This window comes from Mus musculus, chromosome 4, assembly GCF_000001635.26.
Source record: "Mus musculus strain C57BL/6J chromosome 4, GRCm38.p6 C57BL/6J".
Lineage (NCBI taxonomy): Eukaryota > Metazoa > Chordata > Mammalia > Rodentia > Muridae > Mus > Mus musculus.
The window spans coordinates 139,653,511-139,909,891 of NC_000070.6; the positions used below are offsets into that span (position 1 = coordinate 139,653,511).

General features: G+C 51.1%; 2 protein-coding genes and 2 long non-coding RNA genes across 8 annotated transcripts; 3 read left to right on the forward strand and 1 right to left on the reverse strand.

The window, feature by feature from the left end:
* Positions 1-27: 27 nt before the first annotated feature.
* Tas1r2 (taste receptor, type 1, member 2) lies at positions 28-16,770 on the forward strand. The gene is made up of 6 exons (NM_031873.1): positions 28-249; positions 1,734-2,034; positions 6,214-6,990; positions 8,467-8,676; positions 13,817-13,940; positions 15,358-16,770. Exons 1-6 carry the CDS (start codon positions 59-61, stop codon positions 16,284-16,286), a joined length of 2,532 nt encoding a protein of 843 aa, NP_114079.1. The 5' UTR covers positions 28-58; the 3' UTR covers positions 16,287-16,770.
* A 64,676-nt stretch (positions 16,771-81,446) lies between these two features.
* Gm42334 lies at positions 81,447-82,147 on the forward strand. The gene is made up of 2 exons (XR_881534.1): positions 81,447-81,481; positions 81,656-82,147. It is a non-coding gene; the product is annotated as a predicted gene, 42334 (long non-coding RNA).
* A 1,401-nt stretch (positions 82,148-83,548) lies between these two features.
* Positions 83,549-180,020, reverse strand: Pax7 (paired box 7). Of its 4 annotated transcripts, none has more exons than XM_006538630.2 (9): positions 179,317-180,020; positions 176,628-176,863; positions 175,987-176,113; positions 175,066-175,200; positions 130,973-131,172; positions 127,251-127,416; positions 126,066-126,268; positions 95,422-95,668; positions 83,549-87,392 (listed from the first exon to the last, which is right to left on the reverse strand). In XM_006538630.2, the coding sequence occupies exons 1-9, from the start codon at positions 179,399-179,401 to the stop codon at positions 87,277-87,279; spliced, it is 1,515 nt and encodes a 504-aa protein (XP_006538693.1). In that variant the 5' UTR covers positions 179,402-180,020; the 3' UTR covers positions 83,549-87,276. The 4 variants fall into 4 exon arrangements, with proteins under 4 accessions (XP_006538693.1, XP_006538692.1, XP_006538694.1 ...); XM_006538629.2 differs by having other exon boundaries at positions 175,987-176,116; positions 179,317-180,015; XM_006538631.2 differs by having other exon boundaries at positions 175,066-175,194; positions 179,317-179,596.
* On the forward strand, positions 179,668-199,410 carry Gm46873. 2 transcript variants are annotated; one of them, XR_001784471.2, is made up of 3 exons: positions 179,668-180,044; positions 197,108-197,259; positions 197,573-197,860. It is a non-coding gene; the product is annotated as a predicted gene, 46873 (long non-coding RNA). The 2 variants fall into 2 exon arrangements; XR_001784470.2 differs by lacking the exon at positions 197,573-197,860 and adding an exon at positions 197,864-199,410 and having other exon boundaries at positions 179,958-180,044.
* Positions 199,411-256,381: the final 56,971 nt, after the last annotated feature.

The window sequence follows — 256,381 nt, forward strand, 5'->3', positions numbered from 1 at the left end:
TGGGGTGACCGGCTCCACAATGAGGCTGGGCATCGTCTAAGGCTGTTACTTGGCTGGCATGGGACCCCAGGCGAGGACACTCCATTTGCTGTTTCTCCTGCTGCATGCTCTGCCTAAGCCAGTCATGCTGGTAGGGAACTCCGACTTTCACCTGGCTGGGGACTACCTCCTGGGTGGCCTCTTTACCCTCCATGCCAACGTGAAGAGCGTCTCTCACCTCAGCTACCTGCAGGTGCCCAAGTGCAATGAGTGAGTTCAAAGTCAAGTTGCAAGTGGTGGTGCAGGGGTGGGGCGGAGGTCAGGACCCTGGAAAGTGCCCAGAATGCATCTCTTCAGTCATTGCCAAACCTCCAGTCCTAGATCCAGCCTGCTAGCCCCAGTGCCCCCTGCACGATCTGTGCCAACCCCCAATCCTAGATCCAGCCTGCTAGCCCTCAGTGCCCCTCCCCTTGCACAATCTGTTGAAATTTTAAGTGGTTGTTTGCAACCCAGAGACCTGGTTTGTCCCTAAGTTACATCCCTGGAAAGACAGGGTGTTTAAACTTACAGAGTCACCATCAAAGCCATCCTCAGCCACTCGGGCAAATGGGGGAGCCCCACCCCCAATAAGACCATGTCAAAGCCTTGTCTAGACATCAGGCTCTGCCTTACCAGGCAGAAGGTGGTGTTTGGGTAGCAAGCTCTGACACTGGACACTGGAGGGCAGCTTTGCAGGTCCCAAGGATGTGGCTGGGGAGACAGGGAGTGCTTCTGGGCTTGGGGAGTCCTCCTTTCCCTTCTGTGTGCCATTTGGGGTGGCAGCTCCACTTAGAGACTGAGTCACCCTGGTCTTGCTCGGGAGGAGGGACATTCTGGGTGATAGGGAAGAGGGAGAAGGAGGGAGGGAAGGAGAGAGAGAGAGAGACAGAGTGACAGAGACAGACAGAAACAGAGACAGAGAGGGCTAAGGGTTGACTGGGAATTCACCACTTATACAATGAGGAGGATGCTGTGGAGACCTGAGGCTGGGGAGGCTGGCGCTAAGCGCTCTGATGCCTGTGATGATGATGTCTGTCATGACTGTCAGTGCCAGTGGCAAAGACTCAGTGATGTCACTAGCAATGCTGACTGCAGCGGTAACGGTGGTAGTTAACATGGGTGTAGGCATGATGCTGATGGTGGTAGTGGTGGTAGCAGTTACTGTGATGGTGGTGATGAGGATGGTTGGGAGTAGTGGTGGTAGTCATGGTGATGGTTATGGCTTTAGTTGTTCTAATGATTTTTAACGATGGTGGTGTTGATGTTGATGGCAGTGTTGATAGTGACGGTGTTAATAGTTATAATGGTGGTGTTTTGGTGGTGGTGGTAGTGGTAGCTGTATAGATGGTATAGTAGGGGTGCTGGTGATGGTATTAGTGATGATAGCAGTCTGGGCAGTAATGGTGGTGTTGATGTTGGTGATAATGTAGTGGTGGTGGTGGTGGTGGTGGTGGTGATGGTGCTGGGATAGTGGGAGATGACGGTGACAGTGGGGATGGCAGTGATGGAGGAGGTCACTGTGGACAATGGTAGGGGTCATGGGGATTGCAGTGTGGTCGTAGGGACGGAGGTGACCGGAATGCAGTAAGTGCCAGAACTTTCTAGGGTGTTCCTTGTCGGATTTTCTCTTGTGGAGAACAGAGCAGCGGTCCGTCCTATGCTCTGCCCTTGCCCCGCCCCTGTGGACACGCCCCTTGCCATGTGTGGCCCTGCAGGTACAACATGAAGGTCTTGGGCTACAACCTCATGCAGGCCATGCGATTCGCCGTGGAGGAAATCAACAACTGTAGCTCTCTGCTGCCCGGCGTGCTGCTCGGCTACGAGATGGTGGATGTCTGCTACCTCTCCAACAATATCCAGCCTGGGCTCTACTTCCTGTCACAGATAGATGACTTCCTGCCCATCCTCAAAGACTACAGCCAGTACAGGCCCCAAGTGGTGGCCGTCATTGGCCCAGACAACTCTGAGTCCGCCATCACCGTGTCCAACATTCTCTCCTACTTCCTCGTGCCACAGGTGATGCCTGGGAGATGCAACCAGGGAGGGTCAGAGGGGCAGCTGTCCCGAGGGCGGGAAGCTCTTCTTCCCTGTGAGGCATGGCAAGGAACATGAGCTGGGGCAAACAACAGTTCAGGCTTAGGGCTGGCCGACTTACTGGGAAGCCTGTGACAACTCTCTTCACCCTTCTGAACCTCTGTTTCCCCATCTATAAAGTGGGCTGATGAAACTCCATCCCAGGACTGACTGTGGGTTGAAGTAGTCAACCTGAAAAGAGTTTTCAGCACACAGTAGGTGGTCTGCAATGCTGTCATTACCACAAAATGCATCTTTCTCCAGAATGAGGACTAAGGAGCAGGCAGTATTAGCTTGCTCAGTTGCCTAGCACAGGGCCTGACTCATAGTAGGCCCTCAAGGAGTGAGGCCTCACTAGGGCCTGGGGAGATGACTCAGATGGTAAAGTGTACAGTCCTGAGTTTGGATCTCCAGCACCCACATAAAACACCTGGACCAGCAGTGGGGGAGGGGGTGTGGAGACAGGGGGATTCTCTGAGCTAGTCAGAGAAGTCTTGCCAAACTGGTCAGCTAGTCTTGCCAAACGGGTGACTTCCAGGTTCAGTGAGAGAACTTATCTCCAGAAATATGGTAGAGACTGAAGACGATGCTTAATGGTGACTTCTGCCCTCCACGTGTATACAGACATGTGAATCTATACACACATGTTCACAACATACACACGTGTATGCATACACACACACATATATACATATACACATACACACACACACACATACCCCAACAGTGCTGCTTGTCTGCTATTATCTTTTAATTTTGGGGGGTAGGGCAATGGGGCAAGAGACAGGGTTTCTCTATGTAGCCCTGGCTGTCCTGGAACTCACTCTGTAGACCAGGCTGGCCTCGAACTCAGAAATCCGCCTGCCTCTGCCTCCCGAGTGCTGGGATTAAAGGCATGCGCCACCACTGCCCAGCTCATCTTTAACAATTTTTTTTTTTGGATTACATTTCCGCTTATTGGGAGAGAGGACAAGCATGTGTCATTGCACATGTATGGAGGTCAGAGAATGGTCTGTGGGAGTTGGTCCTCTCCTTCCACCAAGGGGGTCTTGGTAGACTAAACCCACTCTCAGGCTTGGCAGCAAGTGCCTGTCCCTCCTCAGCCATCCCGTGAGGCTCTGATAGCCATCAACCTGTCACCAGCCCCATGGGTGAAGTGCCCAGTCCAGCACAGGTGTAGAATATTAACTATAAATCAGATTGCCACACAGTAGGCTAGCACAACTATTAGAATTGCTGCTGCAGCGCTTACCTTGTAAAGTACCCAGAGTGGGGGTGGGGTGGGGTCAGACACTTAGTAGGTGCTAACATTTTGATGTGCAATGTCTGGTCCAGGGTTGAGTGCATCCATTTATCTATGTAACAGATATTTCCTGAACACCTACTGTGTGCCAGGGATGGTTGTAGGTGCTAGGGAAACATCTGGGAACCAAGCACACAAATCCTTGCCTGCATGCAGCCTGTCTTATATGGGAAAACATGGACAACACATATAGATGAACGAGTGACCCAGAATTTAGAAATGTGGGAAAAATTGCCAGGGGAGGCCAGGTGTGCTAACACATGCTTTTAATCCCAGTACTCCAGAGGCAGAGGTGGGCGGAATTCTGTGAGTTCAAGGCCAGCCTGGTCTATAGAGTGAGTTTCAGGACAGCCAAGGCTACACAGAGAAACCTTGTTTCCAAAAACAAAACAATAATAAAAATTGCCATAGGTGGGTGGAGACTGAGGCAGGGTTAAGAGATTGGATGTTTTAGTGTGGTGATCAGATGGGTGTATGGACCACAGGGGCGGTGTGTGGACGAGCATCCGAGAGGAGAGCATTCCAGGAAGAAGAGTCAGCAGAGGCTCCTGATGGGTACAGTGAGCAGAGCCAGGGCCTGGAGAGTGGTGGCTAGGATGGAGTGTGGAGGTCGCTGGTGGGTCTGGATGGGCACCCTCAAGGTCATCTGAAAGAAGGATGGGTGTGTGGTGTGTGAGACAAGGTCAGGGATGGCACCAGCGTTTGGGGCCTGAAAACAGGAAGGGATGGACTCCCGCCATGAGGGGGACCCTGTACTGGCTAGTTTTGTGTCAACTTGACACAGCTGGAGTTATCACAGAGAAAGGAGCTTCAGTTGAGGAAATGCCTCCATGAGATACAACTGTAAGGCATTTTCTCAATTAGTGATCAAGGGGGAAAGGCCCCTTGTGAGTGGGACCATCTCTGGGCTGGTAGTCTTGGGTTCTATAAGAAAGCAGGCTGAGCAAGCCAGGGGAGGCAAGCCAGTAAAGAACATCCCTCCATGGCCTCTGCATCAGCTCCTGCTTCCTGACCTGCTTGAGTTCCAGTCCTGGCTTCCTTGGTGATGAGCAGCAGTATGGAAGTGTAAGCCGAATAAACCCTTTCCTCCCCAACTTGTTTCTTGGTCCTGAGGTTTGTGCAGGAATAGAAACCCTGACTAAGACAGACCCCGTAGGCAGTGATTCTTGAAGAGTGAGAATGGAAGCCTGGTGCGGATTGACTTCATCAGCCTGCATCAGACTTAGGGAGTCTAGCACCAGGTGGTTCATCATCAGTGTATTTAAAACACGGTGCCATTTGGGAAAGTTTCCAGGCAATGGTCAGTCCCATTCCAGGTCCACAATAAAGCTTAAGGTGTGATTTTTATAGAAACTCCTTTACAAAGTATATATGAGGGTGAGGGCGGGTTCTATAGCTAAGGGGCCTAGAATCTGGTCTGGTCTCTGACTGGGCTAGCATAGAGGTCAGCACTACATGTGACATCTCCCCACACTAGGGACAGTATCTTAGGATGTCTATTGCTGTGAACCACAGCAACTCTTAGAAAGGGAAACATTTAATTGGGGCTGGCTTACAGTTTCAGAGGTTTAGTTCCTTATCACTGTCATGGCCCGGAAGAATGGCAGCATCTAGGCAGACCTGGTGCTGGTGAAGGAGCTGAGAGCTCTACATCTTGATCTGCAGGCGGCAGCTGGGAGACTGTGTGCCACACTGGGCATAGCTTAAGCATAAGAGACTTCAAAGCCCGCCCCCACAGTGACACACTTCCTTTAACAAGGCCACACCTCCTAATAGTGCTATTCCCTGTGGGCCAAGCATTCTAATACATGAGTCTTTGAGGGCCATACCTATTCAAACCAGCACAGAAGGGTTCTGTGAACTGGGAGTTAGGAAGGGAGAGTTTGGGATAAACATTCTGGGGGGATTTGGGTGAAGTCTGCCTCTGTAGCAAAAGGTGGGTGAGGTTTGTCCCCGCAGATACCAAAAAGGTTACCGGGCATTAACAATATTCACTCAGCTTTCTGGAAGGAAGGCAGGTATTTTATCTCCCCCATTGAGGAGAGACCCTGGCATGATTAATATTCCTGGTTTCCCTATTGATCTTTGGTCAGAAGGACCTTTATGCCTTCAACACCTATCAGGTGGGAAGTTGGTGAGTGGACTTAGAGAAGAACTGGAGTCTGGGGTTGGAAAAGTCACATTTGAGATGGGAGGTGGACATTCCCGAATCCAAGCCTGAGAGGTTGAGGAGGGAGGGTAGACCTAGGGTTGGGCACTGGGATTGCGGGCCAAGACAAGATGTTTGTGTAAAAGGCTGCATGAGACTTGTAAGGAAGATGGTGTGGTGTGAGGGAATCGAGGCTGGGAGCCTCATTTTGGGGTACACTGAGGCTATGTATGAGGTCACATCTGGGAGCCACGACAAGAGATGGAGCAACCAGTGACCCCACACAAACCTAGGGTGGGGTCAAGGAGGACCTGTGGCTGTCGATGAGGCTGGGATGCTGGAGGGATGGTGAGAGCCATGCTCAGGATGTGCGGGAGGAGCTCAGTCAGGGTTCCTACGCAATGGGAAGAGACAGGGTTGCTAAGCAACACGAAGAGACAGATGTTACCACCTAGCTAGGGTGTAACTTGTAACAGGTGTAGGGGCACTAGGTGAATAAGGGACTCATGTGGGTCACCCAGCCAGGGTGTGGCACATAGTAGGGCCTCACATGTACTAGGGTGGCCATGATGATGATGGTGTATAGTCACAGCCCTGGGTGTGAAGGTGTCCCAGGGTAATGATGTCAGATAGAATCCCTCTTCTAACACCCCTCCTTCCCCCTGGGCAGGTCACATATAGCGCCATCACCGACAAGCTGCGAGACAAGCGGCGCTTCCCTGCCATGCTGCGCACTGTGCCCAGCGCCACCCACCACATCGAGGCCATGGTGCAACTGATGGTTCACTTCCAGTGGAACTGGATCGTGGTGCTGGTGAGCGATGACGATTATGGCCGAGAGAACAGCCACCTGCTGAGCCAGCGTCTGACCAACACTGGCGATATCTGCATTGCCTTCCAGGAGGTTCTGCCTGTACCAGAACCCAACCAGGCCGTGAGGCCTGAGGAGCAGGACCAACTGGACAACATCCTGGACAAGCTGCGGCGGACCTCGGCGCGTGTGGTGGTGATATTCTCGCCAGAGCTGAGCCTGCACAACTTCTTCCGCGAGGTGCTGCGCTGGAACTTCACAGGCTTTGTGTGGATTGCCTCTGAGTCCTGGGCCATCGACCCTGTTCTACACAACCTCACAGAGCTGCGCCACACGGGCACTTTCCTGGGCGTCACCATCCAGAGGGTGTCCATCCCTGGCTTCAGCCAGTTCCGAGTGCGCCACGACAAGCCAGAGTATCCCATGCCTAACGAGACCAGCCTGAGGACTACCTGTAACCAGGACTGTGACGCCTGCATGAACATCACCGAGTCCTTTAACAACGTTCTCATGCTTTCGGGGGAGCGTGTGGTCTACAGTGTGTACTCGGCCGTCTACGCGGTAGCCCACACCCTCCACAGACTCCTCCACTGCAACCAGGTCCGCTGCACCAAGCAAATCGTCTATCCATGGCAGGTGAGGGCCTAGACTCGCAGGGACTGGCTCCACCATCACCGTGCTCAGGGGCTGGGCAAAGGGGTACAGGAAGCCACAGGGCATCCTCTATCTCCAGATGCCCAGCAAGCACAGGGTCTGAGTTCGAATCCTCAGCAGCCATGTAAGAAGCTGGACTTGGCTGTGGGCGCCATAAACCCAGCGCTGGGGCAGATAGAGGTGGGAGGTTTGTGGCATTGATGGCCACCAATGGAGCTCCAGGTTTAGTGAGAGACTCTATCTTCGGGCGATAAGATGGGAAGTGAGAGAGAAGGACACTTGATGTCCTCCTCTGGGCTCTGTGCGGGTGCTCAGGCATGCATACTCCCTCCCTGCCTGCTCCCCGACCTCCATACATATGCTACACACACACACAGAGCAGCCCAACTCTGTTCTATTTCGGTCACCTATCACTACCCCATAGCCCCAGAACCTAGTCCCTTGTTCTAAGTACCTACGTTCTGAAAGGTGCAGTTCTTTGAAAGGCCTTTGGCTGCCAGCTGCGTGCCAGCTCCTGAGTGCTAAGAAGCCTGTAGCAGCCTGTGTCATTCCTCAGGGCCATGCTCTGGCGCTATCCACATGCTCACGAGGATGCGTCCTCACGGTTGATCTTGCACACTTAGGGAGGCTGACGTACAGGGAGCACAAAGTCACAAAGCCAACTAAGAACTGAGCTAGGACTGCGGTTCAGCCACAGGCTGCTCTGTTAGGAGCTTGTTCTAACTGGCACTGGTGTCGGGATCTCCCCTAAACCATTCATAGAATGGTTTAGGGGAGCAGGAATGATGGGTTGGGGGCAGTGCCAGCTGCTGTTTGCAGTTGAGAGAGCTCCCAAGAGATGCCCCAGGTGACTTCTAGGAGAAAGGAGAAGAAAGCATTATTCTCAGCTACTGTTCTAAGGTTTTTTTTCTCTCTTTTTTTTCTTAATGTTTTATTTATATGAGTTTTTGCCCGTGTGTTATGTCTGTGCATCACATGTGTGCAGTGCTCGTGGAGGTCAGAAGAGGGCATTGGATTCCCTGGAACTGGGATTACAGGTGGTTGTGAGGTGCTTTGTGGGTGCTGGGAATTGAACCTAAGTCCTTGGAAGAGCAGCCAGTGCTCTTAACTGCTGAGCCATCTCTCTGGCTCCCGTTCTAAGTGTCTAGTGCGGCTCCAGAGCCTTGAAGAATCCTACTGCTTCCATTTTGCAGAAGAGAAACTGGAAGTTTCTTCTGTAAATAAACTAGAAGTCCAGAGAGGCTGAGCAACAGGGCTAAAGCTACACAGGGCTAAAGTGGCAGGGCTGAGCCCTAGCTCCAGGCACATCAGGTTCCAGGGCCTGACAGTTCCATGGCCCCAATGTTCCTAATAGACAGGTGTTGAGGCTGTTTTTCGGGGTGGGGAGTGGGGTAGACTCTCAAATGTCTGGTCCCGTCAGATGCCAGCTCTACTATCCTTCTTTCTGACCCCCTGCAGCTACTCAGGGAGATCTGGCATGTCAACTTCACGCTCCTGGGCAACCAGCTCTTCTTCGACGAACAAGGGGACATGCCGATGCTCCTGGACATCATCCAGTGGCAATGGGGCCTGAGCCAGAACCCCTTCCAAAGCATCGCCTCCTACTCCCCCACCGAGACGAGGCTGACCTACATTAGCAATGTGTCCTGGTACACCCCCAACAACACGGTCAGCTTGGAGGGTAGCGCCTCGGGGCTTGTCAGGAAGGGGCTCCGGGGATGCATCAGCAGTGGCCGGCAGGGTCTCCGTTTGGGGTGTAGGGTCTAGCTAGGGTCATGTCCTTCTTTGTCAACTGTGGAGTTGAAGGTGCTCCAGCTCCAGGAGACTGGGAATCTGGGGCTTTGGCTCACAGCCCTGCGCGCAAGTGCATGTGGCTCCCACATCAGCCTGGCGTGATGGGTTAGGCTTGATTTCAACACCAGACAACTGATAAGAAGTGCTTGATGGGCGCAGAGTGTATTTCCGCCCAGGGTTTGAAGATGCAGTCTGTCTTGGTGGGAGGGTATGGTCACAGGAGCCTAAGGTGGCGGACCCCATCGCATTCACAGACAGGAAACAGAGAGAGATGGATGCTGGTGCTCACTGTCTCATTTTATTCAGGCCAGAACCACAGCCCATGGGATGAGGCCACCCACATCCAAGGTGGATCTTCCCTCTGCTAAAATTTCCCAGAGACATCCTCTCAGACATACCCAGAGATGCATCTTCACAGATCCTAAATTTCATCAAGTTGATAGGATTACCCATCACAGGGACCAAGGCTACTGCTCTCCCCATTGTATAGGCTAGAACACTGAAGGCACAGAAAGGTTGTGTAATCTCCTTAACACCACACAGCTTGTCTATGGTAGAGGCTTTCTCTACACAACCTTCCAGCCAATCACCATTGTTGAGTCTGTGGGGTGAATTGGGTGGACGTCTTTCTGTTTCCTTGAGCTGGAATCGCAGACGTTCTTTGTCCCAGCTGCTGCAGGCAGAAGCCGAGGGAGAGGTGAGGCTGGTCCCTGCAGAGGCCAGGAATCTGCTTGGCCTCTCTCCTGCTGTGTGGCACTCCCTGGCTCTCCTTGATTCGTGGAAGCTCCAGTCTGATCTTTGCCTCTGTCACCTGATAGCTCTCTGTGGTCTTGTCAGTATCCATGTGTCCCCTCTGTGTAAGAACACAAGTTCTCTCGGATGAGGGACCCTTCTTTTCTTTAAGTATATATATGTATACATTTAAGTATATATTGCATATATACATATATACATATATGTATATATGTATATATGTATATATATGTATATATACATATATGTATATATATTGCATATATACATATATGTGTGTGTGTGTGTGTATATATATATATATGTATATATATGCAATGGAGTCACGTAGAATACTTAGGACATAGGCATTAAGACCTACAAGGTCTTACTCAATCTACGTTCCCATTGAAATGCAAGGGTCACGTGGGATAGATTATTACAGACATGCCTCTAAGTACCAAGACTGGGAGCCGGGAAAGCTTGCAGTAGGAGAGTAGAAAAACCAGTACAAGGGAATGTCCTCAAGCCAGACACTGCTGCGACCCACAGTTGCACCACCTTCCTCTTACCGTCCAAGGATCGGCCACAGAGCTGTATTCCAGCGTGGGTTGTCTGGATTCCATCCCCCCGTGGCCACAGGTAGCTCTGGAGTGCTAAGCCCTTGGGTTTCCATGTTCCGTGTGACTGGGTGTCTCGAAGCTCCTGGCTGACATCTTACACCACAGCTCCATGGCAGAGAGTGTAAGGCGCGGCCTGCTAGCTGAGGCAAGGCCAGCCAGTGATGGCTGCATGAGAGAGATTGTCCTGCACGAGTCTGGAGGGCCACAGAGCCTTTAGGATATTAGGCAGCCCTGTCTGTGCCAAGGGGGCATTTGGTGGGCAGTGACAGGCAGTGACCACCACTCTGGAGTCACCCTCCTTGGCTAACATGCATGTGGCTGCTCTGGGTGACTCCCCTGGAATGATGGTAACCTCCATCCTAAGGTCCTCAGCCCCAGCTGTCTGATGGTAAATGTTCCCAAGACAGAGGCGTAGTAGGGCTGCTCTGAGGTGCCCAGCAGTATACCCTGCATGCCCCATCCAGGTTCTTGTGAGACCTGAAGCCACCTACTGTGACCCTTGCATTCACTGGTAGGAAAACCTCAGAGGAACCAGCTGGTTTGCTGTGGATATGTCTCCCCAGTGGGGACCAGAATCCCGTCACTATGACCCTAAGATCTTCGATCTTACAGTCTAGTGAACACCAGTGACTTTAGGTTCTTCATTATTTCTTTGTTTGTGTGCTCTATGGTGATGGGAATCAAGCCCAGGGTCTTATACATGCTAAACAAGCTCTCCACTAGCTGGCTGTATTCTTCTCTTCCCCCTTCTTCATTTCCTCTCCCTCCTTCCCTTCCTCCTTGCCTTCCCTCCTTCCTGTTGACAGAGTCTCTAACCCGAGCTGGTCTTGAATACACTATGTAACTAAGCATAAAACTGAATATTTGATCCTCCTGCCTCCACTTCCTAAGCCCTTGGGTTATGGAGTGATGGGTTCAACCCCAGGGCTTCTTGTGTGCTGGGCAATCACTCTGCCAACTGAGTTACATCTCCAGTTCTCTTCTTTGGGTTTCTTATATAGCCCAGGATGGACCTTCTGCAAGAGCAGCCAGTGCTCTTAACCCTTGAGCAGTCTCTCCAGCCACTTCTGTTATTTACCTAAGTTGGTTTTTCTGTGTTGGGAGAACATGACCACAATGATTTTGATCCTTTTAATTTGGTCAAAGTTTGCATCACAGCCTAGTGCGGATCTGTCCTGTGGATGCTCATCTGTACTTGGTCAGTAAGATGCTGTGCTCTGCTGTCCTGTTAGAGCATCCTGTTAGAGCATCCTATTATATGTCCTGTTAGAGCGTCCTATTAGATGTCCTGCTAGATGTCCTGTCAGAGTGTCCTTTTAGAGGGTCCTGTTAGAGCATCCTATTAAGAGTGTTCTGTTAGAGCATCCTGTTAGAGTGTCCTGTTAGAGCATGTTGTTTTATGGTATTGGTCAAGTTTTCCACTTCTTTGTGGGTCCTCTGTTTATTTCTATGTAGTCATTGAAAACATGGTGTTGACATTTCCAACCATTATTATTGAATACTACACATTCTCTGTTTTCCGTTCATTCTTTCTTGCTTTATGTATTTTAGGTCTCTCTTGTTAGGGGCGTATGTGTTCATGCAAGTACTTTTATACTAGAATGCTCTATGTATGCATATGCACCCGACTGCAGCTTTGGGAGCTGTGCTGAGCCCCATGGCCCAGTTCTCTAAGACAGTTTGCTCTTCTGTCTTCTCACTGTGGAGATTCCAGGCTCTCTCTGGCCAAGCTGAAAGCCAGCCATCCCCAATGAAGCTCCCCTCTGTAGCACTACCGTCCTTCTTGGTGTTTATAGCTGTCCATCACATTCACGAAGATACTGATTTCACTCTGGCAGGGCTCTGCATTGCTGACTTCGCTGCCATACCCCAGCATCTGGCATCTGTTTGTGCTCCAAGTTTCTGTGTGTGTGCAGGTGAATGTGTGTGTACATGTGTGTGTACATGTGGAGGCCAGCGATTAACCTCTGCAGCTGCCTGGCTTTTTTTTTTTTAAAGACAGGGTCTCAGACTGGGACCTAGGATTTGCCAAATAAGTGAGGCTGGCTGGGCAGCAGGCCTCATGAATCCTCTGGTTTCCAGCAACCCAGCACCGGCATTGACAAGCGTGAACTACCTACCACACCTGGCTCTTGACCTGGGTTCTGGAGATGGAATTTGGGGCCTCAAACTTTTGTGGGAAACACACTACCAATGGAGCTATTTCTCCAGAGCTACCTACCATCCATGTATGAGTGAATGAAAGCCACTGTGAGGTCTCAGGGGTGCAAGGCAGGCCTGTTCTGGCTACTCAGGAGCTGGTAAGAGATCTTGAGTTCAGAGGCGGGAGAGACCTGGCAATGTGTGGTGGGCCATGGACAGATGTGTGTCTGTGCTGAGGGCCGTGCACCTCTATAGTGCATGCTCACATTCTTGGCAGAGAAGTCCCCATAAGCCACAGGAAGCCCAGGAGTGGATTAGATGTTTAATTCCTTTAAATTGATGATGATGATGTGTGTGCACGTGTGTGTCCGTGCGCACGTGTGTGAGCATGCATGCCGAGGGGCACACATGGAGGTTAAAGAACAACTTTGTGCAGTCATTTCTCTCCTCCCACCTTTACACGGGCTCCGGGGATTGAACTCAGGCTATCAGGCTTGGCTGCAGACACCTTTACAAGCTGAGGTATCTTAGCCCATGGATGCTTACTTGTGACTGGTGTGAGTCACTCAAACTTCTCCGTGGAGTGCTAGGGAGGTGACAAGTTATCTAGATATATCATCTGATGGCCAGATACAAGGAAGCCCTGTGTGAGTGTGTGTGTGTGTAGAGGGAAACAAGAAAGCAGAGACCTCATACTTGAGAGAGGCAAAAAGAGATGGGCTCTGGTGTTGAGGGATCCTTTTGTGGCTCCCAGGTCTGAGCTTTAGGCCCTCCTTGTGTGTACCCATAAGAGGTCATCTCCTTGGTCACAAAAATGATGTCATAGGTTCTAATGGCTGTTCACCCACACCTGTGGCTGCCTACGGCCTTCCCTGTCTCCTGCCTCTACCATAGTCTTACCCACACTTGACTCCCTCACTGGGCTCAGACGCTACACCCTCCTGATGCTCAGTCCCAAAGTCTCCTCTGTGCATCACACCTCCTTTCATCCCACACTTGGCAACCTTTGTGTGCTGGGCTCCCCTGCAGTAGAGACAGTGGTGCAGGCATTTCCCTTGGGTTCAGGCTCACCTGAGACCCCTGCTCTTCAGAAGGACGTGCCAACCGGGAGTCTTAGCTGTAGTGATAGGGAAACATGGTAACAGAGTAAATGGTGACGGTTCAGGTATGGATGGATCCGGGATCTCTCGCTAGCTTTCAACCCTCTTCCACCAAGATCAGGTTTTTCTTTGACCACGATGTCCTCTTTGTGATAAGATGGCTGCCAGAACTCAGGGGGTTGCGTTCTATCTTGTCAGCATCTTCAGGAAGTCTCCTCTTCACCCTTGGGTGCCTTTACCAGAAGATGGTGGATTGGGTTAGGCCACAGGCAAAACCGAGAGAGTCCTGCAGAGATCTAGTTCTAACAGCAGTTCAGACAGGGCCAGGTTCCCCTCTCCTGATGGCCGTGGGAAAGATCAGGGTCCTCCCAGAGGGTAGGAAATGAGGCTCAGAGTCTCTCGCCTTCCTCCCTCCAGGTCCCCATATCCATGTGTTCTAAGAGTTGCCAGCCTGGGCAAATGAAAAAACCCATAGGCCTCCACCCGTGCTGCTTCGAGTGTGTGGACTGTCCGCCGGGCACCTACCTCAACCGATCAGTAGGTATGGTTCCAACCCCGCTCCGCCCTTCATTAGCAGACCCCAGGTCCTCTGTTCATGGCTCAGTGTTCCCACCCTGTCCTGGAGTTTCCAGAGGTCCCTTCACTTTGCCAGGGTCTCTGGGGTCTTCCCAGGGGATGCAAGTATCCAAAGGCTAGAGACCAGGCCTGGTGCCTCTTGTGGCTTCCCATGAAGCGAAATCCCCAGTAGAGGTTTCTGTGTGGTACTTCAGGATCAGCCCCCACACTGTGTGCCAAGCATGTCACTCACGGAGCCATCTCTCCAGTCCTCATTGACTGGATTCCTGGTTTAAAGCCACTTTCTTTCTAGACCACTGACTCCAGTGTTTAAGCTCACATTAGTGCTTAACATAGTTCAGGGTTGAGTGAAAAGCTTTCGCACGGCCTCATTGGTTAAAAATTAATTGGTGATTTCACCTCTGAACAAAAACACTTGCTGTATGCCCAGCAGCAAGTAGGGGCCCCAGCTAAGTGCTCATCAAGTGTGTGGAAGGCTTCAGCCGGCCTGTCTGTCCCAGCTGTCAGCGGCCTGTAAATAAGGGCCAGCCTTTCCTAGTCTCTGGAGCTCTCTATCTCCGTACCTACCACAGTATCTGACTCTTAGTGCTTTCTGTGGGTTTGAGGAGATGTGGTTGGTAAAGAGCTTACCTTGCAAACATGAGGACATGGGTTTGATCCCTAGAAGTCAGGTGAAATAGAACCAAGCAGGGTGGCATGCACTTGGGACCAGTGTCAGGGAGGTTGAGACACATGGCTTCCTAGGCCTCACTGGCCTGCCAGGTTAGCTCACTTGCCAGGTTCCAGGCAAACAAGAGAGCTTGTTTCAATAAGAAAGGAAAGAAGGAAGGAAGGAAGGAAGGAAGGAAGGAAGGAAGGAAGGAAGGAAGGAAGGAAGGAAGGAAGGAAGAAAGGCAGGCAGGCATTTGAGGAACAATACTGATATTGTCCTCTGGCCTGTACACCCATGCACACATGCATACACGCACACACACACCATGTAAACACACACACACCATGTAAACACATAATACAACCCCCCCCCCCCCCCCCCCCGCCGAAGATGTGGTTACAGGTCTCTTCCCCTAGAGAATGATATCTTGGCAGAGGCCTTGAAGTTGGTGAGTTCTGAGCAAGGAGACCTGGGGTTTGAATCCTGATTTGGTAACTTACCTGGTAACTTACCGGCTTTGTGATTTTGAAAAAACTGACATAACAGAGCTGGGCCCCGTTTGTCTGTGAGATGAGGTGACAAGGAAGCTTTACTCAATCACGGTGGGAGGAGTTCCTTTAGCCTCTCTCTGCCTCAGGGCCCAGGCACAGAGAACACGGCGGGGGGCGGGGGCAGGTATGGGGCTCAAATGTGGGGTCCTACTGACAGGAGTTGCTGTGGGCTCTTGTAGATGAGTTTAACTGTCTGTCCTGCCCGGGTTCCATGTGGTCTTACAAGAACAACATCGCTTGCTTCAAGCGGCGGCTGGCCTTCCTGGAGTGGCACGAAGTGCCCACTATCGTGGTGACCATCCTGGCCGCCCTGGGCTTCATCAGTACGCTGGCCATTCTGCTCATCTTCTGGAGACATTTCCAGACGCCCATGGTGCGCTCGGCGGGCGGCCCCATGTGCTTCCTGATGCTGGTGCCCCTGCTGCTGGCGTTCGGGATGGTCCCCGTGTATGTGGGCCCCCCCACGGTCTTCTCCTGTTTCTGCCGCCAGGCTTTCTTCACCGTTTGCTTCTCCGTCTGCCTCTCCTGCATCACGGTGCGCTCCTTCCAGATTGTGTGCGTCTTCAAGATGGCCAGACGCCTGCCAAGCGCCTACGGTTTCTGGATGCGTTACCACGGGCCCTACGTCTTTGTGGCCTTCATCACGGCCGTCAAGGTGGCCCTGGTGGCAGGCAACATGCTGGCCACCACCATCAACCCCATTGGCCGGACCGACCCCGATGACCCCAATATCATAATCCTCTCCTGCCACCCTAACTACCGCAACGGGCTACTCTTCAACACCAGCATGGACTTGCTGCTGTCCGTGCTGGGTTTCAGCTTCGCGTACGTGGGCAAGGAACTGCCCACCAACTACAACGAAGCCAAGTTCATCACCCTCAGCATGACCTTCTCCTTCACCTCCTCCATCTCCCTCTGCACGTTCATGTCTGTCCACGATGGCGTGCTGGTCACCATCATGGATCTCCTGGTCACTGTGCTCAACTTTCTGGCCATCGGCTTGGGGTACTTTGGCCCCAAGTGTTACATGATCCTTTTCTACCCGGAGCGCAACACTTCAGCTTATTTCAATAGCATGATTCAGGGCTACACGATGAGGAAGAGCTAGTCCCACCCACCGCCTCAGCAGCAGAGCCCCCAGCCACGCTCCCGGTGTTCCTTGTTCCTCAGCATTCTTTGCAGTGTAGCTATTTTTTTTACCCACATAGCTCTTGAAATTACCCATAATGCACTCCCACTGCCCCCTCCTCCAATCCCCGAACCCCGCCCGAGCGGGGGGTTCACTGGCTAGGACCTACCACCCACTTATGGAAGAAACCACCAAGGTGACCTATGTGGCTCCAAGGATGGCCCACCACTGCCATCTGGTGGCCATAGAGAGCACCTGCGGGGCTGTGGCCCATGCCTTCCTGCTCATGGCTAGTGTGGCTGTGAGACCAACCATGGTGGCTACTGTGCTCTCCAGATGTCTGTTAATCTGTGTTTCATTCCGGTTCCTGGGGAGCACAGACTGGGACTCCTGTGTTCTAATGGTCAGATGAGCATCATGGGTCCTCCATTGTTGCTTATGAATAAATTTCCCTTGGGTGAAATCAATGTCCCTTCCTGATTTCAGAGATTTCCTGAGGAAGGTCAGAGACTCAGTCTGGGCATTCATTGTGTCTGGGTGACCTTGGGCCAACTTGTCTTTGAGCCTCCACTTGCCCATCTCTGAAATGGGCATCATAGTTGCAGATGTTGATGTTTGGAGGCTGAAGAAATGGAAGCTGGGACGAGTCACCCTTCCGGAGGAGATATGGGGAGAGTCACAGCATGGTTGCAATTGACAGCCATGATGGAGCCCTGGATGGGGAGAGAGAGCCTTTGAGGCTTAAGAGGAGCTTCCTTAAGAGAGAAAAGCACCATAGATAGCAATGACAGGGGGCTGTAAGAGACTGAATCTTCACTTCTATGGAACAAAGGGGGTTCCATATCCCAGGGTGTGTGTATACACTATCCAGGGAAATACACTCTCCGATGTGTTATCTCGGCTACTTGCCAGGAATCCCAGGGCAGAAAGGCACTAGACAAAAGTGAAGTTATAATGCAAGGTTGTTTTAGGCCTGGGCATCAGGGGCCTGGGCTCCCGATTGCAGGGAGGAGGGAGTCTTTGAGATCATAGCAGGTTTGCTGAGTGAGCTGTGGGGAGATATGGTCTGATTACAGAGAAAGAGAGAGAGCGCGCATAACACAACAAGAATCCATGATAGAACACAAGAAGGTAAAAATGTACACAGTGGGTACGCAATAAATGCCAGTCACTATAAATTCACATGCTTCTGAAACCATCAGGGCAATGTAAAGTTGTGCTTTGTGTGTGTGTGTGTGTGTGCACATGTGTGTGCAGCTGAACCTATACTTGTGTGTACATGCATGTGGAGGCCAGAGGAAAACATTAGGCACTATTTATCAGAAACCATAGGGTGATAGAGAGATGAAGTCTCTTATGGGCCTGGCACTGGCTGATGGGCTAGGCTGGAGCCCAGTGAGCCCCAAGCATCTGTCTGTCCCATCTACAAGCACAGGCCGCCATGCCTGGTGTGAAGGTATGAATGGGAACAGCCCCCCATGCACATATATAATTGAATACCTGGCCGCCAGTTGGTGGAACTCTTTGGGAAGGTTTAGGGGGTGTGGCCTTGGAGGAGGTGTGTCACTGGGGGGCAGGCTTTGAGGTTTCAGAAGCCCAGGCCACCCTAACACTTAGCATTCTCTGTTTTGCTTGTGGTCTCAGCTTCTGCTCCAGCTTCAGGTCTGCCTGCCTCTGCTATAATCTTCACCATGGCGGTCATGAACTCTGCTGCCCATCAGAATCTTAAAAAAAAAAGATTTACTTATTTTTATTTACATTGGTGTTCTACCTGCATGTTGGTCTGTGTGAGGGTGTCAGATCCCCTGGGCCAGAATTACAGTTCCAAGTGGGTGCTAGGACAGTCATGAGCTTCCAAGTGGGTGCTGGGAATTGAACCCAGGTCCTTTGGAAGAGCAATCGGTGCTCTTAACTGCTGAGCCATCTCTCCAGCCCTCCACCCCACTGTATCAGGCTGGGGCACCCCTGGTGAGTGAGGGTCCACATCCAAGTTCAAAGCAAGAATCGGATGATGTCCGTTGTAACAGAAGCGCTCGCTCAAGGATGGCTAAATGCATGCTAGCTTCGCTCTTCCATGCTTCATCCTTGTCAGGCCCACTGGGAGGGTCTTCCCCGTTCTGTATGGCTGTCCACATGCCAGTCATCTCAGGAAACACCCAGAGCTGGGTTTTATTAACTTTTCTAGGAGGTTCTTTTTCTCTTCCTTCCTTCCTTCCTTCCTTCCTTCCTTCCTTCCTTCCTTCCTTCCTTCCTTCCTTCCTTCTTTCCTTCCTTTCTCTTTTCTCTTCTCTTCTTCCTCTTCCTCCTCCTCCTCCTTCTTCTGTCTCTCTCTCCCTCTCCCCCATCTCCCCCTCTCCCCCCTCCCTCTCCCTCTCCCCCACCCCTCTCTGGTTTTGTGAGACAGGGTTTCTCTGTGTAGCCCTGGCTGTCCTGGAACTTACATTGTAGACCAGGCCCATGGAGATTTACCTGCCTCTGCCTTCCTCCCTCCCCCCAAGTGCCGGAATGCAATCAGACCAACCAACAGAAGCTTTCAGCAGACACTAAGGATGTAGGGGTTTTCTAGAAGTAAGATCTTTGTCGATATCCCTTCTCTATCCCCTCCAGACTTCCCAGGGGAGCCCAGAGTCGACATACAGAGGCTTGGCTGAGCCCCTTAGCTTCTGTAGGGCCTGGCCCTGGCCATGGCTTTGTCCTGTCTGTCCCTCTTGCCTGAGGGACCAGATTTTAGGAGCACAGGGAGTTTTAATCTCTTAATTCTTTCTCTTTACATTTGTCTATGCCTTGGCTTAATTTTTTTAAAAGAGCTAATGGCCTCATTTCTGGGTTCTGTTGGAGGACCACCATTAGTGGGGAAAATCCCAGAATCTCACTGAGCTCAGAGGATACTCACTGCACACCTGCAGAGCTGTTTCAATGGAGGAAATCTTCTTAAGTCTTTCTTCCCCTCCAGAGGTTATGGAGGGCACCCTCCACTGTTAGACAACTATTGTGTGTTGTGTTGTGTCTCTAGATGTGTCTATGTGTTGTCAGTGTATGTTGTGTGCATATGTGGGGTGTGTGTGTGTGTGTGTGATGTATGTGGTAACTTGTATGTATGAGTGTTGTATGTAGGTGAGTGTGTGTGTGTGTGTGTGTGTGTGTGCATGTGTGTGGTATATGTGCTGAGTTATGTGCGGTATATGTGGTGTGTGTGGTGTATATGGTGTATATGGTGTGGAGTGTGGTGTATGGAGTGTGTGTATGTGTGATGTAGTATTGTGGTGTTTGGTGTGTGTGTATGTGTACTGTATGCAGGTAATACATATATACTTTTGCCCACAAGCATACCACCTCCCATGTTTTCCATCTTGAGCCATGACTTCTCACTGGTTGGAATTCACCCAGTAGACCAGGCTGGCCCACAAACTCTAGGGATCCTCCTGTCTCTGCTTTCCCAGTGTTGGGATAACATGTGAGTCTGGGTTTTAACACACACTCAGGTCCTCATGCTTGCAAGGTAAGCCTGTTACTGACTAATCACCCCAGGGTAGACCCTTCTTGGTAGGTCGAGTGAGACCCCGATTCTCTAGGATTTCTATCTAGGGACACTAGCTGTGTCCTTTGGGACCATGTGTAAACTTGCTCCTGGTGGCCGGTCTTCTGTGGTAGCAGATGGAGTCTTCTTTAAAGGTGTGCCTGCTCCAGCACCTTCCATGACCTCCACTGACCTCCCAGCACCCCCTTTACCTCCTCAAACACCCAGCAGCCCCTGATCTCAGAGCCTGAGCTCCAGGGGTGGCACCATATTCTGGGGTGTCGGTGGGAGGAAGGTGATATTTTCTCATCCAGTGATTGGTTCAGGGGTAGGCACATGACCTGGGTTGGTCTGATCAGAGGGACTCTCAGGATTTGTGCTGGGACAGAATCATAAAGTAGAGAGGCCACCGGAAGAGCTGAGCAGTTTTCTGGGTAGATTAGGCTTACAAACTCCTATTCTCTCTGTGTCCTCACAGTGGACGCACCTCCCACAGCTCTCTATGACCACACTGACTCCTCTCCAGCTCCCAGGCTGCCACTGTCTTGAGGCCTTGGCCCTGACTGCTTTCTTCTCTCAGAATGCTCCTCCTTGATAGCCCTGTGGCTTGGTCCCTTGTTTATTCTCTCCCTCCTTCATCCATCACAGGATGAATGAATATTTCACTACCTTGCTGTGTTCACCTGCCCCAGGATACAAAAAGCAGAAGCGCACGGGGGCTCTGACTGTCTCCTGATTGTCGGGCACCTAGGAGAGCACCCTGGCCAGAACAAATCCTTTCGAGTGTTGTTGGGTGACAACAGATGGGACTGGGCTGTGGAGGCAAGACCAGACAACCCAGTAGCTGCTCTGGAAGTCTGGAAGAAATGGCCAGAAAGAAGAGAAAGAAGAGTTCACTAGGGCTGGAGAGGTGGCTCAGTGTTTAAGAGCACTGACTGCTCTTCCAGAGGTCCTGAGTTCAATTCCCAGCAACCACATGGTGGCTCACAACTATCTGGAATGGATCTGATGCATTCTGGTGTGTCTGAAGATAGCGACAGTGTGCCCACATAACTTAAGTAGATAGATAGATAGATAAATAGATAAATAGATAGATGATAGAGTTCACCTATAGATAGGTAGGGAATTGTAGGCATTCTTTCATTCATTTATTGAACAAGTGACAAACAAGGACCACCAAAGATTCAGGCCCTGCACAGCATCAAGGACCACTGTCTCCTCAGAAGACAGTTCTTGCTCCCAGCATGTAGCACACAGCCCACACAGCCATTCATCCTGGCACCAGCTACTAGAGTGGGGGCATTCAGGGAATCATGGAAGCATCAGAGGGGACCCTTTGGCAGGCCAAGCAAGGCTCCTGATATGTTGACAGCTTGCATCAGGCCGAGGGTAGAAGAATGAGTGGTGGTTCTGAGCCTGATGGTGGCAGAAGAGCCCCACCTCTACACACATACATACACAGACACACACAGACACACAGACACAGACACAGACACAGACACACACACACACACACACATGATAGACAGGTGTTTTTAAAGAAAAATGAACAGGTGGGTGGCCAAAGGAGGGTGTGTTCTAGGAAGAGAGCCAGCCTGAGCAAAGGCCCTGTGGTAGGAAGACCCAGCAGCTCAGAGAGCAGAGAGTTAGGGAGCTGAGCCTGAGAGAGCCAGAGGTGAGGGAGGAGAGGCAAGGGGAGGAGACAGACAGAAACGTGAGACAGGTTAGGAAGGGGGAAAGCAAGAGAGAAAAAACAAGGAGGAAGAAATATGGAGAGGAGATGCAGAGATGGGCAGCCATGTGGCCAGTGGGGTGACACCATTGTGCGTGCCATAGGACAGCTGAGGTCTTCAGCAGCACATCTGCCCCAGGGAATCCCTGACAAGGGTGGTTCACACTTTGTCCTGAGATCGGGACCGGGGGGCTTTGGGAGAAAGGAGCAGAGGTGTGGGGGTGGAGATCAAGGGCTGAAGGAGGCTGGGAGACCCTTGAGGAGTGGGCTTCTAGGCCTGATGGAGCCAGTGATGCTCATGGGGCTGGGGCTGCATCAGTTCTGTGGAGCAACAGGCTGTAGGGGGTTTGCTAGGGAAGGGGTCCTGGCTTCCGGCTATTTAGGATGGTTTTTGTGTGGTTTGGGCTATCCCAAGCCTTGAGGCTTGCTTGACTCCCAGTCTAGGATGCTGGCGGATGCTCAAGAATTTCTGCTGGCCTTCCAGCCCAGTGTACCGACCCCACATAGAGAGGTCTAGCAGATGCCAGCATCCCACAGGGAACTTGGGAAGCCGCAGGTCAATAGCCATCCAGGATTAACCCATCTCTTGTGCTGCCCAGTTCTTGGGGTATAAGCAACAGGGTCAGAGCCTCTCTTGCCTCAGGTCTTCAATCCTAGGATGGGGACACCCAGTTGGAATGTCCAGGATGACGAAGCAAAGGCAGGTCCGCTTCTGCGACTGGGGAAGTGTCTGGCCATCATCCTTCCAGTAATGATGTATGGGCCATCTGCTTCCAGTTAGCAGCTCCAGGCGCCTAATTGGCAGATCAAACAATCTGATGTTCCACGCTAGATAAGTTGTTAACGCATACTATGGACACTGACAGTTTCTGGATGCATTCCAAGCCCCATCTGACCACCACAGGAGCCGGGTGCTAATATGAACCAGGCCCTGCATGCAAAAGTGCGAGGACTGTGAATAGCTTTGAAGGGCCTAGGCAGATGCAGTCATGGCTGCCCAGGAAGGGTGCGGGAGTCACTGAGACTTAACTGTGGACTTGAACACAGAGGCGACAGGAGCTCTCAGAGAGGACACAGTCTCCAGTAGCAACTGAGGACTTCAAGAAACCCTAGATCCTGCCTTGATGGAACCATGAAAGACGTTGCTACAGATTAGAAGCAGGGGACCTTGGCTGCTGGAGTGTTTGTGACTTGCAGGGCTCTGGCTATGGGGCCATAGCTTCATTGTCTGGGAAACCAGAAAACAATCCTGCTACACTGCAGGGGACAAATTGTCTCAGGTCCCTGTATGTCTGAGACACAGTGGGCCTGGGGCATGGTTCTTATCTGCCAGGAGTTACCTCTGAAGTCACTGTCACAGAAGCCTCAGGATAGAGTCACAGTGCTGCCCTCAGAGTCACAGTGTCCCCCTCACAGAGTCACAGTGTCCCCTCACAGGTTCACAGTGTCCTCTTATGGAGTCACAGTGTCCCATCACAGAGTCAGTGTGTCCTTGTCTTAGTTGAAGTTTCTATTGCTGTGGTAAAACACCATGGCCAAAGCAACTTGGAGAAGAAAGGGTTGTTCTGGCTTACACTTCCACATCACTGTTTATCATAAAAGGAAGTTAGGCCAGGAACTCAAACAGAGGTGGAACCTGGAAGCAGGAGCTGATGCAGAGACCATGGAGGGATGCTGCTTACTGGCTTGCTCCCCATGATCTGCTCAGCCTGCTTTCTTATAAAACCCAGGACCACCAGCCCAGGCATGGAAACACCCACAGAGGGCTGGGCCCTCACACATCAGTCGCATTAAGAAAATGTCCTAGAGGCTTGCCTACAGCCTGATCTTATGGAGACATTTTCTCAGTTGATGTTCTCTCTTCTCTGGTGACTCTGGTTTGTGTCAGATTGACATATAATCAGACAGTATAGTCCACCTCAGAGAGGGTAAAATCAGGGTCACAACGTCACCCTTAGAGTCACTGCATCCTCTTACAGAGCCACAGTGTCCCTTCACAGAGCCACAGTGTCTCCCCTCAGAGTCATATTGTTCCCACAGAGAGTCACAGTATCCCCCTCCCAGAGCCCCATTGTCTCCTGACAGTCAGTGTTCCCATCTCAGAGTTAGTCACACTATTCCCTCACAGAGTCATAGCCTCTTACACAAAGAGTTATGGTATTCCCCTTACAGAGTCACAGTATCCCTTCAGAGTTACATAGTCCCTGCAGTCATAGTATCCATCTCACAGAGTCCCAGAGTCTCTTCAGAGCAACAGTGGCCCCATACAGAGTCATAGAATCCTGTTACAGTATCCCCCAACACAGAGTTACAGGGTCCCTGTTACAGATTCACACTGTCCCCCTGGAGAGTCACAGTGGCCCCATACAGAGTTATAGTATCCTGTCACAGAATAACAATGTCTCTTATAGAGTCACAGTGTTTCCTCTCAGAGCCACAGTGTTCCCACAGAGAGTCACAATATCCTCATCAGAGAGTCAAAGTGTTCCCTCTCAGAATCACAATGCCCTCCTCCAGTCACAATGTCAAGAAACATTGTCACAATGTTTTTATTTTCACAGACTCACAGTTCCATTTCACAAAGTCTTAGGATCCCCCTCACAGAGTCATAGTGTCCCCATGTGGTGAACTAAATGATTTTGCATTATGTCATGGCTTATAAGCCTATTGGGGGCAGGGAGTGGAATGTGGTGGTTTGAATAGGAATGCTCCCATAGGCTCATATATTTGAATACTTAATCACCAGGGAGTGGAACTATTTGAAAGGATTAGAAGGATTAGGCAGTGTGGCCTTGTGGGAGGAAGTATGTCACTGGAGGTGGGCTTTGGGGTTTCAAAAGCTCATGCCAAACTCAGTCTCTCTGGTTCTGCCTTTGGATCAGGATGTAGCTTTCAGCAATTCCTCCAGCATCCTGTATGCTGCCATGCTTCCTCCCATGCCAGCAATTAACTAAGCCTCTGAGAATAAGCAAACCCCTGATTAAATGCTTTCCTTTATAAGAGTTGCCTTAGTCATGGTGTCTCTTTATAGCAATAGAACAGTGACTAAGACAGACAAAGGTACCAGGGACTGGAGTATTGCTGTGACATTGCCTAACCATGCTGTTTGCTAGACAAGCAAGAAAGACAGATCTGAGGGTGATTTGAACCCAGAGGTCCAGCACAAGAAGTTTCAGAGGGGAAGAATATTAATTAGTAAGTAGCTTAGAAACCTTTCTTATGATATATTGGCAAAGAACGGGGCTGCTTTTTGTCCTTGTCCTAAATGAAGATCTGTCTGAGGATAAATTAAAGAGTTTTGGCTTGATAGCATTGGCAGAGGAGATTTCAAGATAGCCTCATATTGACTCTGTCATGTGGTTATTAGTGGTCACTCTTAAGCAGATATATAATAAAAAAGGAGGAAGCTGAAGAGAGAAATACAAAATGAACAGCCTGAGGGGAAAAGGCATACCAGGAAGAACAATGAAGCTAAGTTGAGTCGTTAAGGAGATAAAAGTTTGATGAAAAGTTGAAGCTCAATGGAGTAAAGGGAGCTGTGACCTCAGGGCAGGACCCACCCAGCTAAGCTTCCAACTGTGAAACGAAATTAAGGAAACACTTATACTGTGAAGAGCCATGGACAACAGAAAATCTGTGCAAATGTAGTTGAACGAAGAGACCAAGTTCCAGCCTCAGCAAGCAGCGGAACTTGGCAGCATTGGTCACCTGGTTCTGGTTTTAGAGTCAAGGATACAAGAAAGGGGTTGTGGAATCTTCCTCTACAGCTAAGCTGCTAAAGTCAGACATAGGTCAGGGGTGGCCCTGCACGGAGGCCCAGAGGATGCCATTGTGTGAAGCTCTGAAGATGAAGCCTGGGTTGCCTTGGAGACCCCAAGATGCTAGAGATGCCAGAGCCATGAGATATCTGCCAAGAAAAGCCTAAGATGGGGTGTGGAACCAGCCCAAGAGAAAGAAGTATGTTGCCATCAACGAAGCCGACAGGAGTTGGAGATCTGAATAGTGGTTTGGCATCAGACATCATTATGTGAATGTGAAGTTTGTCCTGCTGGATTTTGGTCTTGCTTTGGCCCAGTATTTCCCCGCTATGCTCCATTTCCTCCCTTTCAGAATTGTAATGGGTATTCTGTGTCATCGTATGTTGGAAGTATGTGATCTGCTTTTTAATTTTGATTTTATACAGGGTTACCATTAGATTTCCATGAGTCTCAGAAAAAATTGGACTTTTAAATAGCATTGAGGCTGTGAAAGACTATGGGGGCTTTTGAAGTTGGACTGAATACATTCTGCATTATGATATGGCTCTGAGCTATCAGGGCCAGGAAGTGGAATGTGCTCTTTTGAATAGGAATAACCCTCGTAGGTTCATACATTTGAATGCTTAGGCACAGCATTATTTGAAAGGATTAAAAGGATTAAGAGGCGTGGCCTTGTTGGAAGAAGTGTGTGGGTGGGTTTTGAGGGTTCAAAAGCTCATGCTAAGACCAGTGTTTCTCTCTCTTTGCCTTTGTATCAGGATGTAGCTCACAGCTACTGCTCCAGTGCCACGCCTGCCTCCATGCCACCATATTTCCCACCATGATGATAATGGACTAAGCCTCTGAAACTGTAAGCCAGCCCCCAATGAAATGTTTTCCTTTATAAGAGTTACCTGGTCATGGTGTCTCTTTATGCAACAGAACAATGACTAAGATACCCCCTCACAGAGTCATAGTGTCCATTCACAGAGTCACAGTGTCCTCTCACAGAGTCATGGTGTTATTTTACAGTCCCAATCTCCTCTTTCAGAAGTTAAGTATCTCTCTTCAAATAGTCACATTGTCTCCTTCTATCCCCAAGCTTTGTTTTACAGTGAAGTTAACTTTGAAGTCGACTTTGATCTAGAACTATTATTTTTATTTTAAAACTTTTAATTTATTAATTTGTGTGTGTGCATGTATAAATCTGTGTACACGTGTGTATGTGTGATTTTATTTATACACAAGTATATGTATTTGTATGTGTTCTTATGCACATATGTGTGTGCATATGTATGCATATGTGTGTGTGTACATGTGGACACTTCTGCCAAGCTCCTGTCCATTGGTGTGTGTGTGTGTGTGTGTGTGTGTGTGTGTGTGCGTGTGTAATTCAGAGAATAACTTGTGGTGGTTTTAATAGGTTTGGTCCCCTTAGACTCATGTGTTTGAATACTTGGCCCATGGGGAGTGATGCTATTAGGAGGTGTGTCCTTGTTGGAATAGGTGTGGCCCTGTTGGAGGATGTGCATCCCTGTGTGGATGGGCTTTGAGGTTTTAAACTCAAGCTTCACCCAGGGCAAAGGAGAGCCTCCTCATGAGAACTCTTGGCTCCTCCTGCACCAAGTTTGCCTGTGTGCTGCCTTGTTCCTACCATGATGATAATGGATGAAACCTCTGAAACTGTAAGCCAGCCTAAATAAAATGCTTGCCTTTATAAGAGTTGCCTTGATCATGTTGTCTCTTCATAGCAATGAAACCCTAACTAAGACAGAACTCCTGGCTGTGGCTTCTCTCCTGAGGCCTCACTAGATCCCAGGATCAAATTCTGGTGTTCAGGGCTCCATGCAGACATCTCTCTATACTGAGCCATCTAGCTACCCCAAACACTATTTCTAAAGTTGCAGAACCGAACAGTTGATAAGCACGAAGACACATAGCTTGTGAGATCATACAAGCTTCCACTGACTCTGGCCCGTTTCTATGCCCAGTTGCTATGGCGACTCCTGTCACTCAGACATCTTCATTATCAGATCAGTTGTCATGGTGTCCCAATCTTGGTATCCAAGTCCGCCTGAATAAAGTAAACCAAACGTGATGCTTGGGGTGGCTAGGATGATGATGGCATTGCGATGGCCTTTGTCAGGATTCCTGTGGCCCAGGGGCTGTGGCCACCTCTGAGGGAGCCCTGAGCTCAGGTGACAGGGTCCCTGTGTTAGCCTGCGCTCACATGTTTGCCTCCAGTCATATGTGATCCTCAGTCTTATCCCTTTGACAACCATGCCAAATATACACAACAGTATGTTACTGGATATCATGAAATTACATTGTGTGTGTTTGTGAGTATGTATCTGTGTGTATGGCACCTGTGTAGAGGTTAGAGGATAATCATGGGCTTAGGTTCTCAGCTGCACTCCCCAACACACACACTCCCATGCCGCCATGTTTTCTTTGAGACACGTTCTCTAATTGTCCTGTGTAGTTACTTCCTGTTGCTGTGACAAACACCATGACCTAAGTGATTTGCAGAAGAGTTTATTTTGGCTTACATTTCCTAAGTGGGAGTCCATAATGGCGGTGAAGGCATGGCAGCAGGTTGGCCAGAACAGGCAGCTGAGAGCTCACATCCCTTACTACAAACACAAAGCCGAGAGATTGAAAGGGAAGGAGGGAAGGCTGTGGCTCTCAAAGCCTGCCTCCTGTGATGTGCATTCTCCAACAAAGCTGTACCACCTCCTTAATCAGCCCCGCTGACTGGCGACTCTCCAGGAGTGTCCAGGTTCAGTGTCACCCACATGGGGTTCTCTGTTCCCTGGTACAGTCCCTCCTAGATGCATCTCAGCCACCCTGGGCAGAGGATCATGGTGGAGATGCTAGTGATGTGTTTAAGTTAGCTAGGTGGCCATAGGGGCATGACAGAGATGGTCATGGATGCATTGAGTATGGTGTCGTTATTGATGAGGATGATAATGGTGCTGATGGTGATAATGGGGGTGATGCTGATGAGGGTGGTGATGATAGAATTATGGTGACAGCGGTGGTGATGGTGACAGCGCTGATGGTGACAGCGTTGGTGATGGTGGTTGTGATGGTTTGTATATGCTTGGCCCAGGGAGTGGCCCTATTTGGAGGAGTGGCCTTGTTGGAGTAGATGTGACCCTATTGAAGTAGGTGTGCCACTGTGGGTGTGGGGGCTTTAATAACCTCATCCTAGCTTCCTGGAAGTCAATATTCTGCTAGCAGCCTTCAGATAGAGATGTAGAACTCTCAGCTACTCTAGCGCCATGCCTGCTTGGACACTGCCATGTTCTCACCTTGAACATGGACGGAACCTCTGAACCTGTAAGTCAGCCCCAATCAAATGTTGTCCTTATAGGAGTTGCTTTGGTCACGGTGTCTGCTCACAGCAGTGAAACCCTAGCTGAGACAGTGGTCATGGTGACATCCAGGATGAATTTTTCCAATCCTTACTTTCCCTTCACTGAAGTGGAAACTTAAGGGTTCTTTGGAAAGTCAGTTGGATGGTGTTTGCCTGGAGCAAACACGGGAAGGAACGTTTAGCTGAAGTGGATGTAGGTGAAAGGCTAAGGCAGACTTGTGAAGGAATGTTTGGCTAAAGTAGACACAGGAGAGAGGATGTTCTGCTAAAACAAGCATGTGAAAGGACCCATGATGAAGGATTCTTTGCTAACAACACACATGTATCGGTCTGCCTTACATCGCATAGTTGAGCTGCATTTGTCAGGACTCCATAGAGGGAAACTCTTCTGGTGGTGTGCTGCAGTTTTTTGCTGCTTCTGCGGACTTGGGCTGATTGGCAGAGGGAATGTCAGCTGAGACAGACGCATGTGCTGAAGCAAGACCCATGCTGAGGCAAGACCTGTGGAGGACACAGTGATGTTTGGAGAGAGTATAAAAGGACTTGACGGATGGTGACGAAGGCTGAGCTTGGCTTGCTTCTAGAACCAGCTGTGCAATGCTTGGATCTCAAGTCTTTGCTGATCTTCACTTCCCAGAGAGAGGCACAGCCCAAAACTTTTCCTGGTGTCCCTCTTGCTGCTGACTTGTGCCAAGGCTGAGGCCTGGCTGTCTCTGCTAGGTAGTGTCACCACTGCTGATTCGTGTTTGCTATCCCGACTCTACCGAACTGGACTGTTCTGTATCCATGAAGTGTTTGCGAGTGGATCGAGCTGCTGCTGTCTGCTGATCTGAACTGCAGATCTCCAGACAGCACAGGAGGGAGTTGCTCAAAACAAAACAAAACAAAACAAAACAAAAACCACATTTCTAAACAGGTCCACTTGCCTCGCATCCTTTTTTTCCCACTACCTCTGGTGGGTGGTGGGCTACAAGGAAGGGTAAAGCATTTAAGAACCATCATTAAAAATAGGTTTGGAAAAATGAAAGTTACAGTTCACAATTTCATACATGCATACAATGTACTTTGACCCTATTCACCCCCCACTGTCATCCTATCCCTTCTCCTGATCACCCTCTTCTTCCCAGCCCGCCCCCCACTTACTCAACCAAAGGGAAGAAGGGAGCCAGGTTTGGGGGAAGGGAGAGCTTTGGGCTAGACAATTGGGTCCTGGGATAGGGCTCATCCCAGCTCCTCTCCAGACTCAGTGACCTGTCTGTCACAGGGGTGGTGTATTTGGTCACCTTCCTTGTTACTAGGGCATAATACCTGGTAAGACATGACTTAAATGGGAGAAGGCCTTATTTGGTTCATGGTTTAGTTCATGAGGTGCAGTCTATCATGGTGGGGAAGGCATGTGGGCAGAGTGAGTTGGCCGGTTGTCGGCTCTTTGCCAGCAGGTCCAGGAGAGAGGAGAGAACCCGGTCCAGCCTGGTCTGTCTGGGGCTGAGTGGGATGGCCCAGGCAGGGAGTCTTGTCAAAGAAGGACCTCACTTTACTAAACTGGGCACTTACTTATATAGAGAAGTCAATAAGGTAGGGATAGGGGTATGGGGTGAGATGACCTATGGGGTGGAGTGAGGTGATGAGGGGGTGCGAGGTGATCTCACGGGGCCTATAAGAAATTGACACATCAGTGGTAGCTAGGCAGAGGCAGTCTCATTCCGGCCGGTAGGTCATGCTGAGTCATTCTCAAAGAGGAGGAGAATGACAGGTCTCAAAAATTGAGCCAGGCTTTGGTTTGTCCTCAAGGCCCAAACCAAGGCCAAATAGGGCCCAACATGGGTCACGTGGCATCTGTAGTCAGAACCCAGTGAGAGACGGGTCCAAGGTCCCAGGCCACAGGATAATGCGGTCCACAGGATGGCGCCACCCACAGGGTAGTACCGCCCACAGGATGGCTCCGCCTACAGGGTAATACCACCCACAGGATGGCTCCGCCCATAGGGTAGTACCACCCACAGGATGGCTCCGCCCACAGGGTACTGCCACCCACAGGATGGTGCCGCCCACAGGGTGAGTCTTCCCAGGTCACTTAAATGTCTCTAGAGACCTGTCCAAAAGGATGTTTTCATTATTTCCAAACCGGTCGCGTTGATAACGAGGACAAACCATTCCAGGCTTGCTGGACCAGCCTGTCTGCAGTGTTCAGTGAGAGCCCTGAATATGGGTATCTACTTCTGTGGCCTCACATGTTCTTTGCCCCGGGGCCTCCATACTTCCAAGCCACTTCACCCAACTGCCAGCCTCGTTATCTGTGCCAGCCAGTCCTCGCCCACAGGGAGGGTGGTACTCAGCCTGAGAACGTGAAGCAGAATTAGAATTTGAGGGATGTGTTTTGAGTGAAATCCCATGATCTCTTTACCTAGTCAGCGCTGGACTTGAAACCTCAGTTTCCCCAGTTATGAACCCTGAAGGGAGGAGCTCTTCCCAGGTTGCTCTAAAGACGAAACCTATTAGAGGCCACAGGGCAGGGATGTTCCTGCAACTCCCACTGGTTCTCAGGGTCATGCCTTGGCCTCTGGGGTCCTTCAGAAATGGATCCCATTGGACCCCATGTGTTCTCTGAAGGGCAGTCCCAGAAGCTGACAGCAGATGGCGATGTTGGTCTCATTCTTGGGCCTCTCAGGTTCCCTTCTCCAGGGACTGGAGAGCTGGGACAGATGGACAGGCAGACAGACACTCGATATGCACACAAAACATGGAGACACATGGAAGAGCACAAAGCTGTTTTATATTAAAGTGTCATGCAAATGTGCAGCCTAGTTAGGTTCTAGTACCTCATGTGTTTTTACATGTCATGGGTGTCATGGCCTCTGTCAAACTTGACATGTGTGTGAGACAGAAAGCAAGAGCAGAGATGAGCACAGGGCAGCTGTGTTGGTTTGGGCACATGGGTGCCTGAGTCTGTGCCTGTGTGCATAGGAGGCTGCGGGATTGTGAGGGGATGGGTGTGTAAGGACTCTTGTGCCTCAGCCGTGTGTGGAGAGATATGTGGATGGATGCCTGTGTGTGCACATGCATGCAGCTTATGTGTGTGCATATATTTATGTTTATATTTGTGTTTCCTGTGTGTTTGTGTGCATGTACACGTGTGCGTTTATCACAACCCTTTCTTAGAGAATGACGGGAATCAAGACCAAGGGACTGAATAGGAGACTCAGCTGCTCTTGCAGAGGGCTGGGTCCAATTCTAGCGTCCACAACTGTCTGCATCTCCAGTCCAGGGGATCAAGTGACCTCTCCTGGCCTCCACAGGCTCTTACATATACATACATACATACATACATACATACAAGCAAAACAATACACACATACACAGAATGAAAATAACAGGATTTTTTAAAATCCCAAGAGGTGTAAACAACAAGGTGGCTTGAAGAACAGGGCAGTGTGAAAGTCAGGTTTGAGCTGCCATTGACCTCTGTGTAAGAGAATGGCCACTTCAGGCTGACCCAGGACCTAGATACCCCATCCAGGTTGGGCACTCACTAGAGTCTTCCAAAACCAGCAGGGGGCCGCTCTGTCACTATTGCTATGGGTGACACTAGTGCATCTGCGTGCTGTGTGTACCTAACACCCTTGGTACACAGATAGGGAAACTGAGGTTCTGTGTGGAGAGGAACTTGCTGGTGTCATAGGGACCAGAGCGTTAGTGTCCGGGGTGGAAGTCCCCACCATGAGACCCACCCTTGTCCAAGCCAGTGGAGGAACAGTGCTGAGTGAGGGTCAGCCTACCCAAGACCAGGTGAGCAGTGGCTGGCGTGTGTGAGACAGGGTGACGGAGGGAAAGTGACTCGGGTCTGAGGGCTGGTGTTAGTGCTGAGGCCTGTGGGGTGAGGTGGGACATAGTTATGGGGAGAGCACCTTCCTGCCAGAGAGAGCCATGAGTGGGAGGTAGGTGTTGGCCAAGCAAGGGCCAGGCCCTCCTCAAGGGATTTGACCTTAGGATAGCAGGTAGTGTGAGTTGTATGTGTGTGTGGTATATGTATGTGTTGTGTGTGGTGTGTGCATGGTATGTTGGGTGTATGTTTTACAAGTATGTGTTTTGTGTGTGTGTGTTGTATGTGTGTGTGTTGTGTGTATAGTATGTGTGTGTTGTGTGTGTGTGTGTTTTGTGTGTTGTATGTGTATTGTATGTGTGTGCTGTGCTGTATGTGTGTGTTGTGTTTGTGAAGTATATGTGTGTTGTATGTATGTGTTGTGTTGTATGTGTGTGTGTTGTGTTGTATGCATGGTATATGTGTGTGTGGTATGTTGCGTGTGTTCTGTATGTATACATGTGTGTTGTTGTGTATGTGTGTATATTGTATGTATGTGTGTTGTGTTGAGTGGTGTGTGTGTGTGAGTATGAGTGTGTGTGCTGCCTGGGGTGAGAAACATCAGCAGAAATGGTCCATATCTGATTTGAGCCTGAACGATCCTAAGATGCAAGCCCAGCTTGGTGGCACATGCCTCTCAGCCTGCCAGTCAGGAGGCTAAGGCGGGAGGGTCCTGAGTTCAAGCTCAGCACCCGCACAGAGGGAGATGCTATCTCAGAAAAGGAAGCAAACAAACAAAGGGCCTGGATGTAGTTACGAGAATATTCGGGGGTGGGGAGAGGGTCTGGTGGTTCTGCGGATGATGTCCAGCGTGTAGCAGGCATTATGAAAAGCAGCATAGTTTTTAGCCTAGACAGCTTGGCCACGTAGAGAAGAGAGTTTGTACTGAGTCCCTGTACAAGGCCCCTCGGGCCTGTCCCTTCTGTGTATTCCTGCCCCCAGTCTCCTTTGCCACTGCAGTGCTTGGCAGGGCTTGTCTCAAGTATAGAACCTCTGTCCAGGCTAAAGGCTGAAAGCCCAGGTCTCCTCTTATAAACTAGATGACATCAATCAAAATGTGTTTCTGAACACCTTCATTTCCCTCTCTGTGACACAGGAGAAGGCTGCTTCTCAGAGCCTGACAGGCGATGGGGCGGTAGTGGGGACTCGTGGGATGTGCACAGCCCAGGACAGGCCATCAGGGCTGTGTGCACTGACCATTGGGCTGCACTGACCCTGCGCAGACCCTTGCCTTTCTGAACTGTGGTGTCTCCTGGCCTAGAGTCCCCAGGGTGGTGCGAGCTCATGGGATATGAGAAGTGCCTGAAGAGGGCGGGTAGAATGTCTTCCCACCTGCTCCACAGAGAAGTGGCTTCAGTGGACAGCGACAAGGCAGGGAGGGTGCCAGGGTTAGCACAAGGCTACCTACTCCAACACCACATCTTTTCTTCTCCAGCTCCCTCTTTCCAAGCTGCTTTAGAAACTTCCCAGCATTCCTTGTTGTCTCCTCTGCACATTAGAATGTGAATTGAAGCAACCTTGCATTTCTGGTGTATCTTCCCTGCCCTCCCCCACCCCACCTCCTATGCCCTCCTGTCCTCTGAGGGACACATGGACAAGACCAGGAACACCCAGGGCTGTTGCAATGTTGTGATGAAGGGGGCCTGTCACTTACAGTGTGTGGTGATAGCCTTGCGGCGGCAGTGGCCACTGCTGTGGGTAATATAGGTTCAGGAGACAGCAGGGCCTTTGGTGCTTTCTTTGCTGCAGGAAGAGTTGACTGTGACAAGGACCATTGATGACATGCGTTGACAGAGTTTAGGGATTCCATCTGTCAGGCCACGCCCAGCTGCCCGCCACTGTGGGCTTTTTTTCTTCTTCCATTTCTTCCCTCTCCCCAACCCTCTGTCTTTCTTCCTTCCTTCCTTGGGGGGGGGGGTCTCATGCATCCCAGGCTAGCCCCAAACTTACCATGACCTTGAACTTGTGATCTCCTTGCCTCTGCCTCCCTCTGGAGTGTTGTGAGTATGCACGTCAGCCACCCCATGCAGTGCTGGGGGCAGGACCCAGGGCCCCGTGAATGCATGCCGGACAAGCGCTCTACCAACCACACTAGGGAAATAGATGCCCAACTCTCAGCCTCTGCTTTGAGTCACCAAATATTTGAGCAAATACGGGTCTAAAAGGAACTGTGAATAAAGAATTCACACACAGAGAGTTAAACAAAGAGGCCTGTGGTCAGGCGTGGTCTGTATTTAACCAAGAACAATGTCATGAGCCTGTGGAGGGAGGCACGAAGGGCCGAGTACTCAGAAAGGTGCCAAGGGTGGGTGGGGGCCTCTGGGTGATTCTGTTCCCAATCAGGATCAGTGGGCTCAGCGTGGACGTCCTAAGATATGACCTGGCTTCACAAGATAAATCTGTCTTAGGTCTCAGTTCCTGGTCTAACCTCAGCTCACCGGACTTTCTGTATGTCCCTGGACTGGCTCCACCCCAAGAAACACCCAAGGCCTCCCCCCCCCCGCCCCTCCCGGCCTCTAAGCCTTTTGATTCCTTCCTGCTGTTTAGGTGAGTCCAGAGAGTAATTCTGGACAGTCCATAGCAAGTAGGTGGAAGCCTCTCAGAGGGCACCTGGGAGGTAGGAGGCTGGCATGTGTCACCGAGGGATGAGGTATATTTCAGGACATTTCCTGATTACCTGCTCTCCTTTCCACCTTCCTGTTTGCACCTGCCTCCCACCTGGGCCTGTTACAGTGCACCTGCCTCCCACCTGGGCCTGTTACAGTGCACCTGCTTCCCACCTGGGCCTGTTACAGTACACCTGCCTCCCACCTGGGCCTGTTACAGTGCACCTGCCTCCCACCTGAGCCTTTTACACTGCACCTGCCTGCCACCTGGGCCTTTTACACTGCACCTGCCTCCCACCTGGGCCTGTTACACTGCACCTGCCTCCCATCTGGGCCTGTTACAGTGCACCTGCCTCCCACCTGAGCCTTTTACACTGCACCTGCCTGCCACCTGGGCCTGTTACAGTGCACCTGCCTCCCACCTGGGCCTGTTACACTGCACCTGCCTGCCACCTGGGCCTGTTACAGTGCACCTGCCTCCCACCTGGGCCTGTTACAGTGCTCCTGCCTCACACCTGGGCCCACATCATGGCTGGCTGAGGGCATGGAGCTCCAACAAGACATATCCACTTTGCAGCCTCTGCACCAGTGCTTCCCATTCTGATATCCATGTGCAGAAAGTGGGTGGCGAACAGAGAGGGAACTGCCTTCTCCAAAGTCACACAGCTACCGGAGGCAGAGAGACAGTTCTGGAAAGACAAGGAAGGAAGTTTGCTATGTGACCCCAACCATAACTGGGGTTGACCTTAATGGAGTAGCCACAAACTGAGCAGCTGGGGGCAGGGAAATGGGGAGAAAATGAGCCATTGTAAGCAGACACACCAGTGACTTTAAGCCTGTTCACTTCGCAGCCAGAAGTCCTGGGTTTGAATCCCAGCCATGCCGCATGGTAGTTGTGTGACCTTGGGCTACCTGTTCACCCTCACTGAGCCTCAGCTTCCTGTCTGCAGAATGGAGTTGATGACGGAGGATTTAGAGAGTGAGAGCGTGTGTAAGGGTGGCTCCTGTGAGGTGCCCTCTGTCCCTTGTATCAGACTGTTGTAGTGGGTGTGACCTTGCTTTGCAGGCAAAGGAAGGAAAGAGAGGAGGGAAGGCCATCCAGCGGGGTGGTTTGTGCCCAGCCTGGCTGGCTCCATGCCTGCCCAGCCGTCTTGGCAGGGGAGTGAGGAGGGGATTGGAGGTCTGTGTGTGTTGGGGGGAAGCAGCCAGCCTGACATAAGGCCCTCAAGAATGTAATGTGCTTCCTCCCCGGCCCCTGGGAGCCTGGTAATCCTGGATGTGGGGAGACAGCTGCTTGGCCAGCTTGGGGGTGGGGGTGGGGCTCAGGGGGTACCCTGCCTTCTTGCCTTTTTTATGTAGTGCTGGGGATGTGGTTATTAACCCTGGCTGTCCTGGAGCTGGAAGGTGAGGTAGAGAGCGGCAGTCATTGTGGTAGGAAGTTGGGCGTGTCTGAGGTGGATCCTGTGGTGGAACCCTGCCTGGATAGCCTGATGTGGCCAGTTGGGTCCCCTGGGGAGGTGCCCAGCGCCTACACTCCTGAGCATGGCAGGGGAAGGGGGCTTTACCTTTTAATTACACTTTATTTATTTGTGTGGGAGGGGCATGTATGTGTAACACACAGCATCTGAAGGTCAGAGGACAACTCCCAGGAGTCTTTAGTCCTTCGACAGCGTGAATCCTAAGGATGGAGCCCAGGTCCTCAGGCTTGGTGGCTGTCATCTTTATTTCATGGACCATCTTGCTGGCTCAGGGAGGGAGGACTTTTAGCAGAGTCACAATTGCAAGGGACCTCGAACCCTAATCCCTTTGCTACACAAAAGGGGAAACTGAGGCCCAAATGAAGACAACCACTGACTCAAGGCCACTCAAAGCTGTCCTGAGTTGGAATCTTGCTCAGGCTTCCTGTCTACAGAGCTAGAGGCTTCCAGATGATCAATGCACCTGCCCTTGCTGTCTCCAGATGGCGTGGCATTCCACGTGGCTTATCTTATACCATGGCACCATCTCTACTCAGGGCCATGTGTCACCTACACAGGGCCACTTGTGCCACCCTCCGACTCTGAATCGCGTGGCAGCCAGCATTGGGACTCTTGACTGCACAGTTCAGGTTTTTCCAGCTGCTGTTTCAGGGCTCTGCAGCTCCAGAGCTTTGCTCTGATGTGAGCTCTGAGAATCGGTGATGGTTTCTCTCAGATGCACAGCAGTGGCGTGTGCGTTTTTCATAAACAATGACTCTGGGACCCTCACACACACTTCTAAGGCCTAGGGTTTCCCATGGATTGGGTGAGAGTCATCCCAGTTCCATTCTGCATCCTCCTGTGCACCCAGAAGTGAGCTGATGATATCCCTAAGGCTTCCAGATCTCGGCTCTGTCTCTGCCCGGGAACCAGCTGCCATCTCATACCTTGATGCCAGTGGCCTTCTTGCTGGCCACTGTCTTCATTCATCTGCTTACTTCTCTATACTCTCCATGGTGCCTCAGGGGTACCTGTGAGAGTCTCTGTTGCTTAGCAACTTAAGACCCCTTTCTAATGGCTCCATCACTTGGAGCAGAACCAGGAGACTTCTGGGACAGCCTGTGAAGGCCCTGCTGACCTGTCCCTGTCTACCAGGGCTCTAGTCTCATCCTCTTATTTTAGGTATTCACTAATTCTCTGGTTGCTTCAGACACAGAATTCTTTCTCCCCACCCCATCCCCAGGACCTTTGCACATGCTGTTGCCATTTCTTCCTAGAGTGGTTTTCCTTTACCTCTGTATGGTTGTCTCCCAGTACCTGAGCCAGCCCTGCCTGGTGGTCTGCGTGTGTCTCATTGCTGCCCTTCACATGACAATGATCTCTGACCTCTATGCATGCACATATGACCTCCACAGTGAGCACTTTCTTCGCAGTGCTCAGTGGCATCTGCGATCCTTGAGTTCATTTCATTTTTTTTTTCAGGATTTATGGTCTGCCTCTGCAGCCTAAGACGAGAACATTCTGAGGCCGAGGACTCTATCACTGCCAAAGTGCTCAGTCCTAAAACAAGCCAGAGAGATGATGGACAGGTGCTCAGCAAGTAAGTAATGAGCTGTGCACCTGACCAAGAATGGTGGAGACTGAAGGCTCTGTTTCCCTCCTGGTAGTCAGCTGCCATCTGATGTGGCTGTCTGTGGGGTACCCGCACTCCGTAAGTCGCCCCAATAAACTCACAGATTCACTAAACTGGATTTGGGTGGCTTTGTTTCTTTCTCTGGGGGTGGGGGAGAGATGACAGATGGGATCATCTGATGAGGGTTAAGTTGACGTTTGTCCCCCAGGAAAAGTCATAGAATATCTGCAATGAAGGAGTTTAGCATCGGACACTATGGCAGCCCCACGTGGTGGGCACTGCGCACGGTGGGGGGATTGGCTGATGGTGTCTGCTCTAAGACACAATGGTTGTTTGTTGGGAGGTAGGGTGAATTTTCAGAAACACCCATTTTACAGATGAGGAAGGTAAGTAGAGTGGAGACTGGGGAGCCTGAAGGCACCAGATCTCAGGTGGCTGAACTGGATTCAGGTCTGGGTCTGGATGGTTCCAGAATCCATGTCTGAAAGATCAGTGATAGGGATGGCGGTTGGGACACTCATGGGAGGATAAAGAAAGGGACCAGACAAGGCAGACAGGGTTGGAGGGGACACCCCATAGGAGGCAGGTGATTGTGGGTTCAGAGAAGAGCTTTGCTTTTCTGGGGACACTGAATGACAGGGGGGAAATGGGAGAGGAAAGGGAGGCAATGGGAGAGGAGAGTGGACGGTTTAAGACTGACAGACCCTGTGTCTGTCCCCGCATCATGGTGACCGTGAGTGGGTAGAGGGAGGTGGTGGGGCTGAGGGTAAATCCCAGCAGGCTTCTGGGTGAGAGGGTGGACAGGGAGAGAAGTGAGAATTGCTGAATGGACTTACCTGCTCATGGCACAGAGGATCAGAGATGGCAAGGGGCTTGCCCGAGGTCACACAGCAGTCTTGCCCTGTGTGGAGACCAGATCCAGGTCTTTCGGGCTCCCTGAGGGGATGGTCTGTACTTTTCAGGCACGTCTGTCTCTCCCCAGGGAGGGTCTCTCCTTCCCTTGAAGGCCAGGGCCTTTTCCAAGTCTAGCTCCAAAGTCCCGGAGCAGAGAGAGAGAGAGAGAGAGAGAGAGAGAGGCAGCTGGGAAAAGCGGGGAGACGAGGATAGTGGGTGGACTGAGGGGGCTTCTGAGTGGGCAAATTCTGCCATTTCTGACCAGAGATAAGTATTTTAGTGTGAACCCCGATAGCTGTGGTGTGACACCTCCCCCCGCCCCGTCCCCTTCCCATCCCTCGATAAAGAGTACGAGAACCCCAAGCTGTAGAGTGCAGGGGTTTGGAAGTGTGTGACGCATCTGAGGGGATGGTCTGCCCATGCTGTTTAAGACACTGTGGTGTTAGCCACAAGTAATAAAGAAGAAAAGCCCTGTTGAGCCCGGTCAAGGTCACAGCCAGGGTAAATCCCTGTGGAGAGAGGCAAGGCTGTTCAGGAAGCCCAGAAGCCCTGGATCTGAACTTGACACTGGGTAAGACTTCTGTGTGACCTCTGGCAAGCCCGCCACCCTCTCTGAACCTCTCCCTGTACCACGAGCGGATGTCATGGTTAACAATTCTGGTTTTCCAGGCTTTGGGGGGGCGGGAGGAGGCAAATCTTTCACCCCAGCAGGTGAGTGAGGGAACCCCAGTTCACCCTTCTTGGATCCTGGGAACAATGAGGGTTCTAATCTGCTGTTGACATTCCATGGGGTCTTGGGAGCCCTGTGGGGGGCTTGGGTTTCCACTTGCTCTGTGTGATCCTCTGGCCCCTCACGGCACTTGCTTCAAGTCACTCTGGGGGGATTAAGGACGGGGGCTAGGGATTGGGGGTGCAGAGAAAAGAGAGCAGAGGGAGGGGAGGGGAGGGGCTGAGGGCCAGCTGTAGGGGTGAGGTTTCTCTGGCCTCAAAGTCCTTTTGTGAGAGACATGGCAGTACATACCGGATTGACAGTGGCAATCGTGCATGCAGTTAACAAGGACCACTGTGGTTTGTGGGGACGGAAAGAGAGGTGTATTCTCTTCCCAATGTCCGGTCCGGTCCGTTTGGCTTGCTCCATAGACCACAGCACAGCCTCTCTCTGAAATCAGAGCTGAAGGCCCAGCACATGGTGATGGCTCTCGCCCTCTCCTGCACGCTCAGCTCCGGAGTCCAATGAGAGAGTAATGGAGGCCATCGAAGGGTACAGCCGGCCCAGGCTGAGGGGCACACGATGGGATGGTCAGTATGGCATGGGAAGGGCTCCTGGGGGCTGGAACTCAAGCCCTGACTAGCTTGGGGCCAGTGTGAGGTCAGGACTTGCAGACTATATGGCTCTCCTCTGTGTGCCTTGATTTCCCAGACACTGACTGACGGGTGCGTGCAGGCATCCAGCAGCTGTTGATGACCAGGGTTGAAGGAAGAATCTGGATTGGCTCCTCTCATGTCTGTGTCCTCCTACCCCCACCTCAAGGTCAAACCCAAGGACTAGAGGCTCCTAGGAAACAAGAATTCCTGAGACTCAGTTTCCCCATAGCTCATCATCAAGATGGGAGTTAAATGAGATATTATATAGGGAGCCTCTAACACAGACTGGTATACTATCGTCACTCACTCATTCGCTCATTCATTCATTCATTCATTCATTCATCCATATGGAATGGAACCACAGTTCCAAGTGGTCTTCCAGAGTCTGACTGATTTCCCAAGACCGGGTCCAGTGTGAAGAGTTCTAGGCTCATGCCTCACTGGGCCCTGCTAGAACTCACCTTGTAGAGGGCAGTCCCAAAATGACCCTTTTGGAGATGAGACCTGGGCTGGTGAAAGGGTGGGGTTAGAACCCAACTCAGCCTGGGCAGGGCTCAGGTCCTGGCCAGGGCTTTGCTGGTGTCCTGGCCCTCAGCCCTGCATACCCAGCGTGGGCACAGGGATCTCGGAATTGTTCTTTATGGCAAGTCCCATGCAGACACTCATGTAAGTGAATCACATAGCTAGAGACTGCCCAGCCGGTCCCCTGATAGCTCCGAAGAGGACTTCGGATCTCTCAAGTCTGGAAGTGAACTCGACACTCTCAGCCTATCCTGAGGGCCAACCTATTGGCCTCCCCACCGCCCTGCCTCCTCCAAGGTTTGTGGCAAGATGGGTCCATAGAGAGTTCCAGAAGACCCCGGATAGAATATCAAGACTGAGGTTTGAAAACCTGATCTTGCCCCCAGCCCTTCTTCCCAAGGTTCCCCAAGTAGGTCTATCAATCAGCGGGGAGACACGATCATATTTTATAGCCCGGCCAGGCTGGGGTGGCAGGAAACCCAAGCCCATCCCTGCCTGGGGTCCTGCCTGCTTAGAGGGATCAAGGTGGCTGGCAGAGCCTTAACTCTTTGTGGTCCTGCACCACCAGACGTGGGGGACAGCCCTCCTCCATCAGCCCTGCCCTATGGGTGTCCTGGGGATGATAGAGAGATGTATGCAGATAGAGATAGGTCTCTGTGCCCAAGAGCCTGAGGAAGGGCCAGGAGCTCAAAGGCACATCTGAACCAAACCTAAGAAGTTGTGTTCTGGATCAAGCTCAGCCTGTTTGTGGCTGGTGGTCCTGGAAGATGGCTCTCCCTCTCTGTGCTCCTGACCTCTCGCTGAGAATTCCTGGCAGCCTTTTGCTAGAGTCCTCCTGGCTTAGTAAACACATAAGGAAAACCTCTTGTTTCTTTTAGGGCTTGTTCATTTTTTTTTCTGGAGCCCAGTGCCCAGATAGGACTTTCCATGGCTCAAGATGGCCCCAGCATTAGGCTGGAGTTCAAGTCTTGCCATCACCCCTCGAGATGAGAGCATTTCTTATGGCTTCTGGCTTTGGACATGGTTCCATGGGCCTCCCTGGGGCTCAGATTCTCTTCAAGGCTAATATGAGTGAGCAAGGCTCAGGGCTCAGACTGAAGAGTGGAGGAGCCCAGAGTTGGCTTGAAGCCATGACTCCAGCTCCACCAGCAGGGGTGTCTTCTGGAAGGTGCTGAGGCAAGAGGGAGCAGCTATAGGGTAAAGAGCTCATTTAGTACCAGGAAGGGGGTGGGACAGAGGGTGCTACCATGCTGGTTCCCTTGGCTGTGAGACGAGTCAGTTCTCTGTTGAGAAGGCAACATTCATCAAGTGGGTGACCTTGGGGCCTCAACTTGAACATCTCTCTTGGCTGAGAATATAAATACCAATGTAGTCAAACTAAAAATGTCTTGAGGCTTAAATTTAGTAATGAGCATAAGCAGTGGAGCCCATTTAGCACCAGTCCAGCCCAGACTCAATTTTGCATGATTGAGGGTCTCCTGTGAGTCCCCTTTTGGTGCCATTGTGGGCGGAGGCTTTATCAGGATCTGTGCTCTGGGGGTCTCTAGTTTCCATACCCTGGATGACAAGGGTCATGTAGGGGAGGGCTGAAAACTCTTGGGATAGCTTCTGGGGTGGAGGAGACTCTGGGCACACAGGTGCCACACCAACAGCTGGATGTGTTGGTTTGATGGACAACTGTTAGAAGATCAACTTCCTAAGACTGCGTCAGTGTGATGGGTGGGCAAGGTTGGGATGCCTCAGGTTGGGATAGGACTCTCTACCCAGTGGCTCCTCCTTTAGCCCCAAAGGTCTTGTCACCTCTTTCAGCACCTTCCCAAGGTATGCCTTAGGCTAAGACCCTTATCCACTCTCCTTCTGGGCTCCTGGGACAGGGAAAGGGAAAACCTAACTTCTGGGGGATAGGAGGTCAAGTCTCTAATGGGCCATGTAGTCTATCTGTGCCTCAGTGTCCCTACAGGTAAGTGGGTATTGTCCTAAATACCTCAGAGAACAGGTCATCGGGAAGCGCCTAGTCAGACTCAAGGACTCAGCTTTAACATTACTTTAGTGAAGTTGGCCACTCCTCCAGTCCTACTGTGTGCTAACCCTCCCTGCTTCTCCCCCTGCTGCTCACATCACACACTGCCCCATGATATCTCTGCTCTGTTATCCCTCCAGCTTGAAGACAAGCCCTCGAGGGAAGAGCCTGCCTGCTACTGGTGTGCAGCTGCTCTTCCCAGTGTCTGTACTTAGTAGGTCCTCCATCGGTGACTGTGGATGGGCAGGAGGCAGGCTCTGTGCACTGTGTCCCCAACTAAAGCAGCAGTTCTCAACCTGTGGGTCTCGACCCCTTGGAGGTCAAAGGACCCTTTCATAGGGTTCATCTAAGATCTCCGGAAAACAGAGATTGATGTCACGGTTTGTAACAGTAGAGCAAATTTACAGTTATGAAGTCATAATGAAAGAATTTTATGATTGGGGGTCACCACAATCATTGTATCAATCACTGTATTCAAGGGTCACAGTGTGGGGAAGGTTGGCGCTGTACCCATAACCCTGCAGGGAAAAGCAAGTCAGTCCTATTGATTGAATATTGAGCTAAGTGCTGGCTAATACCCCCCACACACAAACACACACACACACACACACAAACACACACAGACACACACAGACACACAGACACACACAGACACACACAGACACACACACAGACACACACACAGACACACACACACACACACACAGACACACACACACACACACAGACACACACACACACACACACACACACACACACAGACACACAGACACACACACACACACACACACACACACACACACACACACACATATATATATATATATATATATATATATATATATATATACTGAGGAGAAACCTGACACCTCTTGCTCCTCTCTGCCTCAGTGGTCTTGCCTGGGGTCTCGTTTCTAACAAAGGGAGCTGGGTACCCCATCGATCCACTTGGCAGACGCTCAGAGGAGGCCTGGGGAGCTGCTCTTGGATCTAGCGGAGCCCTGAGTGTCTGACGCTGGGCACAGAGGTGGGGAGGGTAAGGCCCACCTGGCCTGTGCACACAGCCTGGGGGGGGGGCGGGGAAGAGTCTCCCTTTCTCGTTCTTCCTTTCTTTTTTATTCCTTCCTTAAGAACCAAACCCCTAAATGACAATCTCCCACGATTTGGAAAAATGGCTCTCATCCCGTGTTCTCTGGAACATTTTTATGGCCCTTTCCAGGCAGGGATGTGACGCCCAGGAACAAGAGCCGAGTTCCCAGCCCCAGCCTGGAGGATGGGGGGAGGCCCATCCATCTTTCCAGCTGGCGGGCCCCTTGTGGGAAAGACCACTGGGCCGCTGGGCCGGGGAGGGGGTTGGGGACACCTGCTGTGGTCATTCTTCCTAAGCTCTCTGCAGAGGTGGTGACCGGCTGGGGGCAGACAGGGACCTTCTGCCACAGGCACACACTCTGATCCTGGCTGACATCACCCAAGGTTGGTGAAGCAGGGAGCGTCTCCTGAAGGCCTCGCTGGCTCCCCACCTTGATTCCCAGAAGAGACAGAGCCCCCCTCCCCCCAGTTCCAAAGAGGGAGGAGCCAGCGCTGGCCTCAGAGGGCTTTCATCCTAAAAGCATGTGGTTAAGGTCAGCGACAGTGTGGATTGTAGTAGCCCTAGTGGTGAGGGGAAGAGCATACTGGCCTGAGGAAAAATATGGGGGAAGGTTCTGAGGCCTGGCAGGAAAGTATCTTCCTGAGAAAATTTGTTGGGTGTAGGGAAGATTTGTCGGGAGAAAATCGGGGGAAGCTTGGGGGCTGCGTCATTGGATGGAGCCTTTCTCGGGGACAGCAAGGGACAGTTACTGCAGCAGAGGGACACGGTCAGATCGGCAGGCTGTGAGGGCCTCTGTGTCTCGTGTGGTTCATCTCATAACACCCCAGCCTACTGTGCAGCTTCGTTCTCTACACTGGTGGGAACATCTCTGAGACTCAGTTTCCCTATATGTAAAATGCCGGACTCCCCAGGCTGTCGGTGATCCCAGTTCACCTCACCAGTTTGTAACCAAGGGCACACAGTGGCTGGTGACTGGGGCCGTGTCTGTCTGGAGCCCTCCCTGGCTTTCTGCACCCTCTCCCTGTGATGGATCTATCTGGCAGGCTTGGTGTTGCAGGATGAGGGAGCTTTCGTTGGCTGGGCTGATGGAGGGAGCCACTCAGGTTTCAGGATCCAAGGACCTGTAGAGCTCGGAGGAATTTTCCCAGGCTTGGTGTGGGCAGCTGGAAGCCATCCGTCCCAGGAAAGGCAGAGCATCAGGGGTCCTGCCAAGGTCTTTTGCTGGGAACGAGAACTCAGGAGGGGGGGGGGCAGAATTCTCCCAGCCAGCCGGGAAAGATGAAACCCGGCTGCCAGGGCAGCTGTTGGTAATGGTGCCAAAACACCAACTAACCTGGGTCCTGGGGCTGTGAGGGTTGTGCGTGTGTGTGTGTGGGGGGGCCGGGGTGTTTGGGGGCTCTGAGAGGGTTGAAGGCCCTGCCTGACTTCAGCCACCCTCTAACCTGAGTAGGAACCTGAGGATACGGCCCCAGGGCCCTACTGTTGATGCTCCTGGGTACTTTGGTGTCTGGGAGAAGGCCATTTCAAGGCCCATGTTATCTGCTTTGCAAGGTTGCTCTGAAGATTAGCGATACCATCTGAGAATTGCCTGAATGCAGTAGGTGCTCAATAAACAATAGTTGTGTTTCTGGAGGAGCTGTGTAGTCTAATGATGGAGAAGAATGTAACCAGGAGACTGGGAATGGTGGTCCCAGCATCCGAAGGTGGAGACTAAGGAAAATAACCAGTTTGGAGGTGAGCCTGGGCTACGTAGTAAGTTCCTGGCCAGACTGGGCTATCTGAGATCTTCTCACAGACAAACAGCATAGGTAGAACTTTACTGTTGGAGCTCTCTAGAACATTCTAGAACCTGTTTCTACATGTGCCATGCTTTGGACCTGTAGGGCAGAGCATAAGGTCATGTGGTGTGCCTTAGCTGGTGGTGTTCTGCCCACGGATACCAAACAGCACGTGAGCCCATGCTCTAGGCCCTGGGCTTCCTGCCCAACCTGGTAATGATGACAGCTGCCTGTCCCTCTGTGTCTTGCTTGTCTGATGACAGGTATGCTAACTCTGCAGTCTGTATGCCACTTGGGAATAGAAGACTTTCCTGACCCTGTAGTAAGAATAGGAATCAGCTCCAGGTGGGTCAGCAATGGGAAGGAAAAGAAGTGGGGAGGGGGGCACTAGACTTGGAGCCCACCTGCAACCCTGACCTTCCAGGTTCTCTCGTGGTTAGTCCTTCTGGGTTTCTGCTTTCTTTTCCTTTGAGATGGGGCTACTCTGTGTAGCCCTAGCTGTCCTCGAACTCACTCTGTAGACTGGGGTGGCCTCAAACTCAAAGATCCACCTGCCTCTGCCTCCCAAGTGCTGGGGTTGTAGGTGTGTGTCATCACCGATGTCAGCTCCTTCGTTCTTAAATGTTGAGTGACTGTTGTAGCAACTTTGGGGCTTCACTAAGCAGAAGTGATAGGGTGTGTCAAGCCTAGTATGAAGGACATATGGGACATTAGGTGGCTGTTGGGACATTAGGTGGCTGTTGGGGACATTAGGTGGCTGTTGGGACAGTTGATCTTGATTGTGCTGTTGTTAGGCTAGCTAGAGGTCACAAGCACTGCCCCTTGGTAGGATAGAGGCTGGGCTGGTCCCCACTCTCCACTCTCTTCTGGGAGATTTGTAGCAGGCGATGACAAGGGGTCTGAGAGCAGAGGCCCTGCCCCACTGCCTCCTGGGTGTGTGTGTGTGTGAGGTGTGAAGAACCTAGCATCTGTCTGTCAGTCATGGTGCTGCCTGGAGGAGTTCTAGAATTCTCATGGAACCTAAAATCCCTTGAGGGTCACCCTCTGTGGCAGTTCTCCGACTCTTCAGGATTCTTCAGAGCCATGGGGTTCCACCGAGGCAGCTGGTAGGGGCAGGAAACCGGGAGCCTCCAGCCCAGCTACACAGTACTGGTTGTGTGTCTGCTCACTGAAGCTCCGTAAGATTCCTTGCCTAGAACTCAGCTGGCTCTACCCTCAGTGGCTTTATCTGCTGTTAAAGAGTCAAACACTGCTTTGTTACGGCCCAGACGGTGGTCTGGTTGGTCTTGCTACCTCTAGGTCTGTGCTCCTTGTTTAATGGACTCCCCTTCCCTACCCTGTGTGATTGTTTCCTGGGCCTAAGGTATCTCCTCTCATCCGCTTTCCAGGGAAGCCTCCTAGAAGAGCTGTGCCTCTCTTTGAGGCCTTGCTTTGCTCTTGAGCCCCCTGCCCTCCTTGTGCTCTGTCTCTGCTTTGGGCCGTTCCTAACTACAGCTTTGTATCTCTGCCACCCACTGATATTAGCCCAGGGTGGGGGGCAATAGGAAGATGAATCAGAAGGTGTGTAACTGTCCCCAGGTCACATGGCACCTCAGGGACAGGGACAACCAAGATGTCCCCTGTCTAAGGTGTTGTTCCTCATGACTTCACTTGTTTTCCTTGGGCACAATTCTGCCTCTTGCCCATCCTCCACTCCGTGTCTCAATTAGTGTGCTTCCTGGGTCCATGTTCATAGGATGGCCTGGGAAGTTGGCAGCAACCTTACACCCTGGGGAACAGGAAGTCATTCCTAGCTCTGACCACTTGGCTAGGATGCCTCTTCTCTAAGCCTCAGCCTGGGAAAGGCTCCCTTGGCAGCAGTGTGGCACTCCCCTGTTGTACCATTGCCAAGGGTTTCAACTGGTGCAGGGGTACAGCATCCACAGACTCAGTTGTTGGACATCTCCTGCCCCAGCTGCCTCCCAGTTGTGGTGAGGACCCAGCGGCAAGAGGTGGGAAGAAGGGAGGTTTGGGAGAGGAGGTGGCCTGTGGCCAGAGAAGGGGATGGGGAGCAGGCTGCTTCTGAGAAACAACCTTGAAAATTGATTCTCTGTGGAAAGCCAGTGGGCCGGGCGGGGTCTTTGGGGGTCTTTTGGGGTCTTCTGAACTGTAGTTCACTGTGTTCCCTTGGGTCCTCTGGGGCTGCCTTTCCCAGAAACACAGGGTTCTGATTCCACTGGGATCCACCAGGTTCATGAGATTTCACTGCCACATGAGTCAGGGCCAGAGACACTGTCTCACTGTGCTTCCTATTGCTGTGACAAACACCATGACCAGAAGTAACTTGGGGAGAAAGGCTTTGTGTGTCTCGGGTCACATGACCCATCATTGAGAAAAATCAAGGCAGGAATTCCAGGCAGGAACTTGGAGGCAGGAACGGGGCAGATACAGAAGCCATGCTTTTTGCTGGCTGTTCCCCATGGCTTGCTCAGCCTGCTCTTTATAGCACCCAGAACCACCTGCCAAGGGATGACCCCTCCCACAGTGGACTGGCTCCTCCGCAATCATTAACCAAGAAGATGCCAGATAGTCTTACCTGCAGGTCAATCTGATGGAGGCACTTTCTCAATTGAGGTTCTGTCTTCCCAGATGACTTTAGTTTGTGTCAAGTTGGCAGCCAAGCAAACCAACCAACCAACCAACCAACCAACCAACCAACCAACCAACCAACCAAAAAACCAACCAACCAACCAACCAACCAACCAACCAACCAACCAACCAACCAACCAAAAAACCAATCAGGTCAGATATCAGTCATTCATGCTCTGTGAATGACTGAGATGTGGTTCATAATGTCACAGATATGTTCCTGCCAAGACCAAGTCCCCATCGTGTGTGTTCTCACAAGAATGTGTGTGCCTCTGTGTGTGCATGCATGTGTATGCCTGTGTGCGTTCTTGTGTGTGCGTGTATGTGTGTGAGTGTGCATGTGTGTGTCTCTCTGTGTGTGCATGTGCCTGTGTATGTGTGCATGCATGTGTCTGTGTGTGCATGCATGTGTCTCTGTGTGTGTGCGCACAAGTATCTTCCCTTATTCTCCACTTTATTGTTTGAGACAGACTTTCTCACTGACACTGAAGCAGCTCACAGCTGGCCAGTGAGTTTCTGGAATCTGCCTGCCTCCACTTGTCCCGCCTCCCATATGCACTGGGGTTACAGGTGCATGTTGCATGCACACCCAGCTTTTATGTGAGGGTCTGGGGCTTCACGTTCAGGTCTGCTTGCTTGTGTAGCAGCACAGTACTGACTGAACCTTCTCTCCAGACCAAGCCAAGGCCCACTTTGCCCAAATCTGCCATTGCTCCTGTTCAGAGAGACCTGCTGACAGGCTAGAACACAGCCTTCATGGCTCCATGACCTTTTTAGCAGCCCTGAGAAGTGGGAATTCTCACTCACATTTTGAGGAGGGGAGAAACCAACATACCAAAGCTAGCCTCTTGTCCAAGGGTTCTTCAATGGCAGGGACAGCCCACCTATAGCTTTGCTTTGCTGTCTAGATGGGGGCCCCAGGACAAAAACCTCAGAGATACCTTCCCTGCATCTCCAGCCAGCACGGGATGTCAAGGAGATAGAAATGGTAGACTTGAGGTACTGTAAGCTCCAGAGTAAACAGCTACTGAAGAATGCCTGGGCTTTCCAGGCTCAGTTGGTAAAAGCTGCCACACAAGCCTGTGGAATGCATGATTTGATGGTAAAGTATGCATGCGAGAGCCACAGAGGTGCAAAGAAACCATGCTCCCGGGTAGCCAACAACTAAAATAAGCTGTGAGGGGCGGGGGCTGAAAGCCAGGTGTTTAGGTGCAAGTTCTGCCCAAAAGGGCAGAGACTCAGGCTCTTCCTGTGGATGAAGGGCTGGGGACCATGGAAGACTATGGGATGAAAGGAAGTTGATGCTGGAGATGATCCTTCCACGAGGTCTGTCATTAAGGTCTCATGGTAGCATAGACTTTTGAATTTTGTTCTGTTTAAAAATTTGTTCTCGCCGGGTGTGGTGGTGGCGCACACCTTTAGTCCTAGCACTTGGAAGGCAGAGGCAGGCGGATTTCTGAGTTCGAGGCCAGCCTGGTCTACAAAGTGAGTTCCAGGTTAGCCAGGGCTATACAGAGAAACCCTGTTTCGAAAAACAAAACAAAACAAAAAAAATTGTTCTCTTTATTCGGAAGGGTGTTTTGCCTGCAAGTACATGCAATTCCCTTGGAGGCCAGAAGGGGGCATCACGTAACCTGAAACTAAAGTAACAGATGGTTGCATGCTGGAAACTGAACTCAGGTTCTCTGGGCTGCAACGAAAGCCCCAGGATCTGGGCATGGGAAGGGAAGGTGCCACAGGGGGAGGGACCTCATACCATAGGTACATGGCTGAAGCCAGGAAGCGGTGGCGCACGCCTTTAATCCCAGCGCTCAGGAGGCAGAGGCAGGCGGATTTCTGAGTTCGAGGCCAGCCTGGTCTACAGAGTGAGTTCCAGGACAGCCAGGGCTACACAGAGAAACCCTGTCTCGAAAAAACGAAGCAAAAACAAAGAGAGAGAGAGAGAGAGAGAGAGAGAGAGAGAGAGAGAGAGAGAGAGAGAGAGAGAGAGAGAGAGAGAGAGAGAGAGAGAGAGAGAGAGAGAGAGAGAGAGATGTCTGGATGGCAAAGGTCTGCGGAACTGTGGGGATGGGCCCCTGTGCCGGTTAGTTTTTAAGTCAACTAGACACCGACTTTGATTAATGATCGGCATGCCCACTGTGGCAGGGTGACTGTTGGACCGATGGTGGTCCTGGATCCTGTAAGAAAGCAGCTGAGCAAGCCATAAGGGGCGAGCCAGGAAGCAGCATCCTCCATGGCCTCTGCATCAGCTCTGGACTCCAGGTTCCTGCCTTGAGTGCCTTCTCTCGGCGATGGACTATATATAGCCTGTATAGTGAAATACACCCTTTCCTCGACACGTTGTTTTCGGTCATGGTGTTTTATCACAGCCATAGAAACCCTAACTGAGCTTGGCAATGAAGTCACACAGCCTTGGTCCCAGCATTCAGGAGGCAGAGGCAGGGGGATCTCTCTGGTTTACAGAGTGATTTCCAGGACAGCCAGAGCTACACAGAGAAACCCTATCTTGAAAACAAAACAAAACAACAACAAAAACCAACCAACCAACCAACCAACCAACCAACCAAAACCCTAAGACAGGGCCTGAGTGACTCATGTTAGAATGATTTTCACTGTCACAATGGACCAGAGAGACAGAGACAGAGACAGTCGCAGGGATACTTAGTCAGGTGGCCCCTCAGTCTCTATGAGGCAATCATGGGGATGAATATCCAGTCCCTTCCCTTTGTGGACAAGGAAAGAGATCTGGAAAAGCCAGTGATTGGCTCAGCATCACCAAGGATGAAGGATGCAGAGGCAGAGCCAGGTGAAAAGCAGGGAGACCTAGTCCTCCAGGCAGATGGTGTAGGCTTCCTGGGGCCCCTACCCAGTGCCAGCATCTACCAGTCACTCTGACAGAAGTGGGACAGACACCTCCTGTACCTTCACTGGGCCTCTGAGGCCCTCCTCCCTGCTGACCTTTTGTGGGATCAGCTCCTCCCTGCCAGCTTCCTGTAGGAGCAGCTCCTCCCTGCCAGCCTCCTGTGGGAGCACCTCCTCCTTGCCAGCCTCCTGTGGGAGCACCTCCTCCCTACCAGCCTCCTGTGGGAGCACCTCCTCCCTGCCAGCCTCCTGTGGGAGCACCTCCTCCTTGCCAGCCTCCTGTGGGAGCACCTCCTCCCTGCCAGCCTTCTGTGGGAGCACTTCCTCCCTGCCAGCCTCCTGTGGGAACACCTCCTCCCTGCCAGCCTCCTGTGGGAGCACCTCCTTCTTACCAGCCTCCTGTGGGAGCATCTCTTCCCTGCCAGCCTCCTGTGGGAGCACCTCCTCCCTGCCAGCCTCCTGTGGGAGCACCTCCTCCCTGCCAGCCTCCTGTGGGAGCACCTCCTCCCTGCCAGCCTCCTGTGGGAGCATCTTGGCCTTTGACAGCTCCACACTAAAATGTGAATCTGCTAATGGGTCCCAGTAGCTTCAAGGCCTCCATGATTTGGACCAAACCAGAGGCAGATGCAGCCACTGTGGGCTGGAGAGTTCCACAGGTCAACCCAGACTCCTGCTCACTGCTCCATAAGAGTCCTCAGCTCCAGGCTGTGGGGTCCTTGAGGACCCTTGCTCATTCATTCCTGAAGACTTGCATTTATTACTTATTTTGAGACAAGGTTGAACTCACTCATGCAGTCGAGGCTAACTTTGAACTTCCGATCTCCCTGCCTCCATTCTTCAGTACTGGGATTACAGGCAGATGCCATCACGTCTGGTTTATACTTAGCTAGGGAGTCTGACCCAGGGCTTCCTGCATGCTAGGTAAGCACTGAGTATCAACTGAACCACAGCCCCCGCCCCCTACACTTATAACATGCAACCCCATCAGACTAAGATGCTGGTGCCTGCTGATGACAGGCTCAGGGCCCCACCGCCTGGCTTCCTGGGCTTGGTAGTAAGCTGGTGGAGGTCCCTCTGGGTGGTGGGTGTTTGGAAAAGAGTGGGAGCTTCTAGAGAGGGCACAGACTTGTACTGGAGACCACGTCATGAGAGAAGAATGAGGAAGAGAAAACCACGCAATGTCCTTGTTGGGGGAAGGCATTCCAGGTAGAACCGGAGCAGATATGAAATCAGGACCTGGAGCTTTGGAGTAAGGGAGCCACTCTGAGAAGGAGGGAAATCTGGCAGGAAGCCTGCTTGGGCAGGAGGTGGCACCTGCTTCCGGCTCTATAGCTGGCTAAGTCAACCCAGCCCTTCTGCATCTATCTATGCTAGCCAGTGCCCATGGCAACTTAGTAAGGAATATCTGCCACATCCCCTCTCCAGGAGATTGAAGCATCACCCTCCAGATGGTGTCCAGGAAAGGAGAGTTGTCCAAGACGGACAGCTGGAAACTGGTGAGGTTAAGGACAGGGGGCCAGGGTGACCCAAAGATGAACCCCAGTGCTCACTTCAGGGGCTCCCAGCTGCTGGGGTGCTCTCTGCTTTGCAGAACTGACAGGAAGACAAGAGTAATGATCTCTTACTTGAAAAAGTAAGTACAAGACACTGTGGCTCATGCCAATCATCCCAGCATTCAGGAGGCCGAGGATGGAGGTTCATAAGTTCAAGGCTGACCTAAGAGGTCTGTGGAAAGACTCATTAAAAAGCCACCACCATCACCAAACAAACAGACATACTGGGGCTAGAAATGTAGCTCAGCGGAAGGGCCCTTGCCTGGCATGCTCAAGGTACAGAGTCTCATGCAAAGCCAAGCAAACAAAATCCATCAGGAAGGTTTGATTGAACCCGAACGGGTGGGTAAGCATAGAGCCACCATAGTGGCCTTTGCTCAGTGTGAACTTCGAGACAAGTGAAGGAGCCACATCACCTGGCCTGAGTGACATCACCTGGCTGACTGACAGGCATGGTGACAGGTTTTGTGCCCAGCTGCAGTACCTGCTGTGGTGTGACTTTGGGTGTGTTCTTTGGCCTCCCCTGTCTGAGTTCTCATCTCGTCACCGGAAGTGTGACTGGCCGTGAGGGTTTGGTTAACTCACCTGTTCCTGTTGCACAGTAAATGTGGACCCCTGGGATCCCAGCACTCCAGAGGCAGAGGCGAGACCATTGGGAGTTCAAGGTCAACCTCAAACTCAAGCAAAGAACATCAGCTACGATTCACCCTTCCCCTATCTGTAGACCAGTAAGAGGCAGCTGTCTGCTGCAGCCCCTCAGCCTGGCCGGTGGTTGTATTGGGAATTGAACCCAGATCCCTGGCTCCCCATTGGGTCTTTTTTATTATTACCTTATTTTATTTTATGGGTATGAGTGCTCTATTTGCATGTACACCAACATACCAGAAGAGGGCCTCAGATCCCGTTATAGATGGTTGTGAGCCACCATGTGGTTGCTGGGAATTGAACTCATGATCTCTGGAAAGGCAGCCAGTGCTCTAAACCCCTGACTCATCTCTCAAGCCCCTACTGGGTTTTTAAATTCGTCTTACCTACTGTTTCCCTGCAATGACCTTATAAATGAACTTTCGGGATGCTGAAAAACACTGGCAAAGCCAACTGCTGGGAAGTGAGTACTATAAATGGGTAAGCTTTGCTAAAAGGCAATGGCTGCTTCAACTGTGTGCAGCATTCCTGGTCCTTGGCACATGGTACATGCTCACTTAACGTATCGGGTTGAAGATAGAAAGAGACAGGCGGGTGGAGAAATGGGGACAATTGGGGGTTTTGTGGAGATGCTCTCAGCCTTGCTGGCTGGCATCTGCCTCCCTTCATCACCCTGTCTACCCCAGGTGTTGAGGTCTAAATCAGGGCTCCTCATCTGACTGCTCCACCAACCTGGGGTACCTGGCCTGCTGCAGTCTGCTCCTGTATTAGGACAGGCTCTGTGACTATTGGAGGCTGGAGCCCCTGGGTGTCCAGAATTCCAGGGACATTCACACCGGGCTAGGAAGGTGAGAAGCTTGGCCAAACATTACCGGTGACAGTCTCTGAATTAATATGAGTGTCCTGGGCCTCTGACAGAGCATGTGATGACAGCAGGGGACCCTGATGAAATCACTCAGCTCACACACAGCCAAGGAAGATGGCTGACTGATGAAGAGAGATTGGGGATGGTGCCCAGACTGAAGTGTGCAGGGCCAAGATAGGACCGAGCAAGAGAGCAGGGTTTTGTCATAGTTGTTTTGCTTTTGTTTGTTTGTTTTTTGGTTTTTCGACATAGGTGTATCCCTGGCTGTCCTGGAATTCACTCTGTCGACCAGGCTGGCCTTGAACTCACAAAGATCTGCCTGCTTCTGCCTAGGGCTCTGGATCCACTCATTGGTGGAAAGTGAGGTATAGCCTGAGCCAGGTGACATCAGCTCTCACTTCCCTGCGTGTAAATGAGGATGATAGACTGAGAGAGCAACACATGCCAAAGGCCTGGGGCACAAACCAGCCCTAGGTGCGAGGTGGGTGGGTATAGGATAAGATAGAGCTGCGATCTGTGTGGACTGCAATGGCTACTGTGACTGAGTTACTGCTGCCCCCTCAATACTCTGCTCCCAGTCCAGCCTGGGCACTGCCTGTCACTCTAAACCCCAGCTTTCCTGAGGGCACCACCACTGTCCTCTCCCGCTCTGCTCTGATGCCTAGCCTGGCTTTATCAGCAGGAGCTGATGAACAAAAACATCAGGCTTCCCCAACACTGCCCCGGGACCTTGTCTCTCTCCCAGATGTGGCCTCCCATTTTTCCTCCCACAGCTCCCAGATCACTCATGACTTCCTCACACTGGAATAGAGGCACCACAGGCCCCAGATTTCTGCTTGTCTTGTTCCTAGATGAGTCCTCAGTTTCTAGAACACTCCTGATCTCTGTGAACGCTTTCATGAGTCCACATGTCAGAGAAGTGAGACAGTAGTCCAGGCTGCAAGCCAGACCCAGCTCCTCCTATCAGCTCTAAGCCCGCAGAAGTATCTCCATCCGAAAGCATTGGGTGGGGCCTGGGGCTGTGGCTCAGTTGATATTGTGCCTGTCCTAGGTATGGTCCTCAGCACTGCAAAGAGACCAGGTGTGGCAGTTCACACCTCTCACCCCAGCACTCTAGACTTAGAGGCAGGTGCATTTTGCGGTCAAGGCCACCCTCATCTGAATAGCAAATTTAAGGCCACCTTGAGCTACATAAGATCTAATTTAAAAACAAACAAACAAACAAACACACACACACAAACAGAAGAGAGGTTAATGGTGCAGATATTTAATCCTGATGCTTGGGAGACAGCAGCAGATGGACCTCTGTGAGTTCAAGGTCAGCCTGGTCTACATAGTGAGTTGGAGAACAGGAAGAGATACACAGTGAGATCCTGTCTCCGGGGGGCATGGCATGCCACCACAAAAAAAAATGGAGGTGTAAATACTTATAAAAACCAACAAGCCTTTAGCTAATGTTGGCAATGGCAGCAAGCCGATTCCCCCACTGTGAGCAGTTCATTCATTTAGCTATTCAACAAGTACTCATTTCAGGTCTACTTGACAACACACAGTATTCTGGATGTAGTAAAGTCAAGTCCTAGATTCCTAGGGGTCTGGTGATGGGCAAATGTATTAGTCAAAGTACAGTCCTGGCTGAGTTACCCCAACGATGCTTTGGCTAACCCAAACTAGAAGGTTTAATTGATTCCCTTCTGTTATTCCCCAAGTGACACTTGCAAGGTCAGGGCTTGCTAGCGACAGCTATATGTTTCTCAGTGTGGGTCTTCTCCCAAGATGGTTGCAGCAGCTCCTGGCTGTCTCACCTGGAGCCCAGGGAACAGGACCATATATATCTCTTTTTTACAGCACTACTCACAAGGGTCTCGTCCATTCTGCTCACAGTCCACCGATGAGAACACAGTCATGCGACCACATCTGACCACAAGAAGATCGGAAGCAGAGAAGAGCTACCTGAGTTACTAAAGGCTTAGGAACTCGTGGTGTGGGGAACCAGGGGAGCCAGGCCCACAGTGGGTGGTGACAAAGATCACACTGGCAAATTGAGCAACTATGAAGAATCACTGGATAATCTGGTTTTCTGTCAACAAATTTGCCGGGCAGTGGTGGTGCATCCTTTAATCCCAGCACTTGGGAGGCAGGGGCAGGCAGATTTCTGAGTTCGAGGCTAGCCTGGTCTACAGAACAGGACAGGCTGTGAGTTCCAGGACAGCCAGGGCTACACAGAGAAACCCTGTCTTGGGGAAAAAAACAAAAAACAAAAAAGCAAAACCCAGACAAACCTGACTTTGGTGGTGTATTTACACTGAAAATTTGTCATTATGTGATCGGGGCAGCTGAGGAGGGCCCTTTGGAGGGCTCTGGCCTGTACCTGGACTTGCCACACCTCATTCAGGAGAGGCAGGTCTCAGATTGATGCAGCCCTAGGCCACAGCCTAGCTTTGCAGTTGACCTTGGGTGGGTAGGTCTCCCTGAGCAAGGGGGTAGGGGTGGGGGGGGGGGGAAATCGGTCTACCCGCTAGAATGGAGGAGGCTGCTTTCCAATGCACCTGCATGCACTCAAACGAAGACATGTGTTGCTTGTTGCACAGCTGCCAACATTCCCACGGAGCTTTGAAGGCAACAAAGGACCCCAACTGTCCCTCAGGAGGGAGGACTCTCCTGGAGGGGGAAGGGGTGACTTGGTGAGGCAGGCGACCTAACTAGGGGTGGGTAATGGGTGACAGCAGCCCTTGTCTTCTGGTCCCCGTGCTCATCTCTCGCTTGGACCCTGAGTACCTCTTGGTTCCCACTCCCCGCTGTGTCCCCGGCCCTCCACGGCCACGGCCACGCTGTAGAATTTCCAATTTTCAGCTAATGTGCAGGTCATGACAGAGGCTCAGAGGCCCTGGTCGGACATAATGGTAGGAGAATTGTAAATGTCGTCCCAGTGAATGGCAATGAGCAGGGCAGGGAGGGGACTCTGCAGCGGCGGTGTGCCTGGGTGGGAATGCATTTTCTCTCGGACTGTGTCGTATTGGATTTCCAGAGGTGCGAGGGCTCCAGGTACATGTCATTAGTAACAGTTTGGGCGATAATGAATCCTTTTATTTCTTTTCCTCACAGCTCATGAATACATAATGAGGCCCCGCTCAGGCGCATCTGGCCTGGACCCTGCGCCTCTGCCACCTAATCTAGGTCCCGCTCCAATATCCAGGCAGCCCAGCTGGGGCCTGCCTTAAAGGAACCGCTGCCCTTTCCTGCCCTGAGGCTGCTGGGCTGGCCAAGGGCTGGGCACTCTTGATACCCAGGGTAGTGAGGAAATGGTAAAATTGGGGAAAGGTTAGGTCCCCAGTTGCTGCCCTGGTGTATGCAGTAAGCACCCAGCAGTGTATTCAGCAGGGACTTAAGGGTGCATCCAGTAAGCCCTTAGCAGTGAATCAGCAGGTACTGGATCAGCAGGAACTCAACAGTGTATCCAGCAGGTACTATACTATGTATTCAGTGGGTACTTGACAATGTATCCAGCAGGTGCCCAGCCATGAACACAGCAGGTGGTCAACCAGGTGGACCTGTGCAAGGCTATATATATATACACATATATATTAAACAGCTTGAACTTGGCCAGCCAGGCCATGAGGGACCTGGAATCCACTTTATAATAAGAAAGTGAGGCTCAGCAGGGTAGAGCTTGTCACACAGCCATGCACACACACAAGTGCACACACATGCGCACATGCACAAGTGCACACACATGCGCACATGCACACACACACACACACACACACACACACACACACACACACACCTGCTTCTCCCCAGCTGGCAGCCCTTTGTGGACAGGTCATGGAAATGGCATGTGCCCAGTTGCCAGCTCTGCACACTTCCCGTCCACAAATTCCTTTTCAGCTTCTGTGACTTTGCTTAGAGCTGTTTCACAATGAGCGCATGCTTACTTGGAGGTCACAGTGTTCAGTTTTTATTGTCCCCCAGGTGTTATAGGGCTGCCTGTAGCTGTCACCATGTCCCTTTGCTGTGCTGAGACATCTCTTGTCTCATCCCTCTATGTCATTTCTCACTGGTCTCCTGCCCCAGGCTGTGGGTACGTTGATCAGAGACTTTACAAGTAGATCACCAGGATCATGGACGATGCCTGGCACATAGTAGGTGTTCAGTAAACACCCAGAGGATACCAAACCCTGGTCACAGACACCTCAAGGGACTGAAGGGCCCTGGTAAGTCAAATTAGTGTCCAGAGTTTAAAGTGAACCAGAAGCCTGGCTTCTGGGATCACTGGGCTGTCTGGGGGCCTCCTGGCCTCCAGGAGGTGGAGCATCCGAGGCAATGAGCTACTACCTGGTGAGGCATAATGAAACTCCTAGAAAGGCTGCAAGGCCCTATCTGGGGGCCAGTGTTGTTGGACTCTGACATTGTTGCCCTTGTCGGGATCATCCACCTTTCAGGACTTTATGACCTTCAGCACGGAAGTCCAGTCTGATGCCAGGTGCCAACTAGAGACACTCTGATCAAATGTATACAGCAAACACTTGGCACTACTGAAATGTTTGACCCTGAGTTCTAGGGGGTAGCCCAGCCTCGAGCTTTATCTCCCAGGTAAAAAGAATCAGAAGCACAGAGAAACTGATCTACCTGCCCAGGGACACACAGCAGGGAGCCACAAAGGGAGGCTTTGAACCCAGTCTGCAGGGTTTTGGAGGCAGAACCCAGACCTTTTTCTTCCAGGACAATGCCCTGGGGCCCTTTGCCCAAGGCCCAATGTCTGCCAGCCTGTCCTTCTAGAAATCCACAGAACGCAGGAAATTTACCTCGGTGCTCCAGTGAACCAGGAGAGGGACATGGAACATGGCTTCAGGGGACAGACAGGTGGCCTGCAGCCAGGCAGGGTCTGGCTGAAATAGGGTGTGCTACCGATAGACATAGGTTCTTAGTGAAGCCACTGAGTGTCTCTGGGCCTCAACACCACCCTCATCTGTCACCCAGGAGCAAGCGGCAGTGAGCAGAGCAATTCGTCTGATAATTAGAACAGTGTACATCAGGCTGTGAGCAACGCTGGGCTTTTCAGACTGTCCAGGCTGTGAGTAAGGGGGACTCAAGTTGAGGACACCCCTACACTCAACTGTTTTCAGTCACAGTCCCGCAAAGCTCGGGCTGGCCTTGAACTCACTACTTAGCCGAGGGTGGCCTTGAACTCCTGCCTGCACCACTCACACATGCACAGTCATCTTCTATTCTGACTGGACACCTCCACAGCTTCCATCTCCACCAGCCCCCTGGCCACTGTCATTTTGGTCCTCCTCTCAGCCCGAAGAGCATGGAGAGCCTGGAGCATCTGCAGTCATCAGGGGAAAGCTCACACCCTGGGTGCCCAGACCTGCCTCAGGAGCTGTGCCAACACCTCCCCAGTCCACAGAAACACTGCTCCCACAGAACTCGGATCTGACTGGCTGGATCCTCTTGGTGACATCTGTCTGATCACCCAGTCAGTCTCAGACTCTGACTTAAGGATCATGTATTGAATACCTACTACGTGCTAGTCTTGGGGCTAAGAACTCACCTATGTTGCTTCATGCAGTCCTCACAAAATTCCAGAGAAGACACCATTTCCATTTTGTAGACAAAGAAAGTGGGGCTCCAGGAGGTTGAGTTATGTGTTTGAGGACACACAGTAGGTCTAAGAAAGAGCCTGAGTTTCTACAACCTCAAAGCCTCTGACCATTCTTTTTTTTTTTTTTTAATATTGTTAGTTTGTTTATGGACATGTCTGGTGTAATATGGGTTCAGATTTGAACCCCCCCTTTTTTTTTCTCAGAAAGATGGCATCTCTTTGTAACATTTTTTCCTAGCCAGGGGTGGTGGCTCCCAGCTGCCATCCCAGCATTCAGGTGGCTGAAGCAAGAGAATCACCACAAGTCTGAGGTTAGCCTGGGCTACATAATAAGTTCCAGTCTGACCTGGGCTACAGTGTGAAACCTTGTCTCAAATAAACACCAAGCTCTTGATTACTTGGGGATAATGATACCTCCTGTGCAGTGCTGCTATGCTCAGAACCAGGCTGAGGGACTGTGGAGTTTGTGCCTTGCAAGCATGAAGACCTGAGTTGGGTCCCAGCCGCTGTATTAAAAAAAAAATTAAAAAAAAAAAAGCCCTGGGGAGGTTAAGACTGGAAGACCCAGGGCTTGCTGTATGTCTGCCAGCCTCTACTCGGTGAACTCCAGGCTCAATAAGAGACCTTGCCTTACAACATAAGGCAGAGAGATGATTGGGGAAGAGACCAGACATCATTCCGTGTCCTCAGACCCAGGAGCATGCAGATGCAACCCACCTATCCACTTACATACATACACCCATGAATACACAATGTACACGTGGAAACATGCACATGCTCGTGTGCACACTCACATGCAGAGACATGGAAACAAGCACACACACACACAAACACACACACATGCAGACAGACAGACAGACAGACAGACAGACAGACAGACAGACAGAGACAGACACAGAGGGGAGCACACGTCTGGATCTTTGGAAGTTTCCAGTAAACGCAGTCTATAATTATGGAACTCGCTCTGCATTTTCCTTCTCATCACGTGGCCCTCTTTGCACAGGGCTCTGCTAAGCTGGTCTCACTGCAGTGTCTCCATCTCTTCTTCATCCCATTTTGTGAGTGCTGCCTCGGCCATCTTCTGACACCCGAAGGTACCCCAGTGATGCTTGTACATCCCAAGTGGCTCAGACTGCCTCTGAGATGAAGTGTGAGCCATTTACCCTGACATCCAAAGCTTGTTCCATCTGAATCTAGACACTACCCCTCATACCTTCCGATCCTTGCTGGTGCCCACCCAACGTATGGGCTGTCTACCTCATTGACATCACTGTTCCTCTGAGTCCCCAGCCCAGAATGCTTTCCCCCTCCTCTCTCCGGCTTGTGTGCCAATCTCCAACAAGCCATCCTCAGCCCCTCCCCCAGGCTTCCTGGGCCTACCACATAGACTGTATATGCCAGTAGACATTCTCAGAATACAGGAGGCTGGGCTACTCCTAAAACTCTGTTGCTGTCCCTTCCTCTTGCCCAGTGTCCCCACAGAGTAAAGACAGAGCCTGCTGGGTCATATAGATCAACCCTTCCTTGCAGAACATTCTGGGTAGCAGCCTGAAGTCCCCAAATGTCCCCTTGCTGAGGGTCCACATGCCCTGAGCAGACCCCACCCAGATCCCTAGAGACACTGGTCTTTGGCTCTCTCACCTTGCCTGCATGACTAGTCTGGAATGTCTGGCTGAATTTGATTTGTCCCGTTCTGTGGGGTCAGCCCCTAAACCAAACCATATTCTCGCTAACCTGAGGTGCCCAGTGTCCCCAGGGAGGTGGAGGTGGAGCCAGGCCGGGCCACAGCCTGGGGCCACCTTTACCAGTCCCTGCCCAGCCCAGCCACCTGAACTAATTTCCTAATCCTGCTTCAGCCGGCCTGGCCCAGCCACTCAGGAAGGCCCCATGCTTGCCCTATCCACCTTCCTGCCCGCCGGGATCTGAGGCCCTGGGCCCCTCACCCGCCAGCACCAGGCCACAGCAGCCAAAGCCCTGAAACTGATTTAGGTCCGCTGCCGGCTTAGCATCCCCACCCCCGACCCCCAGCTAGGCCCCATAACTGAATCCAGATGTCCTTTCCCTTGTCCCCAGGGTCCCCTGGATAATCCGTGACAGTTGAGGGTATAAGGGGAAGTACAGGGGTTGCTGGGGTAGGGGACAGACTCGGATGGGAGGCACAGGGTCAGGAGCTTTGCCCAAGAGGCCACTGCCTATCCCTTGGGGGGTGGCAGGGCCAGGTGCAGTGGGCTGGGAGCGGATCTACCTCACCTGCCAAACCAGCTAGGACTCCACACTGCTAATTCTGCTCAAATGTGGAGGTCTCCTTTGGCATAGGAAGTGTAACAGGTCTGTATTAGACAAGTGGGTGGGTCACTTCAGCCTGCTCATCTGTAAAGTTTGGGTACTGAGACCTGTTCTTGAGGGCTCCAGACAGAAGTGTCATGTATCTCACAAGGAGGATAAAAGGACTCCCCACCCAGAGCCTGCTCTGTCTGGGAGCCTCACTCCCATGGGGGCGTAGAGGGGCAGAAACTCAAGACTTTATTCCCCAACCTGCTCTTTCCTTATCTGGGCCTCAGTTTCCCCATCTGTAGGTCTTTTGAGTTCTGAGATTCTATAACACAAAACGTCTTACCTAAATGTTTATTGAATGGCATTTAGTCAATTCTCCCTTTTACCCACACCCACTGACCCACTTCCTTCCCCTGGAACCATCTCAATGGCCCTAATACTCCTTGGTCTGCTGAGTCTTCTCATGCGCCTGACACTCAGCCAGGGTCACGCTCAACAGACAGGGATGGAGGCCAGGGACTTGGGCTGCGGACCCTACCTACAGTGACGGTCTGGTGCTGATGGAGATGTTTACAGATGCCAGGACAGACAGGAGGTGGGGAAGGGAGCTGTGTGTTGTGCACAGACCCTGTACACAGCTCTCCTTGTCAATCAATCTATCCTTTCGGTTGTTCTAACACAACAAGCGATGAGACCCTCTCCTTCCTTGGCGGTGTGTTCCCCCATGCCCAAGGTCAGCCCTTGCATCCCTGAGTGAGTCATCCTTTAGCTTGATACTCCGCTGCCCCAGCCTCCAGAGTAGCTCTGGCTGGCACCATCGGGCCCGGCTTCTGATTCATTTAGAAAACATTATGTCTGACGTTTGTTCCATAAGCTGTGAGTCACTGAGAACCTGGCAGGGATGCAGAGACAAGTAAGTCCTGGGTGCTTTCAGGGTTGGCAAGGCTAATGGGGGTGGGGTGGGGAATGGGAGAAAGCTAAGCCTAGCCTGGCTGGGGCTGGAACTGGGAGGTAAGGGCAGGGTAGGGTGGGGGTGTGGGATTGGGAGGAGGTATGGGGGTAGGGGTTGAGGGACAAGAATGAACAGGCGGGGGTTTGCAGGTGAAGGGGACCTCTAAACATGGCTCCCAGGATTGACTGTGGCAGATGGAGCCTGGATATGTGGACTGGAGAAGCAGGGAGGTTTTCTCCGGGTGAAAGGGCCCAGAGAGGTCTGTCATTTCCAGCATATGCTGAGTGTCTGATGCCAGGCTGTTGTTTTCCTGAAAAACTATGCCAGAAATGGGCATTATAATCTTACTTTTATATGTGCATTTATTCGTGTGTGTGTGTGTGTGTGTGTGTGTATGTGTGTATGTGTGTATGTGTGTATGTGTGTATGTGTGTATGTGTGGAGGCCAGAGGGAAATCTCACCTTTTTTTGTTTGAGTTTTTATTGAGGTTGAGACAGGGTCTCACCTGATAGAGCTCTCTGCCTCTGCCTCTGCCTCTGCCTCTGCCTCTGCCTCTGCCTCTGCCTCTGCCTCTGCCTCTGCCTCTGCCTCTGCCTCTGCCTCTGCCTCTGCCTCTGCCTCTGCCTCTGCCTCTGCCTCTGCCTCTGCCTCTGCCTCTGCCTCTGCCTCTGCCTCTGCCTCTGCCTCTGCGAGCGTGGGATTAAAGCTGTGCTCCACCATGCCTGGTCTTGAATGCGTTTTGAGACAGGCTCTCTCATTGGCTTGGAGCTCACCAAGGAGACTAGGCTGGCTGATCAGTGAGCCCCAAGGGCCTGTCCCTCTCCACCTCCCTAGTGCTTGGATTATAAGTGCCCACTACCGTGCCTGGTTTTGGGTATGGATCCCAGGGAACACACACAGGGTCTCATGCTTGCAAATCAGGCACTTACTGACTGAGCACCAAGAAGTAGGTATTAATGATTAGAAACTGAGAGATAGGGAACATAAAACCTTACCCAAGGGCCAAGGAAATGGCACAATGGGTGCAGGTGCTTGCTGCCAAACCTGAGTTTGATTCCTGGAGACCACATGGTGGAAGGAGAGAACTGACTCTGGCCTCTACACAAGCACTGTGGTACCCATGCACCCCCCCAAAAATAAATGCAAACACACAGAGAGATTCACACATAGAGATGCACACACATAGACACTCACATAGATGCATACACAGATGCACATACAAAGACAACAACACACACAGATGCACACACACAGACACACACAAACACACATGTAGATGCACACACATAGACACTCACACAGATCCATACAGATGCACATACATAGACACTCACATAGACACATACACAGATGACACACACAGATGCACACACATAGACACATACACAGACAACAACACACACAGATGTACATACACAGACACATAGATGCACACACACAGACACATAGACAGATGCACACACACAGATGCATACATAGAAGACACACACACACACACACACACACACACACACACACACACACACACAGTTACTTGTCACACACCTAGTAAGTTCAAGAGCCAGGATGCAAACCTGGAGTATCTGCGTTTTCAGTCTCTGCATCTTTCTGGACCACGGGGATGCTTCTCCTCTGGTTGAGGATGCAGACGTAGCTGGAGTCACAAAGGTGGCCTTGAGGCCCTCAGTGCATGCATCTGGGGCACATAGGGGAACGGGCCAGGCATCTGACTGTTGGGACTTCCTAGATGTAACTGCTGAATTCGGATGCTTAACGTTGGAGACATTGGGGCATGTGGTGAAGCACCTTGTGGGCTGTGGAACCCATTAAAGGACAAGTTTAGAAAGTGGGGGACAAGAAAGACCTGAGTGAGTAGGAGGAGGTTGACAGGGTATAGATTAACTATTCGCTTCTTCTTCTTCTTCTTCTTCTTCTTCTTCTTCTTCTTCTTCTTCTTCTTCTTCTTCTTCTTCTTCTTCTTCTTCTTCTTCTTCTTCTTCCTCCTTTCTTCTTCTTCTTCTTCCTTCTTCCTTCTTTCTTCTTCTTCTTCTTCTTCTTCTTCTTCTTCTTCTTCTTCTTCTTCCTTCTTTCTTCTTCTTCTTCCTTCTTCTTCTTCCTTCTTCTTCTTCTTCTTCTTCTTCTTCTTCTTCTTCTTCTTCTTCTTCTTCTTCTTCTTCTTCTTCTTCTTCTTCTTCTTCTTCTTCTTCTTCTTCTTCTTCTTCTTCTTCTTCTTCTTCTTCTTTTTTTGACAAGGTCTCATTTAGCCAGGCTGGCCTCAACCCTCATATGTAGCCACATACGGATGACTGTGAACTTCTGATCCTCCTGCCTCCACACCCTGAGTGTGGGATCACTGTGTGCATCATCAGCACAGCTGTTTTATGTGGTGCTGGGAACGGAGCCCAGCGATGACTAGGCAGATGCTCTACTCCATCCCCAGCCCTGAGATGGAGCCCTTGCTTTTGAATTTGTGATGAGAGTCTCCAGAAAGCCTGAGGAGGCCGTGGGGGACCTCAAAGTCAAAACGACTCATTCAGGAAGTCTGGGGGAGGTGGGTGGCATGCAGTTGTAAGGTAATGCCATAGCCACTGGTGGTGGCCACTCCAGAATCACTGATGGACCACTGTGGTGAGCAGGCTCAGGAGGACTCAGCACAGTGCCTGAGTTCTTGGGAGCCTCAGGACTTGGAACCACGGTCATTCTACCCCCAGGAAAATATTTAAGGTCTGAGGAAATGAAGACCTTCCTGCTGAGAACCCTGTTTTTGTCAGTATTCCCGAAAACTCAGTCCGGGAGAGTCCACCCCAGGGCCTTTGCACATACTGCTGCTCTATCAGTGATGCTTTTCTTGAGCTTAGATAGTTGTTGCTTCCTCATCTGTTAGATGTGTTAGCACAGGCTTCTTGTGGGCACACAGGGTAGCTCTGCTGTTCCTTTCCATGCCTTCGGCTCCTTTACCTGGCAGCACACCAGGCACAATCACTATTTCCAATATTTCTTGTTTGCTCTCTGAGGTTGGGAACGTGGCTGTATTATTCAGGGTTGTGAGTCCAGAATACATGGGGCCTTGCACTGGCTTGTGGAGTGAATAGAATCCATGTTAACTCTCTCTCCACACCCTCCGCTCCTTCACCTCCTGCAAACGCTATTTTTGATATTTGTTTTTCATGGGTGAGTAAGATGGATCAGTGAGCAAAGGGGCTTGCAGCCAAGCCTGACGACTGGAGTTCAATCCCTGAGACCCACATGGTGGAAGCGGAAAACACCTTCTCTGTCTCTCTGTCTTTGCCTCTGTAATGTCCTCTCTCTCTTTATCTCCCCCATCTTGGTATTATGGGCTACATGCATGCTAAACACATCTTATTACTAAGCTAGCTTTCCTGACCCCATTATCTCTCTCCCTCTTTGGCATCCCAGATCAAATCTCAACCATTGAATACTCCCAGTATTTGGGCTCCTTATTAATACGTGCTTCCTGATGGTGGAAGTCAACCATTCTCAGATCCTGACAGCAGAAGCCCTGGGTCTAAGACTACTATACCCAAGGATCATGTAGGGAGATGGCTTGGAGCCTGATCCCATGCTTGTATGGCTGGTACCCTCCTAGTGGGTCATAATTCAAACACACTTTTAAATTTTACTTATTTTTATTTTCTGTGTCAGAATGTTTCGCCTGCATGGATGTATGCCTCGTCCCAGACACATCCCATGCTCAAATACCAGCCACCATAGCTGTTACCCAACTGTGTCCAGTCGAGTCAGAGGGCCTCAGACTTCTGTGGTTCTTATTCTGTTTCAGGATGACCAAACCACTTACTTGTGTCGGCTGGAGAGTAGGGAGAAAGTTTGGGATCTCCAGGCCCCTGGGTAAGGGGACAGCAAGGTCTAAGTGTCTTCCTGTCTGTGGCTTCAGCTGGGTGTTGGAAATAGGTGGCCTGAGGGTAGGGCAGTTGGGTGTGCCTAAAGGAGACTGTAACTAAGTGTGAGAGCCATGCTAGCATCCGAAGGGACTATGTTACGGTGTCAGGACACTAACACGACTCCATGTGAGAACTTATGGATGTCAAAGCGATGACCAGAACATTATACTACAGAAACCTTGAGCACAGGGGGTGGAGAGAGTGACCAGAGAGAATCTTGCCTGTTGCTGAAGCTGTGTGTGTGTGTATGGAGGGAAAAGAAGAAGAAACCTGCTGTAGACTCTGTTTGAGGGTTGGTGGTGGCTTTACGTGTGACTCAGTTGCAAGCTGGATGGCACTGGGTTTTGGCAAGGGCATTTGGAACAGAATGTAAAATCTACAAGTGTGTGCATATGTGTGTGAGCCTGTGTGTTTGCATGGTCCCATGTGTGTGAGTGTGCGAGTGTGTGTGTGTGTGTGTGTGTGTGAGTGTGAGTGAGTGTGTGTGTGTGTGTGAGTGTGTGTGTGTGTGTGTGTGTGTGTGTGTGTGTGTGTGTGTGTGTGTGTGTGTGAGTGTGATGGCCCACATGTCAGGCCAGCCTGTTCCAGAACCCAGAGCTCATGGATTCAGTTAATGTAGTTAGCCATCGACCCTGGGGGTCCTCTGTCTCTGTTTCCCGAGAGCTGGTTTATAGGTGGCTGCCATGCTTGCTGGCTTTTGTGTGGATTCTGGGGATCAGAACTTGAGTCCTTATACTTGGGTGGAAGGGACTTTACTGCTGAGCCATCTCCCAAGCCTCTCTCTCTATTTTTTAATTTCTAACGTTTTTCTATCTATCTATCTATCTATCTATCTATCTATCTATCTATCTATCTATCTATCTATCTATCTATCTATTGCTCAATCTATCTGTGGTTTTTCAAGACAGGGTTTCTCTGTGTAGCGTAGCCCTGGCTGTCTTAGAACTCACTCTGTAGACCAGGCTGGCCAACTCAGAGATCCACCTGCCTCTGCCTCCCAAGTCCTGGGATTAAAGGCGTGCGCCACCACTGCCCAGCAACCCCTATCTGCATTTTTAAGATGAAAATGTTTGGACCATTTTGGCTAGTGTGATGGATGGCTCAGTGGATAAGGCCCTTGCTTTGAAGCAGTTCAATATCTGGGACCTGTATAGTGAGAGGAAGAAGACAACACCCAAGGGTGATGTTTCTGTGCCTCCAAATGCACTGTGGCTCGTGCATGCCCTCCCCCTAAATAGATAAATAAATGTAAACAGTTGTTTTTAATTCTTCTCTCATACATTTACATCCCGACTGCAGATTTGCTTCCCTCTCTTGCCCTCCCCCATTTCTCCCTGCCATCTCCCCTCTTCCCCCAGGTCCTCCCCCTAAATGTTGCCTCCCCTCAGAAAAGAGCAGGTCTCTCAGGGACATCAAACAGACACAGCATAACAAGTTATGATAAGACCAGGCACATTCCATCACACGGTGGATAAGGAAGCCCAGTGGGAGGGAAGGGGTCCCACAAGCAGACAAAAGGGTCAGAGACAGCCCCTGGTCCCACTGTGAGGACTCCCACAAGAACACCAAGCTACTCAGCCATAACATATGCACAGAGGACCTAGGTCAGACCTACAGGCTCCTACCTCTGTGATGAGGAGATGCTGAGACCCCATCTGTCGATTCTGTGGGCTGTGTTCTTGTGGAAATGTAAAACTTTTTTTTTTTTTTGGACCATTTTGATAGCTGTAGAATAAGCGCCTGCCTGGCATTCACAAGGCTCTGGATTCCGTCCCCCATCAGCCCAAACAGACAACTGACCATTTAAGTAATGTTGGGGCTCACTCGTCCTTCTTTGGTCCCTTGGGTGTGTGTGGATATCCAGAGTGCTCTCTCTCCTATCCCAGTGACACTCGTGGGAACAGGTGTGATCTTTGATCGCATTGATACCATCCGAGAATCCTGCAGCTGCAGATGCAGGGGCCGGCAACCCTAAGTGAACAGGCCATGTCAGAGCTTTGTGGAATCAGAATGGAGCCTCCCCCCGCCCCCCGTGTGTTCTGTTCTCTCCCCACCTCCACTGCCCGGGATGTGTGTGGGTTCAAGTCTGGCCAGAGTGCCGTGGGCATAGTAGACCATTCCCCATGCTTCCCAGGAGAGAAACAGCATGTGCATTCTCATCTCGCTCAAGCTGCTGGCTGTCCACGGGCTGTTGGTTCCCCAGTCTGGATCTTTTTGTTGTTTTGTTTTCGAGACAGGGTCTCTCTGTGCAGCCCTGATTGTCCTGGAACTCACTCTATAGACCAGGCTGGCCAACTCAGAGATCCACCTGCCTCTGACTCATGAGTACTGAGGTTAAAGGCATATGTCACCACTTCCTGGTGGAGCTGATATTAGCCTCTTAATGGTGACACGTGGCTTAAGTGAGATGAATTCCTTAGCGCAGAGCCCGTGGCTGACAGTAGGGTGCAATACACGATTCATCTTCACTTCTCCCTGCTTTCTCTTCCTCCCTTCCCTTCTCTGGAGGCTCACACATTCATCTTGTAAAGGGTGGTGTCTATTACAGGCACAAATTCATCGCGCCGGTGAACTAGTTTCTAAATGATGGGTGTTTAAACCCTTCTCAGGAACTGGAAGGAGTGTGTGTGTGATATCTGTACAAATATGAGTATATCAGTGTGTGTATGTAAGCCTATGAGTGTGTGCCTTTGAGTGCGCCTGCAGTGTATGTGTGTGTGTGTGATATGTGAGTGTGTGTGTGACAGTGTGCATGAAGTGTGTATATGGATGCATATGAATATGTATCTGTATGCTTGTGTGGGCCAGAGGTCAACTCTGTCTTCCTCTTTCACTCTCCACCTTATTTTTTGAGACAGAGTCTCTCACTGAACTTGAAGTTCATCATGTTGAATAGACTGGTCAGCAAGCCAAAGACTCTTCCCCCCCCCCTTCTCTCTGCCCTTCCCCCTCTTTTTCTCCCCTCCTCCCCTTTTTTGAGACAGGGTCTCTCTCTTTAGCTCTGGCTGTCCTGGAACTCACAATGCAGACCAGGCAGGTCTCGAACCCACAAAGGTCAACTTGTCTCTGCCTCCTGAGTGCTGGGATTACAGGCCTGAGCCACCATGCCTGGCTCACAGAGAACTGGGGTGCATCAAAGTTCCACCTCACCCTGGGAAACTGAGGCACAGAGGTCAGATTTGGCCAAGATCAGAGACAGGGAAAGCAATGGAGGCTTGACTTCAAAACTCGGGGTCTTTGGTCTTAAATTCTGTTCTAGCTCCATGGAGATGCCCTGGTTTGCTTTCTGAAGGGGGGTGCGATCCTGGTGTTAGCAGGGAAAGGTCCAGTGCAGCAGAGAAGGATGGGTCAGAGGAAAGGGGAGGTTTAATCCCACAAGTGCCCACAAAGCACCTTCTTCATAAGCTGCTGGGAGACCTGATTGCTCTGGTAGTTCTCTTCCTTGGTCTAGAATACCGGTTCGCTTTCCCCATGAAAGGTTGGAGGGGTCGCCGTGAGAGAAGTCCTCCCTACAGGACACTCAGAAGGAAGGGCCAGCAGGCTTAGCGGAGTAGAGGATGCTGGTGAAGCTGTGTTTCCACCTCCCAGGGAATGTGGGGAGACTGACAAGTCTAGGAAGAGGAGCTGTTGGTCTGGCTGCACCAGCTGAATAGGAAGGAACCCAAGGAAGGCCAGAGTTAGCCTGTAGGGGGCCAGGTAGGATGCTGCTCGCTGTGGAAGCAGCAGCAGATGGAAGCCAAGGCCTGAGGACAGTTTCCGTGGAGCTGGGAGCCCTGAAAGTCTCACAAAGGTGATGCACTGTGGGGGATGGGAGGTGGCTCAGAACCAGAAGCAAGAAGCAGAGGAGAGGCCCGAGGTCTGTCCTTAGGTCTCTGGCCCAAGAAACCCAGCCCAAGTTCAGACCATGGGGAATGGAACATTCAAGATGGCGGCCTTACAGACTCAGGGATGAGGCAGAGTTGGCTAGGAGTGACCTTCATCAATGTCACAAGAAGAACTCCACTCAGGGACAGAGAGCCAAGACCACTGACCGACTGCCTCTCCTCATCTCTTGTCTTTTGAGCCCTAAAGTTCGATCAGACCGGATCAAGCCACAGGCTCTGTGTGCTCAATCTTTTCCTCTCTAGCCACAAAGAGACAAGTGAACGCTGAAATAATTAAAACCTAAGAGCGGAGGTGGGGGCGGGGCGGGGGCAGGGGGCGGGGGGGGGGGGGACGGGCCGGGGAGAGATTTCCAGAGGGGCGCGGGATGCCGCTTGGAGTGGTTGGCTAGAGATAACCAACAGATGCGATCCCGCAGATAAGCGTAGCAACTTAGATAAATCTCGGGCTTTGGAACTGGTCGTCTGCGTCCTCTCTCCTCCTGTCTGCCTTTTTTCAATTTTATCTCTGAGCCAAGGGAGGGGGAAGGGAGGGCAGGGGGCTCAGAGGGGTGAGGCAGCAGGAGGAGGGGAGGGCAGGGAGGGGGCCAACTTCATCTTCGGGGCGGGGGGGGGGACCTCGGCTTTTCTTTTTAATGTGTTTTTCCCAGAAGGTGGGAAAATGCCAGCACACACCCGGAGAGCCAGAAGACGGCCTATGTTTTTTAAAAAGCGGCGGACAAAAAAATCAAAATATTTGAAAATGTATTTCATGGTAATTATGTCATATTTCATGGGCTGGTGCCACTACTGAAAGAGAGGCTGAATGCCTTAATTTGTATAGAAATTGTAATCATTTGTTCATTTCAAGGTGAAAATTGCATTTTTTAATTTAAATTGTATCCTGCGCGATGGTCTATTATCTAGTAAAATTGTCCCCATGTATGAATGGTGCCTATGCAGCTGCAATGCTTGTCACAAATCCACTTATATTCATAAAAAGCAGGTGGACATCTTGGGGAAATGGAAGCCCTGGTTGCGCGTGTGCATGAGGAAGCGCGTGCCCGCTGTGGCGCGAGTACGCGCGTGCGTGCTCTCTCTCTCCCCTCCCCCTCCTGCCTCCTCCCCCCTGACATCTGGAGGTGTGCTGAGCGGATGACAGCTAGTTGTCCTACAAAGGATAAAGTCCCGCCTCAGACCTGGCCTCTGTTAATGGGCCTGACAAGTCTCTGACTCTAGATCCCACTGTGTGATCTCCTCTCTGGACCCCACTTCCTTTTCTAGGCCTGTATGGTAAAGATCCTGGCTCCAGGGTCCCAGTGTTTCAAAATGATCTCCCTTGCCACTGGCTAGCTGTGGGGTCTCATACGATGGTTTTACTCTGTGTGTGTCGGTGTGAACCCACGCTGTATGTGTGTGTTCACGGGAGCTGTGTGTGTGCGTGTGCACATGTTTGTGGAAGACAGAGGTGCATATAAGTTGTCTTAGTCACTCTCTACTGTAATTTAAAAAACACTTTTGATTGATTCTTGGTGAACCTCACGTCATGCACCCCAATCTCACGCAGCTCTCTTGTCCCCCAACATCTACCCTCTGCCCTTGCAGCCTTCCCCCCCAAAACAAACATCTCACCGTGATAGCTGCAGTGTGTTACCATGTGTCACACAGTATACTCTTTTGCCCAGACAGCATTCCTGTAAATGTTTATGGCAATACCTCATTGGTCTGGTCCAAGGCGTGGCAATGCGTGGGCCTCTTGGTTCTACTGCAATTTTTAATTAATTGTATGTGTGTGAGTGTATGTGTGTGTGTGTGCGTGTGTGTGTGTGTGTGCGTGCATGTGTGTGTTGAGCAGATATATGTGTGTGTACAGGTACACATGCACGTGCAGGAGGTATATGTGCAGAGGCACAGGTGTGCACAGGCACATGTGTGCACAGACATGAGTATGTATGTACAGGTGTGTAAGTGTGCACAGACATGTCTATGCATGTGTGTGTGTGAGTGTGCACAGCCACAGGTGTGCACAGGCACGTGTATGTGTGTGCAGGTATGTGTAAGTGTGCTTATGCTCACAGGTAAAGCTCTTAGATGTGTGTTCTCTCTTGCTGCCTTGTGGGATCTGGGAACACAGCCGTGTCCACAAGTCTCCACCTGTCCAGCCTTCTCACCAGCCCTGCACCTAACTTTTTGAGACACAGCCTCTCACTGAATCTCTGGCTCACCATTTTGGCTAGAGCAGTTGGCTGGTGAGCTAAGTAATCCTCTTGCCTCTGCCCCGCAGCTCCCCGTGCTGGGATCACAGATGCACAGCGCCATACCCAGCTTTTACATGTGAGCTCAGGTCCTCGCCCTGGAGCAGCAAGCCCTTTCCAGGCTGAGCCACCTCCCAGCCTCCTTAACTTCCTTATGGTACTCTCTTTTAAAGGTGAGGTAACAATAAAATGTATATGCACACATCCTTCTGCCATGGCCATACAACCAGATGGCGTTTCTTTTTCATCATCTTCTTTTCTCTTTCCTTTGTTTATTTGAGACAGGGTTTCTCTATGTAGCTCAGGCTGTCCTGAAACTCACTCTGTAGATCAGGCTGGCCTTGACCTCAGAGATCCACTTGCCTCTGCCTCCTGAGTGTTGGGATTAAAAGCGTGCACCACCACCTCCTGGGTTCCCAGGGAGTGTTTCTAACCATTGAAAAACAAGCCACACCCATACAGCAGCTCAAGGCTGTCTATAAATCCAGGTTGGGGGATCCAGCGCCCTCTTCTGGCCTCCACAGGCAGTGCACTCATATGCTGCACATACATTCAGAGAAAACACCCTTGTATGTAGAATAAAAGAAACAATGAAAAGAAAAGGAAGGTATTGCTGGCACACAGTGTGCTCTTGGGCCTCTGGTGGTTGCTCTTCTAGAATGGCAAAGCTGAACAAGACAGCCTAGTCACAAAGCCTACAATATTCACTACCTGGGTCCTTGGGAAGAAATTTTCTAGCCCTTGAAATAGTGCAAACAAAGGGTGTAGCCCAGTGTCAGCCCATCATGTGAAAGAGTTGGGGTGCCAGAAGAAAAATCAGCCCTGAGGGTGATGTGTCAGGTACCAAAAGTCACTGTCAGTTAATCATCAAAGGTACAGAGAATTTCCTTGAGATTAAAGGTAGAATTAGGATACCCCTACCCAGAAGAGCTCTACTCAGAATTTTCTGGAAAGTTCTCTGGCTTTGTTTATTTGAGGATGAGATACATTTGTTGTTTTAGTTTGGGTTTTTAATGTGAAGAGACAGCATGACCATGGACACTCTTATAAAGGACAACATTTCAGTGGGGCTGGCTTACAGGTTCAGAAGTTCAGTCCATTATCATCAAGGTGGGAAGCATGGCGGTACTCAGGCAGGCATGGTGCTAAAGAAGGAGCTGAGAGTTCTACATCTTTATCTGCAGTCAGCGAAAGGAGACTGTGTGCCATGCTGGATATAGCTTAAGCATATATGTGACCTCAAAGCCTGCTCCCATAGTGACACACTTCCTCCAACATAGGCCACACCTATTCCAACAAGGCCACACCCCTAATAGTGCCACTCCTTCTAAATCAAGCATTGAGCACAAGAGTCTATGGGGGCTAAACCTATTCACCATACTGATTTACTCTGGACTTCAGCTCCCACCTGCAAAATGGGTCTCTACCAGGCAAAGTAATCAAGATGTTCCAGTGTGACCAGCAGGCTCTTGATGGTGATGGTGGAGATGCTGACGGTGGTGGTGGTAGTGATGGTGTTTTAGTCACTGTTCTGTTGCTGCGAAGAGACACCATGGCCAAGGCTACTTATAAAAGAAAGCATTTAACTGGGGGACTTGGTTACAGCTAGAGAGGGTCAGTCCATCACCGTCATGGTAGGAAGCACGGCAGCAGGCAGGCAGACATGGTTCTGGAGCAGTGGCTGAGAGCTTACATCCTGATCTGCAGGCAGGAAACAGAGAGAGGAGGAGAGGTACTGGGACTGGTGTGGGCTTTTAACATCTCAAAGCCCCATGCCCAGTGACTCACACTCCTCCAAGGCCACACATCCTAATGCTTCCTGAACAGTTCCATCAGTTGGGGGCCAAACATTCAAATATATGAGCTTATCAGGGCCGTTCTCATTCAAACCACCACAGATGGTGATGGTGGTGGTGATAGTTATGGTGACTATGATGGTGGTGATGATGATGGTGGTGATGATGATATGGTGGTGGTGGTGATGATGATGATGATGGTGGTGGTGGTGATGATGATGGTGATGATGATGGTGGTGATGATGATGGTGGTGATGATGGTGGTGATGATGATATGGTGGTGGTGGTGGTGATGATGACGGTGGTGATGATGATGGTGGTGATGATATGGTGGTGGTGGTGGTGATGATGGTGATGATGTCAGTGATGGTGGTGGTGATGATGATGGTGATGATGATGATGGTGATGATGGTGGTGATGATGATATGGTGGTGGTGGTGGTGATGATGATGGTGGTGATGATGATGGTGGTGATATGGTGGTGGTGGTGGTGGTGATGATGATGATGGTGATGATGGTGGTGATGATGATGGTGATATGGTGGTGGTGGTGGTGATGGTGATGATGATGATGTCAGTGGTGGTGATGGTGATGATTCTCCCTGAGCTCCATCTCTGAGGTTCCGAACACTTGGGACAAGACAGCCCTTAGACAGGTCCATGTCCCAACTTCTTACTCTGCTCCGATCCTAACAGCAGGAGCCTGGTCTCACACCATCAGGTGCAATATGCTTAAGGCAGGGTCCTGTGTAGAAGACATTGTGAATAGGGCATCTTTGCACTGAGTTTCTGTTGAATGACCCTCATGGTGTTCTCTGATGTAGGTCATGGCACACATTTTACAGCTGAGCAGAGGTGTGGGTGGAGCGAGTCCTAGGCCAGGGCGACTGAGTGGCAAATGTGAGAGCCAGTGCAGAGCAGTGGCCATACCTGTCTCGAAAGTCACTCCTCTTGCTGCTCCTATCCAATCCCAGATTTCTTCCTTGTCCCCAGGTTGGGCTGATGTTGCACCCACTTGCTGGGACACACCACGCCTGATGCCAGCCAGGCACAACATCTCTGTGTGATGGCGCCATCTCCTTCCTGACCACCCTCAAAACACAATCTCAGCTCATATCTTGCGTTGTACAAGCCGTCCTGGGTTTGTAAGTCACCCACCAGCATCCCTGGCTTTTACTTACATTTTTCAATTTTTTTTTTGGTAAGCAAAATATCAATTCTAGGTAAAAAGTTCCATCCTTCCATTATGTTATGCAAATGTAACTTTCCTTACACTCATTCCAAAAGTAACTTTAAGAGGTAACAAATGAAGCTACGAAAAGCACAATGAGATCCATAGATGAAACGTTCATTAGAAACCTGTTAATAGAGCCAGGCGTGGTGGCACATGCCTTTAATCCCAGCACTCAGGAGGCAGAGGCAGGCGGATTTCTGAGTTCGAGGCCAGCCTGGTCTACAAAGTGAGTTTCAGGACAGCCAGGGCTATACAGAGAAACCCTGTCTCGAAAAAACATAAAACAAAACAAAAGAATAAAATAAAACAATAAATATATTGCTTTTTAGTATAGTTAATATTCTAAAATATATTGAAATAACTTGAGGGCTAGGTCTTTCCCTTAGTGGCTCTTGCCTAGCATGCAGGAGGCCCTGCATTAGATCACTAACAACTAAAGAAACAAACAAAACCTCCACAAAACTCACAAAACATAAAAACAACCCAGAACAAGGAAACAATGAAACAAACAAGATTAAGTTAGAAACAGAAACTGGCATAGTTCTAGACCTAAATCCAAACATGTTAGTTATTATATTAAATGTAAAAGGCCTAAACAGACCTTAAAGGGCAGAGATTGCCAGACCCTGACAAAACTGCTGTAAGGAACCTGTGGAGTAGCTATTAAATTAAATTCTAGAACATTTCCTAGCATGTATTGTCTCTTTGTCATATAACATTGATCCAGCTTTTTAAATTTTTATTTATTTTTATTTTATGTATGTGAATGTTTGCCTGCATGTATGCTTGTACCTCATGTGCTTGAAGTGCTCACAGAAGCCAGAAGGGGGCGTCAGATCCTCTGGACCTAGAGTATAGACAGCTGTGAGCAGCTCTGTGTGTGCTGGGACTGAACCTTGGTCCTCTGGAACAGCCGCCATTGCTCTCAAGCACTGAGCCACCTCTCCAGCCCCACTGGCCCAGTTTTTAACAAATGTGTGTTCTGCGTGACTTTCTTGATGGTATTTCTTTCCATCTCTAGTGATTCCTAAATGACCCTCAAAGCAAGGGAAGCCCTTAAGGAATAGGAACGTGTTTGGTTTCGTTCCCTCTCCTCCTCACCCTCTTCCTAGAGTCCTTTCAAACAAATAAACCTTCCTAACATATCTTTACAGTTTATTTTTGAGCTGTCATTGAGCATCACCCAGTAGCCTCTTTTGGATGACACTGGAGGAATTACTTATAAAATTCCCTTAGCCTGTCTCTTCTTGTGGTTATCAATATTTGGGCAATTCATCAGGTTTCTGGGTTTCTGATTTTTCCACTGGCTGCTAGGAAGCTCCTGGCTCATCTGTGTAAAGTCAGTGTGAATTCTACAATAAAAGGTCATGTGATCCGTATGTTTGATAGCCATAAGGAAATTCTGTGACCCTGTAGAAGCCTCCCAACCACCTTGGAGGTTGATGCTTCATTAAGCACGCCGTATAGAGAGAAATCAAGTCCTCAGAGAAAACTGGACACTTTGAACAAGATTAGGCAGTGATGGCTCCTAGGTTGGGATGTAGGCTGACTTCAGAGTAGCTTTCCGAAAACTATAGACAAACAGTGTTTAAGAGGTGTCTGGCACAAAAAGCACTGGCCTTCACAGTGCAGGTAGCTCTAATATGGGACCTCAACCTAAGTCCGTCCCAACCTCCCCCCCCCCCAAAAAAACCCCAGAGGGTCTAATGGATAAAGAGAGTATGGCCCAGGACAAGGTCTTGGGGAAGCCAGTCTTCATGTCCCATGCTGGTGATCCAATAACTCATCTTGATTCAGATGCTCTGACCTTTGGTCCTCATCCCTCCATGGTTCCATTGTCCTCTCTTGGAGGCCTAGACATCTGCCATGAGTCAATGTGATGGGAGAGAGTGGCACCAAGGGCTTTAACCACTGGAAGTAACTGCTGTTGGTTGGCGCTGCCCATGGGCATGGAGGAGGTCAGATCAGACATGGTGCAGTCTTGCTATGTTTCCTGAGCAATGCATATCCATTCTTTACTCCTCTGTGATGAAATGAGGACAAATACAGTGAGACCTGCAGGTTCCGACTGTACCCTGTCCCTCTGGGAGTTTCCACTGTGACACAGGTCGGATGCTCAGACAACACTCACTGAGCATCTCGTAGAGGGTGGTTAAGCACGGGCACAGGCTATGGTCTCATAGGAAGGTTGCATAGGAAGGAGCCAGCGTTGCAAACTCACTTGGGCTTCAGAAGCATTCTGGTTTTGTCACCCTAGGAGAGAGGTCCTGCATCCTTACCGTTGCACAAGGAGATTCGGTTTGTAGAGCTAGCCATTTCTATCCATGTGGTCTCTCACTAATATTTCTTTATAGCTGACTGGGGACTCTCTCCAACCCACCATGATGGAGACTTCCAGGATCTGAGGAGGGTGACCTTGTGTTTATGTGTTTATTGTGTGTGTTTATGTGTGTGCATGTACTTGTCTCGGAGTGCACACGCATGTGCAGGTGAGTATGCATGTGGAAGGCAGCGGACAACCTGTGGGTGTCATACTTCAGGCGCCCTCCTTTTCAGCGAGTGTCTTTCTAGGAGCTGGGTCTCACAAAATGTGTATTGATCAATGTTCTGTCGCTGTGCTAAAATACTCAGCAGGAAGCAAGTTAGGGAAGAAAGGCTTCATTTTGGAGGTCAGTCCCAGATCTCCTTTGAACTGTGAGCCAAAGCCAACCCTTTGTTTGTTTGTTTTTATTTATTATTATTATTATTATTATTATTATTATTATTATTGTGGGGAGGACATATATGTGCTACATGAAGTCTCTCCTTCCACCATGGATTTTGGGAATTGAACCCAGGTCACCAGGTATGAACAGCAAGCACCTCTACCTGCTGAGCCATCCCACTACCCACAGCCCTTCCTTAAGTTGCTTTTTTCTGAGTGACCAGAGAAGCAACTAGAAGGGTATCTGTATCTTTGGAGGGCTGGGGCCTGAACCCATGGCTTGGCACAGGCTAGGCAAACACTGTTATTGGTTACAGTCAACTCATGTATTCTGCTAAGCCCATCTTGCCACAGAGCTCATCTCAAAATGTTGTTGTGTAGCAGGAACCCATTAGCAGACGCTGAGCAGATATAGCCTGTACCCTTGGGCTCTCCAGCCTTCAGAACCACGAGCCAAATCAATGTCCAATTTTGATTGGTTTTAATATTTTTTTTATTATTATGTGGGTGAATGGCGGGTAAGAGGCCAACTTTGTGGAGCTGATTCATGCCTTCCTGGACTCAGGGATGAAACTCGGGCCTCCTTGTGTGACCATCGATCATCTTTACCTGCTAAGTCATCATGGTAACCATGCCCTGTCTTTATATAAATTCCTCATCTTGAATGTTTTGTTATAGCAACAGAATTAGGACTAAGAGGTCCTACTTGGTATAAATGGCGGTGAGGAACGTCCCCTCCCACTGTGAGCTTTGGGTGTTTGAAGCCAGCCAACCACGGGGTTTGCTATAGTTCTGTTGCCTACAGCTCTGATACAGAGGGATGGCTCTATTCCTGTTTGAAGGATGAGACAGGCCAGGGGATCACAGAGAAAGGGCCTGGGCCCAAGGGTGAGGCCTGATCAGAGGGAACATATTTAAATTCTTTGAGGGGAAGCAGCAGAGGTGGCTGGAGATTTGAACCCACTCCCTGAAGCCTCTAGGAAATTAGCCCCATTCCCACCAGCAGCTGTCCACACCGCCAGGATTATCAAAGTGAATCTCTGCTCGGAGTTGGCCATGCAGCTTGAGAAGGGGAGAGAAAGGCAAGGCAGCTCTTAGGAAGAGTTGGGACTGGGCTAGGGTCTGATATTTCTTCCACTTCAGAGGTTCCCTATGTCTGATGTCTAAGCAACCTGTTGTCTACTATCACTCAGTTTCATCCAAGGGAGTCTTGGGTATGGATCCACCACAAGGTGAGTGTGGCTCATGTATTATGCGGTGTTATCTCCGAAAAGCTGACAGATACAAATGTTGGTCCAACGGCTACCTTTTTCTTTGTCTGCAGAAATCTGACTTTACACCAGGTGGTGGTGTGTCCGCTTGAAAGAGCATTCAGTTTTCCGTGGGACATAGATAAAGATTGTCAGAAAAAGGATTATTACTAACAATTCTGCCTAGGAGTGGGTCAGGGGGCTCTCTGGGTCCCTGAGGGCAAAGTCTATGTCTTGCTATTTTATCCTTCGGTTCTTTTCTAAGACAGACAACTCTGAGTGGTACCAGGATGCTGTGGGCTGTGTTCAAGTCCCATCTTCAGTTCAGAGGATCTCCATGGTAACCTGGAAGGTCCTTAGGAGTTGTACAACTTGCTTTCTAAAACACAGCTATCGGTTCAAGGTGGGGGAGGGGAGAGAATGGCCTCAGGTCCTGCAGCTGGTCCGATGCTGAGCTGAGGGTAGAACTTAGGGAGGCCTTGACTATCACCCCGAAGTCTTTTTAACTGGCGGCTAAGGGTGCTGGTTGGCTGCAGTTGAGATCACCAGTTATAACATCAAGGGCTGGTATGGGGTTCAGCACACACAGGGACTAGAACAGCTGGCAACTGGTCTCAGGCCCAGGGCATGCTCAGCCTCCTTCCAGATCCTGCTCTGGAGAGCTTGGCCTTGGCTAGACAGTTCAGGTCAGCAGCAGTGACTGACCAGTGCCCCTCCCCCGTTTCTAACTTCCACCCAATCCCTTCCTATTCAGAACTTCATCCAAGGAACCCAGCACCTTGGGGTGGCATGGAGGCCACAGAGCACACATGGAACAGATGCTGCCTGTCCCTGTCCAGGTCCCCTATAACAGGCCAGTGGACCTGTCCCCAAACCAAAGTACTAGTAGCCGCTAAGGGCTTGCAGTGGTTTGAAAGAAAATGGCCCCTATAGGCTCATAGGGTGTGATGCCATTAGGAGGTGTGACCTTGTTGTTGGAGTGGGTGTGGCTTTGTTGGAGGAAGTGTGTCACTGCGGGTGGGCTTCGAGACCTCAGAAGCTCAAGCCAGGTCTAGTGTGACAGTTTCTTCTTGTCACTTGCAGATCCGGATATAGAACTCTCAGCTCTTTCTCCAGCACCATGTCTGCCTGCACAGCAACATGCTTCCTGCCATGACAATAAGGGACTGAGCTTCTGAAAGTGTAAGCCAGCCTCAGTGAAATATTTCCCTTCTAAGAGCTGCTGTGGTTATGGTGTCTCTTCACAGCAATGGAAACCCTAATTAAGACAGGGCTCAGAGCTGTATCCGCGGTGCACAAGGGCCACTTCAGTTAGAGATGCTGGACAGGTAAATCCTCTATTCTTCTTCTCCCTAGTCAATGACTGACAGAGCGCAAAAAGCCAGCCTGGGGTTCAAGAGGACTGACTTTGCGCTACGATGCACACCTGACACTCCTGATCAAAACTGTTTGAGGCTAGATCCCGGGGGCACATCCTCCTCTATGCTGAACCTTGCCTGGGCTCTATTGTGATCCTTTGATGCTGGACAAGAATCCCTGCACACCCCTGCACAGGCTGGGAAGGTCCATCCGTCTGTCCTCCTTCCCCCAACCCCACTCGCTCAGAGAAAACTCTGGCCTAACATGTCACTACTCCTTGTCTCCACATTCCTAGCAACCCACCCACGAGCTCAGTGTTTGACCATGGATGGGCACAATCCCAGCTCCTATCTGTGACCTCATCGCTCCTCACCGAGCTCTGTGAGGAGCTTGCTTTAACCTGGAAACACAACTCCACTGATCTCTTCCTATGAGATCAGTGAGCTAGGCTGAGAGCTACCTCCTAATAAACCTGCCTTCATCTTCTAATCTGGTCTAATCTGGCTTGATTTGTGCCACTGGGTGAGGGGAGAGAAAAAAGCCTCTAACTCACTTGCTACACCTGGCACTGCTCTTAGGGAATCAGGTGTTTCTGAGTTCTGTTGTAGGCAGAGTGAGAACCACCAAAGGTTCTCAGCTCAGTGCTTGCTCAGAGGCTCCCCCAATCTCTGCCTCTGAACCCACAGAGATGCCCAGCAGCTACGTCTGGATCTGTACCAATCAGCATTGATACTTATTCATACCAAAGAGGCACACACAGCATACCAACAGCTGCTTAGTAGGGGGTGTGGTGGAGTCATATGGGGGAGGGTGAGAGCATACCCTACTCCTGGTACCAAAGGAGATATTGTGTGTCAAGTTGACAAGGGGTCAACTTGTGATGGATATTCTTGGTTGTTGACTTGACTATATCTGGAATTAACTAAAACCCAACTGTCTTGGTATATCTTTGAGGGAGTCTTCTTGATTGGTTTATTTAAACTGGGAAGACCCATTCCAGATCTGGATCATTTTTGGTGGGGAGATCCATCTTTAATCTGGACCACAGCTCTGGTGACAGCCTATATAAAGGACATGGAAGCAGGAAGTTCATTCCTTCACTGGCATTAGATCTTACTTCTTCATAATCCTAGCATCTACTGAAGCCCAGTGGAGACACCCAGCCTCGTGGACAGAAAACCTACTTGATTCTTAGACTTTTCACTGGGAGACAGCCAGTGGAATTGTTGGAATGGGTGGACCACAACCTTAAGCCAGTCTAATACATCCTGTGTATATCTATCTATCTATCTATCTATCTATCTATCTATCTATCTATCTATCGTGATGGTTTGTATCTGCTCAGCCAATGGAGTGGCACTGTTAGGAGGTGTAGCCCTGTTAGAGTAGGTATGTTATTGTGGGTATGGGCTTAAGACCTTCATCCTAGCTGCCTGGAAGTCAGTCTTCTGCTAGCAGCCTTACAGATGAAGATGGAGAACTCTCAGCTCATCCTGCACCATGCCTGCCTGGATGCTGCCATGTCCCTGTCTTGATGATAATGGACTGAACCTCTGAACCTGTAAGCCAGCCCCAATTAAATGTTGTCCTTATAAGAGTTATCTTGATCATGATGTCTGTTCATGGCAGTAAACCACTAAGATATCTATCTATCTATCTATCTATCTATCTATCTATCTATCTATCCATCCATCCATCCATCCATCCATCCATCCATCCATCCATCCATCCATCCATAAATCTATCCATCCTATCGGTTTTGCTTTTCTAGAGAACCTTGACCAATACAGGGTACACTAGAAACACTCCCACACCAACCCATCGTGTGGTTCCCAGACACCCTGGTCCCCAGCCACAGGATGGCAGTCAACTGAGGATGCAGAATCTTCATGATGTTTTTAATTTCTTTTAATGTATAACAGTTACGCCTGAGTTACAGAGGCAGCGCTTACAAGCAGCAGGTAGTTAAAGCAAATACCAGTTTGTCTTTCTAGTCTACTACTCCATATAGCTGAATAAATTATGGTGCGGTTATATTTAGACGCCCGCCCACACGCACACATCCCACTCACACCCCTCATGCACACACACTCACTTTGCGTGGAGGAGAAATGGCTGAGCCAAACACTGAAGCAACAATGTTGCAGTCACTGGGAAGAAGGAATGTTCGTCAGCACAGGGTGGCCTTTTCCCAGCAGGGGGCTGCCCATGTCCGTACAGACAGAAGAGACATTAAATGCACAGGTATCTTGACACATTTCAACACGGCAGCCCACATACCCTCCATTTGGTCTTGGCTTGGTGCTTTTATAGAAGGCGAGGATGCTTGTGTACCCAAGAGAAGCATCCTGCAGGGAGAGACATTTCCAAGATCCTGGGGAGAATTGGAGCCTCTTAAAGGAGTCTTCTTAGTTGGCTACTGTGGAGTCCCTCAGCAAGGCTTAGCTCCATGTCTGAGAACATTCTACCATTTCCATGCAAAACAATACCAGCCTCTGGTGGAGCATGCTAATCCAGGCTCCGTCCTGGGCCACAGCCATCATCTGGCTGCGAAACCACCCTGCTCTCCTGTCTCCCTGGCTAGCTCCTCCCCTCACTCTTCTCTCCTACCCTCTTGCTTCCTAATTTCTGTTTCCTGTGCTTGTTCCTGGTCCCCTAAAAGAAGGGCAAAGTTAATTCGCCTATAAAGTAAAGGAGTAGGAGCTTGGCTCTTCAAGCCATCTCTTTCATTTTCAGAGCGAGAGAGAAAAACCAAATCGGGAGTAGGGAAATGACAAAGAAAAAAAAAAAGAAGGAGGAACCCGAGAAAGGCTGGCATACATAATCCAAACACACAATGAGATCCCTACAGATGGTCCCCGGCACTAGCACGACACAAACTGTGGGGGTTTCTTTCCATTTTTTTTGTTTTTGTTTTTGTTTTTAAGTATATAGATTTATATATAAAAAGCCAATGTTCTATAAACAAACAGCACAACATCACATTTTCAACTACCAGACAATGAGTTCAGAGGGGCCTCCACAGAAGAACCAGTAGCTACTTGAGGTGACATGGAGGGCGCCCCTCTTATTTTGCTATTGACTCTATTTACAGGGATTGGGGTGGGGGCTGTTTCTGGTCCAGTCTGGCCACTGGAAATCGGCCTTCTTCTAGGTTCTGCTCAACCCCAGAGGGACGGCCACAGAGGGACGGCGGCGGAGAGGCCTGGTGCCTCTCATCTAATCGATGTCGCCTCACTGTTGAAATTACAAGCTGCCCAAACAAGGCTGAGTTTTACAGATCAAAGCAGACAGATTCACAAAAGCATGAGACAGTTGGGAAAACCTGTTGGGGTCAAGGGGTTCCCCACAACACAAGTCCCATTTTATACCAAGATGGCAGCTTGGGGGAGCATTCAGAGGCATGGCATGGAATGAGAAGTCATTTTGTTTTCTCCCAAGCAGGTCTCTAGTTGCGGTTACCCTCACGGGCAGATCATTATGATTGGTCCAAGCGTTGGAATGTTGCTCCCTTGGCTGGGACTGGGCCCTGTGGATGTCACCTGCTTGAAGTTCCTGCTCCTAAAGTGTAGTAGGTGAACGAAGACTCAGGTGTATCCAGAGCCAGGCCTCCAGGGAGCAAGGAATGTGGAGGAGGATGCATTTGGTCTTTGAAAGGGGTGCTTGCAGCTGTGAGAAGTTCAAAAGGAGAACCTGGGTTCCCAAGGGGGCAATGTGGCTTTCCTCTTGTCCAGACCTTGAAGAGCCCAACAGTCTCCTCCTTTGAAACCTGGACAGAGCTGGTGAGCTCCATCCGCCTGGTGCTCCATGCTACCAGAGAGTCAGTTTGCCCTCAGTTATTATTAGACTTCTCTAAACCACAGATACAAGCCATTCTAGTCATGGCCCGGGACAGGCTTCAGATAATAGGTCTAGAGATGAGAAATCGGTGTACATTGGTCACATGTTCATGTAGACAAGTGTCCCTGGTGTCTTGTCGGTTCAGGTCCCCAGGCAAAAGGAAGTCAGTTGGGGCTTTTAAGCCCATAGTTCCTCTCTCTAGGAATGTCTTGCTGGCTGAGGGCAGGAGACATGGGCCGGGCCAGCAGGTGGTTTCATGTGTACAGGTGGCAACAGGTGATCAAGCCCAGGGTTCCTGGATTTAGTGCTGTGGGGTACCAGCACTGGATGAGGGTGATCCAGAAGTAGGCTATAGCGAAGGAGAGGGTAAAGATGGATGCGATTTTGATAAATAGAGGATGATAAACAGCTCCACAGAGGAGAGGATTGGGGGGGGGGGAGGGCTCAGCAATCCGTTTCCCTCAAAAGACCCAGCTCTAAGAGAGGGCGGGGTACAAGGAAGACTCTGGAGTGCTTAAGAAAGGTGCTTTGTCCTCTTTGCTGGGACTTTTAGCATCTTCCTCTGTCCCCGGGGTGGCGGGGGTGGGGGTGGGATGGGGTGGCTTAGAAACAGTGCCCAGAGCGCACTGTGCTTTGTAAGGCGACAGAAGCCTCCTGACTGAGCAGCCATCACTGAAAAATATGCTACTCTGAAAAGGACAGCGACATGGCCTTCCTCTAAGATGCCAAGAAGGCTGGAACATCTTCTCTGGGGTGGAGCAGCAATTTTGTCTGGCCCGAGAAGGCTCTCTGCATCCGGTGGCATCAAGAGCCTTACATTCTGGAGGATGGAGGCCCCCTTTCAGGGAACCAGGTTTCCAGCTGCCAGCAAGATGGTATGCCGAACCCCAGGGGTGCGGACTTGAAAGCTTGGTGCTCTCTGACTGTCTGAGCCTGCCTTCTGCCTCCTGTCACCTCAAGACCTCTTCTCCTACCAATTGAGGAGAGTGACAGGTTCTGTGGGCTGCCCAGGCCTGACACAGTGGGCAAGCCTCTGTCAGATTGCAGCCTAGGAATCCTGCACCTCCTGATGCTAGATTCAGGACCAGGCATTCTGGGATAGCCCATGGGCAATCAGCTCTGCCTCTGTGCCCCCTACCCTCTGCTAGAATCCCTTCCTGGTCTCCTGATGCCCTGCAGGGTGCATAGGGACAGTCCTAAAGTCCTCTGGATTCCTAGGTAAAGCTGGGATGTTACCTGCTTTCTCCCCTGGGAACACCCTGGGGACTCATCTCAGTGTCCAGTGAAAGAGGCTGCAGTCCTGATGCCAAGCGAGCGAGAGAGAGCTCCCAGCTCTGTGACTGAGGACACCCATGGGCTCCACCTACACCCATAGCCAGGGCACCCACGACTCAGAGGTCAAGGACTCCAGGGCCTTGTCTTTGGCACCATTTTCTTCTGATAACTAGGTGCTTGGTTCAAATTGAGCCTCAATCTCTGCACTGAGACAGGACCGAGGCCACGATACAGAGAAGGTGGATGTGAGCTGGAGGTCACTGCAGGATGCCTAGGAACCCCTCTGAAGAAAGAGGGGAAGGCAAGGGGCCACTCTGGGTCACTAAGCATGGGTAGATGGCACACTGGTTTTCCGTCTCCAGAGGGTTTCCTGTAGGAAGGGAAAGGGTTTTTTTCCCTTGGTCTCCTGCAACCCCAGGGGGATAAGGGGACTGAGGTGAGGAGACTCAGGGCTTGGGAAGGGTTGGCTGGGCCACTGGATGGGGCAAGTTGCCCCAGGGACCCTAGTAGGCTTGTCCCGTTTCCACAGGAAGAAGTCCCAGCACAGCGGAGTGTTCCCCAAGCTTCATACGGCGCTGTGTGGACAGGCTCACGTTTTTGGCCAGGTAATCAACAGCAGCTGGAAAGAGAGAGAAGCTTCTAGAAACTGAGGTTCTTTTCATACATCCTTCCACTTAACCTTCATCCATCTGTCCATCTGTCCATCCAACCACCGTTCCATCCATCCTAACCAGCTCTTGTCCATCCACCCATCCACCTATAACATCCATCTATTCATCTGTTTACCCATGCATCTTACTAATCTATCCATCCAGCCTCCTTTTCTTCCATTCTTCTGCACATTCACAAATCTATTTATCCATCTTCTACTCCATCCCTTCTTCCAGCCATGTATCCTTCTCTCCTTCTATCTACTCATCCATCCATCCATCCATCCATCTATCCATCCATCCATCCATCCATCCACCCACCCACCCACCCACCCACCCACCCATCCATCCATCCATCCATCCATCCATCCATCCATCCATTTCTGTCTAATTACCCATCAAACCTTATGATCTATCCATCCATTTCCACCATCCATTCTTCTTCACAATCATCCACATACAATGTCTTCCCTTTACACACCTGCCAATCTTCTCATCTGTTCTTCCACCCACACTATTCATCTACCCATTCTTCTGTTCATTAATCTTCTGTCTATATGTCCATCCTTCTGACCATCTATCCATCAGTCCCTCTTTCCTTTGTTGGCTAATTTTTATTGTCAACTTCACACAGCCTAAAATGACCTGGGAGGTGAGCATCAGTTGAAGAATTGTCTAGATCAGGTTGGCTTGTGGACATGTCTGTGGGGGAACTGTCTTGACTGCTAATTGGTTATTAAGAGACACAGCCCACTGTGGGTGACACCATTCCCTAGGCAGGGAACCCTAAGGTGTATTAAGAATGAAGCCAGCCAAAGGCAAGTAAGTAGACAGCATGGATACATTGTTTCTCTCTGCTTTTCAGTGTGGGTTTGATGTGACCAATTCAAGTTCCTGCCTTGACTTCCTGTTATCATGAACTGTAACACATGTCATTGTAAGTAAAATGAACCCATTCCTTCCCTAAGTTACTTTTGGTCAGGGTATTTGGCACAGTAACAGAAATAAAATGAGAACACCCTCCATCCTTCTTCCACCCATAGTTCCCTTATAAATCTCTTTCCCACCCTCTCAGCAAATATTTCCTCAGTGTTTATTATTTGTCTGCTCTTTTTCTGGCTCTAAAGGGAAGTACACGTACACATCCCAGATTTCAGTAGAGAATTAAGCTTCCCTCCCTCAGTCCATTTGCATATCCTGGCCAGTGAACCCGGCTGAGTGAGTCCAGGTTAACACTGAGGATGAAGGCTCTCTACCTTTTCTGGACCCTGAGTGCAGGTATGCATGAGGCACAACAGGGTCCTTGCACAAGAGCCAAAGTGGCTTTTGCAAGTGAGCCAAGAGGGCCTTTGAGAGAAAACATGAGAGCTGAAACCCACAGCCTGCCAGCTCCAGAGAAGTCCTGTGAGCATTGGTGGGGATGCGTGTGAAAATGAGTGGTGTGTATGTGTGTGTGTGTGTATGTGTGTGTGTGTGTGTGTGTGTGTCTGTGTGTAGGGGAAAGGAGTGTCTTCACAAGGCAATGCTGAGCATAGCATGAATATTCATACATAACAATACCTACCCATGCCCATTTGAGACACACACACATACAGACACACACACCTGTGTGAGCCCCTTGCTCCTTGTAAACAGATACCTATGCACACACAGGTCCTGCAAGCATAAGAGCTCACCTGAGGAAGACACAGATGTCTGTCATGTGCAACTACAATGGCTGGCCTGCGAAGCATGTGGATCTGTCCTAATTGAAGCTCTAGCAGACATCTTTCCTGACTAAGGCACTGGACAGGCAAAGGTCCAGGGCCTCCCAGGGCCTTTAGGTCTTGTGACTATAACCAGTGTGCCCCCACAGAACCCCCATGCATAGAGAGGTGAAAGCTGGGCACGGAGAGTCACAAGGCTCCCTCTGTTACCCGCCTTTCAGGGCTCCCTGTAGACTATCTCTGTGCTTCCCCAAGCGTGGCATCTTCTGCTTAAAGCAGGGCAGGGGGAGGTAGAGCCAGGAGGCAGGGGACACAGCTTGATGGTGAGACCAGGGAGTCCAAAGGGACAATCTCAATAGTTGCCTCCCAACCTTGAGTGTGACCTGGGCCATAGCATTTCAGCCTCAGTTTCCTTGTCTATATCATGGGATGGAGCATATGAACCAAAGAACTGCAGGCAAAGAATCCACACACATAGTGTGAAGGTAGAGTGTGGTGCTTGTGAGCGCAGGCCTAGAAGAAATGTGACCTTTAGCGGTGGCATGGAGAAAAGGGTGGCCATTCCTGGGTACATTCCCAGTCATATGGTTTTGAGCAAACTGGTCTTCCTTTATGTTAGTTTATCTACTTGAAAGCTGGGGTACAGACACTGTTTTAAAACACGCTGTCATAGAAGGCTCAGGACAAGCCTCCCCACTCCTAAAGGCTATGAAAATGTCCTGGGGTGTCTTTGAATCGTGTGTGTGCCTCTCCAGCCAGGCTCATAGTGGGTGAGTGGAGGGGAAGATCTATGCTGAGTTCCTGGGCTGGTGACGTCACTCACTCAGCCTCAGGCTCCAAGGTAGCAGAGCAGAGGCAGCTATGGCCACCCTTGCCTGGCTGTGAATGGGGAGTGGGGAGTTGCCAACTCTTGCTGAAGGAAAACTTTAAAGCTCTGGTCACACTGTCATTTCTCCTTGGGTGTCAGGGTCCATGGATCAGTAAGCCACCCTCTTAGAGGGCTGAAGGGATAGAAACAGAAACCCCAGAGATTTAGCCCTGTGCTATCCTGCTCCCAATGCTGTACTCAGGGTACTTTTAGGTATTTTTCCAGTCATATAAGCCAGATAGTGGGACTGTCCCCTGTCCCTGTTTGGTGAAATGTAGAACTAAGGTCTCTAGAGACTCTGACTATAATCAGCTGGTTCCTCTTACACTTTCAGACTCAGGCAGGCTGGTGACAGCTCCATAGCCTTGGGCCTCACCAGCAGCCCCTGGGAATTATCTTGTGGTATCAGCATCTTGGCAATGGCCCCTGGTGTGCATACAGCCCTCACGACTGAGGCCCTCCGCCCACCCCACATGCCCACGGTGACCTTTTCCACTCCAGGCAAGGTTTACCAAGAGCACACATCACCTCAGGTGAACTTTCTTTAGTCTCAGGGAGCTGTGGCTTACTTTGCCTCAGCCTGTCCCATGCTGGGCCCTGACACGACCACTACAGTTATTCCGTGGATGGGGTGTCTGAGAGGTCCATCACTGAGCCATGCTAACAGCAAAGGCAGAGCCCACACTTGGTTGGCACTTACTGTATACTAGGGGAAGGTGGGTTCTGTGCCTTGGGCAGGACAGTTCCCACTTGAGAAAAATAAAACCCGAGGCACAGCACAGTTGCCAGCCCAGAGTTACCCATGGGCACCCATGGTCACGGCTCCATCGACAAAGCTGTGCAAACAGGAAAAGCGGATCCCTAGAGCCCATGCAGGAAAGCCAGACATGGTGGTGTCTGGACCCCAGCCCAGGGGAGACAGAGGCATCTGGATCCCTGGGGCTCAATAGACAACATGCCTGCTGGTCTGTTTAGTAAGTTCCAGGCCAGTGAGAGATGCTGGGGATAGTGTCTACAGGTGAGACCTGAGCCTGACCTCTGACCTCCACATGCACAACTGCACACACATTAATGCATACATACATGCATGAACACATACACACATAAATAAAGGAAAACAAAATAAAGAATCGTTTCTCTGGCACCTCTATCCACTCTGCCCCAGTACACAGTAGGAACTTTCCCTCCTTGAGGTAGGCAAGGAAGCACTCAGAAGCCAAACTTTCCTGCTGACCCCCTGCAACTTCCAGAGCACCCAACGGGCCAACTGTAGGGCGTGCTTGCCTCTTCCTAGGGTAGAGCCAAAAGGCTGGACAAGAAGACAGGAAGGTGACATTCCTCATTAGGGACTCTGTCAACAACCCTGGATGTCCTTCTGTCCCTCCGTGTCTCCCTTCTCCTGCCTCACACCCCGCCTGGGCTCTGAACGTCTCCAATTACATTAATCAAGAGTTGGCAGGAGCTGGGCCAGCAATGCCAACCAGTAAACAGATCCCAGCCATCAGGAGCTCGTCAGAGCGCAGCCCCAGAGGAGGACCCTTCCAGACACAAATTCTTATTAGAGTTGTCAGATCTATTAAAATTCTTTTCACACTCCTGCGTTCTATCAGCCCCATCATTAGTATGGCCCTGGCCTCTGGGAACACCGGGGCCATATTAATCTACCATGTGCCCCATCCCTGCCCCCCTGCCCCCACCCACTCCAGGGACGGTTAGAGATGGGCAGATGGATGGACTTGGCCAGAGCCAGAAGATGTGGAGGTGTCTCTGGGAAGGAGAGAGGCCCTAGGAGCCAGGGGCAGGCGGGGTCTGCTGCACAGGAGTTAGGTCACGTGCATGTTTCAAACACACCTGAAATTGGCTCCTAATGACCAGGATGCAGGTGTGGCCACCAACAAAGCCAACCAACCCCTCTCTAGTAACTTCTCTAAGTCTCATTTCTATACTAAGACAGTGAGAATGACCATGCACACAGCCCTGTGTGGCAGCAGAGATGGGGCGCCAGCTAGCAATCATTTCTCTCCCCTCCCTGCATACGCATTTAGCAAGTTACACCTTGACTCTGCGCACATGGACAGCAGCACTCCCACACACGAGTGTGCACACGGGAGAGTGTGTACCCGATCAGTGCCAAGTGTCTTTCCCAGGCTGGCTCACCTGTGCTCCGAGGTAAGGAAGCTGAATCACAACTGCCTGGCTGTGGGACATTGGGAACACTGCTCTACCTCTTTGAGCCTAACAAACTGAGGACCAGGAGGTGGGGAAGCTCTGTGGCTGAGAAGCACGTATTTCACACAGAGCTGCATGGGCTAAACTCAAGCATGGGACAGGAGGCAGCAAGTGACAGGTGGATCAAGACCAACACAGGGGAGTCCAGAATGTGTGACTTTCAAAGCTTATTAGAGAACCTGGCCTCCTGTGTGCTTAGGGGTGTTGGCTGCTGGTTAACAGAAATGTGACATGTCCTTGGACTGCCCCAGAAGGTCAACAGAAAAAAAGGCAGTGTGGCTGGAAATGGCTGAGAGGATGTGCCTCGTCCCCAGACCCATTCTGCAGGTGGGAAAGCTGAGGCTGGGTGTGTGTGACAGCTGGGTGACACATGGTGGCCGAGGTGCCTCAGTAAGTGGCTGGAGACCATGGCCCTTGAGGAGCCCTGAGCTCTCCCTGCAGTAACGGAGGAGGAGGAGAAAGGAGGGGAGGAGGGAGGAAGGAGAGGGAGGGCAACTGCTTCTCCTTTCTGGCCTCCTGGGCCCCTTCTCTTTTGATCCCCCTCCTCCACCACCCCCATGCTGACTTTGGGGTTAATTTTATTTCCGAATTGGGCAGGCGCCCTGGAGCAGGGCAGGGGCTCCAGGCTCCGGGTGTGACTAACGCCTGCCCGGGGCCGGCCACATTGCCGCTGCTGCTCTCAAATGTTTTATCAAGAGCATGTGTGTCCTGTGTTGGACTGGGAACATGCGCTAGGTCAGGGGGTCAACCAGGGACGGCGTGGAAAGGCTTCCATGGACACTGGTGTGTCCTGCATGCAGATGATCGTGTAGTGCTGGGCTTCCCAAGCACACATTCACAGGCATGGTCCTGCACTCCCATAGGCACACACACAATTGCATACACAAGCATGCCCAGGCACTGCATATGAACACACCCAGGTATGCATATCATGTTCATGCGAGCATCTAAGTCATACCTAATCATAGATACCTTTAAGCACAAGTACATGCCAAAATATACATGTGCACACAACCACACTTATCTGCATATTGGTCGTACACTTTCAACACACACAAACACACACACACACACACATATGCCAGTGCACACACACACATATAGACACATCAGCCCATAAGAACCCACCTAAGAAAATTTAAACATGTGTGTATATTGCCACCATATACTCTCACATGTATGTGTGCCTGTGTGCTCCTACAAAGCCATATACACATATGCAATGTGTACACAGAACAGCCATTTGTATGTCCATGTGTACAGTTACATGTAAACGTATACACATTCAACACACGTTCACACACACACACACACACACACACAGACAACTCACTTATCTGGGAAGATGTGGGCACTTTGCAGCCACATCACTTGCACACAGTGTGCCTGCAGACGCTTTGGACTGTAACAATCCCGTGATGCATTCACACATACAAGCTTGCACATACGCACATGGGAGGTATAGGCCCACACAGCTGGCCCTCATTTAACCGTGGAGGCCAAGGCCATGAGGTTGGAGCGGGCTGGGGGCCTAAGGAAGCAAAGGTCAGTGTGGCAGGAGCAGGCAACAGCTGGAGAGGGTGCCCTTAGGCTGGAGGCCCCACTCTCTCCACACACCCTCCTGATTAGTTTGACACCAGCAGGTGAGGCCTTTGCTGAAAGGTGGCGCGAGGGCAGCCTTGTGACCTTTGGCTCCCCCATCCTGTCTGAGCCTGCCCTGCTGCTGGCCCCGTCAGGCGACGGCCAGAAGTTGCGGCCAAGCCAGGCTCGCCCAGCTGTTGATCTGAGAGTCTGCTGTTGCTCTATCAAGCCAAGACACCAAGGGGACAGTGGCTGGACTGGGTATGTGAGACCCTGGAGACTTGAGAGGCCTGTCACACAGAGAGCAGTCTGTACACAGCCATCCTCTTGCATTCGTGCCACATGCCGCTAGCTGTCCTACACTTGACCTGCGCCTAGCACCATGGGGAGCAGACTCAAGGATGTTTACTTAGTTTTATGTCATTCAAATGTAAAATCTGGTCTTTAATTTAGTTGGTTCTTGTTGAAACCCTATGAGCCTGTTTAGAAAGGCTTGGGTGTGCAGCATTGTGTCCCCACTAGCACCCTCCTGAAGCTTAAGTGTTGATGAAGGATAGCAAGTTCAAGCCCCATTTGGGCTACAGAATGAGTTCAGGCCAGTGTGGAGATCTTTGTGAACCTTGTCGCAAATATAAAGTAAGTAGAGGGTTGGGGATGTAGCTCAGTGGTGGCACTCATGCCTAGTTTGGGCAAGGTCCTGGGTTTAATTCCCAGTACCACCAAAGGACAGCAACAAAAGCCACTAAGTCGGAATGAAAGAATACGGACCATCTCCTGGGTATCGCCTGCGGATTGTGGGAACAGTGATCTGGGTATACTGGGTGAAATAGAACATGCTAATAAAAAAATCCTGCCCTTTCTCCTTATAAAGTGTGGCCTCTAAAGATTGTAGGAGCATTTGTGGGGAACTGGTGTGTGTGTGTGTGTGTGTGTGTGTGTGTGTGTGTGTGCACTCACACTCATATGTATGGTGTCCTTACTAAGAGGTGGGTCACTGCATCTGATGACCAGTTCAGAACATCTTAGGTCACCTCTGCTTCCATTATGGACCTCAGTTTTCCGGCCTGTGAAAGGGGCATCTGGGCCTATGAGATGGCTCAAAGGGGAAAAAACATAACCCTGAGTTTGATTCCCAGAACCCAAATAAAAGTAAAGAGAAAACTGCTCAAAAGTTGTCCTCTGACCTCCACTCAAGTGTCCCCACTCACATACACCACACACACACACATACAGAGACACACAGACACATACACACACACACACAAACACAGAGACACAGACACACATACATGCACGCTAATTTAATTTTAATAGAGGACTCGAGAGATGGCTCAGTGGTTAAGAGCACTGGCTGCTCTTGTCAAGGACCTGGGCTTAGTCCCCAGCACCCATAAAATGGCTCACAACCACCTGTAATTCTGTTCCAGGGGTTCTGATGCCCTCTTCTGACCCCTGCAGGTACTGCATACACATAGTACACAAACTCTCATACACATAAAATGATGAAATAAATTTTAAATTCTTCTAAAGAAAAAGACACCCTCCACCCTGACCAACGCCTTGCCCAGGAATGAGTCAGCCCCCTTAGAGATGGGTAGCAAGGAAAACACTCACTTTGGCCATACTGGCTGTACTGGTAGCCAGCCACAGGGTCCACACTGTAGCCAGTGGTGCTGTAGGTGGGTGGGCAGTAAGACTGGGACGTGGGCAAGCTGTCTCCTGGCTTGATGGAGTCGGCCCGTTGGCTGCAGCTGGCTGAGATGGAGGAAGCCGAGTCCAGGCCTCCATGCAGCGGGGAGATGGAGAAGTCGGCCTGGGGCTGTGGAGGCACGGCACTCGGGTTGCTAAGGATGCTCATGACCTGCAGGAGAGATAGGCAATGCATACCAAAGGCTGGACCCTGGGGCACGAGCATGCAGGGATCAGGCAGGTCAGGGCACACACTACCCACACATGCCCAGGGCAGACCTCAGCAGGATCACAGCCTAGTGTGGGAAATGGCAGCTCATCTCCAGTGTTTTTCCTGCCCACGTGGGAGCCCAAGGGGCTGTTTTCCAGTAAGAGCTCCGGGAGCAGGGCAGGCGCTTGCTTTGTTACTTCTATGTCCCTATGGCCTAGTTTGAGGGGTTACCCTCTACTTTCTGCTGAATGTATGCCTGAATAAACCAATAAGTGCAGAAATGAAAGAACTAATTACACAAGGGACATCCTGAACCTATCAGCTGGATGGATGAATGGCTTGATGAACGCCCACAGACATGAATGATAACTTAATGACTAGATAAGCGGAACCTGGACCTATCAGCTGAACGAATGAATGAGGACACCAGCTAGATAAGAGGAACTCGAAGTTATCAGCAGAATGAATGAATGAACGAATCAGTCAGTCAATGGATGCATGAATGAATGAACTAACTTCATAAAGGGCATCCTGAACCTACCAGCTGAGTGAGTGAAGAAATGGATGAATGCACAAATGAGTGGGTATTTACATATGTAAATTAACAAATGCACTAACTATACAAGGCTCTGGATAGATCAGTTATATTAATGAATGAGTGAGTGAATGGATGAATTAGTGAGTAAATGAGTGAATGAATGAGTGAATGAATGAATGAGTGGATGAATGAATGAATGAATGAGTGGATGAATGAACAAATGAGTTAAGAATGAAAGATTGAGTGAATGAATGAACTAATGGATGAATGAATGAGTGAATGAATAAGTAAATGAATGAATGAGTGAGTGAATGAGTAGTGAATGAATGAATGAATCAGTGGATGAATGAATGAGTGAGTAAATGAATGAGTAAGAAAATAAGTGAATGAGTGAGTGAATGAATGAACTAGTGGATGAATGAATGGATGAATGAATGAGTGAACGGGCTGTAGGTAGGTAGGTAGCACTTAGGGCCTATCAGGGATGCTTAACCTACAGTCCATCAGGCTGAATGAATGAATGCACACATGAATGAGAGATAGATTTGCACGGAGCTATCAGCTGAAGGGATGAATAAATGAATGAACGCATGCATGAATGAACAAATACACTCACTAGCTAATGGACACCCCGGGCCTATCAGCTAAAGGGGCAAATGAATAAATGAATGAACTAATGTGTGCATGAATTGAGGCATACATTCCTCAGTGTCCTATCTAGATGATGGTGTCTGGACAATCACGGAGCTTTCCTCCAGTAGCTAGAGGGCCGTGCCTCCCGCATCACACTGGGATGGCCCATCTTCACACGCACACATGTACACACTCACTCGTCTTCCTCGTTTAACGCCCCCATGCCTGTGCTGTGCTTAAGACCCGGTGCCATTCACGACTTTCTGGACTTTGAGCTCCCGCCTCTGCTCTGTCAAAGTCCAAAGCCTTTGCTTTTAATTTTTCATTTATGTATTTTTGTGGGTGTGGGTGCATATCATAGCCTGCGGGTGGTGATCAGAAGACAATCCACGGCAATCAGTTCTCTCCCTCCACCACGTGGGTTCTGGGGATAGAGTTCAAGTCGTCAGGCTTGTCGGCAAGTGCCTTAACCCACTGAGCAGTCTCGCCAGCCCAAGGCCCACGTTTTTTAACAGCTCCCCTGAGACCTTTCTGTGACTGTCAGACCCTGCAGTCTCTGGCCTTCACCCATGACCCTGCTTGACCTGTGGGACCCCCAGACTGAACTCTGAAAACTCACCCTGAAGGATGGATGTTGGGTCACTGGGGTGCTTGCTTAGTCATTCAGTAGGTACTGGTGATAAGTCTATCCCCGCACCCCAGGCTGAAGGCCACAGAACTTCAGATCAGGGTCTTGGCCCCTGTCCCGGTGGAAGAATGAACAGAAAGATCTCGGCAATGAGCGAAGGTCCCCAAAGCACAAGAAAGCATTGAGGCATTTGATAGAGATAGCTTTTGGCTGTGGAAGCCATGGAGTGCACCCAGACTGCCTGGGGTCCAAAGAGCTTTAGAGAAGGTAGGACCTGCCACCGAGCACTCCAAGGGACAGTAGGGATTGACAGTGTAAGTGATGACCCTACAGGGTGAGAGGGCACAGTCACCCAGAGGGGTCAAATAAGCATATCCTCAAAGACCTGCTCTGTGGGTCCCAGGCCTCCGGTGACCTCCTGGAGATGCCACCCTATAGGAAAGAGGCTCTGGGCTAAGTGGTTTTCCCAGTGGCTTGTCCTGCACAGACTCAGGGGCAGGAGAACGGGTCAAGGGCAGACACACAGGTTCTATAAGCCTTGGGCAGAACAAAGTTCTCATACTTAACGGCTGTGTGTCTGAGTGGGTGTGGACAGCCAGGAAATCCCATGACCTCTGAAATCCTGGGGAAAGGGTTTGCGAGGGTGGCTGAGTCAGAGGGTGCACTGGAGGCTGAGGGGATCTCTGCCAGGGACATGCCCTCCCTTGAGCCTGGCTAAGAGGTGGGAAAATAGGATCCTGTTCTCACGAGCCTCCTCAGTTGCCCCTCCCTTCAAACCTCTTCTTAGCCACTCACCTGCATGCTGTCTCCAATCCAGAGAACTATGGAGACGTGGGGCAGAGCTAAGAACCCATTTGTCAGATAAAATCAGTGAGGTCCACAGAGAGCGATGCCTCCACCATATCTCCTAGCTAGTGGTCAGGGATCCAGCAGGCTAGGGCCTGCCTGGTTCATGGCTAAGATCACCAGCCATGGATTCCCAAGGACCGAGTTGACTCATCCAAGCCCTTTGGAGGATCCTACTCCAGGGTCATGCAATCACCTGTTTCTTGGGGAGCCTGAGGAGGGGGGGGGCATAGAACACCACCTTTGATACCTAAACTTTATAAACTGAGTACTTGGTCCAAACCAGAGCCAAGGGTGGGGTGGGGCAGGGCAGGCTGTCCACAGGTTCTGCTGGTGGGATTTCTTTTTTTAGGTTGGATGGAACCCTGTGGTCCACCCCAAGATGGCAAAGATATTATATGTCTTTGGGGAGGTGTGAAGTGAGATCTGAGGTTGGGTGGATGCCCCTGGACCACTTTGTGCTGTCTGTCTGCCTAGCTCACAGACTCACCCTGCCTCTGGCATCTCTGTCAGGTTAGGATCAATAGCAGGGTGCTGGATTTTTAGGATGTGGAGACACCTAAACACTGAACTACATCTGTGCCTTTCAGATCTTCGAGATGGGTGTCCCAATGCAGGGGCTTCAGGGTGAACTCAGGATCTTGGTCTGGGAGACCCCACTGTTCCCAATGATGTTTGATTCCCAACCAAGATCCAACGCTCTCACCTAGACGATGACACTGTCGGTCATCCTGCCCACCACAGAGAGAGCCTGCTTCCCCTTGGAGGAAGCTGGGCCCTAGGAACCAGCTCACCAGCCCCTTCCCTTCTGGAAGAGGCTCCTGAAGGAGTTTGACTCTCTCCGTACTGCCCTTTACCAAGATGGGCCAGCTCAGAAAAGATGGTGGGAGGGGAAGAAGGAGAAAGGAAGGTACGGAGAGGAGGTGGTACCTCAGAGACCTCATATACACATACTCTCTACAACTGACACTCACACAGGACAGTGGCCAGACCTGATGTCACCCAAGAACTCCGAAGGGCTCCAGCAAGGGCTTCTTGTGGTCTGAACTTTCTCTGCCAGCTCAGTTCCTCCTGTCCTTTGGGAATTCAGCAATATTGTATATTGCCCGGGGCAGACAACATTTATATACTCATTTATCATCTAATGAATGGGCCATGGGACATTGCTGTGGGCCCAAAGTATGTGTTGTTATCCTCTGCAGCCTCAGTGTTTGCTTCTGGTCCACTGTCTACAATGAGCTCAGAAGTGCTCGCTGAATTCACAAATAGGGCTCTAATGATATTTATTGAGTGTTTATTATGTACCGGATACTAAGTCGATCACTAGGATGTTCTGAAGAATAACCTCAGATCCCTCTCAGAGCTGTCAATCAAATATGTAGACAGAGAAAGAGCATAACTTCTCACCCTGGAGACCACTGTGGAAGTTCCCAGAACCGACATCAGGCAGCACAGAGTCGCCTATAAACTATAGTTCCAGGGGATCCAGTGCCCTCTTCTGGTCTCTTTGGGCACCTGCGTACACAGCCTCATGTAGGCACATACACACGTAAAATGGAAAATAATGAATTCTTCTTTTGCTTTTTGTCTGTTTGTTTGTTTTTTCTTTTCTCAAGACAGGGTTTCTCTGTGTCACCCTGGCTGTTCTGGAACTCACTCTGTAGACCAGGCTGGCCTTGAACTCAGAAACCCACCTGCCTCTGCCTCCCAAGTGCTGGGATTAAAGGCATGAGCCACCACCCCCCAGCTATGAACTCTTCTTTAAAAATATTTTAGGCCGAACATGTTTCTGGGTGCTCTTAATCCCAGCACTTGGGAGGCAGAAGTATGTGGATCTATGTGAGTTCAAGGCTATCCTGGTCTACAGCCAGGGCTACACAAGAAGGAGACTCGGGAGGGGGCAGGGCCTCCTGCAGCCCTTTGTTGGAAGGGGTGTGTGTTGTGCCCGATGGCTCTGAAGGCCATGGACCCTGCCAGCTAACAGACAGCTCGGCCCAGGGAGCTTTTCCCATAATGGGATTTGCTCAATGGGATTTGGCCTGGAACATCAAGTCAAATCCACATCTGGGGTAGGTGTGAATAGTGACTCTGAGTCCCTGGAGGCTCCTGGATCAAGTGGTTTCCATTTCATCTGCAGGAGGGCAACTTCCCAGGAAACAGACAGGGCACAACCTAGGAGATCCCAGGAGGCCACCATAGAGGAAAAACCTCCGCCACCAAGGTTGTACCTGGTCACTGCAGCGGTTCCTCTAGCAAATGGGTATTCTACCCCTAATCTGTAGATGGGGAAACTGAGGCACCAGGGAGTGAGAGGCCCATGGAGCTTGACACAGTCAGCCAGCAGCCACTCTGACGTCTATGCCTGGGTCTCTGGCTTCTCTGTGGGTGCTCCCCGGGGGGTCTTCGAAGCCCTGATGGTACAGAGCCCTAGGGACCTCTGGCAAAAAGTCCCTCTGTGCCACAGAGGAAGGAAGCATCTTACCCACAGTGAGGGCCCAGCGGAGGAGGTCTGGGCCTGCACACTTTTGAACTTGAGGAAGTCCTGGTCTGATGCGGTAATGTACACGCCTTCAGGAATGCCGCGGCCTCACGGTGGGGCTTGCTTTTCCTGGTGACCTTGCTCTCACTAATGTATTACTTCTTGGTAAGGTACCGTTACTAACTCAAAATCAATACTGACCTCCACATCTGTAAGGTTTTATCTGAAGGCAAATCTCTAGGCTGTCCGTCAGCCTGACTGACAGCCCTACCTTCCTCTCTCTCTCTTCCTCCCTTCCCCCCTCCCCTCCCAACCCTCAGCATCTCCCCCACCCCCCACCCCTTACCCCAAATCAGTCCCAGCCTGAACCTGGCTAAATCAATAAGGGGCCCAGCTTCACCCACCCCCTTCCGCCCCTGGGGAGAGGCCTGCTGCTTTCAGGGGTGGCCCCCCTCCCTTCCACAGCCTCTGCGCTGCAACCTCTCCTCTGTGGACGCCCTGATGTACTCCCCTACTTTAAAAGGGGATGGTAGAATGTAATTAATTCCCTCCGTGCCTGAGCTGGCCTGAGGGCCTGGGATGGCGGAGCCTGAGCTTGGAGCTCTGCACCCTTTCTGATAACCCAGCGCAGCTTGGGGAGCAAAACTGAAATGAGAGGTGCCATAGCTAAACCGGAGCCGTGCAGTAGGCTCTGGGTGGTGGGGAGAGGGGCCTGGGACTGAGAAGGTAAATGGGAGGGGTGTTGCCATTAGGTCAAAGAACCCTGTGGCCAGCTGTAGGTTAGAGGCTGTTCCTTCTCTGAGGCCTTGAGAAGTAAGGCCCTTTCCCCAAGGGCCCTAGACCAGCTAAAGGCAAGAAAGCTGGAGTGCTCTTGGAGCCTGGGGAGGGGGGGGTGCTTGTTTTTTTGTCTTTTGAGATAATGTCTCACTCTAGTCCAGTCTGGCCTCGAACTCACAACTACCCTACCAGATCGGGTCTCGTGTTGTCTAAGGCTGCCCAGGAACTCCTCCACACACAGGTAAATATAGCCCTGTATCCACAGGCAACTGCTGGGATTACAAACTCCCATGCCTGGCTTCGGAAATAGTTACTTTAGTTTCGGGACTCAAGACCAAATCAGGGACCCCACTGTGCCCTGACCCCTACCCCTGCTGCAAGTTCTTAAACCTCCTAGGACTCAGTCTTCTTATCTCTATAATGGGAAAAGATCCCGTTCAGACCTCCCTCCAGCCAGCCAGTCCTCCCTCCCTGCAGGCTTCTGCTATAACCTGGGTTAAAACAGAGGAGCAAGGAGGGTCCCCAGAACCCCCTGAGATGGCAATGAACCTAAGATAGCAGACAAAGGGAACCCTTCTCCAGCCACCTGGGTGAATGTGTCCTTTTTAGCCCTGCCCACAAGCTGGAAGCTTGGCTCTGCTCTGGAATGAGTCCCACCTAGGAGTTGGCTGCACTCTCCAAAAGGGAGCAGGTACGGACCACTGCAGCAGACCACACCCCCTCAGGCATGGTGGTGGTTATCCTCAGAGAGGAGGGGGTGGAGGGAGGGACTTGGGACAAGCCTATGAGGTCTCTTAGTCTTCAGCTGCTCAGAAACTCATACCTTGGTACAGGCAAATTTAGCCACATAAATGGTACCACTCTCTTCTGACCCCCCAAACTTAAGACCTTCCTTAGCATCAGGAACGCCCTTTATCTCTGCACACACATTTTGGTAAGTGTCTTACTGACTCCCATGCACCTCCCCTACTCCCATCCTCAGACTATATTTGGCCATGAAGGAGTCTCCGAGTGGCAGAGAATCCTGCTCTTCTCTGCCAACCGGTCCAGTTCCATCCTTGGCTCACCACCTTGCTAACACATCACAGGTGACTTCTGAGAGTGACCGGGACAGAGTGGGGACATATGGGACACAGCCTGTTTTAATGCCAGGAATGGAAGGCAGCATTTGTTGGAGCTGTGCAATAAAAAAAAATGTCTTGAAGGACCAGAGACTACCCTGAGAATGGGCTTAACTGGGGTACCCCTGGGTCCAAGCACCCTCCATCAGGGTAGAGTGAGCACAGAAAAGGAACAGAACTACACTCCAAGCTCCATTCTTCTCCCTTGGCCATCCTCTGGTGTCACCTCTCTGGGTATCAGGAATATTTTAAATATCCCCAGATGACTTTAGTGGTCACCAAGTGGCTACATCACTACCCAAGGTAGCCCCAAAACATAGCCATAGTCCCTTGGGGTACATGCCACACCACACACACACACACACACACACACACACACACACACCACCACACCCATTCTACATACTACACACACACCACATACCACACACATACACATACACACACTACACACTACAAACACTTACATACACGACACACACACACACACACACACACACATATACACCACATACCACACCACACACATTCACACACACATACCACACTTACCTCCATACACCACAGCCTCTCACCTCCACATTCCCCAGCTTCCCTGTGCAGACCTTTGCATCTCTCACCCCTTCCAATCCTAACACATACACACACACACACACACACACACACACACACACACACACACACACACACCCCTGCCCCCCCCCCGCCCGCCCCATGCTGGCCCCCTGTCTGTCCCCAGCTGGGATTAGTGCAAGTGAGAAATCCCCCACCGGGGCAGGCAGGCAGCTACCGAAGCTACCCTCTCCTCTCAATTCTCTGCTAAGAGGATCTACGCCCCCTCCACCCCCTGTGGACAGCTGTAATGGGCTTCGGGTGCTGACTCGGAACTTCCAAACAAGATTTCTCCCAGGTCTCCCGGCCCCGCCCCTTTAGCAGCCATTGCTGTGTCTGGATGGGCCGCACCCCATCCCCCACTTCCCATGTTCCATGGCAGCCCCATGCCTGCATCCCTCTTGCCTCCTGTGAGGTTCTTCTTCACGTGCTGGAGCAGAGTGCCCTCCGGTTCCCAGAGCCTGTCCCAGTCAAGGCCGGTGCCTACTCTATCAAACAGTTAGCCTACTCTGCAGATGAGGAAGCTGAGGCTCAGGCCAACTGCTCTGGTCTGTCCCTGTGCTGAGGGATCCTTAACTAAACAGCTCAAGAACACAGTATGGGTGTGTCCTCCATGTGTCTGGGCTGTATATGGGTCACATACACATGTATGTGACATATGTAAGTATTACGCATACCTGTCTATGGCTATTAGCCATGTATAGGTGTGATAGCTGTGCATATGGTGTACACAGGGGATTACCATATAGAGACTGTTGTCTGTCCGCACATAGACAGGGATGTGAATGTTGTGTGAGTGTGTGGGGGCTCTATGTGCATGTACATGTGTATGTACTGGGTGCAAGTTTGCTTAGCTGCTAACCACGTGCATGCATGAGCATCGGGTGTGCATGTATGTGCACAAAGGACTATCGTATTCAGGATTGTGCGTGCAGGAATATTACACATTTGTGTTTGTGTACGTGGCACTGTTTATCTTCGTGTACATGGACACATTGCTTATGCACATGTGCGAGTTTGTCACACGTGTGCACAAGCACTTGTAAATTTGGTGCGTGTGTGTGTGTGTGTGTGTGTGTGTGTGTGTGCACAGGGGAAGGACTTCAGGCAAGGTCCCTTGGAGTAAGGAGGAAGTGGGAATTTTAGAAGGCCTTCCTGGCTAGCATCAGAAGAGACTGTGGAAGGCCCAGCAGGGGGATGCTCTGATCTTATTGGCTGTCGCCTCACCTCACAGAGGCAGCCCCCAGTTTTCCTACAGCCCCATACTCTCCCCTGCCTCAGGCTGATACTGATCCTGTGTGCTGCTGTGCCCCCTCAGCACTTATATGTTACATTCTATGGTGGCCAGACACAGCAGCCTGGATGGGCAGGAGCTGCTTGGGGACCAACTAGGTGCCTGGCACACAGCAGGTGTCCAACAAACATTTTGATGAATGAGCAAGTTTAGGAGGGTCCAAGGACTGGATCTGTTTCTCTCCTGCCCAGCCCTGGCACGTGCCAGGCTTGCCTAATGAAAATCAGAAGAAGCGGGTCTTGTGACATGCTTATGCCCCTCCCCCATTCTGAAGATTCTCAGAGGACCCCACCCTAGTCTGAGGAGCGAGGGAGACAGGACAGGAGGTGTGGACAGAATGACCTCTTGCTGGAAGTCAAGAACAGATACACATCCTGTACTTGGTTGACAAAGCACTACCCTCCAGATGTCTAGAAACATCTGGATGGATCTGGAATCATGGCGGCATTTTTTAAAGCCACCCCTCCCTGGATAGATCCTTAGGCTGGCCAAGGTTGGAGGTGTCCATGTAGGGTGGGGGTGGAGAGAGGGAAGGGGATGAAACTGAGCAGCGTCTCTGATAGCGGGGATAAACACAGCCAGGGGATTAGAGTGACGGCTTGGAGCAGTGGCAGAGGGGTTGGGGAAGGAAGGGACCAGCCGATCGCTGGGAAAGATATGACTATTTAAAGATAATGATTGCATAAATTTAATTAGCAGAGTTTCACGCGGCAAATGGCCGTTTTGTAATTAATGTAGCCGGCCTTACTAAGCATGAAAGATCCCATCTCTCTCCCCTCCCTCTCCTGCTCCCCCTCCTCCGCTGCCCTAATGAAAGACAGAGAGCAAGTGACAGAAACAGTTTGTCAGCGGCTCCAGGTGTCAGGGGCCTAATTGGCCAAGCTGAGGGGAAGGAGGGGGTGGGGAGGGGGAGGGAAGCGAGAGTGGGCCTCAGTTCCCCCTGGTGTGTATGTGTGTGTGTGTGTGTGTGTGTGTGTGTGTGTGTGTGGGTACCCTTCATAATTGTCAGAGAGAAGAATGAAGATTGGTGGTGGCGGGGACTGAGTGGTGGCAGTGAGGCCTCATTAGTATCTGGGCAGACAAGCTGGCATGCATCACAGAGCGTTAGGGACCTGCAGCCATGATGTCTTAGGCCTGCTGCTCGCCCAGAAGGCAATTCCCCACAGCAGGGTAAAAGGACCCATGGGTCCCGGTTTCTTCTTCCATTTGGCCCCAGAAACTTGACAGGCTCCCATTGCTATACACCTCCTGTGTGCAGGAAGCCACTCCTTCCCACCTACTATGTGCAGGAAGTCACTCTTGCCCATCAACTGGAAAGACGCCAGCTCAGAGATGCACCCTTCAATTTTTCTGAAATGGGCCTGTCCCTTCCACCCATCAGATGTCTCCAAATGGGCAGGCTGCTAGGATGCTGACTGCAGCCTTCTGTGGACAGCTCCTGGTCAGATTAAGGACACATCAGCACCCATCCCATAGCCTTGACCCAGCCAAGTGTGAGCCTAATGAGAAAACGGCTGTTGGTTGGAGCCATAGCTCAGCGATTAAAAGCACTTGCTGCTCTCAGAGTGGGGAATCTAATCCAGTCTCCAGTACCTCCATCAGGAGGCTCAGACACCCCATAACTCCAGGGGATCTGGTGCCCTCTTCTGGCTTCCAAGGGTTGCTGTACACACCTACACACCTGCATGTACACACACACACACACACACACACACACACACACACACGTCAATCCTTTTTTTTTTTTTAAAGAAACAATTACAAAGTTTTCATTCCAAAGACAAGGAAACAGAGGCCCCAGGAAGCCAAGTAGTAGATCAATGGACTCAGTCACTGGGGGAGCTGAGATTCGAACCCAGAAGGTGTAAACTAAAAGACAATTCCTTTCCTAAGTTCTATCAGAGGGACTCACTGTGGGTCAGCACAGCTCCTGTTCTGACTCCACAGTGACTCAGAGGCCTCACTGGCTACAAGGCAATCTGTCCTTATGACATGGGTAGAGCCACCTGTCCCCAGGGCCACCTGGCTTTCCCTTTCCTTCTCTCTGCGTGTGCCCATGCACACTGATATTGGAGATGTGCCTGGCCATCTACCATGTGTTTTGAGTCAGAGTCTCTCACTGGCCTGGAGCTAAGCTGGCCTCCTGCCTCGACCTCCTGACACTTGGCTTACAGGTGTTCACCACCCTATGGGTTTTTAGATGGGTCCTCAGGGAGAAACACAGGTCAGCCCCTTCCCTATACCTTACTGCTTTCCTGTCACCCCAGCCCCAACCATTGCTGGCTGACCAGATGGTGAGGAGAGAGTGAGCAGACCCATCCATCTTAGGCTGAATCCGTGGGGCCGAGCCTGAGGCATCTGTGAGGCCGAGGCCTCTCTGACAATGAGCCTTGAGGTCTTTACCATCCTCTCTGGTGCCTTCTGCTAGCCTCAAGCCCTTAGCCCTGCCCCCTGCACTCACAAGCTCAGGCCCTTTTGTGCCCCCCCCCCAGTTTTGTCTGTGTAAGGCAGGGCCAGCTTGGCTGGTGGAACCGGTGGCAGGGTGGGGAGCACCCACCCTCTCCCAGACCAAATTCAATTTCAAAGCTTAATGGGTTTGCAGAAGAGCCCAGTGAACTCTTTGACGCAGCTCCTTGCCGGCTGGGTGGTTCTGGGCCGGGCCACCGAGCGGGTGCTCGGTGGCTAAGCTGGGAGAGCCCTGGGCCCCATCAAGAGTGGCGGGGGCACTGAGGGAGTGAAAAATGTCAGAGCAAATTGCTCTTGACAGCGTTAATATCTGCACCTCATAGCAATAATTACATGTAAATAAATAGCAAAATCACACTCAGCTGGAGGCAGCTTGGGAGACTGAGCGGCTAAGGACCAGCTGAGGGCCTGAGGCAGTCTGCTCCACCCGTCCCTTCTCTCTCAAAGCACCTCTGCTGTTCTCGCCCCTCAGCCAACACAGAGTAGAGATCTAAACACCCCAACCACTTACACAAGGGCCAGGGCAAAGGAACCACTGGGGGGGGGGTCCCCACACCCTACTTTCTCAACAAGCCTTCACTGTTTATTTGGACCAAGTACTGGTCCAATATATATCCAATATATCTTATTTCATCTCTAGACTTCTGCAGGGACTCTTTCCGACCCCTACCCAGCAAACCTTTCTGGCTGCCTCCTGCCTTGACCTCTAAAGACTATGCCTGCTTCAGAGTCTTCCCTGACTCTACTGATATTTGTGACTTGCCTTAGTCACCCAGAAATTCACTTCCTCTCTCTGTTTCAACATCTGGTAGGCCATCGCAAGCCGGGAAGAGTCCCAGGCTAAGCTAACCATGGTGGAACTTCCTAGAGACCACGGGTCAACTTGCCCTGATGCTAGTGTCTCTGACAGCAAAGATGAGCTCGCATACATTTTTAAAGGTAATGCCCCTGGTCTCCAGCTATAACCTGGGGTGACTGGATGATACCCCGTGACCCCAAATAGCCATTCCTCAGAGATCACCAACCAAGGAAGCCCCCAAGGAACATTCTAGAATCTCTGAGCAGACACAAACCTCTTGCTTCCAGAGTGCCAGGGCCTGCAAATTTGTCACTGTTGCACTAGAGAAGTCTGCAAAGCTGAGTCTGCATCCCTAGCCAAGTCACAATGGAGCTCTTGGAAGGGCTTCGGTAAGTGGAGGCTGGAGGGTAAGGGAAGAGAGGGACGACCACAGGAGTCTTGCCGCCCAAGCAGGTGCTCCCATGTTCAGCATGCTGAGCCCAGGTGGATCATAAGCCTGGAAAGAATCCAAAGTCTCCCCCCACCTCTCACCCCCACACACACCCCCTGCAAGTCCCGGCCCCTCCTCTTGGCTCCCTGGTTACTCTGTAGCAAGTTCTAAGCTGCAGCTCCAAGCCCTGAGACAAGGCACGCAGATGGCCCTTCCAGCGTCTCCGATGCCCCTCACAGGGCAGAGAACGCAGGCTCCATTCTTCCGGAAACAAACATCTTTGTGGCACAGCTCCCCCCCACGCCCCACACCTCCTTGTTTAGCGCAGAGACTAATCCACTTATCAAGGCTAAGGCGCCCGTGAATCCCCGTTTGATAAAGGCAGCTACAAAATTAGCAAAAAAAAACGTGCCCACGGCATGGAGGGCTCCATAGCAAACAAACAAGAGGCTGGGTACTGAGCTGAGATTTTGTCTGTTGCCATCCTCGGGCTGGAGAGATGCAGCTAGAGATAGGGGCTCACTGGCTGGGGAGGGATGCTAATGCCTTAGTTAATATGGTTATGCAGGAAGGGGAGAGAAAGGGGGGATGTGGGGGAGAAACTAGAATACTAAACTAATACCCCCAACTCCAATCCACACACCCCTCTCTATGACCATGGAGTCAGCTGCACTTCCAAATTCATCTGTACATAATTGAAATTATTGTCTTCTGACTGCAGGTCCAGACCAGGCACACCCATAATCCTCAGAGTACCTAGGACTTTGGAGGCCCAGAGAGGTCTAGCCAGCTGCTTAAGATCACTCAGCTGGTAAGCATTGTTTCTCATTCAAAGGATGTTCTCTGATTGACATGATCAGGTTTTACTCTAGCTGTGGTCCCCAAATCTGACAGCCACCTCCTAAGATAACCAAGACCCCCTAATCTTGGCTCTACTGCCAGCTATCCAGAGTCCTCTCTACTGCCGTTCTGTGAAGAGATTCCGTGTGACTCGAGGTTCTCTGTGTGAACTGACAGAGTCCAAGCCAGTCTATACCCTATGTCCATTGGGGGTTCCAGGGAAGGGAGAGACCAGGAGAGGATTCTAAAAGGCAGGCAGGAGTCTGCCCACCCACAGCCAGCTGTGGCTTGGGGAAGAAGAGCTGGTCCTAGGGCTAGGGGGTGGTGACATTAATCACAGGAAGCACCTGCCAGGGTGGCATCTGGAACTAAAGGAAAACACTTGGCAAAAGGGCAGGACATCTCACCCCTGGATCTGGGGGGCTTGGGGACCGCCACAGCCATGCTGGAAGGCTAGGCCATCTGTGGTTTAGGCCTGGTAACCCTGAAAAAGTCCCTGCCATGGCCGGGGGATGGGTGGGTAGAAGGGGGGGTCGGTGCTTGCAGGGAGCCTGGGACACTGCTAGCTCTGGCGGGTTGGGGTACAGATGAGCCTGTGTTGCTGCTCTGGCGGACAGGGCAGCCTAAGGCCACACAGCGGGGTGCTGGTGGGCTGGAATTCCCATTTGTGTCTCCCCCCTCCCAGCCCCATTACTACGGAGCAATGCTGGGTCTCCTCCTCCTGGGGTTCTCCAGCCCCTCCTGCACCTGCCTGAGCTCTGGGCCCTCCCGCCCAGGCTCCTGAGGGAGAGCTCTGACCCTTCCTCCAGCAGCCTTTGCCACTATACGCAAAGATTCCTGTGTTCTCTGCTTCTCTCCCAGCCTCTGCCGCTGTCACTGAACCTCTTGCCTTGGCTCCTAGTCTCCATTGCCCCTTCAGTCCTCTCTCTTTCTCCCACACCCCTCCATCTCTCTCTGTCTCTGTTTCTCTCTCCATGACTGTGCATGTCACTTCAGACCCTTCTTCCTTCTCCCTTCAGTATCTCATTGTGCTGTTCTCTGGTCTGTCTGTCCATACACATGTACTTTTGGCTCTCTGGTCCGTCTGTCCATACATATGTACCTTCTCCTCTTTGTTCCCTCTGTCTACTCCTCACCCCCCCCATCCCCACTACACCTCCTGGTCCAGCCTCGTCCAAGTGATGGTCAAGAGAGCTCGTATGGACCTCATGGTTGAATAGCCCTTGGGCTGTCTCACTCCCTTGCCATTTCCTCTTGGTCCTTGGTCTGGGGACCCCCTCTCATGTGCCCTCCTTTCTTCACCCTCTGCTGCCCAGGGTGGATTGCATTAAGTTGGGATTTCTGGGATAGGAAAGCACAAGAGGGCACCTAGCTGGTACACCTTCAGGGCACAGTATCACTGGAGATCCTCTAAAGAGAGCCACAGTGATGGTGACTGACAACTGACAAGCCTGTCCCTCCTACTGAGATAGCCCATGGACGGGGGGTGGAGGGTGGGGTGGGTGGGAGGGAGGGGGATGACATCTGCCCCACAGTAGAGCTAGGTTTTGGATTCTGACATTTCCCAAACATGTTTGCCTTGGACTTCATGAGAGTCAGCAAAATGTGCAGACTGACATTCAGTGTTCAGCTACCATCATATAGACAGATATTGGGGACGGAAGTGCTTTGCCAAGCTGAGCATAGAGTCGCATTCCTGTAAACCTAGCTATATATATTTTGAGGCCATCCTGAACTACATAGCGAGATCCAGGCCAGCCTATACTATGGGGTAAAAGCCTGTCTCAAAAAAACAAAACAAAACAAGGTTCAGGATGTAGTCCAGTGGTTGCACACTTGTACAGAGTGTATAAGGCACAGAGTTCTATGCCCAACACAGTGAAAACCAAACAGAACCATTACTTCAGACACTATATACAGCAACGGTATCAGACCTGCTTCTCAGTGGCTCAAAGCATGGCAGAACCCCAAGGCAGCAGCTACCTCACCCCCAGAGACCTTTTAAAAGAATGAAGTTGTCTGGGAGTCGGGTGAGCCCCAGGGCGCTCAGGGAAGAGTTTCAGGCAGGGAGGGAATGTCTGAGGCTGAGAGAGTAAGGAGTCCCCTTGGGTGGGGATCAGGAACTTCTGCCCCTAGGCGCTGAGGCTCCATTTCAGCCTGGACATGTCGCCTTTATGATAAGACACTTGCCAGGGCCCTCATGGGACCTTAATCCTCTGACGCCTCTGGTCAGAAAGCCCTGGTCTGATGAGAGGGTCTTGCTCATTTGGCCTCGGGCCAACTTAGCTCAAGTAGTCCTCTGGACCTGGAGAGCTGGGGTCTGAGCCACAGCAGGGTGGAGGGACAGAGAGATGGCAGGATGGGTCTCCTGTCTCTTTGGTCATTGTTACCTCACCCATAAGACTACCTCTGTCTCTGCTTTGGATATGTGACTTACCAGGCACTGTCCAGACATGGCCTGATCTCAGAGTAGCCTAATAAGCCAAGTCTCTCTGGCAGCCAAGGTTTGTTGGCCTCTCCAGGTGCCAAGTAAGACAGGGTATTCCGGGGTGTCTTTTAGAAGCTATTCTGGGGTACCTCCCAGCTCTGAGATGTCTGGGGACAAATTATTTGTGCCATTCCAGGCAGATACTCTTGACAGTCATTTCTGTTTTTCCTTTTTAAAGGGAGTGGTGTGTGCATGTCTGGGTGTGCATGCATGCATGTATGGGTGTGTCTGTGTGCCACGGATGCATTCCGTGCCCACAGAAAAAAGAGAGCATCAGATCCTGGAGTTAGAGACTGTTATGATCTGCCACGAAGTTGCTGAGAATCGAACGTGACCTCTAGGAGAAAAAAACCGGTGCTCTTAACCACTGGGCCATCTTTCCAGCCCCCTCAAGCGAACCTGGGCTTGCTGTTCTGGGTAGACCAGATGTCCAGAGAGCCCAAGGGCTCTTTCTGAGCCTGTTTCTGCAGTACTGGATTACAAGTGTACACAACTTCATCCAGGTTTTTAGGTATTTTAGGTAGGTGCTGGGCGGGGGGGTCTCTGACCCTCATGCTTTGCTCCAGGCTTCCCTCAGACTCATGACAATGTCCGTGCCTCTGCCTCCCAAGTAATGGGACTATCGGCATGTACCAGCATACTTTGTTTCAGAGTCACGTTATAAAGAAAAGGGGGTCGAGATGCTGGTGTTATGGGGGTACACCGGGGACCCACGCATACTGAAAGAGGCCTTTGACAGGGTCTCTGGCTGATTGCACAGGAGAGTACTTTTTTTGTTTGTTTGTTTTGTTTGTTTTTTCGAGACAGGGTTTCTCTGAGTAACCCTGGCTGTCCTGGAACTCACTTTGTAGACCAGGCTGGCCTCGAACTCAGAAATCTGCCTGCCTCTGCCTCCCAAGTGCTGGGACTAAAGGCGTGTACCACCACGCCCAGCCAGGAGAGTACTTATTAATTCAGTGTTCAGGAGTGCCAGGCTGCCTAAGGGCTGCCCCGGATGACAAATGCCATCTTTCATAATCAGTTCCCCAGGCCCACTGAAGACCTGTCAGGGTTGGTGTGGATCGATCTGGAAGTTGAGTTTTAACAGAGCCTTTTGATGCCCAGCTCTGGAAAACCCTGGCACTGGTCTTATCTGCTCTGCCTGTGAAGGACCGGCTGTGGTTACTCCACCCCAGCACCCATGAGTGGGTGCTCACTGGCTCTCAGGACTTTCTCTTCCAGCCCTGGCTGTCAGGACTCCTGAGATGAGTCCAGTTCTTGTGACCTCTGCTTTTGCCACCACACGAATGCAAACATCTCTCTTTGCCAAACACCATGGTGGGAAGCGGTTCATCGTGGGGAGAGGGAGGGGGTTCTTGAAAGTTCCTATCAGTGGACCTCCTCTAAACCTTACCATACAGAAGTCCATCTCCTGGTCTCCATACTAGACCCCATTGATTGCCAAGGATAGAGAGCCCAGCCCAGCCTCCTAGAGATAGTACATGCTAAGAAGGTGTGCTCCTTGGTGGGGGTAACTGGAAACCACCCTCTCTGGAGGCTTCTGCTTCAGGGCTGCCTATTTGTAATTTCTTAAGACGGGCCAAGCAAGGCTGGTTCGCTCTGTCCCTAACAGTGAGCATGTATCAGGTCCCTGTAATGCGTTAAGCTTTGTAATGGGGATACTGGCCACCAGACAGCCTGGACCTTGCTCTATAGAGGGAACAAGAACTATCTAGAAAGTCAGAGCACAGAGCTAATACTGTAAGCCTGGAAACAAGAGAGGCTGGAGAGAGTGGAGGGTGGAGAGGCTGAGAGACCAAAGGGGAGCGGCCTTTGCTGGCAGAAGAGAATGTTCCTGGAAGGGAGGCAAGCATTTTGGTGAAAATGGAACAAGGTGGATTTCCCAAAATTGCAAAGAGAAGAGGGCCTATCCTGTCAGATCACTGGATGCACAAGCCCTTGTCCTGGTTTCCCACCCCCACACCAACCCCACACCCTAGCTTTGCCTCCCATCCTGGGTCCCAGGACCAGGTTAGTTTTCAGAGCTGCTTCTGCTGGAAGTCAGTCAGCTTGCTGCTGCTGCACGGGATCCCAGGCCGGGCAGTGGGAATTAAGCAGGCTGAGGAGCCCGGCGAGTCCTTATCTCGGGGAGACAGTTGTTGGGAATCACTTTGACTGAGTGGTTTTGTCTCCCCGCATTTTCCACTGTCAGGCGGCCTCAGGCCATGGATCAAAGGCGCAGCAGCGAAGCAGCAGCAGCAGCAGAGCGGGAGGGGCCTCAGCTGCCCGCCCCGCCCCCATCACTGTCCCCCTGGTCCCCACCCCCACATAAGGCCTGAGGACCCTGTACCCAGCCCAGCTCAACCCGATGTTGGATGCGGTGACTGGAGGGATGAAGAATGCTGACAGGGGTGGAGGAGGGAGTGAGGATGAGGAGAGGAGGCCTTCTGTGAACACAGAGATGGAAGAGTGTGGAGGAGCACGGAAGACATTCGGGAAGACAATGGCTGTGGGGGTCGGAAGGAGGAAGGGAGAGGGTCTGAACCGAGGGATGGGGACCATCCTGGAGGAGAGGGGCCTGTACCTGTGTGCAGGTATGCAGGAGAGTGAGGTGGGGTCTAAGACAAGGTCCAGGAGTGGGGCCAATGGACCGAGGAACAGTAGGGCTGGAGACAAGGGAACAATGGGGGGTGAAAGGGAGACGAACAGAAATAAAGATGAACTTCCTGTCCGCTGTGTGCCTGAGAAGATTCTGGGCTGGGACATGGGAGAGGGAGGTATGAGAAGAGAAAGGGGAAAGGCCAGCCATCCTCCCTGGAACGTGCAGAAGTAGAGGATCCCTGGGGTGAGTGACCCACAGGCAATTTACACAGGAATGAGGTCACAGTCAGGCCTGCCTTTCCAGGAGTCTCCAACCACACCCTAGGGAACCAGCCCACACCTGGCTATTTCCAGAAGCCTTGTACCAAGAGTCGCCCGCCCCATGCTTCTAGCCTTTTCTTTAACAGAACTCTGTGGGTGGTCAAACACCAGTCCCAACTGAAAAAAAAAACTTGCTAAGGGCAGTGTCCCAGCTGGGGGAGAGAACCTGAAGTGGGCAGAGGAGGGGTGGGGGGTGAGCTGACCCTTGGTTAGTGAGGAGCCTAAAGCAAAGAGAAAGTGTGAAGAGAAGATGAGAGGTGCAGAGGGGTGCTGCGCTAGGGATTCTGGGAAGCGTTAGGTTTAGCTCAGACCTACACTGTCTCCTTGTGACCTGGGGCCCATTGTGGTCTCTTAAGAAGACACAGTTCCTTTCTGCAGGCAGCCACACAAGCTGTGCACGTGTAACCTGGGCCCGTATCCACAAACCCATAATTCCTTACATGTGAGGAGAAACTGAGGCAGGAGAAAGGCTGCCTGGGATGGCGCAGGTGTGAGCACCACTCCCAGCCTTGGCTCTCACCTGCTCTCTGCTCTCTAGCCAGAGGCTGCGTTCTTTCTGCCTTTAACTTCTATTGTTCTGTCTCTGAAGGGGTTTGTGACCAACGGAGGTCAAAAAGTCCCACTGGGGGCTTTGCAAGATCCTTCCAGAGGGCCAGAGAGACAGCTGCTGGAAGGAGCCCGCACCAAGCCTGCGGAGTTTGATCCCTTGGACTCAGAAAACTGACTCCCTTCAAATTATCCTCTGACCTCCACACACGTACACTCGCTGTGGTGCACACAAACCCATGCATGCAACAAATATGCAAATAAACTAAAACAAAAACAAAAACAAAAACAAACCTCCCTGGAGAACAGGACACCAGCCATCTTTATGACATGCCCTGGGGAAGGGCAGCAGGCGTGTCTGGGGCCAGGCAGGCTGGATTCGGATCTAGGCTCTACCACATGTTAGGTTTTTAACCAGCTGTACCAATTGGTTGAACTGCTCCTCATCTCTACCTGCTTCCACTTACGATGCAGAAACAATTCCAGGGCCTCCTCTAAGGGGATGCTTTCAAGATGGAATAAAGTGTCCGTACTGGGCTCAGCACACATTTGGCCTGAGGTGAGCACTCCAAAAAAATGTAATCATAGTTATTACTATTTAAAAGCACTTGCCTAGTAAAGGCAGGCACTTTCCATATGCTGATAAGAACTGATAACAGCCTCGGGAAGCTGGAAGCTCACCAGCTAACCCGGTAGGAGGGGCCAAAGGTACACTTCCCAGGAGGAGATGTCTAAGAGAGTACACTGGGCTGGGTTTCGGGGATGCTGGGACGGTGGGGCAGGGGGTCTTAGACAAAGGGGCGCTAGGTACAGGGGGCAGGAAGCAGGAAGAGAGTAGCCCTTTGGAGACCTTCAATGTGATCCCCACCTTATCCCCCTGGCGTTCTTGTGGCCTTTCAGCATTCCCCGCTTCCTCAAGGAAGCCCACTAACAGGCCTCAAGGCTCCCAGCCTGACTGTGATATTAACTGCTAGCCTCCCTCATTTTCTCTCCCCCTATCTGCCTCGGACTGTCTCAGGGTGTGACTTGTCCTTCACCAATGCTACTCAGAACTACGGAACCCCACAGCCTGAGCCAGGGTCCTGGGAGTGTAGTCACACACTCTAAACAGGAAGGAGCCTTGGTAGCCATTGGCCCAACTCCTTCATGGCAGGAAGCAGGAAACTGGAGCCCATCTCATTAGACCATACAGTGAGGCTAAGAGCTGAGAGAGTGAGCCTTTAGTTTTTCCAACCCCGCTGCAGTGGTCGGGGCCCAGCAAGACCTCTTCATAGTAGGATCTGCTCAGGGTGAGAGAAGCAGAAAGAACCCCAGTTATGTTCCTGCCTTGTACAAGGTGCAGCAAGGGCTTGTTCCTGTCAAATGCCTAGTTTCTTTCTTTTTGTCTTTCTTTGGACAGGGTCTCATGTATCCTAGGCTGGCCTTGAATTTGATATGTAGCCTAGGCTGGTTTTGAACCTCCGATTCTCCTGCCTCTACCTCTTGAGTAATGGGATTGCGGGTGTGCACGACCAAGCCCTGTTTATGTGTTGCTGTGGATGGAACCCAGGTTCCTGTGTGCTACGCAGCACTCTACCTACTGAACTACACTCCCAGCCCCTCACTAAATTCTAAGGCTGCAGATGAATGGTGGGGATGAGGAGAGGGAGGCCCAGGAAGCTCATGGACATTGTTTGAGGTCATACGAGCAGAGACAGGGGCTGGAATTGAAAGCCCAGAGCACGCAATGAGCCCACACCACATCTCTGTTATGGGCTGTCATATAATCTTTGCTATGTTGCAACCTGTTTGCCTCCTGAATCTCTGCTGCTCTTCCTGCTGAGTCAGAAATCTTCCAGAATTGTCCATGATCAATTCTCCAATGGCAGGGAGAGGAAGAGGTAGTGTCCTCCCGAAAAATACAACTTGCTAGAGCACAGGTGATCTGCAGTGACCTCAAATCCCTCTTTCCCCAGTCTCCCCTTGTGCTGTGTCCCACGAACTTGACAGACATCATGATGGATTCAAGGACAGACCAGATGAGCAGCTGCTTCCATGCCCCCCACCCCCCAGGGAACCCTTGTTACTGTGCTCTGTCAAGCCTCAGACCTGGGGTTGACCAACAATTGCTAGAGACCTACTATGTTCCAGATGCTGAAAAGGACATGTCACCCAGTGAACACGATCCTGAGTTATAAGGAGTTCCCTCAGCCTCTGGGGATATGGCGCCTTATATAGGCTCCTCTTGCTGGCCTTGGCCCCATCAGGAACAGAGGGCAGCACTGACCACACTTTTCCAGGGTTAGGTGGAAACACTTAAATAGACGTAGTTATTTTCTATAGTGAACTCAACTGCAGCTCTCCAGATCCCATCCTGAGAAAGGGCCAGCAGATTGTACCATTGTGCCTTCAATCATTAAACTGTCCCCAGTGTCACCCTGCAAGCCAAGCCACAAGCCATTTGTCCTGACCCTAGCAGGTATAGTCCCTGCCACCTCCTCATCCTTAGCTAGCTGCCTGCGGGCTTCCTTTTCTGTGTTAGGAAGGCAGTTCCCACCCTTGACCCTCCCCCCTCCTTGTTCCCTTTCTTTACCCAGGATAAAGGGCGAAAGCAGAGACATAAACAGGGCTCTGTTTTCACCACTGCCGCTCTCCCCAGGGACCAGAGCCTTGGCCTCTGATGGACGAAAGCAGGTGGCAGTGTCGGGAGCAGCAGCCAGTGGGAAATAACTCAGCTTTTCCACGGAGGTGGGTGACCTCCGACAAAGGCAGAATGGCTGGAGAGCACACAAGGCACACTGGCAGGGTCCGCTCCTCTGGTGAGGGAGGGAGGAAGGGAGGGAGGCTCTGCCTACCCAGGCCAGGACTAAAGCTGGCCACCAAGACCGTGGATCAGACCTCCAGAGTGGCTAGTTTTTTGCCAGAGCTGGCCCTGCCAAGAATGTCAGGGGAGGGGGGCGGTTTCCTGCTGGAGTGGGAGGGACCCCTGGAGAACAGAGCAATGGTGACATGTCCCCCAGCTGCTGCCCCATCTGGCTTTAACTGGGGGCTGGCAGATGTGGCCTGCATCTCTACAAGATGGGCAATTACTGGGTATGGGGAAAACCAGTTGATGCTTTAAAAAAAAAAAAAAAAGGTACTGAGCTACGGGTCCAAGAAAAGCCAGCCACAGACTCCTGGTCCTGTTTGAAAACTGACCCTTGACCCCAGTCATGGTGAGAAACAAGGCAGGGAAGGAGGGTGGGGATGACTCCACTGGCTTTACCCTGCTCCTAGGAACAGAGGCAGAGTCCTGAGTCGTCCCCACCCTTTCCCTTGCAGCTCACCTTCTAGGAGGACAGTAGGCAGCTTCCAGGGCTTTCCACAGATAGGAGAGTTTCATGCACAGCAGCTCTCTCCAGGTTGAGTCAGCTGAACGCACTACATTGCTCTAAAGAAGAAACTGGCACAGCATTTTCCCAGCCAACCAAAATGGAAGGGAGAGCAGGGAAGGATGGCGGAAGGAGTGAAGGAGAGGTGAAGCCTAGGTAGGTGAAAGGGTGCAGAGAGTGACCATCTACCAAGCACCTACTGTGTGCCAGGTACTTTGCTCAAATCTCCCATTAGTCCTCACAGTGCCTCTGAGAAGCAGAGATGATAGCCCTCCTTTCAGGTAAGAGAAATGAAACCCAGAGAGGCTAAGTAAGCTGCCCTGGGAGTCACACGACCTCAGGATAAGCAGCAGAATCAGAACTTGATGTTCTGATCCACCTTGTTGTTTCTTCTGATGCAGCCCACCTCCCACTTATGGGGGCCTGAGAGAGAGGCTTCCCAAGGAAAGAAGAGCACGGAGACCCCTAGAAACCCCACGGAGGCAGAGGGAAGGAAGCCCATGGCAGGAGAGTCACCTGGGAAGGGAGGCAAAAGCAAGGCTAGGCGGGCGGGGGTGCAGAGGAGACTCTGGCTGGGGTTAAAGCCCCGTGTCCCTACAACCCGCTAAGCCCGAGAAATGAATTCCAATCCTTCCAAATCCCAACCTTGGAAGATGTTGGCAAGAAAGGGTCTCGTTTCAGGGGCGCAGAAGATCCTTCACACCTCCTCCCAGTGCCCCGGTAATGCCAGGATGTCCCCAATCTGCTTTGAGGAATGGAGGGATTAAGAATAATAAAAAAATTGCAATAAAATATGTGTGAAGGAGGGGGTAATTGTGGACAAACGCAGCATTCAAATTCATTTTTCAGCTCTTTTACACACCATTTCAATCTTATTTTCTGCTTGTTAATGAGATCTTGTTGCCTGGGCTAGGCAAAACCTTCCAGTATCAGGGCATAATTGCGCGTAATTTTCTCTCCTACCAATGATTTGCATCAGGTTTTTAAAAATTCTGGGCTATTTAACACCCCATGATCCCCCCCACACCGCCCCGTCTTCCTGCCTACATGTCTCTCCCTCCCTCCTCCTTCCTCGTCCCTGGTCCAGCAAGACTCATTTTAAATGCTTATTAGAAACGCAATGTCACCAATAAAGGGGCGGGGACAGGGAGGAAGTAAGAGGAGACAGAGGCGAGGAGTCTCCTGTGCAGGTGAAACGCAGTCCCAGGAGTCCCAGTGTGCCTTCCTCTTGTCCTGTTGAGGGTCAGCAGTGGTGAGTTCCAGAGGTCAAGTAGATGTTGCTTAGAACTCTAGTTCTGCCACTCAATGGCTCCGTGGCCTTCTGTGAGCATCTTAGCCTCTCTGAGAATGCCTTCCCAAGAGGAGAGGTTTTGTGGGGCTTGAATGACCTCAAACAGGTCAGGTGTTCACATGGACTCAGGTGCCAAGTCTCTGACCTTGCTGGTTTGTCCCCTCTGGAGGCCTTGGGCTAGGAGGGCAGAACTGAGAACCTGCCATTGAGAAACGCTTGGGAGGTGGCATTCGCCAATTATCATGCAGATCTGAAGCCCCATCTCAGAAGGAAGCAGATACTGCTGTTTGTGGATACAGACTCCGAACCTGGATCCTGCCCTTAGCTGCCCCTGTGGCCTTGGACTTCAATTTCCTTGACCAACGCACCAACCTGTCCTATATGGGCATTCATACCAACCTTGTGGGCAGACACAACAGCAAGATGGACTCTGCAGGCAGACCGTTCCAATCCCGGCTCTGATACTTTCCAGAACCTGTCATAGACTGGCACAGCACATTGGATGGGTGGATGGATGGGTGGACAGATGGATGGGTAGAGGAGTGAATATATGGCTGTATGAATGGATGGAAGGACATGCATGAGTGGATAGGTGATTGGGTGAATAGATGAGAGGATTATAGGTGTGTGGATGGGCTAGGATGGCAAGTGGAGAATGAGAGGGTAGATGAGTGGATAGGTGGACAGATAGCTATATGGACGGACTTTAGGATGGGTGGATGTGTAGATTGGTTGGGTGGATGGATGGGGGATGAGTGGGCAGGTGGGTGGGTAGGAGGGTGAATGAGAGGATAAATATGTGGGTGGATAGGCAGGTAGACGTATGTGTGAATGGACTGATGGAAGAGTGGATTCATTGATAGACAGATGAACAAGCGGATGAATGGACTTGGTGGGTAGGTGAGCAGATGGATGGATAGGATGGTGAATGGAGAAATGGAACTGGGGGATGATGGATAGGTGGATAGGTAGATAGATAGATAGATAGATAGATAGATAGATAGATAGATAGATAGATAGATAGATGAGTTAGTTGGTAGATGGATGGATGGATGGATGGATGGATGGATGGGTTGGTGGATGGATGATGGATGGGTGGACAGATAGATGGATGGATGAATGGGTGGATGGATGGGAAGATGGAGAAATGAATGAATGGATGGTTGGTTGAATGGATGGATGGCCCTGGATAAAGTAGTCATCCCATCTGTGGGATGGAGGCCATAAGACAACTGCCATGATTCTAAGGATGGAAGCAGGTACCACAGTTTGCCACTTCTAAGCCTGGTCTGCATTCAGCATTAACTTTGTGTTGATGACCACTGTAATTAATATATATATATATATATATATATATATATATATATATATATATATATATATATACACACACACACACATATATATATACACACATATATACACACACATACACACACATGTATATATAATTATATTATAAATTACACACACATGTATGTATATGTGTATGTATATGTATATGTATATGTATATGTATATGTATATGTATATGTATATGTATATGTATATGTATATGTATATGTATATGTATATGTATATGTATATGTATATGTGTGTGTATGTGTGTGTGTATATATATATATATATATATATATATATATATATATATATATATATATAAAAATATAATTTACATCTATACTGCTAGGGGTCAAATCCAGGCCTAGTGGAGGGCCAGCAACACTTTGCCTCTGAGTCACACTCCCTACCCCAGCTTCAGCCCATCAGGCTGCCGAATAATTATTGTAGGCACAGGAAGGAAAGAAAGAGAGAGCCAAGAGAGAGCCAAGGCACCGGAAGGAAAGAAAGAGAGAGCCAAGAGAGAGCCAAGGAAGGGAAAACCACAAAGGATCACAGGAACATACGTAATGGCTCACTTAGAGGCTGTAAATATGGAGGGAGACAAAGACGATGGTGACTGAGGGGGTGAAGAGAGAGGCTGAGCTCTGACCACATCCCCTTCCATAACACAGCAGCAAGCACCCTTGATTCAAGATCTAACATGGGATCTTGGCTACATCTAACCCTCTCCAGACCTGTTTCCACTCCCAAGTCTAACAGTGCTGGGTGGGAAGGGAACACCAGGGATTACTTCTCCCCACAGGTCTCACAAGTTTGTCCCAAAGAGGCCCCAGTACAGGCCCCCTGCCAGCAGCCTGAGGTCACTTCAATGGCAGAATACTGCTCCTGACTCTATGCTTGGTTTCTGGCTTGAGTTTGGCAGCTTAGCACAGTCTCTTGATGTCTGTCACTACGTGCCACTGGGACCTCAACAAGGGAGGGCAATGCTCTGGCCATTACATCAGGGCACCTGAGACAAGAAATGTGTCTCTGCCATGCTTCTCCTGAGGCCAGGAGTCCTGCTTTGTCTTCAGACTGGGACACTTCCATCAGACTTGTATCTTCCTTGCCCTGTGGGTCTTTCATGCTGTTCCTGGAAAGGACTGGAAGTCACTACTCACCTTACCCATATGCACTGCCAAGGACTCAGGGGACTCACCCTTGCAAAGGCTACTTGCCTACTTGCCTTCCTCCCCCACCCTGACCCAGTGTCTCTTGTAAACCAAGCTGGCCTTCACCTCATTATGTAGCTAAGGATGCCCTTGAATTTCTGATCCTCTTGCTCTTACCTCCCGAGTTCTGGGTGAGATCGCAGGTGTCCACTGCCACACCCAGTTTCTCAGGAACTATTTTCAGTCATTTTCCAAGTAGCTGGCCCTCAGCCTGAAGCAAAGCCTTAACTAGACAGCCATCAGAAATGAGGTCCCTGGACCGGCTTCCCTTTCCCAGAACCCCATCAGAAGGTCTCGGCGCAAGAGTAGGAGGACTTACTGTCAGGTGCTCTAAGGTGGGGGTCCATGGGTGGGGATCTTGAAGGTTCCAAGCCTCAAGGAAGGTTTGCTGACTGATTCTGCTCTGCTTAGAGCCTCCCACCTAAGGTGCTTGGAGCTCTGTCTTGTTATGTTTTTGTTGTTGTTGTTGTTGTTGTTTTGTTCTTAACTCACAACCTGGCTCAGAGGAACCTTTCCTTCCATACAGCTGAGAGGTCAGGATCTGGGGTTCCTGAGGTATAGGGTTTGAATCCTGACTCATACATGGGTTAAAATACAAATAGCAACCGAAACAGTGTCCGTCTCAGGACTGCAGAGAGCTTAGTCCTCTTGTGATCAATTCACTATGGACCTGGTGGCTTCAGGTGTCTCCCCAGGGCAGGGTTTCCCCATTTGTTTTTTACTGATTTGTCCCAAGTGCAGGGACAGTACCTGGTGTACAGCCTGTGCTAGGTACATTGGTTCTCTGAGGTGCCACCTCCCGAATGGGAACCTCATAGAACTTTAAGGAACAAAAGGTTTTCTTATGAAGCCCTGTCAGGTCTCTCCAGGGAGTCCCTGATGCACAGAGGCAACCATTTCCAAGATTGGGTAGAGACAAGGGATGGTAGTCAAAGTGTGGGAAGAAATCTTCTTTCTCACAGGCAACCACGGACTACCAGCAAGGTACACAGGCCGGCCCCATCCCTAAATCTCCTAGCTTCCGCTGCACACAGAAATCCCTTTGGCTTTTGGAGCAACAAAAACACACAACCTGCAAAGCTGACACTATCCAAGTGACAGGGAGGGACCAGACCTCTGATCCTGGGTAGCAGTGTATGAACCTACCTCAGAGGTGCAGAGGTGACACACCCACAGAGGGCTTAGAGGAACTTTGGGGGAGTTTCTTATTGGGGACAGAGGACAGGGGAGGTCAACTGAGAATTGTTCCCCCTCCCCCCACAGATCCCTCCCAAAACCCCAGAGCCAGGAGGATGAGAGTAAACTCTGAGTTGAAAGGGGGCTTTGAAATATTGAAACTTTGACTCTCATGTTCAGAGGTTTGCCTTGCCACCCTCAGTGGACACACACACACACACACACACACACACACACACACACACACACACACAAAACCCTGCATTTGCTGGCCTGCCTGCCCTTGCCTCTTCCCCGAGGGCAGCTTCATCCCTGCAGCTGTTCCCCTTCATGTCCCCTATGCCGCTGTCACCTGCCTTTATACCTTTGGTGGGAACCTGAAGGCAGGGCTTGGAGAGAGCCCATCCATCATGCCCTCTGAGCCTAGAGACCCAGGACAGATGGACTTCTGCTCATGGTGGAAGCCACCCCAGGTCTCGCCTGGACAGAAGCTCTGGATCCAATCTAGGGACTTCCAGGGAGAGGCAGAAGACATAACTTCCTGCCTATACTCCAGCTCCCTGGGGATAGCTCCCCCATCAATAGGTTGGTTTCCCCCTTCTGGCCTTCCCTCCTCACCTTTAACCCCATCTCTGAGCCCCACTTGGAGAGAAGAAACCTCTTCTTTGTTCTCCTGTGACAGCTCTGGAAAGTTAGCCCAGGCTAGCCAGCTACCAGTGACAACAATGCAACAGAAATCATGACCTCCAACCTCAGGGAGGCTGAGAGGCTAACCTGATGCTAGGTACTAGCAAGAGAGTTAGGATGTCTTGAGAGAGCCAGCCCAAAGCTGACAGGTCCTAATGAGTTGATGGCTTCATTCTCGACCTGAGGGCCTCTGAGGTCTGTATAATCCCACCAGGAGCTGTGGTGTGTGTGTGTGTGTGTGTGTGTGTGTGTGTGTGTGTGTGTGTGTGCATGTGTGCATCTGTTTATGTCTGTGTCTATGTGTCTGTGCATACATATATATGTTTACGTGTGTGTTCAAGTATGCATGTGTATGTGTATTCATGCGTGTGTGCTCATGGATGTGTTGTGTGTGAGCGTGTGAGTGTGTGCAAGTGTGTGTGTCTGTTCATACGTGTGCAAATGCATGTGTGTGTGCATGCATGCACATGTGTGTGTTTGCTCATGAATGTGCACACATGTGTGTAGAGGACAGAGATTGCTGTTGACTGTCTTCCTTAGTCACTTTCTCCCTTATTCCCTGAGACACCGCCGCTCTCACTGAGCCTGGACCTCACCATGTCCATTAGGCTGGCTGGCCAGCAAGCTTCTTCTGTCTCTGCCTCCCCAGTGCTGGGACTCTGTATGTGCCCCACCGCCCCTGGCTCTTTCCATTGGTGCTAAGGATCTGTGCTCTGCTCTGTGCTTACAAGGCAAGGGCCACCAACCAAGGCTCACCTTCTCCCCTGTGCCCGCCTTTGCTCTTCAGCTAACGAGTTTTTATCACAATAACTTTGTCATATTAACTATTAATATATTGCCTGAGCAATAGGAGGACAAGAAAACTAATGTCTGCTCGACTCTATTCTGCGCCAGACTATACACACACAGATCACAGCAAGTTCTCGTGGGTAGGGTATAAAGGACAGACACTGTAAATGGGAAAAGCTGAGGCTCCCAGATGTGCACTGGCCCTGGAGCAGCAGGAGGAGGCTCTCGGCCTCTCCCAAAGTCTGCACCTTCTCCCGCACAACACAGCTGTTCACATCAGTTTGTTTCCCATGCCAAGACTGTCTCCTGCAGATGAGAGGAAGAGGGAGTGGCAGGTGGGATGCAGAATAAAAGCCTTTTCCCAGGGGCACTTGGGAGACTGTTGTAGCTATAGAAACAAACCCATCACATCACCCAGACTCCAAACATCAGCTCTGCTCAACAAATCACCAAGTACCACCCCGAGCTTTGTGTTATCTTTCCATCTTTCTCCAAAGCCATGACTCCATCAGGCTATGTGTGATTGAACCAGCCACCAATTGCACACTAGCAAACCTGAGGCCCTAAGGTCCAACCTAAGCAAAGATCTTGGCCCAAAACCTCTGCATCCATTCTTTCTACCAATAGGAGGGATCCTGTCCTCCCAGTGGTTGGTCATGGCCTGATAAAAAGGGAGGCATGGAGCGCTGACTGGAGCTAGGATGGACTCTTGGTTCTAGATTCAAACACGCATGCCAGCCACCTCCTGATCACTGTAGGAATGTGCCTGGGATTGAGCTCAGAACGGCGGGTGGAGCCAAGAGCAGATCCTGCAATCAGTCCCTGCAGATCTGGAGAGAGTGACCAACTGTCTCCCATCTCCAGAAAGCGGCAGATCAACCCAGAGCCATAATCACAGACACAAGGCAAGGGAAGGAAAAAGAGACCTTTGCTTCCCGCTCAAACTCTCTCAGGGTCCCGAGCAGCCAGGGGTTTCCAGAGACCTCTGAGTTCTTAGTGACCTTCTCCCCACCCCGTGGAAGAGAGCCAGTCCGGGTTACCTAAACCCTTCTGTTTGGGCCAGCAGGAATCTGGCAATGAGATCCCCCAAGTGGAGTAGAGAGGCCACCTACCTGAGGAGACAGGCCATTGCTGACAGGGTTCATGTGGTTGGAGGGAGCCCCAGGGTTCATGAAGCTGTCAGAGTAGCTGGAGAAGCTGTGGCGGGCTCCGTAGGCAGAGCTGGTGTCCGCTGCTGCAGCGGCCGCAGCCAGCCCACCCTGATGCATGGTTGATGGCGGAAGGGGCTGGGGCCTGTGTACTGTGCTGCCTCCATCTGAGGAGAGACCCAGAGAGGTCCTTAGCAAGTAGCAAAAGCCGCCTTGAAACTCCACCCAGTCGTGCCCTCTGAAGGGAAGGGACCAGCTTCTCAAGTGACTTGAGCTGAGACCAGCTGGTTCTCAGGCACCCCAACATCAGAGTGGCCAGGGCTTGACTCACACCTACTTGGCATCTAGGTGACCTCTAGGCAACCTGCACAGTCTTGGTACTTGGTATTCGGCATACAGTAGATGCTCAATAAGCACTAACTGGATTGTAAGGTGTGCCTGATGGCATCTATCATCCACCCAGACTCGCCCTATTAGCATTTTGTGGGTACCTGTCATGCTGAGTTGAGTCCTAGCTTTGGGGGGGGGGGATGGAGAGGAGTCGGGAGACTGAGGCTCAGTGGGTTGGGCCAGAGCCAAGATCAATGAATGAACCATGCTTGAAATGACTAAACTCGAGTTGTTTCTCTGCCCAGCTACTACGTTGCTATTCTGCTCTGTTAGGGTCCCTCTCTCTGCGCAGCCTTCTGAGGCTGGGTCCCCGCTGTCCTCTGCACTGGCTTATTTCTTATTAAGAATCACGGGCAGGGATCTCTGGATACTTAGCCTCCCCAGCATGCCAACCTCTGGGCCCTTCAGGAGGCAGCCCTGTGCAGCAGATGTTAAGAGGTTTTTTGTGTATGCTAGGGTGGGATCAAGATGGGAGGTTCAGACACCCAGGGAAGGAAATCTTTACTTCCCAAGGGCCTTGGGTATCCTGGGCTCCCTCCCTTCCACCTTCTTCCCTTGGCATTTCTCTTGCTCAGGCTGTGTGGCATCCTAGAAGCTACTGGAAAAACTGTCTGTGCCCAAAAGATCTGCCTTCCTTGAGGGGGTCTCAATGGCCCATTGCAGCCCAGGGTGCGAGGACAGAGGAGCTGGGCTCTTCAGCCCCGAGTGACCAGGAGTTCTAAAGTCAGGACTCCACGTACTTGAATAGCAGACACTCACCTTGGGAGATGGTGGTGGTGGGGTAGGTAGAGTCCGGCAGCTGGTAGGGTGGCAGCGTGGGCATGCCGGTGGGTGGGAAACCTCCCGGCAGAAGGTGGTTGAAGGCGGCCAGCTGGTTAGCTCCTGCCTGCTTACGCCAGCGGGCACGCCGGTTACTGAACCAGACCTGAAGGGGAGAGGAGGCTGAGCCACCAGGAAGGCCTGCAGGGACCTTCAGAGGCAGGGTCCCCTCACCACTCTCCAGGGAGGGCTTTTAGAATGATCCCTGTTTTACAGGAAGCAGGTGACAGGCACAGGACAGGGTTGAGGAGAGGCCTGGAGCCCCGTGCTCCTCCCATGGCAAGTGCTCCACCCCAGCATCTCCAGTCCTTGTTCTAAGCCTCCACCTCCTCCAGGAAGCCCTCCAAGAGGAGACCGCACATACAGAACATCCTGAGTAAGGAGGGCCTTGGTACTCAGCTGTGCCAACTTGGGGCTGAGACCCTACCCTGTTCACATAGCCCAAGCCCTGCTAGACCAGGACCTGCACAGGTAGGCAATACACATATGCACACATATGTGCGTATGCACACGTGCATGTGTGAGCACACACATATACATATACACACTGCTGCAAGAGAACCCTTCTCACTTCTGGCTGGAAAATCCTCTGGCATCACCCCCATGCATCGAAGATGGGTAGGTGAGCCTCCTGCCTCTTCAAAGGAGGCCCATCATTCTATTTATCTGCTCCTGGCTGTGTAGCTCTCTGCCTCCCCTCAGGTTTGGGACATCTAGGACAGAGGCCTGTGTTCCTCATGCCCTTCAGGGTGAGAACTCCAGAGGTGCTCAATAAATACTCATTGAGTAAATGAATGAGAAATGAATGAAGGACAGAACAAAGGTGGTTCAGGGTTCTCTATGTGACTGTCCTGGAACTCCCTGTATAGGCCAGGCTGGCCTTAAACTCATAGAACTCCTCCTGCCTCTGCCTCCTGAGTGCTGGGATTAAAGGTGTGAGCCATTACCACCTTAGTTTGTTTTTTAAGACAAGGTCTCATTTAGTCTAGGCTGGCTTCAAACTTGATAACTTGATATGTGGCCAAGGATGATGTTAAACAACTTCTTTCTTCTTCTTCTCCTTCTCCTTCTCCTTCTCCTTCTCCTTCTCCTCCTCCTCCTCCTCCTCCTCCTCCTCCTCCTCCTCCTCCTCTTCCTCTTCTTCTTCTTTTTTTTTTTTTTGGTTTTGGTTTTGGTTTTCCAAGACAGGGTTTCTCTGTGTAGCCCTGGCTATCCTGGAACTCACTCTGTAGACCAGGCTGGCCTCGAACTCAGAAATCCACCTGCCTCTGCCTCCCAAGTGCTGGGATTAAAGGCATGTGCCACCACGCCCGGCTGATGTCAAACTTCTGATCGTCCTTCCTCCATAGTCAAGTACTGAGATTACAGGTATGTAGCACCCACTTTATGTGGCGCTGGGGATGACACCAAGGGCCTTGTGCATGCTAGACAAGCACTCTATCTACTGAGCTACATGCTCACCATTGGTCTCTAACATCCTTTTGCTTTACAATTAATTATGCAACCCTAGAAGCAAGCAGACCCTGGCGTCATGGTCTCCATTTGCAGAAAGGATGCTGGGACAGGGCTGATATTTAGGGACAGATTCCAACTCCATGCCAATCTGCAAGCACTCCACTTGCCCACACAGTGAGCTGAGATATCTCAGGGCTGGGAGACCCTCAAGGCACAGACTCTTCAAAGCAGAGGCTAAGTCGCAAGACATACAGAGTTGGGGAGTCACGACAGCACCCAGGACCTTGAGTCTCTGCCCCGCTCCCCACGGTGGAAACCCCTCGCCAGGGACGCTAATCCATGGGGACACTGTGTTTTTGTCTAAACACTTCCATACACTGTGGTCTCATTCCCTCCCTGGGCATCTACTATGCTAGTAGGACCTCAGAACCCAAAGGAGTCTTGGTGACCATTGAGATCCTGGGACAAACTGTGTTTTGAAAGAGGAAGCTAAGCTGCCATGGGAGACTCAGCTGGCCAGTGGCAAGGATGCAGACTCTCTACCTGGAGCCTCCTCCACAGACCTCTCTATTGAACTTGAATGGATGCCCTGCCAGCTCTTGCCCCGCCTCCAGGGCCTCTGAGCTTCTGGATGCTTCCAGACTCCTTTCATAGGACTAAGACTTTGGCTTTTGGGTCAGCCTCTGTCCGTTCTTAAATTTTTGCTTTTATCCCTCTGCTCTGTTCTTCCTAGGGAGCTCACAGGCGTGGCTAGAGAGAAGCCCAGGGAACAGGAGGCTGGTAGCCTTCCTGTGGTTTGCCAAGGCCTCCTGCATTCCCAGGCCCCTCCCTGTTTGGACCTTGCATAACACCTGTTTCCCCAGTCCCCTGAGCCAATGAAAGCAGTATCCTGACAACCAGGACATTTTCTAAGGAGCTGCCAGGCTCGGGGTGGTGGGAAGCCACGAGGCTGCCAGACCAGGCAGTGAGGAAGCCCAGAGGAGTACACCTGGGACAACAGCTGCGAGGATCAAGGAGAGAGTTGGGGGGGGGGGGGTGGAGGCAGTCTGCAGCTCCAGTGTCATCAGGGGAGGGGATGAGATGAGCTAGCTGGCTGCCGTGCCCGCCCTCTTCCCCTTAAGGGTGGGAGAGTAAAGGGGGTACACCCGCTCTTGGAGCGTTTAAGGCCAGTTTTTTCTGAGACTTTTCTTATTGTGTTCTAGTTCCAGCTTCTGAGTCAGATTCCTCCTCTTCTTGGGCACAGGAAGGATGTAAGGCTTCCGTGCCAGGCAGGCCACGCTGCTACAGTCTAGCTGTGTCCCATGGGTCACATCTCTGAATCCTAGCCTCTGTACCTGTGACTAGGGCTGGGGCCAGTGACCATCCCAACCTGACACATGAGCCTGCGGCTCCATCACTTTCAACATTGTGGCTTGTGGCCATGGGGATGCCAGGGGCGGGGTTGGGGGCACTTCTCAGGATGGCACAGTATGGTGCAGCCTTCTACAGACCCACCTCCTCTGTCCATAAAGGTGACAGCCCAGGACAATGTTGTCATGCAAGCCATTCATTGAATCGTTCTGCCCTGTCCCATCTCCTCCATAGCCTTAGCCCTTGTCCAGCCAGGTGCAGAGATGAATCTAATCTGTGCCCTGCTGGAGGAGAGACTCCCAGGGCTCAGCCTGGGGCAGATGGGATGAGCCACCCTCCCCCACTGCTGTCCCTGATGAAGACCTAAACTTTAGTTTGGGCTCTTTCTCCTGTCACTAGAGCCACTGAATCAGGACTGTGTGCTTCAGGTGTATAGGGTCTTGGGTGACCCTGTCCAGTGTAGATGGTTTGAATCTACCCAGATCACACCTTGCATACTTGAAGCAATGGGAAACTCATTCCCTGACTGAGGATAACCCTGCTGGGAAATTTTCCTCCTCGAGGGAGGTTTGGAGAGTTTGTGCCTTCCCCTCCCCACCTCTGTTTCTCTCTCCCATGCCCTCACCTTTCTTTCTTCTAATCTCTCCCTGTATCTCTCTTCCCTTCGGGCTCTGTACCTCTCTCTCTGTCAATCTGTAAGTCAATCAACCAATATGTGCTGCCCCTTCAGGGACGGCATGCGTTAGCGTGTGCATGGTCCCAGGATCACACCTGGAGTGAGCACTCGACTCAGGACCTGCCCACATGACACCCTCCACCCCAGCCTGACTCCAGTGAGCACCCCCACTTCTCCTCACCTGGACGCGTGCCTCCGTGAGCTTGGTCCTCTGTGCCAGCTCCTCCCGGGTGTAGATGTCCGGGTAGTGGGTCCTCTCGAAGGCCTTCTCCAGCTCCTCCAGCTGCTCGGCTGTGAACGTGGTCCGACTGCGGCGCTGCTTGCGCTTCAGGGGGAGGTCGGGTTCTGATTCCACATCTGAGCCCTCATCCAGACGGTTCCCTGTGGTGGGGTAGCCCAGTGGGCAGAGGGTCACACCTGTGTCCTCTGAACACTACAATGGGGATCTGGTGTCTCCCCAAGAAAGAATACGGCTTACCACACCATAGCTTAGCAGTGAAGGATGGAAAATATCCTTCATGCCCAGCCTAGAAGACTGGGTAAACATGTTCTGCCCAAAGTAGTCCACTGCTTTCAAGGCGGGTCCTTCCAGGTGAACATTTAGATTTATCACTGCCACGCATGCCTCTGACCTAAGACTTGATGCTCAAAGGACAGGGGCCATAGAGATGGCTGGGGGTCAAGGGGGCGGGCACATAAAGCTGCACAAACCTGCCGACCTACGTTCAATACCCTGGAAACCACGGCGGAAGGAGAGAACCCACTCCAGCAAGCATGTGCCTTGCTGTGGCATGTGCCCCTCCCCCAAGGTCAATAAATGTAAAATAAAATTGTAATAAGCCCTTGAAGGGTGACGAGCTCCAAGACATAGGAGCGCTGTTGTGTTTGTGAAGGTCAGGAAGTCTGTCTCTACCAAGCCAATCAGAAGCCAGCAGGCAACAAGCCACTTCGCTTTTGGGAGAGCAGGCAAGGTAAAGGCTGGGGCCAGTGTCTTTCATTCAGCAAGAGGCTGACAGGCAGGCTGGGCGCACTGGGTCCTCTGGGGAGGAGGCTGCAGAAATGGCTTAATCAGTTGTCCCTGCTGCTGGGGCTAAGCGGGGCAAGGGATCCCGCTTTACACCTCCACTGAACTTCATGCCCTTCTCTGGCCTGGTGGAGAAGACCCCAGCAGGTCATCTTTACAACAAGCCCAGTAGCCCTGGGGAATGTAGGGAGCAAGGAACAGGGTGGGGCATGAGAACTGCAGTGGGTGGGGGGTGCAGGGAGACAAGACTCTTCCTTCCTCGGCCTCCCCTTCTCCTCCCTTTGCTTATCTTTCCCTTCCCTTCGCTGCCATCTTTGGGATTCTTGGGGCTTTTTTGTCCATTCATGCATGCACGCATGCATGCATTCATTCATGCACGCATGCATGCATTCATTCATGCATGCATTCATTCATACACTCATTCACTCATTCTTTTGCTCATTCATTCCTCCTTTCACTCATTCACTCATTCTTCCACTCATTCATTCACTCTTTCACTCTTTCATTCACTCACACATTCCCAAGCACCTACCCTCCTCCTGAATAGGCCAAGCACACAGCAGACAAGGTAGGACTCTGTGCCTAGAGCGCCCAGCCTGAGACAAGCTGGGGAGCCTCAGAGGCTGCCTACTCACACTACTTATGGAGAGACGACATCACAGAAAGGCAGTACACAAAGTGTCTGGGCCTCCCCTCAGCCTACACTCTCGTCTCTACCTGCCCACCAGCACACACTCACCTGCTTCAGGGATTAGTTACATGAGAGTCTAGGCCTTTCTCTTTCTCTCTCTTCCTCCCTCCCTCCCTCTCTCTCTCTCTCTCACACACACACACACACACACAAAACCAACCCCCTACCCCCACCCCCACCCCTCTCACAACACAGTGAGAATAACAACAACAACAACAACACAACAACAAAATATAACCATTTAAAAGTCATCCAGACTCAAGGGAAAAGTGTGGCAGGCTGAGTGACAAGCATGTGCAAAGGCCCTATGTAAGGGATAAGCATGTGCAAAGGCTCTGTGCATCAAAAAGCACAAAGGGTCATCTTGCCCCAGGGCTGCATCCAGGGCCAGGAGCAGGTGGCACACAGGGAGAGGAAGACTCTTGGTCAATACCCTGGCTTGGGCTGGACTCCCACTCAGCTCTGCCCCTCCCTGTGCCACACTGTATCTTGTTCACTGGGGACTCTGTATTTTGATGACCACTGCCGGGCTGGTCTGATTATGACACTATGCATCATGGCCAAAGAACCAATGGCTAGACACCTAAGATCAAAGCCAACCCCTTCCTGTTCTCTTCTCACCAGCTTGCCAGCTACCCACCCACCCTAACTCCAGTGAGAGCATCGACTGTGGCCACACATGGCACTCCTGGGGCACACCTAGGGGTCCCTCGCGCACACCTGGGGCTCTGAGCCAAATACGCCAATGAATGATCTCTGTGTTCTGATGGGGGCCAGGAGAGTGGTTAGGTCAGGGTCAGCAAACATGGCAGGAGCAGGCACCAGGGAATGTCCCTTCAGGTGACCCTGGACTCAGAGCTCAGACACTAGCTAGGTGAATGGGGATCAGAACCGCCAGGAACAAAACCATGGACAGAGACCAACCCTGCCAGCTGAGGGCTGAAATCCAAGGGGCTCTATCATGGCCATGCCCCCTCCCCACCCCTTCCTCCCTGCTTTTCAGATTGCAGCGTTCTGGACAGACTACTGACTTCTGGTTTGGCTTCCTTCCCGACTCCTCGACCCTCGTCCTTTGTGAGCAGGGATCTGTGGAGCTCTGTGAATGTAGAGACACCAACTCACCCGAGCCCAAACTGAAGGCAGCAAAGCAGGATCTACAGGTCCTTGCTGTTTGAGAGAACTGGTCCTCTGTGGTGAAGCATTGTGGGGAAAGTAGACACAGAAAAGCTAACCTGCAGATTTGGGGTGGGTGTCAGGGAGCAACTCCTGCCCAGCTCTGACCCCTGCTTCCCTGTAGCTGGGGTCTCATGGACCAACCGCTGATCTGGAGATAGCCCTAAAAATGATAGGACAGTAAAGAGCCCTCTCTGGGTTCCTGAATCCTGTCTCTGCTTAGAGGAGTAGGAGGCCCACACTAAGCAAGGAAGAGCGGGACCTCGCCAATCTTAGGAAGAAAGAAACAGTCTGTCTCAGGAAGCTTCCAGTCTGATGGAGGAGGCATCCCTTCTGTGCTGGGACTTGTAGTCCGAGGGGGAAGCAACGGTGAATGGGTGGGTGGTTGCACAGGACAGACAGACAGCAGACATCAAGGCTGCTGCTACATGACCTGCAAAAGCCAGGGAAACGAGAGCACAGTGCAGAGACCAGTGTCGCTGGGTTTTGTCAAAGCCCAGGATGGCCTAGACCAGGCTTGCGGTGGGAGACAGACAATGGGAAGTCTCTGGGGGTGGCTCCCATAATCTTGAAGCTGAAGGCAGAAGCAGCTGAGGTCAACCCCCAGCTCCTGGGTAAAGAGCCAGTGGAGGTGTGCACTTGGAATCTCAGCACGGAGCTGGGGGGTGGGGGGGAGGGGGGTTGGGGGGAGCGGGGGTGGGGAGGGAGCGTGCAGAAACAAGTGGATCCCTAGAGGTCATTTAAATGTGTGAACCCTGGGTTCTTAGGAAAACCCGTCTCAAAATAACACTCAAGACTGACCTCTGGTCCCTACACATATCTGCCAACCTCCAACATACATGCACACATGCACACAACATACATGCACACATACATGCACTCCAACATACATGCACAACAACATGCACACAGTCTCAGGAGACAATAGCCGTGTCTGTGGATGGGGCTTCTCATCCTGCCAGGCCAGCACATCCTTGACTGTGATACAGACGGTGCCTGTCACAAAGCAGGTACATAGGGTGTCGGCACCGATCCTCGATCCTCGCAGCCTGGAGAGTGGTCTTAAGTGCCCATCTCCATGCTCAGGAGCAGCCGACCCTTCACACTGCCAACAGGAAACCATTGTTCCCACTGGTTGGAACGCCAGAAGGCCAAGGTTGGCCCGTTTGACTGGTGCCCAGTGGAGCGCTTGAGCAAGGGGCTGCAAGGAACCCTGGCTCCACACCTGGTGTAGACACCTGACATAGTAGCTGCTTTGAGAAGCCCGCCTGTGATCTTGACATCACAGTGGCTGCTCCACCCCCCCAACCCCCAGGCCTTTCCCTCTCCTTTTTGGCTGGAGAAATCCCGAGGGTAGTGATGGTTTTTGAAGGTGCCCACCCCCCAAGGCCTCCTCACCACCAGGCAGTGGAAGCCAAGAGGCACAGGGTCTCTCCACTCCACACCCCATCACAGAAGTCCCCCAAGCTCTGTTCCCTGCACCCCTCTCCCTCCACCTCCCTTCCCAGTTATTACAGTTTAACATAGGCCCTGGCGTGGAGCTGTGCTGCAGAAACGAATCACATAATAGTTGATATGCGTTTTAATCAAGTAATTCGGGCAGAGTCGAGAGCTGGCGAGTATGGGCCCAGTGTCCCTGAATACCAAGCAGGCCTGGGCGCAGGCCTCAGCGAATGGAAAAGTCATTTACAGCTCAGCTGGGGGCCGCCAGCCTAGGAGTGGCAGGCGCCCTCCCATCCTTGCGTCCCCTCTGTGCAAAGTGCTCAGCTGTAACCGGCTCACCAGGTGTGCACGGGCTAGGCTGGTCTGTGGGAACTGGTCCACGCATGACTCAGAGACCTGTGGGGACTCCTGCCAGGAGACAGAACACCCCACTCCTGCCCATCTGTTGAACTCATCTTTCTCTTGGACATTCAGCCAGCATCACAAAACTCAGCCTCAGGCCCCAGCCCTCTGTCCTGACCAAATCTGACCACTGGCCCTAGTGACAAGGACTCACTCAGACACCCTGTCCCAGGTAGGCTGTGCACCCACCGGTTTGGGGAGAAGGGAGGGAGCCGAGAGCTCAGAAGCAGCTGATGGGTCTTCCTGTGTAGAGAGGGTCACCATCACCAGGCCTTCTCTCCCCATCCTAAGAGATCTGGGTCAAGACTACATCACAGAGCTAAGAGTCTGTGGTGAGGTTAGAGTGTCAGGGATGTACCCACAGCCACAGTCAAGAAGGTGGCTGGGATAGGCAATGGAGTGGGACTCTATTCTGGAGTTTTCCACAGCCTGAGTCCAGCCCACCTCAGGAACTCTGCTGTATCTACCCCTTGTCTAGGGAGATGGGTGAACTGCACCAATCTGGCAGGGACCATCTCCTACCTCAGGGGATTCTGGCCTTCCAGTAGGTAAGATACCCTCTCTTGTATGTCTGAAGGACCCTAGGCTGTCAGAACCCTTGCTTCCTTATAGGCTCCTCCAAATGTTGGGGCACTCTCAAGGTGCAGATGAAAACAGGACTACTGGCCCCCAGTCTTTTGATGTCTTACTCTCCCAACCCAAAAAAAAGGAAAAAGGAAAGGAAAAAAAAGAGTCTTTTTCAGGAAAGCTAGAGTTAAACTCACACCTACTTGCAACTTGACAAAACTTCCTGAGCTAGGAAGTCACACTTACTTTCTTCAGGTTGTACTGTTAAATTCTGATCCTTGGAGAGATCACCTGTATCAGAGAATATGGGGTCCATGTCCGGTATTTAGAGCATGAGCCTGTGCTAAGAGCACAATACTTTTCTTAGGCACTAGAGGGCGCTGTCTATACACCCCTGACAGGAAGGGGCGGAGCTAGGAAGAAGGAAGTAGTACTTCTTTGAATGGTACACGTGATCAGAATTTAGTAATGTTTTCCAGGGTAGATCTGGTGTTCTTTCTTCTGCACTGACCTGGGAACCGAACTTATGTCACAAGTGGGAGAAAGACCGACCCGGGAGCTAAGGGCACTGAGTCAGGGTACTGAGTTCAAAACTAGATTTATCTGCCTGCAGACAGAAGGTCAAGGGTCCCGAGGAACTGAGAACTCATTCTCTTTAACCTGTTGTTTCAAGTGGCTAAGGTGGTGTGTGGGGAGGGGTGGCAGCAGTGTAGAATAATCTGAGAGCCTTGGAGACAGGCGTGGGCTGAACTCCAAAGCTTTACACTCTTCTGTGGCTTGGATTGGCACGGGGTGGAGCTCTAACAAATGGGCCAGGCTGGGCCAGCGAGCTTTCAGAGATTTGCCTGCCTCAACCTCGCCAGTCCTGGGATCATAAACCTGTGTCAACTCCCGGCTGTTATTCATTCCAATGACTAGTTCACATAAGCCGCCTATTAGCATCAGAGAGCCACGGTAGACACCACTTCTTGACTTCTTAGTCCTGTCTATGAGGGCGTGGCCAGAGCAGCCAAGGCTTGCTTGACAAGGTCTCTAGAGAAATTGGAGGAACCAGAGATGGTGGCTCAGGCTGGGGGGTGGGGGTGGGCTCTGTCTGCCTCCTCCCAGCCACAGGTGCTGGGCCAGCCATCACTGAAAAGGTCAGAGATGACAGTGTTGAGGGAAACTAAGCAGAAAGGAAGCCATTATCCCAGGCTGAGTTCCCAGACCTTTTTTTTTTCTTTGCCTTTTGCCTTTTGTGTGACAGAGCTCTAGAGTGAGCGGCTCAGCAAGCCACCAGCCAGACCTCTCTTCCCACTTCACCTATTGTAGAAGAACTGGCAGCCTCGGGCTCTAACCCCAAGTGTCTTACTGGGCATCTCCCAGTTCTTGACATCTGCTGCTGTGGCTCTCCCCCACAGTGCAGGTGGTGCTTCAGTGTGACCCTCAAGAGGCACAGAGTGATACCCAGCCTTTTACACATGTAGGAAAGTGACTTTATCCCTCTGGGCCAATTGAAGAAGCTGATGATCCCAACCTCTTAGAGTCCTCTTCCCTGACGACAGAGGGGGTCTTGTTAAGACAAGGGCTATGAAGTACCTGATACATAGTAAATACCTAATAACTGTGGCTGCTGTCACCACTGGTGCCCCTGATAAAGAGATTTTAGTTTACCCTGGGGCCCCGAGGCAAATATTTGTCTGACACAAGATACAAGAGCAAAGAGTAAAAAGAGCAAAGGGCACAGACAGAAGTTCCAGAGTCCCCCTCCTTGCCCTAACAGAGGCAAGAGACAACTCCCACTCTCTCGGCTGCTCACCAGCACCCACCCACTAGGTCAGGACCTAGTTTCAGGTCAGCGAATGCTCCAGACTGAGCAGTGCAGGGTAGGGGCGTCTGCCTGCCGTGTAAGACGTAACTGTAATTAAGAAATGAGCTGCCTCGCCCAGCGTCTTGGCAATCATTTGGCTAAGTAACTAACATGGTCCAATGCCTCAGAAATCACCATTAGAGTACGCTCCTTATGCCCATAAAATTTCTCGTTTTCTGCCTCTCCTCGGCCTCCCCCGCCATCTTCGCCTTGCTTTATTTACACATTCGTCCTCAAACAATGGCAATAAACTCTTTCCCAGAGTGTTGCAAATCAGAAATTTGTCCACATTTTTCCACCACCTTCCACTGCGGACCTGCTCTGCCTGGGAACAGCCGAGCCAGGCCAGCTGGAGAAGGCTGGGCAGCCTGGATTGATGGAGGGTCAGCCCCCAACCCCCACCCCTACCACAGAAGACTTTGCTGGGGAGAGAGCAGGAGGGGAGGGGACAGATGCTCTGGCCAGTGACCAGCCAGATGCAAGGGGCCTCTAGGACTAGCTGTGAGTGACACCAAGGTCAGGAGGAGGTAGGCAGCTGACTCTGACACACCGTGTCACCTGGGCCAGGTGCAATATGCCATGATCCTGTCTCTTCCTGCCAAGGGGGTGGGTAGGCTACACAGTCCCTCCGGGTGCTAATGTCTTTGGCTTTGTGCGAATTCTAACATCCCGTCTTTCTGAGTAGGTGACGCTCATTCTCAGAGTTGGGGAAATTGATTTGCAAAAGCGACCAGTATAAGCCTGTTGAAGAGCCAGCTGCCTTCTGTGGGTTCTGTCTGTCCTTAACGGCATAACCGAAGGGAAGAAGGAATGGCTGTTGACTAAGGACTGGCTTGGACCTGAAATGTCCCATGAGTTCATAAGATAGTTATAATCTTCAGTCCCCTGTGTTCAGGGCAGTCGGGACTCCTCAGGAATCATGCAAAAAGACCTGAGCCCATTGTAAGTGCAAGGTGTGGGTTCAAAGTCAGGGAAGGCTTTCAGAGCTAAAACTGTATCCAGTCAAGCCTGCTGTCGAGCAACCAAGTGTCCCAAGCTTCCCACAGGGGATTACCTGGTGGGTCCATGGATGCCTAAGAATGTACATTTGCAGCCTAGAGCCCAAGTCTTATCTGTGAGGACCGCTCACTGGCAGCTTTGAGGGCCACTCATAGACAGGGCTCTGCAGGAACCGACCCCAGCAACCCACAAGGTGGGGCTTCTCTGCAGAGAGGGAAGAGTCATTACAGCCCTCCACCCCTTCCGTGAAGATGGAAACTGGAGCAGAGAGCTTGGAAGTCACCTACCAAGTGATTGCAGTGTGAGCATATGTGTGTATATGTGTGTGTGTATGTGTGTATGTATATATGCTTGTATGCAGGTGTATATGTATATATGTGCATGTTTGTGTGTATACATGTGTGTATGTTTGTGTGGATATGTGTATGTATGTGCATATGTTTATGTGTATATGTGTATATGTTTGTGTGTGTATGTGTGTATATATTTGTGTGTGTATAATACATGTTTGTGTGTATATGTATATGTGTATGTTTGTGTGTGTATATGTATGTGTGTATGTATATGTATGTGTATATGTTTGTGTGTGTATGTATATGTATGTGTATGTATGGTTATGTGCAAATGTGTGTATATATGTGTATATGTGTATAATGTATGTATGTGTATATATTTGTGTGTGTATGTATGTGTATATGTTTGTGTGTGTATGTGTGTGTGTGTCATTCTTCAAGCCTGCTCCTGCCACTTGACCCCTGCATCACAGGGTTCTTGACATACCCCAGTCTCCAGGCTGCCCCTCTGGACACACCCCTCCTCTACATCTAGGCTCTGACCTGAGTCCCCACTCTTCACTCTCCAGATTGTCCCCTCTGTGCTCTGCAGTTAGAGGCAACCCTGATATTTTCCAGGGCAAAAATCTGTTGCCCGATCAAGAGAGGCCCATAAAAGCCCTTACAAGGTCCAGTTAGGACTGTACCTGTCCCAGACCAATTCTGTGGTTGGATTATTTGGAGGACCCACATGAGTATATGTTGTCACAGACTGACAACACACACTCATTTCTGTCCTGTTCGTGGCTTTATTCCTGATGCCCAGGAAAGAAGCTGACCTAAGGTCAGGAATGAATGAATGAATGAATGAATGAATGAATGAATGATTTCTTCTCATGTCCAGATGGGTGCCCTAACTTGCAAAGTCCCAGCAGATGCCAATAGCAGTTTGCTCTTTAAGCCAGCATGGTTGTTGGCCCGTCTGTTAGTATCTCCTTGCACAAGAATCTCATTAGAGATGGATTTATGTGGCACCAGCCGCCTGCCTGGTCCCTGCTGACTGCTCTAAGAGGGCTGAGGACATAAGTCCTGGAAACCAACATGCAGACCTGCCATCCAACCCCCATCTGTATCCAGATGTTCAATTCACTCCTGTTCCCCCTGCAAACACAGTGTCTCTGTCCTGGATGCTGAATAACTCCTTCTACCTGGGGACTCCCACACCCATTAGACTCTCTCACTAGAGTCAAACAGCTCTGCAAACAGGGTGCTGAGGGAGTTAAAACCCAGGCTGCTCCCTCAGGCTGTTCTGTGTCTACATTGATGTGCTTTTGATTAGATAGACAGACAGACATATAGATAGATACATAGATGGATACACACACACACTTAAACAGATAAAATCTGTTACTTGTAACCTGCAGCAATTACTGCTCTGAGCTCAGTTAGCTGAATCTTGTTAAAAGAAATAATGTCATTTTCCCCAAATGCAGCCAGCCATTGTAGGGCAGTGGCATTAAGATGCCAGGAGGTGGTAAATTCCAAAGACACACTGGTTCTCAGAAGGCAGAAATCCTTCCTTCTGGGTATTGTGAACAAAGACACAATGTTTGCATTGAAGAAGCTGAGGGGAGAGAACTGGCTGGAGACCTAGGGGCTACTGTGTGAAGGCCGAGCATCTGAGATGCCCCACCAGGTGCCAAGCTGTGCACTCATAACTGTATCCCATCCCCATGGTCACCCAGGCCAACCTCAGTCTAAGGATGAGAGGCAAGGAAGGACTGGGAACTTACTCAAGATCACACAGCTATCGGTCAGAACTCGAATCCAGACCTCTACTTGCTTCATTATCCTTTGCGAAGTGAGAGTACCAAACAGGCCATGAAAGTGTAGAACACTCTCAGGCTTGGGCCACTGCCTCTAATCTCCTTACAGCACCTTCTCTTCTCTGCCCCAGAGCCACTCTCTGCTTGCTGTGGATGGCCTATGAGGGAGCTGATGAGGACCAGATCTCTGTACACCGAGGCAATACAGGTGCATCGGTAGGAATGGATGAAGCATCCTGGACATGGAGTGGCCGGTGCTGTGTGTGGCGGGACTGAGGGGTCCAGCCTCACCTGCACTGCCCACCATGGGTAGCCCAGGCACGGGTGTGTCTGCCTGTGTTCCTTTCTATTCTGGGGAGGTTGCTTTCTCTTCCCTTTGGAGACAGGGTTTCACTCTTCGCGCACACAAGCCTGAAGCCCACACTGTGCTTGCTGGGGATCTGGCCCAGCTGATGGAGTTGCTTGCCTAGCACGGGTATGGTCCTGAGTCCAATCCTCAGCACCACACAGACTGAAAGAGGAGGATCATTTTGTGCTTGCATGGGGAATTCAAGCCAGCCTAGGATACAGGGCAAAACAAGATCAAAACACAAAATAGCCCACTGCCTAGTAGCCCAGTCTGGCCTCACACACTTGACCTCCCATCCAGTGTGGGAATTCTAGGCATGAGCTAGCCTATATGAAAACAGGCATGGAGTAGCAAGCTCGGCCATTTCCTGTGCTGTATTTCTGGCAAAGTCAAGCTTCAGGATTCGCATCCAGACCTTGCATCCCCACGCACTCTGTGGCACTGGGAATGAAGAGGTTTGCTCCATGCTATCCTCCTGCACAGGCACCTGGGGCCTCCCAGGCCAACCCAGGCCTCTGTCCCTCTCTAGCTGTGCCCCCCACACTCTAATTAGATTCCCCTGGAAGTAAGAGGTTTTTGTGCAGTTCTGCTAAACGAAAAGAGGTTTGACAATTGCCTTTCTTTCTCCTCGTTAATAACTTGCCACGTCTCAAGGAGGTTGTACTTACGGCTGGCATGCTGGAAAATTATTCTGTCCCCTGCGAACTCACTTTTCCTCTTGAGGAAAATTGAAAACTGGATTTTTCTCCTCCGTCCTGGCCTCCTCTCTACCTACCTTGTGCTCAGAATAGCCTCACCCTGGTGCGCATTCCCTCTGCCTCCAAAACAGAATCCTCTGCCTCCTGCCCCCCCCCAGCATGGACAGGCCCGGTGCCCCCCTCCCCCGAGGCTGATCTGGGGAGCAGTGAGGAATCTTTCCTTGGTGAGTGGTGGGATGGCCTGGGGTGAGAGTAGAGCAGTCGGCTCCACTTTGAGATGCTGAGATGGTTTTGGCCTCCAGAGAACTGGACAGGCTCCAGCCCTCCCGAGGCTGGGCACTGGGCACGCTGGAAGCCTTTATTGGTCCCATCGGGTTCCCGTTAAGGGTCAGGGAGTAAATCATAAACAAATGGACCAAATTTCCATTTCTGAAGGCATCTCTAGCCGGACGGGCCCTCCACGTGAGGGACATCCTCTTAAGTGGGGCCTGATGGGCTCAGGAGCCAGGTGGATAGCATCCCCATGGGCCAGGGCTGCCACGTGCACAGCCCCTGGCCCTCCCCTCGCTGGCTGGTCAGCACCACCCTCTAGTCTCCAAAGCCGGGCCAGGAAGGCTTCGGTCATGATAGAAAAATAGACAGATGATTGGCTGCCTAGGAGAGGTGGGAGTGGGTGGAGTTGGGGGTGGGGTGCGTGCGTGTGGTGGTGTAGGGAGTGGATGGCTATTGCTGCAGATGGAGACGAATGGGCTTCAGGAATTTCGAGATGGAGAAACCTGATCCAAGGGATGCCAGTGGGAAGGAGAGCTTGCTGAAGTAGAGCAGGCTTAGGTGGGTGGGACCACAGCCACCGGCTAAAGGGGTAGGGTAGAATACAGGTGGGAGACAGATGCTGGGCACCCAGGATGTCCAGGTGCCCCAAGCAGGGTCACCTAAAGCCACACCACTCTATGTGTCACACTCTCTGGCTCCCAGACTCTCCTGTCTTGCTCTCAGGACAGGCAGGGCTTGGCAAACGGAGATAGACTCAACCACACCCATGGAATAATTGGTTTTTGCAGTGATTAAGGCTATTTGCCAACCAAGCCCTGGGTAACGAGTATCTTATTTAATCCTTGTAAGAGGTCCTCTGGGTGGCTAAGGATCTCGAATGTCCTTGTGAAAGACCCTGGCTCCAAATGGCAGTACCACCCTACCAAGGACCATCAGAGCATGCAGAAGGTAGCTCTGGAGCCCCAGGTAATTTAGAGGCATTGACAGAATAGTTCTTTCTGTTTAACTACTGCAAAGATAAAGCATCCCAGAGGGGCAAAGCTATGTCCCGGGACACAGAACTTCTTGAACTTCTGTGCTGAGTGCTGACTAAGGGGCTGAACCCAGAGGTCTACTTGTTCAAGACCTCTTTCCACATCAAGAGTCCTACCAAGGAGAAGATGGATCCCAGAGAGGGGATAGGATTCCCAGAAAGCCACACAGCACAGCAAATGAGTGGTCAGGGCCAACCAGGATCATCAAGCCTTCCCTGACTCTGTTTGTTGCCAGAGAATCCCAGGTGTGCTTGGGATGCTACCGAAGAGAAGGCTGAAAGCCAGCACACCTTACCAGACAATGAAGGCGTCTGTGCTGTGACTACTGTCCACTAAGTCCTAAGCTCACCCACAATGGACTCTAAAGCATGATAGCCTCCTTCCGTTTTCCCCTGGAAGCCTAGAAGCAGGGCTACCTCACTCCCCAAGGGACCAGAACCCTCGAGGACAGAAGAAACAGGTTTAAGCAAGGAGAGAAGGAACCCCAGTCCCTCCCTGGGCCCCTTGGGAAAGCTGACACAGGAGTCTGCCCCATCCTCTTGGGCCCTGACTTGTTGGGGGAGAAACCTGAGGAGGCCGGCACTAGCCTGGGCAGAGACTTAGCTATAGCCATGCAGCTGAGTCACTGTTTGCTGAAGGTTGCCTAGATATGTCCCAGCAGGCCCAGCCCAGGGCCTGCTCCAGCTGCAGACACACCTCGAGTGCCCCAAAAGCAGGACAAAGGCAACCCTGCTCCTGGTGTGTGGGTGTGTACGTGGGGGTGTCCCAGGGAATGCTCTGCTCCTGAGAAAAGCCTATGGAAATGTAGGCAAAGGGTGGGTACCTGATTGATGTTTCAGAAGTGGAAGCCGTTATTATGGTCGGCAAGCTTTTGATGGGCACCTATTCGACGCCAGGGGAGCTCTCTCAAGCTGGTGTCTCTTCTAATCTGCTTGTCACCTCTGTGTGAGGACTGTCACACCTGGAAGGGTTTGGCTGTGTGTGACAGCGACTGCTGGACTATGTATAGTGAGCCTGTTCACCCTCCATAGCTGAAACTGCCTGTGAGCCTTTTTCTTTTTGACTGCCTCTGTGTGTGTGTGTGTGTGTGTGTGTGTGTGTGTAGATGAGTTAGGTTCTCCCGTAGCCCAGGCTAGCCTCAAACTCACTATGTAGCTGATGATGGCTTTGAACTTCCCATCTCCCTGTCTCCATCTCTTAAGTGTGTGCTGAGCGTGTGCCACCACGCCCTATCTGGAACAGCGTTGGGGACCCTATCTCAGGAGTTGGAGCACTGTATCAACTGAGCTCAGCCTTATTTGGGAGTTTTTTGTTTTTTTTAATAACTACCCATACTAGACCACCTACTCTGGGCTGTTTGATCTCACTGGTGTGGAGGAAGTTCCAGATAGGTGTCAGGGTCCCAGCTGAAGGGGACCGTGTGCCCAAGCACCCGGAACTGGGGAAGTGAGTAGCCTATACTGCTGTGTTTAGAGTACTTTCCAAAGTCCTGAACTCTCTACCCCTCCCACACCCACTGCAGCACAAGGAGTCGATGCTAAGCAAGGCATACATCCATACATCTGGCCTCACACCCTCCACGAGCGGCTTCTGGAGGGGGGGGGGGAAGCATCTTTATGGACCACAGCTCTGTCGGTAGCAAGATCGCTCAGCATGCAGGATGCTGTGGGGTTGGTCCCCAGCCCTCCTAAACCGTTTGGGGTTTTGCTCTAGTACTCTGGAGATGAATGCAAGAAGTTCAGGGTCAGAAGTTCAGGGTCATGTTTGCTGCAGAGCCAGACTAGGGTACAAGAGATCCTATCTGGGAAAATTAAAATGTGGGGGCGGGGTTGCAAAACAAATCACTCTTACACCCCAGAGGCTCTGGGAAGGATGCAGGCGAAGTTCATGCACGCAAGCACCCACGCACACGTGCGCAGAACCCTTCTCTCTCTAGCTCTTCTCTGTTACATTTGGCCAGAAACTTTTTTCCTTTGTTTGTTTTCCAAACAATGTCTCACTAAGTAGCCTTAGCTGTCCTAGAGTAGAGTAGAGTAGAGTAGAGTAGAGTAGAGTAGAGTAGAGTAACCAGGCTGGCCTCAAACTCACAGAGACCTGCCTGCCTCTGCCTCCTGAGTGCTGGCATTAAAGACATGTGCCACCACACCTGGCCCTTGGCTAGGAACTTCTAACACAGTATGTTACCACCCTCCTCCGTCTCCCAGATAGTTATGGCAGAGAGATAAAGAGACTTGCCTGCTGGTACCCCAAACCTTTTTTTAAAGTCTGAATCAGGAGGAAATGAAGTCAGCCTTGGGGGTCCTCAGCCCTAGAAGCAACTGTCAAGCCTTGGGGGCGGGGGGGGGGGCCTGAGGGCAGCAAGAGATGAAGAGATGGCAGGGGGTGTTGTTGGTGGCAGGGGGCACTGTAGCATATCTCTAGGTGCAGCGTGGGGTGGCAGGAGGGAGAGGTAGCAGGGGGAGAGGGGTGGCAGGGGGTGGTGCAGGGGGAGGTCACAGGGGGGGTAGCAGGGGGCACTGTAGAGCATCTTTGGGCGCGGCAGGGGGAGGTGCAAGGGGAAGGTGGTGGGGGTGGGTGTTGGGGTGGCAGGGGGCACTGTAGCGTATCTCTGGGTGGAGTGGCAGCGGGGAGAGGGGGGAGAGGTGGCAGGGGGAGAGGCTGGGGGTGGCAGGGAGTGCTGTAGAGCATTTCTGGGGGAGGTGCCATGAGGGAGAGGTGGGAGGGGTGGCAGGGGGCGCTGTAGAGCACCTCTGGGCCTTTCCTCAATAACCATAAGAGGCCCTTACCCCATAAGCCTCAGAGTCAAGTTCACCAACAGACAGTGTGGATTTTCCCCAGGTAAGGTGAGGGGAAATTCAATCCTATTTCCTTAGGTCCGTGCCTGCCAAAAATCTGTTTGCTCCGAGCTCTCTGAGAGGCCTGACAGGCTTTGGTTGCCTTGTTTCAGATAATTGACTTTCAAAACCTGTCTTCAGGTGGAGTATTACCTCACACTACCTGGGTGAGAGGTGGGACCCTGAGGACTTCACCAGGGACCAAGGAGGTGCCCGGCTTGGTAAATGGCCAGACGCTTTCTGCAGTGGCCTGACTGGCCCTTCCCTACCCCCAAGTATTTCCCACAGTCAGAGGCCAGCTGGGTCTTGAGTCACACCGAAGGCTGGGCCAGCATCAGGCAGGGCCCCTTGGTCCCTGTGGCATTGCATCTACAGAGAACTGCGGCACCTGGGGCTGTGTGCACACAAATCTGCCATTCTGGGGCAGAGGCAGAGCATGGGCCACCACTCCTCCAACAACCTTTGTGGGAGTCTTGGGTTCCCCTCCACCAGAAAAAGCTCAGCATCTCTCCCTGGAGCAAGAAGACCCGTGCGTGGAGGTGTGGGGGCAGGTTTTGTTTTGGACTTGGCTTTCATTCAGGAATGCAGAAGCATTTTATCTTTCTGACTAATTTCTTTTTTCTTTTTTTTTTGTCTTTATTTTAAGTTTGTTTGTTTGTTTATTGAGAATAAGCTCTCACTGTAGCCGAGGCTGGCCTTGAACTCTTCACTCTCCTGCCTCCATCTCCCAAAATCTGGGATTACAGGCATGTGCTGCTACCACACCTAGTTTACTTTAAATTATGTTGCTGTTTGATTTTGAAGCAGGGTCTTACTACTAGGTAGCCCAGGCTGATTTGCAATGTGCCATCCTCCTGCCTCCCCTTATGGGTGCTAAGATGTCAGGGATGAGCCACAGGGCAGGCTGCAAAAGTCATCAAGCTGTTTCTTTGAAGCTGAGTCTGACTGGTGCGCCTTGAGTAGAGAAGCCGCAGCTCCCTGCTCTTCCTCAAAACAGCCCCATTTCCATAGTGGAGCCCGCTCACCCCCACCCCCATCTCTCCAGTCCTGGCCAGGCTCAAGCACACCTGCTCCTCTCCCTGACCACTTCCGGTCACCCATGAACGACAAGCTATGGCTATGTTGTTGGGGACCCAAAACAGAGAGCAGAGAACTGACAACCTCTCCTCCCCAGTCAGCCTGACAATAGCGCTCCGGTCATTAGCGTGTATCTACTGCCTGCTGTGACCAGGCTGGGTATGTGCTAGAGGTCGGGTCCCCTCTCAAGCACTTCATAAAGAAAGGCATGCACACAGAGACAATGCCATTTTCCCCAGGAAGCAGATTCGGGATAGAGCTAGAGTTCAGCTGACTCTACAGCCTGGAAGGGATAAAGGACTGTGAATCCTGCCTTGTGCAGAATCATCAGGATCCAGAGATGGCCTCTCTACCCACACAGGGCTCATGGTCCTGTCTGGAGGAGGCTCCTGGGCAGGAAGTTCCTTGCCTCCACTTTTCAGGGGTGGGGCTCATCTTTATTTTTAAAGATGGGGGGGGGGAGGGCTGTGTGATTCCCAAGCCCTCAGCTCACCCAGACCTGACATCCACCACTCACTGTGTGGTCTGAGCAGTTCATGTTACCCTTAGAGCCTCAGTTTCTCCCACCGTAAGAGAGAAGAAGGACAAGGTTCCTTCACGGAGGCTTAGGTGTCTTACAGCCTTGAAGAAACTTTATAAGCTGTGACGTTCCGCTCCACATTTGAGCACTGTGAAGGCTTCATCCCTGGTTGTCCACATGGCCCTCCTCACCTTCATCCCTAGTGCACCCCCAACACCCTCCCCTACCTTTGTTTGCCTTTCCCATGTTGTAAGCACCCATGATCTCAGATGGTTGGATCTGTCCTTGCCCCACCACCAGTGTCTTGCATTGCCATGGGACAGTCAGGTCATCTTCCCGAGGACACAGCCTCTCTGCCTCTGAGAATGAGAGGGTCTGGATGCTACCAGAGCTAACATCTACGAGGCTCTGGTGATCATCCTGAAATCATCAGTGTAGACCCAAACTGTAAGCTGGACTTGGTGGCTTAGGATTGCCATTCAAGCACTTAGAAGTCTGAGGCAGGAGGGTCACAAGTTCAAGGCCAGCCTGGACTACATACAGAGTGAGTGAGTTCAAGGATAGCCTGGGCAACTTAGTGAGAACTTGTGTCAAAATAAGAGAAATGAGGGGGATCTGAGATGGCTTGGTGGGAAAAGGGGCTTGCTGCTAACTCCGATGAACTGAGTTTGATCCCTCAGACCCCACACAGTGAAAGAGACCAGATTATGATTCCCAAAAGTTGTCATACACACTCCATGCAAGTGCATGCTAACACACACACACACACACAGAGAGAGAGAGAGAGAGAGACTGCAGGAGTCTTTCCTCTGTCCACTGAATAGGGAACAGTTCCCCTCCATATCCCAGGATATTCCTGAAGACTCAGTAAGCCTCAGCCCAGAGGCTGAGGGGACAGCGAAGGGATTGCCTTTTAAGCATAAGGACCTTCGTTTAATGCCCAGAACTGACAGGGTGGGCCTGTCATGGAGGTGCTCCATGGAAATCTCAGTGCTGGGGAGACAGAGACAGGCAGATCTCTGCAACCTGCTGACTAGCCAGCCTAGCCCACTTGGTGACTCCAGGCTAATGGAAGACTGTTTTACGATACAAGCTGGGAAGATAGCTCAGCAGTTAAGAGTCCATTGCTCTTGCAGAGGACCACAGTTCTGTTTGCAGCACCCACATAGGGCAGCGCAAAACCCCCTATTAACAGCTCCAGAGCAATCCAAAGTGTCTGACCTTTTCTGGAACTTGCAGTCATGTGCACAGAGAAACACATGCATGTGCACACACACACACACACACACACACACACACACACACACACACACCACACACACACCATACAAACTTAAAACCACCCAAATCCCAGCTCCTTCGAGACTAGCCATCACAATGGCCCTGTGGCTTCCGGCTTACCCTCTATAGAACACAATGGCACTGGCCCACTGAGCCAAAAGGCAACCATGGAAACCTTGGGACCTCAGCTCCTCCTGCCCAAAGCAAGAGCAGCAGAAGGAAATGAGGAGGCCTGGCCCAGGCAGTGTGGAGAAAGGAACCTTGTATCCCAAGCCCCTAGAAATCCTGTCCCAGGTACACAGTTAACCAGTTAAGATTCCAACCGTGGCATGGCACTGTCCCACTCTTGGGGGACACATAGGTGGAGATAATCACACTTCTCACAGAGAAACATCTAGAATATCAGATTCTCAAACTACCCACATCTCAAGTCTAGCAATAGTAAGCATGGGCAAACAAACTTTCTGTGTACTTTGACTGAAAGGTTTGTAGATGTTAAGAAGCTCAATTCTTCTGTGAAAATTCCAGGCAGAATTATCTGACATGAAGCTTCAGTTTCACAGGGCAAGAGAGTGGATGGTGAATGAATGAATGAATGAATGAATGAATGAATGAATGAATGAATGATGAAAATGAGTAATAATGAATGAATAATGAACAAATGATTAGTGAATGAATGAATGAATGAATGAGTATGTAGTAAAGGAATAAATGGATAAATACTGAATGGATGAGTGGGTGATGTATGAATGAATGGACAGGTGAATGAATGGATGGATGATGGATGAATGGATGGACAGATGGATGAATGGATAGATGGATGGGTGGATGAATGAATGAAACGAGGTGAATAAATGGATGGATGGATAGATGAATGAATGGGTAAGTGGATGGATGGATGGATGGATGGATGGAGAGATAGATGGGTGGATGAATGGATAGATAGATAGGTAGATGGATGGGTGAGTGAATGAATGAACAGACAGATGAGTGAATAAATGGATAGACAGATGGATAAATGAATGGATAGATAGTGAACAGAAGGAAGGCACAGTCAAATCCTAACACTTCACAGAGGTTTATAATTGGAAGGCACCAGCAAGTGTCCCCAGCACATTCCTGGGGGACTGGTTACCTTTCACCTGTGGAAGAGAAGTTCAAAACTCAGAGAAGGTGGGAGACTTAGCTCCAGTCACACACACACATCTTGGGCCTGGGACACCAAAGTTCTAGGGCTTACCTAGAAAGGTGGCGTCACTAACCACTAGTCCCCCATCGCTGACACCCAGCCCCTGAGCAGACATCAGACGACTCTGGCACAATCTGAAACCAACTTGTTTGTTTCCAAAAAACAAAACAAAACAAAACAAAACCTCCCCCTAGATCCAGCCTGACTACTGCCCCTCCCCTGAGAACACTCTTCCGATTCCAACATGGGGCTGCAGTGCAAGCTAGCAAAGTGTTCTCCACCCCTAAACAAATGGGCAGCTGCTTAAACCCCCCTCGTGTGCCCTCCACCCACCCCTGCCCCTTGAAGGCCAGGCTGAGGGCATGACAGCACCATTGTCCCTGGGTGATTAATTGTGGTAATAAAGGGCTGCACTGACCTTCAAAGGCTAGCCAGGCTGTGGGAGCCTAGGCTCTGTGCACACAGGAAGCCCATGGGGGCCCCAAGGCCTCTTAGACACCAGCACCTATGCTCTAAAGGACCCACTGTGTGCCAGGTCAGGAACTCAACATGTGGCTTCTCCTACTGTAAGATGACAGATACCACCCCTGCTACAGAGACAGAGAGAGAGACAGAGACAGAGAGAGACAGAGAGACACAGAGATAGAGAGACACAGAGAGACAGAGAGAGACAGCGAGAGACAGAGAGAGAGATTGATTCATGTCTGAGGAGAGCAAGAGCTGAGCTAAGGCAGGAGCCTGCCCAGTGTCAGCTTCCAAAGAGATCTGAAGGGACAGTGAGGGGGGACAAACCATGCCCCCTCAGCCTCTGTCTTCCTACCTGAAATATGAGAACGGTGTCATAGAGATTTGGGTAGGACACAGGCAAAGCTGGGGCAAGAAACAGGAAAGGAGAGCAGAGACCACAACTTGCCCTTTTCTTTATCTCTGTCTCTCTCTGTCTCTGTCTCTGTCTCTCTATCTCTGTCTCTGTCTCTGACGCATACATTGTGCACACACATATACAGACCACAGAAGGATCACTGTATCTCTCCTTATCAATCCCCACTCTATTCCCTTGAGACAGCGTGTCTCTCTGAATCTGGAGCTGGACCCATGGCCAGCGAACCCCAATAATCCTCCTCCCTCCACTGCACCCCTCACAGCACTGGGGTTGAAGGTGCACAGGGCCGTGTTTGACTTTTTACAAGGTCACTGGGGATTTGAACGCAGATCCTCATGCGTGTACCTCCAACTCGTACCACACGAGCTTTATTCCCAGCCCAGAGGTCTGAGAGTAGAAAACTGAGGCAAACCCAAGCCAGGTGGTGACTCATGCCTGTCATCCCAGCACTTGGATGGCTGAAGGAGGAAGATCAGAAATTCTCTGCCAGCCTGGATTGCAGGGCGAGTTCCAGGCTAGTCTGGACTGCAGAATGAGACCGTGTCTCAAACTGCCAGAGACAGAGACTGAGAGAGAAAGGAAGAGGCAGAGAAAGCCACCCACCACCTGTGCAATGTGAGACAGCTCACACAGAACGGGAGGGAACACACTTGCGTGTCTATCCCCATAACAGGGCCAAGATGTGTATGTCATGAGCTCACATCCTTGAGCTAAGAACTGCATCTGTCCCATCCTCGGACTTGCCTGGGCACAGACCTTTTTGTTGCCCCTTCCCAACACAGACCAGCCCTCACTACTAGCTAAGCCCATGGGAGGAGCTCAGCTCTCAGGCAACCCCAGACAGAGGGCAATGCCAGTGGTTCGCTTTTTACAAATCAGCCAACATAACCAGAGAGAAGAGCTATGTTCTCTTGTAGGGACAGCTGCCATAACTCTCTCTGCCTCCTGCTCATCCTCCACGAGTCCACCCCTGCACACACACTGACCCCTGGGGCCGGCCACTCACAGGCGAGGACAGACAGCGCCTCCGAGATTCTTCCTGGTTTTTCACTCCGGATTCCTGAGCTCAGGACCTGGCCTGCTGATGGCCCCTGTTCCCTCCTTCTGGCTCTCTGGGCAGCTCTCTGGGGCTTTTGAAGGTGCTAAATACAGGTTACAGGGGTCATGGGTCAGAGCCCTTCCTTCAGGGAAGTTTGGCTTGAATCGTCCGTGAAGTAGTTATCTTTCAGTGGGGTGGACAGGGGTGAGAGGCAAATTTCTTAAATGACAGTGGCTATCCCTTCCCCCACCTACCTAGTGTACACATACACACACACATCTGGATTTCCTGTTTTCCTTTCTCCCAATTCTATCCTTAAGCCACAAAACATAAAGGGAGCAGGGGCAAGAACAGAGCAGAGACAGGACTGGCCTGGATGCCTGAAAACTTGTCGTAGCCTAAACTTTTATCTATCTGTCTGTCTGTCTGTCTGTCTGTCTGTCTATCTATAGTATTTTCTTTCTCCTGGACATAAAGACTTGGGTCACAGTTATTCCATTGACAAGCAGCAGGGGCAGGATTTGAACCTGCCCTGGTCTACAGCAAAGGTGGGGTGAGACTAAAGCTGCCCTGATAGAAGAATGATCCAATCCATCTAAGCCCTCTGCGCCATCCGCAGGCCTAGATGGCCTGGGACGGGGGCTTTTCCACTGCAGGGATAAGGGAAAAGTGAGAGAGTGGGGGTCCCCAGCAGAGAAGGCCACAAGGAATCAGAGGACTCCGGCTCAGGCTGCTGGTCCAAGGTCTTTTCTCTCTCCTTCCTGCTATCTCTATCCTTAAGGGGAAGACTCCTCCCCAGGGGAGGCTAGTCAATTCCCCAGCATTCCCAGGAGAGGACTGTTCTGAAGGGGGGGGGGGCACATATTGTGTCTGAGGTTGGGAGGGAAGAGCCTCAGTCCCCAGAAGAAGCAGCTGACCCTCTGGATCTCAGGAAGGTTCTAGAATCAAGGAGTACTCACTGAACACTTGTCTATTGCAGTGTCCCATCCGGACAGAACAAGATACACCTGACAGTACAATGAAACCCACTAGAGAGGCAGTTTACAGGATATACACGCATGGACACACACATGTATGTACACACACCTACACACACACACACACACACACACACACACACACACACACACACACCAGCCCAGATGAAGAGGGCAGAGGTGACCATTGTTAGGCTTTCAGGCCCAGTGTCCAACCCTGTCAACATCCAGGGCTCATCCCTAGACATCTCCTCTCTTCCTGTCCCACTCCTGTGGATCCCCCACAGCCTTCCCTGTACAGCTTCCTAGGGTTCGACATTCAGCTATCTCTGCCCCTTAGAACAGGTGCCCTGCCCTCTCCAGCTTCCACTTGCCACTAGACCTCAAAGCTCTTGAACATAGACACTGAGTTGGCCAGGACTGGGGAATATCCCAGACTTTTGATCACCTGCCTGGATTTCCATCCATACATGGGTCAGAGGATTCCCCACCTTAGTCTCCAAGGCTACAGGGCTGACAGTGTAGTTAAGTTTCCACCTCCCATCCCCTGGGGCATGGAAGGATCCATGACGATGGACCAAAAGAGAGAGGGGCTCTGGAACCCTGTTCCCTCCTTCCTCTCCAGAAATAGCCATCCAGGGCAGGGGTACTCTTCCCTAGACACAGACAGCAGAGCCGGGTAACTCACTCACGCCTCCAGGACAGCTGTAGGGGACGGCTGGGGGAGGGGCAGGTGGGGGCAGGGCAGAAGGAGGAGGAGGAGGAGGAGGAGAAGGAGAGTGTATTTAAGAGAAAAGAAAAACCCACACAAAACCAACAGAATTCCCGCCGATTATTCCCGCGGGTGCAGATGTACATTAATGCAGGAGCGAAGTGGGGGGACGCAGCTTTGCGCCCAGCCAGAGAGAAACGGCTAGCAGTTCCTTTTAACAAGCCGTTGTCTGGCTTGATCTTGTCACTCTGAAGAGGGCCATTGAGAGGCATTCAAGCATTGGCCCTGGGGGGACAAAAGGGCTCAGTATATATACTGACTGCTCAGTTGCCTGCAGGCTCGGGGGCTTTTGTCTAACCTTCCCTTAATAAACTTTTTGGAAGAGTTCATCAGCCCACTTCAATGGCTGATGTTCTCATTTTCAAGGAGAGAGGAAAACAGCAGAAGGCTGGCGTCTTTTTTTTTTAAAGGGAGCATTCTCAATAAGAGGGGGAAGGGGGAAAGGGAGAAAGAGCCTGAGACTGCAGACACCCCACTTTAAAGGGAAAAAGAACACATCGCAGGTCCTAAAAGGGGACCCAGACAAAACGACTATTCATCGCCTGGATGCTGTTTTCCCCGGCCCCTGAGCGGACCGGAGAGGCAGGGAGGCCATCTCTGGACTCTGCAGGCCTCTTCCAGCAGTGATTTGCAGACCTGAGAGGTTTAGGCGCCTCTGCAGCAGGCAGTGTTTAAAAGTGAAGTGAGCCGGGGCCTAGCAAACACAGAAGTGGATGATCACAGTCAGCTATTGGATGGATCACACGGCCCCCAATGGAGAAGCTAGAGAAATTACCCAAGGAGCTAAAGGGAACTGCAACCCTATAGGTGGAACAACAATATGAACTAACCAGTACCCGGGAGCTCTTGTCTTTAGCTGCATATGTATCAAAAGATGGCCTAGTCAGCCATCGCTGCAAAGAGAGGCCCATTGGACTTGCAAACTTTATATGCCTCAGTACAGGGGAACGCCAGGGCCAAAAAGGGGGAGTGGGTGGGTAGGGGGTTGGGGGAGTGGGTATGGGGGACCTTTGGGATAGCATTGAAAATGTAAATGAGGAAAATACCTAATAATAAAAAAATGTTTAAAAAAAGATATTAAATTAAAACATTAAAAAAAGTGAGGTGAGGGGGGTGCACAGAGGTTAGCTGTCCTCTAAAGTCACCTTTTCTATGACCCATCCCATCCCACCTCCCCACCCCCTGTGATAAGTATTGTCACACTAGGTCTCCTGCACTCTAGGAAAGACTTGCTAAATGTGGTTTCTCATTCTAAGACACCCCGCCATTTCCCCAACTTCAGATTAAGGTCCCCTCCAAACATCTATACTTTTTGCCAAAGGACTGGGATCAGGAACCCTCGAGGGAGGGGAATTTCACACTATGTGGCAAGAGGCTGAGGGCAGCAAGCAGGTAGAAGAGATTGGGGTAGGGTGGGGGTGTCAAAGAAGAAATTCTCTTCCTAAGATCCCTGCAGGACCAAAGACGTGCTCCTATGCCAACCCACCCCTCATGGTAACCCTGTTTCTTCATTACACTTTTTAGTTTGGGGAGACTTGGGGTCCCTAAGTCAGAGGGAAATACTGCAGAGGCCGGCTCACATCAGGAAGCTGAAGTTCAGATAAAAGGTTCTGGGTAAGAGCTCTTTGCAATCACAGCAGCTCCAAAACGCAGCAGGCTCAGTTTGGGGATATAGTGCTACAGCAGAGTGCTTGTCCAGTAAGCTAAGTTCCACTCTGATAGACCAGATAGCCAAATGCAAACTCCAGTTGAAGTTAGACTCTGGAGCTCCTGGGGCGGAGGCGGGGGTTGGGGGGGGGGGCTCTCACTCCAGGAATTGTTCTGTCTTTGATAACAGGCAGATGCAAGAAAACAAACCGTTGTGACTTCTGATCCTGTGGCCAAGCCAGAGCCAAGTCTCCCAGGGCCTGGCTCAGCTCTGGAGTGCGAGCTCCCAGACGCTCACACATAGCTAACACATACTCCCTCCGAGTCCCCCCAGTGACTCCAGTTCAATGTTTTACAGGCCTAATGAGTGTTGACAAGTTTAATGAGTTTGTTTTAAAGAGGGGAGGGGGAACCTGGTCAAGTTGAGATTTCCGAGTCAAATGAATTAGTAGAGGCCGCCAGACTTCAGCTGACAGGCCTCCGAACCCTCCTGAAGCCAGCAGCCTGGAGGCACAGACCCCCAGCTAGGCTCAATGGGAAGCAGGGCCCCATGCCAGACTCAGGAGACTCTGGGGGCCTCTGAGTGGCCCCGGGGTGCCTGAGTCTCATAGATATCCCTTTCTCTATCAGCCAGTCCCCTCCTTGGCAGTCCACCCCAGTGGGCCCCCCTTCTGCCTGCCTCTCCCCCTCCACTGAGTCCCCAATGAGAAATTTGATTCAAACCCAGTTTGGCATTTGTTTGCATATTGATTGCGTGATAATTAAGTGGCCTCATCTGCGGAGGGGATTCGCCACCTGCATTTCTGAGCTCCCCAGTCACGGGCTGGAACCTGCCACAGCCCTCGTTTCTGTTCCAAGGAGACCCACATCTGGCTACTAGAAGGGAGGTTCAGTGTTCTCCTCCCAGACAGAAGTCTGTCTGTCTGTCTGCCTTTTTTTTTCCTGTGTGTTATGGGAAGGACCAAGAAAGAGTCCGAAGGCTCCAGAACAGCTCCAGAGAAAGAGAAGAGCTGATTTTTAAAAAATTATCATTATTTTTTTAACCAATAATGCCCAAATTCAAGGAAGACATAGGCAGCTCCGTTGGGGAGCTGGAATTATCATTGAAGGCACCAGCCAGCCCAGCCCAGCATGGTCAGTTCTCCAGGCCTCTCCTTGATGGGCTCTTTCTGATACACACACACACACACACACACACACACACACACACACACACACACACACACACACACAACCAATCATTTGTTTGTTTGTTTTGAGACAGAGTTTCTCTGTGTAGCCCTGGTTGTCTTGGAACTCTCTTTGTAGGCCAGGCTGGCCTACAACTCAGAGATCTGCCTGCCTCTGCATCCCAAGTGTGGAGATTAAAGGCGTGCGCCACCATGTCTGAAGAGATATCAGTCTTGAACCCAGAGCCAGAGAGGCTGGGGTCAAGGGATTCCTCTGTCTCTTTCTACGGGCCTGTGACCTGGGCTGAGTGACTAAATCTTGTAGCTCTCTTTCTGTCATCTTCTAATGCGGGCATGCACCCAGAACTTCATTCCAGCCTTAAGCCAGCAGGCTCTGCCACCTCATGTCATCTATTTTGGTGCTGGGGCTCTCAGCTACATACATGCCCTGGCCCCAAGTCTCACTCTCACCGACTTGAAAATTACTGCAGATAACCATCCGGGCTTTCCCACTTTGCTTCCTTTCCCTCCAGTAGCCCAGGCTAGTCTCAAACACCCTGTCCAGTCTTCTACCTCAACCTGGCACGTGCTGGGATTATCCCAGTCTGTCTTGTCACTGCAGAACAGGGTGAGTCGCTGCACCCAGCTGGGATTCTGGCACCAGGCCCCATCTGGAGAGGTGCCCCCCCTCTTCCCTAACTGCCCCCCCCCGCCCCAATCTCTGGTAGAAAGCTTTACTTGTGCAGAGCAGTCTGGTCTTTTAAGTGAGAATTTCTCGACACAGACAGTTTCTACTTTCAGCCTGGAGGCTGGAGCTGGAGCTGGGGGAAGGGCAGGCGGTCGGGGTCACTTGGAGTCAAGCGGGCAGACCGTGACCCACCCGCCTCACTGGCCAGGGCTCCTCTGGCGATTCCTTCACTTCCTAGGTCTTGCCATTGTTTGGGGCTACAGCCAGCTGCGGGGCGTTAATCTTTGGCGCGTTTGCAATCCCCAGAAAGAAAAGCCCTCGTGTGATGGGGCTGGGCTAGGGGCCCAGGAACGGGCAGGAGCTGAGAGGCCTGCGGGAATGAGGAGGGGGCATGCTTGTGAGTGCACACACACGTCCGCCGGCCCTCTTGATGACAGTGGGCCCATCTCGGGCTTTAAACTTTGTTATTGTTTCATTCTTCCCAGGGGAGCAGATGAGAGAGAGAGAGAGAGAGAGAGAGAGAGAGAGAGAGAGAGAGAGAGAGAGAGAGAGAGAGAGAGAGAGAAAGAGAGACTGGGTTCTGAAGCCAGCCTTGCTTAAATGGCTGGGCCCCTCAATCCCATTTCCTCTTTATGAATGGGGCGGTGGGCAAATCTACAAGCCTGCGCCCAGCAGAGTGGGCTCCGCAGAGTCACATGAGTACACACCTCTTTTGTTCTCTAGCTACACCCCTGCACGTGGCAACAACAGCAGCCACACACCTACATGTACACAGCACTCAGCTGGCGCCTGTTCTACCACTAGGCTATGTAACACACACACACACACACACACACACACACACACACACACACACACACACAACCAGAGACCCCAGGATTATATCATCTGGACAAGGAGAGAGAATCCAACACAATACAACCCGGCATAGGTCAGGTATACATGGGACAGGATCGAGGGCAACAAAACCCACAGAAGAGGAAAATAAAAAATGCTCTTGAGAGGGACTGCCCCATCTACCCACCCAACATGTTCCCAGGCCACTGCGGTGTCTTGACTTAGGTTCACAAACAGCAAGTCGGTAACACCAACTGGGGGCTGCAACTCCATTAGAAAAAGAAGCCAGCTACTAATCTCCAGGAGTCTTCCCTAAAGTGGAAACCCTTCCCTGGAGGAGATAGGGAAGCCATTCTCCAAGGACCCCTGTTGCAGGCTTATCCACTGGAGAAACTGACAAGCTAGCTGGTCCACAAACTGGGAGGGACTTTCAGAAGTCCAGGATGGGTCTGGGGAGAGGGCCAGGAAGGGAAGCAGTGGATGGGGGCGGGATGGGGAGCCTGGAGATGCGCCACAGGTCCCTGTGAACTCCTGAACACTGTTCCAAAGTTGCACGCCTGTGCAAAAGCCAATGCCACAATAGGAAGACCTATATTAATTACTGGCTCTGCCTTTTTCTGGCTGTGTGACACCAAGTGAATGAATGAACCTCTCTGAGCCATTTATTTATTTATTTATTTATTTATTTATTTGAACCAGCCAAGCTATAACAGGGCTGTCTGGTTAAATGAGATGGGGCTTATTCTGTCCCTCACATTAGTTCAAGATGGTCCAGTTGAGTGTGACACCAACTGAATGAATGAACCTCTCTGAGCTATTTATTTATTTATTTATACCAGCCAAGCTATAACAAGGCTCTCTGGTTAAATGAGATGGGGCTTATTCTGTCCCTCACATTAGTTCAAGATGGTCCAGTTGAACACAGATGTCCACTGAGACAGCCAGCCCTGCCCCAGTGTGACCACCCTGTCTCGGTTTTTGCATCTGTAGGTAGGCTTTGTGATGAATTCCTACCTCCTGGTGTTATCTGAAGGACCTGAAGAATTCACTCCTGTAAAGTCGGAGTAGGTGGTAGATGTTTTTATTGTTTTGTTTTCTTAAGACAGGGTCAGGGTCTCACTATATATAATGTAGGCAGGTCTCCAACCTGTGTGATCCCCCAGCCTCAGTCTCCACAATGCTGGGTATGGGGTTACAGATGGGATCATCTTGCTTGCTTGCTTGCTTGCTTGCTTGCTTGCTTGCTTGTTTGCTTGCTTGCTTGGTATCTTCAATACATAGCTGCCTCCCTCCTCTCAAGGTTCAGGTCAAACCACTTCTGCCCTGCAACTTTCTCCGAAAAGCACCTACCGCCTCCCCACCCCCACCCTCTGCTTCCCACCCTGGTTTTCTTCCCACTCCCAGACCCATCCTGGCTTCCTGAAAGTCCCCCTAGTTTGTGGACCAGCCCACTGTCAGCTTCCCCAGCAGGTAAGCCTGCAGTGGGGCCCTGTCCTTCCAAACCCATTCTCTCAGCCCTGACCCACCCACATCTTTATCCCTTGTATCTCTAGCCAGAATGAAACGATAGCTCCGGAACTCCACCATCTCAGGGGAAACCATGAGGAAGGGCAGAAAGATAACTGATTGACAGCTGGGGGTGGGCTCTTCTCTCAGTACACACCGCTGTGACACCTAACCCCTGCCAGTATGGTTCCTGGGACACCAGCCCAGTGGCCACAGCCTTTCTGCTGCCCAGGACTCTGATGTCTGCTGCTGGCTGCCGGCTGCCAGGGGACCAGGGAGCCTTGATACCTTGATAAGGTTACTTGGGTGTTAATCCCAAGAGCCTCTTCTGGCCTGACCAGAGCGCCAGCCTCCATTCTTGTCCTGGGTCTAATTAAGTGCCTAAAATACCACTTCCCCTTTCAGGCTTGGCTGTTTTTCTCTGAGGCGGGCAGGTAAAGCCCAGCCTGCTGCTTTGAAGAGGGGGGAGGCCGGAAGCTGAGGCAGGTGCAGGAGTGGGAAGGGAGGGGAGGGGAGGCTTTTAGGGGTGTGGGGGGTGCTTTGAGGGGACGAACACCTGCAAAGGTTCTGATGCCTAGCCTGAGAGGGACAGGGACACTGATCTCTGACAGGGCCGAGGGCACAGCTTTGGGGACAGTGTGCACACACAGCTTGGGGACAGTGTGCTTCCTGAGCATCACAAACACCCGGGGAAGAAAGCAAACCCCAAAGATCCTCCCTCAGAGGAAACACACACACACAACAACAACAACAACCGGAAACTCAACCTGGGGTTCAAGGTCATGTTCGCTCCCCAACACCTCGATAGCCACAAAGTTGACAGGGTCCACTTTATACCCTCATTCAGCTGCCAGTCTATGAGAGACATTCAGATACGCACAGCCACACAGAGAAATACCAGATGGTTCTGCCCAGAACCCTGAAGTGGGGTTCCCCATGGATCTAGAGGTGAATCCTTAAAAGTTAATGTCTATTGCCAATTTTGCCACATGTGTATGGGGGTCTGTGGAGGTTGGAAGAGAGCATCCGAGTCCCTAAAATTGGAGTTCCAGATAGTTGTCAACCACTCTATGGATTCTGAACTTGGGTCCTCTGCAAGAGCAGCTAGTGCTCTTAGCCACTGAGCCACCTCTCCAGTCCCAGTTAATACTTTTACTATTTGAAGCTTCATATGGGCTTGCCTAGCACGAATGAGGCCCTGGGTCCAACCATCAGTACTGTACGAGCCTTAGCGGGTGTTAAGTGTGATCCTGTAAACTTGGGACGGTAGAGGCAGGAAGAGCGGAGATTCAAGGCCCTTCTTAACTACATGGTAAATCTTCAGCTAACATGAGATACATGAGGCTCTGTCCCACAAGAGAAAAGAAAAATAAGTTAATAGATTTCACAAGCATGTATCACTTGGCGGCAAATCTTTAAATGCACAAGAGGGGGAAATTCTATGTGAGTTTATTCCAAAGCCCCCGCCCCCGGTGAATAACGAGCAATTGGCTTGGGAATCCTCCCACCTAACCAGCCTCAGGATCTGCTCCATCCACACGGGCTCTGGTATGCCCCTCATTACAACCAAGCACTCCTAAAGGCCAGACACCTCTTCTGCATCCGTTCACTTCCTGGTTGTGTGACTTTCATCCTCATTGGCTAGGTGGGGGTGAAAGCCACCACAGATTCAGAGAGATCCCAGGCTTGAGACCTAGGAGGCACAGATCCTCAACAGGGCCAAGTGATATATAAAGGTTAAGAACCCAGCAACGGGCTGGTGAGATGGCTCAGTGGTTAAGAGTGCTGACTGCTCTTCCGAAGGTCCTGAGTTCAAATTCCATCAACCACATGGTGGCTCACAACCATCCGTAACAAAATCTGATGCCCTCTTCTGGAGTGTCTGAAGACAGCTACAGTGTACTTACATATAATTAATAAATAAATAAATAAATAAATAAATAAATAAATAAATAATAAAAAGAACCCAGCAACACTGGAATAATATTCCATCGGAGCACCTAGCTTTGTTTTGGTTGTTTGGGAGAGAGTTTCTCTGTGTAGCCCTGGCTGTCCTAGAACTTGCTCTGTAGACTCAAACTGGCCTCAAACTCAGAGATCTGCCTGCCTCTGCCTCCTGAGTGCTGGGATCAAAGGTGTGCACCAGCAATTGGCAAGGACCTGGCTTAGCAGTCTGGAGAGTGTAGCTCCGTTCAGGTTGCCCTGTGACAATTACCAAGTCCCTTCCCCTCTCTGGACCTCTGTTGATCCATACACCAGTGTTTTACACTAGGCTAGTAACTCTCAACGCTGGCAGCCATCTCTGGGACACACAGGCTTGCCTTGCCGGCTGGAGAACCTCTATTCTTCACATTCTGCCCCATCCTTCTAGCACCTCTCGTGGGACACCATTCTCATGTGCCACACAGCCAGCACCCACCCCCTCCCCACCATGGCTGGTGAAGCACAAAGGGTGACTGCTTTTCCTGGCCACATAGCAAGCTGGGCAAACCTTTGAGGCAGACGCCCCACCTAAAACAGACACCCTTCCTAAAAGGAGAGAAAGTTCCCTAATCAGGCAACTAGAAAGGGAGACAAATCGCTTGTCACCAGATAAGCATTATTATCTTATCTCTGAGGACCAATAGCCACAGCCCCAGGCTCTGATTCCAAGAAACACAGAGCTTCCCCTCCACCCTCTCTGGAGCAGCCTCCAACAGAGCCACCTCGACGCCTGCTCCTCCCTGGAACAAAGCCAGGCCTCACGAGAATGCCTCCCATCAGCCTGGGCTAGTCAGCCTTGTATTTCTTCCCATCCAGGGGCACACCTGCCCAGTGTTGGAGATGCCAGGGCCATCCATCACAACTTGAAATAACCACTGGGCCGAGCCCTGCCACGGTTCAGACCAAGAGACAGAGGGCTAGAGACTAGACTGGAAGGGGCCCACTCTGACCACCTCTGGCTCCTGCTAGCCTGTGGCAGCCTGGCCTTTGAGCTTCATTTCCCTGACGTTTATTGTCGTTCCCCCCCCCCCAATAGGGTGGCAAGATACACTTTTGAGACATCTGTCCGGTCTCAGGGGTCCCAAGACACTGATACACTACACTAAGTGCACCATAGTAATGATACCTACTGGAGCCATAGCATCCCCTGAAACTGAGGAAGATGTGAGACAATGGATGCAAGACAGGAGAGGGTGGTGGGCCTCAGTTGTCCAGTCCAAACAGATGAGCAGGCCTGGCTCTCCCTCCAGGCCACTGAGAGTCAAGGGCATTAGGGTCTAGCAAATTCAGAAGAGAGCTCTCTCCTCCCCACCAACCAGCTCTTGGTCTAAACACCTTCTGCCTCAGTTTCCCCCGTGGAGTATTTAAGCACGTGCCACAACACAAAGAATCTGCAGAGACATGAAAGTGGCCAATTTTACCTCATGGCTTCCGAATGAATGCCCAGTCCCCTGCCCATTTATCTTGCTCCTCTACCCATAAGTGAAGTGGACCATGTCTCTCTGGCTCATTCCTGTCTCCCTTTCTGAATTGTGGCACACTGAACTCAGGGACCTGTCCGAGTCTGTACCCTCCCAGTCTGAAGAGGAACCCCCAGGTGGCAGTTGCTGGCTCCATGGAGTCTCCTCTGCAGGGAGGACTCAGGGATTGAAAGTCTTCTTCCTCCCTCCATCAGCAGCAAGGTGCTCCCTCCCACACCTGGACCCAGCCTCCTGCTCTCTCTCTCCACGCTCATCTTTCCCAGCTTCTGGGTCACAGCAGCATCGATGATGACTGATGACATCTGAACCGTCCCTGTCTTTCTCCTCTCTGTCCATCACCCCTCAGCCAAAATCCTTCCATGGCTCCCCACTGCCTAATAATAAGCACTAAGTTGAAGTATTTAGCTCCATTTTTAGGAGCCTACAACCAGGCCCCAGGAGGCACCTCCCCAGCAAGGTCTACCATGACAAGCTTAGGTGGGAGGAGCTGCATTCAGGCACATTATGGCGCAGCCATGCAGGGACCACATGTCCCCTGTCTCAAGGGGGCCCTGGGTTAGAGGAGAGAGGCAGAGAGAGAAGAGTCCTGTCCAGCCTCTACTGAGGTCTTCCCACCCATCTCTCAGCATCTGCTTTAGCAACTGGGCAGCTCCCCTGAGCCTATTGTGTTTCCTGGATCAGGGTTGTAGGTGGGAAGGGCATGGGCATCCGTGCGGGGCCTGCCTCCACCTCGCTCACCTTACGGAATAGTTGTGGAGTCACACCATGTGCCAAGGCCCCTAGTGGATGCTGGGGCAGCTGAGGGTGACATTTACCTAGCCTGTGGTTTGCTCTGGTTTTGCACAGTGTCACCTTTTGCACTTCCCTCTGATACGGAGCCCACCGACCACTGGTCAAGAGTGCATGGAGTCTCGGAAAAAAATCTCACTCTGAGTTAGCAGGCTCTTTCAGGCTCTACCATTCTGTCCTCCCCCACAGTCTTCCCGGGCTTCCGTTCCCCTTGCCCCCACTTCAGCATCAGAGTGGTGGCCTCTGACAGCCAAGGAGAACACTGCTCAGGTGATTTCAGGATACATCTGCTTCCTAGACTCACAAAGGAGGGGCCTCCTGAAGGCAGAGCAGTGGATGTCACCTTCCCCTCTGTCCCCCAGCAAGCCAAAGTTTAGAGTGGTGAGGCTCACTGTCCAAGGCCCTCAGTGGTCAGCCTGGGCACTCGCCCTATGGAATGGCTGTTCCAGGTTTGGTTTTGTTGTTGTTGTTATTGGGGGTTTGCCCCGCGTGTGTGCAAGACTCTTGACTTCTCTAAGTCAACAGACTAGCTCAGAGGCCTCTTCCCCCTCCCTAGCTCACCCCCGCCCCCCTCCCCCCAGACTCCCCCCCCCTGTTTTCTTCCCGGGATAATGGGGTCTCTTTGTAGCCTAATCAGCCTCCTGAGGGATCGGGAGGCCTGGAGCGCTTCCACCGGCAGCAATCGGTGGAAATGAAAGCAAGATTAGGCCAGGGCCTGGCCCACACCACAGTAAAGCACCACCAGGCATTTGCTCCTTCAAAGCCCCTTGGGGGTTTGGTTACTTTATTTCTAAAGTTGTTTGTATTTCTAAAGTGGCCATTGAGGCGAGAGCAGGCAGGCGGGGAGGAGGAGCCAGGGCCTCTCTCCAGCCTGGGACTCCCCACCAGGCTTCAGGGAGCTTTCTTTGCTCTTACCAGCTCTTTCCTCCAGCCCTGAGCATCTCTCCACAGCACTGGTCCAATGGGGAAACTGAGGCCATGGGTGCTTGAGAAGTCACTGTTGTTGCAAGGCTCCCTGCCAGGGGGCTGACTTTGGGATCCCACCAAACAGCAGAGAGGGAGAGGGGCAGTGGGCAGAACTGATGGGACCTCAGTGTGGCCCCAACTGGTTACGGAGGAGAATGTCCCGATTGGAACACACTGAGAGCCTCCCACTTTTCAAGAAAGTTCCAGAGCCTCTTTTTCTTAGGGCCCTTTAAAAAACCCCACTAATAAAGGTGTGGAAGAAAGGAATTCTGTAATAATTCATATCCTTCCCCCATATCTGAAAAAAAGAGGGGAGGGCATTCCCTGTTCATTTTTGGACGCCAGGAAGAAGATGAGAGAAAGGGAATTGGCTCCTAGGTCAGGGAGGGCCAAAGCTTAAGCCAAGGTGCCTTTCAGGTGCAGCCTCCCTCCTCCTCCTCCTCCCCCTCCTCCTCCTCCTCTCCCTCCTCCTCCTCCTCCTCCTTCTTCCTCCCTCTCTCTCCCCCTTCCCCTCCCTCTCCCCTTCTTTACTTTTTTTGGGGCCCTGGAAAGGGCAAATCCAGGAAATTCTGTTGAGGAAGGAAATTATAAGGATAGGGCGAGCAGGGTCAGGGACTTAGAGTTGAAGGCCAGGGAGAGCATCTCTGTACACCACTCTCTTGGTTCTGTGATGGCAAGAGAAGACAGGAGATGGAGATACTCCTGGAAGCTCCCCTTAGGAAGTAGAGGGTCAAAACTTCCCTTAAAACTCCCACTGGTCCCTGTCAACTCAAAACTTGCCTAGGAACCAAACTTTGATTTTCATGCCTATGTGGCTCATATAAACCCAGGGTAGACTTCAAGACAAACTTCCTGAGTTTCAGGAAGCTTGAACCTAGACCCCATTCCCCCACCCCCACCACACTCCCTAAATACCTCCACACACCCCCACAGAACACCTCTGGCAGGCTGGGCTCTGTTCTCCCCCCCCCCCCACCCAAAGACCTGCTGTCTGAAGTTAAACCCACATCCGGAGGCGTGGCTGATCACCTGTCATCCCTGCTGAGGCTTGGGACCTTGGAGAGGAACCCAGAGACAGGCCCCAGCCCACTTGCTGAGACTTCCCGCAAAAGGAACCCTGGAAAATTCAGGTTAGAGTTTTCTAAGCTACTTCTCTTGGTCCCACCCACTTTTCTGTCCTGCCAGGCCTTCTTTGATCTCAAGTCTTTTGGCCCCTCAGACAAAGAGTTCCGCAGAGGCGAGGGGGTCTGCCCCCCCCACTGCCTTGAACCCTCAATGCAGGGACACCAGGCATCGGGTGCCTGTGACACCAAAGGTCAGCTTGGGGGCTGCTTGCAACTTTCAGTGGCAGTTCCACTGTGTGCTCCCAGGCTGACCTGAAAGCGCGAGCGCTCTCTCTCTCTCTCTCTCTCTCTCTCTCTCTCTCTCTCTCTCTCTCTCTCTCTCACACACACACACACACACACCATTCACAAATACCCATACACACCTTGCTCCCAGAGATCCAGGTGCACAAACGCACTCTGGGAAAGAGGGTCTGTTTCATCTGTTCCAGATACCAGACCAGAACTTCACGACGACAGAAGGGGAGCGTCCTGGTGTCCCGGCATATAATTTAGGCGCTCACCACTTAACACATAACACTCAACAGAAGTTCTAAAGAACGAATGGAGAGATTCACAAACAATTACTTCTCGGGAAGATTTTTCTCTTTCCTACCCTCTTTTTCCTTTAGTGTTGTAGGACAGAAGGGGAGGCACACGTGTACTTATCTGTGAGGGGACCTGTGAGAAGGCTCAGCCAGTAAAAATACTTCAAGCCCGATGGCCTAAGTTTGTCACAGTGGTGAAAAGTGAGAAATGACTCCCGCAAGTTGTCCTCTAATACGCATATGAGTACTCAACTCCAGACAATAAACAAGCTAATAAATAAGTGAACAAACAAATAATTTTTTTAATGTCTGGGAAAGGGCCCTTCCAATTACAAAAGTGGGAGGATGCCTCTGTTTTTAAGTAAAACTAGTTAGAAACTACTTGTTTCTCAGATCTTTTGACTGTGTGTGTGTGTGAGAGAGAGAGAGAGAGAGAGAGAGAGAGACAGAGAGAGACAGAGAGAGACAGAGACAGAGACAGAGAGACAGAGACAGACAGAGAGACAGAGACAGAGAGGAGACAGAAAAGAAGGAAAGAAGAGGAGGAGGAGGAAGAAGAAAAAAGAAGAAGAAGAAGAAGAAGAAGAAGAAGAAGAAGAAGAAGAAGAAGAAGAAGAAGAAGAAGAAGAAGAAGAGGAGTGCAGTGAGGCCAGACAGCTAGCGCTCACTTCCCACCCTCCCCCTTCATTTAAATTCCTTCATTCTGAGCTCCACTCAGGGACGCTGGGGCCCTTCTGAGAATACTGGGGTTGTCAAAAACGGAGCTGCGGGGTTCTGAGCAGGGTGTTACCTCAAGAAGCAGAGGCACCTCTTTGCACAATATTTAAAATTCTGCGCCTATGGGCTCCAGCGAAGAAGAGCTGGGCTTTGGTTTGTTAGTTTTATTTAGCTTGTACCTGACTTTCAAATGGGTCTGGACTCCCATACCAAGGATGGGAACCTTTGTGTAAATCTCTATCCGTGGGAATCGAGGCGCAGAGACATTCATCGACGCGTCCCAAGTTGCAAGCATAATGTGCTGGGGACTGGTGCGTTCTGCCCAGCCTTGGTGCTCCAGCATCGGTCACCCGGAGCTGCCGGGCCTAGGAGTACAAGCCGGCGGATGGTCGCGAACACTCAGCCGAGGAGAACCGGCGGATGGAACAAGAACGGAGGCAGCACTTTGCTTTCTCGTGCAAAGCGGTCTCGCTTTTCAATGTTCCCCGCTTCCCATACCCCTGGCTCTGAAGACAAAACCTGGAGCTGAGGACTCTCAGACCCAAGAACTTAGCCCTGGGACAGCTAAGCGGGGAAGGCGCGAACCTCGCACCCGGCTGGAGGCGGGGAGGATCGCACTCCGCTGCGCCGCTGGCCGAGGCCCAGCGCTGGGTCACAGCGCGCCGCCCGGGTCCCCGCCCCACCCGCTCGGCGCGCTCGCCTCTAATTAAGCGGCTGGATCCCGGGAAGCCGCCGGGCCGCGCGGTAATACGATGAGCCGCCTTTGTACTGGTGTCACCCAACGCCGAGCATCAAAAGCGCTGCGACCCGCCGCCCAGCCCCGCTTGCTCTGCAGCCCGCCGCGATCGCAGTCCGGGGCAGCCTCTCGGCGACTTCGTCCCTTTGTCTTTCCCGCTGCAGCCCGGCGCCCCCCTCTCCTCTTGGCGCTTCTTAGCGTCCCCACACGCCACTCCCAGTCGTCTCTCCTACGTGCTTCTCCACGATCGCTCCCTTTCTGCAGATGCTCTCCGACTTTCTCACCCCTTGTCTGAGGCTCCTGGTCCCCACCGTCCCACCCCACCGCTGCCTGACTCAAACTAGGTCTCATTCGATTCTAAGGTTTGGAAACCGAGCCGGGGAGCTGACCCTAGACCTCGTGAGCGCTAGGCCAATTCATGGTAGCCCTGGACTTTAAGAGACCTGCGGCGGCCTCCTGGTCCCTGGAAACCCACCAGAGCTCAACTCAGCTCCTGCACCAAAGGACTAAACACGCGCTCTGGGGCGCTTGGAAACTGGATTTGGGGCTCACACAATTGCCCCTCACCCCTCCCGAGGGTGCTGGGGTCTGCCGGACGTTTCTCCTCTCCTCCCTGGCTTAAGTTGTTGACCCGGCCTTCACATCTCTCTCCCCACATCCTTTCGTTTGGCCCCCACCTCCCCTTTGCCCTCGACCCCTTCTCTTCCTCCTGCTGGCCCCTCCTCTTCTCATGTTGAGTGCCCCCCTCCTCCCCTAAGCTCTTTCCCCCTTGGAATCCCGGTCTCGCCCCTCCCCGGCCCCACTTTGTTTGAAGTTATGGAGAGATCTAGCTACAAATGGCGCTGCTTCCCCCTTAGGTCGCGTTCTGCCTTGATTAGATTTGGGAAGGCGAGTTTCCTCCCTCCCGCGGCCTGACCCCAGTGGGGCCAGTCCCAACCGAGAGGGTCAGAAAGTGTTGACCCCATTTCCACCCCCTCCCCATGGTCAGCGGGAGTTAGGGGTATGGAAAAAGAGAGGGAGGGCCCAGGGTAACAGAAACTTAGGGGGCATCCCGTCTTCCAATCACCCAGGGTCCCCAACTGGGCTTCCTAATTACCCCATTAGTGGAGTGGGAGGGGATGCGGCTATTTTTCAGGAATTCCCGGAATGCACCCCCCCTCCAGTCAGGCCTTCGAAGCCCCAGAGAGAAACTTCCCTTTGGGGTTTCAAAGCTAGAGCCCTCTTCTCAAGCTGTCTCGAGGCTGTCAGTTTATGTGTTTATATCCTTGTATACCCCAAATGGGGCTGCGGACAGAGAGGTCGCCTTAACTTGGTCTATGGCCATAGACTAACCGAAGGCCTCAACTTTACAAAGAGCACCCTTTGCTGAGTGAGCCCTCTCTGTGCAGTATGTAGTATTGATATGCAACGTAATGTGTAACAACTGTTTTCAGGAAGAAAAAAAAAGGCTCCTTAATAAAAGTAAAAGTCTCAAAAAAGCACCTCGATGCCTCGTGGCTACTGTTATGTGTGCTTTAAAACCCTTCCATGTAAATTCCACTCAAAAAATTTGGAAAGCTGTGGAAGGGGAGGGGGCGGGTGGGGGAGGTTAATCCGGGTTTAACGCCCCTGCGTTGCAGATTCAGGACCGGGGTTGGCCCGATTGCCTTATCGCCTCCCAACATTTGAGACGCCCATATTTTACCCAGCCAAATAGCTCGGAGAGCAGCGCAGACGGCTGCCGTGGTCGCGCCTCAGGAAAATGTGTTATTAATATCTAAATAACTTCCCAATACTGTCTGGTAAATCTCCCTTCACCGTTCCAAATGATGAATTCGTTTGAAGTCTTTCCCCAGCCTCATCTTTTCAATGTGTGTGTGTGTGTGTGTGTGTGTGTGTGTCCCTCTCTCTTCTCCCTTCTTCTTAGTCAGGCTTATTTCAAACTGGTAAATATCTAATTCCCTTAACTGCCACTCGGTGCACGCGAATCTTTTAGGTACAGACGCCTTGAAACGGCCCTGGCGCGGCGGGTGCGTGCCCGGAGGTGAACACAGAGAGCGCGCGTTCGCTCAGCAGGGGACTCCACTTGCTAGTCTCCAGCAACTCCTGTACGCCCCGGCTTCTCTCCCTTGCACGCCCCCCGGGGCCCGGCTTCTGCATCCCCACTATCCCGGCGGCATCCCCAGCATTCAGGCCCCACGGCCCGCAAGGGCCTGCACGTCTTCCGCGCTCCGCACTCGCTGATTCTCCCCTTTATAAAGTTTGTTTTCTGAATGTCTTCTATTAGATTACGCTCCTTCATCGCCCCTCCCCAACCTTATCTCCTTCTGTCTCTTCTCTTCTAGCCCGTCACACTAGATTTAGGCACCCGTTTATCTGAAGCGCCGTTTGCAGACTTTATTTACCCCGGGATGCGGGGCTGCGATCGTGCGAGCGCGTGTTCGCCTTTGTAACAGTTATCGCCTCATTGTAGTGTCGCTTAGTCTCAGATCCCTCCTCCTCACTCTTGTCTTGGGTTCCGGAGGACTGGGGGGCGAAGGGGGGCGGGGAGGGCGCCTTGTCAGCTCAGTGTGGGCTCGCCCCCTCGCTAGGAGCTCCCTCCCCCCGGGACCTTCCGCGTACCATCCCCCACTGGACAGTGGGGGCCTCCCAGGCCCCCTCCTACTCTCGCTCTGTTCCTTCCACATCCAAAGCGGAGCGCTGCCTAAAGCCGAGGAATTGCCTGACACCCCCTATCTTCCTCGGAGCCCCCATTATGCGAAGCTGATCCTCCTCTGAACAGACTCAAATCCTGCCTGGACTGTGTTTGATTAGATTGCCAACCCGGGGTAATCCTTTGATTTGGTGGAGTGTCAATTACCTTTCTCTAAACACACATTTACAGAGGAGGGAAGTTGTAGGTTTAAATCAATGCAGATCTCCTCCTGATAAATGGACGCTCATGGTACCCTCTCGGCCCAGCCCTCTTCTCCAAGGCCCCACCCAGGTCTCTTCTTACCTATGCCCCCCCCCAAACATTGACCCTTCCAGGTGTGAAGTCTCCAGGGAGGGGGGGCCACGAAGAAAGAGTGCGGGCTGTGAGGAGCCCTGCCCCCCTTCCCCTATTCATTCGCTCCCCCGGAGCCTAATTAAATTTGGCAGGTCCTTGTACACACAATCAAAACAGCTTCCTCCGGTGCGGCAAACGACCGAAAACCGCATTAGCAGCCATCGCCGCTGCCAAATTAAATTGTTTCCCACCTCCGTTTACAAGTGTCTAAAACCGACACTTCGGGCTCCCCCCCCCTTCTCTGGTCCTTCCCCGTTGGTATTCCACTCCACACCTGTAAGTTTACCTTTCTTCAAATAAATTAAGGGGAAAATGCAAAGAAAACAAACCTAGGGCCCGAGCTGTTGTAGCTCAGTGGGGGAGACTACTTGCTTGGCCTGAGCCAGACTCTGGTTCAATTCTCTCTAAGGAAAACTGAAGTCCTAACCCCGTCCTTTTCTTCTTCTGCGTAGCCCTCCACAGCCTTTCTGACAGCCTTTCTCACCCCTGAGCTCTCTTCTTGCACAGGACTCCGACACCCATAGGTATTCCTGGCTACACAGAAAAAGAACTTCTCATCCCTCCTGGTAACTTTTTAACTGTTTCATATTAATTATAACCCACTAAGCTTTGTACCCGAGGGACCAACCAGTCCTGTGTCTGATGGGTTCAGCGGCAGCTTCAACTTAAATGCGCAGTCAGATGCCTGAGGCTTTGGCTATGGGGCAGGTGTTGCTGTACCTATTGTCACTGTGCATCCCTCTCTCCACCCTGCCCATCTCTGTGACTACAGAAGAACCACCCTACCTTTCTTTGCACTCCCTTATCAGTGTCTGTGGGAAATCTCTTTCGCGACTTTCTCTGTTCAGATCTATAGCAGTCCAGCTCTACCCATCCCCTGACTCCTGGGGAGAGGGATGAAGAGGAGAGGGTCTCCCCACCAAAGGTGCAAACTACCCCCTTCCTTCCTCAGGTAAGCTGAGCTTGGCCACAGCCCTATCGGCAGCAGTCCTGAGAATTCTCACAAGCAGCAATCCTAATAACTCAGCCTTAACTAGGATAAGAGGGAAAGAGGAAGAAAAAAAAAAGCCCACAGTCTCATGAATATCAGCCCAAGGGAAGCAGGAGTGAGCCGTTCAGAGATGAAAGTGCGGAGAAATAAAAGCTCAATTTAATCTGCTTTAAAACCCTTCAACTTAACGTTTGTGCTTCAAACTCTGAGAGTGAAGACTGATTGGGGATAAATAGTTTCTTACCATGCCTGGAAGCTATTACACCCCTCTCCAACATAGCTTCCTATTCAGCAGCCTCAGTTTTCATTACCAGCTCTAATAAGTCTTAACATTATTAAATGCCAAGCGGACGATAGGAAGAAACGGGCCCAGGGAGGGATCTCTCTTTAGCGCTTAAAGAGGAGCGCTCTTAAACCCCTCTTTGGTGGCTCCCCGCCATGAGAAGGGCGACCCTGGGAGAAAGCATTTGTCAAAAAGCAAGAAGCCAAAACAAAGTTGTGAGTGTGTACCCCTCCCCTTGTTCTACTCGTGGGGGGGTATCTGGGCGGGTTCTGGACTCAACCCCGGGTGAGGGCTGGATGGAGCTTTTCAGCTTTAATTTGACTGTGAAACTGATGTCTAGGGTCCGAGAGAGGGAAGGAGGAAGGGAGGGAAGAAAGAGAGAGAGAGAAAGAGAGAGAGAGAGAGAGAGAGAGAGAGAGAGAGAGAGAGAGAGAGATCTCCACGTGTCTGCCAACCCACAGGCCAGGGTTCATGCTGAACACCAAACCTACCCACAATCAAACCCTTCCCTTATTTGAATTGCCACTGCCCCTCCACAATTGCCTATGGTCAAGCTGCAAACTCCCGGATCCAAAGGCTCATGGATAGGCCCACAGCCACCTGAAAGATGCAGGAACTCACAAGGCCTTCCAGTGTCCCAGAGTGCCACTCACACCCCAACAGCAAAGGCACCAGCCCCCTTCAAACCAGTTCATTCTTACAGTCTTGTACATTCCACACCTGTGTTCCCAGCCAGTCTCATCTGGACAGGACAGTCCTGGTCTCTAAAGCCCTGGAGACTGGGAGCGGACTGGGTTTCTGGCAGGGAAAACCTCTCTCCTGCGAAGACTCTGGCTCACTGGTTTTGTGAATTCTCCAAGGCAGAGGGATTCCCCCAAAACACAATCCTCTTTTTGTCCCCTTTCCTGGTCCCTTCTTTTTCTCAAAAGCCACTGACTTTTGCCGTTCATCACACACTGAATTTGACACATCCCCCTTGGTACACACGGTGCAAGCAATCTCTAAACAAACTCAAATATCCCAACTGCTTCCTCTTAGAGGTGTTTGGTGTGTAGCATGTACCTTAGAAAGATTATTCAAAATTAGGATCTACCAGTATACTCTAATATTTTTTTTTTAAAAAAAAGACTAATTTGTCTTTCTGATAAACTGAGATAAATCCTGGGTTTCCAGGAAGGAGTCCCAGGGCTCTGGGCATAATGGCCAAGGCAGCGGCCAGAGGCTATCTCCTGTGGCAGAGCCTAGGCCCCTCTGGCAGGCCTGGCACAGTGGGATACCAGCTCCTGTTCTCTCTCTCTCTCTCTCTCTCTCTCTCTCTCTCTCTCTCTGTGTGTGTGTGTGTGTGTGTGTGTGTGTGTGTGTGTGTGTGTGTGCTTTTGTCCCTGAAGGGATAGCAGTCCTTTCAGAAGGGGTCCCAAGAATATCAACAGCCTACCACTTGCTTGCTCATTCCCCAATCCTTTCCGTTGAACTGGGCTGGTGGGCCTCCATCTCTGGGTGTTGTCTTTAGAAGTGGGACTTTGTCTGTGAAGTTCATCTTCAGGGTTGGGAGGCACACCAGAGAACCAGAGAGAGACCTAGACTGGGGGTACTGAGAAGGGACTCTGCAGAAAACTCTGGAAGTATTCTCAGACTACAAGGGGTTTTTAGTAACCGCCCTGCTCTTTCTGCGGAGTTACTTGTCTTTCTGACTCATTTGCCTCCCTGGCATGTGTGTTCCAGGCTCCCTCTTCTCCGGGGTCAGTCTTTGGGATTCTGAAATCTTCATACCCATTCCCACCACCCCTTAGGGCCCCATTTTCATATAGACAAGAAAAATTCCTCGGGAGGGGTGACGAAGGAAGACTTCCCCATCCAGAAACAGAAACACATCCCAGTTCTCCAAGCCGGGGTGCAGGCACTTGAAAGAGAAAGCTGAGCGCTGGATTCCGCACAGAGAAGCCTAGTTAAGGTTGGACAGCGGTGTTGGGTGAATCCCCCGACCCTTGGCATCTGGGAACTTGGCCTCCAGCCTCTGACACATAGTGCTTGCCAAGAGGAAAGCACCCGTGTGCCCCCACTCCTCCCTGGCCATGCGGGACTGAGAGACAGCCCGTGCGGCTCTGGCTAATTTTTATTGATTGCAGCGGTCGGTCAGCTGTCAGGCGGGGTTTCAAGGGACCGTTTAGAAAGCGTGTGCGGGGCTGGTTAACAAATTCATTTAGGGAGCCCCGGGCGGGCTCCTCCTTCCTCGCCCTCCTCCCTGCCTCCCGCACGCTTGCCCAAGTTTTCTATAAATAATTGATCGACGCCAAAATGCCAGCTCCAGAGGCCGCACAGGCTGTGGACCCGTGCGTGCGTGCGTGCGTGTGTGTGTGTGTGTGCGCGCGCGCGCGCGCGCGCGCGCTGGGGTCGGGGAAAGGGGGTGACAGCTGAGGCACAGGATTGTGCTACCCGGCAGTCTCATTCCTAGGACTTGCGGTGGTGGGGAGGAAAAGACCCGAACACCCTAAAGCCTTTAAAACCCCGGGCCGCTCGGCGATCTGCGACTTTTTCCCAGCTGTGGCAGGGGTTAATCCGCACGAGTTCTCACCAGAGGCGTGGGGAAAAAAACGTGGTCTCCGGCGTCTCGGGCCACGGTAGGTTCTTACCTTTGTCGCCCAGGATGCCATCGATGCTGTGTTTGGCTTTCTTCTCGCCATCTTCTTCTTTCTTGTCTCCTTCCTCGTCGTCCTCTTTCTTCCCGAACTTGATTCTGAGCACTCGGCTAATCGAACTCACTAAACCTCAGAAATGAAAGGCAAAAGGGAGAGTATAAGTTGTTGGGGCCGAGGAGTTGTGGGGGGGGGGGCGGAAATCAGACAATCCCCATTCTCAGCTCCCAAGCCCTTCAGGCTTGCATTTCCTCCAGCTTTAGAAACCTGGCTCACTCCTGGAGCATGTATGTCCAGGTAAGCCTGCGTAGGCAGCCCCCAAGTGCTTCTCAGTTTGAATCCTTGGACCTTCACCAGGTGCCTGAGCCTACCTTGTGCCTACACACACTCACCACAAGCCTACTGCCCTGGTGTTGCCCGGCCCTTGCTCCAGCTAGGCAGGTGTACCCTGGCCCTGCATGCCTGCTGCACACAACGGTACAGTCAGACACACATCCGGCAGCTTCCCCACCACCACCACCACCACAGTGTGGTCTGAAGACCTCGATTCAGACTAAGGGGATGGGAGCCCAGGTGCACCAGCTCTCCTGGGGCAGGTCTTTCTTTCTCGAGATCGCTTTCCCCAAAGCTCAAGAGAACCTCACCTTCAAGGTTAACTTCCTTAGCATCCCCCACCTCCCTTCCTCTCTCCTTTTCTTCCCACCTCTGTTCCTTCTTCCGAACCTCTCCCTTTCCAACTTTCTCTTCCCCTCTCCCTTCCATCCTTCTGGATTTTGCTTCACTGATAAGCCTGTATCCCCCAGATGCCTGTCACCCTCTCATCCCTTTTCTCTGTCCACACCCCACCCCCAGGCCTACCCTCTGAATCTCCATCGAGGTGCCTGGCCAGCTCCACCACTGGCTCAGCTACCTTCTCACCTGAGGGCACCGTGCTTCGGTCGCAGTGACCGTCCTTCAGCAGCCGGTCCCGGATTTCCCAGCTGAACATCCCGGGGTTCTCTCTCTTATACTCCTCAATCTTTTTCTCCACATCCGGAGTCGCCACCTGCTTCAGAGGTGGAGGTGGGAGAGCAGGGACAGAGAGATGGGATGGGAGAAGGAAAATAGTTTTAGTATCAACCTCCCAAAAGCTTCCAGCCAGGCTGGCCTCTCCGGTGGCCACTCCCTTCCTCCTAAGATGGGTTTTGGGTTTTCAAGGTTCCCAGAATGACATCAGTGGGGGCAGCAATAAGAAATAAAATAAAATACAATCCGTAACCCTGTGGTTCCTCCACCGGCCCCCCATCATCTCAGGCAATGCCAAAGGTGGCTAAGGTGGAGATGCAGATGTAGGGACATTCCAGTGAAGCTTCAAAGTCTTAGACAATCTAGAGCTCAGCTAACCGATCCTTCAAATTTTCAAATAATAGGGACTGTATCTCAGAGCTAAGGAAAAGCTTCCGTGGGAAGCTTCCAGACAACTAGGGCTGCTAGGTGACACGGGATATTGAGAGAGGTGACAATCAAGGTCTGTGTACTAGAGAAGGCCTGCTGCCAGCCTTAGAGGCAAAGACACTCACTCTGGGCTTGCTGCCTCCGATAGCCCCGGGCCGGATGGACCCAGTCTCCTGATATCGGCACAGAATCTTGGAGACACAACCATGGGAAACACGGAGCTGACGGGAGATGACGCAGGGCCGGATGCCATGGTGGGCCATTTCCACTATCTTGTGACGGATGTGGTTCGGCAGGGGTCGACCGTTGATGAAGACCCCACCAAGCTGATTGACCCGGCCTTGGCCAAGAGGGGTGGACACTGTGGGGAGGGAGGGAAAATAGTGAGTACAGGACAGAATGCAGTTAGTGTGGGGGAGGAGAACCCAAGACTCCTAACAGCTGATCTCCAAGGTCTACTTGAAGCCCTGGGAGGCTCTTACAAGGAGAAAGAGTCCTGGCTTCTGGGACTTGGATTGTTTGTCCCCCCCCCCAAAGTCCCTCTACACTGCAGGAAATGAGGATACACCTTTGGGTGATGTAAATGGCAGGAAGGACAGAGTGGAGCCTAGTGGAGACTAGAGATCCTAAGAGCAGCTGCAAATGGTTCTGGGCCGCTAGCTTGGGGGTCACAGGCCTGTTTGTTGCCTCTGGTAGAGGCTGACAGCCAGGGCGATGTGGCCCACCAGGTCAGTCCTACACCTCTGGCCATTAGGACTGAACTATTGGATCAGTTAGGTTAAGAGGCTATTTGACTCCCAACATTTCTAGCTCTGGCTTGAGCACCCAGGACTGTGGCAGCGGGAGTCTGCACAGCTTAAGGACTGGGGATATAAAGCTGTCTGTGTAGCGTCTGGGAACACAAACCGTCCCTTAGCAGATTCCCAGGCTTTTTAAAACACCCTTAAAGTTCTCATTTCGTTGGGGGGGCAAATCGAGGGCACACTCCACGATGATCACAAGCTCCAAAATACCCCAACTTGGTCTCAGAAATGCAGTAATTGTCCCAGCAGTCTTTGCTGCAACTAAGATGGGCCACTTGTGTGTGTGTGTGTGTGTGTGTGTGTGTGTGTGTTTGTGCACGCGCGCGCGCGTGCATCAGGAAGATAGGCATACCTAGTGTGTTCTGGGGAAGGGAGAACTTAGGTAGGCCTTAATGCAAAGTCTACACAATTTTCTTACAGAAGGTTCGGGGGACACCCGGTGCACTAATCCAGCCTCGATCCCCCCAATTTGGGGACTCGCGGCTACAGAGATCTAGAAGATTACAACGATTTCACAGCGGCCCGAGCGGAGGAAGCAGACGGAATAATTGGAAAGGGGGAGGCTAGAAGAGGCTCGGTCTGCTGAGCTGTTCCTACCGCCCCCTCTTTACTTTCCCGCTCCCCCCTCCTTCACCAATTTTTCTTTGTAAAAGTAGGTATCTGAAACCACTCTCAGATTTAATCAGAAATCGTGCGTCGCCGAGCCAGAGTCCCTCGGTCTCCGTGGCGGGGTACGCCATTAGCGCTGGAGAGCTCTCGAACGCCCAACTTTATATTCAAGAGCCTCTTTAGCGACCGGCACTCGGCTCTCCTCAGTATTCTGCGTCATGTTGGGCAAATATTGTCCTAATCCTTTGCGCGTCCTTAGCCGCCTGTTTTGCTTGCATTCGTTCCAGGAGAGGACTCCGGCAAATCCCCGGCTGCCGCGCTCTCCCGCCTGCGTGGCCGCTCGCGCGCACTTGATCACGCAGCCCGCTCTCTTCGCCTCTGTCTAATTCGGGGACCCGGCGGCTTCTCGCTGCCCGAGGGAGGGGGCTCCCTCCCTAGATCGCCGGCTGCCAGACCGCCCCTTCTCGCCTTCTCTCCCCATCCTCCCGCACCCACAAGTGGGGCCCACACAATGACAAGAGGGGCGGCTAAAAAATAAAATTGGCACGCCGTTTCTAACTGCTCCTGAGACACCATGGGCTGTCTGAGCCGAGGAAACTAGAAGACCCTTCGGTGACTGGCTGAAAGCCTTCCATAGGTTTAAATAGAAAAGGGAGGGGGCGCGCAAAGGGGCCCTTTCTCCTCTCCCGGCCGATCGCCGCCGGCCGGTCCCCTCTGCATCCCCGAGTGGCTAGAGACTCAAAACAGTCCCCTGGATTGCTGTACCCTCTTTTGGTCTTGAGTTTCTTTCCCGGGACATTTGCAGACTTTAGAAAGACGTAGGGAAAAGTTATGTTTTTAATTTTTTTGTTTTTGTTTTTGCGGGAAATAAGGCACTATGCATTGTTTTTAATTAGTTTGTGTCGGGGCCGGGAAAAAAAAAAGCCAGTTAGTAAGTTGCTTGGGAGGAAGCGGACGGTCTGGTGGAGTGGAAATAGAGTGTCGCTTGTTGGTATTTCGAAATAAAAGGGGTTGGAGGGACCCCATCCCGACTTTGAGGGACCAATTCAAAACTAGGGAAGAAAGCCGGCGGCGCTGCGCAGAGACCCGGGAACTCTGTTGTGTCAGAGAAGAGTGGGAAACCCTGGAATTTACCGGAGCGCAAAACGGACCAGATGCGAATTCCCCGGGGAGTCGCATCCTGCGGCGAAAGGCCGGCAGCCGGTGACCCACGGAGCGCGGGCCGAGGGTCAGCGGAGTCCACGCAGAAACTGACAAGTGTCCGCTCTAGAAACTTCCCGTGTCCCACGCGGAGACTGGGACCCAGCAGAGCCCAGGAAGCCCCGCTGCTCGCTCCCCTGGAGGGTGCCATCTCCGAGGTCCTCCGGGGGACCCTGTAAAGGCCTCCTGCGCGCTCTCTTACCTTCCAGGGGGAAGCCGGTGCGCGGGTAGTTCTGCCCCGGGCCGGGTCTCATCATCCTGGGGACCGCGCCGGGCAGCGCCGCCATTCCTGCGCACGCTGGAGACGAATCCAGAGTCGGCTGGATAAACCTCTTGGCGTCTCTTCCTTTCACCCCTGCTGCGATCCTCCTCTCCTCTTCTTCCCTCCCCCCCCCACTAGCCTCTTCCCCCTCCCTTCTGCACCCCCCCCCACCCGGTTGCAGACGCGCCCCTTCCAGAAGCTGGGCGCGGGGGGGGGTGAGGTGGGGGCGGGAGGAGTGGAAGGTGGCGACAAGGAAGTTCAAACAAACAAACACTCCAACCCCAAGTCCGCCTCCACCCGCCGGGCTCGGCCAGAAGTTAAGCCGAATGACACCGGCTGCCGTGGGCCGAGCAGGCCGGGCTCCCTGTCCCCAGCTGCGCCTTGCGGGCCACCCGCTCCCGCGCTCCCGGCCGAAGTTCCTGAGCCCAGAGGTTGCGGAGTGGCTTTCTTTGGGTCTTTATTTATATATTTATTCTCTGGCTCGGACTCCCTCCTCCCCTCGATCCCTCCTCTCAGCGCCTCTTTCTGCTGGCCCTCACACCCTGTCCCCCGGAGGACTGGAACGGGGACGCGCTCCTGCTCGGGTTTCGGACTGGAGGGGAGGTGACCCGAGCGACAGGGTTGGGGAACACAAGAGGAAAAGCGAGGGGGCGCGAGCGATCAGCTGGGTAAGTTGTGCAAAAGTGCTCAACGGCAGGGAAGGGGAGGGAGCAGGCTGCAGCCAGAGAGATCTGATAGGTTCGGACTTTTCTTTTATTCATGAGCAGGAAAGGGGGCCAGTTCGGGAGGGAGAGGGGACCGATAACGAAAAGAAGTCTCCAACGAGTATTTTTTCCCCTTCCTTTTTAATCTCCAACTCGACCTCGTTCTTTTTTTTTCTTTTTCTTTCTTTCTTTTTTTCCTCAGGGGGTCGCGGGGGAGGGAGATAATTTGAAACTCTGAGTCCAGGGATGGCGTGGGCTGGGGGTGCTCTGAGGGAGGGAGAGGGTAACTTCTTTTAAGTGTTGTCCAGAGATGTGCTGGCAGGTCTGTGCTCCGGACGGCTTTCAGCTGTCTGCCCGCTGTGTAGGAAAGCCGGCCTTGGGCTGGGATCTTCTCTGTCCGCTCCGGCTATCTCTGGCCTCCTGGACTAGGGTCCACCGCACGTGTCCCTTCTCTTTTTAGTTCACTAGCTCTGAACATTCCTTGACAACTACTCCCTCCCTGGGCGGAACAGAGTAGGGTGACATCCCCGGAAGAATTTTGACTTCGCTGATACCTGTCAGGGCTTTACTGCTTGCGCCTGGCCTGGCCTGGCCTCCTGCAGCTCGGAGAAACGCAGCAAAATATACATCCCCAGAGATGCTGGCAAATCCGAGTCTGCCAAACCCTGGGGAATAACCTCTCCAGCTCCTCCTCCAGCTCCTAGGCCACCACCTTGGAGCCCTTTCTAGTGGACTCAGAATGTCCTGGAGGCGACATCAGCAAGGCTAGGGATCTGGGAGTCAGATGGGAGATGAGTGGGAGACAGACAGATAAAGCTGGGTACCACCAACTCTACTCCTCCACTGGAGGGCTGGGGAGGTGGTGGCCCAATTAGTTGCGCTCTCTCTCTCTCTCTCTCTCTCTCTCTCTCTCTCTCTCTCTCTCTCTCTCTCAGAGATCCCACAATTCTGTTCTCTGATGCCACAGTAACCAGTGGTCTCTGCCTTAGGACATAGATTCCTAGGGTTGAAAAGCCCTCCCAGCAGGGTAGGATGCCACCCATTACAGATCTTTTGTGCCCCCCCCATACATCTCCAACACTCCAGTAAAGGGCCTCTCTGGCCCAGCCCTGGAGGTGAAATACAATAAAATAAATCCAGTCCTCCAGCTCATGCCCTGCCCAGCCTTCTTGGAGGGGGTCAGTCTGGTCTTGGCCTGGGGGTGCTCTCTGCTGGCTGGCCTCAGTGTGTCCTCTCCCTTCCCCTCCTCCTCACCTGTGACCTTTGCCCCTCTCAGCATGCTACTGACCCTTTCTCCTAGCTGAGGGGTTCATCAGACTTCTTTGTGGGGCAGGGGTGGGGGTGGGCTTCCGGGGATGGGAGACCTGTGGAAAAGCTTGTTAAATATATGCTTGCAGGATTGAATGGGGAGAGGAGAGAGGCCAAGTGGTTTTAGACTCTGCGGCCTGAGTCACACCTACCAGCCAGGTGGGGAGACAGAGTTTTTGCCCTGTAGGTTGTTGGGGGGGGGCGAGAAATGCTAAGTTCCTGGGGACCCTTGTCTGCTTTGACTCCTGAGGTAGATATCCAGGGTTTTGTTTTGTTTTTTAAATACAAGCATGTATATATCCATGTCTTTCTGTAAACATAGGGTACACATATTTAATGTGTTCTCCTTCAGTCTTCCATCTGTCTGTCGTCTGTCCATCCCTCTACCCCCACCAACACCCTCCTGGTATGGCAGACTTTTAGCGACTCTCCTTTGTGTGGTGGTTTGGTAGCTCTTCACTGGCAAATTTGGGTTTTTATGTGCAGGTGAGGTCTGTGTAGGCCTGTCTTGGGTCAATCTTGGGTAAATTAATTGTGGGCTCCTCAATGGGGAGGGTGTAATGCTGTCTTAGCATGGCTGAAAGCAAAGTTTGAGAAGGGGAGCCATGCATATTTTGACTGGCTCCCCTTCTGGAAGTGCCTGGCACCTGGGCTGTCAGGCCTAGTTTCTTCATACCAACCCTGTAACTGGAGCGAAGTTGGAGGTGGGGCAGACACCCAGCTGGTAACCTTGGTACAGAAAGGGTGTTGCTGGGGGGCCCTTAGCATCCTTGGTGACCACAGCATCCTTGAGATGATCTTCCGTTCTGTCCACCAGGAAGGAAGACACAGAGGCTCACTACCCAGGCCCTGCACAGGACACATAGCTGCTGGGGATCCCTGGAGCCTAGGCAGGGCAGACAGCAGAGGGGAGGAAGTGGGCTTGTCTGTCAGAATGAGCGTGGCCATTCTCGCCTGTTGGAGAGCAATTTCACAAATGATTTTTGCAACAATTAAGAAGTGTGGAGGGGTGAAATGGCGATTTCACATCCAGCAGGGGAAAGGGGGGTTCACCTGGGGATGGGTGGTTGCAGCTGGGGTAGGGGAGAAACTCTCCTGCTTGGCCGGTCCCCCTGGCTAGCCCCCATGTCCCAGGGTACCCCCTCCCAAGTCATCAATCAACTCCCAAGGCCTCCAGTGCCTCAGAGGTTCTCAGGGCTCCAGTTCCAGCTGTGAGCTCCAGCCAGTGCTTGCCCTGCCGGCTCGCGCTCTCTCTCTCTCTCTCTCTCTCTCTCTCTCTCTCTCTCTCTCTCTCTCTCTCTTTCCCTACCTCCCCCACCCCATCTACCCTCACTCTCTGTCTCCCTCTCTTCCCCTTCCCTCCGCCTCAGTTCTCTGAACACTTTTTCTGTCCCTGCCTCCCCTCGTACCGCCATCTGTCTCCTCTCTCCTCCGGGTTGCTTTGTGCTTAGGGTCCCTCTCTCTTCCTCCTTGCTTTTCTGACTCCTCCCCAGCGGGTTTCCTCTGCCCGACTCTGTGGTCTGGTCCTCCCGCCTCCCCATCTCCATGGTTTCCAGAAGTATGACCGGCCTCCACTGCTCTGTGGGCTGGAACTCAGACCAGAATCCTTTGGTCCAGATGGGGCTGGACCTTGAGGAAGAGACTCTTCTTCCCCCTTCCTCCCCTCCCCCTTTCCTCTTCCCTCATTCTCTTGTTCTTTTTTCTTACTCCTCTTTCTCCTTCTTCCTACCTTCCTTCTTCCCTCCTCCCCAATTCCTGCCTCCTTTTCCCTCCCCCATTTCCCCTCCCCCTTTTCTTTCCCTTCTCCTTGTCTCTCCTTCCACTCCCCTCCATCATCTTTTCTCTTCCCTCCTTCTCTTTGGTCTCAAGGTATAGGGCATCCCCCTTGCTCCCACTCCCTCCGCCACTTGTGTTCCAGTGCTGTCCCTCTTGGGCAGCCGTCTCCTTAGTCTACCTCTCCCAGCCTCGTCTGGAATCTCTGCACACAAACTCTCCCTCTTTTAAAGAGCTGCAACAACAGCACCGGTCTTCCTTTCATGTTCCTAGCAGAGCCCTCCACAGTGCATTAAGCAGGGAAGAAAGAAATGGGGAGGGGGGCAGTCTGGACTGTTTGAAGGGATGGGGTACAACTGGGGGACGGTGGCCCTGGCTGCTCAGATCTGAACAGGACAGATAGAAAGCATGAGAGTTCAGCCAGCTGAGGCCTGGACCCCCAGCCAGTGTCCACTGCTGGTACCCCAGTGCTCATGCGCTCGCTCTCTCTTACTCTCTTACTCTCTCTCTCTCTCTCTGCCTCTCTCTGTCTCTCTCTGTCTCTCTCTGTCTCTCTCTGTCTCTCTCTGTCTCTCTCTCTCTCTGTCTCTCTCTCTCTCTCTCTCTCTCTCTCTCTCAGAAGTAGATACTGTTTACTTCAGCTCAGATACAGTGAGCATTTTCAGAAAGTGATACCCACTGCAGCATCTTTCTTTACAGGGTGCTAAAGACACCCTGAAGAAAAAAAAAACGGGGCTTTGATTTGGGGCCTTTGATATTTCCTGAGCCTCTGCTGGGCCAGAGCCACCACCTGGAATGCCTGTGTTGGGAGGAGACCAGAGCGTGGGTGTGGGAAGGGGACAGGCAGAGAGTAGCCTGGAACAAAGCCCCCAAAGTTCCTGAGGCCCCCAGGTGAGAGTCTGGTGCAGAACTGGAAAGGATCTTTTAGGGACTAGGTCCTTTGCAGGGGGGGGGGGCGATACAGTGAAGTGCCTGCCCAAGGAGGACCAGGAAGCCCAATTGTTCTTGTAACTTACATTTTAATGCCCCCTCCAATAAAATTAATTTGCATAGAGATTGCTGTTCTCTAGCTGAGAACCACACACTGAGAGCCAGATGCCTTGAGGTAGGGTCTGAGGGCTCCTCGGCTGGCTTTCTAGCCACCTCTTTTTCCCCTTTTCTCATTTCCCTCTCTCCCCCTTTCCCTCCCTCTCCCCCTTCTCTTCCACCCTGCCACCTCACTTCCTCTCCACAGGTCCCGCTCCTGCTCCCAGAGCTTTTCCCTCCCTCCTCTGTCTCCTCTCCTCTGCTCTCCACTGCCTCTCCTCCCTTCTCTGTTTCTTCCTCTTCTGCCTTTCCCTCAGGCCGGTTCTCAGAGTCTGCACCTCCTAAGATTCTAGAAATGAAAGGCAGGGCAGATGAAGCCGGGGGAGGGAGCCAGGAGGTGCCAGGATGGCACCAGTTATCCTTGACATTGAAGATGGCTGGCCCTGGCTTCCTCCTCCTTGTCCAGATGAACCCCTCCTGCCCTCTGCTTTCCCCTTGGTCTTTAGGGATACAGCCAAGGCTGTCACTAGGATCTGGGAATATCCTTTCTTTGGTCATGTCTCCTCTCTTTCCCTTTGACTCCTGGAGAGGGAAAGAGCCAGGAGTGGGAGCCCCCCCCCCCAGCTGAGTGGGGTTGGTGACTTTGTATGCACAATCACTGTGTGTGGTTGGGAGCCTGTGTGTGCACACATGTACAAAGAGCCTGTGAGCACAGTCTGCATTGGTGCACAAGTGACTTCTCTGGGCTCCCAGTAGCCAGGACAAAAGAGCAAGTGTCAGATGGCACCAGGCTGCTGGCTCTGACCCCTTTAGGTCCCTCCCCCAAGTTCAATTTGCACCAAGTCTGGGTGTTAATGGTTTGTAGACCTTGCCCTTGGACAATTACCTTATCAGGGCCGAGCATCTATGGCGCTCTCAAAGTGTTTTCATTAAACAAACCAAAGGGGGCAGTGAGCCCGGTGTAGTCTGACCTGCAGCCTGGGGCTGTGAGCTGTGAGCCAGGGAAGGCCTCAAGCCCAGGGAAACTTTCCCTCAGCCCCCCAGGCTTTTTAGGGGGCACCAGGAAGACCAAGAATGGGGAATGAAAAGATCAAACGCTTCCTGTTCTCCACCACAGATTGGCCAGTTGCCAAGGGGGAGCCTATGGAATTGGGCTCCTTTGGCCTCTGGAGTTCCTGCTTCCCTCCTGTTTCAGAATTGGTTCATTGGAGAGGGAGGCAGTCTCTCCACTCCTGTCAGCTGGAGCAAAGGCCTTGGAAGCTCTATCAGACGGAAGGCATTGTTCTGTGGATTGCCATCTTCCAACTGCGATCATAGATGCTTAGTGCATCCTCACTGAGTGAACGAATGGTGCTCTCACAGGCAGGCTATCTGGGTTCAAGAAAGAGCCGAGGGGTCAGTGATTTGCTCTGAGCCTTCCCACATTCTCTGCAGCCAGGATCCAAGGTGGAGCAGCAGGAAGGTACGAGGCCTTCTGTGCATGGTGAAGCGGGGACACAGCTTACCAGTCAGTTCTGAGTTTGGTGGTTGGGTTGGAGCCTGGTGCCCTGCCTATAGCTGGCACTCAATACATGCTGCCTCCTTCTTGCTGCCTCCCCTTGCCTGCCTCCCCCCCTCCCCTGCCTGGCAGTTGGGTATTGGGCCCATCTTCTACCACCATGCTTGAGCTATGTGACCTATAGAACAAAGGATGCTCAATCGAGAGCCAAGCAGAAAGATTCGGAGTTGTCCTAGACCTCTGGATATACCTGTTCCTGCCCTGGGCATTCTCCAGTGAGGAGTAGGCTAAGTTCTGACTCAAGGTTATGGTAGGAAAGGATTCTTAACTTAGATTTCTTTGATTCCAAAAAGAATCGGTTTCCCCTTCACTGATACCCAATATCAGGCCTGGAGTGGACACTCCAATGAGTGAAGGAAGGAAGGAAGGAAGGCAGGAAAGATGGCAGGCAGGCAGGAAGTTAGCTGATGCATCCTGATGGCAAAGGATTGTATGCTCTGGAGGCATGGAGGGAGTAGGGGACTTGAAGACCTGGGAAGGCTGGGGATGGATGACCTTGCCCAAAGCCTTTGTAGTTTCTGGAGGCTCCGACCTGACTTGCAGGTGCCCAGCAGAGGAAGGAGGCAGCCAGCCTGGGCCTCTGGGGCCGCCTGGTGCCCAGCCTTCATTGGAATGTGTGGGTGGAAGGGATGCATGCCTTATTTGTCTAGGTGAATTAGAAGCACAATCCCCGTCTCCCAGAGGGAGCCGTTGGTTCATATTTATACATTTGGTCTTACAGGTGTAAAATAGGGTTCCTTTATGCTTATATCGTAATTTTTCATTTGAATTTCAAGCCTTTATTCCCTTCCTTGGATTCAAGCCTTCCTCCCGAACTCGATTCTCTCCATACCCATTAATTCCTTCATCACAGAAATGAATTCTATCTAATTTTCTATAGCGGCAGTTAGAGCAGATCAAAAAGTGCCCGGGCAGAGGCTCCTTCCACCACGGTGGCTGTCGGCTCCCTGCACCCCGCCCCCACCGTGGCTGTGGTTCGGAAACCAGGACCAAAAGCCTGAAATAGACTTCTCTCTCCATCAAGACCCTGCTGGCTGGCGGGAAGGGGTGGAGTGGGGGGTGGGGCAGGAGAGACCACAGCCATGTATGTAGGAGAAAGTGGTCCTACACCATTTGGTTCCCACGCAGAGGCAGGCAGTGGGCAATGGTAGCCTCACCCTGGAGATGAAGAGACAAAGGCCCAGAGTTGCAAAGTGGATTCCATGAGGTCACAGAGCTTGGATGCTGGAGGCACCTGGGCTTGATTATTTTTATCTTTAATGGCTTGCAGGGCTACAGTTGGCTCAGCAGTTAAGAGTATGTGTTCTCTTGCAAAGGGCTTGAGTCTGGTTCCCAGCACCCATCTCAGGAGGCTCAGACCTGGCTATAACTATTGCTCCAGGGATATGACGCCCTCTTCTGGCTTCTGTGGGTATTGCACCCATGTTATAGAGACTGAGACAAGCATTCATATACACGAAAGAAAAAAATGGTGTGTGTGTGTCTGTGTGTGTGCGCGCCTGTGTGTGTGTCTGTGTCTCTGTGTGAGTATGTGTGTATGTGTGTGTCTGTGTCTATGTGTCTGTGTGCCTGTGTGTGTGTTGCCCTCAGAGGCTAGAAGAGGAAATTCCATTCTTGGAGCCCATGCAACAGATGCCTGTAAACTGGGTTTTTGGGCTCTGGGAACCGAACTTAGGTCTTTTGAAAGAGCAGCCGGTGCTTTTCACAGCATGCCCCCGGATCCCCTCTCCAGCTCCCTTCCTGCTCTCTCCTAACAGCTCTCCCATCCATCCTGTGCTGCTGGACTCTCACCCCAGGTGCACAGAGGCTGCTGATGTCACAGAGTGGTTTTCTGGTATCATCAAACAAACTCAGCACAGAGAATGGCTCTGAGTGAGTGGAGCAGGTGTCACAGCTTACTAGCTAAGTGCAATCTTGGTTTCATGTCCCTAAGGAAAGTCATGCTGTGCTCATCTCTGAAGGAAAAACACAGCACCTCAGAGTATGGGAGCCTCAGACCAGGCAGAGCTCGGCAGCTCTGTGTCAGCCGGGCTCCACGCCCACTCGCACACTCGGCTGAGTTCACTGTCTTCCAGTGCTATGTGGTAACCCACGCTCCCACCAGCAGCCAAACCAGTCCCTGGCATCAACTGTTATCACCAGGGGGCTGGAGTCATCCCTATTTGGGGGTCACTGGGGCGTGATGACCTGTGACCTGTGACCCCAGCCAGCAGGGGTAGGAGCCTATTGGGTTGGGGTCATTTTGGAATTCTGGAAGAACCTGATGAGCCACTTCCAACCAGGGCTTTTCATTAGGTAGCAAATCAAAGAAAGTGCCTCAGGCTGTAAGCTGGAGAGGGCCAGGGCTGGTGGGGTGGGCAGGGCTGATGACAAGGGGGCCCTCTGCCTGGTGACCAAGTGAACCTCAGAGGGACAGAGTAAGTCATGAAGGAGAAAGCCCAGCAGAAATAAGGCAGAGAAAGTGGGAGTCCAGGGAGCTCTCTCAGGAGGAGGAGTGCTTGTCCGGCAACCATGAGGTCCTGAGTTTGAATCCCTAGCACCCACGGAAAAAATTGTCAGTGTGTGTTTGTAACCTCAGAATTGGAGGATGGAGACAAACGGATCCCTGGGTCAAGGCAATATGGCAGGAAACACTGAAGGAAGTCACTGGTACCCTCTTCTGACCTGTTCATAGATATATATGGGTGCATGCTTACATGCATGTCACACACACACACACACACACACACACACACACACACACACACACACACACACAGATAAAATAAAATACCATAAAAAAGAAGCAACAAGCCAGAGAAGATACCATTAGGGTCTCTGCTTTAGAGGGCTGCTGTCTTTGCTATATAAAGAGCTTTTGCAAATCAATAACAATGATAAATAAGTTCTGGGCCAAGGATACAGACTGGCAGTTTATGAAAGACCTACCTAGGGACATCAAGTGTGTGAAAAATTGTCAGTCTCACCAAATATCCAAGAAAAAAGAAATGAGAGCAACAAGATGCCATGCTCGCCCATCAAAGTGGCAGCCATGAGGAGATGATGCTATTGGGGCTGAATCCGTGGAAACTTTTAGTAAATTGATACCAGCTTGCTGAGGCACAGTTTGGAAAGTCTGAAAAGCTGTAGCGGTGTTTAGCGCCATCCTTGGCATATCGTTCGTGTGTCTGGGGTTTGTCACGCATGTGTGCTGAGACATAAGAACATCCCAACATTCCCACAATGGGGACGCAGGATGGGACCAAAACTCGTAATGATAGGATTCCTACAGAGACAGCAGGAAACAACCATCTCCTGGAATGTTCTGGAAGCATTGCGCAGACCCACAGGAAGATGTGCAACTGTGTGTATTTCTTTTGCTCCGTCCTGGCGACCGTCTATATGTGGATTAGCTCACGTTGTTCTCATAGCTCCTAAGCACTAACAGCACCTCAGTTGTGCTGGAGAAGTGGGTCCCTGGTGCACACACCTCCGTCCCATCCCCTTCTCCTCCTCTTCCTCCTCTTCTTCACCCTAAGCCCAGCACTGCAGACTAGTAAAACAAAGCAAACACCAAATCCAACCCAGGCATGTGAAAACCATTCTGATGAAGAGCCTGCCTTCGTTCCCAGCATGCAACTGTCTCCACCCAACATAAAGTGGGGAAATAAATGGAAGTATGAGAGAGATATCCCCACCTCACCTGAGACCTTACCTCCTCCCTCTGTTCCTTTCCTCTCAGGAGTCTGTCCCTCTCTCCAACAAAGACAGCAAATCAGAGCCTCCGCGGATGCATCATTGCTGCGGAATGGCCACTGGGGCTGGAACTCTGGGACCATTAGGGGCTGTATGACCCTGAGCATGCGCATGTCTATGTGTTTAGGAGCCCATGCAGGGGGCAGTGCGCATGTGCGTGTGTGTGGCCAGAGGTTGATGTCTGGTGTCCTCAACCACTCTTCATCATATTTTTTGGGTCTCCCCTTATGAACTTGGGGCTCATTAATTAGGCTAGATTACGGCCTGCTGATGAACCCCAAAGGCTCTTCCTGTCTCCACTTCCATACTGCTGGAGTTTCAGGTGTGCGCTGATATGCCTGACTTTGAACATGGGTGCTAGGTATCAGAACTCAGGGTCCCCCCACTTTCATGGAAGGTGCCGAACTCCCTCCCCAGTGCCTGCTTGACTTTGCTTCCCAGAGCGATGCACTCTTCCGTTCCAGGCAAAGACAGCTGCGGATTTACTGCTCTGGCTGAACCATCCACGTAGCGTTTAGGACCAGTGCTGATGAACTTCGAGGAGTGGGCCACGGACAAGCAACCTTTCAACATCTTCTGGGAGCCTGTGTCTCAGACTCCACCCTACCCCCAACAGACTCCACCCCTACCCCATCAACCCCCACCCACCAGACCCCACCCCCTCCAGACCCCACCCCTTACTCCACCAGACTCCACCCCCTACCCCAGACCCCACCCCTTACTCCGTCAGACCCCACCCCCTCCAGACCCCACCCCCAATGCCACCAGACCCCACCTCCTCCAGACCCCACCCTTACCTCCAACAGGGAGTTGAGTCAGAGCTCTGAAGACTGGGAAGAGGCACGTCTCAGGCAGCAATCTCTGCTTCTACAGTTTTCTGAAAGATTCCGAAACACGTGACTATTGAGACTCCCTGATGCTGAGAGCCCAGTACACACAGGACTCGGGGTGTCCGAGGAGGACATGGACTCTTTCCGTCTTCTCGTGTACTCCCAGAGTGGCTGGCTCTGCTAAACTCATTTCTGAGACTGGGAATCCAGGCTCTGGTAAATGAGTTAGTGTCTCTGCCAGCCCTCCTTCTCAGCACACAGAGACAGCTGATTAATAGGACCAATTCCCCAAAGGTCTCCCAACATACATTAAGCCAAGAAAGTCTTTGAGAAGTCCCTGTGGTGCCGGTGTCTGCAGAAATTCCCCGCGTGGCTCTCCTCTGGGAGGGAGGGAAGGAAGCATCGTTTGTTTCTTTGTCACTTGCACAGTGTCCTCAATCCTTTTCACATTTTTGTTATTATTTATTTTTATTTTATGTGTATGAGTGTTTTGCTTAAGTGTACGCTAGTGCCTGATGACCTTGGAGGCCAGAAATGGGGTCTGTAACTACAGTTGTGAGCCACCATGTGGGTGCTGGTAATGAACCCAGGTCCTCTGCAAGAGCAGCCAGTGTCCTTAACTACTGGGCCATCTCTCCAGCCATGCTGCTGCTGCTGCGTCTTTTTCTCCTCCTCCTCTTCTTCCTTCTCCTTCTTCTTCCTCCTCCTCCTCTCCTTCATAAATTGTGTTTGTGTGTGTTCAAGTGTGAGTGAGTGTGTGTGTGTGTGTGTGTACATAACTCCTGTGCAGAGGTCAGAGGAGAGTCTCTGCAGAGCCCCAGGCTGGCAGGCCTTGGAGCACCTGGGGATTCTCTGTCTCACCACAGGCAGGCTGGGATTGTGGCCTCTCCTGGCTTTGAGAGAATTCGAAGATCTGAGCTCAGGTCCTCATGCAAGTTTATGTTATTCACTGAGGGATCTCCCAAGTCCATGTCCTCACCTAGTGCTCCTCTCTCTACAACTGGCTCCAGGGTCACAGGCCTGGGTACCTACTCTACTCAACATGAACTACTAAAATAACCTTGTGCTTCTCCCTCCCTCCCTCTGTCTCTCCCTCTCTCCCTCTTTCCCTCTCTCCCTCCCTCCCTCCCTCCCTCCCTCCCTCCTCCATCCATCTATCCTCCCTTCTCCTGGTCCCTAAATCCCTTTCCTCTTCTGACAACACAGTCTGACTGTGTAGTTTGGAACTCACCCTGGAGACCAAGCTGGTCTCAAGCTCACAGAAATCCCCCTGCCTCTGCTTCCTGAGTGGATTGCATTCTCCCCTGGCCTCCTTATTCCTTGATTTAACAACAGAGGCGGGGGGGGGGGGACAGGGGGGGATGGGGCGGGGGGGGCACTGATCCCGAATCCATGATTTGAAATCTAGACCTCTGCATGGGCTTTGCATTTCCTGAGCTGGGTACCACTGAGCATGCGAGCCTGTGAAGCTGAGCTTGGTGCTCTATGCTGCTGTGCTAGCTTGGTCTAGGGATGGAGGCGAAGTCTGCTTAGTTGAGCATGTGTGAGACTAAGTGTGAGGAGGTGTGCACGTGCCAGTCAGTGTGTTTGATGGTAGTTTGTGTGTCTGATTGGTAGTGTGTGTTTGTATTCTGCTGTGTTCTCCTGTATGAGAGACTAGGGCATGTGTGTGTGTGTAAGCATGTTTGAGACTTTGTGTGACTGTGTGAGTGTGCTTGAGTGTGGTGTGTGCCCCCAAAGCCTTTTGGTCCTCTCTGGGCTACACTTCTTTATTTTCATTCATTCATTTTTATTTTACGTACATTGGTGATTTGACTGCATGTGTGTCTGTGGGAAGGGTGTGTCCCCCCCCCCCCCGAACAGGAGTTACAGACAGTTGTGAGATGCCATGTGGGTGCTAGGAATTGAACCCCAGGGTCCTCTGGACGAACAGCCAGTACTCTTAACTGCTGAGCTGTCTTCCTAGCCCCGAGGGGCTGTCCTTCTTGAGTCTTCTCTGCAGAGGGCAGCCACAGGGCTGGGAGGCCTAAGCCACCTGCAGCTGCTCCCTTCCTGTCAGGAGAATTCCCAACTGGATTCAGCCACAAGGCAATGAAAGAGTGTGAGCCTTTTGCAAGCTGAGAGCACTCTCTAAGGACGCTGTTCCTTCATAGTCCCCGGACTTTTCTAGGGGGGAAATGGTTTTGGATTAAAAAGGCTGGGAAAATGGCTCAGCCATTGAGACAGTGGGAAGTACTGGCTGCTCTCTCTGAACCTTGGGTTGTATTCTCAACATCTACATAGCTGTTTACAACCATCTCAAGTTCCAGGCCATCCAAGGTCCTCTTACAGCCTCCTCAGGCACTGGACACACAGAGTATACATACATACATGAAGGTGGGATACCCATACACATACAAAAGAATCTCCAAGATGAAAGCAGACTCAATCTTTACAGTCAAGAATGAAGGAATCCCTGGGGGCTGGGGATGCTGTTCAGTGTGCCTGCCCACGTATGTGTGTGTGCTTGTGTGTATGTGTGTGTTTAACCCCATAAACTGTGCCTTGTGGAGGACACCTGTAATCCCAGCATTCCAGAGGTGGAGACATGAGGATCAAGAAGTCTGAAGGCCTACTTGTTTCTACCACAAGTTCAAGGTCAGCTTAGGGTACAGCTTATAAAAGTAAATAAGTCAAGAAGCACAAAAATATTCTGGGTGGGTGGTTGGGGGGTTGGCTGGTATCTACCAGGTCCTAGATCCATCTTCAGTGATGAGAAAGCAAGAAAGCCAGGAGCCAGTGAAGACCCTATCCCCTTTCCGTTCTACCTCAGGAATATTGGAATGTCGTCTGTATCACAGACCCACCCAGAGCAGAGACGTGTGAGAAACCGGGCGTGGGGATGGAAGGATGAACTGAGGGTCCCCAGGCTGCCTGGGACGCCGGTCAAAGGGATATTTTGTCTACACAACACAGTGCAGCTGGTTCAAAGCTTGGATTTTTGTTTTCTTTTCCCTCACTTGGACAGCCCACTTCAACTTCATGAACGAGCAATTTGAGATTGACTGGGGAAAAATAATATTTTTAACTCCAGACCAGGGATCCAAATTGGCCTGTTAATAGGAGAGGGGTGGGGCTGATCTTTGAAGGAGCTGGCCCTCGGGCAATCGGAGCCAAAGTGAGTTTTGGTCTTACTCCAAGCCAGGGAGAAATGACAAAACAGGGAGGTCTTGGAGCCTCTCCTCCTGGGAGGGGTGAATAACAGGTGTACAGGGTCACTTTTTACCCTGGGGTGGGGTGGGGTGAGGTGGAGAGCCGGGCCACCCGGGGGGTGGGGGTGAGGGAGAGTCCCAGCTGGGAGAGGCAAAGAGCTGCTGTATCCACTTAGCAGAACACAGCAGCTTTGGATCATGTTGTTTGGGAAAATAAACTAAACCTGAAGGACAAGAAGAAACAGCTTCAGGTAGATTGGAGTAGAATCGCCCGAGCCAGCAGCCCGACTGCAGGGGTCCGATCTATTTTGTGTTGTTTTTCTTAGACAGACAGACATGCAAAGGTAAGGGGCATACTGATCATTGGTGCTCCCCTTCAGTGCTCCACCTCCCACAGGGTCTCATATGCTTAAGCTGGTCTGGGACTTGCTATGTATAGAGTGACTTTGTCTTCCTCCTGAGTGTCAGGATCACAGCCACGCGCCATCACACCCAATTGTGTATATATGTGTTATCTCTCTCTCTCTCTTTCTCTCTCTCTCTCTATATATATGATATATAGATATATCACATATATAACACATATGTTTATATACATAAATACATATACATTTATGTATATATATACATACATTTTATATGTGTGTATATTTTTATGTATATATAAACACATGTTTATATATACACAATATATGTACATATACATTTATGTGTAAATATACACATAAATACACACACATATATTATATATATGGCAAAACATAATACTATAACCCTTGTTAAAGCCGTGTCTAACTGCTTAGGAGGCTGAGGCAGGAGGATTCAGAGCTCAAGACCAGCTTGGACTACAAAGTGAAACCCTATCAAATGATGAGGAGAAGACTAACTTCTTTTCATAATATTTTTATTGATTATTTGGAAATTTCACATCACGAACCCCCACTTCCCAGTTTTCCCAGGCCCATACCCCACAAAAAAAAAGAAAGAAAAAAAGAAAAAGAAGCAATTTGTGTTGTCCACATACTCACTGGTGGTCAGCCTTTTAAAGAAAACTGGGTCCCTCCGTACCCAAAACCCGACCAGAAGCCAGAAGAACAACACTTCTGCATCCTTATCACGAGTTTTTGGAGTTCTCTTCGATGGCTTCCTGTCTAGGTTTTTGTCTGTCTAGGTTTTTCCTTTCTTAGGGGCCGGGGTGGGGGTTGGAGGATGACCAACTGTAACTGGTGCCGACGGATGGACGTCTACACTGCCTCCCCTTACCACATCCTTGGTTCATTTCCTGTCTCAGGAGATCCCTCTGTCTGGGTTTCCCACTGTGGAGTTGCAGTGTTTGTCCTGGGAGTCTGGCTTCTTCCCCTCAGCACATGGTCCAGGCTCACCCTGTTGATTCCTGTGCCTCTTTTCATGGGTGAATAATATTCCAAAGTGCAGATACCTGCAGGGGTCTTTGCCTGTGTGCGGAGTCAATGGAGCTTGCTTTTGGACGAGGTGGTCTAGTTTGGCTGGTTAGGCTGTGGCTGTGGATGCTGAGTTTTCTTCTCAGTTCAAGGAAATTATGTCAAGCTTTCAGTGGGCATTGTGAGGATGCACTGGCCCTGCCAGAGCTATGTAAAGCGCTGCCACTAAGGCTTGTGTCGTCCACCTGCATGACACTGATCACCCTGGTCTCTGCAGTTCCCTCGGACTCTCCAGAAGGTCTCAGCTTGTTACTCACTGAACCTCCTGGAAGTGCCTCAGTTTCCCCATCTGCTTGCTTCATGAGGCTTTTTTTTTTCCCGAGACAGCCGTAGTTGTCCTTGAACTCACTCTGTAGACCAAGCTGGCCTGGAAATTAGAGATCTGCCTTCTTCTGTCTCCTGCACGCTGGAATTAAAGGTGTGTGTGTGTGTGTGTGTGTGTGTGTGTGCACGCACACACACACACACACACACACACACACCCCAAGGCTATATGATCTTTAAGATGTGAAAGAATTCACAACAAGAACTGCATATCAGGCTGGGGGATGGCTCTCTTGGGGACATGGCTCAGTCAATAATGTGCTTGTCACACAAGGACCTGAGCTCTGTCCCCAGAACCCACCCAAAACGCTGGGTGTGGTGGTACACATCTCTAATCCCAGTGTTGGAGAGGAGGAGGCAGGGACTTTGGGGGAACTTCCTGGCCAGTCAGTCTAGCTGAATTAGCAAGTTCCAGGTTCACACACACACACATACCATGTGAACATACATATATGCATACACCATATGAACATACATACATGTGCTAGAAGAAAATTCTAAAGTCCTATTGAGAGAAGCAAAGGAGAGAATCATTGGACAGGATAGTTGGGAAAGAAAGAGTTAAAATAAGAAACTTAGATCTGGGGGCTGGAGAGATGGCTCAGCGTTAAGAGCACTGACTGCTCTTCCAGAGGTCCGGAGTTCAATTCCCAGCAACCACATGGCGGCTCACAACCAACTGTAATGAGATCTGATGCCCTCCCCTGGTGTGTCTGAAGACAGCTACAGTGTATTTACAGATAAATAAATTAATAAGTCTTTAAAAAGAAAAGAAAAGAAACTTAGATCTGGACAGCACTTAGCTCTTGCAGAGGACCCAGGTTCCATTGCCAGCTCACATTGCTACATGGCAGCTCACAACCATTTGAAACCCCAATTCCAGAGGACCTGATGCTGTCTTCTGGCACAAGGCATGCAGGCAAAACATTCATACATATAGAATTATAAAATAACCAACAGAAGAACATATATGTATGTTCTCCTCACACATACGTAGCAGATTTGCAGCTTCTTGTGGGTCCTAAACAACTGGAGCAGGGGTAGAGGCTATGCCAAAAGTGGTTGTCAGTAAGTGGGATATGTTCTTCTATGTGGACTGCCTCATCTGGCCTCAATGGGAGAGAATGTGCCTAGCCTTGCAGAGACTTGATGTGCCTGGGTGGGGGATATACCCAGGGCCTCTTACCTGCTCAGAGGAGAAGGGGAGGGAGGATGGGGGAAAGGACTGTGGGAGGGTGTGACTGGGGCAGTGAGCAGGAGATAAAGTGAATAAGTAAAAAAAAATCAAAATAATAATAAAATAAAGGGCCCAGCAGCATCCCTAGGATCTGCCCATTAAACAAAGAGGCACAGGTAGCCCCCCCCCCCCGCTCTCAGCTAAGATGCAGTCATGTGATGAGGTCACATTTTTCTCTATGCCTCTGGTGGAGACTGGCTACCAGGAAGTAAAGCAGGGAGACTCCAGGGCACTGTGTCCCATTTGGGAAGTCGTGAGCTTCTCTAGATGGCCTGCTTGCTTTTTCTGTATTATGCCATTTCCTTATTCTGGGCTAAGTATTTCGAGTGTGGCTTTGAAACATACCCTAGGGCCCCCAGAACATGTATTATTAGAATCCCAATGACCCCATTTCACAGATGGGAAGACCGAAGGTCAGAGAGGTTAAAGCCACTGGCTAAAGCTACACCAGTGACTTTAACTGCTAGAGCCTATATTTCTTAGTGGGCCAGTTTTCACTTCGCTGAGCAGAAGTTTCCAGTAAGCAGGAAATACATAGATGAATTTGCTGTCATAAGTGGAGAGGGCAGAGTTCTTTCTCTGCAGGTGCCTTCTGGATAACGTCTGGATATCCCACCTGTGACAGTAGTGATGGAGATGCAGGAAGTCATCTGTCTGAACAGTGATCCAGAGAGAGAAGAACAGGCCTGGTGGGCACTGGTGAGCTGTGGTGGAGCTGAGAGGATGCTGGGAAAATGGTGAGCTATGGTTTGGGTATGGTTTAAGGATATCTGTCAGATTACCTGGCTGGAAGCATGCTCTCTACCTCAGCTAGGTGATGGCCTCTTTCAGAGGCGGGGCCTAATGGGAGATGGGCTCTTTAAGGGGAGGGGCCTAGTGGGAGGTGGGCTCTTTGAGGGGCGGGGCCTAACGGGAGGCAGTTAGGTCAGGGGCTCTGCCCACTGCAGAGGTCCACTAGGGTTTCTCAGGACCCTGGTTAGTTCCCGCAAGAGAGGTGGCTGGGAAGCCATGAACCTGCCCTTGAGTCTTTCTGGCCTCCTCTCCTGCCAGGTGCCTTCTCCCAGTCCCTTGGCTCCCACCATGCTGCCTTGCTATGTTCCGATGCAGCCAGGCCCCACTCCAGACGCTGGCACCACGCTCTAAAGTCTCCAGACTGTGAATTAGAGAATCCTCTTTTCTTCATAACACACCACCAACTAGGCATCTTGTTACAGCCACAGAAATCAGACCGAGATACGGCGGGCGGGCGGGCGGGCGGGCGCTCCGGTGTCGCGCTGGGCTTGGCAGCCATATGCACTCCCTGCCCAGCTCCCAGAGTAAAAGCCTGCGATCTCCCCACAGCTCGTGGATGTCTGCCCTGGCACACAAAGTCGGCTGCGGCTGGGAACCGGCACGGAGCTTTAAGATTCGAGGCACACATTTGTATTTATTTTAGGTTGATGAGAAGTTGAATGATGAAGGTTTAATCCTAGACTCACAGAATCATCGTGGGTGCGGGTGCCTTGTGCCCAGGAGGGATTTGGAGTGGGTACCGCAGACGCGCGGGGTGGGGGGGAAAGTCACACTACCCTCCCACATCCAACCAGCTCTCCTCACCCCCACCTTTCTCGTCTGCAGTAAGGATGGAACAGAGCCTCCTCCCCGCATGCTGTGGGGGAGGACTCTGAGATGCTGTGTGTCACAGAGCCCGACCCTGTTGTTCTTATTTTTGAGTCAGGGTCTCTCGTAGCCCAGGTTATCCTTAAATCAACTTGTAGCCGAGGATGACCTTGAACTTGTAATCCTCCTGCCTCCCGAGTGTTGGGGTGACACTCTTGGTTTGGAAGGCACTGGGATTGAACCCAGGCCTTGCACATGCTCAGCAAGCACTCTGCCAACTTAAACCACGCTCCCAGCTCCATCCACTGCTCAATTCTTAAGTTCAGAGCGAGGAGGCCCAAGAGATGATAGGTGATAGGTGAGAAAAAGTGCGGCTCAAGGCCGGATGCGGAGAAGGCTCAGCACTTCGCGCTGTTCACAGGAGGAGGGGCGGACGGAAGAGCTGGAAGCCTTGAGCCGGGCTGTCTGCAGAAGCCCTCTTCCCCTGAACCAATCTGTAATGAATGGCTTGTGGCCATGTCTCCTTGGGACAGACCTGCTAAACCTGTATGGGAAGCTGCAGTGGGCCGGGCCCGCGACAGGCTGCAGCCTCTCTCGGCCCTTTTGTCCCCCAGCTCCTGTGGGAGGGGGTTGGTGGTGCATCCCACCGTGGCCCAGCCCTTCCCTGCGGCCAGCCACCCTTGGCTGTCTAGGCTGTCATTTGTGGCTACTGACGGTTGTTCCGGGTGTGGTGTCCTGCCAAAGGGGTGTCGGGGGAGTCTCTGAGACAAGGGGTGCAGCCAGCTCCAGGCTGAGCAGGAGGATGGATCCTGCAGCCAGGCAGCCTCCCCTCCCTGCCTGAGGCCCCTGAGGCGATGCCACGGAAGCCAGCCCGGAGTTCCGGGAGCCAGGCGTCTCTACCCTGGCTGCTGACTTTGGCAAAAAGGGAACCCTCCTCCTGCCTTAGGGAGACGGGACTTGGAGTGGGAGGAGGAGACGGAGGCAATCTAGTTACTAACGCACCGTGCAATACAGTAAATATTCTGCTGACGGTTCCGAACCTAGAAAACAATCCCCAGCCCTCCGGTAATAACAATAAAGACCATAATGCAGGAATGAGGACCTTCCGGACGCCTCTTTCTTCTTTGGTAAAATTTTATGCACATAGAAAATGAAGGCAGCTCCCTGTCCCCAATGGTTCTTCAGGACTCCCCACAACCTACCTTCCCTTCCACACCCGAGCACCAGTCTTGGGCTAGGGCACCTCCCTGTGTTTGCATGAGGTCACAACAGTCCCGGGGTTGTTACCCACCTGAGCTCTCTTCCATCCCATCCTCCAGCCTGTCTTCCAGCACCCCACATTCACACGTGGCTTCAAAAAAAAACCCGTCTGGAGTTTTCCATTAAATCTGGGAGTCGATAGGGAAGGAATGACCTGGCTACTTCAATTAAATTTTTTTCCCTTTCAAATCATGAGGTTCTATTTCCTTGGGAGGGGGTGGCGTCTTGCAGGGTGCTGTGGCATCGGAACGGAGGGCTAAGTTTGAATGTTCTCCCTCGATAGCAGATAGGGCCAGCATGGAAAATTACCCCTATCAGCCGGTGCGGAGGGGAAGGCGAGGCCTGGCCAGCATACCAAGAGCCCGCCAGCCCTTATCATAATCCCAGGAGACAGCCACCCCCCCAACCCCCATCAGTCACCTCTGCTGTTCCAGGCAAGTGTCACACCAGCTTCCCTGCTGAAGGAGCCAGATAGCACGGAGTAGGGCTGGCGCAGCGGGCATAATAAGAAGTGAAAATCGCTCCCAAGGAAAGTTTCTCAGGAATTAACTTTGGATGGGTGAAGAAGGTGACAAGGGGGTGGGTGAGCAGGAGGACCTGGGCGGGAGTCAAGAGGGTGCTCTTCAGGCTGAGGACAGAGGGCCTCGGGGACTGCATAGCTCTGGTGGGAAGTGTGTGTGTGTGTGTGTAGTATGTGTAATGTGTGGTGTGTGTGTAGTGTGTGTATGTGTAATGTGTGGTGTGCTGTGGTGTGTGTGGGGGGTATGGGTGGGGTGTGTGTGTAGTGTGTGTTGTGGTATGGTATGTGCAGTGTGTATCTGCATGTGTATGTGTATGGTATGGTATTGTGTGTGTTGATTGTGTGTGTGTCTGCATATGTATGTGGTGTGGTATTGTGTGTGTTGATTTTATGTGTATTGTGTGTGTTGTATTGTGTGTTTTGTGAGTGTGTGTGTGGTGTGTGCATGTGTGTGTGGCATGCTGTGTATATGTTGTGCATCTGTGTTGTGGTATGTGGTATGCTGTGGTGTGTGTTGTTTGTGTGTATGGTGTGTGTGTGTGTGGTATTGTATGCATGTCTGTGTGTATGTCTCTGTGGTGTGAATGTGTCTGTAAATGGAGGCTCAATGGCTGGGAAAAGCTCAGAGACCCTGAGATGCTCAAGAGGAGGTGCCCGAGTTCTTCTGTTGGGTCCTGACGTCCCAAGCAGCTGCCCAGCTTTGGCTCCCAGAGGCCTGGCTTGAGGGAGCCTCTACCCCTGCCATCTGGGGCTCGTTACCTCCCTTCTCCTGTGGTCCCCACTCCTGTGCAGAAGCCCCTTAGTCTGCCACACCCTCTAACCCACCCTCACTCTTGCCATGTGCCTATTTCAAGCTCTGGGGGCCCAGTGTGGAAGAGGGAGGACCTGATATCCTCAGAGCCAGGGCAGACCAAAGTACTTACCTACCCAGGTAAGGCACAAGGGCAGGAACAGGACAGATGGACACAGAAAGCACGGGACGTTCCAGGGAACACGAAAGCTGCCGTTTGTGGTAGCTCGAGCCGGAGGGCAGTTCATGGAGAGGATGAGGTGGGGGTGGGGGTGAGGGTGGGGGGTTACGAGTTCAAAGACAACCTAGACTTTTTCTCAAAGGGAACAGGCAACCCGCGCCTGGGTTTCAGCTGTGAGAACTTGGCTGATCTCAACCCCCAACTCCATTCTGTTTGTTTGTCTTTTGAGACAGGGTCTCACTCTTTAGCCCTGGCTGTCCTGGAGTTTGCTATGTAGACCAGGCTAGCCTCAGACTCCCAGAGGGTCACTTGCCTCTGCCTCCTGAAGGCTGAGATTAAGTCCCCAGGGGCTGCTCTATTGTGAAGATCACCCTAGCTCCCCGCAGCCTTTACCATCAGCCTGGGTACTCCGAAGCCAGCAAGGATCCGTCTGCAGCACCGGGAAGGGTTCCCAAGGAGAGGAGGGTCTGCAGTGAGTCCTCTGGCTTGCTGCTTACTGGTTCCCCCATGAGGTCTTGCCCACCTGCCTCAGTTTCTTCATTCACAGATTCAGTATGATGATAGACGGTGACGGCTTTGCACAGGGTTGTCCAGAATTAAATGGGTTACTATGGAACATTCTGGAACTTCAGTCGGCAGCAGCCGTTTGTCCTTCTGGAGGTTAAGGTGAGGGATGGGGGAGGAGCTTTGACAGGCTCAGCAGTCTGGCTCCTCCCAGTCATACAACCTGGGGGGGGGTCACATTGGTGTGTTGGGCCAGCCCCTTGAATAAGCTGACAACGCATGAGGCCAGATGCCCAGAGAGGCATATGAATCTCCTAAGGTCACACAGCATTTGGAAGGGCTGTTCTTGAGTAGAGGACAACTGAGAGGTGGCTTGAATATGGTCATGAGTATCTTCATGAGGGGGGAGGGTAGGGGAGTCAGGTGTGTGGGTGGAGGCATTGGGGGTGAGGGACAGGGAGTGAGGAGGGAGCCACTATCCTATCCCACCCCCACAGCTCTGAGGATTCCCAAGTCTTTATATGACAATGCCACCATAAATCCTCAGGCCTGCTGGGAGGAGAGCTGGGTGGTCTCCATGCAGGCCAGGAATTAACCTCAATTATTTCCCTCTGATTTAGCTTCTGAGAGATGCTAGGTGGGCTCCACACTGTCAGTCCCCCTGTGTTCCTGAATGGATGTGGGTAGAGATCCAGTGGCTGGGGAGAGGGGGCTGGTCCTGCTGGCTGATCCCAGCCTGGATCCAGTCCACAGTTTCAGGGCCTAGTGGTCAGCGCAATACCAAGGGTCAGTAGCTGTGCGGTGTTTTATGTCTATAACCTGGCGCCTCAGAGAGGAACGGGACTCATCTGAAGTCACACAGGTAGGAAGAACAAGTCATGAGTGTGACCGCAGTGACACTATCAACATACAGTAGTCTCAGAGTGGGGTGGGGCAGGCAGCAGCAGGTAGGGCTGTGTGTGTGTGTGTGTGTGTGTGTGTGTGTGTGTGTGTGTGTGTGTGTGTGGTGTCTTCAGGGATCCTCCCAGAGACAGGGCCCCTTTAATGGAGCTTGGCCAGGGTTAGACTTCAGTCACAACAGGAGGGATTTTACCATGCCGGTGCCATGCTGAGATCTGTGCTATGCAGGGCCTTCACTAGTGATCATCAAGACGCTAGAGAGCCACACTAAAGCTTCCTGCCCTTCACACAGACCCACCCCAGGATCCTGCAGGTTTGGACTAGGGTAGTTCCTATTGCACAGATGTAGAAACTGAGGCTCAAAGACAGGGGAGGATTCACCCAAGGTCACACCCCAGGCCTGTGCTAGACTCTCCTACTGGAGAGCCCACAAACTGCTCCAACATGGGGCTCTCCTTGGAGGATCCAGAGCGCTTGAGAGCACGTTGCAGAGAGAGCTTCAGGGATGCTTTGTGGGAAGAGACTATTTCTCAGACATATTTGGTTTTTTTGTTTGTTTGTTTTTGTTTTTTCCTGTGGTGCTGCCAGCCTTGGAACCCAGGGCCTTGAGGTAGGCAAGGGCTCCCGGCTCTTGTTTCTTGGACCTTTGTTCAAATGTGTGCTGTGTGTTCACAGCTGTGGAGAGCAGGGCCCAGGGGTCCAGGCCAGCATCACTCGGGTTGGGAATGAGCAGCCACAGACGCGGGGCGTGTGCCATCCTGTCCCACCTGCTCTGAATCTTAAGGACAGAGGTAACAGGGGAGGGGGACCGAGGGGGAAGCCGACTGTCTCAAGAGAGAGGGGGAGCAGGCATGTCTCAAGAGGGACAGCCAGATTTAGCAAACAAAACATAACCAAAAAAATGCAGGTTTAGCAAACCACATCACAGATGGAGCAGATCAAATTGCCCAGTGAAATGTGAATTCTGGGTGAATGGCAAATACATTTTTAGCATAAGTGTGCCCCAACCTTTGTCCTGGGCCCTATCTGGCAAGGCCTGTTTGCTGGGTGGAGCAGAAAAGATGCCCAGACAAGGTGACCTCCCCTGGACCTCAATGTTCCTGTGTGTCATGGAAACCCCCTCATCCAACACAGACAGGAGTGAGAAGCCCCTGGAGCCTTCAAAGGCTGCCTTAGACAGAGACAACAGAATGCTTCCCTGGGAGGTGACGACTATCCTACCATCCTATACTTCTCAGCTTGGCAGAGCTGAGGCAGGAGGATCAATTGGAGGTCATAGGATCTGGTAGAAGCATTTACTTATCATCCATCCATCCATCCATCCATCTATCCATTCATCCATCCATCTATCTATCCATCCATCCATCCATCCATCCATCCATCCATCCATCCATCCATGCATCCATCCATCCATCCATCCACCCACCCACCCACCCATTCATCTATCTATCCATCCATCCATCCATCCATCCATCCATCCATCCATCCATCCACTCACTCACTAGTGCCCACCCCCGCCTCCTGTTTACCTAGCATATTCTGGAGAATGAAAACATGGCACTGAGCAGAAATGGGCTCTTCTTGGCACTGACGGCCAGATGGCGTAGGGCATGGGGCTCCTCCAAGAATCCCTCAAGATCCTTGAGTGCTTGAATAACTGGTCTGCTGGTACTTGAATTGGTCTAGGGTGGGAGGCAGAGACAGAAGTACTCTCTCCCTTAGAAGGTGTTCTATTTCTACATTTATTAATTTATGTGTGTGCCTGCCTTTGTGTGGTGGTATTGCAGTGTGCATGTTGAAGGTCAGAGGCTAACTTGCTGGAGTCAGTTCTCTCCTCCCCACAGGCTGCTTCTACTCAGGTGTTCAAGATTCTTGGCAAACATCTTTACCTGCAGAGCCATCTCCCAGGCCCCAGCACCGCCTTCTTCTAACTAGGAGTAATGACAGCACCATTGGCTGAGGGTTCATAAAGACAGGCGATTACAGTATAATTTGCCTTTGTTGGTGCCTGCCTGTTTTCTTCCCTTCCCCTTTCTTCTGGCAGCATTGCTGTGCAGCCCAGGCTCCTTACGAACTCACAGTCCTCTTACCTCAGCCTCCAAGTGCTGTGAAGACAGACAAGGGCTACCCGACAACACCTCATTCCATCTTCGCTCATTCTGGGCACCTCCCTCTGCTGAGGTTTGGTCTGTTGCCATTCATTGTAATGCTAAATACTGGCCCCCAAAATCTGGTTGTCTCAGGGACAAGGAGATCCTCACGAGCACCAAGTGATGCTATGTGACCTTGCCCTTAATTTAAAACTATTGGTTGAATAGAGATGCCCACAACCTATAGCTGGGCAGAAGACAGGTAGGCAGAGTTTCGGTTCCTGGGCTTGGGGTCTGAGGAGAGAGGGAGAAGGTCAAGAGAGAACACACCATGGGATAAGGGATCGTGAGAACTGGCCATAAGGTCTGGCCAGTTGGAGTGAGAGCGGGGAACATGGCAAGCCATATTTCTGGGTTATTGACAGGGAAGTAGATATTTCCTAGTAGCTTAGAGGGTAGACATTTACCCAGCTCTAGTGCTGATTAAGGCTTAACAAAATATAAAAGTTTTGTGTCTTTTATCTGGGAACTGAATGGTCCAAGGCAGGGTAGAAACCTCCGACTGAGATTAAATAATTTCTACAACAATCCTCTGCTCATGGGGATAGCGTTCCGGCCCCTCTTTAAGGGTCTTCAGGCAAGAGTGCCTCTCTGCCCAGCACTCCCTTTTCAGGTAGCTCTGCATCTGAATGTGTTAGATACTGGAAGGCATGAACCACTGGTTAAAAAGCCCCATCTTTACCAATGGGGCATCTGAGCCAGCCAAGGCCTGTGCCTGGTTTCAGGTCTGAATGGACCTTGCGTCCTATGTCCCATGGATGCCAGCCCTCGGAGTTTGCTGAAGGCAGTCTCTGAGTCACAATCATACCTGTCTCATCCGTGAAGACTCACGTGAAGACTCACTAAGTCCCCCTCTCTGCGGAGCCTGGACAGCAGCACACCATGCCGTCTGCTGCCTTCTCTGCAGGACAATGCTGCCACCTAGTGGCCACACTCACCGCTGCCTTCTGGAATCCAGACCGGACCCAGATGCCAGCTCCAGGGGAGGTCCCAACACAAACCTCCCACACAGCCCCCCCCCCCCCCCCCGCTGAAAGGCTGCCCACGCCGCTCGTTGTACAGCTTAGTGATGGTGCCTATCCTGACCTCATGGTGTTGTTTGACCACGGGCAAATGCTATTAATGAACTACAATCCAGAAATGGAGAGCACACCTGTGAGGGATTTTGGGGGAAGGGGGTTGGTTTGAAGTGGGTGGAGCCTCTTTTAGTGCAGACCTTTGAGGTAGGAAGACACAGGCCTTTAATCTGGACCTTGGGGCAGGCAGACACGCCTTCTTCTGCTGGAAGTCTATGTAAGACATAGAAAAGGGAAGCTCCTGCGCTTTTGCCCTGCCAGCACGTCCATTCCATCCCTGGCCCTAGAGCCTGCTTATTCAAGGTTTCAGCATCTACTAAGGATCAGCTGAGACATCCAGCCTTGTGGATTGAGCAACTTCTGGATCCTTAGAGTTTCCGTTCACAGCCATTGTTAGACTAGCCAGAGTCCTTGAGAAACCAGAGACATTTACATTATAATTCATAACCTTAGCAAAAATACAGTTATGAAGTAGCAATGAAAATAACTTTACAGTTGGGGGTCACCACAACCTGAGGAATTTTATTAAAAGGTTGCAGCATCAGGAAGGCTGAGAACCATTGCTCTAGAGTGCCCTAAATGCAGGCACCAAACTGATAGCTCATACTAACTAGCATAGCAGCAGTGTTCTGTAATTCTGTCTGTCTGTCTGCCTGCCTGCCTGTCTGTCTGTCTTTCAGACAAGCTCTCACTAAGTAGCTCTGGCTGTCCTGAAACTCACAGTATAGACCAGGCTGGCCTTGAACTCATAGAGGTCACTTGCTTCTGCCTCTTAAGTGCTGGGATTGAAGGCGTTCACATCACACCTGCCGGGATTCCTGTTTCTACAGGCAAGTCTCTCTGCAAGCACTTGTCCCTTCCTGCTTCTCTCTCTCTCTCTCTCTCTCTCTCTCTTCTCTGTTTCCCTCTCTCAGTATTGAGGATGGAACCCAGAACCCTGGGCCAGCTAAGCAAGAGATCTGCTACTGGCCTATAGCTAGCTCCTTTTAATTACATTTATTTATTTATTTATTTATTTATTTATTTATTTATTTATTTATTATGTGTGTGTGTATGCGTGCGTGTGTGCACACATGCATGTATGCTCATCTATGCATCTGTGTGTATGCCGCATACATTCCCAGAGATCAACAACTTTCAGAAGTTGGTTCTTGTCTTCTGCCATGTAGGTCCTGGGTATCAAATTCAGGTCTTCTGGCTTGGTAGTAAACACCTCTACTTACTGCACTATCTTGCCAGCTCAAACTTTTAATTAATTCTTTTCGAGTCAAGGTCTTACTATGTATCCCAGAGTAGCCCCTATCTTGTGATTCTCCTGCCTCAGCCTCTTGAGAGCTGGGATCACAGGCTCTGTACCATTTTATTCAGCTTGGTTTACTTTTTGCTCGGATATGGCTTTTTAACACTGCCACAGGATTGGTGGCAAGTACCTTTACCCGTAGAGCCATCATGCCAGAATGACAAATGCATTTTAACTGTCAATTTGACAAAATTTAGAATCACTTGGGAAGAGGGTCTCCATTGTAAATGATCTGGCTCGGGTCGGCCTGTGAGCATGTGTTGATGGGATTCCCGTTACTGTAACAAAACACCTGAGGCAATCAACTTACAAACAGGAAAGTTTTATACTGGTTTGTAGTGTTGGAGGTCCTCACCCATGACTGACTGGCCACATGGCTCTGGACCTATGGGGAGGCTGTCAACTTCCTGCAAGTTTATGGAAGAACAAAGCTATCTACCTCACAGTCAGGAAGCAAGAGAGAAGAAGAGAGGGGGTTCCATAGTCCTCCTCTGGAACCTGTCCTCATCACAAAAAATAATAAGAAACAGACAATAGAAATACCAGGAAATATAAATAAATAGCTTAGTTTGCTTAGCCAAAGGACAAAAATTCAGGTTGGATCAGGAAGACAAATCCTGCTGATTGTGAAGCAAGTCAACGTTTTCTCTTTATATTGATTGTCTTGAATACTTCGTTATAGTCATGGAAAGATAGACCTCACAGAGCTCAGAAGTAAGACAAAGAGAGGAAATTTGTAATGTAAAGACATGTGACCAATGTAAATATAGGAGCCATGAACGTCTATATATTAAATCATATAGCAGATGCAGGCCCAAGGGGCAGCTGTGTGGGATTTGGGAGACACACTTTAACCAGTTTTTCTTGTTCTTTAATAGGCAAGGGATGTAGAAAATATCCTCACATGGTCAGTAATTCTCACCTGCTGTTCAGGTGATACCACCCCACTCCTGGTATTAGTTTCAGTATTGCTGAAGACACTGTTAACTCTTGCAAGGGAAAGCAGCTAGCTACACCATACTGACTTGACAGACAGAGAAGGTGAACGGTCACATGCAGACAGCTTGTCTGCTTTATGAACCAAACTGAAAAGGATGAAGAGATGCTGGCCCCATCAGTTCTCTTCAAGGAGACACCATTGACTTAAGACTTCCCACTGTAAAAAGATCTACTATCTCTGTGACAAACACATGGGAAGATCTGTGAGGGATCTTTTTTTTTCTTCTTAAAAAAATGTAGGCATACATTTTTTACAACCTACTTTTTAATAATGGTTCAACCTCTCCTTTAGCCCACTACCCAGAAGAGGTAGTGGGAGAGAAAAGTTATTAGGATATGGGGGAAGTAGACCTGTTCAGCGATAGTTCTTTTCACAAGTTGAGCTCAACAACACTGTGTAAGGTGAACTCGTGCATGGGTGTCTTCAGAAGAACAACGAGACAGAACAAACCAAACCAATGCTCAGTGCTCGTCTCCCACTGTCTGTGGGGTCATATTCATACTCCTTCACCAAGCGTCCTTTCACATGTCTGCTTGATCAAGACATCCTTTCACCTGTGTGCCCCAGCAAAACATCATTTGACATAACTGACTTTCCAAAGAAACTAGAAGTTTCCTCTACAAGGAAGTTTCTAGACTGGGTTAACTGAATGTGTGTGGCCCCATCCCCTGGGCTGGGGTCCTGGGCTGAATAACAAGAAGAAAGTGAGTGCCAATGTCCATCTCTCTCTGCTTCCTGACTGTGGATACAGCATGAGTGGCTGCCTCCTGTTCCTGCCTCCGTGCCTCCCCATGCCCCCCGCCATGATGGACTGTGTGCTCTTAAACAGCGAGCTCAAATAAACCTTTCCCACCTGAAGTAATTTTGCCATAACAGTGAAAAAAGTAACCGAGAAACTCAGCACTGAGAAGCAGGGGCTCATTGCTGTGATAAAGCTGACTTTGTGGTTTGGAATTTGGAATTGGTTTGTAGGAGAACCGTGGGAGAATCTGGAACTGCGGGTTAGAGAAGCCTTAGTCTGCTTATAAGAAGAACTCAATGAGCAGCTCTAGTGGGGATTTAGAAGACCAAAATGCTGAGAGAAGGGGCGGGCAACGGAGGACTGTCAGGCTCATGACATATCAGGACTTTTATCAAGAACTCATCTAGAAATCCAAGCTATGTTCTGGCAAGGAATGTGGCTGCACTCTGCCCGCATCCTGAGGACTCGAGTGAGGCAGAATTCAAGAGAAAAATTCATGACAGGATAGCATTCAGGCTGTGGAATGGTTACTCCTTACTGCTCTTAGTGAGAGAGATCTACAGTGTGTGTGTGTGTGTGTGTGTGTGTGTGTGTGTGTGTGTGTGTGTGTGTGTGTGTGAGGGGGGACATAAAAAACGTGCAATTTGAGAAGGAAGGGGTACGAAGAAGTATAAAGTTACAGATGAAAAATGTGCCGAGAAAGCAGCTGACTTATTTAAGAGACGAGCACGTTACAGAGAAACCTCATGCCCTGTGCTTTACTCTGGGACAATAAAGAAGAACTTCAAGAGCAAGGCCTCACCCACAGAAGGCTCCCAGTGGTGAAAATGAACATCTGTTTGAATAGAGAACAATTGTTCTGAGATTTCACAGAAGGAGGCCTCTGCTTATAAAACAAATGCCCGGGAAAGTTAAACTACCGAGACATATAGAGGCCACCATCGCTGTGGTCCAAGGGGTGTTCAAGCCACAAATTCAAGTTCAAGCTGGCAGCAGAACTAGGCAGCCTTATCCATGTGCTAATGGTTTTACAGGCATGAAAAGGGGGAGAGAGAGGCTTGGAGGTATCATGGAGGCTTGCCCCAAGATTCCAGAAAGCTATAGAGGACAGACAATGGCAGGGGATTGAAATCCCTGCAAACAGATACGGAGGGGCCGCTTCATGAAACTGACAGGATGAAGCCTGTTTTATAGGATGCTGGAGATGCCAGGACCATGGGGCATCTACTGAGTTAAGCTGCAGAGATGGCTTGGTGCTGGCTCAAGGAGGCTGTGAGTGCTGCAGGCAACAGAGCTGAAGGAGCTACAAAAGCCATCAGAGCCCAGATGATTCAATCCTGAGCCCTGGATGCTGACAAAGAGTTGCAGGATCTGCTGTTTGTCCTGCTGGGCTTCAGTCCTGCTTTGGTCTGATTTTTCTTTGATGTGCCACTCCCCCCCCCCATCCTGTTTGCGAATGTTCATTTTGTGCCATTGTATATTGGAACTATGTAAATTGTTTTGATTCTATAGGCTCTCACAAGGAAGAGGATGCCCTGTCACAGCAACCCTGAGTCTCAGAAGAGACTTTGATCAGTGTTAAAATTGTGAAAGATTATGGGGAAATCTGAAGTTGGACTGGATGCGTTTTGCGTTATTGGATGGCCGTAAGTCATGGGAACAAGAGGTAGGAGGTTATGGCTTAAAGTGATCGTGTGTAGTTGTCAAATAGGCAAGTGGTGAACCCGTGTTGTTGGTACTACAGTCAACTTGAACACATCAAGAATTACCTGAGAACCCCACCCACCGGGCTTGTCTCCAAGGGAGTTTCTAGATTGGGTTCACTAGGGAGGAGAGAACTGTTTTAAATATGGTTGTCACTGCCCATGGGCTGGGAACCTGGACCAAATGAAAAGGAGAAATAGAGCTGAGCACCCCACCCATCTCGCTCTGCCTCCTGTGACTGCAGCATGACCAGCTGCCTCACGCGTCCGCCTCTGTGACTTACTATTATGGGCTGTCCTCTCAAACTGAGCCACAACAAGCCTTCCTGAAGTTGCGTCTGTCAGATTCTGGTCACAGCAATGAGAAAAGTAATGGGTCCAACTTCCCAATTATGCCATTGCAGGGGCTGAGCTTTGGACATCTGGACTTGCTTGGCTGGTGGGCATCTCTACTCCACCACGGCCTTCAGGAAGCAGAAGTCTCCATATGTACATACATAATACACACATATATGCATACATACATAGTGAGGCTGTAAGTCCTTATCACTCCCACTGGGCACTACAATTAGATACTGGGTCATGAAGTTTCAGAGAAAATACACACAAAGCTGACCTCTGGCCTCTGCCTTTATGTATACACACACAGAGGCATACACACACACACATACACAAGCACGCACACACACACAGGCACACACACACACACACACACACACACACACACACACACACACACACACACAGAGTCTGGAAAGAAGCCAGGCTTCACCCTGTACAGCTGTAATCCCAACACTCTGTTGACTGAGGCAGGAGGATTACTTCGATCAAGACCATTCTGAACTATGATGTGAGGCTCTGTCTCAAAAACAAACAAAAGAGCACCCCAGCCTTGGGGACTAGTGACATACCCCTCTGGATGTGTCTGCGAAGGGAAGCTTTACAAGCAGAGACAATCAGATCTGGAGGGCTTTCACTGAATGGGTAGATTCACCCCTCGATGGAGTCGCTGTATGAGAGCATTATGAGGGTAGCAGAGTAGAGGTGGGGGTGGGGCGCAGCTTGAGGAAGTTCTCAGTTGCCGTTCACTGCCCTGGTCCCTTCCTCTGCTTCTAGTTGACCTTGGAATGAAGCAGCCAGTTCACCTCGTGCTTCCAGGATGCTCTGTTTCTGCAGACAGGACCCTCTGAAACCAGGAGCCAAAAAACTCCTTCTGTCCTTTAAGATGCTTCTGATGGGGGCTGGAGAGATGGCTCAGTGGTTAAGAGCACTGACTGCTCTTCCATAGATTCTGAGTTCAATTCCTAGTAACCACACGGTGGCTCACAACCATCCTTAATGGGATCTAATGCCTTCTTCTGGCATGCAGGTGTACATGCAGGTAGAATACTCAGACGCATAAAATAAATAAAATAAATCTTAAAAAGGAGATGCTTCTGTCAGGAGTCATTGGGGCACTGAGGGCATGGGAAAGTGGGCAAAGTGCTCACCATGCAAGCCTGAAGGTCTGAGTTCAAATCCTAACACCGAAATAAAAGCCATGCACGAGAGCATGGGTATGTAGGCTTTGCAGGGGCAGAGACAGGTGGATCCTGGGGTCGCGATGGCTGGCCAGTCTACTGAAACGGCCAACTTCCTCTTCAGAGAGAAAACCTGAAGTGACTTAGGGAAGAGTTTATTTTGGTTTCTTCTCTCAGAATTGGGAGAGCCCACAATGGAGTAGAAGGCACGGTAGCAGGCAGCTGGATCAGGAAGTGGAAAGAATGGCTTCTCCAGATACACAATGATAGTGGAGGGAGCAGACTGGAAGTGGAGTGAGGCCTCCCAAAGACATGATGAGCCTCTGGGAGTACATTTCTCATTCAAGCCACTACACTGTGTCCCCCAAAATAAAGCAGGGATCAATGGAAAAAGGAATATCATGTTGACCCCTGACCTCCACATAGGCATGCCTAGGTGAGCATCCCTGCACACTCATGCATGGTCAGGCCTGGGTGAGCACCCCTGCACATTCACGCACGTGCATCATCTATGCATACAACAGAGAGAGGGAGGGTGTGTTTCCATTGGGTGCTTGTCTTATTAAGAAGAAACATAGTCACATACGGGCAGAGGGAAGGAGCAGCCGATCTTCAGAAAGCTGTTTGGTGGCATCTGCCTCAGTTCCTAGACACCTATGACCCAGGGTCACAGGGCACTGTCCTGTGGGGCACCACAGCTTTTACCATCATATAAAGTCACACCATTTTAATGTGACTACACACAGGAGATCTTCAACCAGTTTAGGCCTGTTGACAATGCCCATAGACAGGTTCAGGGCACACATCTCTCTCAGCTGTATGCAGCTCTGCTTCAGCTCAGGAAGTATGTAGAGGGTGGATTGTTGATGAGGTGGGAACTTTGTATACACATCTGGGGCTGCCATTCTTGTTGGAGTTGGGCCCTTCAGTGATGTGAGTGTTTAGGGGTCACCCATGCTTCTATAAGCAACCCCAATACACTCATTGGCTTACCAGGCTAGCCTTGCGTGGCATCACGTCTTTGGTTTGTCCTATCCGAAGTGAGCAGGCTCTAGGGAGTCAACTGATGTGAGACACGGTTGTCGATCAGGAAGCTCGGTTCCTGATATTGTCATTTGTTGCTGTTATTAAGCTGTGTTTCAGAATTCCAACATCATTCCCAATACTGTCCACTCGTCTCAGCAACCCAAACAGCCATGAGAGGGAAAATGCCATTTCAATGCTGTCAGCCGATGGAGCAGAAGACGGATGAAGGGCCATGGCCTGCAGGGCATGGGCAGCTCTCACGCGGCATGGTGTACTGGTAGCCAGACCCCAGGACACCTACTTGATTAAAGGACAGAGCTTAGGGCCAGGGGTGCAGCCCAGTGGCAGAGGACAGACATGTCTCATGTTCATGAGCCAACAATGAACGCAAGCCTGGCATGTATAAAGACTGCACTTTGATCTCTAGTAGAGACTGGACATGATAGTACATGCCTGAAAGTCCCATACTGGGCAGGTGGAGACAGGAGGATCGGGAGTTCAAGGCCATCCTCCACTACTTAGTGAGTTTGAGGTTAGCCTGGGCTATAGGGGACCCTGTGCCACAAACAATATTAATGATTAAAAGCAGCTAACACAGGACAATAGTTATAGAACAACAGTGACCAGTTCCAGTGTGACAGGGGCTTGCAGGCTGCAGGTTGTATCTGGCTTTCAGTGGGCGTGGCTGCTTCACAGGGTGGAAATCCATCATGTCAGCCCTGAATGACTTGTGACTTCTCTGTACATGTGTTCTATTCCAAGAACTATTTTAATTAACAAAACTAGCAGAAAACAAAGGAGAAGAACAAGCAGGAAGTAGCTCCTGAATTCCAGGAGGGAGGCACAACACCGTGTCATTTAATTATCGCTGAGCTAATTGATAAATACACTTTGGTTCTGATCATGACAACAGCCAGTCTGGGGAGACAGTGCCATCAGTTAGAGGTTTGCCTTGCAGGCACAGAGACCTGGGTCTTGGAGCCCCAGAACCCACGGGACAAACTGATAATCCATGCTTGTGATTCCAGCATTGGGGAGCTGGAGACGGGTGGATCCTTGGGGCTCACTGGCCAGCCAGCTTCACCAACTCTGTGGGCTGCGGGCCCATGGAAGATTCTGTCTCAAAAAGTCCAAGATGGTTGGCACCTAGGCAATAACACCTGAGGTTGTCCTCTGTCCCCACCTATGCACAATGGTGCAAGCTCACTTGCACACACGTGAAGAGGCATGCGTGCATGTGTATGTGTGCACACATATACACACATGCACACACATGTGCACACATACACATATATGCACACATTCATACACATGCACACACGTACACACATGCATGTATGCATGCACATGCTCACACATGCACACACTCACACCCATGCACACATGCTTGTGGACACACACATACAGACACACATACACACACATGCACATATGTATGCACAAATGTACATGCATGCATGTATGCATGCACACACATACATACACACCAGCAACAAGGTTTTTTTTTTAGTGTTACTATCTTTTTGTATTTACTCTTTGAATAGTGTATACATTTATACAATGTATTTTGGTCATTTTCCTCTACAGTTGCCTCCCTCCAATTCTCTAGAACTTTCTACCTCATCTCCCCCCCAATTTCATGTCTTTCTGTTTTCTGTTTTTTTCTTCCGATAAAGCTATGTCCAGTTAGAGCTCCCTGTACACACACAGGTATTGACTGCTATGGCTTGCCCATGCCTGGGTAGATAGCAACAGTTTTGTTGCTGTTAAAACAACAGAGTTGTTTGTTTATTTTTAACTTATTTCTGGTGCTGACATTTTAAAAAAGGTTTATTTGTTTTTATTTGATGTGTTTGAGATTTCACCAGCATGTGTTTATGTACACCATGTGTATGCCTGGTACACGAGAAGGTCAGCAGAGGGATGGTCATGAGCCATCCTGTGGAGGCTGGGAAATGAGCTTGGTCCTCTCCAAGAGCAGCAAGTGCTCTTAACTGCTAAGCCATCTCTCCAGGGTCTCAACATGCATCCCAGGCTGGCCTTGAACTCTTAGCCCTCCTGTTTCTGCCTTTTCAGAGCTGGGATTAAGGGTGCGCCCACTGTGGGCGGCAACATCCCTAGGCAGGTGGGTGTAGGCTGTATAAGAAAGCCAGTTGAGCAAGTGGATCAGACAGCACTCAGCATTCTGAAAGCTGAGGTGGCAGGTGCCTGCTTCAGTCACAGCCATGCTTCAGGGTCTCATCTTTGATGGTGATGCTTATACCTGGATCTGGTTCTGTGACATTGGCTCCTTCACCCTCTGCAGCCGCTTGTAGGAGGTGTAGATGTTGGGGTGGACCGACTCGAAGTGTTGGCTCTATGCCTGGATGGTTTCCGAGTTGGTCAGCCGGGGAGCGGAAGATCTTCCTGGTGGCTGCCTGTGCCTGCTTTCTTATAGACCTCAGGACCACCAGACCACAACGGGCTGGGTCTTCCTCCATCAGTCACTGATTTAAAAAATGCCCTGCAGGCTTGCCTACAGCAGGACCTTATGGAGGCACTTTCTCAAATGAGGCTCCTTCCTCTCAGGTGACATCAGCTTATGTCAGTTGACATAAAATTAGCCGGTCGGATGATGTGACCTGGGAGTATAAACAGAAATAACTCTTTCCTTCTCCGAGTTGCTTTCGGTCACAACGAAGCAACACGAGGAAACCAGGATGCCTGCTGATCTTATTCTTATTTTTCATTAAAATTTTTTTTAGATTGATTGATTTTGTTTATCTGGATGGGAGTTTTGCCTGAGTGTATGTATGTCTGATCCATGAATGTCAGGAGAGGGTGACAAATCCCTGTGAGCCACCATATGGGCGCTGGGAATGGAACAAAGATCCTCTGTAAGAGCAGGCCACGCTCTCTCCTGCTTTAGGCCCCTGTTTCTCCTTTTGTGTCACAATTAGCTGGGTTTATGAATTTCTATACTTTCCTCTAAAACCTCATGCTTTGTGGGGTGATGGGGGTCTGGTGAGCCACTGGGGTGTCAGGTATCTCTCAACCACTTCTGGGACCAAGGCAGGAAAAGGGACAAGAGACATACACTATAAAATGGTTGGATGTAGGTCTGGGGTGACACTGTTGATAAGGGTTAAGACATGTGAGGAGTCACTCAACGGTGGCAAAGTCAGGCTGCTGGGGGGCGGATGGGGAGCATGCAGTGCTCTGAGCTCCAGCTATAGGGTGCTCATGCCAGTGACTCATCAGGGAACACTGGCGTCTCTACGTCGTCAACACTGGCCTGCTACATCTATCTGTCCGTGCAAGCAGGTTTACATACCGAGGTGGGGGATGGATGCTCTGTGGCTTTGGATGGCGCCAGTCAGCCACCTCTCCTGGTTTGACTCACACATCTCAGGTGACCTGGGCCTGGGTCTTGTAGGGCTGTGGTTTAGTTGGCCCAACAGAGAGAGCTGGGATTCAACCTCATGGAGGATGCTGGGCTGTCAAAAGTGGTTCATTTTCTTCCTTAGCTCTGTTCAGGAGAGGGAGGGAGGAGGAGGCAGTGCCCCTGGGGCTTGGTGCAGGGGTGAAGGAGGAAGAGACCAATCACAGTTGGCTAAGTGATGCAGGGGTGGGGGGGCACAGCACCCCTCCCCTGCCCTGCTCAAGGTACCCCCTGCAGCTGGCGTTCCTGTCCTCAGGCAAGCCCATTCATCCTCAGCTGAAGGAGGTGTCTCTGCAGTCATGACCCCAGTGTTTTTATGAGTTTATAAACTGCGGAGACTGGCTGCTGGGCCTCCAGGCTGTTAACAGACCATCACACAGGTCATGCTCTGCCTCGTTTTATGGGGTGCTGGGCAGGAAGGATTCTCCTTAGATGCCCTCTACCTGGGCCTCTGACTCCTCTCCGGAAGTTTCTAGAAGCCACTGGTGCCTTCCCTACGGAGATGGGTTCCCAGTCTCAACTCAGAGATAAAAGGAGACAAGAGGTGGGAGTTGGGAGGGATTGGGGGGGAGGGAGATGAGAAACACTTCCATTGCCCACCTCCTGCTTTGCCCACCTCCCACTTTGCGCATGAGCATCATACTGGTGCCTGGGACCTTTCAGTGACCAGTAAGCCTGGCCTCTGGGGAGAGGATCAGTGCAAGAGGGCAGGTCATGACCGAGGCCCCAGATAGGGCAACTTCTCTATGGCCCCCCCCCCAGGGACAACTATTCCCTTCTCTGTAGCCCAGAAGCAGACTGAGGCAAGGACAAAGGAGGCCAGGCACGGGAAACTGGGGAGGACCGGCATGGCGGGAGGTGTTGTGTGAGCCCTGCTGCTGAGGCTGGGACTCATCGTGAGGCCCTGGCTTCAGCCTCTCAGTATGGGGCAGGTTTCAGGGAGAAACTGGAGGGTGATTGATTCCCAACCACAAAGTGGCCGAATGGCTTGGCTTGTGACATGCTTCACATAACAGGGATCTGACATGGCCCACACCGGCCTGATCCCAAAGCTTGGTTTCCTCTTGCTGCCTGTGCAGGTGTGGGAGCTGGCACAGTAGGTGTGCAGGTGTGGGAGCTGGCACAGTAGGTGTGCAGGTGTGGGGGAGAGCACAGTAGGTGGGCAGGTGTGGGGGAGAGCACAGTAGGTGAGCAGGTGTAGGGGTGAGCACAGTAGGTGGGCAGGTGTGGGGGAGAGCACAGTAGGTGAGCAGGTGTGGGGGAGAGCACAGTAGGTGAGCAGGTGTGGGGGAGAGCACAGTAGGTTAGCAGGTGTGGGGGAGAGCATAGTAGGTGAGCAGGTATGGTTGATGAACAAATGAATCTGCCGTGGCTGGATTTCCATGACAAGCCATGGAAAAGAAGTGAAGAAGGCAAAGACTGCAGAGGGTCTCTCCTATCTACCGCCAAGGGGCCAACCCGCTTCAAACATACAACTTCCCCTCTACCCAGGGAGGCTCAGCCAGTTTTATGTGGGCACAAGGCACCTTGTAGATGGTAATAATGCTGGCAAGATGGTAATGGTGAAGAAGATGATGATGGAGATAGTAACAGTGTTTACGGTGAGAATAGTAACGGGAGAGGGTGTGATGAGAGCAGTGGTGGAGATGATGATGGAGATGATGGAGAAGATGATGCAGATGATGATGGAGAAGATGGAGATGGTGATGGAGATGATGGAGATGGTGATGATAATGATGGTGGTGATGGCAGAAATGACAGTGGAGATGATGATGGGGCTTGTGGTGGCAATGAGGATGATGGAGATAGTGGAGATGATCCACTATCATCTCCACTATCTGAAGAAGTGATGAAGGAGGTGATGATGGAGATGGTAATAAAGATGGCAATGATAGTGAAGATGATGAATTAGCTCTTATTGCATGCTCTCTCTATCCCAAGACTTGGATCCCAGCTCTGTTGCGACCTAATAAATCACCTGTCTTCCACCCTCTCCACATCACTGTTTCTTACACTGTGCTTTGGGAGGGTTTTTTTGTTTGTTTGTTTTGAAATTGTTACTTCACTTGTAAAACTGAGTCCTGGCAGCACATGAGACCTGCACAGGACTAAGGAAGGAAGGAGGGGCACGGTGCGGACCCGCCTCCAAGACCCGCCTCCAAGACCCGCCTCCAAGACCCGCCTCCTAGACCCGCCTCCCAGCGCTGGCCACCCGTGGTTCAGCTCACATCAGCTCCTAGCCAGTCTGAGAAGCCAGTACAACGGCACACAGCATCCATCTCCCATGCAATCTCCATGGTTCCTCTCGCTGAGTGTGCCACCTTGTACAGATTCAAACACTCAGAGAAGCTAAGTGACCGGCCCATGGTCACACAGCCGCTGACGTTGGGTTTCTCGTTTCTCCTAATTAGCTAGCCCAAATTTCGTGGTCCAGACTGATCTCTATCGCAGTGGCCTCACATGCCTGGCTGACTGGGTTCTGCCCTGCGGCCTTTCTCTGCCAGGACTGGTCACATGGCAGTGGCTGGAGCTGGTACATCCCAGAGGCCTGGCACCCTCTCAGCCCCAGCTCAGGCTGAGCTCAAAGGGTATCTGATGGAGCATCCTACCTGTGGCAACTGGAACCGGGTAACAGGGCAGCCGAGGTGCGACTGTCTGAGAAGGCCAAGGCACTGGCAGACGATCTAAGACTGGAGGATGCCCACAGCCTTGGGACCTGTGCAAAGCTGCAGCTCTGTGTTCTGTGGGTCAGGATGAGAGCAGGCAGGTAGATTTGAGGGAAGAGAAAGTGACTTGCCCCTTGAGGAGAAGCTCAGAGATTACAGGCCCTTTATAATTAGCCTCGTTGGGCCCAGCTAGAGCCCGAGTATCTAAGCTCAAGGCTCTTCCATACTTACCACTCTGCACTGCCCAGTCTCTAAGGGTTTCCCTGTGGCCTCTCTCCAGTCTGTGCTGGAGAAAGTGGCCTTTTCTACATGTTAATCCTCTTGAGCTCAGACTCACTCTCCTTCCAGGTTCTGCTAGGGACCTGCAAATGGAACCTGATGCCAGCAGCCACCAGAGGGCAGCAGAGTCAAGGCTCTGCTGTGGCTGGGCTGTGGAGCCTCTCTTCTGGGGTCTCATGATCACCATGGTGGCCCAGCAGACTGCAGTAAGGGTCTGGCTGTGACCTTGGCCAGTCCCGAGGCTCCGTGTTCCTGATTGTATCAGGGAGTTGCTTGGCATCTGAAGCGAGTGGGGAACCCACAGAGGGGAGGGAAGGCTGGCTGGCGTCTCTACACTCGCAGGCCTAGACTCTGTCTCCTTGTATATACTGATGTGGGACCCCAGGCTCTGGGCTGAAGAGGGCTCGGCATCTCTCTGGGACCTACCAGTTGGACAAGGGAGGTTTGTGCTCCTGACTGAAACCTCCATTTCCTGACATATTCTTCCCAGTGAGCCAGTGGATGAAAACTCAGAGCCTACCGGGAATGGGGAGTGCACCCAGGCCTGCATCCCTCCCTAAAATTGCAAAAGAAGTGTGTGTGTGTGTGTGTGTGTGTGTGTGCGCAAACGTGTGTATGTGTGTATATGTGTATGCTTATATGTGTACATATATGTATGTATATGCATATATATGTACGTACATATACACAAGTAATATATGTATATATGTAATAGATACATAATTTTATATATATGTATGTATGTGCATACATATGCGCACATATACTATATATATGTATATGTATATGTGTATATGTGTATGTGTGTATGTGTGTATGTGTGTAGGTGTGTATATGTGTATATGTGTATATATATATATATATGTATATATGAAACAGAAATAAGATATGTGGATGATTTGACCTGGCTGAGCAGGTATGGGGACTTTGGAGTCCAGCTGTGGTCCCAGGGCAAGTCCTTAAGCCCACTGTTCCCTGAGGCTGTCTGCTCTTCTATCTGGTGATATTTGTCCCTTGGTCCTATGGTCATTGATATGTCTGATGTACCTGAGGATCCAGCCGGGCAGCTTGTAGACATCTTGACAGAAGTGACCATCCCTTATGGCAGGTGTCAAGTGTCATGACCGGTCTGGTTGACTCCTTTTCTTCAGACCGACCCCCACAAAGGAGAGGAAACTTGTCTCTAATTACAGGTGGGCAGGCTGAGACCGCTGAGCTTTAGACGGATGGCTGACAGCCATGATGTTCTCGGTGGCAGAGGCGGGATCTGAACCCAGGTTCAGGGGACTAAATGCTTTCCTACTCTACAGTAAATAGAGGTTGAATGAATTAATGAATTAATGAATGAGTGACTAAATGACTAATGAAGGGTCCTTAACCTGGTATCTTTGTTTCGTTTTGTTTTTACCGTTGCTGAGATAAAATACTCGGACAAGCTGAATGCGGTGGTGCTCACCTTTAATCCCAATACCTGGGAGGCAGAGGAAGGTGAGTCTCTGTGAGTTCGAGGCCAGCCTGGTCTATAAAGCGAGTTCTAGGTCAGCTAGGGCTACCTAGTGAGACCTCAGACAAAAACAACTTAAAGGAGAAAGGGTTTTACTTCTTTCAGCTCCCTGCTCAAGGTGCAGTCCATCAGAGTCAGGAGGCCGAGGCAGCTGGTCACCCTGGTCCTCAGTCAGAGGAAGAGAGAAGAACTAGAGCTCAACTCACTCTCCTTCCCTCATAGAGCCCGGGATTCCCTGCCTAAGGAATGGTACCGCCCACAGTGGTTGGGTTTTCCCACCTCAGTGAACATAATCAAGATAACCTCTCACAAACATGCCCAGAGGCCCTTTACCCAGGGGATGCTTTTATTTTTTATCTATTTAGTTTTATATCCCTATCCCAGTCACACCCTCCTACAATCTTTTCCCCAACCCTCCCCTTCTCCTCTGATCAAGTGGGGGCTCCCTGAGTATCCCCCCACCCTGACATATCAGGTCTCTGAGGGGCTAGGCGCATCCTCTCCCATTGAGGCCAGACAAGGCAGCCCAGCTATAAGAACATATCCCATGTACAGGCAAAGGCTTTTGGGACATCCCCCACTCCAGTTGTTTGCAATCCACGAAGACCAAGCTGTACATCTGCTGCATATGTGTGGGGAGACCCAGATCCAGTCTGTGTGTGTTCTTCGGTTGGTAGTTCAGTCTCTGAGAGCCCTAAGGGTCCAGGTTAGTTGATTCTGTTGGTCTTCCTGTGGAGTTCCTGTCCCTTTAGGGATCCAAAATCCTTCCTTCTATTCTTCTGTAAGAGCCCCATCCACTGTTTGGTTGTGGGTGTCTGCATCTGTCTGAGTCAGGTGCTGGGGGAGCCCCTCAGAGGATGGTTATGCTAGACTCCTGTCTGCAAGCATAGCAGAATATCATTAATGGTGCAAGAGATTGGAGCTTGCCCATGGGATGGGTCTCAAGGTGGGCTTGTTATTGGTTGGCCACTCCCTCAGTCTCTGATCCATCCCCCTTGCCTGCATTTCTTGTAGACAGGATAAATTTTGGGTCAAAAGGTGTGTAGGTGGGTTGGTGTCCCTATGGCTCCACTGGGGTTCCTGCCTGGCTACAGGAGGTAGCCTCTTCAGGTTCCATATCCCCAGTACTGTGAATCACAGCGAAGGTCACTCCCATTGATTCTTGGGCGCCTCCCTTATCCCAGGTCTGTGTCACATACGCATAAGTGGATGTTAGCCATGAAATACAGGACACCCATGCTACACTGTACAGACCAATGAAGCTAACCAAGAAGGAAGGCCCAAGCGAGGATGCTTGAATCTCATTTAGAAGGGGGAATAAAATAGTCATAGGAGGCAGATGGAGGGAGGAAACTGGGTGGGAGAGGGGATCCGGAGGGGAATAGGGGATGGGGTTCAGTATCAGGTGTGGGGAGGGACAGGAGAGATGCCCAGATGGCTATGAGAATGAATGGAAATCTGATAGGGATGAGGAGGTGGGGGTGGGGGCGGGCATCCCCAGGATGTGATACCCAGGAGATTTTAACTTGTGTCAAGCTGACAGTTAGTAGCAACCATCACACCTGGAGAAGGCTGTGTGGGGCACAGTGAAGGTGGAGATGCTCCGTTCATGTGGAGCCCAGGGGGACAACCGCAGCTTTGTCAACTGCTACAAACCAGTCTCTCAGGGACACCAGGCTCAGGGGCCAAGGCAGACATCCACCTGCATCAATCCTGAATCCTGACTTGAGGTGTATCTCCAAGCCCCGGAAGTATCTGCTGAGCACCACATGGCTAAGCAATGCCTTTGTAGGACACTGAGACTGGCTTTTTGTGGCAACTCTGGACTCGGGAACTCTTAAAAAAAACAAACAAAACAAACAGTTCAACTTCATGATTGATTGCTCGATTGATTAGTTGACTTATTCATTAATTTACTGAGTGTTTATTGAGTGCTCGATGGGAGCTGGGAGCAGTGCACAAGAGAGACAAGTCCCTGCCCTGCGGGTCACATGTCAGAGACGCAGTCAGAGAGGAAGTCAGAGGGTCAGCAGATTGCCATGACAGGACAGAGAGGCAAACAGAGGGCGAGGCAAGGAGACGATGTGGCAGAGGTGGGGAGGAGCTGTCTCGGAGGTACACTGTGACCGAGGCCTTCAGCTATGACATGTCCGAGCAAATGACCGGGCCAAGAGAACAAAAGATACAAAGAGCCAGAGACAGAAAGGGTTGATGGTGAGAGACAGGGGCCTGCCTTGTGTGAGAAAATGCCAGGAGTCTGACATGACAGCGGCTTGGGCTGCCGTGGGCCTGAAGAAGCAGGTTCATTTATTCATTTCATTTTATTATTTTTCTACACAGAAGGGAAGGACAGGAGGTAGGGCAACATAGACCTGGCCTCTCCCTGTGACGAGTTGCTTCAAGGAAGGGGATGTCAAGATGAGTCTCCTGAAGGAAGAGGGCCTCCCCCGGGACAGAGGGAAGGGTGGAGAAGTCTTGGAACATAGGGGAGTAGAGAGGGCACCCCTAAGAACAGGTGGGCCGTCAGGATGGAGAGGTCAAGAAGGGAAGGGCAGATGCCTGTAGCATGCAGAGGAGTAGACTCCTGCAGCACTGGAGGCAGAACCTGGCCTGCATCTCTGCTGGCTCTGCAGCCTCAGGCAAGTTCCTCCACCTTGGAGAGACTGTAACAGATGTCCCTGTTTGGGCCATCCTGACAGTGTGGTTGTAACTGGCCAGTCCCAGGCCCCTCAGCCCACTGGGGCCTCAGCTTAGCTCTGTCCCATGTTGGACCTTAAATGCGTGACTTGGCAATAAGGGAGGCGAGGCTCCAGCTCAGGAGTCAATGAAGCCACCAGAAGACCTAGCCTTGCCTCCCACTGGGGGGCCCAGCTCTGGAGAGAGTGCTCCCAGAGGCAAGCAGGACACATTCCTATTTAGGTTGTGTTCGCATAGAGCAAGGCCTCTAGCAGGCAAGACTCCCAGAGGTGACTTGTGGGGAGACCAACCCCCCCCCACTCCTTCCTGCCCCATCCAGAAGCTCCCAGAGCCTCTTGCCTGAGTGGTCTTGACTGACTGAGCCCGCCTCTATTCAGCAAATACGGAATGAGTTAGCGTAACAAGGCAGGTGCAGATCTGTGACTGGGATCTAGTGACAAGGTCAGATGGCTCCAGTGACTTTACCTGTTGGAGGGACAGACAAAACCAAGCTACCTGCCTCTGGGTCACTAGACGGACCCTTGACAGTGTGGGAAGGAGGTAGGGCACAGTGAGTCTGGGTGTACCAGCCACCGTGCCTCTGTCTCCAGCAGGTGGCAGCAGGTGACTGGGTCCTGGTTGCCAACTCACTAGCAGCCTGGGTTCAGCCAGTGTCCTCAGGAGTGGCCTCGGTTCCTGTTGTTAAGGTCTTCAGCCCTCTGTTCTGTCGGATGGCAGGTCTGAGCTCCCCATGAGGTAGGAAGGAAGCTCACACAGATAATCCAGAGATCAGGGACCAGAGTCAGGGAGGCAGCAGCAATGAACCCAGCCCAGAGCATCCCTCCATATCCCCTAGAGGAAGCCAGCACCCAGGGAGGTGACAGAGGCAACAGGCTCCTTGTTTTGTTTGTTTGTTTTGTTTTGTTTTGTTTTGTTTTGTTTTGTTTTTGTGTTTTTGTTGTTTTTTTTGTTTTTGTTTTTGTTTTTTGTTTTTTGAGACAGGGTTTCTCTGTATAGCCCTGGCTGTCCTGGAACTCACTCTGTAAACGAGGCTGGCCTCAAACTCAGAAATCCTCCTGCCTCTGCCTCCCGAGTGCTGGGATTAAAGGCAGGCTCCTTGGTTTAAATTCAATGTCCAGTCTCCGGAAACCTGCGTCAGATCTGGGCTTTGCCACTTGCAGGCTGGGGGCCTCAAGTGACAGACCCACACCCTCTGAGCCAGCACCCAGGCCCTCCCAAAGCAATGGCAAGGACCTGAACCCTCTGTGCATACAGTACCCATAGTATGGGATAAAGCTGCCATCAGGGACCTCCTAGTCTAACTAGAGGCTCATAGCCCTACTCAGGAGCCTCACAAGCCCTTCCATTTCAGGCTATGCCTTACAAGACAACGGTGACTTTTTTTTTTTTTTTGAGACAATACCTTGTGGAGTCTATTCTGACCTCACATACTCTGACTTCACACACTCTGGAGTTTCCCACAGTCTGTCTATAAAAGGTGCCATGCCCCAAGTGTGTGAACAAGTGCAAATACATGTGTGTGTGCATGCCTCAAGTGTGCATGCTGGTGCATACATAAAGTGTGTATGCATGCCTCACGTGTGTGTGTGCAGGTGCACATACAAGTGTGTGTGCATCCACGAAAAGGCTACAGGGCAATCCTGGCTATTTTTCCTGGGCTGCGTCTGCCTTGTTCTGTTTGTCTGGGGCTTTTGATTTCTGTATATGTGTGAATGTCAGCATGTCTGTGCATGCATGTGCCCTCAGAGGACAGAAGAGGGCATCAGATCCCATCTGAAACTGGAGATACAGGCAGTTGGGAGCCATCGTTTGGGCACTGAGTACTGAAGGTCTTCTGCAAGAGCAAAACATGGTCTTAGCACTAAGCTCTCTTTCCAGCCCCTACCTTGCTTTTTTGAGACAGGGTCTCTCACTGGCCTGAGGCTCACCCATTAGGCTGCACTGGCCAGCCAGTGAGCCCTAGGGATCCTACTGTCTCTACGTGCCCAGAACTGGAACTGCAGGCATGTACTACCAAATTCTTTCTTTCTTTCTTTCTTTCTTTCTTTCTTTCTTTCTTTCTTTCTTTCTTTCTTTCTTTCTTTCTTTCTTTCTTTCTTTCTTTCTTTCTTTCTTTCTTTCTTCCTTCCTTCCTTCCTTCCTTCCTTCCTTCCTTCCTTCCTTCCTTCCTTCCTTCCTTCCTTCCTTCCTTCCTTTCTTTCTTTCTTTCTTTCTTTCTTTCTTTCTTTCTTTCTTTCTTTCTCTCTCTCTCTCTCTCCCTTCCTTCCTTCCTTCCTTCCTTCCTTCCTTCCTTCCTTCCTTCCTTCCTTTCTTTCTCTCTCTCTTTCTCTCTCCCCTTTCTCTCTCTCTCTCCCCTTTCTCTCTCTCTCCCCTTTCTCTCTCTCTCCCCTTTCTCTCTCTCTCTCTCTCTCTCTCTCTCTCTCTCTCTCTCTCTCTCTCTCTCTCTCTGTTCTAGGAACCAAACTCATGCTTACACGACAGCTTAAACAGGCATTTACTCCTCAGATTTCTGGAATACAGACACGTGATACCAAGGGCTGCCAGGGCTGCTGGACTCCAGGTCTGATGTTCCTGGCTTGTGGCTGGTTGGCATCTCGTGTCTTTGTGTCACCTCTAGCTGCCTGGTAGTGTCAGTGCCCCTTTCTTTTACAATTCAATCCCAGGGCATCAGCAGCTTACCCACTCCAAGGTGACCTCATTCTTCTGGGCTCACGACCCGTAATGACCTTGTGTCTGAAGAAAATCACATCGTAGGTGCAGTCAGTTCTGGGTGCCTAGCTCTGGCCTCAACTGGCTTGCCTGGCCTCTTGCCCCTGGGCTCGTTGAAGGCTCCAGTGATGATAAAAGGCTCTAGACATACAGCCCCAACCCAGATCGCCAAGGCTCAAGTGGAGGAAAAATTCATCCCTTCCTGCATAACCCATAGCCCTCCATCCTCTCTTCTGGGCTGCAGAGCCACACTGAGGCCAACACTCTAACAAGAAACCACACTTGTCCAGCCAAGTCCCAGGAAGCCCTGGAACAGGGCAAGGGGTGGATACCAAAATCCCTGTCCCCCCAGAGAATCACAAGAGAACCAGGGTAACAGCCAATGTCTGCCACAGACAAGGGGACACTTGAGCATGTGACTTTGGCCAGCCAGGAGCCACTACTCACTGAAGTGGGGACAGGAGAAGCAGGAAGAAGGTTCTATGTTAACCTTCCCAAGTTAGCAGCACTCCTGCAGGATGGAGCCCAGTGCATTGAATCACATTCCCATTTGGAGATCAGCATGCTCGAAACACAGCCCTGAAATTCTAGGGAAAATGATATTTAAAGGCACTTATTAAAGATACTCAGAAGGCCGTTCGAATGTCAAACAGCTGTGAGCCATCCCTAATTTGATGATCTACGTGTTAATGAACCCCAGACATGCAGATTAAACTCGCTTTAAATTGCACGTGGTTTTAAAATGTATTTCTCTCCAGCATGTCTGGTACAGAATGAGGTTAGCGAAACACCTGTGAGTCAGGCCCACTGATGCGAGGACAGAGCCGGAATCCGTGATGGTTCTAGATCCAGAACCTTGCAGCCTGTGAGAAAAAGAAAAAAAAGTGGGGCTCACTTGGTAGTGTGCCCGCCTAGCATGTACAAGGCGTGATCCTCTGCATTTCATAAGCTGAACGTGGTGGTACATACCTGAAGTCCCAACAGGACAAACTGGCCTCTTGGGGTTCTTTCATTCAGCAAATTTATCATGTTCCCCACACAGGACCCTTGCTATTGGACACCCCCGGCTATGGTGGCCAATGTGCCAGCACCTTCTGTCACTTCTGCCGCCCGCATGTTGCCATGGGAAAGGTGGCACTGGAGCCTCCTGAATGTGACAGTGTGACAGATTAGAAGTCCTGATCCAGAGGAGATGAGGGATGGAGATGGTCTCTTCCCTGTCAGTCCTCAGCTATTTTTACTTCTTTCTGAACTCTTGAAAGACAAGGGGCCTCTCAAAGTTATTCTCTGGGCTGACAGAGTTGTGGATGGTCTTGGATGATTATCAATGTCCTCGAAGTCTGAAACCCTGGGGTGCAACAAGCTGGGGTTGGGAGAGGGGAGTTTGGGCTGCTGTGTTCAGGAGGCTGGGCTCGGATAAAAGGACTTCAGAAGGGAAAGAATTCGGGCTGAAGTCATAACAGGCCCGAGATCTCAGCCTCCCAAGGCCTGTGGTCTCCCATCCTTAAAACAGCCCTGGCTGTCCCTGCCCTCAACTTATTCTAAGACTCAGATGGGAGACAAGAATTCTCAGCCTTATGCTGCTTAATCTCACATGTCCCATTGGATGCTCAGGAACAGGTTTGTCCCTGTGTCCTTAAAGGACCACAGCATTCCTGCTCCCCAGCTTCCTGAAACCTCCCTACTGTGTGGAGGGCAGTCTCTCCAAAGTGAAGGCCAGGCCAGGCCAGGCCAGGACAAGATCTCTCAGTCACTATCTTCCAGCTGTGCACAACGGACAGGTCTCCTCGTTCGTCTCAGTCTCTACTTTTGCCCAGTGGAGATACCAGGCCTGAGTGTGGTGTGAGTGCCAGGATTCTAGTGCACATCACATTCGTGACTAAACTCCTCCTGTGGTCAATTTCAGCAATAAGATCATCATCTGCATGATTATGGACCCAGGGTCAAGTCTGACTGTGTCTTTAAGGCCAGCATTCAGGAGGTGGAGGCAGGAGGATCAGGAGTTCAAGGGCATCCTTAGTTACCTCGTATGTACTTGCACACACAGTTGGGACATGCCACCTTTGATAAGCAGATTGTTGGAGACTCCAGGTGCTGGATGGATGTACCCCTTCACGTGGGTGGAAGGATTATGGAGACAGATAATAAGTCCATGGAAACAGTCGCTTAAGTGTGGCGACTTTTTCTACCCCAATTCAAATCACTTGAAAGGATACAACCAAGAGAAAGTTCCTTCATTGGCCTCACAGGATGATTTCTTCCCTGCCCTGGCCCCCCTTTCCCAGACACTTGGTCCCAGGCCCTCTTCAGCCCTGTACTCTGGCTTTTCTGCCCCTGAGCACTGCAGACCTCCAGGTGGCCCTATGTGGACAGCAGAGGGAGTTCCTGGCATTAGGATGGAACAGAGAGTGCCTGGTCACTGAATGGGGCTGGGGATCAGGAAATGGGAGGGATCCAATGTGAGAGACACCAATTGGCAACTGCTCTGGTGTGTGTGTTTGTTGGGGGGAAGGGCCAGGCCAACAAACATGTGGTCTTGCCTGTTACTGGTTTTTGTCTTTAATGATTGACATCCTAGAGCCTCCCTCTTTGGCTAGATGGCTGGGACAGGTCCCTGTGTCCTTCTGTAACACAGATGGTGAGTACTGGCCTCTCTACATGGAGAGGGAACTCAAACATGGAGCCCTGCTCCCAGACACCTGACCTATGTCATATAGGTCACATATATTTCCAGAGTTGTCTGCAAGGCCCTGTATATCCTGTCTCTGAGACACTAGCTAGCACGAATGCAGCCCTTGTCTCCTCTGGGCCACGTCCACTGTCCTGCCAGCTGCATCAGGACACCAAGTGGCAGGTGGATGGCGTCATTCATCTGTGAGTCTAAAGGTTAATTTAAAAGTCAGTGGCAGGGAGATGGCCTCCTCCACCTGACTCAGCTCACAGCCCATCAGAAGGGTCACCGCCAGAGTGCTCCTCTGTGGCTGGATCCCAGGAGCCCTCCCATGGCAGCCTGGACCCCTGTAACTACCCTCTCGCTCTGTACGTGACCTTGACTGAGCTCCTTCCCATCCAGGTCTTAGGGCAGTGGCCCAGGTTTCCCTGAGTGTCCTCCCAGCCTGGACCCTTTAAGGCTGCATCTCTCTGTTCACTGGCCGTATTGTCCTGCTGCTCTGGCACCCTGGACCCTTTGCACTGTTATGACTAAGCTTTTGCACTTGCAACACATCCTGCTTGGGTCACCTCCTTGTCACCTGCATCTACCTTTCGGGGAGTAGTGATGACTTTTCTCCTTGTTGTAATGAATTACCTGATCAAAACAACATCAGAGAAGTCTTTATTCTGGCTCACAGTTCCAGGGTGTCATGGGGAGGAAGTCATAGTGGAGGGCCTGTGTGGCAGCTGGTCACATTGTATCCATAGTCAGGAGACAGAAAGTAATGAACCATTATTATTAGTTACATTGTATCCACGGTCAGGTGACCAGTGATTATTGGTTACATTGTATCTACAGTCAGGTGACCAGTGATTATTGGTTACATTGTATCCACAGTCAGGAACCAGAAAGGGATGAACAGTGCTTAATCGTTCTCCCTTTTGTACAAGCTTGTGGGATGGTGCTGCTCAAAGGCAGGGTGGACCTTACCTCTTTGGTTAAGATTTTGGAAATACCTTCATAGTCACATCTGGAGGTATGTGTCCCTGGTGCTTCTAAATCCCACCAAGTCTACAACTGTGATTTAACTACCACCACCTCATCCCTTGTTAATGTGATATCCAAATAAAAATTTTGTTTGAATAATATTCCACCCATCTCCCCAAAGCCTGGGTTCATCTCATATTCAAAATGTGTTCATCCTAATATCAAAGGTGTCCTTAGTCTTTAAACAGTCCGAACACTGTTTAAAGTCTAAAGTCTCTTCTGAGACTCAAGGCAATTCTCAACACCGTGAGAGCGTGGTAAATCAAATACCTATCTCTAATGAACGATGATGCAAAATGGACATGCCCATCCCAGCAGGAAAGAAGGCAGGCACAGCAAGACTAAACCCATCAGGACAAACACCAAATCCTGCAGCTCTGTGTCAGGCACCTGAGACTCATGATGGAATCCCCTGGGCTCCTAAGGGCTTTGGTAGCTCTGTGTCTCTGGCTCTGCTGCCTGCAGAACACACAGCGTTTCTCTAGAACTGGCTCCTCTCCACGGCTGTAGGTTACCCATAGTTCCAGCATCTCCAACATTGTAGGGTCTCCATTGCAACTTAGGGGATCACCTTCAGAGATTCACACAGTGGCCTCTCAGATCTTCCTTTCAGAGACTCCACATTGCCCTGCTTCAGCTGCTTTCTGGAATGCTACCAAGTTCTGCTGCTCACTTGAGAGATAGGTTGAACCCTTGGACCACAGCTAAAGTGGCCTCTGTATGTCTTGGTGGTTGAATCTTTAAGAACACTTTCCCAGACATTTGTTTTGTGAGCAGAGCACCCCTTCCATGGAATCCTCACGACAAATTTCTCCATTTATACACATTTGTATTTTCATGAGTTGGAGTCTTTTATGGTTGATGGATGAAGTCTTGATCTCAGATACCCCAGTGTAGAATAGGTGGAGTCTCTACCAATCAGTTCTGCTTTGTCACCTACTTATCTGTTGCTTTGAACTCTCTTGTCCTTTGTCAACTTGAGCAGGGTAGAGTCATCTGAAAGGAGGAAACCTAAACTGAGAAAATGCCCCCATAAGATCAGGCGGTAGGCAAGGCTGTAGGGCATTTTCTTCATTTGTGATTGGTGGGGAGGACCCAGCCTATTGTGGGTGGGGCCATACCTAGGTTGGTGGTCCTGGGTTCTATAAGAAAGCAGACTGGGCAAGCCATGAAGAACAAGCCAATAACTAGCACCTTTCCATGGCCTCTGCATCAGCTCCTGCTTCCAAGTTCCTGCCCTATTTGAGTTCCTGTTCTGACTTCCTTTAATGATGGCGTATGATCCCTTTCCTCCCCAAGTTGCTTTGGTTATGATGTTTCATTACAGCAACAGAAACCCTAACTAGGAGCAGAAGTGGCATATTATCATGCCAGACCTGGCCATGTATTTCGGGAGGACCATGGAAGGACTTTGGAAAGCCATTAAGTGTTCAAAGCTTGGTGAGATGTCCCGAGGGAATCTTGAAAGATAAGACAATTGAGATTGCTGCAGATGAAGGAGGCCTGGCTTGTGAAGTTTTAGAGGGAAGCTGAGACCTCTTTAATGACCCTATTGGGGTCACTTGCTATTTGACTTCTGGTTAGATGGGGCTGAAGAATCAGCTGTGATTAAGGAGAAACTAGGGTCTCTCCTGGATATGGTAGTGCATGCCTTTGGTTCCGGCATTTGGGAGGCTGAGGCAGGTGGATCTCTGTGAATTCAAGGCTACCTTTTTTTTTTTTTTACAAAGTGAGTTCCAGAACAGCCAAACCTTTCCACAGAGAAAACCTGTCTTGAAAAACAAAACAAAACAAACAACGAAAGAAAGCAGCATCATTAAGGTGAAGTCTTCTGGGAAGTGTTTCTTCAAGGTCAGCACATGAAAACAGTGTTCTAGAGGCAGCCAAAGTTATACCTTGTGCTAGCAGCCGAACCTGGTGGTAAGAGTCACCCAGGTGGTACTGGTTTTGAAGGGGTAAAGGGATCATCAAGAGAAGCTGGGGCGTGGCACTGTGAGAGGCCAGAAGAGGCTTAGTGGTGCAGGTGCAGCCTCAGTAGCAGTTGAAGGCGGGGAATGAAATGGGTCATGCAGAGAAGCTGAGATTTAGTACCATGGAGAGAGCCCAGGAGAGGCTATTGGTAAGTGCAACTTAGTTGCTGCAGAAGACCCAGCATTTCAGGGATGTCAGCACCATGGGATGACCACCAAGGACAGTAGCAGCAGTGGAGTGGAGCCAGCTAGAGCTTGGATGACAAGCCATGTGTGCTGCAGAGGTGGAGCCGGAGAAATGACGCATGCCCTTTGGATGACCCCAGAGGATCGTGGTTGGATCCCAGACATTGTAGGTTGTTATTTACGCTGTTGGAGTTTGATTTTGCTTTGTTCAGATTGTGATGGTGCCCTGGTTCTTCCCTCTTGAAATAAGAGAGTATTCGACTTAGTTTTGATTTTACAGGAGCCCACAGTTGAGGGACTCTGAACTTTTTAAAGAGTTTTTTTTTTTTGGAAATTTTACAAAGACTTTGGGTTTTAAAGGAGACTGAATTTTTAAGCGTTTGACTTTTTAAAGTCCGTGGGAGTTTTTAAATTTGGAATGCTCTTATTGTGATGCTGATATTCAAGTGTGATTTTGGGATGAACAAGAAAGGAAAGGTTGTGGCTTAACAGTGGTAAGTCTGTGTGTCAAGTTGACCAAGGGGTCGATTGTCCCAGCTAGTTGTATGTCGAGCTGATACAAGCTGCCTCAGTTTCCCATGAGCTGGGGTTAAAGATGTGCGCCACCATGTGTGAACCCATCTCCCCCTATCTTTCTGCCCCACATGTCTCTCTCACTGAAGATCTTTTTTTAAAAAAGAAGATTTATTTATTTAATGTATAGGAGCAGGCTGTAACTGACACACCAGAAAAGGGCATCAGATCCCATTACAGATGACTGTAAAAACCCATCTGTGGTAGCTGGGAACTGAACTCAGGACCTCTGGAAGAGCAGTCAGTACTCTTAACCACTGAGCCATCTCTCTAGCCCTCACTCCATATCTTGATAAAAGCAGTGAGAAGTTTGAAAGATATCTCTTCTTGAGAGTCCTTCCTCCGAACAAATCAGTCCATTGCTTTTAAAAATACCAGCACTCCTCAACCATCCTGGAGGCAAAGGCAGGAAAATCTCTAAGTTTGAGGCCAGTCTGGTCTACGTAGTAAGTTCTAGGACAGCCAGGGCTACACAGAGAAACCCTGTCTCAAGCAAGCAAACAAACAAACAAACAAACAAACAAACAGTTCTACTTTTTATTTTTATATGTGTATCTATCCATTCTGTGTGTAAGTGCATGTGTGTGTGTGTATATGTGTGTGTGTATGAGGGTGGGTTTACATACATGACACACATGTGGAGTTTGGAGAGCAACCTTGGGTGTTGGTTTTTACCTTCTACCTTGTTTAAAACAGAGTCCTATTACTGTTGTGGAAGCTAGAAACATCGGGGGTTCTCCAACCTCTGCCTCCCATCTCACCACATGAACACAATAGCTTTATGTGGGATCTGGGAATTCAAACTTAGGTTCTATCCTGGTTTGAATGAAAACAGGTCCCTTAGCTCATCTATTTGGGTGCTTAATTCCCTAGCTGGTAAACTATTTGGGAAGGATTATATGGTGTGGTGTTGTTGGAGGAGGCGTGTCTGTGGGCGTGGGCTTTGAAGTTTCAAAAGCTTCTCTAGGCTACAGCTCCAGACTCTTCCACATTCCTTCTGCAGCCTGTGGACCACATGGTCAGGCTTACCACAGCAATGGCCCCCACTCCTGGTACTGATTTCCTGTATTGGTTACTTTTCTCACTGCTGGACATCTGACAAAGGACAGTTTGCTCTGGCTCACCGTCTGAGGGTGAGTTCCGGTCTTGGTGGGGAAGGCACTGTGACACGAGTGTGAGGTAGCTGGTCACATTGTATCCAGTCAGGAAGCAAAGAGAGAGGAAATCAGTCCAAGTCAAGATGATTCTGCCTACCATCCTCCCATCTTAAGGGCAACCATTGTCCCAGAAAGGAGCCTCTCTCTGACAGAGAACAGAGGGTTTTCTTCTCCTAATATAAGATGGCTGTGGAAATTCTTTCTTTTGGGGGGTGGAGGAAATTGGACAATACATTGTTTCCATAGTCTGATAGATTGATGGGCACAGTGTAGGCCATCTTCATTCCTGCAGGGCTGGAGACTGCGGAGAGCAGAGCCATGCCTCTGCCATCAGACTATGGGGCTTCTTGGATTAAAGATTGAGTCTCCTCCCTCTGAGCAGCTTCCTAGGTACCACCTGCTGAACTGAGCACCCCTAAATCCTACCTGCAGAGTACCCCTTTCTTCCCTTGACCCTCTGTCATTTCTTTTGGGATTGACTGTGTCATTTCTACTTATAAATTGGGAGTTCACATCAACATCTAGATTCGCATCTTTATAAAACATGCCACTGTCAGCCATGTTCCTGGAAGAGAAGGGTGCTGTCTTCGTGCGTCCTGTCTTCCCCATCACCTGACCCAGTTTGCAGGTGTCTTTAATCCTGCTACCTTTGCGGCCATCAGTTGCACGGGGTTGTGAGCATGTCCAGTGACGGTTGCTGAGCGACAGTGACTGCACCTTTGCCTCATTAGGTTTGGAACAGGCTAGCGATCGATGCTCTTTACAGTCAGATACACAATGGCTGTTACTCGTACCAGCATTTGTCTGTAACCACTCAGAACACTTCTCGCCCACAGTGTACCTGTGGGAAAATGAGATGACACCACAGAGGACGGGGGAAGTAATTCATCCAGCAACTCTTTAGAGGAGCCACTGAGGCCGGACACAGCCAGTGGTCTTATTTGCTTCACGGCCACTGTTACTCTCTGCTTCTCAGATTAGGCAAAAGTAGCCTAAAGAGGGTAAACAAGAAATTCAAGATGGCACAGCAAAGGAAGAGGCAAATAAAACAAAACAAAACAGCCCTTCTGGGGCTGGAGAGATGGCTCAGCGGTTAAGAGCACTGACTACTCTTCCGAAGATCCTGAGTTCAAATCCCAGCAACCACATGGTGGCTTACAACCATCTGTAACGAGATCTGGCACCCTCTTCTGGAGTGTCTGAAGACAACTATAGTGTACTTACATATAATAATAAAAATAAATCTTTAAAAAAACAAAACAAAACAACCCTTCCCCATTGCTCCTTCCCAGGCCTCACGCTGAGCCCCATGATGAAGGCCCGATCACGTGACTTCCTTCCTCTCCTTGTCTCATCTGCTCCTTCTCTGCCCCTGCGCTATATCTTTGCATGAGTGACAGCAAGTGACAGAAGCTCTTCTAAGGCATGGGCTTAGATCAGAACAGACTTGACCCTTTCTGGAACTTTGCCCACAGACCCCAAGGTTCCTCCATCTCCCAAGGGACATTCCGGCAGGGTTACAGCTTCCCAGACCCCATAGCATGCTATCAGGGTTTCTATTACAGGGACAGTCTTGGAGCTGGGTGTCTTTTATGGAATGTCTACTATGTGCCAGGTGCTTTTGGGCATTGCAGCTTCCCAAAGTTGGCACTGAAAGCCTCGTTTACTGATGGCGAAGTTAGGCCCAGAGAGGTCAGCTCACCTGCTTGAGGTCACACAGAAGGTATCCTGGCCAATGGAGAAGTTGTATTCAATTGTCTGGGTGCCTCTGTGTAGCCACCTCAGGGGCTGAGCTATGTGTAGTCCAAGCCAGACTCTGTTGACAAAGAAAAGAACTTGAATGCCACCCTGCACCTGGCTGTTTGCAGACGTGCCTGAAGCCGCCAACTGGCCTCTGCACCCCTGCACCGTTCACTTCAGCGATAGATCCTTTGACAAACCTGCTGGCCAGGCTGGATTTGAGCAGTCGGATGCTATGCCAATAACCGGCAAGCGAAACTCAAGCAGCTTTCTCCAAAGCCACTGGGTATGCTGCGATCAGCCAGTCAGATTTTGGCTGACAGCTGCTGGGTTTGAAGCAGGTTGACTGTAATTGGCCGAGTAGCAGCAGCTTTGCCCAAGCAAAATAATAAATGGCGACAGTTACCCGTTATGGAACGTCTGCTATGTGCCAGGCGCTTCTGGGCATTGCAGCTTCCCAAAGCTGGCACCAAGAGCCCTAGTTAGGCCCAGAGAGGTCAGCTCACCTGCTTGAGGCCACACACACAGAAGGTGTTCTGGCCAATGGAGAAGTTGTATTCGGTTCCCAGATATGACAGAACTCATGTTCTTCCCCTCTCCCTTCTGCCTTAGTTGGCTCTGGCCTTGGAGGCTCCTCCCCTTTGTCCCCCTATAGGCTGAGATACACCCCTGACCCGGTGCCACCTCCTTTCAGTTTCCTCCCTTGGGTCCCCAGATAGCTCTGTCCACACACAGCGAAGAAGGCTGCTAAACTCTACTGGATCAGGTTTGCCTTCCAAGGTGCCACGGAGGCTGGAGAAATGGCTCAGTAGGCACAGCGCTTGCCACCTGAGCCTGAGGAACTGAGTTTGATCCCCCAGAACCCACACAAAGGTTAAGTGCAGTGGCCTATGGCTGCCTGGAATCCCAGTGACTGAAAGGTGGAGACAGGTGGGTCCTTGCAGCTTGTTTGTCTAGTCATTTGTTGAGCTCTGGGTTCAGTGAGAAACCCTAGCTCAGAGAATACAGTGGGGAGCCGTCAGGAAGACACTCCTCTGTCCATCAACCTCTATCAACACACACACACCCTGCTGCTGCTACTGCCACTGCCACCGCCGCCACCACCACTCCCCACCACCCCCAACTCCCATAGCTCCATCCAAAGTGTAGAGGTTAACCCAGGAAGCCCAGCCCAGTCTGGAGGATCTGTTTAGCTTGGGGAAAATGCGTGAAGAGTTAATAATGGATCTGTAATAAAAGACAGAGACAAGGCACCTACTATGTGCATGCTTAGCTCTTTCCCAGGCCTGGTCTATGGTGAACTCATGAGCAACACTGAAGCCATACTGTGAGTTTGCCATTTACCTTGGGCAAGTCACTCAACCTCTCTGAGCCTCGGTTTCTTCCTCTGTTGTGAGAAAGAGCAAAGGCACCAAAGGTCCTAGGGTGGAACAGGGCTGCCATTGGCACGCTGAAAATGGGGCTCACCCTCCTGTATTTTCCTTTTCTGTTTTAAAGATCTTCATGGGAACTCTGGGGACTGGTGTGAGTCCCTCTGTGTCCAAGAAGAAGCTTCAGTAGTTTGGCTGCTGCCGGCTGAAGAGCCGGAGAGAGCATCTCGACTTGTTGCTTGGTAACCATGCAAGAGTCTTGTGCATGGGTCCCGTCTCCAGGCTGCTCTCTGGCTGGCAGGTTCTCCTCCGTAGTGTCAGTTGACTTTAAGAGCATCTTTAAGCTAAATGCACAGGAGGGAAGCCAAGGCCTGGAGCAGGCACAGCTTTGCCTGGCTGGGACACCCAGAAGTCACAGCAACCAGATCTCTACTCATATGCTGCCTGCCCAGTCCTTCTGAAAGGCCCTTTGCCCAGGAGTTTGCATGGGGCATGGGAGACAGGTGACCAGGGGCTGGTGATGGATCCTCAGAGGGACAGGAGCCAGTCACTATCTATGATTGATGGTTGAACAGGTCATTTTCCAGCCAGATGCAGAGCTGAGCCAGGGCTGAGACATCTGTCAGCTGGTGCCTCATCCATCTGAGTGGGAGGCCATGGGGGAACTGCAGGCACCTGGGGTGGGGATGTTTCTTTTCAAGAGAGAGCTAGCAGCCACAGCATGAGACTTCTGGGGACCCAGCACTTTCACCAGACACCCCAGGGCTGACTGAGCCACAGAGGCCGCTCAGGAGATAGATGCTCCTGGAAGAGAATCCACAGAGGACCTGCCCTGGCCTAAGCTCTGAGCCTGTCCTCCTGCCTGAGGTCCCTTCAGCACACTTAGACGTGTCCTCACATTCATAGTAGGAAAACAGACTTAGAGAGGGCAAGTCATTTGCTAGGGCCACACAGCTCAAGAGTGGCTGAATTCTTTTGTGGAGCTGGGCCTCTTGGTCTGCTTTCTGATGTTAAGAATGGGGTGTATTGAATCAAATACACACACACATCTATTTGCACATATAGACACACACATACCTACATCCATATGCATATATGTAGAGACATACACATATGTACATATATACACAATTACAATACATATATATATATACACAAAAGCCCACACACTTGCACACACACATATACACAGATACATACATACACACATACATATGCAGTTTCAGTACATGTACATACACAAAAACCCACATACATTTACACACACATGTGGGGCTGTGGGTATAGGGGCAGAGGGGGGAAAAGAGAGAGAGCCTGCGTCCAGCCAGAGTTCCTGTGCTCTGGGCAGGGAGGACTGCCGGACACTTTCCACATGGCCCTGGGTGAGCATCTGGCTGTGTGAAGCCACTGACCCCACACAACGGGGTGTGGACAAGGGGCAGCCCCCAGTAATAGGAGTCCTGGGATGACACTCTTAGCCCCGGAGATATGAGAAGAGGGCAGATGGAGAGAGGTTCCCACACAGGCGAGAGTCCGGTCCGTGGCTGGAGCACAGGGAGGCCTTCTGACGGGAGATTATGCATGGCTCATTAGAAGAAAGCCTATCCCATCGTCCAAGCACAGTGAGCCTTGATGAACAGAGACAGTCTATGGTTTTAGAGCTTCATTGTAGCAGGGGGAAAGAGAAAAGGTAGAAAGAGAGAGAGGCCGGCCATGGTCATGAGGAGAGAAAGGGGAAAAGTAGAGAGAGAGAGGAAAGGCTAGAGAGTAAGAAAGCTTAAAGAGAGAGAGGTAAAAGCTTAAGAGAGTAAGAGGGAGAGTTCGAGGTGGGGCCAAGCTGTGTTATCTTGTTGCTCGGTAACTGGGAGGAGTCTAGCCTGAAAGTCAGAAGCTTGGGACATTGTCAATGTGACTATTAGCCACGCTTCTCCTGTGGGGGTTGTGGGGGTGGTAACTTCAACAGGAGCCAGGAGTCCAGGAGACATGAAGGAACGCCTTCTGTCCCATGTAGGTGAATTATCACCACTGGGTCCTACTGGGGTTCCACCTCTCAACTCGGAGACTAGCTTGTCTGTGCATAGCCCATTGTCCCCACCCCCACACAAACATAATCACTGATATATACACATTTACACATACATACTCATGCATACAATTACACATACATGTATACATGCAAAAGCCCACAGATATATGTACATGTGCATACATATAAACACATATGTAATACCACACACATGTGCACACACAACTTACCCATACATATAACCACATAAAATGGCTTACCTTTTCTTAGTAGTCCCAAGCAATTCAAAAACAGCAACTGTGTAAAGTTCAGCCAGGCATAAATTATCTATCTAATATAGCACATGCATATATAATTTGCCTCCTCATTAACAAAACATTATCTATTGCATATAGGATCTCTCTAAGGAACGCACTGTACACACAGCCGTGCAGTCACATGTCACTTAATGATGGGGAAACATTCTGAGATCCACTTTGCTAGGCCACTTCACCACCTTGAGAGCAACACAGGCTGGGCTCATGCGCACTGAGACAGTCGTGGGGTCACTGTGGGGTCACTGTGACAGCTGAGCTTTGTAGTCTGCCACAGGGCCATTTACACAGCGGCTCTCTGAGGCAGATCCAGCCACCATCAGTGTGAGCTGGCAAATCTGAAGGGCAGCCTCGTCCCTTTCTGTGATAGAAATTCTTCCACTGGGGCTGATTTCTGACAGTTCCTGATGTCATGAATGGGCTGCAGCTGGTGTGAATTCACTCAGCCTCTCGCAGAATTTGTTTCTGTTGATCTCAGAACCTGCATATCTCCAGAGTGCCTCCATGTAGGGCTCGGGTGCATCTCAGTATAGAGAGCCCTTACCTAGGCTGGGCAAAGCCCTAAGTTCTACCTCTAGCACAAGAAAGAAAAATGAAGCAAACTTGTAGCCTTGAGGTTGAGAGGCATGTTTGCATGGATAGATGGTGTATACCTATTGCCCTGTCTCAGGGAGTCCTGGTCGACCTCCGTCTCCCAGCTATCCAGGCGCCCACCCATCCCTCTGCTCTCTGATGCTGACTCCCTTTTTGTTTTTTGGGGTACTTTTGCCTCCTGGGTATGCAGGTGGCTTGGTGGTGGCCCTTTCTTGGGCATTTCTTTTTCAATGCAGGTTCCAGGTCTGCCACACAGCTGTAGGAAGCCACCTCGGTCTTTATGGGAGAAAGCACCTCATGTCCTTGAAGGGCTTAGTTCAGGCTCAGTGTTGCCCCTGAAAGCTAGAGGTGCACCCTAGCTAGGATGTCTGCCATTTCTGTCTAGTTCCCCCACCCCACAGGATTGCTGTGTCTTGGTGGGGGGGGGGGTCTCCCTAACCCTGCCTTGCCCCAGGAGGCTGACAGCTTGGACAATTTTGCTCTCTGGGCCTCTGTTTGCACCTCTGAGGAAGGGCAGGTGGCTCTCATACAATCTGAAATGACCAGAGATTTTGGCAAAGGCCTTGAGATTTCTCTTTCAAACTTATGAGTATTTCAGCCTCCCCTTCTGCTGTCAATCCGTATTTGTTTGGATATAAAAATAATACATTAGGGATATAGCATCTTCCATCAAAGAGAAGTTACTGGAGGAAGTGTCAATTCTCATCCTCAGATGGGCTAGAAGGGGAGATATCTGGAGTCACTGAACATTCAGGCTCTGCCTGGCCTGGCTATTTATCCTCTGGTGGCCTTAGGCAAGGGATCTCCTCCTCCTCCTCCTCCTCCTCCTCCTCCTCCTCCTCCTTCTCCTTCTTCTCCTCCTCCACTTCCTCCTCCTCCTCCCCCTCTCCCTCCTCTCTCCCTCCTTCCCCCTCCCCTCCCCCCTCCCCCTCCCTCTCCTCCTCCCCTCCCCTCCCCTCCTCCTCTCCCTCCCCCACCCCCTCCTCCTCCTCCTCCTCCTTCTTCTTCTTCTTCTTCTCTTCCTCCTCCTCCTCCTTTTTGTTTTTGAGACAGGGTTTTTCTTGAAGCCCTGGCTATTCTAGAACTAGCTCTGTAGACCAGGCTGTCCTCAAACTCACAGAAATCCACCTACCTCTGCATCTTCCTCAAAGTGCTGGGATTAAAGGTGTATGCTACCATGGCTTGGCAAATAGGACTTTGTTTGCTTTTGGTTTTTCATTCTTTTAACTTTTTTGAGACAATGCTTCTCTGTGTAGCCCTGGCTGTCCTGGGACTCCCTCTGTAGACCAAGCTGGCCTTGAACTCAGAGATCTGCCTGCCTCTGCCTCCCAAGTGCTGGGATTAAAGGCGTACGCCACCTCTGCCCGGGGTGTTGTACTTCTGAGCCTCTGAGAAATGGGAGAACAGTGGATCCTGCTGTGGTGTGGCTGTGGGGGTGGAATGGGCTGTGATTTTCTGGGCTTGAAACTGCTCAGGAGCCATAGGGAGCAATGGCTGACAGGCAGTGAGATTGGTAAGGGCTGAGGCCGGGCCAGACAGCAATGGCTCCTTCTTTTCTCCCTTTCTGTCCTGTCCACCTCCTCCCTTCTCCCTCCTCCCTGTGGTGCTCTCCCCTCCTCCCTCTCTCATTCCTTCCTCATTGTCTTCACTTTCGTCCTCTTTCTGCTTCTCAAGATGAGGTCTCCCTGTATCGCTCGTGCTGGATGGCCTAGAACTCAGTAGACAACTGTCCTTGAGTGCGTACGTGGCTATCTTCTGAGTCCTCAGCCATGCGTTCAAGGCTCGGCCCCCTAAGGGCTGGGAGAAAAGCTGTGAATCACCAACCTGGCTCTGTTTGATTTCTTTTATGGCATTTATCATCCGCTGTGTTTTAGAGGGAATTGTTTGAGCCTTGCCAAGCCATCCTCAGAGACCACTGCTTGGTCATGGGATAATCTGGATCACAGAAAGATCCTGGGTGGTATTCCTGAGCAAATCCATATTTCTTTCTTATTTATTTATTTATTTATTTATTTATTTATTTATTTATTTATTACTTTTGAGACAGGGTCTAGTGTAGCCCGGGCTGGCTCTGAATTCACCCTGTAGTTAAGGATGATTTTGAACTTCTGCTGTATCTGTTTCCATCTCCCAAGCCTGGAATCACAGTGTGCCATATTTACTGAGTGTTAGGGATTGGAATGTAGGGCAATGTATGTGCCGGTGAGGGCTCTGAGCTACATCTCCAGCATGAGCAATAGATTTAAAATGGTTGCTTTGCCTTTCCCTTTTCCCACATTTCTGGTGGCCTCTTCTGGTTTATTCTAGCTTCACCCATGCTAAGCCCTGATACCCCACCACCACCCCTTCATTTAAAGCCACCACTAATAGCTCATCCTTCACCAGTGGCTACTTCGCCATGGTGCCTATTAGCCCAGGCAGAGAGATCAGAGTGTGACAGCTGGGCCAGCAGGCACTCAGCCTGCTCAGGAACCTCCACACCACCTGACCAGCAGCCTGCAGCTTGAGGTGACACAGGGTGGGCAGGGGACAGTGTGGACATCCCGAGTGTAACAGGGGGTGAGCTCAGTAGGGGCAGACACAATAAAGCCCAGGGCGACACAGTCTGAGACCTGCAGTGGAGGTGGCCACTGAGAAACAGGCTGCACTCCAGTGGAGGTCCTAGCAACCACTGGCCTGCACGGAGTCCTGTCCCCTCCCTCTTCCCCAACTTCCCCTTGGTAAGCCCAGGGCTACCCCAGCAATAATGGCATCAACACTTGATATCTAGGGTCTGACTGCTGTCTGTGGCTTCTGACACAGTGGCTGGCCTGCCCAAAGGAGAAATATTTCCACAGGTTGGGGGTAGGGTGCTATCAAAGTTGGGATGCAGGGTCAGGAGCACAGAGGTCCGGCGTATAGGGCTTGCTGTTCAGATCAGCATCTGTATTTCTGAGCATATGCCACTGTACTCCCCTGAGCCTCAGTTTCCCCAGGTGTAGGATGGGAATAGTTTCTGCCTAGACTCCTCACATAGGATGTGGATTCTCCATGGTAACCCCCAGAATGTCCAGTGTTCTCTCTCCCCCCACCTCTCTCTTTGGACCGGGGAGTGATTTTGGAGCCCAGAGCTGAAAGCCGCCCATCAGTCTGTTACTGCTGCACCTGGGAGCCACCATTGTGGGAAAACTTGTGATTAGATCTGAAGGCACCCAGCTGTGTGTCTGCTCTGATTCTGGCTTGGGGCATGCTGGGCCAGCCAAGGAATCAGGGGCATGCAGCAGGCACGGGGCACCCAATGAAACTCTGGGATTCTGGGCAGAGTGTGGTGTGTGAGAGGAGAGCGGCATGCCTTGTGTGGGCCTCTGGCATGTGGTTTCATGGCGTTCAACAGTGTTTCTCCGACCTGCCTCTAGAAGTCCCTAGTGGTCTCTCCCTGGAGCAGCTGTGCAGAAATGTGAATGTTTCCAGAAGCAATGAGCTGTTTCTTCAAATAAAATCTGATACAGTGTCAGTTTATGTCCAGACGAGAGTCAAGCTTTCGGATGACAGAAATGTCCCTCAAGGACCTGCCCTGTCTGGGGTGATTTTCTATAGTCTATGTGAAGTCTGGGGAATCTCTAGGACACAGCCTGAATGTTAGTGACCGATGCTGCTGCTTCTAGACCTTTCTTTACCTGGTTTGAGCACCTGGGTAGTGTTTGAATCATCTGGTCTACAAAATGGGAGTGTTGTCAGAGTGGAGACAAACGGATAACCTATGTGTGGCCAGGTTAGCCTCAAATTCACAGAGATCTCCCAGCACTTGGGAAGCAAAGGCAGGTATATCTCTGTGAGTTTGAGGCTAACCTGGTCTACAGAGTGAGTTTTTGAACAGCTCCAGCTACACAGAGAAACCCTGTCTCAAAAAACCACAAACAAACAAACAATCCTATATGTAAATGTGTATATGCATATACACACATGTATATATGCATGCATGTGTATGCCCACATGTGTACATGTACATATACGTGTGTGCATGTGTGTATATACGAGTACTTGTATATTTGTGTAAATCTGCATATGTGTGTATTCATGCACATCTATGCTTGTGCGCGTATCTATTCATGTGTGTGCATATGCATGAGTGGGTTCGTGTGTGTGTGTGTGTGTGTGTGTGTGTTGTGGGTAGGTGTGAAGTGGAAACTTATATTTTCTTTGGAAAGTCAGTTATGTCAAATGATGTTTTGCTGGGGCACACAGGTGAAAGGATGTCTTGCTAAAGCAAACACATGAAGATTGCTTTCCTGGAGCAGACACAGGTAAAAAGATGTTTTGATATAGCAAACACATGAAAAGACCTGTGATGAAGGAGTATAACTATCACCCCCAAGACAGTGGGAGATGAGCACTGAGCACTGGTTTGGTTTGCTCCATCTTGCTATTCTTCACTAACAACACGCATGTACTGGTTCGCCTTACAGAGCGTTGTTGAGCTCAACCTGTGGTAACGCTGCCATGGAGAGAAACTCACTCAAGAACTGCTCGTGAGGTTCCTGGGGCAGCTCGCTGCTTCCGTGGCCTGCCTCAGGCTGGTTGGCAAGCCTCGTGGTTTCTTCAGGATTGAACTGCAGATGCCTGCTGTCTGTTTGCTGAAGAACTGGACTGTAGCTGCTGGTTCGTGCCTGGTGTCTGCCTGCCTACAGGAATGGTCTGAAGCTGCTGAGTAGTATTTGGTGTTTGCTACGGGACTGAACTGTTGAGAAAGAAGATCGAGTTTGCCCCTAAAGAACTACTGCTGAACAGATACACTTCCCCTAGATCCTAATAGCCTTTTAAAAAGATTTATTTATTATATGGAAGTACACTGTAGCTGTCTTCAGACACACCAGAAGAGGGCATTAGATCTCATTATGGATGGTTGTGAGCCACCATGTTGTTGCTGGGATTTGAACTCAGGACCTTCAGAAGAGCAGTCAGTGCTCCTAACCACTGAGCCATCTCTCCAGCCCCCTAATAACTTTTCTCTTCTACTACCTCTGCTGGGTGGTGGGCTATAGAAGAGGTTCAACCCTTATTAAAAGTAGGCTGCAAAAAATGTATGCCTACATAGGTGTATAAATGTGCATGTATGTACATATGCTTACGTGCATGTTTATATATGTTTGTATTTGCAGATACCTGTATTGTTGTAGGTGTGTCTATGTGTGCTCCTATATGTATACACATACATGTACCTATGTTTGTATCTATATGTGTATGTGCCTGTATGTACATGTCTGAATGCACATATGTATGCATGTGCAGGACTGTGTATGTATGTATTTGGTAATATGTGTGTACACGTGTGTATTTGTGCATGTGTTTGTGTGTGGCCTGGATAACTGTTTATTAACAGTTAACAGTGTAACAGATAACTGTATACACCCATGTGTGTTTGAGTATGTACCCATTCGTGTACTAATGTGTATGTGGGCATGTAAACGTGTGTCTGTATGTACATGTGTATGTATGTTTATATATGAATTTGTGTGCATGTGTGTGCATGTATCTCTAGGTGGGTATACATGTGTATGTTTGTATGTGTGCACATATGCTAGCATATGTGAATTGTGGATAAGTGTATTTATGTATGTTATATATGTGTGTTCCCTTGTTCAAGTGCTTGTGTGCATATGTGTATATATATGTACATGTGTGTGTTTGTGCCTGCAATGAATCTATGAAGCTTGAGAACAAGGAATCATTCTCATATTCAAAGATATTTACTGAGAACCTGGTATAAGCTGCCCAAGTGTCATGTGACTTTCCCTGGGAAGACACAATGGTCTGCTTCTTTTGGACAGGACACTGATGACAGACTAGAAAAACACGTCCTCCCAAGTCTAGCTTAGAGGCTCAGGACATTTGCTGGGTTATCACAGGAGGTGTCCCAGAGGCAGCAGTGTCTTTGAATGTCTCGCCCCAATACAGGCAGCACTCAGGAAACCTCATTCTTGGGGCTCTTTGCATGTCTTGAAGGCAGTTCTGCAGGTCAGAGAGTCTCCTCCCCCAGGCCATTGTTTCCAGTTATGTAACTTAGGGAGGGGCCTTGGGAGTCCTGTTAGCTTTAGGAACTTCCTGAGATGCACAAGTTTCTTTAACTTTCTGAGCTTTAACTGGATATTTTCAATTTGGAAGCAATGGCCACATAAGTGGTAGGTGGAGGAGGCAGAGGTGCCAGGTCCCTGGCAGAAGGCCAGGGCTGCACACAGACGCTTTATAGAAACACTGCGAGCATGTCTTCTTAAGAACATGGGGTCTGGCTGTGTCAGGCAATGGGTCCAGGAGCTGGCCTTTTCACTGGGCGAGTGTGTGGCCAGGGCAGGCCCTGAGGGTGGTAAGCATCTCTGTAATTGCCTCTACTGTTCTTCCATCCAGGGGAGTGGATGTGAGCCAATTAGGAAGCAGGCTGGCCTGAAGCTGTCACTTTTCCAGCTGGCCAGCCTTGTCCCACTTCCGGAGACAGTGCCACTCTGGGCTTTGCACCTTTTATTTTTTTCAATCAAAACACCCGGAAAGGGCACAGCATTTACTCCTCGCCCTGCACCAACTTGACAGATGAGACAATCACATCCGTTCTTCCCGAGTGGTCCCTCAAGAGCAGGTCCAGAAGCTGGCAGCAGTGGCCAGTGGGAACACCTGGATACAGGGAAGACTGGCAATGTCTGAGGAGCCCAGGGGCATCCCTCCTCAGCCTCTCTTTCTCCAGAGGGAGGACGTTTGAGTCCTTCTCCTCCGTTCCACCTCTTGTCAGAGCAGGGGCTTGGTCCAGAGGTTCAGCAGGACTGCCCCACCCTCCTCTCCCTGCCTCGGTGCCTTCTTCCACGTGAGCAGCTTTCTGAAGAAGCAGGTACTGGCGTGTGGAGATGCCAGCTTTGCGGCTGCTTCGCCCACCCCCGACATACAGAGTTTCGTCTCCACAAAGGCCTCTAATGAGAAGGTGCCAATTAGTGGGACCCAGGGCCAAGTGGAACTTGTAGTAATCAGCCTAGGCCGTGTGCACTGCTGTGTGGGGGACGATGTTCCATACAGCAACAATTATCCCAGGGGTAGTGGCTGTCCCTGGGGAAGGAGAGACTGCTGCTGCTGTCTGTCTGTCTCTCTCTCTGTCTCCCCCTCTCTCCTCCTCTCTCTGCCTGCAGAGGAACCACCATGCTGGAGTTCATGACTCTGCCCTGGGTCTGTCTCTCTGTGTCTCTCCTTCTCTGTCTCTCTGTCTCTGTCTCTCTGTCTCTGTCTCTGTCTCTGTCTCTCTCTCTCTCTCTCTCTCTCTCTCTCTGTGTGTGTGTGTGTGTGTGTGTGTGTGTGTGTGTGTGTGTGTGTATGTACCCCCTCCATGGCCTGCAGAGGGAGGAATCACCATGCTGGAGTTCATGACTCTGACCTGGGACAAAAGTCTTGGAGACATGTGGCCCTGAACAATAAAACTTCATCTGCAGCTTTGAGGGTAGAGTCTGAGAGCTGCTGTCAGCTCAGTGCTCTCATCGGGAAGGCAGCAATGACAGAGCTACCTCCACCAAGCTCCTGGGGTACAATGTACAGCGAGGGGTGTGGGGCTCTTGTCCCTCTGCCTTTGTCATCCAAGTTGGGAAGTGACCAATGTTTAATCCCACTACTGTGCCCTTCCTGAAAAAAAAAAACACCCTGCTTGAGTTCCAAGAAGTCCTCTAAGGAAGCTGAGTGAGGGATGCGCTATCTCTGGGGAGGGAGAGGCCTGACCCCAGCACAGCCTGTCTCTATAATGATGGTCCTTAATACTCCAGATCAACTTCTCCAAAGGACTCCTAAACCCAGACATCCACAGGTTGGATGGCAGTAGAGTGTGGGGGCTCAGGCTGCCTGTGTTCAGTGTGTTGTGTGAACGTGAACATGTCAGTGTGTGAGAGGGTGTGTGAGTGTTGTGAGAATGTAATTCAACAATCTAGTTGCTGTTCAGGACACAACACATTGTTCTTCTCTTACATATGCCAATGGGCACCTACTGAGATGTTGTGAGTCCCCAGCTAACAGACTCTCAGGGGCCAGTATCCCTCATCCAGGAAGTGAGTTTACATCCAAGTAGGTATTGGTGGTACCATAGTTACGGTTGGTTCTATTGCTGTGAAGAGTCACCATGACTAAGGCAACTCTTATAAAGGAAAACATTGAATTGAGGCTGCCTTACAGGTCAGAGGTTCAGTCTATCAGGGCAGGAAGCATGGCAGCATGCAAGCAGACATGGTGCTGGAGGAGCCGAGAGTTCTACATCTTGATCCACAGTGAGCAGGAGACTGTGTATCACACTAGGTATTGCTTGATCATATATGATCTCAAAGCCCACCCCCATACTGATGCACTTCCTCCAACAAGGCCACACCTCCTAATAGTGCCACTCTCCATGGCCAAGCATTCAAACATATGAGTCTGTGGGGGCCATTTGTGTTCAAACAACCATAGGTTGCCACACACCTTGCCTGGGGCCTTCCCTTTGTTGTACTGGGCTTGGCTACAGGTTTATGCTGTGAAACCTCTCCATCCTCAGAAAGATGTAAGAAGAAAATTCACTTCTGCCACTTGAGCATGGTCCTTCTCCTCAGTGCCCCGGCCATACTGAAAGCATACAGGTGTCTTTCTGTCTGTCCATAGCACTTTAAAATGAACTCGTTTCTTCCCAGTCATCCATCCCGGTGTCTCTCTTGCATGACCCCATCTGAGACCTTTCAGGTGTGAATGTTTGTGAGTGTGAATGCATTGTACATCTTGTGCATGTGTGTTAGTGTGTCTGTGTGTTTATGTGCGGGTGCACATGTGTTATATGTGGAATAATGCATAGTTGTATGTGTGTGCATATATGTGCAAAGGTTTTTTGTGTGTTATATTCGCTTGCATGTTAGTGAATGAATGAATCTGTGTGTGATTGCATGAATATGTGTGTGTGCATGTGTGCGTGCATGCATATGTGTATGTACATATGTGTGTGCATGTGTGTGTGCGTGCATATGTGTGTGCATGTGTGTGTGTGCATATGTGTGTGTATGTGCATGTGTGTGTGTGTACATATTTTGAATGTCTGTGTGGCTCCCTTGGGTTTGTCTCCAAAGTGGGCCTTCCCTTTGTTGTACTGGTTCAACTTCTGGTTTACCAGTTGGGAGGTGAGCTCAGACTCTAAGCATCTGCCAAGTCCTGGGGTGCAAACTCCCATCCACGGGGCTTGGAGCTACAGGGACCTGGGAGAGATGTGAGTCCTCTGCAGCTACTCCTGGGCCTCCCATTTGTCTTTTGGAGTTTGAAGCTCCCAACCATATTCCTCATCTCCTCAATTCTTCAGCCTGGACTCACTGCAGCCAGCGCCAGGCTAAGGCAAAGAGGGCATGGAGGTTGCAGGCTGTTTCCTGGGAGGCCTCTAGGACTGGTGCTGATTGACAGAAAGGTGGGAGGAGCCTGCAGTTGACCCTGACAACTGCTGTGGGTCCAAGACCTGCTGAGAACCTATTGGTTGGGAATTTAGCCAGGGAAGCATCAGGAGATGCATTGCTTAAACTGAGCAGGAGACCGGCAGGGGTGGGACCTGAGAGGAGGCCCCAGGCTGGCTGGCTGAGGCTTAAGACTTCACAACTCTTAAGGACTCCCAGACCCTCCTGGATGTCCCGATAGTGGGGATATTGAGGGAGAACCTGGAGCCAATCGACATGGCTAGTTCAGCTGGACAGCTTGCCTTCAGGATCCTACCTACCCACCCCATCTCCAGGACCAGGGCTGGGATTTCAGGCTTGCTACACAAGCCACGTTGTCTGGGATGCTGGGGATATGAACTGGGGACCTCAGGCTTGAAGAGCAGGTGTTTTATCTGCTGAGCCATCTTACAGCCTCCCACTACTATTTCAATGACTGCTCCTCACTGTCTCCGTGCCTGCTGTGACAGGCCACTGACCTTGCTGACTTGGACACTGGAAAGGTGTTTCCTTGTGGCTCAGAACACCAATAGTTTAAAAATCAATACCTCCGGCTCAACCGTAGAGGTCTCTCCTGGGACTCAGAGGAAGAGCCTCTTCCAGAGCTGTCACATTCCTTGGCTTGGAGGTTGCACCAGTGCTGTCTGCTGGCTGAACCTTTAATCTCTCTTCTCCGTGTATCTCTTGGTTCTCCCACTGCCTCTATCCAAAGGCATCCGTGATGGCCCTGGAGCCTCCCACATGGTCCAGGATATCTCTTTATCACACCGTCTTCTGCAAAATCCCACCTGCAAGGGCCCCTCTTCATTTTGCTCTAGAAGGTGACAATCTCAGGTTTCAAGGCCTAGGCCATGGGCATCCTTTGAGGACCATTCTCATCCACTACCCGACACCACTATGTCCCTCTTGTAGAGGAGGTGAAGTCATGTTATCAGGGTCCCAGAGAAGAGATGTGGTAGTCCTGGACACAAACCTGTTCTTGTCACATGTGTGAGTAGATGCATGCACCTGGCATGGCCAGAGGCTGACACTGGGTGGACCTTTCTCTATGGCTTTCCACCTTATTTTTTTAAGACAGTCTCTCACTTAATCCAGAGCTTTCCAGTTTGACTCAGTTGGCTGGCCAGTGAGCTGATGGGCTCAGCCTGCCTCTGCCATGCCCCCTCCCTAGCACTGAGGTTACACACCCACCTTTTAACATGTGTGTTAGGAATCTGAACTCAGGTGCTCACCTACCGAGCTATCTTCTCAGTCCTTATTTTTGTGTGATTTGCATGCACACACATGCCCCCCCACATGCATGCATGTGCACATGCACACACACATACACACTCACACACATACATGTATAGACACACACATGCCCACACAACACACATATACACAAATACATACATGCACAAATACATACATGCATACACAAGCATGTTCACACACATACATACTCACACACATACATGCTCACACACATGCTCACACATACATGCACACATACCTACATACTCACACACATACATGTATAGACACACACATGTCCACACACAACACACATACACGCACACACATACATACATGCACACACATGCATGCTCACATACATACATACATACATACATGCTCACACACATGCTCACACACAGGCATACACACATACATGCTCACACACATACATGCACACACACATACATGCATACACAACATGCATACATGCTCACACACATGCTCACACATACATGCACACATACCTACATACTCACACACATACATGTATAGACACACACATGACCACACACAACACACACACACACATACATACATGTACACACATGCATGCTCACATACATACATACATACATACATGCTCACACACATACTCACACACAGGCATACACACATATATGCTCACACACATACATGCACACACACATACATGCATACACAACGTGCATACATGCTCACACACATGCTCACACATACATGCACACATACCTACATACTCACACACATACATGTATAGACACACACATGACCACACACAACACACATACACACACACATACATACATGCACACACATGCATGCTCACATACATACATACATACATGCTCACACACAGGCATACACACATACATGCTCACACACATACATGCACACACACATACATGCATACACAACATGCATACATGCACACACACACATGCATACACAACATGCATACATGCACACACACGCTCACACACATACACACACATAATGCTCACACATACATGTACACACATACATGTACACACAACACACATATATGCACACACATATATATGCATACTCACATACATGTACACATATATACACTCACACATACATATATGCATATACATATACACACAAACATGCACACACACACACACACAGAGCACAGGCAGAATGAGCAGCCTCAAGGTCTGTGGGTTGGAAGGAGAGTGCCAAGTTGTGGCCACCGCAGACCTTTCAGACCCCCAGCAGCCAATGAGAACCCATTTGGTACCTCTCCTGGCAACTCCTGTGTGAGCTGAGCAGGTATGGAGAGGCCTGCTGGTAAGACAGGCAGTGAGGAGGCCCTTCTGTTCTTATTCTGAGCTTTCAAACCCAGTCAGCTTGAAGGCTAATTTCCAGCAGCTTCCAGCCGTTCAGCTCCATTTGTTGTGCCTGACTCCATGAAAGCTTTTGCTATCGATCCCGGGCTAGATTCACAGTCCTCCCTCCCCTCCCCCTCCCCCCCCCGTCCCCTTCTCCAGCAGATTTTGGTCCAGCAATTAGGTATCAGCGGGGACAGCGTGGGGTGGCCACGGCTGCCTTTCAATTACCATCACAGTAAATACAGCTTCATCTCTACCACCTTGTCCCCGCTGCCCTCTGAGAAAGAGAGCGGTGGAGCGGACTCTTCTGTTCTACTTGACATCTGCTACTTCAGCTGATCGATGCCTCCCTCCGTCATCCCCAAGGGTTCCCCCAGGGCCACCTGGCCTCTCTAATTGGCTCTGGGGATGGCTGGCCAGGGAGAGGTGTGAGTGTAAGTGTCTATGTAAGGGAAGCGGAAGAGGAAGGCACTGTCCGAGGGATGAGGGGCCTCCTGCAGGGACGAGGGTGTAGAATCGTTTGCCTTGGCGCAGCCAAGTACACAAACAATGGTTTGTGACTCTTTTCAGATGAAAGTTATCACCGAAGGGCGAGCGAGAGAGATGGTCCAGTGACTGAGAGTGCTCCCTGCTCGTTTAGAGGACTGACTGGAATTCCCAGCATCCTCGTGATGACTCCCAGATCCAGGGTACCTGGTGCCCTTTTCTGGCCTCTTCAGGCTATGCGCATGCCCACACATAGACAAACATACTTACACAAACACACCAGGCAGAGAGACATACTGTGAGGGGCGGAGATGTGTTCACACCCACGGGACACACCATTGCTGCTCCCATGGTGAGCAGTGGAAGGAAGCCTTCCCTTTGTGTGATAACTGGCTGCCTGTCTTTTTATCACACCTTCAAGTATATGGTCATCTTTTAGAGGCAGGTGGATGGGACGGGGCTCTAAGTGTGGCTTTAGTACTCAGGAAAACTCTGATGCAAGCTCCCCGCTTCATTTTACTAGGAGCAGTGACCTTGGGCAGGTCACATGACTTCACTGGGCCTCATTTCCCATGTGCAATGCAAAGACATCTTGCAGCTTACTTTGCGAACCAAGAGCGGCGCCTTAGAGAGCAGGGAGCATGCGCTCTGGCTGATAGCGGATTGGCTGATGGCGATGACTGACAGTGCAGAAAGTAACGCATCCGGTACTGCGGCAGGCATTTGGTTGTTGGTTATTTCCCTATAGCAAATTTGTTGATGTTATTATTTTATTTCCACAACTGCTCAGACAAGGGAGTCCGGCACTCAGTAGCTGCTCATTAAATATTGAACACCCGAGAAAAGGAGTGCGGGCAGAAAATTGCACCTTCACGACGGTGAAGCAGGAGGATGAAAACCGCCTGGAGGCCTGGACCCAACTGTCTGTCTGGACCCTGATGTCTGTCTGTCTAGACTCCACCGCCTCTGAAAGCCTCAGGCTCCACAGAGAGAGCTCTGTGCAGACAACAAAGAGAGGAGCTGGTGCTCATTTGTTTCCTAACAAAGTCCTTGCTGGAGTCAGGAAGGGGCTGGCCAGGTCCACAGGAGGCCACAGAACTGGCCTCTTAGCTGACTAAGGTCACTGCCTATACCCAGGCTAAGCCAGGTCTTGGCTGGATGGTCTTAGAACTGGGGAAAGGCCGTGTACAAGGTTCTTGTACGCGGTGAAGCACTTTCTCAGCCACGGGTAGCAGCCTCCCACTCCTCTGGAGCCTCCCGCTAGGCAGGTGGTTTTTAGTCTCATGATGGTAATGCAGACTACATGGCCTCCCCAGGGCTATTTAGGAAAAGAACACAAAACCCCCAAATCACCAGGGCCAAATGGGAAGCCAGTGTGGGTTGCTTTCCTAAAAGGAAAGCAGGGAATCTGGAGATGTGTGAGTTGGGGAGCCAGGCAGGAACAGGCAAGTTCTCCCGAGGACTGCTGTGCCCAGTAGGGTCCTGGGTCTAGAGATCCTGGCTGACTTGGGGGTACTTCCACCAGGAGGGTGAAACATGACAATCCCCTCAGGTGTACTTGTCTGGGGTGCTGGACTCTAGGTGCAAAGGTGAAAATCCAGTCTGCTGCTGCTGAGAGCAGCCTGGGGGAGGAGGGATGAGGAGCACCTACGCTCCCCAGCACCTACGCAGTTTCCTTCACTCCATTCTGATCCTCCCTCGGCTCAGTGCTCCTTCTCTAGGTTGGGGACACAGGATGCTCCTCTGCTGGGGAGGGCATGCTGTCTGCTTGGCAGGCTGAGGTTTGAAGAGCCCATCCAAGGTCACACTTTCAGGGACGGAGTGTGGCAGAGCAGTGTCCTTCAGCTGGATGAGATCACTGTTATATGGAATCAGAGAAAGCTTTGGAGATACCTGCAGGAACCCTGAGGACTTAATATCCTCTCAAGGGCTCAGACCCTCCTAAAGAGAGGGCCTGGGACCCCTTCAATGGCCCACCTGCCACGGAGCTGGTTGTTTTGCGGGTGTGACCTAGTGTGAGATAGCTGCCTGGAGCCCCCCAACTCCTGTGAGGAACCCCCATAAGTTTACGACTCATCAAACAGGTTTTGGGTGGGTTCTTTCTTTGGTAGGTGGGTGTCTTCTCTATCTCGGGTGAGTAGACATTTCATAGAGTGTCCCCAGAAAAAGTCACATGATGCTGAGCTGGGATGGGAGCTAGGTACATCTCATACTGTCTCCCCAGGAAGCTCTGCTGGTCTGTCTGTCTCGTGTTTCACCGATGCTGCCTGTTTGAGGCCACTTCAAACCTGAATGAAGCCAGGTTCACAAGCCGGGAACCCGTCCTCAGGCTCTCGACTAGGGCAGCCACGACAAGCTTGTTCACCTGTGAGCCCAGAGGTGTCCTCTGTGCCCGGTAAGTCAGAGGGGATGCTGGCAGAATCAGGATGCCAAGTCTGCCCACGGGAGGTCTGGAGCTGGCTCTATTCTGGGATGAGATGGGCTCCCCAGCTGTTCCGTTCCAGGGCAGGTGACATTACATGAGCTCTTTCATCGGCAATATTAGCTACTTTGTTTAGTATCCAGCCTGTGGCTGACTCTGCAGCCTTTCACCTGAAGCAGCAGTAGCAAACCCTAGGAAAGGTTTTTGAAATCAAAATGTAATTGCCTACTGAATCAGGTAAGATTGCATCCGGATGCAGGGATAAGAAACCCCAACAAACAGGGCTATTTTTTGCAGTGAGCATGGAGTCAAGAATTAAGCAGTTCAGGTGCGGCAGGAAGGCGCTGCCAGGAGTACATGCTCTTTCTGTCTTTTCTGCCCTGCAGTCCTGGGCATGTGGCTTTCATCCTTTCGAGCACAAGATGGCTGCTGCACTGCTAGACATTGCGTCAACATCCAAGACCAGAAGTAGCAGGAGTGTAGAGATGGTATGGTTGTTAAACAACTAAGAGATAGGCTTCTGGGAGGGCCTGAGAGGGTCTTTCCTGAAAGGGGAACTTGTCAGGGGGTGGGGGGAATGTTGAAGGCTTGGTCCAGTGAGGCATCCAGGCTGTCAAACCTTCTTTGGTGTGTAGATAACCATTGCCAGACTGTCCATAGTTCCCTTGTAACATACATTCATTCTATAGGTCCTGTTTCACTATACACATCTCAAAGGCTACAGTGCCTCAGGTCCACAGTGGGCTGTGATGGAGGCTGGAATCTGGCTGGTCTGAAAGACAATGCAAAGAATGGACCGGGAGTGAAAAGGGAGTACCCTCCTCCCTCACCCCTCGGGACTGCCAAGTGTGACTGTTAGTTAACACCTGGTGTCGGAGGTCTTTAGGGAAGGATGTTCTCAGAAAATATTCCGATGAGCAGAAGATGAGATCCAGGGAGCATGACGGGTCTGTGAAGGCAAGATAGCTGAACTAGCAGCTGGGTGAGCATGAGTCTGTGAAGGTGTGGAGAGCAAAAAGGAGGTGGGGAGGGACAGCGTGAGCGAGGGAGGGGGAGTCAGGAGGAGGCAAACTGGGAGGGGGCGGGGAAGTAAGGAAGACTTTCTTTCATTGGTGCCTGAGCAAACTTTGCTTTTGTCTGTTGTTGTTTTTCGAGACAGAGATGTCTCCTCTGATAGCCCTGAGAGTCCTAAAGCTCACTTAGTAGACCAGGGCTGGCCTTGTGTTTACAAAGATTCGCCTGCCTCTGCCTCCCAAATGCTGGGATTAAAGGCGTGCACCTCCACCATCCTGAGGACAAGCAAACTTTTAAGGGCAGGGAATGACGGGGCTGGGGAGATGGCTCAGCAGCTCAGAGCACTCGCTGCTCTTAAGGGGGATCTGAGTTCAGCTCCTAGCCCCTGGGCCTGACAGCTCACAATCCCTTATAACTTCAGTTCCTGGAGTCCCATCACCCTCTTGTGGCCTCTGTAGGCAGGCACACACACACACACACACACACACACACATCGGATCCAAACAGAAGAACACATAGCACATAGCACTCCCTAGACCTGTTATTTCAAGGAATATTCACAAGCTCTTTGGGAGGCTGTGGCTGGGGGGAAGGAGTGGTTCAGAGGGGGAGATGGAGTCAGATGGAGGGATCCGGGGAATGAGGGGGCTGAGCAGTTGGCTCAGCTTGTTAAAGGATGACCGTGTAAGTGTGGGAACCTATGCTTGATTC

Coding starts and splice junctions, on each gene's coding strand:
- Tas1r2 (NM_031873.1), top strand. CDS start 59: ATGGGACCCCAGGCGAGGACACTCCATTTGCTGTTTCTCCTGCTGCAT. Junction 6,991..8,466: donor AAATCGTCTATCCATGGCAG/GTGAGGGCCTAG, acceptor GACCCCCTGCAG/CTACTCAGGGAGATCTGGCA. Junction 8,677..13,816: donor GGTACACCCCCAACAACACG/GTCAGCTTGGAG, acceptor TCCTCCCTCCAG/GTCCCCATATCCATGTGTTC.
- Pax7 (XM_006538629.2), bottom strand. CDS start 179,401: ATGGCGGCGCTGCCCGGCGCGGTCCCCAGGATGATGAGACCCGGCCCG. Junction 176,864..179,316: donor CACCGGCTTCCCCCTGGAAG/GTAAGAGAGCGC, acceptor CCCTCCCCACAG/TGTCCACCCCTCTTGGCCAA. Junction 87,393..95,421: donor GTACAGCCAGTATGGCCAAA/GTGAGTGTTTTC, acceptor CTCTCTTTCCAG/CTGCTGTTGATTACCTGGCC.